Source organism: Corvus moneduloides, chromosome 8 (genome assembly GCF_009650955.1).
Source record: "Corvus moneduloides isolate bCorMon1 chromosome 8, bCorMon1.pri, whole genome shotgun sequence".
Lineage (NCBI taxonomy): Eukaryota > Metazoa > Chordata > Aves > Passeriformes > Corvidae > Corvus > Corvus moneduloides.
The window spans coordinates 26,532,230-26,801,840 of record NC_045483.1 but is presented as its reverse complement, the minus strand read 5'-3'; the positions used below and the strand labels follow the sequence as shown (position 1 = coordinate 26,801,840).

The following is a 269,611-nucleotide window of genomic DNA, read 5'->3' as shown; positions in this document are numbered from 1 at the left end:
AGCAAAGCACTTGCCCTTTAAGGATGTGTTAATGGAGTTTTCTGGGTTATTTAATTAACAGTCAGAATGAAAGAAATGTCTAAGAAATTAATCAGTCAAAGAGTTCCCCATTGCAGTGCTTTAAGAAGTGGCAGAAGCTGCACATGCTGCCTGGCAGTGACCCTCGCAGTGGCACAGGTGAGGCGGGCACATGCAGTGGAGACACTGAAAGCAGGTGCAGAGCCAGGAAGCAGCTTCACACAGGGCAACAGTGGAGGGTTTTGGCTCCCTCATTCAACCACATGTTTTATCACTATTTGCTAAAGTTTCAGAAGGGAGCAGGTCATTGCTCCCTAGCCATAATCCCGCAGACAGAGTCTCCCCTCCCCGCCCTGGCCTGCAGAGGCAGAGCTGAAGATGGGCAGCGCTCCAGGGATAGCTTTCATCACTCATGGACGGGAGGCTGGGCAGTTTCTATATATTTTTCCTACAGAGGGAGCTGGCAGTTAGATCCTGTCCCACATTTTTAGTGTACCTTACTGTGACCTTGGCAGAGGGAACAAATGCTGGAGGGGCCATGGGAGAGGCCTTTGCTGCAGACACAGTGCTGTGCTGCTCCCGTGCTGTGCACAGGGCTTGTCTGCACCTGCAGATCCCCTGGGACCTACAGTGCTGCTGGAAGGACACCTCTGCCTGCAGAACAAAGCAACTGTAAGGCTCTCAGAAGGAGAAAAGAAAAACTCGTGGGCCAATATTAACAAAACTCATCACCCATAATGGAACTTGCCAGAGAATGGGACCGAGAGCAAAAGACTAAAAAAGGCTGCAAATGGATCAGACAAATTAATGAAGACTGGGTTCACTGATGACTAACAAATGTGATGACACAGATGCAAAACCTGGTTCAGTAGAGCACTGCATTACCACCTGCCAGAAGCTTGGAAGTTAAACCAGGGGAAGGCTCTTTGTCATCTTGATCTCTTTCTAACCATCTCCTACGCGATCAGACCTTTGTTCTGACTCTGTATGACTATTCCTGTAGAGCACTATTTACAGAAGCTCCATGTTGAACCAATCTGTGACTGCAGCAGTGGCCTGTAAAGCTCAGGGAAACCTGCAGCAGGCAACTAGGAAAAACAAATGTATTTTTAGTGCATTTAAATTCATGATGTGGGGATCCAAAGGTGAAAACTGTGTGGGAGCAGATACATATATAGAAGATGGGTATAAATTTAGTCCCTGGTGCAGATTTAATCATCCCACCTCTGTCAAAAGTAGCATTAAACCACTGATAAAATTACAGAAATAGACCTGCATGGTGCCCAAAAGGAAACATAAATAGCGCCTAAATGTCCTCTCATCTGCCTCCTCAATCCAGAACTAAAAACACGCTTTTTTTTCTACAGAGTATTTTCCTAGAACAAGTGATGGAGAGCTCTTGTCAAAGTTAATAGCTGTCTGTTCCCCTGGTTGCATCCCCTGGGGATCTGAATCTCTAGGGTCTGCATCTCCAAGGAAGCAAAATGTCTCCCTCCTGAATTTCAATGAGTTTGAGCTCTTAATCCCCTTACAGTTTGAAAACCTAGCTAATATGTGTCTGTGCACAGTCAGATCCATACCTAACACAGCAACATTCGACAGAGTATGTTTTTCTGTCAGAAAATATACTTTGATCAAAACCAACACAGCTCATGGACCCAGGCTTATTTTGATGCATTTTCTCCTTTGGAAGAAAAGGGGAAGGAGGAGGTTTCAGGAAAGCAGTACCTTCTGTCCCAACATTTTTGGGAATGGAAGGATCCCTCTCTCTACGTAGAAGAAACTTTCTATTTCATACATTTTTAATATATCAAGTAGCAAGAAACATAAAAGAAGAATGAAATATACCCATCTGATCTCAAATATACCCACCTGACCTGAACCAACTGGTTTCCCAGGATGCTGTTTGTTTAGTATTCAGTACGAAAAACTTCCAGAAAAGATGGAGTATCTTCAGAACAGAATTTCTGGGTTTGGGTCACTGATTAGTAATATCTACTGGAGCTTTCGTGAAGCCCCCTGGGATGCCCTGAGCCATGGAGACTTTTCTTCCCCTAAGACAAAGCTACTTCCCAACATGAAACTAAATCATTGCTGGGCACAGGGGCGAGACACAAGATCAGCCACACACCCTGCCAGCTCCTGCCCTGTTATCTTTCATCTCTCTGAGCCTTTGAGAATCTTGGAAGAACCTGGGTCCCACCATGTTCACTTATTTAGCCCTAAACCTTAAGCCTAAGACTAGCAGTCTTCCTTAACCTTTCTTGGCTGACAAGAAAGGGGCTTTCACCAGTACCAAGAGCTCCACTTTTTCTGTTTACACAGCCCTGAATGGGGCAATTGTGGGCCCCACAAAGACAGCTGTTCTTGAGCCCAGTCCCAAAGCACAGCCTAAAATGTTGGCCAGACTAGAACTGGCAGCAGATGCCAACATAGAATGGCACCTAAACTGCCCCAGGAGCACAGCCCCTCGCATAACACAGCAATGCCACCAGGAGCTCAGGGTGGGGGCGGGAGGAGCCCAGTTCACAGCTGAGGGACTGAGTGCCCTGTTGTGTCACTGGAATCCCAGCTGGCACCTGCTGCCACCCGTGCTGGCAGGGGGCATGGAGAGAAATCACTCTTCCCACATCGTGGGTGGCCCTTCCACCTCAGGGTGATCACATTAGAGCTGCCCACCTGGGGAACGCCTGCTCAGCATATTAATGGCAGTTTTCATGAGTTGCATTTCAATCAGTTTTTTGGATGCTTACATGCATTTGCAATTTAAAAATAGTGAGAAAAATAAAATGAGGCCACTCTCATCACTTGGGCTATGCAAATTTGTTAAAATGACATGAAATTTTTGGTAGTCATGACAGATTAAAATGCAAACCAATAAACACTTCCTTCTCCCTCTCACTGTTATTCTCTTGTTATTAATTGAATGAATTTAACATTCTAAAGGAAATGAGGTCATTGTTACAGTTCTGACACATGGAGGTCTAAGTTCAGTTTTCATATCTAGCACAGACAGTCTATAAATAGTCAGCCCAAGATCATTAAATTTACATAAAAGTAATCAAAAGATAGTGATGTGATCATTAGTGATCTTGGTTAAATTTATAAACCTCTCCTAGCTTAGTAATTCCAGGCTGAAAGTGACACTGTACTGTTTGGTTTAAGGACTTTAGCAAACAACATGAGTTGTAATTCAGCTGTTTACACATCCTTTTTTATATTGCAGCTCCACTAAGCAGCTATGCTAAACCTCAGCAGTGTGCAGGAGAATGGTGAAACCTAGGTAGTATCACAGAATGGTTTGTGTTGGAAGGGACCTTTAAAGCTCATCTGGTCCAAATCCCTGCAATGGGCAGGGACATCTTCAACTAGATCAGGTTGCTCCTGAATGTTTCCAGGGACAGGGCATCTACAGCTTCTCAGGGCAGCCAGTATTTCACCACCCTCATCAGAAAAAAGTTAGTCTGATAAAAGACATAGCATGAAAAAGACTTTGTAACTCAAGTGATTCAGGAAGATACACCCACAAAGCAGAAGAAGGAAAACATTCCTCATGCTTGGAAAGGAAAACCAAGATTTAGAAAGGTGACTACAAGAATTACATCACCTTAAACCCCTTGGATTTGAACCCCCCCTTTTTAGGATAACAAGAACAGAAACACTCAGCCATGATTTCCTTATCTCCAAAGGAATTAAGAAATTACAATGTCAGGAAAACAGAGGGAGAGCAGACACCAAGTATCCAGCAATTTTAGCATTTCCACAGTGGCTTTAAAACAGACAACAAAATGCTTTCCAAACAAAATGTGGTGGGAATTTTTTCCACACAGGTAAAGATACGGCACTTTCATCCCGGCAGAAAAAAATGCTAGTTTACACACCAAAAATCTCAGAGCATTTGCCTGCATGATTTATCATGAGTTATTGTCATTCACTGTGGGTGGCAGCAGAGGTTTGGGGAATTCCTGGGAAAAAGAAGTAACTTCATCTCAGATACAGCTTCTCCTGGTTTTAGTCTGCCAAAAAGTGTTTTATAGCATTTGCAAAACAGGTGCTGCAGGTAACTGAAGAAAGGGGAACATTTTCTGCAGCTGCTAAGTAATTAAAGTTCCTGATATCCATTTTACTAGCTTAGAGGCTTTTAAAGACCACTGCAAAATCCATTTACAATTCAGTAACTTTGCTTCTTTAGAAGCCACGAATCACTCATAGTTCACTGCAACAACTCACCTTGTCTTCTTTTGACAGGGATAGAAAATGAACAAATAGTCCTTAGAATATCCAGGTGTATTTAGATAACCTACATTCACTTCAGCAGCATTATCTCTGATGGATGTGGTGCCATGGAGCATGACACAGATCTGTGTGAAGGATGCCATTTAGCAGCAGACAAGCAGTCCAAGTTATTTATGGAAGAACTAGTATTGTTCATTGTTTTCCCTGTAAAAATTATACATATAACTCAGAGTTGGGGTGTGAATAATGAATAAATCAAAATTTTATAGTTTACTCAGTGTGGCTGAGAAAAATAACAAGGCTTGTTTAGGCAGAGCAAAGAAACACTTGTGTCCTCCCCATAAATCTCCTGGCTGGTGTGCAGGCCATGGACATCCCTGTGTGGATGTCCTGCTTACAAGACTGTAACACAACTTGTTGAACCAGGGGACGTATGAAAATGAAACATGCTCCTTGCACTGCCATGTCTAACCAAACTCAGCTGTTCAGTACAGGAATGGCACGAATGCAAACACTACAGGTGAATGAAAGCCCTCGCTGGAGATCAGCTCTGGACCACACCAGCACTTGGGCCACAGGGGCTGATGCAGCCCCTGGATTTTACTCAGGTAAATGTACGACACTGTGACTACAGGTGGCTCTTCCTGTGACCTCTCTTGGGAATGCAGAGGTGTGCCTTAAACCATTCTCAAAAGGGAATCCCACAACTCAGCAACTCTCACACTGGACTAAGTGACGAGGTACTTACCTTGTTAGGACATGGAGATCCAACTGGCCAGGACATACTCCAGCCTTTCCCTTGGACTGCTGTGTCCAGAGGAAACCTGAGTATCCAGGCAACCTTACACTAAAGCAGTGCTTGTCCTTAACCTATAAAACAAGATATATGTCAACAAATTTTCTATTACAGGAACATTAAATACTCAGCTTTGAAGTAATTTACCTCCAAAACATGTGAGACTATCACTCTATTCCCACTTACATCAACTATCTACTCTTTGCCTGGAGAGATTTCTACAATCAGTGTGTGTATGATGGTTCTCAAATCAAGTAGTTTAACCTGTTTAGAGCCCAAAGATTGTCTCTTCATTCTACTAGCTCTACCTGTGAGCACTGTGCTCTCGCCGTCTCCTTCCACAATTTCCAGTACTTTATCTCAAAATGCTGTACTTACTTACCTTTTTTGTTTAAACAATCTATCAATAAGATAAATCAAGAAAACTACATAGCAAGAATCTCAGCAATAGATGTTAAGTTGAGGAATGAATAAAATACCTGAGAAGAGACTCCCACATCGGCTAACTAAGATTACATAATCCAAAGTTATTGCAGTGAATGTTGAAATACAAATTAAATGACAGAAAAATCCCTTTTCATACTGCGGCTTTAAGATGATTATATGGTGCCTTAAATGGAGATGTTCAAATCCTGTAAGTGTCCTTGGTACAAAATTAATGTCTGAAAACAAACAAGGCAATGCAGCACCATTTTATAACATATTTGTTGAAAATGTACACTCCAGTCAGTCTCATGGACAGAAATTAATGGAGACAAATTAATGTAGTGCAGCACTTGAGGAAATTCAGACAGCAGAATAATTTCTTTGAGATCCCACACAGACAAAGAATGGGTGGGGCACCATCATGCCAAGAGACAAAATACTAATTTCCTATTCAGTGAGAACCAACAAGGAGGAAAACTGACATGTTTAGGAACAAAAGAAAGCATGGAAACAATGTTGAGGAAGGAAATAGAAAGTTCTGTTCAAGAGACAGGAAAAAGTGCAAAGTACATTTTATAATAAAATTATGAAGAGCAGGTTGACTTTACTGCTCAGACTCAAGGATCTTTTTTAAAAACTGCTGAGTCTTGATTTAAATGGAAATTTAAGAGGAGTTCCTTTCAAAGACTATCAAGGGTGGAGCTTACGAGGTTAAGGTCAACATGCACATAGTGCTTTCTCTCTTTTCATCAACCACACACCTGAAGATGTGTGCAGAATAAAGCAGCAGTACTGGTATATATTTAACTAAGTAAAAGGAAAATGCTGAATTGTTTAACCTTGGTACATTCAAAGAACATTAAAGAGCTCAGTGACAATTGCCATCATTTATTGTTTCCCAAGTAATGGAAGTTAAACAACTGGGAAGCCACTGAGTCAAAAAGAATTCTTTAAAGAGGGACTTGAAGACACTGTTGCATTATCTCAGCTCACACAGAATCTTGTTTTTAACCACCTCACTGTTTCTCTGATAGCATTCATAAACAGATAGACTTCTTCACACTTTTTTTTTCCTATGAAGACATCTTCCTTTACAGGCATATTGATCTCTTGGGGAGAAATCTGTGATGCAGATAGGTTTTAGCACTGCTTGGTGAACAGGCCGCACAACTGGCACTGATCGTGACACAGGGTTCTGGGACAATGCAAACGGGAAGCTTTGCGTGGAGGACCCACCTAGCAAAGACAGAATTTTCCAGCGCACTTCAGTTTTGGGAAACAATTGGAAGCAAATTCTACAGAGATTTGATTTTCAGAGATGAAGCAAACACCAAAGGGTGCCTCAGGAATATGTCTTTTTGCCCCCTGAGGTTGGCATCAGCGCTGAAGACCAAACAACATGACAAAACCCAGCAGAAAAGCACTCTTCTTCACTGACTAAGCAGCATCTTGCTTGTCACATGCTTGACGGAAACCCTGCTGCTGTTTGGCTTTTGCCCCGGAGATCCTTTAGCCAGGATGTATCCATTGCTGTGACTCCACCACGCTTATCACAAATGGAGTGCACAGCAATGGGGTTAAATGATTGTACAGGTGCCTGGTGGGCGGTTAAGGAACAGGCATTTTTGTGTGCGGTACCTTTGAATGCTCAGACTCCAGTGCCTCCTAGACCAGGTGTAAATCACCAGCCCTGAGTACCTGTGCTGTACCAGCAGCTGGGAGCAATCAGCTCTTAAAGGAACATCCCAGCTGCAGCCTGAGTGTCTGACAGAAACTGGGCCTGGTACGCGAGCTTCTTGGGAGAACTGAGGTGGTTGTGGCTCTCAGGCTGCAGAAGCCGGACCAGTCACGTTCATCTGAGGATCACTCATAGTGACCTGATTTCCCTGATAACGTGTTCAGAGCCTGACCAGATGGCATTGTGAGTGTAAGGTGCTTATCCTACAGGAAATCTGTCCTTAGCTCCCTTGTGGAGCATCAGCCTGAAAATGTGGAATTAAATCCCTAACACTTGGAAGATATTCACAGTCAGTACATCTGAAACACACAAACAAATGTTGAATGACAACTTGAACAAATCCATATCCAGACACTGAACTCTAGCAGGGATCCCACCAATGCATCATTCAAGACAGAATTCCTTCTGAGCCAATAGCCCTGCCCTAAGATCAGAAGACAAAGCATGAAAGAGCAGTTATGTTTTCAAAACCAAGGTGGATTATCCAATGGCTGCTGTAAGTCTTATAATACTGAAGGCTACTGTGAACCACAGGCATATGTGGAGCGGAACCAATGCCCTTGCTCCTGCCATTAGGGAGCTCTCTCTGCTCACCAACAGCAATTAAAAAAATGAGTCCTGCAGAGCAATTAGCTATGGTCAAGATAACTGCTTACATCTAATAACAACTGAGGTAAAAAAATGACGGTGTAAGTGGATTTTTCCCTCAACCTAACAAGGGACAGAAGAGACAAGCTTTCGATAAATTCTTCTCAGAAGAAACTTCAGTAAAATGTCCACATACACCTGACCTGCCTCCACAATCTGTCAGTATTTTCCTAAAGCTACTCATGAGGGAGTAGTTAGCAATAACTTCTGACAAAACAGTCAAGCAACAGGTCATCAGACTTGATCCAATGAATACTGAAGCCACCATGAGTCTCTTACTCAGCTTTGGCAAGAGTTAGCTGTGTATCTACACAGGAAGTATTAATCCTTCTGCTTTTATATTTCAGCTGAGTTTATGGTTTGAGATGACCTTGTTCATGGAGGACTGTAGTTTTCCTTGGCAAATGGAATCACAAGAAGTTGCGCCCCTGTAGTCCATGCTTTGGATAAAGAGAACTTCTCCAGAGCCAAAATCCTGATTTCCTTGAGGCTACCTGGGTCCCTGCATCAGCTGTGAGCCACACAGTCTAGACGGCTGAAAAGCCAACATCAAGAGCCCCCATTACAACTTTTGGGATAATATTTTGTATAAAGAATACATATTTTTATTTCTCCTACTACCCACTTAGAAAAAAAGGAATCCCAAAACTTACTTCTACACCAATACTCCCTGTCAGCAGGGATCATTTCTCCTGTGCTCCCGACAATTCACAGTCATAGTGCCAAATAAAACAGACTGATTTGGTGTTAGCTGGTGGTATTAAGCTGTAAACAAAGTGAGGAGCCACCTGGCTCACTTAATTGACAAGGTCAGACGAAGATTCAACATCTGTTCTGTCAGGCATAGAGGCACTTCAGAAACATCCTTATTGCAACTTAAGGGCTGGGCAATTTTCTTGCTTGACAGCCGAATGCACACAAAACCACAAAAAATGCATTTGTCAGCTCGGACAAGATAAATTTACTACTTTATATTAGCATACAGCTTGTGTATTTTGAAAAGCCATTGAGCAAATATGTTTCTCTTCTGGTAATGCCAGACAAATACATGTAGAAGTGAAAGGAAAACAAAAGGAAGAACAGATGCCTGTAGGTGAAGCTATGATCAGATGGTAGCTCTGTCCTACCACATGGGGAAATGGCCTGGTACATAAGAGTCAAACTCTGTTGGGGAATTACCTTCAAGAGGACACACAACATTCTGATACCTCTATATGAAGCAACAAATCATTTGGGCAGCAGTCACAATCCATGCTGAAAAAATTTGGAGATTCCTGCTTTAGTCTACTCAGCCAAGCCTAGGACCTCACACAAGTAGCATCTTTAACTTGAATAGCCCCCAACCAGGGATTGAGGCCAGCCTGGGAAACTTGGTGAGTAAAAATAATTAAGTGCATTAAATTATCTCCTGGGATCTCTCCAGAGATCCAGGGTATTTCTGTAATAATTGTGTTAATGGTCTCTGGGGCTTATGCTTTTGTTATCAGAGGGAACAATTTTCCTGAAGGAGGGTTGGAGAGGTTGGAGAATGCTGTTTGGAGGGTGTAAGGCAAAGAGGAAAATCAGTCAGCATTTTTCAGATATAAAAGAGAAGGGCTTAAACTCCCATTAGAGGAAAGAATCTTCAAATCTGTTAGTGGTGCTTTGTACAGAGCTGTAAACACATGGCCATATTTTACAGAGTAAAACCCTGCTGCAAACAATACCAAAAAATGCTTTTCACATTTACTTGTCATTTATATTATACAGATTCTTTCTGTGAGCTCCACAAAACAATAGAAATAAAATATGTTGGCCCCCTGACCAGCAACAGAACAATGAAACACAGTTCCTTCACCAACCTCCTGATTCAGAGGTCTTGCAAGGAGGACTGGCAACTCCTTTATCTTTGATATAAAAGTGCTATGCATGGTCAGGTCTCAAAAAGAGGAAGCTGAGTGTCAGATCTACCTACTCTCAAAACCAATATGAAAATAATGTAAAAGCAAGCACACAGAAGACCCAGAATTGCTCAGTACAATAGAAACATTCTCAGTAAGAGCAGGACAGTGAATAAGTGCCCATAAACTTGACCTTTCAGAATTGCATTTGCCGGTGTGTGTTACAACAGATCTCTGAGTGTTCCCATTCAACTCCCCCAAATTGTGAAGGGCACCGAAATAATTTCTATCATACTGACAATTATGTTAAGAGAAAGAGTAGTACTATGAGTACTGAGGGAAAAATTACTATTTGTAATCTGCAATTTCCCCAGCAGCAGAAAAGGTTTCTACTCCTCCTCACATTCACTAGAAGGAAAACTGAATTTATGAACAAAAGTAATTCAGTTTTAAGGACTCTCCCCCAGGCAGAGAAATAGCAGCAATGCAGAGGACAGTTAGGAAAGGACAGAAGATACATGAGTAAAGTATCAGCAGGTGCTTCAGTTTCTCTGTTATTCAGCCCTTTGGTATTATTCTTAGCATTTATTTCATGCTCCAGTAAGCTTTGTTTATTGAGGTGATCACACAACTCCGGTGTCTTGAAAGAACAGCTGTCTTCTGGCTTCAGAGGAACAGATGAAATCTGATTAGGTTTCATATCTTTTCAGTATGTTCTTTAATAACCACCTGAAGACACTCTTAAGGAAGTTAAGAACCAGGCCACTTTGATTTTAAAGTCAGATTTAGCCCCCTTGGAAGACATATCGAAAAGCTTACTTGAATCTGGCCCATCCCCACTCTTTTAGCAACCTGCTTATCTAGTTTCTCAGCCCTTTCTAAATGATGAGAATTTTATCATTTGTAGAAATCTACTTCCAAGTGGATTGCAGGCACAAAGCACAAAGGCTGCAGGAAAAATCATCGATGCCTGGCTACAAACAAACACCTTTGTTAATATAAAATAAATCATTCAAAGAAAAGGTTAAATACGCATGTATACTGATAACTAGAAACCAAAGCATCAACCCTTTGCCACCTCTTAGGCAATCTAGAAATACAAACCAGTACAATTCAGCCACCTCTTCAACCAGCTCTCTTCATTCTCTTACTTGAGGAGCTAAATCCCTGTTTGGTGCAGAGGCATATTCAACTGACACAAAGTCTGGTGGCAGCCAGACAGCTTTGCCTGGCTCTTTCTGCCAGGTTAATACTAACAAAGGTGCCTGAGTGAAGGAATGAATAAACAGTACTGAAGCCTTTCCCCAAAGAAAACAGCAATATACACTCATGTCCTATCTGTGAAAGGAGGGTCCTCAAGCAAAGCACTGTGAGTTGTGCATGTGGGCAGATGCTTTTCACCCTCCACTCAGTCTGCTCATTTTAGCTGTGGAAGTGGTCCAGAAATCACCAGAGGGACTGGCCGAGGACAAGGCTTGCAGTATTTCCTTTTTACCAGTTGAGTCATTTTAAAACTTGTACCTGTAAAACAAACATGGAAAAGACAGAAAATGGAGAGATTTGTTTAATTGGGAGTGTGTACAGTAGCACAGAACTTTAATATCTGAAGTTCAGCCATGTTTGTATGGGCAGGCTTAGATCAGCAGTGATCTGAAAACAGAAAGGGATGGATGTGATGGCATTTTTTTTTCTTTTCATTAGGTTGCTGGAGGTCACTGACTCCCAGCAGCCTATTTTCTCTTAGTGAAGGTACACAATCACTGAAAGTTTGTGGCTGCTGGAAGTTTCCATAGGTGAAGGTCTTCATACACATAGAATGATGCTACTGTCTCTTCAGAGCTTGAATTCTGCAACTAACACATTAAACAGTATCTTCCCTGTACCATCATCACATTCTCCCTATTTCCTGGACAGAAGCCACAGACTGACATTGGCTTGAAGCATTTGCTTTCTGGGACAGCAGATGTTTCTGATGGAATGACAACATCCTACGGAATCAGTGGTTTTGCTTCAAAAGAAGTAACCAGTGTGGTTATATTAACCCCCTCCTCAGGCTACACTGAGTTGGCCTCCAAGTGGCTTTGCAGCTTGCCCATGGCACATGCCCAGTACAAAGAACACGGCAGAGCAATGCTGCGAAGCAGTCCCTGTGCTTTGCCTGCAGACTATAAAGCAAGTAACATCCCCCTAGAAAAGACAGCACAAGTCACCCAGAAATCTCATAGCAACAACACAAAACAAACATTGTACAATTCCAGTCCTGAACTGCACATTAAACAGAAGAGTTGAGCTTTGGGCAGTTGTTGCATTAGGCCCAACTTTCATATCTGCCTCTCAGTAAGAGCAGAAACCAATTCAGATCAAGCATTTTGACACAAGCAGCTCTGAGGAAGTCATTTGCAGCAGAAAGATGCACCCTATATGGAAGCAAATAAACAACAATCCCTGACCTAAAAAATGCTTGGCTGTCGGTAAGGACAGGAGACGATTACAGTAAGCATATTGGACTGCTCAGGGGAGCAGGACAGAGTGTAACGGGACTAGCAAAGACTGTAAAGTATTTCTGTGCTTGCAACAGAGGAAAGCATTTCAGATTCCCTTTGTAGGAGATCTCTGTGGTGAATTTACAGGTTTTAATGGAGTGCTTCTTTGTACTCCTTTCTCCCCTTCAGCACAGTACCTTCCATTGCTCTGTGAGACCAGCATCAGTGTACTTCATCCACAGGAAACAGCAGCCTGCTTTCAAAGGAACATTCTCTTTGCGAGCACTTTTATCAGAGAGATTTCATGCCTGTTGCATGTAAAAAACCCTGAAACACCCCCTGTTTTGTCAGATAGCAGGAGGTACTCAGATTGAAAAGTAACAGCTGTGCTTATCACATGAAGTCTCAGTAACATGGAAAAGGGACAGGATCAGGCAGGCAGCAGCACGTGTGATCCAGGTCAGGCCAGGAGTGACAGAAGCCACCTCTGTGCCTCTGGCACTGCACTACCCAGGCCTTGTGGGCCAACTGGGAACCTGCTATTGCTCAAGCCTTCAGCTGCTACTACATGTGCTGATTAAATGAGGAGCCCCAGACAGCTATAAACCCCTAACCCATAATAATGCTGCAATTTGATCACTCCTCCTGGTACCAATGGGATTCTGCCTATAAAATAGAGCCCATGATTCAGCACTCGGAGACTGAACGGGAAGGAAAGGCTCCACTTAAAGGAAAACTGTAGAGAAACACAAAGATTTCCACCTAAGTTATCTAAATATAAAAAGTAATAAAGCATTTAAGATATTTTATCAGCTAGAATGAATTTTCTTGGAACTTCAAATTAGTAATTTTATGGTTAAAAGATTAGAAATAGGAAATAGACTATTTTAGATCCAGTTCTTTATCTTTAGAGTTTAACAAAAGTTATCAGCTAGGCATTTTATTGCATTTAGAAACATTAAGATTTAAGATGTTAAGATTCTAAAGAGCATACTAATCCTTTTATCCTAGACTTGCTCATGGTTTAATTTTTTTCACTGGGGTCTTACTGAAACCAGGGATATTATGGACTTTAACTTCCGCAGTCTTTAGACACACATATTTAGGACAAATTCAATCTCAGTTAATTCTTGTTCCTGGTAGAGCTGTGGGTTCAAAAATTGGATTTTTGGGAATTTACAGAATCACACTTTGGTTCATCTCTCAATACATGAGGATGAATGCAGCCACAGATGGATGGTGATGGAATACAGCCAGGCAAAGCAAGGATAATATTTCACTTTTGCAACTGTTCTTATCAACGAGGAACATTGATACTCCTTTAATCAGACTTGATCATATTTCTCTTGATTGTTTTACACTATGGGCATTAAATGGATTCTAATTTCTTCTAATTTTATTTCTTCCTGATCCAAATACTCAGTAAGTTTCCTGAGAAAAAGAGAAAAATTTCTCAGTGATACAATGAAGATAATATTTACCTGCATGGAAAATTTTGTGAAGTTTGCAGATGGAAAGAACCCAGAGTGCTGTGATTTATCTCTAATGATTACCTAATTCATGTAATGAAACCGTAAACCTGCTTACCTTTATGTGCTTTTTTCTTGAGTTTGGATGCTTTTGAGCAGCAGATTTTTCTAACCTGATCTAAGGGTGAAAAATAATACATTATCAGTGGAGACAGGTAATGCAAATAACTGTACATATACATTAAATGTGTCAGAGTCCACAGACGTTTTGATTACTGTATTTACCACTGACATTCTTGTATGGAGAGATCTGTAAAACAAAGGATTATCATGACTGATTTTTAGATCTCTGCACAGCTTTGTCCCTAGTGTGGAACAGGAACTTATTTGCTCTTTTCCATCATTACTCATAGATACATCAGATACGTTGTGAAGATTTCTTTATCCTTTGAAATGTCACATTGGCAGGCAATACAATTACTGTTACACCACTTTAAGAAAATATAAAAAATTACCAGCAGGAAAAAAGAGCATCTCTGTGTCCAGATGCACAGGAATGTAGAATAAATTACTTTGGATGGACCAAGGCACTGAAATATTCCTTCCCTACCACACCTAAATAAGTGAGCTGTTGACTGCAGTTGACATAGTACGTGCTGGACACAATAAAGGGGAAAAAAAAAAAGGTTTACTCTGGAGCTGAGGTGAAGCAGAAAGGACAGAGGCAGGTGATTTCTCATCAACAAAATCTAACATATGGTTAATGTTTCAGGAAATCACTGAGGCACAGTTTACAGCCAAGGCTGGTGATGGAGGCTGAGCTGTCTTGTCATCATAATTTACTTCTGATGTAACAGGTTTAACATGCAAAGTACATTTATCTTGCAAACCTAGACACTTTTACTTTCACATCAGTGCTTACAGATAAGGAACAGTGTCCTTTGCATGCTTCCTCCCCACCTTCTGATTCAGTGAAGTACCATGCACATAAACAAAAAGGGAACACTATTACAGGATCTTGCAGGTATTCATGTGTTTTATTGATATGGCCATCTCCTGTCCTTCCTGGAAAGGCTTCCTTTATGCTCCTGAAGACACATCTAGAAATTCTCCATCTCCCTTTGCACTGTTCCTTAAGTTTTCCTTAAGGGTCATGGAAAAACTTGAATAAAAAGTAGAAAAGGCAAAGGGAGCAGAAGGACTTCAGCTACCACTGCTCTGGCAAATTGCTCTACCATTCAGAACAGACTCCAGTAAATGAGAAAACTGGGCAGCTGACAACCAGCCACAAAACAGCTTCCACATGTTTCTCCATGTTTGTATTTACATACAAAGCAATTCTTAGAAGGTTTCTAGGAAATATCAAGCATGGCAAGTCTGCTGTTCCTGACCTTTGGACACTTAGCTTATTTGTTTTCCCTTATCTCACATTTATTTTCTAAATCTTGTATAAAATACGCACTGTGAAAAATCATGGTGAGTCTCAGAGATTTACAATATCAAACCTCAAATCTGCACAGGTAACTCTAGATTGGACCTCTCAATTTAAAAAATCTACTAAACTGTCCTCCTGCAAATGCAGAAAGACATCTGCAAAGATGTGGCTGTAGACAGATGGAAAATCATCTGTTTTTAAGATTTTAACTGCTCTGTGAATTTGGAATACTACAAAAAGTAACTAAGTGCCTCAAGGTAGTACAACTGAAGTGTGGAATATCAGTTTTAAAAAACTCAACCAAACAACAAAAAAACAAAGGAAAAAAAACTTAGACTGATTGAAGGTCAGAAGAGTTACTCTCACCTGTTTCACTGTTTTATAAAAGAACTTCTCATATACTCTGTTGACCTGATTCATGTTGCCTTGTTTAGTTAGGGTAGAAACTTTTTCCACTAACACATTCCCCACTATTGAGAGAATTATATTATTCTTAGATTGGTAGGTGGTTATCTACTGGGAAAATATAACAGAAAGTATTTTCAGAAGAGCAGGTTTCAGAACACAGATTAAGGTAAAAGTTAATCATTCTGTACTACAGGCAACAGGCAATAACAGACGAAGCACTACTATATAAACCAAAGCACTGATATGCTACCACATTCTACAGTCCAAGTCCTTTTATAAGTTCAATCTTTCTTTTCATTGTCAAGCTCTGTTTGTTTCTCTTAATTAAAATCAACATAGTAAATAAGCATTTTATATCAAAAATGGAAAGAATGGGAGAAGAGAAACCTGTGTTAGAAGATTATATATACCATACCTTCTGCAGCAAAGACATTGAGGCACAAAAGACAGACAAACAAAAAGCCACAAAGTGCCAGGAGCTTCATGCTTCCAACTAGTCACGAGATGTTTCCAAGGAAGCTGAAGGAGCGTCCTGGTCTCCTCCAGCCCAACCTCACCTTTTTATAAGATGGAGCAAAAGGAATGTTATGTTCAGAATGGGTGGAGATTTGGCCTTTGTATTGCACTTCAATAGATGACAAGAAACAGCACTTCCTATTTCAAGAAGCAATTTACTCAGAATCAGGCAGCACAGCGAGTCCCCTGCAAGTTACAGAGGAGCTTGGAGTATTAAAAGTATGCAGGGATGCTCTGAGGCAGAGTCCTTGTCCTGTGCTTCACAGCAGCCTCTCCAGGGGACCTGGTGTGCTTCTCTGCATGCTTGGAAGGGCAGAGAGCACAGCTGAACTGAGTCTGCATGGACAGTGATCGGGGCCTGAAAGGCAAACCAAACCCAGGCTGTTTCAATCAAAGCAATTGCCAGTGTGCTGCTAACATAATTAACAAGACAGCTGGTTAAGCAGCAGATTTCTGAGTTTATTATTAACTTCTCAGTATCTATTATATCTGAATAATTAAGTTATGGAGATTCCAGCTAACAGTTAAGATTAAGAAGTCATCAATTCAACATAGTATCAAGGTTCACAGAGTGTACTTCGAAAAAAAAAAAAAAGTTCTTCAAGGAGGGAAAAGCTACAGAGCGGAGTCTCTTAAAGGCAAAAAGTTCAGGTTTGGCTACATCCAATTCTCACAGCTTAATCTGATAAGTTTTAATTCTCTAATAGCAGAATATGTTATAAGATATGTAGCCTTAAAAGGTGGGTGCAGTATCTGCAAGCCATCCAGACTTGGAATTACAGCAGGATAGAAGGCTTAATTCTGGTGCACATATATTGCCCCCACCCCCAATTTCAAAGGTTTCCTATTTCAGGTTTGGGATTTGGCTCGTTTCTTGCACTGTATCAGCAGCCTTCCAAATTGGGTCGCCCCTTTATCTAACCAAATTTAACTCTAAAAGCTTATTTCTGCAGTCCTACCTGGCAATATCCATATGTTGTGAAGATTGCTAATGCCTGACAGCCTTTCTTGTTTGCCAAGGCTGGCATCAGCAAGGTTCAAGAATCAGATCACTAACAAAATTTGCTACAAGATAGTACTATATTCAAAGTGCTTTAAGAAAGCCCTTCCTCACCACTGGCACACCTCAGTTGTTCAGCCTGTAGTAAGGCCTTCAGTTCACATCTCTGCTGAGCATGCCAGGAGGGACTTTTTACAGTTCAGTCAATGCAGAGAAAAATGAATGACAACAGAGCAGCAATGTTGTTTTTATGATCTCGATGCCTTCTCCTGGTCTTAAAATCAAGAGTCATACATGGTTAGAAGGGGAAAAGGGATTTTACCTTGGTATTTATTTTAAAGATCCTTAGGTGCACACATCCAGGTCATATGCATCGAGATGTACCCCTGCCGAGTGTATCCCCAAAGACCGGGTATAACATTATAGGTTCTACTAATGAGCATATCTATCAAAGATTCCCCAAAGAGAGGCTCAAGTGAGCCCCCCTCCCCAAGGAACCTTCCCCTGGATGGTTCTATCTTGGTTTACAGAATGTGTTCAGGAGAGGACCTTGGGGTCTGGGGCACACTGATCCCTAGCTATGAAGCTTCTAAAATGTTTAGTCTCTCAGCTTGACAAACAAGTCTAAGAATGTAGGCAAAAAGCACTAGGAATACAGAAGTTGTAAAAAGGTATAACAGGGGTATCAAAGAAAAGGCAAAAAATCTTCATGGCATCAATCTCAGGCTTCTTTTGAATATTGAAACATGTATGTGTGAGTCCTCATTTTGTACTTTTAAAGTCAACACTTTTGTTGGTTAACACAGAATCAAATAACATAAATCCCAACATAAACTGAGCATGTAAAATGGAGCTGGTCAGCCTACTCACAAAGGTTTGCAGAAGATCTGAAATGTCAATAAGGAACATGAAAGGGTTGGTAGGAGAGTAATTTTTCTGCAACATTCAATCAGCCTGAGTAGTGGTAGCACTGAAGCAAGTATCTCACTTGGTGACTACAGTATTTTATCTTCATTACACTTTCTGAGAAAGTTCTAGGCAAGCTCACATACTGGGGGAAGTGAGTGAAAGGCTGTATGGGGCCTAGTTGCCAGCTGGGGTTAAACCACAACAATACCCAAATTATTTTTCATGTCTTTTTAGCCTTAACTAGAAGCATCACCTTCTCTTCCTGTGTGCATGATAAGAAATAAAAAAATGAATACAGAAAAGTAACCAGGTATGATGGGAGATGGACTCGCAAAACAGAACCTCATCACATGATGGCTACTGACATTTCCAACTATGCTCATTTAAACAAAAAAGTGCTGGAATGTTAAATGTACTACAGGTGCTGCCAACACCTACCTCAAATCTCCCCATCTTTCTTCTGCAGTATTTACAACATAATATTGGCAACTGAAGTATTTACAAAGACTTGTTTTTCTAAATATACATAACCGCACTGTAACTTTACCAATCACCCCAAGCAAGAGAACAGCATGTACCAACTGAATGCCCCACTTGTTTTCTGTGTGGAAGAGGCAGGCTCCTACTTGGTCTCCTGTTACAGCAATCCAAGCCTTCCAGCTACTGTGATGGGAAATGAGGCACACCTGTACAGTCATCACCGCGCACCCAAAAACCCCAGAGAGGGGTTTCACTGAAACAAGAACAGATGCCCATTTTTTCAAAGACAGCATCTATTTGAGGGTTTGTGCTGGCTTACTGGCAGGGTGGTCTTGGAACGCAAAAAGAAAACCTGAAAACTTTCTAAAACTAAAATACTGTATGAATTTATCAGTAGAAGTTATTGGGGTGAGGATATTGTAAGCAATTTATTTATTTTCACCAAGTGAGAGGTCTAGTTGCAAACCTCGAGAGATTCCTCTGAGTAGGTATTGGGGTCCATGCAATATGTCCTGCTTAGCAGTTTTGAGAGCAAACACAGCTGAGGAAGATTTTTTTTTCTCCTAAATGGAAAACTTTCAGAAGAAATTTAAGTGCTTTATATCTTAAAATTTCAGACTGTAAAAGCTGATCAATGCTGTGGCTGAACCCTCTAATTCTTAATGCTCTGTTTCATATGCTTCTATGAATGCTAACGTTAAAGGAAATGTTAAGCAAACTGAAAATGGAAGACTAGCAGCAATGACCTAGCATAATCTTTAGACTTGTCCTGAGATAAAAGTCTTTACCAAACAAGGTTGCAGAATATACAAAATAATAAGACAGAACTGTGTCAAGGGCGTGGCTGGAGACTGGAGATGGAATAAAAACACAGATTACTAAAGAGCCTGCTAACCTGTGCCCTTAGAGGCTGTCAGCTGGAAGTCTGAGGCATCTGTATGATAGTCTTCTTTAAGGCATTGATTTTATGAAAGGAGCAATAGCTGCTGTAGGTCTCTTCAGTGGAAAAAAGGCTGGGAAGGAAACTGAGTGCAGAGATATTTCTGAATCATCCAGGCAAATAAGGGATGCATCCTGAGATTTGCATTATGTTTGCATTAATACCTGGTGTTCAAAAGCCACATAAGAGGCTCTCAAAATCTTAAAGAAAGTAGTTTGATTTCTTAACATTAAATTAAGGCATGATCCAGAGTCCCCTTTTGTGCTTGCCAAAAAGAAACTAGATAAACTCTTAAATTTGCAATCTTCATAAAGTCATTATTTCTGGAGTTGGTATGTTAATATAACATTCATTAATATTTTCTAAAGGTCATGCCATTCTAAAAAGAATCTGCATTTTGTTTAAGAAAATTCCTTTTAACCAGGTTGAAGCAGCTGTTTGCAACATAAGGAGAATAACACAGTTGGAGCAAATGGTCTTGTTAAATTTAGAGCTAAATGAAACTAACTTTTGAGCTGTGAGAAGGGAGGAAACATTAAGAACTTTCAGGATACAAAGTCAATTTAATCCAACATAGACAAGTTATGATGAACCAAGCTAGTTATCCAGGAGCATGTGCTGGACTGTTTTTGAAGGAGGGAACATAGCGCAGAAACTGAAGGCTGTACTAGGAGTCACTATATGAAAGACAGTAATGACAACATCTACAATACATTAACTAACAAAGAGAATGAAGAGCGAGGTTATAATTTCTCCTAGCAGCTTATACTGAGCTGATAAAACACTTTTAAGACTGTCCTGGAACATGGTTTATAGCATCTTTGACACAGCTTTTTCAGCAAGTGTCCTGACACTCCTCAGATTGTGCCTGCAAGTAAAAGCCTCTGCAGAGCTGCCAGCTGGTGTGTCTGTGAGTCTCGTGGGCTGTTCAGGGTGTCAAGCTCTCTGTGTTCACTCCATTCTCCTCACAGGTCACTGTCCTGGATAGTCCTATTAAAGTGGAACTTGCAGCTCTTCTTATTTTGCTTAGTTTTAACTTTTCTCCTGCTGGCAATGTGGTAAAGGTGGAACAACACACGCTTCCCCTTTCCCCCTATTTACTTAATGTGGTCTCTCTCTAGCTTTTCAAAGTCTTAAATGTGATGAGGTTTATAGAGGTTGCTGTAGGCTCTTAAACAGCCTAATGAAACGAGGCAAGGGTTCAGGCCAGAAACATTTACATTGGATGCAGTGCTCAGTGTGCCATGCATGATGGAAACATTTCTTTCTTGTGGTAGCCCAGTCTTCTAGTTCAGGCAAGATGTGATTTAAGAGACTGTTTTTGACAGTTAATCTGCCAGAGCTCACACTTCCATGACGGGGTGATGAGAGGAGCTGTGTAACCTTCTCATTATGGAGGCAGATCTGTTCCCACTGCATGTTACTTCCCCCAAAGTAGGGAAAAGACAGGCACCTAAGCAGGGAAGGTTATCCCTCTTGCCACTTACCATGGCTCTAAAGGATTCGTCCTTGTTTCACTCCGCACTTTTTGCTTTCTCTTTCAGAAAGATGATAAAGGATATGCAGTCTATCTGGTCTTCTGTACAAAGTAACTAGTCTGGTTGCCCAATGCTTAGTTCCAGAAAACTTGGTAAGAGGAAGTGAAGTGGTACACTGACAGATGTCTGGGCAGGCATCTCACTCTTCTTCCTGAATAGATAAGGTGTTTACTTCAGCTGGCAAGCCTCCAGAACAGAAAATACTGTGCAGATGTCAGCCCCTAGGCTTTTGGAAAGATCTTGAGATTGTTCTTAAAATTCATCTCTTTCTTAAAAACTTGAATAAGCCCTGTCTCTGCTATCTGATAGGAGGTGGTTGCACAGATAACAATGGTAATAAATAACAGTCTTTTGTCCTGATGCTGTTACCTGGCCATGTCACTTCTGGTTATTCTGTACATTGTAGATATGCTAATCATTTAATACAAGCAACATTAGTTGGTAATAATGTCCAGAACTTGAACTAAGGAATGGAGAGGCTAAAGATCTTTCCATTTCTGTAGGGGTATGAATCTCAACTTTTCTTCTTCCTGCCACCTCCTACAGAGAGGTATTTGAGGAGAACGTTCTATTGTTTATTCAGTGTCAGCTTGCTAATCCCATGATCCAGTTTCCTGAGCACCATTTCAATGCATTGAACACAGTCTGTCTCCCAAAGCATTTATGGTTACCTCAGTTGTACTTAATGTGACTAGGAAGGAGTAGAAGAAAAAAGACTTCATCATCAGCAATGGCTTACTTTTAGGTAGAAGTTTGATGGGACAGGAGAACTCTCCTGAAGCTTTTAAGAGACCAAGTTTTGCATGAATCCATCTGTTTATAAGCCATAAATGACAGAAGAGTGAGATTTTTGCATTTCAGGTTAGCTGGGAGTTCTTCTCAAACCCTTGGGACTCAAATATAATTTGTAAACACGTGGAATTTTGTTTGCTTACATTGTCTTTGGCAGGAAGAGGAAATCTGATCAGTGGCTCTTGCTCCTACAAGTTCTTCAGAAGTCCTGAAGGAATGTAGTGCTACAAGACATGCAATTCATGTTTGGTTTTGCAGTTTGTTGGATTTTTTAAACTTACGGCATCATTTTTCTTAGAAAAGATGATGATGGATGAGGACGTATTGCACTGCCTGGGAAGAAAAAAGTGATCCTCATCTTTGAATGGACCATCACTACAGTCAGGAATAAGGTGAGTTGGTAGGGTGTCATAGGTTAGCAAGCATAGTCCCGGAAGGGACGTCCTTGCTAAGGGGTGCTTACAGTTTCCTCTGGGAACTGATAGAACCTATCAGCTGGCCAGTTTGAATATGGACAATTCTCTAAGCCACTTAAAGTTGTGATCACCTCTGTGATCCACATTTAAGAATAGGCAAACTCCCCCCCCAAGCTCTCTCTCGTTTCCGGCGCTGGGACAGGTGGCTGCGGGCCCCGTGTGGGGGCCAGCGGGCCCGGCCAGGCCCTGCTTGGGCCAGGCCAGGCCAGGACACGGCCATCCTGAAGCCATGGACCTGTTCCAGCCATGGAACCCCCCCCACTGCCTTGCCGTGGGCAGCCGGAGCGGCTCGGCTCTCCCCCCTCTCCACTGCGATAAGAAACATTCAACATTCCAGCTGCAAAGCTGCAAGGCCGAGGTGAGATTAACCCTTTTTATTGCTGTGAAGAGCTGAAAACCTGAGGGAAGAGAGAGAGGAGATGCTTAAAGCTGAAAGTCTGTTGTGAAGCTATGATATATCAGTATCCTGCTGTAATTTCATGAAGAGCTGGGGGGTGGAGTGTTCAACTCGTGAGCAAAAGCACCTGCGCTGAGATAGGCAGATGCTGACGCAGCTGTAATTTCATGAGAAGTTTGGACAGGGAGAGATGAACCAGATGAGGACTTTTGCTCCAAACGGGAAAGGAGAAAACCTCAGTCCCTAGAGATGCTCCCAGAGATAGTCCTAACGATGAAGATGATGAAGACCCTTTGCTCCCAGGGAAGGAGAAGGGCCTCTGTTTTTGTTTCTGAATGGCTCAACCTTAAAACTGTACCCCAAAAAACTTCAAGAGTGGACCCTCGAAAGCAGTTGCGAGAAAAGCTGCAAGTCGGGGGAAGGGACTCACACGCAGGCAGAGAGACTCCTCTTCCTAAATGGACTGAACGATATTTGGAAGTGGGCGGCTGTCTCGTTGTGATAATGTTTTCATAGCATGAGCAAGAAGAGACTTCTCTTTCTAAATGGACTGAACAAGGTTATTATGGAAGTGGTAAACAGACTGAACATCTTAAGGGTTGTCTTTTCACATTGTCAGTGGGAGAAGGGAGGAAGGTGGGGGGAGGAGGAGAGTTCTGAAAGTGGTATAATTTTTTTTTCCTTCTTCTTTTAGGTCTGTTAATAAACTTCTTTATATTCTTTCAAGTTTGGTGCCTGTTTTGCATTTCTCCTAATTCTTATCTCACAGCAGATAAACAGTAATGAGTATTTTGGACCAAACCACTACACTAAATTGGTGTTTCCGCCCGGTTACAAACCGAACCCGCGACATAGGGTCAGTAGATGTGCAACACCCTGTGTCCAGTCTAGGTGGGATGATGCAATGATTTTAGACTTGCACTCAATAAAAGAAGACCTGTAACTCCAAGGCCATTACTTTGATACATTATCATACCTCTGCTATCTCACCATTGCAGTGCTGCTGCGTTACTGTCTCAGAAGAAGTCTGGTACACCCATTGATACCCAGACCCCCACGCCATTTATAAAATGGGATAGTTAGTATTTTTCATGGGAGTTATATTTCCAGTTAAAATTTTAATTAAATTTCTCTGATAGTGGTTAGAAGCTTTTTGTTTTCTTCCCTATCCCACTTAAATTTTTTGTTGGCCAACTTTCCGAGAACATGATGTCATGCTTTTTCTTTAAAGGAAACTGTGATAATTAAAAAAACAGTTTCAGTAGTTCTTTTTGGTGTTCTTCACCAGCAAGAATACAAAATAAAATTATGTAATACATAATGTATTACATGGTTGCTCATTCATACAAGGAAAAACAAACACCACTACATTGCAGTAAAGGCTTAACTCCTGCGTACAAGCTCATAAAAGAAATGCCTTACAGCAGTACTAAAGATTGATTCAGAAGCTTAATGACGTCTGCAGGAGCACACCTAATGGTGTCAAAACTGAGTGAAGGAATTAGCAAAGATGGTATTTTCTGGACCTACTCCTATTCATCATTGGCAAAGGAGAGGTGGTTAGATCTAACAGCCAGCACTCTCAGACGTGTTAGTTTTGTGTTTCAACAGCATCAGTTCTGTGTCTTACTTGGTAGAACAGGGCAGGTGAATGCTGGACTGGTGCCTGATGTCACACCTTGTGCCACAGGGTCACATGCCTCAGCTGCCCCTCCAGTGCCAGGTCTGAACAGCCACCCCCACTGTGGCTGCCAGACTGATGGATCATTTCCTGTGTTGCAAGAGTCTGTCTTGCTTTCCCCATCTCACTTTCTCACGACGACTAAAGGTCACCAAGACGGCTGAATATTGAAATAAAAATCCAGTTCTTAAATACTATGTTGAGGGGTTATTTAAATGCATTCCTCTTTTTTATTTCCAGATGGTCTATTTCAAAATTTGAAGTGAACTTATGGCAACAATTTCTGAATTCCAAGTTTGCTATAAACTGAAGTTCAAGGAAAATTACGCTGCATTACTGAATTATTTTCAAATATTGAAGAGTTAAAAAAAGAATTGTTCTGCTCTTTAATGACAGCAAGAACAGGAAGGAATAATCTTCTTCTTGGGACCAATTCAAGTTGCATAAAGACACCAGGCATGCCCTGTTACTGTGCTATAGGTGAACTGTTCTAAAGGTTTTATGAAGGTAGTGCGCATTGCCTGACAGCCTTCGGCAGCATTAGAAGTGGGGCAAACTGGATGAAAATTGCAAAGCTAATTACATTGAATAATTTAATGAGGTGAGATCTAAACTTCATGTTGCATTCTGCTATGCAAACTTAAAATACGTGTCAGTCAGATCTGGCATTCTTAATTATACTAGCTGACTGTGAAGGACATTTTCTTACGAAAATAATTGGTTTATGTTCCCGATAAAATTCAAGTAAATGATTAAATATTATGTAGCCGCTTATTTAGATGATGATTTAAAAGGAGAATTACTTGAAACATCATGAAAATCCTTAGAAACCAGCTATAATCAGTAGCAAGGATCAGAATTTCATTAAATTGTGGACTAAACATAATGTTTATGCCTTTAATGTCCTTTGGCACACACAGTAAGGAACTGCTGTAAAAGGTGGGGAATTTTTAGCCAGAATCGATTTATGTCTCAATGAGTCATACCTGGACCTGCAAGAAAACCCACAGAGTTTTATGACTGTAAGAAGGTGTGCCAGGTGTCACTGACTGTAGTACTGGCTTTAGATATTCATCTTCCAGCAAATCAGAGCTGCCTTAATTAAGATAAATCTTAACTTTTGACTTAAGACTTCAAACGTAAAAGAACAACACTTTTTTTCCTTTTTTGGAGACCAACACTAGGAAAATACTGCTAGTGCTGTCATCTCATCCACAGAAGCCAAATCACACATTTCCACAAGATTGAGCACAAGTGATGCTCATGTTTCTTCAGGCACTATTTCTCAAAAGGTTATTACATTTCCTGTTGGTCAGGTCACTTTCCATGCAAACACCTCCTGTAAGCAGTGTGTTGATTTCTACACCTCACTATTCCAAACAGTCCACAATCCCTCCCTTGGTTCATAGTCAACCTCTAAAACTTCAGCCTCAGAATGTAGACAAAAGGTCTTTAGTAACAAGCACAAATGTTCAAATTTTAAGACAGCTCCCTGTAGATTTCAGAATTTGAGGACAAGCACACTGCTGTTCTGCTACAGTAACAGTATTTAGAAATTACGGGTATCAAATTGCTTAAAAAGATAAAACTCTCTGAACAGGCTACTTACAACTGACATGATCCACCAGAGATTTCTTCCTTCTAAGGACTAAAGATGTCCCTCCAGCTGTAATAGTGCCAGGAACTAGACTGTGTTTATAATCTTTGGGCACAAAGGAGCTGCAACAAGGTTCTTCACAATCCACTCTTTCTTCCCTCTGTTTCAAGAGTCAAAAAATACTGCAGTGTGTGACAGACATAAAAGCAGCACTGGCTGCAACAGTGGCCAACAGGTTACACCAACAGAACAATTCCAAGTATACTCACTATCCTCCAACTAGGAAATGCCCCCAAAAAGGTGCTAGCCAGTGAAACTGAGCATCATCTTTGCAGATTTTTTCACAGAAGAATATATACGCTCTTACAAAGGAAATTGTAACCATAACCAAGAAAATATTTGTACTACTCTTCACCAAGTTTTTAGTTGCAGAAAAAAATATTTCTGTTAACACAGGGAAAGTCAAAGTAGTCAGCTTGTGAGGCTAGAATTTTATTGTTCATAGGTCAATACATAAACATAGCATATTTACCAGAAACTGAAAATCTGAGCTGTTGACATTAGGTCAAAATCTTCTTGGCCCAAGAACTCACCTTTTATTCCAACATATAGCAATAGAGTTTGTAAAGTATAAATTTCTTACTGTTAAACCAATTTCACTGATAGGGAACATATCTTTTAGACCAAGTTTAACATATAAATTTGGAGAAGAGTTAAACAGACTAAAGCACACAACAATATGGCAAATTTATGATCCTGGGGTTTACAGCATGCCATCCTCAGTTCCCAGTTTCTGTGCCAATTGTACAAGCTTCCAAGAGACGACCATTAGGAGCTCTCTTGAAGGAGAGACCTTCATCCACAATACAGAAATTAAGCCACCAGGATAAAGACACAGCTATATTGCCACTCAACAGTTTTATACATCCAGTATCAAAATAAGCTAGCTATTATAGCCAGTCAACATTAAAGCAAGGAATTCTCATGTCTTTCTCCAGAAAGAGACTGAAGTTCATATGGGACAAATGCTGCATAGTTCCCACATCTTGTCTCCTTTAGACTTTTTGGTCAGCTAACCTGTCAAATCCAATGCATTTCCAACAACTACTTAAACCTTTCTGAAATTTCTGCCCAGGCCAAAGTCATGATTGCATTTAGTGCCATATGCAATTTACTCAGTTCTTCTGAAGATGTCACTGAAATAAAATTCATGAAACTTAACTGAAAATTGATGCATCTAAGCAACATCCCATGAAGTAGCTTGTGCCCCTATCTGCCAATGGGATACCAGCTCAAAAATGACTTCCTTTACTATGCAACAACAGTAAAAAAAAAAAAAAAAAGAGTTGAACTGCCATCAAACCCATTAAAGAGCAAATAGGACTATTTTATTCATATATTAAAAATAATTTACTTTCCCAAAATAATGTAACAATTAGAAGCAATTCAGACTATTTTAAACACAGAGCTGGAAAGTGTTTGAAGAAAAACTAAAGACTGAATCACATTGCACTGAACCAATATGCTGAAATGCTTTAAAATTCTCACTTGGAGCATTACTGCTTTAACCATGAATGTTTATTTAATATGTGCACTAGGTAGGTTGCCAATCAGTTGCAAAGGTGAGTCTCTGTTTACTTTTTCCTGCCACCTCCACCACCTGCAAGCATGGTGGCCACACGAATGAAGATGTTCAGTGTATCGGTGTAGATACCCATGCATCTAGGAAACAAGAAATCACAGTTAGTACTGTTCAACAGACAGAATTATTTGGTGTTTCACACCATTATACTTCATTTTAAGAGCCTGCATGAACCATCTGTAACAAAAACCAGCTATGACTGTCCTCAGTGCTTTGTATGTCAAAGAACACCTGTACTTTTTTCTACCACCTCTGCCAGCAACAGCTATTTACAGAAATCCTAACAGACAGTATACTGCTCTCATACAGGAGCCTCTGCTCTTATAATGAACTTTGATCTGTTTATCTCCAAGAATTTTGAAGAAGGTGGGTATTATTCTAAATTAATTAGACTAAAACAGAACCAAGGAGGTAAGAATTCACCTAGAATCAGACAGACATGTATAAAAAAGTTACTTATTAGACTTGGTCTTTACTGAGAGTCAATCCTTCCATCCCTATCTATCACACCATTGCAGCTTTTTTATTTAGTGCCAAAGACTAATAAATATTAAATGACTATGGAAAGGTTAACTTTTTTTTGTCTCAACTGATGCTGACAGTTATTTTCAGAAAGCAGCTATAAATTCTGCCAGCAGTGCTTTAGAAAACAAAAATACTTTTTAGAATGTACTGCTGGAGGCATGTGACACCACACACTCAATTCTGTTTCTCACAACAATTTCAGTTTTAACTTTAGTAGCTATTTTCTAATTGTTGTTTTCAAACCCTGTGATTTTTCACATTTAACAGCAATACACTTTTGAACAATAAACAAAAGGCTATTTTTAAAGCATACTTCAATCTAACTTGAGGGAAATTCTTACCCAGACACTGAGCTCAGCTGTGCTAACAGAACACTTACGCATTGATGGGGTCGTATTTAGTCACTCCATAAAAGGGCAGAGTTTCTGCCCGTTTGACCACCAGCTGTGTATCATAGAGCAGGAACATGCTGAAGAGCACCAGGCCACCATAGACTGCTACCGAATACAAGCCAGCGCCAAAAGCAGAGGTGGGAGGCAAGAACATGGATCCTGGAGAGGAATGCACAGTAGTGTTAAAGGTAACTGTGTGTATCTGCTACTCTGAGTCAGGTCAAACTTCAGTCACTGGAGCACACATTTTTCAGTAAGCAATCAATTCTCACTTTGTGGTATGTTTTTGATACCAAGAGTTTTAGCATGCACACTGAAGATGTCACATACACAACGTGATCCAGTAATTTTGAACACCCTAGGGAACTGTGTATTTTTCTTCAGGTGAAAGAACCTGTGACTACACCAATGCCTCAAAACACATGAAGAAAAACAAGTGGATCAAGAACCAAGATTACATTTACTGCCTTCCATACTGACTGGCAGTAACTAAAATACAAGGCACCGCTATCGGCTGTTTGTCAGATTAACATCTGCAAGAACCATAACTTCACATTTGTTTTCAAGAACAAATATGACAGAGTATTTTCTGCTGTGCTGGAATAGCAAGGACTGTATTTAAGGCAAATCTTAACTATACAGACCAGCCTGCAACTAACTGTGAATTGCACCTTAGTAGCTTAACTGTAAAAACTACTTTGTATGACAGTATTGAAACAGTATCTTACCGATTGAAGAGGCAATAACAAAGCCTAAGCCTATGCCAAGTGGTCCTCCCATGTTCAGGAATTTTTCACTTGGAGCACACATGGCCACAGTTGAGAGCCCCCCGACGATTCCAGCAGTGTACCAGGCAGCTCTGATCAGCAGAGGACCCCCAAGGAAGGCCAGAGGAGCCACCACTGCACCCAGGACACCTAGGCAAAGGAAAACAGAACACATATAAGACTCGGAACACCACATGCCAAACCCACTTGATTATTTCATCTCCAATCAGATGGCATGGCTCAAACTGATCCACGCACGACAAAACACCAATGCACTTGATTGTGCTCTTATCTAGAAGGGAGCACAATAAATAAGCAACCTTAAATTCCACTATGTACTTTTATTTAGCACTGGAATACTTCAGGGAGCTCATCTTGGGAAAAAATGACTAACAAAAGTCAATGTACTGATTGTTTCAAAACAGAGCTGGTAAGAAGAGATACTTAGCACAGACTAATCAACTACAAAATGGCATTAGGAGCATGCAACACTGAAAAGCAGGACAGATTTCTGATTCAACAATTGCTTAGGCAAGTAAGTAGTTTTTTGCTAGAGTCTCGTAGGAAATGTCTATCTAGTCATTAATATCACATTAGGTTGTTTCACTTAATAACAATCACTACAATAAACATAACTTCTTCTTGCCAGACATGTTAGCTCTGGAGAGGCAAATATGATTCCAGTGCCCAACATCCACGTGTCTTTTCTGAACTACAAAATATTTCTGGCAAAAAAGTTTTGAAAAATGAGAGCCACTGTTACCTGAATTAGCTATTGTTAGTGAGAAATTTATCTGTGCTCACAGTTTAAATACCTGAGGGACAGACATCAGAAGTAAACTGATACTAAAATCTTTTTTTCTAGTCAGGTTTTCAAATACTTCCTATCCTGCACAGCTGAAGAATGGTTACTGTAGGCAAGAGTGCTTGCAGAAGCTGTAGTATTAGCAGGCAGTCACAAAACCAAAGCAGTTATGAAAACATCTAGTTCTACCCAATGTGGAGTATACATACCTCAAATTTAACTTGAGCATGACTTTTAGATTATGAAAAACATTAGAGTTCTGTTAAGGACACTTAAGACATCTTTCCCTGACATTCAGGAGTTCTCGTTGATCTCTGAAAAATCTCAACTCTCCTATAGCAATACATAAAAATTTACTTTAAAGCCAAAGTTTTGTTAAAGCAAGCATCTGGTCACACAGAAGCACAGACAACTCTACAACAAACACTAAAGCCACATACCTGAATGCATCATCCACGCTGCATGTTTAGCTACTGGATTATCTTCATAGGATATGGACCTGACCAACATTCCAGCACCAATCATAGCTGCAAAAGTTGCACCAATTGCCTGAAGAAACAGCATTACAGAGCTCAAGTTGGCATATGGACATATGGCCTCCATTCTAATCTCCTAGTGTAAAAGTCAACACTGGAATTCTGAAAACAGCAACCTAATCACAGTTGGGAGTATTCACTGATTTTATTCCTGTAAGGTTACAGTCAAATCTTTGCAGATCTTAGCTTGCAGTAATTTTCATTTTATTTTTACCCAGTTTTCTAGAAATCCAAATTTAATGGTTAAGTTGGCAACAATCTCTTGGCTGTGTAAAGTAAGAGAAGGAAAACCCATAGTTCTGCCCCTCACTCTCATGAAGGCACCTAAAATGTGTTAGCCTTCCTTCTTTTCTTGTATGTTTCTCCACCCAAGGCCAACACCTAGTTTACAGGCTTTTGCTACCAATGATCTTTTTAACCTCACTGCCTCTTCTTACTGATGATTTCAAGCAGAATCATCCAGCATCTACCAAACTGGTCAGAATTGTACAACTTTTATCACCAATGATGCTTTATAAATCTCCCTAAGTTATGTAGGTGTTGGCATTTAACTGTTATTGTTTCACTCCACTTAACACACTGAATGTGTACTAAGCCTGCTAGTGTTGTTTCATCCCTGGCAAACAGTAGACAGCTTTCAAAGAGCTACATAGGAGAGCACAGGGAGGAGTAAGAATGCACAGGGACCTCCGTTTCTACTTACAGACAGCAACAGAAACTGTGCCATTAGCTTTAGGTAGCTATTTCTAAGAGGTTCTTACTTCCATATATACAGCTGTTAAGGATAGCACAGCGGTTTTTTTGTCATGTAGTTTGTCTTTGATAAACCATCAAAGTAGTATAGAAAAAGGATGTTAGAATGTGACTAGAATCCAACTCTTACATCACAAAGTATCATTAGGATACCTGAATAGTCTTTATGGATAAGGATGCTAATGCAGGGTAAAGTTTGCCTTACTTTCCACCAAGTAGTTTACATTTTGCATTTTTTTTATACCAACCATTACATTAGGGGGCATTTCTCAATAAATACTTTTGTTTTTATAACAAAGCTTACCAGCCAGGAGCCCTTTGTCATGAGGTTCATGAGTGCAGGAGATCTGCTCACTGCTGCAGCAGACAGAGCTGTCATGCCAATGCTGCCCGCAAAGTACACGTACGTAGACTGAATTCTGTCCTTCACATACTGTGGCCAAATACTGAAAAATAAGCAGTCATACAGAGCTGTGCAGTTACCAGGTCCAGGAAGGAGAGCAGCTAAAAACACAATCAAGCTGTTAAATGCATTTGTAGCTATGGATATAAGGGAGATTTCATAATAGTGTGTCTAGCAACTTCTGCCACGAGTTTAAAATGGGGACTGAACTTGTCAATCTTGCTGGTTTAGTCTAATGTTAACTCAGTAGAAACACTAAAAATGATAAATAATGCTAACTATAATTCAATTTGAAGGAAGAAGCATGCATTGAAAACAGAATAATGAATGCTTTTAACTACAGAAAAAATCTCTTCTCACCAGAAGAGACTGGTGTTTAAATAGAACAAACTGGTTTCAGGAAAAAGGTCTACAGAATATGTACGGGCAGCCTGCTGAGCAGCTCACAAATTGCTGAGTCACAGTGCACATGACTATCTGACACCACAGGACACAAATGTCATTTTGAGAGCTCTAACAATAGCAACAGACCTGGACATAAGTGAGTTTCTGCAGTATCATTTGCTCACACTACAGACAAAAAACTTCTCTGTTAATGCTAGATTTAAACACAGTGCACACATTTTTTCCCATTTCACTCTTTTGACCTGTTATTCAAACCTCGTGGAGAAAAAAAATTAGACACAGCTCTATGACAAGCTTCTCATAGACACAAATAGCACACACAGTATAAATGCAGACAGCCACTTCCAAATACAAATGCAAAATAAAGTAAAATGTCTCCAACACACATTTCTCCCAAGCCCATGCTTATTATCACCCATCTTTTAAGTCTAAGTATAGTTATGCCATCAGCCAGGTTTTTTTTGACCAAAAAGCAATTCACCAAAATTTTAAGAAGAACATGTTTGTCAAAGCTTAAGCCAAGATACTGTGTTTAATGAAAACTTTTTCCAACAGCTGTATTAAAGTTTAATGAGCAGTCTTACAGGAACACTGGGGAAACTGGTCTCAGCAATGCTTTTCAGAAGACCACACTTCCTAAGTTATCTAGAGCACACCTCGTAAGACAGATTCATATACTCTTTGTGTAAGATTTAGCAAAACAAACTCACTCAGGTTACTATCCATTTAAGGCCGAATAATTCTAATTTTGCTTTAAAAACCTGCAGAAACATAGGTGGGGGGGTCTTCTCTTCACAGCTTAGAAAAGCATAAGCTGAGTGTACACTGGGTGATAGCAGCTAAAGAAGAGACAGATAAAGAGGAGGAGATTTGCTTCATTAGAGAAGTAAGCCATCTTACTTACGCAGCTCTTTCGATAGCTCCAATCTCACTGGACATGCCCATCCCATAGTAGCAGAGGGCTCCCAGGCCAACAGCAGCCCCTCCAGCAACAACGAATTTCCCCAGGCGATCAGCTGTATAAAGAAATAAAAAATACACACTCTCATTTAGGCTTCTCCTTGGATAGTTAACAACATCCTCATGTGAATTTTGATCTATCTGCAAGAGCTGATCCATGTTAGTCTTTTTCTTAAAGTTCCACTTTAATTTCAAGTCAGTTTCAACGGTATGAAGGAAACATGCCTTCGAGGAAGTTTTAAGTTAAGTTTCAAAGATTCTCAATATTTAAAGCAGAGCTACTCAACCTTTAAGTGCAGTTTCTGCGGATGGCTCAAATGCTGCTTCTTTCACTTCCTGGCCGAGTTTTCCACGCCTTGCACCCGTTCTTACTCTGGTGGCATAACTCTGTTAAATTCAGAAATAACTTAAGAAATATATAATGAAATAAAATAGAAGATATTCTTATCAACTTACTTGCTACACTTAAAATTGTTAATTAATCTTTTATTAATCTGTGCTTACTTTCATATATACGAAGCAACTGTGCTCAAGGAAAACAAGTGAACATCCAAGTTTAGGAATCTTAGTGAAAAACATCCACATATTCTAGAAGTACAGAACCAGTGTAGTGAATTCCAGAAGCTGGAATTTTCAGCCTGCATTTCTTCTACCCTAGTCCCACCATACTAAACACTGCCACAAGCCTTTTTGTTAAATATGAAAACATAACCTTTACTTTTTTAGTTTGTAATAAACTATTTTGTTTCCTATGTTAAAACACTCTTCATGCAAACACTTTAATGTAAAAAATATTCTTGCACAATACTTATGCTCTACAGACACTACAGCTGGAAAAGCAGCACAATTTTTTTTGCTTTCAAGTCTAAGATGGATTTATAGAACAAACCTTGAATAAAGGCCTAGAAACTCAAGGTTTTTAAGGCTGACAAGCTCCAAGTAATTATAGTATTCTACTCAAAGTCTTAGTGAGTTGCAAGAGCAACACAGAATACACTCATATTTAACTCCAAGAACAACTTTTGAAGTCTTCTGACAATTTTTTACAGGATTTTTTAAACTAAAATTGCATCTGAGCAGCCAAGGACTCACATCAAGCAGTGAGTTTGTTTCAACACTAAAACACAAAACCTACAAGCATTACTCTCATCAGCCATTAGAGCACTACAGTTCAGGAGGTTAACCAGAGCCCTTCAGTTTGGCTGTGTTTAGCAACTAATGAAATCCAGCCCAATGCTAGAAAACTTACACAAAAAACCCTCAATGCACCTACGAGCTTAAAATGCTTAAGAGGAAAACACAAAGGAGATGAAGAATTGCCACTAGCACTTCCATCACAGAGACAGAAGAGCAACAACAGCCCCTAACAGTTGTGAGTTGCAGGTCTGTGACTTCCTCTCTCAATGAAGAATAAACAGTGTCTCAGGATAACGACAGTCTGGTTTTTAAAAAAGTTGGTTAGACCTGTGATTGTCCTGCCATAGCTCAGAAATTGCTCTAACCTAGGTTACAGCTCTAAACACACACTGGGACTAAAACAATTGAAAAGTGTTTATCTTAATGTTATAGTTAAGACTCTAATTTGGGAAGAGGGAGACAGGACAAGAATTTCTGTTCCTCCCACCTTACTTAGTAAGGCCTGTCCATCCCTAACTACCTCTTTTAAGCTCTTTTGCCCATTAATTTCCAAGACACAGGTCAGTCATTGGAACAGAAGATTTCACTTCAATTGCTCTAAAACCCCTGAGCAACATTCTTCCTTCAGTAAATTAGAGCAGGTACCTCAAACAAGCAGAAGGCTCATGCTCATTTACAGCAGGTACTCCACGCAAAGTGATTCTTTTGGCAATACACTCAACCCTTTAAAATACGTGCAGTCAGGGCCATCAGAAAGAGAATTACCTTACCTGGCTAGGCTGCCACAGCCTGTATGCTTTTATAGTGGAGCTCCTCAAGGCTGGGGGAGCCTGAGTAATGGTGGGGCGGATAGTCTGGCATGGCAGTGCCTTCAGGCACACCAGCCTGGCAGCCAGCATGGTTGCTGAGATAACTTAACACACTGTGTTCCTGCAAATGCACAAGAAAATGTGGTTTACTGTTTTGTTACAGGGTTTTCAGACAAGGTACACTTACTACTCATTCTCAACTACAATAAAAGTACTAAAAAATCCCAAACAAACAAAAACTTGTAGTAAAATCAGTTTTATCGCTAAAGTACTATAATAGAAGGCAGAACCTTCTTAAATACACTATTTAACCTTGCTTTACCTGTGTGTCTCCCAGTTTCATCAGAGACTCCTCTCTCACAATTTACTCAAAAAGAGGAGAACATGCCACTTTTCATACATATGAATTAAATCAACACCCTTTACATACTTACATTTGAGTTACTTTAGCAACTAACCTTCTTTTTGAGACACAACACTGCATGACTACTCTGCTCTCCAAACTTACTTAAACTCTATCTAAGCCTAAACCCAAATGAGCAAACAGCACAATATACGTGGTGGGAAAACACTTGGAGAGAGATTGTAAGCCATGCTTTAAAGAATCGGTTAGCTTTATGGGCACAGCATTCAGTCAGGGTCATAGCCCAGAACACAAGCTCAGGTCGTCCTGAGCAAAGAGAACAGTGACATCACTCAAGGGTAAATGGGCAGCACCAGCAGAACCAGCCTGTGTGTTCCACTGGGAGCACGAAAACTGCCAGCTCACTGCCACAAATGGTGCACGTAATACGAAAAACCCCAAGGCCTTGGAGGCACGTGTACTTTAACTACAATTACACACAACCCCTCATCTCACAGAACACCCCAACTACCAGTGCCTTTTTTCAAACGACCGCTCATTCCTTACGTGTGCAGTGTCCAATAGAACCTAAGAGTATTCTAAAGAAAAGCAGATGCAAGCACGGGTGAGAAACAAGCACGCACAGCACTGCTCAGCTCGCATTAATCACAGAAGAGCGAGAGAGAACATAATCCGGCTGCTAAGAAGTCACTTTGCTCTGCGGCGCAGTTACGAAATGCTGCTTTTGTAACTGGAAGTAGTTTAGGAGGTACATCCTGATTGTGCCACTAAACGCAGCTCTTCCACTGGGATGACACGGCCTGCAGGAACTGACAGGGCCAACTCAGTGATTGTAACTTTTCTGTCTGGAAACTAGTACTTAGAGCAAGGTAACTTCAAGCGCTTCGTCAAGAGCAAGGAGGGCAGAGACCCGAGAGCTAAAAACAGAACAACACTCCCACATATTAACTGGCAAATGCGTAACGTAGCGCTGCAGAGTCACTGCCGCACCACAGCACGCGGAAACCCCTCCCAGCCCCGGCAGGGCGGCGGCGACGGTCGGTGACCACCTCAGCCCGGACCAGGCCCTCTCCCGTTTTCAGCCCACGCCCGGCCAGCGGCTCCAGCCCCACCCCAGCCCCGCACCTGGCCTGGCCTGGGCCGGCCCCGCGCAGTCCCCGCAGCCTCCTGCGCGCTCGGCCCCGCTGCGCCCGGCCCCCGGCAGCGGAAGTGACGCCAGGCCGCCCCGCGCGCCCCCGCGACTGGCTCGCTCCCGCCACGTGACCCCGGGGCCCGCGGGCGCCATTGGCCGGCGGGGGCGGTGACGCGGCGCGCGGCGGCCATCTTTGGCCAGGGCAGCGAAGGTTCTGGAAGGCCGCGGTTGGCCGGGCCGGCAGGGGGCGCGCGCGCGGGGCCGGGGGTACGGGGATGGACGGGGGGTCAGTGGGAGAGGAGCAGTGGAGCAGTGTAGGGGTGTGAGAGAGTGAGAGAGGAGCAGTGTACGGGTGTGACACGGCAGTGAGAGAGGAGCAGTGTAGGGGTGTGAGAGAGTGAGAGAGGAGCAGTGTACGGGTGTGACACGGCAGTGAGAGAGGAGCAGTGTATGGGTGTGACACGGCAGTGAGAGAGGAGCAGTGGAGCAGTGTATGGGTGTGACACGGCAGTGAGAGAGGAGCAGTGTATGGGTGTGACACAGCAGTGAGAGAGGAGCAGTGTATGGGTGTGACACGGCAGTGAGAGAGGAGCAGTGGAGCAGTGTATGGGTGTGACACGGCAGTGAGAGAGGAGCAGTGGAGCAGTGTACGGGTGTGACACGGCAGTGAGAGAGGAGCAGTGGAGCAGTGTATGGGTGTGACACGGCAGTGAGAGAGGAGCAGTGTATGGGTGTGACACAGCAGTGAGAGAGGAGCAGTGTATGGGTGTGACACGGCAGTGAGAGAGGAGCAGTGGAGCAGTGTATGGGTGTGACACGGCAGTGAGAGAGGAGCAGTGGAGCAGTGTATGGGTGTGACATGGCAGTGAGAGAGGAGCAGTGTATGGGTGTGACACGGCAGTGAGAGGAGCAGTGGAGCAGTGTATGGGTGTGACATGGCAGTGAGAGAGGAGCAGCGTATGGGTGTGACATGGCAGTGAGAGAGGAGCAGTGGAGCAGTGTATGGGTGTGACACGGCAGTGAGAGAGGAGCAGTGTATGGGTGTGACATGGCAGTGAGAGAGGAGCAGTGGAGCAGTGTATGGGTGTGACACGGCAGTGAGAGAGGAGCAGTGTATGGGTGTGACACAGCAGTGAGAGAGGAGCAGTGTATGGGTGTGACACGGCAGTGAGAGAGGAGCAGTGGAGCAGTGTATGGGTGTGACATGGCAGTGAGAGAGGAGCAGTGGAGCAGTGTATGGGTGTGACACGGCAGTGAGAGAGGAGCAGTGTATGGGTGTGACACGGCAGTGAGAGAGGAGCAGTGTATGGGTGTGACATGGCAGTGAGAGAGGAGCAGTGTATGGGTGTGACATGGCAGTGAGAGAGGAGCAGTGTATGGGTGTGACACGGCAGTGAGAGAGGAGCAGTGTATGGGTGTGACACGGCAGTGAGAGAGGAGCAGTGTACGGGTGTGACATGGCAGTGAGAGAGGAGCAGTGTATGGGTGTGACACGGCAGTGAGAGAGGAGCAGTGTATGGGTGTGACATGGCAGTGAGAGAGGAGCAGTGGAGCAGTGTATGGGTGTGACATGGCAGTGAGAGAGGAGCAGTGTACGGGTGTGACATGGCAGTGAGAGAGGAGCAGTGTATGGGTGTGACACGGCAGTGAGAGAGCAGCAGTGGAGCAGTGTATGGGTGTGACATGGCAGTGAGAGAGGAGCAGTGTATGGGTGTGACATGGCAGTGAGAGAGGAGCAGTGGAGCAGTGTATGGGTGTGACACGGCAGTGAGAGAGGAGCAGTGGAGCAGGAGATTGGTTTGACACGGCAGGTGAGTGTTTCAGGAGTGCTACAGTGCCAGCTCGCTGACACTGCCTGCACCCAGCTCACGGCCTCCGCCACCTCTGCTGCTCGCTGCGTGTGAATTTGTCCTTCCCAGCGTGTCAGAAAGCTCAGGACCCTGGCATTTCCTTCCCTTGCAGCACAGCACTCTAGAAGCGGGAGGTAAATCTCCCCCTCTGTAACCTCTCTTTGGAGATACACACTTCTCTTCCTTGTGGATATAGTACATGCTCTAAGGCTGGCGCTCACATGCCAGATGAGCACAAAATACAGGGCTGTGTACATAAATTACAGAAATGGATGATGCCGACTCTAATCCCAGCCTTGCAGGGGTGCTCCACAGCCCTTCCCGGGGCTAAGAATTCCCCTTTGGCCTAAACTATTTCTCTACTGGCAGCTTCCTTCCAGCCTCTCTCCAAATAGAGCTCTGAGATTTTTTCCAAGTTTAAAATAATCCTAAACTGAGCCTTAGGAAGGACAGAGCAGCACTTCCCTGGACTATCAATTCCTCAAATTTATACCAAATTTTACTTTGGGAGCCCTTTTCCAGCTCCACTCCAGCCACAGCTCTGTAGTTTCTTTCAGCCTTAACGCTAAATATGGCCATGGTTCTTCACTGCCAAGTAAAACAGACTGTGAGAGTCTTTAGCAGGATCAAAGACAAATATAATAAAAAAGATGTGTTGAATACAGAATTAAGGCCAGAAATAGAATAAGACAGATATGGTTTTGAGAATTGTGAGATTAACCTTTCTGTATCTCAGAGCCTTCTTGTTTAAACTATAAGAAAGGAAATACAGTGACCTGCTAGTTCACAAAGTGAAAGTCAAGATAAGAGAGATCAGATACGGAAGAGGTCTGAAAGTGCACCAGCATGTAAGATCTTGAAGAAGAATTTGAATTCAGAAGAATGAAGCAGAAGAATACATGACAGAAGGGTGAAAATTCCATCAGAGGGGGCCAAACCTACTGGGGTTTGAGATCTGATTCTTACTCTGACACTTGTTTGCTTTCTATTGGAGTAAGTGAAAATCCAGAGCTTTGGTGTCTATTGTATTGAGGTCTCCTACAATGCAAGAAAAAAAATGTCAGCTTCAGGCCATGAATATGTTGTTTATTTAGAGACTTGTAGTGCTTATTTCAGAGTTTGTAACACTCTATAATTGTTAGGTACTAAAGGATTCATTATAATAATTAATATTTAAATTTATAATTAAGTTATTAATAGTAATAATTTATGCAAGGAATCAAACTTACCTCTTTTACTACAGCATATAATCATGTAAAGAACTCTCCTGAGACTTTCAAATAAGATACTCATCCTAGCTTTTCCCCAAACTGTTTCTTAAATAGATAATTTTGTCAGAAGCAACCCAAATCTACACAGGGCCCACCCTGCAGCAAACTCAGCAGTTGAAGCCTTCTCACAGAAATTTGCCTGCTAAGAGATACTCCTTTCATCCTAGATGGTGAACACCTGTAAAGGCTGGCCAGTCCGTGTGTGAGCGGCGCAGCAGTGGCCTCTGATGTCCTGAGGAGTTTCTCAGCTGGAAGCAGCAGGCTGGGTCCTGTCTGCTGGCACCACTGCACCTCTCTCTGGGGCAAGAAGGCGGTGTGCCCCAGTCCCTGTGCCACCTGGGAATGCTGCAGAGCTGCCGAGCAGCCGGCTGTGCTTTTTGCAGAACTTGGAGCTCCTGCCGACAAGAGCAGGGATAACAGCAGGACAGAGAGGCTTGGCGGGGAGATGGCAGCCAAATGCACACATAAAAACCCGCTTTTTAACTCCAGTGCACTGCTCCTTCATGGGACCGTGTTCAAATGCACTGTGCAGCCACCACCTGGATCTGGCGCTGCTCAGTGCCTTTGTTAAGGACCTGGGTGATGGCACCGAGGTGCCCTCAGGTTTGCAGGTGGTACTGAACTCGAAGGGGTGGGTGCTGCACCAGGTGGTTGTGCTGCCATCCAGAGGGAGGTCGACTGGCCGGGGAATTGGGCAAACAGGAATGTCTTGCACTTCAGCAGAAGGAAGTGCAAAGCCCTGCACTGGGGGAGGAACAGTCCCATCCACCAGCACAGGCTGGGGCTCTCCAGCTGGAGAGTAGAAAAATGCAGGCACGCTGGAGAGAGTCCACAAAGGGCCACAGGGGTGATTGGCTGGCAAGGACAGGCTGAGAAAGGTGGGGCTGCTCCATCAGAAGAAGAGAGGGCTTAGGGCACTTTATCAGTGTATAAATAGCTGATGGCAGGGAGTAAAGGAGAAGGAGCCAGACTCTTCTCAGTGATTTCTGGTGACAGGACAATAAGCAATGGATCTAAACTGAAATACAAGATTTTTTTTTTTAAACATAAGGATTTTTTTGTGATTTTTTTTTCTTTTTTACAGTAAGAGTGGTTGAACAGTAGGACAGGTTGCTCAGAGCATTGTGGAGTCCTTCTATGGAGATTTTCAAAAGCTGACTGGACACAGTCCTGAGCAACCTGCCTAGATCATCTCCAGAGGCCCCTGCCAGCCTCAGCTATTCTATGAGTCTATGAAGTATTGATGATTCCTGAAGGATCTGAAACACTTTTGGTTTTTATGACTGATATGCACCAATAAGAGGTTTTTGGAAAACAGTAAACATTGTCTCCAGGCAGTATGTAAAGAAAAATTATTTTCAAAGCAACAAAAATAGTAATAATAAAAAAGAAACTTCATGAAGATACTGTTTTTTTTAAATAGGTGAACAGTTCCTCATTAATCAAAAATATAAATAGGAAAACCTGTACTGACATAAAAATTTCTTAAAATTTTTCAATAGGCCATGTTTTCAACAGCATGTTTTGCATTTGTTGGAAATCTTACATTTCTTTTGACAAGATCAAGTACAGTTTGATACTAGAGGGTTAACTTCTAATTAGATATTCTGCAAGATCAGAAAGTACCATCGTGAGAGGACTTGAATATCCTGAAGGAAAGTGTGAAGTCAGGCTCCAAACCCTGCCTCTCTTCCAGGCAGGAACCAGGTGAGAAGAAGCCCTCTCTTCACCTCTTCTTCACCTGCTTCCCAGCCTTGCTAGTTCCCAGCAGTGAAATTCCCCAAAAATGGCTGTTCCCAGGGCTTCGGGATGGTGGCCTCCAGCTGCCATGCCCAAAGGAGAAGCTGATCTGACTGCCTGACTCCAAAAGAGACTCATCCAAGCTCTGCCCCCCAAGTCCTGCAGGAGAAACATCATGTGTTTTCAAAAAATAAAGCCAGCCTGTTCTTAGGGATAAATCCTGGAGGGATTTTGTTGCCTTGCCCTGAAGGCGAGGATCACGAGCAATGCAGTCATCTTCCAGGAGGCACCATGGGGTGTATTTTCAACCATGCACCCTGCCTTGCCAGCCACCTGCATTGAGGCAGCAAAAACACACTTACATATAGGCCTCTGCAATCCTGGAAAGCCACGGGAGCCACAACAAGCCCATTATTGTGCTAATAAATAGGGCCAATGTCAATTTTGAAGCTTAAACTTTTAACTCGGCAGCTCTGGCACCCTCCTGCAAGAAAAAACATCTCAGTTGTTCACATGGCTGTGTTCATCAGCAGGAAATAAATAAATCTGTGCTTAGCACCATTTCTCCTTAGGGTAAACTTTGCCATTGAAGTTTTCAAATTAGAGCTGAAGAAAAGTATTTTGAAGGTTTTCTGGCTGTGCTGACTCCAGCACTCCTCATATCTCTCCCAGTAGATTAGAGGGGACTTTTGGACTTAATCTGTTCCTAGTATTCATGTGAAAAATGCATATTCATTAAGCAACATGTTCTTACTTTAGATATAATTAAACACTGCAGTGTGGAGGGAATTTGGGGAGACTGTACTGATGACTTTCTTTAAGCCTGGCAAGAAAAAAATGCCATTAAATAGAGTATCTCTTTACCATGGAAGAATGACTCCTTCCATGCAGGAATTTGTGCAACAAGAGCAGGCTGGAATGTGCCAGAAGCGAAGCAGCATCCATATTTTCTGCAGGTGTGATAATTTTCAGGGTCTTGGATTATTTGGCCAGATCTCAAAACATTTCAAACAGACAGTAGCCTCATTTCATTGGTAATGAACTGTGCTGACTCAGATGCGTCTTCTCTCCTTTCTGTTACAAAGTTTGCACCTTGCTTGTTTTAAAAAGCATTGCACTGAAATTTGTACTGCAGCTTGTGTATTTTGAGGACTTGTATATATATTTACATTAAGCAAAAGTAATTCCAGTCTGGAATTGGAGAAAGTTTGTCTGTGTTTGTGAGAAAATTCCCTACGCACAGTCATAACAAGCACCAGCTATGAAGAATTTAAAATGTTTTATGTGTTGCTAAAATAAAATTAATCCATCATGGCAGACACTTCGGGTGTCAAATAGTGTCTTCTGGGCTGTTTAAGGGATAGCTGGATGTTTTTGTGTGTAAAAATGCTGTTTTGAGCACAGGAAAAATACCCTTTAATTACCATAGACATTAAAAAAATTAATTTACATATACAGTTGTGTAAAAAATCATTTTAAAATGGAAAACAAACAATATATCTATTTGCAATCTCTGCAACAGCCTGAAAATCAAAAAATCCATCTCAAAGAATAAAAATAGCATCAGTTTTAAATGTGCATTTTCATACTGCTAGAGGTGTTCGGCTGTTGTCAGTACTTTTCATGACACACAGTGCTCTGAGCACACATACAAGTTTGCTCTGCAAGCACTCTGCAAACTTCAAACTTACAACAGGAAAACACTTTCAGGTAGAATGTGTGGAAACCTGTGAGTCATGGGGTAGCTTTATGGGGGAAACAGGTTCTGTTGGGGGTTTCTTCAGTCAATGCAATGTTTTCCTTGTTGGGCATGCTAAAGAAAGGAGCATCACATCAAGCTGTGTTGATAAAGAAGCTTACGCTCTTCAAAGCCCTAAGGGGGGAAAAAAGTAAACATCCAGATCTACTGAAAAATTCCTGCATTCAGTTTTTTGATCATTCATATTTAGGCCCTATTTTTAGTAATTACTTTGTTTTTCTGAGAGGAAACATCACCCAGGTTGCAGTGAACATTTTTTGGTAGGTTTGATTCTCTATGGCCATATCAATAATCCTGATGAAGCTGCATCTGCTCCCTTAGGGAAGAGGCACAGCTCCCTTGGCCTTATTAGCAGTGCCCCCTTGTTTGGCCTAGCACCCCCATTTCCTCTCACTCTGCGTCTTTCCCCAGCAAGTGCCCCCCTGGCCTTTTCTCACTGCTTGTGACATTCCCGCAGGCTTCGCCTGGGTCACGATTCCAGCAGTCTTCTTCCTACTTCTAAACCTGCTGTGTTGTATCCCTGCTTTCTCTCTGACCTTCATCAGTCCCTTCCCCCTTCTGCTCTGTCCCCCCTTTCCCAAACCAGCTGGGATGCATTCTGGCCCTGACAGTTTGTAGCTATTTAAACAAATGGATCTTTCCCCCTGTCAGATGGTAGAGCTAAACTTTATCAACTACTAAAATAAACTTACAAAATCAGAAGCTTGATATCAAGATGTATCTTTTCCATTGATTATATATTTTGTGTCTCATTTGGAAAGTGGGGGCTAGAGCATGCATTTCTATTCCCAGATGTAACCAAGGCTACAATACACGAAGGTAAATAAACTTGGATGTCAAATCACCAGTTCAGTAAATTGCTTAAGCTTGTGAGTAACTATGTGTATATTAAACTTAAGAGTAGGTGCTCAGAACCTGTTTCTTTAGTTACTCAGGAGAAGAGCTTTGGTTTCTCAAGTGCTCAGAGATAAATGAAGATGAAAATCAAGTGCTTTGGTGAACAAGGACCTGGCATTGTTCGGTTATAAATGAATACATGAGATAAAACATTTTGTTCACTCAAGATTCTATTTGAATAAATTGTACATAAAAGGACATTTCTTTTTCTTGAACCCTGTTTTAAAGGCTATAGCATGAATTATTGATTTACATCAGACAACAAAAAACACTAAAACAGTTTAAAAATATTTTTCAGTGAGAGGGTGAAACCCACATTTACAGCCTGAGACCTCTCAGCCTTCAAGAAATTGCTATTCATTTTGTTTAAATACAAAAAATACTCATTTTCCTGAGTCCCTGTGAACTCTATACTGCAGCAAAAAATGACCCAGGGCTTTTTCTGAAATTGCTCTTTGCGCTTTCTAATTACTTCTAACGTGCAGAGCACTGTTCTTCTGCAACTTCTTGAAAACCAAAACTATTTGAAATTCAGTAAGCTTTGATTTAAAGTGATTGGCTTCCACCTGGATGGAGTGAAATTTTCTTCTTGCAAAGTTTATTAGTACATTAAAAGATGCAAATTAATTCATAATTCTTTCAGCTCATTCTCTTGGGAACAATTATACAAGGAAATTATTAATGTACAAGAAAACAACAGTTAAAAACCTCAAAGGGCAGCAGAGGTGTGGAATATATGAAAACATTTAGACCTAGCTAATAGCAGAACTCGGTTATAATAGCTCATAGACCAATTTTAATTTTTCTGTATTTGTATACTGATAGCAGCCACATGGTGCAGACAAAAGCTCAAAGGCTGGCAAAAGGGGTTTGCAGTCAAAGGCCCTGTTCTCAGTGAAGGGCTGAGGAAACAGAGTGTGAAGAGTTGAACATTGCGACCAGGGCTTCTAGGCGAGGCGTCAGTGAGCTCACCTCTGCCATGCCTCTGCCCACACCATCCCATGGGCATTGCAGACCAGGCTGTCATTTCAGTGTAAGCCTCAGCACTGATAAACAAGCCCCGTACTTTCCATCTGGATAATGAAACCCCCTGGGATCCAAGTAACATCTGATGAAAAAAGAGCAAACAGACTTGCTTTTTAGGCTTCTTTGATCCACCTGTTTTTCCTCCTTTTATTTAAGGTGCTAAACAACTCAGCTACTTTCCATTTTTCTTTTCATAATTTATCCAGCATGCTTTTAATATTACATATCTGATGAAAATTTCAAATCTTTTTACAATCAGAGTAATAACACAGTCTTATCACCAGGATACCTCTAATGACTCTGGGCTATCTGCTTGCAGCACTCCATGACATATGGCTATCAATGAGAAGACTGAGAGGGAAACACACATGCTCTCCAAGTATTGTAAAACAAGCACCACTACTGAAAGAAGTTTTTCCTGAAGAACTTGCCCTTTTGTAACTTTAAGCAGAGCCACATAAACATAATACACACAGATCAAACCTCTTCTGACATAGCTTAATACACTGGGGCAAGACAAACAGAGGCATCACATGAACTGAGAACACGGTTATATTATGGAGATGCAGGAGCAAAATAACTTGTCTTAGACTTGCTCACATATGCCTTTCTCTACAGACTCTAAGGGGTACTGTTTACAAATGAGAAATGTTTACATTTGAAAAAATAAAATGCTCTATGAATATTTCTCTCTGTTTTCAGAATAGCGTAAGAACTGAAATAATAAAGATCTAAATAACATGGATTGACAAAATAAAATCCTTAAGAAGAGCGGACAGAGTACTGTTGTACATACAAATTACCCAGACAGAAATCCAGGTTCTAAATACAGCATTATTTATTGAATTTTCTAGTGACAGTGAGCCACTTCCAAAACACCCTCCCTCAAAAAAATTCCCAAATTCCAAAAGAAAGGCTTTGTTCAGATGATGCATATAAAGAAAAAAAGAAGTTTCTACATGTCAAAAAATGGAAGTGTTGAAAATGCTGGCCAAATTCCTGTTCTGTTTTGCTTTTGCCATTGCATGACTAGATGAAGGTATTTCCTTTTGCCAAGTGAAAATAGGCTTCCAGGGAACAATTCTATCCCATAGTTCAACTAAAACTACTGAGAGAAATCACTTATTATTACCCATCTAATGCCATCATTCTGTATATTTAGAAGAACATATGAACTTACTCGAAAAATAATTAATGTAACAGCCCTGTGCAACTCAAATTCCACTAGCCTCTTTTAGCTATTTTGGTGGTTTCTGCTAGAGACTGAAATCTCCATGAACTGAGAGAGAAAGAGGTGTCAAAGAATCAGAAGAACATTTCTGAGTGAGAATACTGACAAGAGGCCATTATGGTTAAACAGTTTTCAAATAAAAATTTAATTATTTTAAAATGCAAACGCATTTTTTTTCTGAGGTCAGAAGAATAACAGTTATTTTTAATGTCATATTTATTTTTGTCCTTAAAAATCCAAACAAAGCCACAGTATAGAAAACTCCAGAAAAAGGATAATGTCCTCTGAAGAGGTCTGTGATATGCAGGGGCCAATAAGAGGGTGAAGCTAGAGCAGGATTTTCCTAAGCAAAATTTTCTTCCTCTAAGACTTTGCTTCAGGTTGTGAAATGTGAAACAAGCTGATGGCATCAATTTGATTCTGAAGGGTCATGTACCTATATGAGAAAGCTGTGATTTAACTTAACTTGGGATGGCATTTCTGTAACTGTAAGGACAAAATGGACAGAGATACTCCGTGTCACCACTGAAGTGATTTCTTGTAAGGCTAGCACCAAGGTTCAGTGGCTGAGATCCCTCAGCTGGTGCCTCTGTGATTTGCCTCTTTGGCAGCAAACCAACAATGTCAGCCTAGCATAAATATAAGTGCCAGATCCATTTTTTCCCTTTGAAGTGCACAATCCTAAAGGATCAGGGCAAAGCCCTGGAGAAAACAATATTCAAGTTAAATATCATCATTGTTCTCAAGAAATTACTTCAGTAGCTATTCTCATTAATCATGGTCATTCCCTATCTGTATAGACAGCAGACAGAGAGAAGTGTCACATAAGGACAGTCTTTCAGAAGGAGTTTTCCCCCTTTAGACACAAGCATAGAGGCTTGACTTAACATACACACTCAGAAGGCTGCAGGTAAAAAAGGTGAGAGCTCCTCTAAATATCAGGCTCTGGTTTGGTTACTGTATTTTTAGGATTTGGCCCTTAGCATTGTAGTAGTTCAGAAACTTGCTGCTGATTACTACCAAAGCAAAATCTGTGATACAAATGTGTGAAACTATGAGACACTGAAAGAAATCACTGTGGAAATGCAGCGATGCCTCATTGATCCAGCAAATTCACTTAGGCCACTGAAGTGTTCCCATCCCTGTTATCAAAGCATTGCCCATCTACCAGAGGTGGCCAGGTGAGACATACCTCAGGTGGTGCAGTTTCTTCCCCAGTAAGCAGAAAGCAAATGAACTGAAATTTTGAATCTCAGCATGAAAAATAATCTTTTCTTTGAAATGGATATTGTTTAAGCTGTGATGAGAAATGAGAATGAGTGGTGAGCAAGTGCCATAAAAATACCTTGGTTAGTTTTAAAGATATTTATGGGAAGCCTTACTTATTGCTAAATGATGGAGAACAGTTACAATCTGTTATAGTTAATTTACTACTACATAAGTAAAAATGTGCTAACAGCAGCACACTTGTTAAATTAAAGCTCACTTAATGATTACACAGCACTTGGGAATAACATCTAGTTAAAGAGTAAGCAGTACTGGATGTTTTCTTTAGAATCATTCCTTTTGGGAAAATAAGGCAACCAAAGCTCTTTACATTTTTGCTCATAACTAAAAGATACAAAACACCAGAAAGAAGACAAGGAGGGATTTCTTCTTTTAGTGCATACTGGAGTACTTACTAGAGCTGATACAGCTATCATGAGAAGGTTACTGGCTCTGACTCTCCACCCTACTACAGTGGGTTGCACTGAATTCAGTCCTATTATCTTGCTGCATCACTCTACAACAGACTGAAAGAAATCAGATGAAATCCTGGACTGGATACTACCTATTATCTACCCCCTTTGTCATTTTTTTCTTGTCACCACAGTATCTGAAAAGGTGATTATTAAATCAATAGTAATAAAAAAATCCCAAGACTCAGAAAAAAGCTAGTATTTTCCTCTTTATGGGAGTGACAGTTTTAGCTGAATCAGGGCTATTCTTTGGGTAGGGAGTAACCTTGTCCTGGTTTAACCCCAGCCAGCACCCAAGCCCCACACAGGCACTCACTCGCTTCCCCAACAGCAGGATCGGGGAAACAATCAGATGGGTAAAAGCTGGAAAACTCATGGGTTGAGATATAGGCAATTTAATAGGGAAAGTAAAAGCCACACAAGCAAGGAAAGAAAAAACACTAAATTAATTTAACACTTCCCATGCGCACGCAGGTAATCAGCTGTCTCCAGGGAAGCAGGGCTCCATCACAGCCAGCAGTTACTTGGGAAGACAAACACCATCATTCCAAATATCCCTCCATTCCTCCTTCTTCTCTCTACTTAAAATACCGAGCATGATGCCAACCCAATCACTCTGAAGTATGAATGTGGCTGTACCCTCATCTACCTCCTTTTCCATGATGGCACCTCTTCAACAAAATGTGATGTTTTTGCATTGAGTACTTTTGTGAAAGAACTTAACTTGTTAAAAAAAAAAAAATCTTGAAGAAGCCTCTAGAGCAATCCCAATATATGGATTTTGCATATATTTTTTTGTCACTATCTTCTTAAGCACTGCTTCTATAGTTCAGGGGCCATGTTGCAGCCATCCCACGCAGCAGCAGGAGTGGCTGGCTATGGTTCAGAGGTCGGTCCCCTCTGGATGGCTTTGCTAGAACCTGCTGTAGAATAGCTTGGTGCTACGAGGAGGAAAAGGATCATTTTGGGACTATCAACCCTCCATGTGCTAATGTAGGATGAAAAGTACGAGTATCTGTGGAGCTTCCTGCACGCTGTCTTTGGGCATGGCAGAAGAGCTCCACAGCAGAGGCACTGTGGAGGGCTGGGGTGAGTCTCCACTGTGGATGACAAGCCAGCTAAGTTATCCCAACTCAGAGCTATGAACCAAAGCTGCCTTTTTGTCACTGGCTGTCAGAAACCCCTGCACATCCAAGCTCCAAACGGAGCAATGACAACATGTAAAATGGATCTTGACTCACAGTGTACATCCATATCTCTGGTACACAAGGTGATGCTGCAGCATCAGATCATTATTTTTCTTTTTATATGCATGCAGTAATTGTGTGCTACTGGCCAAGAAGGTTACAAACATATTCACTCATTTTTTAATGATGTTTCATCATTAATGGGTAGCACCTGAGATCTTAATGAAGACCGTATACAGTATTCTCTTTGTCTCGTAAGAAATTTAAAGTACATCTTCTTGTGGTTTGTAGTATGATCACTAAGAAGGCTGGAATTAGTGAAATTACTATATGATTAAGAGAAAAGCATTCTAGCCTTTTCTACTCATTAACAAAGGAAGACTCTGTATGTAAGGAAGATTGATTAAACGTTTGTGTTTCTTTTCATGCAGACATCACAGGTAAGGACTCTGAAAAGTGGTCAGCACTGATCAAAATAAGAGCTACCAGAAGTTGAGAAATCTTGTGGAGAGAAAAACCTTTCTTCCATGATAAATCATAAATATTGAAAACATGCAGTGGTTTTTCAAACAAAAGTTCTTAATGGTATTAAGGACCTGCTCATGCAGGACCCATGCAAATCTATGTTTACAAAAATCACTTTTAATTGCAGAATTTTCTCCTCAGATATTGTAAGTATATTCTGGCTATATTTGTTATATTCTGAAATTCTTTCAGCTCAGTGTAGAATTTTGCATTTAAGATGAGGCCCAAGGAAGACAGAGCCTCTTATGCTCCTGTCCTGTGTCCTGTGACTTTTTACTTACACATAACTTGAAGTGGATAAAGCTTTTCTAATTATATAAAGGGGGCTATGTTTTTTGGGTTTACAGTGGAAAGTCATTCTCAGCTGTAACTGTGGAGCAAACACAAGCTGCTCATAATAATGCTGCTATGTAATTTATTAATCTAAAATGTTCCACTTTACTACAGATACCTGTAAACTCATATTGGTAAATGCACAGGCTCTGAAGGGCGTATTATATAGAAAAGCTATACAGTGGAAGCTGCTGCCCGTGAAGACTTAGCATAACTAGATAATGTGCTTAATAGTATTTATTCATAAAAGGCAGGCTCTGCTCTGCAGTTTGGATCTTACAAATAATTTAGCATGCACCCAGGAAAGCTGAAATATCCTAGTAGCAAAAAAAACCAAACCGAACCAAATAAACATGCAAGGAATTGAGATAAATGGTGCCCATGTTTTTGAACCTGAAATATCTATACCTTCTGCATCTGTTTTCCTACAGCTCTAGGTCTACCCATTCAGCAAAACAGCACAATGGACTGGTGAAGATCAAAAATGTATTTGAGTAACCAACTTAGACAGGTTTACTGAATTTTAGCCTGAAAAGGACTTGTGTACAACACGGGCCTTAAAGTCTCAAATGATTTCTCAGTCAGCTATGGAACTTCTGATCAAGGTAAAATCTCTGGATTTTCCTTTAGGAAGACACACTTTCTATAAAAGGTAAATGGCTACATCCAGATTGAATTTGAGTGCGTGGCTGAAATCATAACTGTGATGAACATATGGGTCACTTCCAGTCTGTATGTCTCTAGCTTGCACAGAGGATATAAAACTATGCTCCCACCACAGCACCTGACTTCAACTCATTTTCTCTCTTTCCCTATCCCATATGCCCATGGAACCTTGCAAGTACTTGATGATGTATCTTCAGGACCTCAGGGTGTAATTTGGAGTACTTCTGCAGAACACATTTGCAGTAATTCTGCTGGGCAGCTTCAAGGATCCTGATTTCTGTTGCAAACTTTCAGAATACCACTGAGAAACTCACTGGAAGGTGAGAGTTGCTGAAGGAACCCAAAGGAACTGGAAGTTGCTGAACATCAAGGACAGCTGGTTATATCTGCTTCCTTTGGCTGTCTCTGTCTCACTGTCTACCACAGTAAAAATGGGATTTAGTGATAGCTCCTTTTAACATGAACAGAAATAGTTGATTGTAAAAACAAACCCAATGAAATATTCAGGAATAAAATGGTCAAGTCACTAAATAATGCATCCAGCTGGCTCTAGTGCTTGACCTTTGCAAAATTCCTTGGAGCTGGAGGGCAAACTATTTTTTTTTTCCTGATGGTGTATTCCTGGAGAAACACTGCTATGAGAACTCTGTATTTCAGAGAGAAAGCAGCTCATTTTTTAGCTTTAATTATGCATGTTCTTCAGTGGGTGGCCTTCTTCTTTCTTAGTAGGTACTGAATCAATACGCTGGCATAGTGCTAACGGGCACTGTGCTGCTGGAGGTGCCATCTTTCAGAAAAGAGACTTGAAAGCAAGGTCTCATCTCTTTTTGATTTTCCTGGCTCTCATGGCATTTTTTCCTTCTTTTTAATAATAAAGGTGTTAGCATCAGTGCCTTGGTCACAGTCCAAGCTGGGTAATTACATTCTGTCTCCCTAAATTTTGCTTTGTGCAGTTTTAATTTAATATGGTGCCTTCTCTTCCTGCCCTAAGTTGTTTCGTGTCATTGATGGGCACTATTAAATAACCTCCATATTTCCCTCGAGACAGCTGCATTTAAGCTGTGGGTAAGGCAAAGCCTGCACATGAGTTTCATGAACCGTTCCCAGAGAAGAAAACATAAGCTCACTTGCAATTATTACATTCCAATATTTACCTGGACAAACTCTGGCTTCTCTGCTCCCCTCCAGTAGTTTACTTTCATTTGGAATTTAACTACCCAAATGAAAACAGCAGATGTAGGCAACACTTTCCCCTTCTCAAGAGGTCACAAGGCTCATGCTTGGGAGGACAGGCAAAGTAGTTTTATCCTCTGTATGAGAACATAAGCTGCTACAAGCAACCTTCCTCTGCAACGTGGTATTTAGCCATGAGCTGCAGAGGGATGCTGGGCAGGGTTATCCTGTCTTGGTTGTGTGGCTGCCTTCCCATTTCGTCCCTCTTGGAGGGTCAGTTTGTCATTCAAGGGTGTCTGAACGGGTCCATGAGTCCCCTCCTCTCAGCCTCCGTGTTCAACTCATGCACACAGGGCTACCCCTCCAACAGACTAATTCTAACAGGCTGTCCCTGAGGCTGGAAGTGAAGCTAATGCCAGCACATCTCTGGATTCAGCATACAAAGTGACCTTCTTGATGGTCTTCATTGTACCTCAGTTGAAGGCGCTGAAGTTCAGTACCGTGACCCTGAGAAGATCGAGGGTAGCGCTGAGAGGGATGGCTACACAGGATGTAACAGGGACGTGAGGCTGGTGCTGCTGAGGCCTGGGGGAGGAAGGAGCTGAGAGAGCTCCTCGTAAGAAGCGATGCAATGCAAGCTCTGCCATGGACACAGCTGGCCCTGCAGCTGCCACTGAGCCTTCAGCACAGGAACTGCGGTCCCGTGCCTGGGGGACCCCAGAGCACCAGGGACCAGGCACTGCTGTGGCTTGCTCTGGGCAGCTCCTTGCCAAGAAGATTTGTATGTAATAGTTTTGTTGACTAAAGAGTCTGTGAGAATGCCTGGCACTCGCCTGGGAAAGGCTCTGGACTGGAGCTTCGGCAAATCAGGAGAACCAATCTGCTTTTGGGGTCACAGGGAGAGGGGAAAGTCCAGGTCCTCCTTGAGATGGTTTAAGAGAGGCACTGACAGTGGTCATGGTGCAGCTGTGGGGTCACTCTCATGGCAAGGAGACCAGCCAGAACTCCAGGGCAAATGCTCCATGTGCTATTGCCCACGCTGCTCTCAAATACTGCAGACTTAATACTTCTAGAAAACACTGTATCAGTATCTAGATGTAGAAGCATCCAGGCGACATCCACGCTAGACACAATTAATCCAGAGAAGCAAAAGGCATCAATATAACATGGTTTTTCATTGGCACAAAGCTCTTTGTAAGTAGGCACTGCTGCTCAGGACTGAAGTCAATCAGGTAGGCAACACTGTCGTGAGTTTTTCCACTTGTGTGTGCTTTTAGAGCTGGGGGAGGATCATATTACATCACCAGGCAGGAGTGATCTTATGGCACAAATCCTTCTGAGGGTGTAAATCATGGTAGGCAGGTTTTCATCAATGATTGAAAAGTAAGTCAAAAAACAAATATTACTTACATAAAACTTCAGATGCAAGCTGTGTAACCAGAACCATCCAAAATAGGCTTATGGCTACAGTTTATTAAATATTTTTAAATGAGAGTATTTGAAGTCTTACCTTGAAAATAAAATCATAAGAGCAAAACTCTATTGCTATAAATCAGCAAGACTCCACTGATTTTCCAATTTACTGTATTTGAGTAATCTTAACTATGTATTATCTCACTCAGCTTTAAAACATTGCCAGAACTGCAGGCTTTGAGGCTTTTCATACTGATAGTATTGTTGCTTTTGCTTCCATCTTTTTTTTTTCTTTTTTTAAATACAGCATGCTTTTATTGTTTAATTTGAAGCTATTCAACCTTTTTTCCTGCTATCCAAAGACATTTTGTATGTAAATCCAACAATTTGGACCCAAAATCATCACCATCTGCTTATTTATAGCATGATCCAGCAGTAAAGGGAATCTCTATTAAGCCCTTAATGAGAGTCATGTGACTGTGCAATGAACTTGGTTTTAATTTTCCTGATAGAAGTGATACTATTTCTTTACTGGTCTCTATTAATATTTTGTGATGTTCTGCAACAACAAGAACATTAAAAAGACCCCTTCATTTTGAGACCAGTCCCCTTCACCCAATTGTGGCTGTTGCTTTATCTGGTATGTAGTGTGTGTCTGGTCCTGGCATGCCACTAGGTGCCAGAATTAAATGTCTTTCTAGATTTGTTTTTATTCATTCAGACTCTGAGGGGGAAGGTAAGCTGCTAAGTGCGTCGCTTTTCAATATGATGAGCTATCCTTGGTGTGACCCTCAGAAAAAAAATTGCCTAACAACGAACCCCAATTTAAAACCCTGCAATACCAGGGTTTCAGAGGTGCAACAAAACCAAACAGCTGAAAGAAAAAATGAAGCCAGTCACTGCTAGTAGGAAATAGAAATTATATAATTGAAGAAATCTGCCTTGTTTAAGTACCAGCACTAAGAAAAGACTCAAGTAGGTTTTTAACTTGCATGAAGTTTATGAGAAACTATGATCCTGAGGGATCTTGACAATAAAAACCCCTTAGTTCAAAGAAAGTGCGTGGGAAAGAGCAAAGTTGTTGGCATCCTACTTTGGGTGAATCACTTTTCCTCTAATGAGAATACATATCAATTGCAGTGCAGTGCAAAGACAGAATTCTGCTGCTCTCAGAGTTCACTCCTGGCCCTTAACATGCAGTGTGTGGTGGTAGGAAGATTTTTGCTTTAGAATGTTTCTAATAATCTCCTTGTTGCAGTCAGAACTATCCCAACACTCTTTTGCAGGCAGAGCTCACTGCTCTACAGAGATAGATACTTTTTTTCTGCCTTAGATACAAAAGATATTTTATTGGTTTTCATTGGGATGTACGGCAAGTGCTGCAAGTTCATAGCACAAAACTCTCATATATGCCATATTAAACCCACAGATAAAGTTCCTAGAGTTTACTGTTTCAGTTATATATACACAGTTATACTGGAGGGTAAAAGAAGGAAAACTAGGTCATTAACATGTGTAGTGGTGACTTTTTAATACAGTTATGTGCTGATGTGCCTCACAGACAGGTGTTCTGTCCATGAAATTGTTCAAGTCTGTAGGGTTATGAGACTTTGCACTGCTTATCCTACTTGCCACTAGGGCTTTAATCCTGCTCAGCACACATGAGCAGGGCTTTGTGTATCCAAATTACAGGTTTACAAAACAAGTATCTGTATTTGAACTCTTTGGCTACAGAGAGAAGTAGCCATTTCCAGATTTATCTGCTCCTAAGGTAGAAATTGAACAAGCACAGATGGGTTATGCTGTAGCAATAGCTGCTTTTATCCCTTGACTGTGGGAGAGTGCACTGGCTCTTGAGAGACCCATCCAACCCTCAGCCTGTGGCTGAGCTCTGCATTGCTTAGAAGAGGGTGGAACCCACTGGTGGTGCTCTTTGTGGGGCATGTTAAACACAGCTTCACTCTAGCTCTATACAGAATGACTGGGTATGAAGGCAAATAGCAGTATCTCAGTATGAATGAGGAGGAAACCAGGCAAATCTGTACAAAATGTGACACATATTCCAGAAAGAACACGCCCCTTACATCACACAGCTGGTGGGCACTTTGCAAAGAGACCACGTGTAGACCAGTTTGGGTGAAATCCTGATTCAACTGAAATCAGATGCAAAATGTGCAATCCTGAATAAGCACAGGACTTCAGCCTTTTTCTGAAGAAATGGCACATTTCTAATAAAACCTACCCCAAGTGAAACTCTGGGGTGCTCCTTCAGGGAATGTCAAGAAGCTTAAGCCCATCTCGATGAGCTTACTAATTGTGATGTTCAGCCCACAGAATATAACAGGGATCACAGACTGAGGCAAATGAGAGCCTCAGTCTTGGGCTCTCAGAGGGCTGATGAGTTTGAATCCTCCAGTGAGAAAAGAGCTGCAAGCAGCTCTGCCTTCCATCTCTGTAATGCATGGAGAGAAAATAAATCATTATTTTTGCACTACCTCCCAAGGAAAGCAGTAGATGCTTTTTTATATTCAGATGACATTTTTCAAGCCTATCCATAGTGTTCCTGCTCTGGCCACAAATCAGTGGCTGCTTATGAGCATTTTGACAATTCTGCCAAATGTAGTAATGCCAGTGGTGGTGGGCAGTACAAAAGAAAAATCGAGTTGTGTGATGTCAGCGAGCCAGCTAATGCTGAGCTCCACAACAGTCAGCGGGAAGAACTTGTAAGTGGTGTGTGTGAATACAAACGTCAAAGATACCTCATTTGTGTGCAAACTGCAGCCTGACACACTAAAGGATGTATGACCTTTAACTCCCTGCAATACCTGTCAGCCAGCTGTGCTAGGGAGGAATCTACATGCAGTGGCTGTGATATGTTGAATCTCTTTTCAGGTCATCCAGGGTTTGTATCTTTTATTCTAAATGTTAGAAAATGAATTGACTACAACCACAGCACTCATGTAAAAGCAACATATCTGATATGAGTGATACAGATAACAACACATTTCATCAAAAGATCCCAGGGGTAGCATGCATCTTATTCACAATAGTTCCAGCTCTGCAAAAAATTCTTGTTTAAATTTATACACAAGCTGCTCCACTGAAATCTAATCATATGCATAAACCCTCTCAATCAGGGACTTGAACAAGAATTATGTTTGTCTCTGCTGATAACAAGACTCTCTGTAGGGTGAAATACAAAAAGAAACCTTGTTAACTCCTTGAATTCCTTGAAAAATTTTGGATGTCAGACCCATGTTTTGTCCAAATCAAAAGGACCATACTCTGTCTGAAAATGCTCCAAGATATTTAATGACACAAGATATGCAGGATTTTCTGCATCTGAGAAGATGAGTATTCTTCTGGGGAAGTCTGAGCTTTTAAGTGAACTTCTCAGCTGGATAACTAATGCTTTAGTGAAGCCAGAAAAAAACCCACAATACAAACGAGGCATAAGAATGGGAGTAAGAATGCCTGATGTCCCGAGAGACCCCAATTTCATACCATAAAAACACCCAGAGACCTCAGAGACACTACCTAACTACGTAACATGCCACAATGAAATTCAATAACCCCGCCTTCCTCCAGGCTGTTTTACTAAACTGCTGGGTTTCAGTGCCTGTACAGGTGAATACAGAAGCAAAAGAAAATATTTTATTTTATTCAAGAAGAGTAACTGCTCTTGTAAACGTATACTAAATGAAAAAGCTTTAAATCTCATTCTCATATAGACTGTCAGATATCACTGATTGCCAAGTCATGATCCCATCAAAAATATGTATCTAAAACACACCACAAATGTGAGAGCAGTCTAAACCTGACTGCATAGCCTGTCTCACAATTGAGATGTGGAGAATTTCACCAGTCTAGAATTTCGGTTTTGGTCAACATCTCCTATCAGCAGGAGAGGACAAATTTCAAGAGTTGATTTTAAATGTTAACCCTCTTCATGCTCAGATCTAGCAAATGCCACATGGAGTCAGACACACTGACTACACAATGGTCTCCAATAGAAAAAGTGAGAAGTGGTGAAAAGTAAACTCAGATCTAATTGTCCCTGAAGTTTAGGGAAGTTCCAAACCTATATCTGGATTCAGATGTGACCTTATACCAACATCACACCAAAGTAAAACTTAACAGGGGATTTGTATGTTGATTGCTTTGAAAAATTATCAACATGGAGGTCTGCTTTCAATTTCTTTGTAGCAATGGCTACCTTTATTGAGCTTCTAAAAACCCATACTTCTAAATATACAAAATAATAAACATGATAAAAACATTACTAATGTGCATCCTTTTCCCCTTCCCAAGTGTGCCCCTTACAACAGTTTGCAAGCAGTGTGGAAATATTTGTATGGTTGTTTGAACATGCTATAGTGAAGCAGCATAAATCCCATACAGCAAACCTGAGATGCAGTGTGCCCTCCTGTTCCACTCACCCAGAGAGAGGGGTGTTCTTACCCACCTTATAATTCAGTTGAGGTGATGCCTCTTAAATACACACTCCCTCCAAGGCAGTCATTTATCTGTGCTATCAGGTAACTGCTTATTTTGAGCTGTTAATGACAATACAGTTGTCTGCCAAGTGTACTAAAGCTCCTTCCTTCTGTACCAGTGGAATTCAGCAAATCAAATCTAGAGGAAGAGATCTAACCTCTAATGGTCTTTAGGGGAAACCTTTTCCTGTCTTTCCTGAACCAGTAAAAGAGCCCAAGCTGTGCTATTTGGCAGCTTAACCTCAGAGAATGTGCAAAGTAAAGAAATCTCTGAAAAACAAGTTCCAACAAATACCACTGCTAAATCCTCTTCACTTGAAATAAGTCTTAAGTAGCAAATCCAGCCTCTACTTCAGGCTGCATACACTATAAAAAACAACCCAACCTGATGTGAGAATCTTGAAACATCATGAAATGAAAAACTGTGTCAATATTTCACTGGAAGTCTAGACTTATTTTAATGTCACTTAAGAGGTATTTTTAAAATACTGGGATTTAGGTGGTGAGAGAATAAATGGACCGTATTTTAATGTCCCCACCTATCTAGCTGCATTTCAGAAAGTTAAACTGTACTATTTTACGCTCATGACTTTATAATCCTGTGTTTCCATGAACTCAAAAGTCTCTTGTGTCCTTGAAAGAGATAACGCTTGCTTTTCACTCAGCCAGTGATGTGGACACACTCAGCAAACACTCAAACCTGTTTGTGTGGCACTGCCAGGCTGCTGCCCTCTCCATGCATGTACAGTGCAGACACTCACAAACCACTTGGGACAGAGCTGCTGCTCAGCTCAGCCCCACCCTGGCAAACAGGAGATGCCAGAGCTGCCCCCACACCTCTGGCTCATTCAGGGAGTCCCCTCAGCAATCAGGAACCAGGCATATGAAGACCACTCTGGCTCTCCAGTCCTCTTTCCCAGCCTGATACCTTCCCTACAAGGTGTGCTTTATGCTCCAATTACTGATGAAAGCCATCTATGCTAGATGGGCCCCAGAAGCCCCAAGGTTGATGGCCAACATGCTGGCTCTGTCTTCAACAGCTCTAGTCTCTGCCAGCACAATGCAGAACCATGGAATCTCTATTCTCCCAGCACCTCTACTCTCAGGAGAATCAGGTTCCTTCCCCTTCATCTTGCTAGGGAAGATGGGAGAAGCCAAAAGCTGGCAGCATCCTACCAGAAAGACCCCAGTGTTCATGGAGGCACTGCTGAACAAGTCTTATAGGTCCATGGAAGCAGAAGTAGATCCTTCCACCTCCACCTCGATGCTGGAAGATCCATTTCTCCCTCTGCTTTACCCTTGGAATCATTTATCCCAGTCCACTTTGCCCAGCAGAGCCTGTCCTCTCACTGCTCTGTTGTGGCACTTCCCAATCAAATACGAGTGCCTTCAGAAGCCTGAGTGCCACAGAGGATCAGGCCTGCCACATTTTGGTTTCCCATCCTGCAAAGTCCTTTACATTTTTCTGCATTTAATAATCTGCATACCATGCTCCACTTTCAGACTTAAATCGTTCTGATTCCTTCCATTCAATTGACAAGATGAGGGGTTCTTTTTCTTAAATATATACTTTAACAAAACCTATATGGAATATGCTCACTTGTTTCAGTGATCTGGAAAATGTGCTTTGTCTTTCTTCTAGAGAACATGCACATTTCAGATTTCCCTTAAGCTTTTGAATGATTTCTGATCTTGATGGTTTTACTTTGTCGGCCCAGCTGATACCAACCAGATGAGAGAAACAATTTGAGAGTGGCTTTTGCCCAGGAGGTAGCAGAGAAGAAAACCAGCAATAAAATTCTGGTAATTTCTCATTTCATTGTAAAGACATGTTGTGGAGATTTGCATATTCTGCCTGTGAAGGAAACAGAGCTATAATCATATGATATGGCAAGAAAGGCTTGAAATGCTGTTTGAGACTTAAGGTGTGAATCCTTATTAAGCAAACCTTTCGTATGAGGAATGCTCAAAGGAAAAGCATCATTTCAGGCATCTTGCTCAGTAACCTGAGCAATTCTCAGAAATACCATAAAGACTGGCATACTGAGCAGAAGTTTATGTGTGAGGTGTGTGTACACTACAGAGAACATGCACGTGGCCTATCAGTTTAGCCCACAATACTGGTAGATAAAAGGCTGGTTCCTGTAGGGCACACGGCATGCTGAGAGCTGCTTTCAGCATTTCACACAGCCCCATCTCTGCATCCATCAGCTGGCCTCAGAGTGGAAGGGAAGATGAGAAATGAATTAGAAAGATACAGCTTGTAATGGCTGAGTCATAACACTAAATGCCTCTAACTCAAGCTAACAGGGTCATTTAGAAGGGATGACTTGCTGTGCATCTGCTGAAGAAGAGAGGAAATTCTGGGTACTTAACATTTTAGAATAAAACTCAGAGTTTCCCTTCAGCTGCATTTAGTGTCTGAACAAACTCCAGGGCACAAACTCCATCCAGTGCCAATTTAATATAGGCCTCTATTTGCAGAGACTCATTAACGTTGTGCACAACTGCTTTAAAAAAAGGTTAAAGTCTTGGCAGAAAGCAGCAATACCAACTATTGATTCAACTCTAGAAACTCTCCAGCACTTATATTGAGTCTTACCACTTGGGGAATCATTGAGGCACTTAGCAGAGGTTTAAGCAGACACCAAAGCACAGAGCCACAGCCAGTGGCACAGAAGGGCTGCAGGCACAGGCAGGTCAGCATCATGTCCCTGCAGTCACCACAGTGTCCCTTGCTGTGCCAGCTGATGCAGTCTGCAGGGGCAAAGCTGCTGGCATCCCAGCTAACTGCTCTCCAGCAAATCAAATCTGCTTATATACTTTCCTTAACTGCATGCTTTAGCTCTTTTTAAAAAACAGAGCTTTAAAAATGAGACACCACCCTTCTGTACTAGAATAAGCTTATACTAGGCCTTATTCTATACTAGAATACTATGTATTTTTTCTCTTGTAATTCCTTTGGATGTGAGGTTTTCACTGTTTCTCCCTTTGTAGATACTTGGGCTCATTTAAAAAAAACCCAACCATAAAATATACAGAAAAGTAAGTACTGAAAGTGTGTTCTGTTTATTCGTAACATCAGTGGCTTTAGAAACAGGTTGAAAGAAACTCAGGAAAAGCCTTCAATTCAATTAGAAATTATCCAGTAACAGCAGAAAACAAAAAATGTGGACCTAGAGAGGCACAGGCATTGTACAAGGTTTGATCAATTGCTGGGCTTGATGGCCCAGGCTCACCTTTAATTACCTGCATCTCATTTGCTTCAGACTTATAATGTGTATTAGAGACCTCAACATTATTCCACACAGATTAAGAGCAGACATTATTTTGTAAGAAGTTAATGAAACACCCTTGGGGATGTGATTTGGTATGAAATGCTTTTCATCTCCCAATGTTCTCAAAGCATTTTACTATTCAAATGTACTGATACAGATAGCTCACACTCTCACTGCTCTGCTGTAACCAGCTGAGGAATGGACAGCAAGAAACACTTAATTGTTCCTGCTTAACCCTACATAAATATTTAGAAAAATATACCTCTTGAAATGTACCTCTCTCCATTGAAATGGGATGGGGAATGTAGGTGGAAAGAATTAAATTACCAGAGTTGAAATTTGGGGGGGGAGTACATCTCACTTTCTGGGGGTTTGATAACATTCATCTGCTCTAAGTGGTGCCCTGCATACGGCACATACAGCAAGCAGTCTGAAATCACTGCCTCTCCTGAAGAGATTCTTACAGCAGGAAGACTGGTTTCTGATTAACACAACTTAGCTTGATGTCCTTAATTATCCAAGGGGCATGGGAGGACCACTGCAGGCCTCAATCCTTTACTTTCAGGGCAGAGGAGATGGTACGAGAGCTGTGTGCCCTGTCTGCTTCCTGGCGCTCCCATTGCAAAGTCCCAGTGAAACAGCTCCTTAACAGGAGCCATGAAAGCTCAGACATGGAAAGCCCTGATGGCTGAAGGGTTCTCAGAGATGCAGAACTATGTTCTCAAGCTGAGGCACAGCACAGTACCTCGTCCGATGCCTGGAGATACCCAAGAGTGTCACTACAAAATTCGCCAGCTATATTAATTACTTTTATATTTATGGCCCCCACCCCCAAAAAACTCTTAACTGGAAACAGTGGCAGGCAGTGAGTTAAACCTACATTATTTATTGTGCTAGAATAATTGAAGAACAATGATGATGCAAAGGATCTTGAAAGATCACCAGGTTTAAGTTCCTGCCCCCAAACAGACTCAACTGAATCTTACAGCATTTTTGGTGAAAAATAATCTAAATTCTTCTTAAAGCCTTTTATTCCTGGTGAGACCACCTACCCAAAGAAGTCTGTTTCATCATTCTCACTGTCAGAAAGCATTTCTTCCTCTCAAATGAAAATCTTGTTCTCCTGTCCGCTGCAAAAATGCAAATGCATGTATGAAGTGCATCCAGTTTGGACTAATGCTTCCTTTAGAAGACTGGAAGAAATAGGTGTTGTCTGGCATTGCATTTAGGGAGAGGGGCAAGAAAAGATGGTATTGGGAAGAGAAAGGCAGACAGCTGAAGCATCAGGCAAAAATAAAAGCTATTCATGAAGGATGTTTTGTAGAGTGAATGAATGCAGATTTGATGAGGTTCATAAGTAACATCCTGCAGGGTCAGCAGGGAAACCCTAATTAGGCAGGATGGCCTTCCTCATTATTAGAGTTATATGCTTGATTAAAGAGGTACAATTCTTCCTCATACTGCAGGAGGCCAACAGGAAGCCTGCTGCATACATCCAACCCGTGTTTCCCTGTCCCTTGCACACACAGGCACATCCCAAGTGCTGCTGTGCAGCCTCTCTTACCCGTGTGTATCCTCATGCATGCACAGACGTGCTGCAGGACACCTCCACCTCCCTCCTCTCTTTTCCCACAAGGTGCTGCTTATCATGTGCCTGGGTTCAGAAGAAAGCAGAGATCTTGCCCTCCTCTAGATGATGAAGAGGCTGTTGAGCATGCAGTGGTAAGTTGACAAACGGGGGAAAACCAGAGTAATAGTTGTATGCAAATTAATAGCTCCCACTGTTTCATAACACACGTCTCCCAGCAGATGCCACAGGTAATTATGCAAGTGAGGGTAGTGCTTCTCGGAGCACTCATAAAACACAGCTTTTATCTGGCTGCTTCCAGCCCATGTCTGGTAATGTATAAATAATGTTAACAGCATCCACACAGACGGTCAAAGATTGGATGTGCACTGGGTATATGCATACCTGATGAAATACAGATTTTGCTGCAAACTTGAGATATATTAGAAGAGGGGGAAAAAAAAAGGCCCTTAAATGCACCTACCAAGGTGCTACCTATAAGTTACAAGAACTTCTTTTTAGATAAGAAAAGCTGGGTATTTAAGGACTTTCTGAGTGTCCCTTTAGGCAAGCAGCCTTCAGACTGATTGAAGATAGGTTATGAATATGGGGAGGCAGCTGCTTGACATGGGTCTGGCTCCATACAGCAAGCTGACAGCTTCATATCCCAGGACACTTCAGCAATGCGACAGCTGTGATACGCAGGGAGCTCACTGTACAACAGTGTAGTTAACAGGAAAATCCTCTGTGAGTGGGGCCAACATTATTGTAAAGATTCCTGTCAGTGTGATTAGGAAAATAAGCAAGAGATCAAAATTAATTTTTGCTGCATTTTGTTTCCCACACTCTCTTCTCATTCTTCCACATGTGCTTTGTACGTGTTCCAGCCATACTGAGTTACTCCATGAATGTGCATAAGCGTAAGCTTATCCCATTTTCTTGCCCACAGATCATAAACACAGTCATGCAACTGAGAATGCACCCAGTGTATTGTGAATACCATCTAAAAATGTGGTGACAAAATGGAGAAACAGAGCAGTTTTGAGGAAGGCATACAACAAGAGCATGTCTGTGGAGGAGCTAAAACACAACTGTAAAAACATGAACCACTGATATTTCCCAAGGATAGTCACAATGGAGGGGCTGCTACAGCTACTTTGTTAGCTTTGCTTTTGTTGTTCAAGCCTGTCAAAATGAGAACAGTACCTGAGAGGAGCAATTCTGCAAAGCAGGAGAACATCTTTTTGCAAGTGAATCCCATTTGTGAAGATGGCTTTAGGTGCACTGAAAAAAATCCCATTGTAGTTTATCGACAAATGTATGCAGTATAGCATGCTCACAGTGGCTACAAAACTGAGAGAAATTCGATTATCTATAAATAATTCCTCATTATGTGTCAACGTGAGGAAGTACAGACAGATATGTGAGCTGAATAGAGGAAGGAGATCAAAGGAGCTGAGCTAAATATTCAAATGCAACAGTTTGATAGAGCAAGGGAACAGACAATCAAAAAACTACCCACAGTAATTGCTGATCCACAGAATTGATGGTGGTTATACAGTTTTACTGTTATTTTCCTGATGCTAAAAATGCTGGGTTTTAATCTGAAGTTGAAACATTGCACTGCTTTCCACCACTTTTTCAAATTTTTCTGTGGAAAGCTGTTTTGTGATGCAGCTTGTATCAATTTATATAGAAATACTGAAGAGTTATTGCAATTCTATCTTACGAAATATCAAGCTGTTTTGCCACTGAACAAAGGAAAAAAAAAATCTTAAAATGGGAAATATTTTACTAACATCTATCCATAATGCTTTGTAAATAAAAACATGCCATTTGGCATATCATCAGTTTGTGTTAGTACACCGTCACTGTCACAAACCAGAAAAAACAATCTAACTGGGAAAAAACCCCTCCCAAACATCAAAATAAGAAAGAATGCACATTCTAAAGTAAGATTTACTAAAAAAACCCCTCACCCTTTTGAAGTTTCTCTTTCACATGTATTTCTCCATAATAGAAGAAAAAAATGCACATTTTAACTGCCAGCATTTCATGCCTCAGCAATTCTTAACCTGGTTGGCTTTCAGAAACAAAGCCGTAAGAACTGTAGGAAGAACAGGCTTTAATTGTTGTTTTACTTTAAAAAAATTATAGTCTACTGTATTTCTTAGTATCAAATTCCTAAAAAGCACTTACCCTATCACATGGCTTTCTATAAAATTATTCACAGAATTACACAGCCACAAATACCAATATACTGAGGAGCTTAAATTTTATGTTGTGGCACAAACATTTTCTAAAAGAACTTTCTAAAATAGGTTTTTACAGTATTATACCCATGATCAATACCCAGGCAATTCTGTAGTTCAATTTTTTAGCAGAAGTGATCCAATAATTGAATATCCTAAAGCACATTGTGAATGGTAAGCTTTTAAGGGTGGACTAAACCCAGGGACAGTTTGTATTTATTCCAGTAGGAACTAGTAAGTGCATCATAATTTCAAATTACTTAAACCCAGGAAAACTGTGTAATGTCCATCTTCTGTGATTCAGCAGATCAGAGAAAATATTAAGAACCTCCCCCTGGGACTTACATCTGTGGATGTGCTCCTTGTAGAAGTGACATGAGGATGCCCTAGTTACTGATCTCTCAGCTACCAATAGTTTTGGCCCACAGTCTGGTTTTGTCTTGGCAGAAATCAGTAGGAACCTGTTGTTTCTTTAAAAAACCTCCCCATGGAATGCTGGAAATCGAAAGGTTCTCAATCTAGGTCCTAACAGCCCTCAGTGTCCAACCCTGCCCTTAGGGGCGAGCAGCAGCAGTAGAGTCCCTTAGCACTGAGCTCCTCTGGGATGTAGCAAGTTCATGAATCCCCAGAAGTCCCCGAGGAGCAGCAGCTCTGAACCTCACTGGGAGTACAATAAAGTGAGAAGCTTTATGCTTTGCATGCAGGATTTGAATTTCCAGGGCTGCTTCTTTGGCTCCTTGATAGCCCTTAAATTCAGCAGGAAGCTGTTGCCTGTGTAACCCTGCTCTCCAGGACTTTGGATGGCAGTTTCTCTCAGGCTGTGTTGAAATTAAATAGTAATAGAAAAGTAATCTCTGAAAGTGAATACCAGCTCGAGTTAGAAAAGCCCTTGCCAAAATATGCTCTCAGAGCAGGCATAGCACATATATTATTGAAAAGCTTTGTTTCTATATGGCATGCCAAGTTGGCAGAAATGCATATTTGAAATTTAGAAGTGATTGCTAGGGAGCTAGTCAAGAAGAAGGAACTAGAGAGGAAGGAATTAATAGTATTTGTTTCTCCCAAAGAATAAATCTGGAGCTAGTTTGCTTTTTTATGACAATCTTACATTATTCATCTTTCTAGGTCAGAAAATAGGAATAAATTTTATGTGACACTCTCTTGTAATCCAGTGGTACAAAATGGACTCTCACAGAAAGCTGCAGTATTTTACTCTGCTGTCCTGGCACGTAGGGAGATACATTTTAGGGCCCTTTGTGGTTTGTGTGCTGATATTGTGCCTGGCAAGATCCCTGTGTCTTCTTGAGAAGGGGAAAAATAAGACAGCACAAAAATGATACAGGAGTAAAACTAAGTAACACAGACTCTGCATCAAGGATATTATTTCCCTAGGGAAAACTGGGATGATTTTTCATCCTCTTTGGATTCTGTCATATTTTTCAAAGTATCTGTTTAGCCATAGAAGTGACTTAAAGGACAAGCACTAAGGCTATCAGAACGCACTGCAGCAAATTCTCATCCGCTGCTGAGGGAATGAGGGGACTGAAGTAGGGCTGAAACAGCTGTAATTAAAAAAAAAAAAAACCACCACCAAACCAACACTTTTATAATAATAATAAAGAAAAAAACAAATGAGCAGCATCTGATTACTACAGAGAAGTCACTGATTTAGGTGAAAAAAATTTCTGAGAAACTTCACCTGCTACCCTCCAAAGCTTTTGTTATTGTTATTCCTCCTTTCTATACAAGGAGAAATAAAATTAGGCAGCCTTTTCTACCTCACAGAAATAACTTGTTGCTCAGATTTCAAGAACTGATAATGCTTTTTTACTTAAGATGACCACAGCCAGATATCATTCCCACACTTTATCACCATGCATGACATCAAATTCTGCAAGACTAAATCCAGGTTACTGGCTCTGGAGAATTAGTGGCAGTTGTCTACATGTTCACACTGTATGCAGAATGTGGGAGAGCATTAGCAACGTGCTAGGTTAGGTAATGAATATTAAGATATTTCTGCAACATCCCACAAAAAGCCTACAGCATCACCAGGATCTAAACCCAGGTATGCAAGTCTGTGTCAAAACCAAAAAAAAATTCAAGTGAAGTTAACTCCTTTCACCACTGTCCAAGGAAGATTCATTTCATGCTGATATAGTTTCACCACAGAAGGTCAGATACATTTTGAGCTAATTAAAGAGCGAGTTGTTGCACAGGATTCAGATGTATAAAAGTAGTTGGGTGTATGTTTTCAATATAATTCTCAGTACATGCCAGGAAGACATGCCATCAGTACCCTGTCTTTCCACTCTATGGATCCACAGAAGTGAGATAAGTAAGTTCCCAGCTCAGGCATAAAATATCACTTGAATTCATTACTGGCTATGCCTGAAGAGTCTGCCAAGAGGTAAGTATTAGGCTAAAAGTTATAGGACATACTAAATCCAACACAGGATTCAACTTGTCTGACAAGTACTGTAGTAGCACTGTAGTGATCTGACTTTAGATGAGGCTCTTCACCAGAAATTGAACACAAAAAGCAATTTGTCCATGAAAGAAACAGTCACTATTTGCAAAATTGCTTAAAGAAAGCTCTGTCACTGAGGTCACTGATGCCTGACCTCACCACAGCAGGTGTTTATCTTACAACAGCAGTATCAGGATTTTTTTTTTGTTTTAGCAAGTGTAAGTCCATTTAGCTTTTGGTAGTGAGTATCCAAAACAATATACAAAGCTTCTTCACATATCAGTTTGCTTTAAATATTTGTAAAATTCTGATTTTATAAAGAGGGTGACAGGTCACCACAGCACTTAAATAAATTAATAAATAAAATAGCAATGATAAAAAGCACTGCCTGGTTCCACACCTCCAGAACTGCATGAATTACATGATTCCCATGTCAAATGGAAGGAAGAATTAAAACTGGACCCACAAAATCTCCAGTAAAGAGCTGGCTGAAACCCAAACACTTATGAATTTTATGGCCTGAGGATTATTCACCCAATTACACTTCCAATTTTTGACACACGAACGGCAGAGCTCAAGAACATGAGCCAGAAATTTTGGCAGTGCTGTGGCAGTTTGTCCTCTCTCCCCAGCTGATCAAGTTCTGCTTGTCTTGAATCAGGCTGGAGAGAGCAGCTCTGTCCCCCTGTGCACCTGAAGAAACAGACAAGCAAAATATTAAACAGCTACAGATGCTGAAAGAAAAGGAACTGTTCAGTCAGCTCTTCAGGGTTTTTTCAAAGCCTTGCTTGTAGGACAAAACTGATGAGAATATCTGAAGATTATTAAAAAAAAATTAAAAAAAGGAAAAGAAAATTTGTCTGATAGGAGCACAGCTAAAGCTTAATCTATTTATGTAACAAAACAGAGGCAAACTGCTGTTAATATGCTAGAGAGGCACAGAAATTTCTGCTAATCTATTAACAGGGGACAAGCTGCTCTTCTGGAACAGCGAGGGCTGACATCAAACTGCCAGTCTGGCAACCCTTTTTACTCAAATCCCTCACATCCCTCTAAGACAGGCACTCATCACTGTTGGTGCTCCCAAATGGCTGACACACCAGAGCAGACCACATCCTATTTCCCTGTTTTCTTTTCAAGCTACAGCACAAAACTTCTCACTCACAGTCAGTGCAGTCAGTGCATGGGGCACGGTTTCATCACAGCAGGAAAAGCTATTCCCTACCAGGCTGGTTGAGAGAGGGCACGGAAGGGTTACGTTGGTTGGTAGGAGTTGGTGCTTAGTGCCAGAGGTGCCTGGATGAGGCTGCCTGGTCCAGCCTCCCCATATTAATGGGGAGCTCCCCAGCTCAGTGGCTGCCTTGTTTTGTCCTATTCAAGTAGGCAATGCCAGCTAAGTTCACAGCACAGATTCAGCATTCAGCAGGGGAAAAGGCAAAGCCCTACGAGTTTCTACCAATGGAGTAAAACCACAGCACTGCTCTGCACCAGAGCAGCATCCTTTCCATGGGGAAACCAAACCAAACTAAAGAAATCTCCTCTTTTTAAACAAATTACACTCAAAGACTGGGCTTAATGTTAAAAGTTTTTAAAGTGCTGAGGCTCCAGGTCACAACGTTCCCTTTTCCTATGAGCAAAGTACCTTGGGAGAGCACAGAGTTTTATTGCAATTTCCATATCTCCATTCATGATCAAAAGAATAAAAAGGAGAAAGAAAAGGGATTTATTTCCCCATTACCTTAGACTGTCCCATACTGCAGGCACTGAGTCCATTCCTTCCAACAGCAGTGTACTTCCTCAGTGCTTTTCTAATGAGCAGGAAAAAGAGAATTGCAGAAGGACTGTCTCCTAGCCAGGTTTACCAAGTCCAGGCAAATCCATCAAGATATCTGTCAATTCCCAACATGTTCCCTGCACTGCAGCTCCTCCAGAGTGGAAGATAACAGCCAGCAGGAAGATCTAAATGTTTTCAATGTCATTCTTTAGGCCTACAAGATGCAAAAAATCTTGGTGAGAATCTGTCCATGTGTCTTTGTCAAAGACATAAGCAAGGGCACTTTCCAAAGGACTGTTCTGAATGTTCTGTCAACACGCCAGAGGTCACGATGAGAAAGGAGAAAGGGAGAAGCCACAGAAGAACCAGCTGTCACACAGACTGCAGTAGCCTTAATGTGGGGAATAAAAGGGAGGCCCTTGTCACAAGTTATCCCCTCTGCCACTTCCATAGCCATACTTTGTAGGTGTGCTCCCTAACTGTGTGACTTAATTAGCAACTCTGCAAAGTACACATTAAGGGGTCTGACTGTCAGGTGTTGTGCTGTGACTCCACAGCTGTGCAGTACAGAACAGCCAGGAAACATAGACAGAGCCATGTTCTCCTACAGAAATTAAAGCATATCAATAGCTTTCTTCCCAGCATCTTTTGCAGCTGACATCCCCAATCTAAGTGCTGCCATCTGTTAACCATGTTGCATCAAAGTTCTCTTGAAGGAGGCTAAAAGAACTAAACCAAATTGTACTCAAAATAGAATAATAGATACTGAAAGGAGACCATTGCGGTGCACTGGCATCCTATATCCAAGGGACTTCATTTTCAGAGTGATGTCAATGAGCAAGGGGCTGCTATGCAACTGTTCATCTTGGCAAACCCTCAAAGTGTTTCTGGTCTCATGCTCTGCATTGTTCCAGTAAGACGTTTACCTGTGTTGCCCCTGCTGAACTACATTCTTACATTTGATATGCTGCTCCACTTTTACAACATGTGCCCTGGGAGTACTTGAAAAGAGTAGATGGCCACCAAATTCAAAGCAAGGTCTAATCTGCAATTCTCCTGGGAAAAAGTGAATGGTTATCTCCCCCCTTCTATTCTCCCCTCTCTCCCACCAAGCTTTCTACTAAACACAATTACATGCAGCATTTGACAACAGAGCTGATAAATTATGTGCTGCTTGAATTGAAAATGTGAAGGATAATAGGGATAAATATCAATGCATTCACAGATGACACAAACACATTTCATTACTTTCAAGGCTTTTTGGTTGTGCTCAGGAATGACTTGCATGAACTAATTCCTCAGTGCATCGTCTTAAAAAATTCTCTAGAGAATAAATGGACTATGCCCAAGACATAGATGACAGACAAGAGTAAAAGCAATGAAAACCCCAAAGTCCCAAAGGGAAAATATCTTAGGGACATGAAAATCTCTCAACTGAGAAATTTAGTTGAGAATTCTCCAGTTGCACTAAAACTGGAAATTGAGTTTGGATTTCAGAAAACTACAATTTATTCCCCTCTGACTGATATTTATGTGCTGCTGGAAATACTTTCTTATGACTTACCCATAATAATTACAGGTGAACACTTCTGCAACAAGAAGAGTTTTATTGTTGGCTTCCATTAAACACAGAAGTCAAGCCATCTAAAAGTTGTGGTGGACTGCTTTCTCTTGTTCCACCACTGTTTTTGAGGGAAATAGCAATTTGGGCAATGCAGAACCTGTAGTTAAATACTCTAATGTAGCTCTGTTATCATTCTCCAGTAGTAAACCAGTAAGCTTCCCAGAAATCCTTTCAGTGTAAAAACCAGACAGAAATCTCAATTTAGATGTGGGTGTTGCTAATGGAAAACACATCCTATCAGAGAGAATGCTCCAAGATCAAACCTCTGAATTCAGACTGAGGGGTATATCGGGTTTTGTCACTGCTTTGAGCTTGGTTTAGACTGCTGCACATTTCTTCCTACTTTCCTGTGTGAAGAGCCCAGAACATTACTACGCAGGCTCTCACAGATGTCCTGTGTAATTCTCAATTGTGTTAACCTTTAAAATTTAAGGGTATCAAAGAGCAGCTTTCAGTTGCTGGCTCTAGATACCTCCTGCATCTCTAAGAAATGGAACAGCAACCTGCCTAAGCACAACATTGCATTGACAGACCAGTAAGTTGTGGCTTTTCAGGATACTCTCTGCATGCAATCCACGAGGATACACATTCAGGACTGCTTTTAGAAAGTTAAACAGCCCAGGGAGGCAGCAGTGGGATGCTGCCATCAGAAAAAAAGAAAAAGACTGTGTGGTTGGCAGGACAGTTTCCATTTTCCCCCCGTGTCTGAAGTTCCTGCTTGCAACTGTTCTAGTGCCATGTAGGGGAAACACGTACCCAGCAGGGGATGGAAAGAGGTACGGAGAGAGAACCACAAAGTCAACCATCTGTCCTGAAGCCTCTCAGATGGAAATACATGTGCTCTCTCCTTATGCTTCTCTTGCTCTCTCACGACATTGCTGTCATGGCTCTTGATCCCTCTCTAGGCTTTCTGATCACCTGGAGCACATCAGGGCCTCCCCAGGCTTTGGGGGCCTGATGTGTACCCAGGTATGTTTTGCTGCCACTTCTCCCCAGCTTCCCTCAGCTGCAGGAACAGGCTGCACAACTCCTGAAAGAGAAGCTGCTCTTCACCATGAATCACCCAGAGGCAGGAAAACAGCTGCAACTACAGAGAAGTTGCATACATCCTGTATTTTTAACAGGATTCAGTACAGGTACCCTTTAGGCCAAGGACCATGGAGTTATTTTCTTGTGGTTTGGTCTTCAAGTGGGAACACAGGACTGCCTGGCAAGAAACTGCATCGCAGAATCCTTTTAGGGATGAGAATTGGCTTCAAAAGGAACAACCATCACAAGTGCTTGATTTCACAGATACAACTAATCCTGCTGGCAGATTTTCTTTTCACAAGCTGCACTTACTGGGCTGACTCTCCTCAGCAAGGAGGCACCAGCTTAGTGTTTGTCAGCAAGGTGCATCTGCAGGGAAGCACCGGGGGCTTGGCCTCGCCTGACTCACCATGGCCTGGCAGTGGCCAAAACTGGAGAGCACCCATGGAAAACCTGGTCCATGGAAACTGCCTGCAGTTATTCCTCAGGGCCCCTCAGCAAAGCCAGAGCCACGCAGCCAGGCTCTGCTCAGTGTGGCAACAATTTATGCCATGAAATTCCCAGCAACTCTGAACATACTGCAGTGCAACTGGGGGATGGGGAGGAACTCTGTGCCTCGCTGAACAGCTCGGAGAAACGGGAGCCAAAATCAGAGCCGAGCCAAATGGTTCCCTTCTCTGCAACTCATGACAAGCAAATATTTTGAGGTCAGGAAAAACCAAGCTTTTGCTGTCTAGAGGCAACCAGTTGCTTTCTATAAATGTGTCATTTTGTATTGAGTCCTGTGCAAATTGGAATGAGGCAATTCCAGACATCTTAAAGAAAAATGGAAGCATCAAAAGAAATTATATACCCCTACTAGCTATGTGCTGATCCAAATTAAACCATATTTATCTCTTTGAGAGTGAAAAATGTATTATTTGTACCATTTATTTATCACATAAAAATACCATGAGGTATATTTATGGCACAAATTCTTTAATTTTGAATAAATGAAAAATATTCATAGTTTTAGAGATAGAGCTGAGCAGCATAATAAGGCATTACAGTACACTTTTCACCTGTTGACATCTCTTTTTAAGGCTAGAAATTAAAATGTTGAAAATAGAAGGCATCGATATTCTTGAAGATTATATCCAAAAGGCTCAGTAACTGTATGTAAGTGGAAAATTAATGTCATAATGAACATAAAAATCTCACATTTCTAGAGGAAAAAGCTTGGAAAGCAAATGATGTGCATGTGTTCATTACAACTTAATTAGCACAGCCTGATATTAAGGACCAGCAGTAATGCTGAATGTAAATTGAAGGGTATATCTATACTTATATGTCTATATATCTATATATATCTCTCAAGTAATTGCCAATGTGATAAGTGTTGAAATAAAGACTGCTGAAATGCTCCTGGGATTTAAATGAAGGAGTAATATCTTCATTTTAAATCTTGCTTCAAAATAACTTTTGCTATTTATTTCTGAGAAAAAAAAATCTAAACATAAGTTTGATTTAAATCTTTCCTTAAATTTCCAGTTTTTCTTTACTGAGCTAGGGATGGGAAGAGAAAGGAGGACATTTTCTGGCAGTTTCTGTATTTCTCACTTGTATTTATTAAGAAGCGAAAGGCACCTCAGTGTTCATAGGTACGATGTGCAATTAAAAGTTGTTTAATGCAGGGAATAAATTATAGATTATTTGAAGTAGGTGACACCCCACAGATGTAAAGGAAGGTAATGATCCACACTGACAAGCCTGCAATAAATCTCTTCTAACCAATGCAGAGGGCAGCAGTACAAACCATATCACCAGAAACCTTGTCCCCAGGAGTTCTGCAGCTCAGCTGTGCCGACCAAGACCACCTGCCTGTCCCTCAGCAGTTGGATCTCAGGGCTGCTGAAACTCCCCGTGCACACAGACACTTTCATTTTGACTTTGGTTTACATCTGTAAGCAAGTGAGAATTTTTCTTCTGTATTGTTCCCCACTCTGTGATAAGGGTTATTTAATCCTTATTCAGTAAATACACTGCACAATATTTGTCTGATAAATGTCAAATAGAAATGACAAGAAACTAAATGACAAAACAATCCCCCTCTGTTGTTTTGCATTAACATTCTCACTGCAAATCAGACGTCAGACAATGAAGAAATAACCACAAAGTCTTAAACAAAGCTCATGCCCATCAAAATCTCAACAGGCACTTCTTTTCCAGACTCTATACGCAGCCAGTTACCTGATTCACCTTGCTGGTCTGCTCTAGGATGTTTTGATGCCATTTCAAGATTTTACTGGAGCTGGCAGTAACCTACTGCCAATGCAAGTGACCCCAGAGAGAGCTATGGTCAAAACATGGAGAAGTAAAGAGTAGTTTTGGCTCTTATGAGTTAAGTAACATAGTCTGGCAGAGAGATGGTGGTAGAACTCCAACAAGGAAGATCAGAACACAATTATGCACGGCCAGAAACGTATTCAGTAATAATCCATCATGCTGTCTCTGGCTGCTTTACATGCAGAAAGCTCATCTGCTTTAATCTTCCCAGTTTCCAGACCCACACAGAGCATCATATATTATGCAAAAAGGTACTCTGGGTGGCACTATCGAGCTCACCATTGCAGTAGCTCCATTGTTGAAAGGGGGTTTTTTGTGTTTCCCAAACCCTCCCTCAACCAAGTCTATGCTAGGCATCCCCTTTCAGAAAAACATTTTAAAGTATTTCTGTCTCAAAGGAGAGGTTCTTGCTACTCACTGTTTCTCCTCATATCCTGCAGCCACACAGAGATCCTTGTTCCCTCTTGCTCACACACACGCCTGTGTCCATCACTGCCTTTCCTCCTGTGCTGCAGACCCGGTGAGATCCTTCAGTGCAGAAAAGTAACCAGCAGGATGCAGACCTTTTCATTCCCTCCCACTTCAACGATTTAGTAAATTCACCCTGGGATAGCTTTTTTCTGTTTGTTTGTTTTTAAATCAATTTGTACTGGACACAGTGCATGTGTGGTAGAGAAAAACAGTGTCCTTCAGCAGCATTCAGGGAGTTTTCACCACTGAACAAAAAGCATTTTCTGCAAGCAAGTGTTCTGGATAGCACTCTGTGCTAAAAGGAGGGGCTGGAGAAAGACAGCCTGGGCTCATTACAGGCTTCTCTCTCAGCTAACTCCTGCAGCTGCTGCTGCAGAGGTCAGGGACAAATGCCTGTCTGCTCACAGCAGCCTTGGGGACAGATCCTCACGTCTGTGGACTAAATCCACAGTTCTCTAAGAGCACAAGGCATTGCACCATGCTATACCGGGTGAGGAGCTGGCCTTAGCTCTTGCTTCTTTTTGTTGTGAGCCACATGCGTTTATCTGACATAACCCTAAAATTGCTTGTGAGAGCAGAGTGCGGCTTCATTTACTTACACAGTGTTGTCTCAGACTTTGAAGGAGAGGAGAGGAATCAGTGCCTGACTCCTCACAGGCTCGAGTCATTTCTGCCTGTGCAGAAGGGCTGTGAACTCGCCCGTGGGTGCCAGTGAACCAATCTTCCTCAGTGGAAGTGCCTTGCCAGGGGCCAGCACAGCAGCACGGAGCTGGCTCAGGCTCCCCCCTGCCTCCTCTGACAAGGACAGCCCGACTCAGGAGCTGACTTTTCTGGTTGTTGTTGTATTAGCCGGGAGCTAAAGGCTCCCGAGGGACTGTTTATAGAAAGTGCTTTTGAATCTCTGCTTCAGCATAGATAGCTCCCATTTAAAACTGAAGATGGACCTTTTATCAAAAGATGTGACAGGCTTTCTTAAGGGTAACTGTCACAGGTGGAGGTATAAAAAGAAGAAAAACCTCGTTTTCTCTATTGTTTCAGTTTTCCTGTAAGTTTACCAAGCATTTAGAGGGTGAAATAATGTCAGATACATCTGTCTTTGGCGTTTTTAGGTATGTATCACCTTGGCATCTAAGTGCTCAGGCAATATGTGATAACATCCCGAAATACTTCCACCTCCTCAAGCTTCTCTCTCATTTTTCTTTTATTTAAACTCAAATGAGTTCAAGTAACTTCTGATTTTGCATTTATCTAGATCAGAAGTACAGAAGAAAAATAGACTTCTATAATTTAAAACTGGTAATAACAGTACAAGTAAAATTAAAATCTCTAAATCAGGATGAGTCCTGAATTAAGAACAGGGAATAAATGATCATAATTTTCTGAGTATAAGAAGATATTTCAAATGATCACATCACTGTTACTTTTCTTGTGTATCCTCTGGTCATGGAAGGGAGTATCTCAAAGCCTAGTTGTCCTTAAAATTATACCCAACAATAAGTCTACCTGCACATAAGGATCAAATGTCAGTATAAAATCACTACCAAAAGGGTTATTGTGCCTGAGGAGCCACTTGACTCCTAAGCAAAAAGAAAAACTAACAAGCTGCCAGAACAAATTCAGCCCCACCATGGCCACAACAAATCAAAATCCCAGCAAATATAGCTGAGATAAGAGCATCTAGTAGAGAACTAAGTTCCATAGACCCAAAACCTCTGTTTCACGAATGCAGAACAGACTGTAGCTTGTGCTTTAATAGAGATGGAGATTTCTCTGATACTGCAAAGATGACTGTCATTCAAAAGGAGAGCAGAGCATCTTCAGCTAGTCCTGTGCAGGTGAACACATGCAAACTCTTGCAGCTCACTGGATGCTGTGTGGAGACTCAGTTGGATATATCACCCTAAATTAGGTGTTCTGCTAATGCAACCTGACTCAGAGTATGGATCAAGCCTGCTCGCCTCAAACACACACTGAGCAGCTTAAAGCAGCCAAAACCCCAATAGCCCAGATATGAACATGCCTTTGAAACCTGAAGTGCTTGAGTTTTAAACTCAGCCTACTAGAACAGAAATGACACTTGGCACCACCTTTGATTTTCATCCAAACCAGCCTGAAACACACAGATTTCAATCAGGGTTTTGAAATGGAATTGTCCTTTAGCAACTGAGTTAGCTACATACCATACACATGTAATCACTGGGGTAGGGACATCCCCTGGTAGGTGTCTGCTTACTGTAGGTCCTTTCCTGACATATTTACTGTGACTTTTTCTTCATTAAATTCTACCATCTCCCATTTCTCAGCTGTTACTGCACAATTTGTCTGGCTTAATCCTCCTTCCCATGCTTGACAAAATGGCTGCCTTGCAGAAAGCATATAAAAAGTCATGTGTTTGTGATGCTGGTAACATCTTTATTTCAAAGTTAGTCTTTAGTCAAAGAAGTGTAGGTATCCTAGTAAGCTTTAACCTCAGTTATTTATTTCTGTGTCTTGCTTAAAGCTTTTAGCCTTGGTTTATTTGCAGATCAAGTGCTTCAGTAAACTCAGAGTACCACCTGGGCGAGGAAATAAGAAGAAATTGACTTCTTCAGAGTCCCCAGTTCAGTTGCATTGCTGTTTCCCTCTTCCCAGGGACCACATCTGCTTATGGGCTGACTCAGTCCCTACCCTCTGGGCAGAGCACTTGGCTGTGTAACAGCTGCACAACTACAAGGTACAAGTGAAACCCAAGACTGGAGTTACAGAACTAAACTTCTTATTAAAAAAATACATCACTTAACAACACCTTCTGCACAGAGGAGGCAAACTGTTTCAGTTTTCAAAGAAAGTTAAATTCCACACAGAATGATTAGAATTCAGCCCTCCAGATCTCAGAGACAAGCCAACTCATGTGCCACCCAGTGTCACAGGACAGCTGCAAAGCACTGGCTGAACCAGGGAGTGGGGAAAGGGAGTCAGGGATTTTAGACTCAAACAATCAATGCTGATTGCTCATTCTGCCAATAAACTCACTAACAATGTGCAACAGCAAAAGCCCAAGTTAACTTTAGGTTAATTATGAATATAGCATGAAAAAGACGTACATTTGGATGTACTGTACAAATGGGAAAACAGAGATACTGGAGTGGGCATGGGTGGTCTCCCCCTATATAAATGATACATCATAAGACCCCAATTTCAGTGCTCAAAGAGAAAGATGTAATTCCTTTAAAAGGTGTTAGATGACACTAAACCAGAAACCTAGTCCACCTCAAAACTTCAACTGTTTCTCCCCAAGGAGACAATCAGACATGAAAACCTCAAGGAGAGTGCCATAAGCACCCCTCAAATGAGCAGAAAGCGATGATATTAGTAAGAGAGTGTAATGTTATAATGAGTGCAAATTTAAAAATTGTAAGGCCAATGCATGAGCGTTTCTCTTTCAGAAGGGATCTCTCCATCTTTGTTCCCTCAAACACAGGGAAAACCAGTGATTTCTCATCAATATTTGTCTGTGGTATACTCTGTGTTTGTCTGGCCTGACAGCTCATGTGGAAAAAACCCTGAGGTGGACAAAGGGTTACTTCGGTAACGTGTTTGTATTATACTCGGTTTAATATGGGCCATTTTCTTAATTTTAAGAAAAAAGGCATGGATTAAAATATGTGAGTGTAGTGAGGAAACAGTTAATTTATGCTCCACCTCCACTGTATTCACTCAAGGCCTGGACTGCCATGTTGCCACCTTTCAGTCAGTTCTCATCACAAGGTGCATACCCTGCCTTAGATGTTTCATCTCTGGGAAAACATTTCCATCATGATAGGGGGAAATACAAAGTGAGTGTTAATAAAAACCCTGGTCAGTGTGGAGCACATGATGTTATGTCCTGTATCACAGAAAGTGAAAAGTACTTTCAGTACTTTTAGTGAAAATAACAGCCCCAAGGCTGTTATTAGCCTTCATTTTACTATTCCATATATTTATGATTTAACTAAGGTACTTCTCCTTTAGAGGTTAGGGCAAGTGAGATCAAAAGAAACCTAAACAGCACCAGAAGATCAGTAACCTTTGCATCTTTCCAGACAGCAGTAAAAGTCATACATATAGTGAAAAAACTAAACAAGCTGCAAGAACTTTTATGTTCAACTAAACGAAGGACTAGATGCATTATTCTTCTAGCTAGGTCATAAGTACATGCTATTTTACACCCTATCTGGTACACAGTTGGAGTTTGCCCTCCTCTAGGAAAAGGAGTCAAGTATCTTCTGTGTCTTGCACTATTTGTGCTGAAGGGGTCAGATGTTAAACCACTCATGCTGGAGCACTGGCTGCTTGAAGTACATTCATTATGGATATCATCTTGCCAGTGGCTAGGACTTGATAAAGGTCAGTTGACCTTCCTGAGAATACTTCAAGCAGCAGAGGCAGAAAAGAGAAACAAACCCACACAAATTCACAATTCTTTTACTAGAGCCATTTGTCAGGAGATACAATAGAGTTTGTTGGGAGGAAATGTTTCCCCTGCAGAAACTCTCAGACTCAAAGCTCTAGGAAAGCACTGTTCTGGCAAAGGATGGTTGTTTACAAAGCATTACTACCAGGCAAAGACTGCATAGGGATGTAAGGATGTATGTGTGAAATCTACTTACTACCTGGCACGGCACAAGAACCTGAGGAGAATGCCTGCGTGAGTTGAGCTCTCAGTAACAGAAGAGGGGGTGCAGCTTGCTCATCATTCTGGTAACAAAATCAGTCTTCTCTGCCTACACTTGTCCAGAGCCTGCCAAGATCAGTGCAGAGACTCCCACTGACTGGGCGAGGCTGGAACCCATGGATCCAAATGAGCATTGCACTTCAGGAGGTGCATCATTTCATGCTATGAATGCAGTATAAACAGCAAAATAAAAATCACTAACAGAGTTTGGAAACAATTGCTTTTATGCAGCAGCACGTGCCCATACCAGAATGCTTCAAGCTCTGCTTAGATGCATTCCTGGTGTCTTTATACCAAAGTGAGTTTAATTCTGTCACTGTGGCATTTGGATGTCTTGCTGAAGAGCTGAGTTTAAAGAGAGCTCACTATCTGCTGAGAACAATGTGCTTCTTATGTAAGCAGAGATTTTTGTAAAGGAAGTCTTGCTTTTTCTGCAAACAGATATTCACATGCCCATCTGCACAAAAATCCAACCACATTATGGATGGGGAAGGCAAAGGGATGTACAGCTGTGGCACCACATCTGGATACATGTGCTGCAACAGACATACAAGAGGAGGGAGGAAACCCCTCAAAGTTTCTGGAAATCTGTCCTGAACTAGCAAGAGCATTCTCTCCAGCATTGGAGACTGCATATACAAACCCAGGTAGGCAATAACGCAAAGAAGTGTCTAAGAAAAAATCAGGGGCATTTCCTAATTGTCAGTGAGATATCCAGGAACCGTGAGAGTCTTTCCTATTTGACATGTCTCTTGATCATCTCCACCTTCTAGCTCTTTGTTGTGGAAAAGCTAAACTACAGTTTGGTCACTGAAGGATGACAGAGATCCAAACTATCATAATAGGAAAACACACATTACAATAGCAGCAGCAGCAGCAGACTGGTTATTGCTCTCATTGTCACATGAAGTTGAGCACTCCTCCAGCATTGAAACAAAATGTTCATTCTTTACCAGGAATTCTGTATGAAATCCTCACTGTCTTTTCCTTTTTCTGTGTATGTTGAGAGAAACTCATCAATGGTTTCAATTAAAAATCACTTCGTTTGGGAGGGCAAAGACTTAAAAACTCTCTTCCATTTTGCCTTATTCACTGGGGCCAGGTTTCACTCGGTTCCAAATAACAGAGCACAGTGGAGCATTTTTAAGTGTTCTCTACCTTTTATAAATAAATCTGACAGCATTAGAGATAATCCACAGTCCCTCGAGGGTGAGATCAATGCACAGTTGCATGTTTGTATGAGTGTACACCTACCATTAGTCTGAAAAAATCAGAATCTACTGACATAATAGGTATTTGTGATCAAGGCAGAATAAAGCTTTCTACCCAGTTTCTAAATTTTTCTGTCACCGTTAATCATCTCTGTTTGGAACAGTGTTTCTTGTTTACTATCAAACAAGTGCCTGTAGACAGGCTGAGTATTTCTCTCAGTGCTACAGTACACTCATCCCAGGATTCAAACCTGAACTGTGAGAGAGATGCTCTTCTCCCTTCTCTCTCCCTCAAAGTCTTACAAATGTGCCTTTTGTAAAGCTGTCTTTCCATGACACAGACCAGCAGGGCTCACCTAAGGACCCTATCTAAGGGTCTCCTCTTTCCTTGACACAGGCTTGAATTAACGAGCAGCACCCCCCTGCCCTGAGCAAGCACAATTAATCAGCATCTCTGGATGTTGCCAACACCTGCTCAGGTGCACTGCTAGGGTCACAGCTCTGCTCTGCATCCTGAAGGCAAGAGAGCAAAGCACAGGGCGTTACTCTGGTGAAAGCCCTGCCATTTGTCACCCTGCTCCTTGCAGGTGTTGTGCTGAAGGTATCCATCTTCCTGCTTGCACTAAACTGAGCTGACAAACAGCACACCTCTGAGAGCTGGAAGAGGACAGGGAAAGGCTAAAACTGAAACAGAGTGCAGCTGATGGTATAATGGCAGCTCTCTGGCAGATGCCTTTGGAGGTTAATTACCTTTCTAAAGAGTAACAATTCATCTTTTCACCCATACCACAATATCCTGCAATGTTAATTCTCATTTTGGAGACAGGAAAACTAATGACAGAGAAAAGGTTTAATATATATAACTCTAAAGAAAGGATAAATTTGGCATAATGGGGTACTAGACTCCGTCAATAAAAACTCCTACCAAAAGATCACAACCCAGCGTATTCCCAGAACATAAATATTTTGTAGGATACACCATCATTAGCAAAACCCATCGAGCTTTTGTTTCAATAAACAGCACCTGCCAGGAGCATCTAGTCTGAAACAGACAATATTAAACAAAATTTGGTCTCTCATTTATTAAATGGGCAGCCTTCTGGGCTCATGTCTCAGGAGTCTTCCAAAAGCTTTAAAAAACAAAGAGACCTTTAGAAAGAGGCTCATCTCATTTGCTGCAAGACTTTCCATCTGAGGTGTTATGAAAGTACTGACGTTTTGGACCTGCTGAATATCGTTTTACAAAAACTGAATGATGCTCCTGAATCCCTCAGCTATACTAAGCAACTGCATACCCACCTTACTGTCTTAGCAACAGAAAGTAACTCTGTTTTTGCTGTTAAAGTAAGTAAATGAAGGGAGGAAAACCAGCTGTGAAGGGACTCAGGTATGCAGGCTTTGGTGTAGGAGCAACACATCCTATCCATATCCTAGCTTAGCAGGGGGAAGAATGGCCAGGCCTAGGCAGGTCCTTGGGCTCCCAACAGAGCCTGCTAGCAGGAGAGATGGAAAAAGCACCTAGAAAAAAATCTCTTTCACCTTCTCTGTGAAATGCACACAGCAAAGAGCAAGTAGGTATCCCAGGGTTACTCCTGGTCTTGGCAGGGGCTGTACCAGTTATCCCAAAATGCAAGGTTCCTTCTCGATTCTGTAATTACTTAATTTACTACTCATTCTAATGCCTGGTTAAAACACCCATTAACTTCTCTTCTGCTCATACTCATCTCAAATATTTTGTGGTGTTAAAAAAAGATAAAAATGTTAGCAGCCAAAACATAATGCACCTCATGACGAAATTTCCTCAAGTCAAAAAACCATAGGCTGAACACTATCAAGTTTTCCCCAACCTTGTGGTTTTTTGATAGGTTTGTTCTGCCCTCGCTGTGCTGCTGTTGTGCTGTACAGCTCCATGGCTAAAGGGCACTGATGTGTCTATCATAGAATTGTAGAATGGTTTGATTTGGAAGGGACCAACCTAGTTCCAACCCCTCTGCCATAGGAAGGGACACCTCCCACTAGACCAGGCTGCTCAAAGCCCCATCCAGCCTGGCCTTGAGCACTCCCAGGGATGCAGCATCCACAGCTTCTCTGGGCAGCCAGTTCCAGTGCCTCATCAGCCTCACAGCAAAGAATTTCTACCTCATATCCGACCTAAATCTACCCTTCAGTTTACAGCTGTTACCTCTTGTCCTATCATTACATGCCCTTGTAAAAAGCCTCTCTCCATTTTTCTTGTAGGTCCCCTTTAGGTACTGAAAGGCTTCTCCAAAGTCTCCCTGGAGCCTTCTTTTCTCCAGGCTGAGTAAAACCAACGTTTTCAGCTCATCTCCATGGGTGCCCCATCCCTCTGGCCATCTCTGCAGTCTCCTCTGGACTCTCTCCAACAGGTCCATGTCCTTATGCTGGGTGCCCCAGATCTGGATGAAGTACTCCAGGTGGGATCTCACCAGAACAGAGCGGGGGGAAGAATTACATCCCTTGAGCTGCTGCCCATGGTACTTTGGATGCAGCCCCAGACACAGCTGGCTTTATTGCCAGGTCACATCAAACTTCTCATCAACCTACACCCCCAAAACCTTCTCCTCAGGGCTTCTCTAAATCCCTTCTCCACCCAGCCTGTATTTGTGTGTGGGATTGCCCTGACCCAGGTGCAGGACCTTGTCTTGGACTTGTTGAACTTTGTGGCCAATGAAGACTGAGGAAAAAAAGTCCTTGGGGACCTCAGACTTCGTATTCTGGCTAACCAGGTATCCCATTTCCTTCCAGAGAGTGCCTGCATTTTCCCTAGTCATCCTTTTATATTACTTTTTATAATTTTTTTATAATTTTTAAAATATTTTGTTTGTTTTTAAAGAGGCAGCTGAAAAACAAAGTCATCCTAAGAACACCTGTGAAATACTTTTTTTCAGCTAACTCTAGCCTTGCTGAAATAGTCACCACAATACCACAGGCAGAATGCTTTACCTTTTCAGATGCTGGAGCAGCAGGGATGAAATGTCCTCTAACCCATGGCTGAAAATGATAGAAAAATCAATGCAAACCTAGTGAAGAGAAGGCAGTCCCATTACAAGAAAGTAATTTTCAGGCTCTCCTGTGGTAGTAGCTCCCAGAAAGAAAGACACAGCATGTGGTGGGCAATGCTCTGCCAGCTGAAAAATGTTATGTCAAATATTCCCATTAGAAATTTATTTTAAATTAAATGTGATTTATGTACAGAAGCTGGAAAGACCTGGTGTCATGTTCAAGCACTTCCCTGGACTTTCACAGCGAGCAGATTAAGGCCAGACCTGTACCGTGAAAAAAACTGTGAGAAATGAGAGACAAAAAGGCAAAAGCCAAACATTTCAGCAGTGCCTATTGATTTTCTCTGCCTCGAGATTTGTTGGTCCCTGCTGGGGTACCTCAGCAGTGCCAGCCAATGGCAGTGCCATCCCGCCAGCCTTTACCCCACAGCCTCTCTGACCTGCTGCTTCTGCACCTCTGGCCCTGCATGACCAGGTCGTGACAGACAGAGCCAGCAGCACCACAAAGAACAAACCCCAAACTCTTGTACTGGGAAAGCTGATCCACAGCTCACGTCTTTGCAGGATGTTATACTCCACAGTTTTCTTCCTTGTGCTTTTGGCACCTCTGAAGGACATTTCAGCCTCTCACAGCAGTGAAGCTCGCCTTGGATGCTGCTTTCATAACATTTCAAAGTGGTCTGACTTCCCTCATGGACTGTGACTCAATGGGTCTCTTTGCTGATGCACTGGGGAACATCAGGAGAGCCCTCTCCAGCGTTAACTCTTTCTGATTTTGCAAATCCTCCAAAGGTAACAAATAGGAGCTTTCATCTGACTCCGCAAATGGATTAGTAAGCAGCAGCTCCCAAATATTTTAAATTCAAGTGACATTAAACTCAGGTTAAACTCAGTGCTGCAGAAAAGAAATCAATAATGTTTTTCCATGTTGATTTTTCTTTCCTCTCATTTCATTCCTCTCCTACAGCTGCTGCAGGCATTCTGACTGCAGTATCCCAGATACTATACTGCAGTTGGCAGCATAACCTTACTCATGACATGCTCAGAAACAGATGTTTTTCTTCACATCTACCCTTCCTCTCCTACCTTTGGAGCAGAATAATGAGATACTCTGCAGCTCTGGTTCAGAGCATGGTTATTAAACAGCCAGGGAAAATGATGCTGGCACAGCAAACTGAGTATCGCTGAATTACTATGAAACGTGGTGATGAGAAAATAGATCTGCTCTGAAGGAGAAAAATGGCCTGTTTTCAGTCAAGAGCTCTCTCCTGTTAAACAGCCCAGCCCATCAGCAAAGTGCTAGCTAGTGTACACAGCAATTTGTAGGCCACACAGAGGGCAGCAGTTTGTGCCTAGAAGCTGTCACACACCTCCCTGGGTGGATGTATCTACCTAAGGACTGTTCACACGATGAAGAATTTATGAGCTGTGATTATTTGGGATTTGTTGTTTGTTCTTTTTTTTTCTCCCCTGCTACTCTTTAGAGCAATATAGCAAAATAATACAGTTTTCCCTGCAGTTTCCTCTGTGCAGGATGTTGATTAAAGCTCTGTAGCTCAGAGAGAGAAAGTCTTACCAGACCCTTCCTGTGTGCTCACTCTTGAGAGGCAGAGCACTGCTTTCCAAAGACACTGGCTAATTGCTTTGCTTGGAAGTTTGTTTTGCATGCCAGAGAAAACCCCTGCATCAGAGAAGGGAAAGGCTGACTTGCACAAGCCCCTGCATATGTAGCCTGAACACACCAAAATTTTGGAAAATCCCATGTCTCCAAATCAATCACCTGCAGTAGCACCTTTTATTAATTTTATGATGTTCTGTGACAAAGGAGATTTCATTTCTTTAGGTGAAGGTTCTCCCTAATGGAAGTGGTATTAGCAGAAGCTCCATGATCCTCCTTGACAGAAGCAAGCAGAAAATGGTGGGCACCTGCTTCCTCACCATAATCACCTAGCAAGGAAAGCCCATGAGTGGAACAACATGGTCCTTCCTCTTCCTCACATGCTGGCTGTGCCATTACAGCCAGAGAAAGCTGCTCAGTGGTGACACAGCATATAGAATGCGGCTTTCAAATTCTCACCCATTCATGATGCATGGCCACAGACAATGATGATTGTGTCCTGCAGCTCAGGACGGTCCCTGGAGACTGTCTGTAGCCTCTCAGGTCTCTAGGACTATCCAAGATAGTAAGAAGGGAAGATTTAAACTTGAGTTTAAGTAAGTGAATAAACTGGAAGATTTTATCCCCACTGTCAGTCGTGCAACACCAATACATAACACAGAAGGATGTAGCTGTAGGATGCAGACATCAGGATGTTGTCTGTTTCTCTCTCACCTGTTGTGGTCTCTATCACTGTATTTTTCAAGGTCCCTCCTAGCACATGCACCTTCCCCCATGAAAGATGAAACCAGCTCTAATAACAATAGGTGACTTTATAAATGCCACATGGATGTTTGCATTAGCCCCCAAACTATCCTCCTTTCTGCATTTAAACCATAGGCTGAATAAACAAAGCCTGCCTGTATCCTAGACAACAGCTTCAATGGACTGCAGCTGCAGGCAGGAAAAGGCAGGCAGGGATGAAGCATAACTCAGACCTGCACCTAACTTAAAATGGATTTCAGCCAGCTCTCCTCAGCCTAAGCCTTATCCAGTGTCTAATCAATCTGGGAGCATTTCTTTATTGGTTCATAGATGGGTCTTTTATGCAATCTGCCAAGAACACCAGGCTATGTATCTCAGTTTAAGAGATTATAAATAAATAGAAGTGCCTCTTTCTGCTCTTTTAGACAGGAAAAAAAAGTACAGAAGAAAAGAGCTAGTACTGCTATGTGGCAAGTTAGATGCAAAAAGAAGTGCCTCCAAAACTAATACCAAACAAAGCCCTAAAACTCATTCTTAACATAATCATTCAAAAGACATTATCCTTTTTTCTTATCCTCACACCAACCACCAGATCACATGGTTTATTTTGCAATTTTCTTTTTGTTTTCCTAGCATCTATATACACTGCTGCTATGTTCTTCAGATGTTCTGATCTTTCTGTATGAAAATTAAAATGTGTGTTTCTATAAGAAGAGATTTGTACATCCAGAGCCTTCTTGACTCAAAAATTAAAGTTTAAGGCATGAAATAGAATTAAGGTAACAGCAATTGCTGCCCTAAAATGGTCATTCTTATAAATGAACTTGAAGACATGAAAACAGAATCCCTTCTTAAATACAAACTTCAATTTAAGATGTCCTCAAGGGGAAAAAAAACCAGGGATACAGAACTAAAAAGACCACACTATTATTCATTTGGAAGGAAAAACTGAGAAAAAAATCCCAGCTACTCCACAGACTGGAATGTTTGAGCTGGTGTGGTAAAGGCTCCACGTGCTACTACAGCCACTTTGCAGACAGACAGTGGAACAGTCAATGGACAGACAGAACTCTTCATAAAGGCAAATGGTCAGAAACAAAAGGCAGGTTTTCATCCCTTCCTATAACCATTAGGAGAAACACACTCTGCGCTTGTCCTCTTCTTTGATTATTTCAGAAGATGATAGGCTATAACATCAGCTTTTTTCCAGATGTCAAGTTCATTATATTTGTCATATTTAGTATTCAGTTATGTGTTTTTAATTTTTTTTTTTCAGTAATGGGCACTGAATGGGTTGTGTTTTTCTGTTTAATAGCATCCTGATTAAGGAGCCAACTATCCTCTTGCCTTCATTTCTCTCATTCCTTAATCTAGATTTAGTGTGTGGGGAGTCTAAGTAAGTGCTACCACTCCCTTGATAATCAGCAATTTGTTATCACATTAGAGGTGGCCAAAGTATTCAAGCTAAGAGCTGCCACTATCGTAGATGTAAGCAGAAGGCATATTATTGAATTACAAGGAAGAGGCAATGGACAGCTATAAAGGAAAGTAAACAATATGACCTTTCTCTTCAAAATCAATTATTATTATTTTGAGGAGTGAGGGAGACAGACCACTTGCAGATGCCACAACAGAGGGGGGGGAGTAATGGATTTACTAAAACACATTTAGACATGAGGAAGAACTACACAGAAAAATTAAGGATGTCAGATGACCTAACAGGGGGAAAAAAATATCCAACACCCAAATTTCCCTCTCCCTCCCTGCCAAAAAACCCCCAAACTCCAGCAACAATAAAACCCAACCAAAAAAACCTGCCAAACACAAACAACCCCCCAACAGCTACCAGAACAATAACCTGGACTCATGGATTAGCTGCAGAGAAGGTGCAGAGGTAGGACTGGATCTGGCCTAATATGCTGCTATGCTGAAGCCATCTGGGGACCTGACCCAGCACCAAATTAGAAAAGGCACTTCTATGGTTCTGGTTTAGAGGCTTTAAATTGCACCAGACTCTGTGGTGTGCTAAACAGCCATTCCAGCTCAGGTGGCAGTAAATGCACACCATGTCTGAAACACTTCTAATGTGGCAGGGCACCTCTGCCAGTGGCAGAGTGAAGATCAGAGTTGCTCTGCTAGTCCATGAGGTCTTTCCTGTGGGAAGGAAGGATTCACAATGATTCATTCTGAGTGTTATTTGCTCTTCTTTTTATGTGCAGGACAACATTAAAGGGCACTAAGTTTACAAACACAGCTGTTGTCGGCTCAAATCTCTGCTGGGGATGCAATACAATGTTGTGTTCCTCTGGGTTCTGCCACGGAACTCAGCCTGTCATCACAAAGGCAGCCCTCAGAGAACCCTTCTGTGACAAGGCACTAAATGCTGTAATGAAGTGAGAGACAGGGAAATACTTGACCCTGGTGCTCAGATGAGCTAAACACTGTATTTTTTCCCTTAATGTCAGAATCAACATTCACATTTCCCCATCCCATGTTTGTCTATCTGCAGGTGCCAGAATCATATTAATCTTTGTTCAAATTCTCTTGTCATTTTAAATTGAACAATGATCTTAAATCATCAGGTGCCTGGATGAACTGTGCACTGATTCAGGTATCCATTGTAAATGGTAGTTTTGTGACAATAGTTCCTCTCCTGTCTTTCTTTTTGACTTTTCACCTGACAAGATCCACTTAGCTAAGGGTTTAGGGAAATAAGGCAATGTTTTCATAGAAGCACATGCACCTGTCATTTAAAAATCCTGCCATGTGGACAGAATTGGACTTCAAAACAGGCACTAAAAGTCAATTTACACCATATGCTGCTCCAGGCAAACTTGAATCGTCAGCCTTGAAGGGAGATGTGAAAGACGAAGCCCTTGCAGTGCTGGCTGAGACCCAGGTGCCCTTCTTCCCCCCATGGTTCTCCTCACCATGGGGTCACTACCCCAGGTCAGTACTGATCCTGTTGGCCTGTGTACCTCACAGCCTTGCTCATACTCTAAGCTAAGAGATGCTACCTCTATGCAGAGCAAGGTAGTAGCTGTTGCAGCCATGCCAACTTCTTTCCCTGCTGGGAAAGCTTTGCATATTAAATTCAGGCATAAGCACAGAGCTTGGTGGCAGCTCTTGTCAGCCTTTTCCGGCGTGAAGCTGGCAACCTCCCAGTGCCACTGCCTTGCCGGTGTCTCCCAGATCACAGGGGTGCCATGTGTGGTCAGGGACAGGGCACTGAGCAGCAAATTGCACAGCTCACACGGCTGTGCCACACACACTCCCCAGCTGCAATCCTGCATCAGCTGACTCTCTGCAAGGCAGCAATAATTCCCTGGAGCTGTGGAGTTATACCAATGTATTTAGGAGAAGTGTACTCCAAAAGTCCACCCTTTCACTTCTCTGTTCAAGAATGTAAAGCACCGAGGTGTAATTGTTTGTGATGGCACTTCCAGATGATTTAATACTGGATACAGTAAAACACACCAAGCTTTTCTGTAGAGGACAAACTGGCTTACGTCTTAAACACAGCATCACTTTTCTCTCCAATTTCTAGGAACACATGAGAAACAAAAGGGAAAAAAAATCCTTACCCATTGTCTGTTTATAATGTGGAACAAAGGCAAAACAAAGCACATGTTATCCAGGAATGTGAATGAAATGCTCCAGAGAAAGACAAAACCAACCGCCTGTTGTATCCTCCTTCCCTGCAGACTGACTCAGTGCCTACTGTCCTCTGTGGACAATCAGTCAGGCAGCTCCACTCCCAGCTCTGCGAGGATCAGCTGCTCTCTACAGAGTCTGACATCTCCCACGATGAATGAGAGAGGCTTCAGCAGAAATCACTCGGGGGCATGGATGCTCAGGATGTAATGAATCTGACAGCAAGCAGCTGCACAGGCTGGATCCATATATTTTGATAGCATGTAAAACACAGGGTGAATTGCCTGGGATGTCTCATGAGGAATTTTACCAGCCAAAGTTTCATTAAGCATGAGAAAGAAAAGTAATAGGAAAAATTTAAGAAACTCAACCACAAACAACCCAAACCAAACAAAACAACCCAAACCAGAACAACAAAACCACTCAAAAAAACCCCCAAACCCATGCCACCCAGAAATAAACCTAGAATAAAATCCACTCTCCACAGATTTTTTTAAAATGCCTCCAAAATTTTGTCTAGGCACTTCAATTTTCCTCCTCCTTCCTCCTGAAACACGTTTATCATGAGATGAATTTTTTATAACCAGGACTCACAGTAATTATGAAATTATGTTTTCCCAAGTGATATGAATCTTCCAGGCTAGAACCTGGAAGAGGTGGACGCTAACATCTTAAAACCTACTAAGCCAGGCAGTTAGAAATCAATCTGGTACATGTTAGCTAAACAGCATAAATGAAGGTCTAATCCAAAGCCACTGAAATCTTTCCACGATTTTTACAGATTTGGGAACAAACTTCTGATTAACCTAAGTCCCCAATCCTGCAAATATACTTTGGCAGAGGTCTGTCTCCACAGCTCCAATGCCAATCCTGCTGCTGGGTAGTGTTTTAGAAGTCTGACTAGGAGTTTATGACTGAGACAAATCTTTATTGTAACCAAGGAATTAGTAAAGACTTTGTGTGGAAGTGAAAGGAATCTGTGCCCCAGGCCCTCTTTGCCTGTCTATGGAAGAGCAGACTGCACTGCTCTTGGGTTGCTTGCGACAAGTTCAAAATGGAATTCCTTTCATTAAGCATTCGGTGCCCTTACAATTGGCAGCAAAATTGGAAGTTTCCTTTAATTTACACCTGTCCTGTGATTAATGTCTCTGTACACAATCCACACTACACACCATCTCTACACAAGCCACATAACTTTGATTGGCAATGAATGTGTGAGCATTCCAGAACAGAAGAACCTCAAATACTTCCCTTTCATCTTCCTCACACTCACTACTATTGAACTGGATTAGACTTGAGAAAGACAGTTTTGTTCAGTTCAAAGCATCCTGTCTTGAGAGGTCTGTACACTCAGTCTTGGTATGCAGTCCCTAAAAATCGACTTATTCTTACATTTTACTCTCCTTTTCTGTATATGCCTATCTCTGTAAGATGATGGAACAGTACCTGTGGTATTCATTTCATATTCATCCTCAGCACTCATGTTCAGAAATGCAGTGCTGAGGATGGAAGACCATTCCTCTTTGCTTTTTTGACCCCATAAGGAAGCTTCTCTAGAGGACTCCAATATGACATGCCAGATAGACTTATTTCAGACCCTTGCCATAAACTGTCAGTGGTAAGACCTGAAAAGCCCAGACTTGATGACCTGAAAGGCCCAGAACTGAGCTATTGTGAGTCAGGGGTCTTCACCTGTTATTTTTTGTGGATCCATAGATAACTAATACCATAAATAGGCAACACTGAGTTGCCCAAAAGGTTAATGTCAGTCATTATCTTTCAGGTCTCCTTTACAGAAGATTTCCAGGTAATTGATAAAAGCCATGAGATTGTTACAAATCTGCTTGAAACTCCCTTCCCTCCAAAAATTCTCCCTAAATTTGTCAATCTTTGCCATCCATATATGATGATACTCTTTTCTGATCTAAAGTACTGGCACCAATTGTAACAAGATAATTCTTTTTTGCAGCTTTTTTGTGAAAGCAGCACTTTTTGTCTTTGTTAGCCAGGCTGACAGAATTGCCTCTAGACTGGTTTTAATTTGCTTGATTACATAACTTGTCTGCATTTTATAGCATGGCTTTAGGAGAACACAGAGCCTGGGGAAAAAACCCAGAGTGGACTGCAGCTGTGAAAACTCTCTCATTGACCACTGGTGTGTCTTATCCCTCCACTGCATCTCCCTGGCAGTCCCTCATCCTTCTGGCTCCTTTAGTCCCTCGAACGTGAGCCTAGCAGCAGCATTGCCAATTAGTGGAGATTAGCAGACCTTTTACCTCACAGGTTTCAGTGAAAAAAAAAAAAAAAATATATATATATATATATGTAAATATACCAGGGGTTAGCAGCCAGCCTGCACTTTCTTTTTCACATCTTATTTTCATGTCTTATTTTGCACCATAAATAACTACCTATACTTTTATTCTGCTGCTCAGCAACAACTTACTACACTCATTGCGGTCTTGCAGTGAGCTGTGTCAGTGCCTTTGTCCCCTTCTCCAAGTGAGATGTCCAAAAACCCGTTTTGAAAGCCTATATCACCCTTCTCTCTTGTCTTGACAGCCATCTCATTGCCCCCCACACCCCCTCGTGCATTGTGCATACACATATCTGCCTTCTTTCACAGCTCTTCAGATGAGTCCTTGACAAATTAATCAGTGCCTTGTCCTCTCTGCACAAGTGGCTGTCAACAAAGCAGATGGTGCTGTCCCTTACAACACCTTGTCTCTTACATCTCTCTCTGAGTCTGTGTCCTGCAGTTTTCTGACAGGGGCTGCATGGCTTTATATGTATTTAATAGTACTGAAGAGAACAAACAATGTCATAGCACGTTGCTTATCTGGTCACAAAGACAGTTGCAAGAAGTAGATGAATGAACAGAAATGCATCAAAACTCAATCCTGCAAAGTCTGAGAATGATTAACAGTCTGTTGACACAGGAAAATGTCCCCTGGGAAACAGGATTTGTGAACACAGAATTCGCGAGCGCCCACGGTCCCTGCTCAGGCAGTTTTGACTTATAGAGTGAGGGAACTGTCACCCTTCCCTGAAATGGCCTGTAGTTTTCTAACTGAACCTTGGAAATCTGGAGATCACAAAGCTTAAGCATCTAAAAGGCCTTATGGCTACTATGGATTTCCCAGTTCAGCAGGAATTCCAGCCCTTGCTTTTCCCCCACATTCCCCAAACAGAATGAAAACAGACTAATGAAAACAAAACCATGAATTATCCCAACAGCTAAACTTTCCCTTCCCTGGTATTGTTTGTTCCAATACACTCCAAACTCCAGTCTCCAGGACTAACTTTTTAAAATGGAATTTATTAATGAGAGATTTCATTTGGAAGAGTCATTCCAATTAATACCAGCAAATATCAGCAGTTCACCTCACCCTTCCTCCCTGTTTTGATCTGCTGTTGCGTAACAGACACTTGGAGTTCAGTGAAAACTGCAGGAAAAAGAAAATAGGAATCCCTTTGATGCAGAATACCTCATCCAAACCCACACACCAAGTCCTCACAGATTCACAGTTGAAAAAAAATCCCTCCATTGAGACCACTTACCCTGTATTAGCCAACACCAGCTTATTCCACTGGTATCAGGCATCAGAGCCATCAAAGAACTGTGTAGGAAAAACTCATCCCTAATGCTCAGCTCTGGCTGATGAATCAATATCTGTGATAAGATCAGTGTCATCCATGAATGAGATTTCTACTGTGGCAAGCATTAACAAGAAGCTGAGAAATGGTGCTGTGAACTCAGTATGTCACTGAAACACCCACACCACATCGCTGAGTGGGTGGGTGAGGAAGAGCAGGCTTCACCATCTCTTTTCCGTGAATCTGAATGCACAAGGGGCTATTCCATGAATAAAGCAACCATCCATTTAATATGCAGATTTTGCTACAGCCTTGCTGCCTATATAAAAAAGGCTTCAGCCCTCTTTCCTTGCTCAGGGGGTCTGGCTACAGCATTTCTGAGCTTCCTGATCCTGAACAGGGTGAACTGGGACCCAGCCTGCTGATCTAATGACCATGGTCTTTAGGATTATTGCCAGACACAAAGGCTTTTCAGCAATGTAAGCAAAACTAAGCTCTGGAGTGACAAAACAGGGATAGAGAGCCAGAAACAGCCCCAGACAGTCTGAGAGGCTGCTCTTGTGACCAGAGAAAAACGAGGTGCAATGGAAAGCCCTTCTGCTGTTAATACATACCAGTGGCTGCTGTCCCACACCTCAGCTCCTCCCTTAATAGCTGGAAAAACCTTACTTTATGGGGCTCCAGGTCATGGTCTTTTATGGTCTTTTTCTCCTAACTAATAAGATGCTGCCCTAGATGGCAGTTGGTTTTGGCTATGCACAGGGCCAACCACCCTGGTGCTGCTTTTACTCTGGAAGCAGCCTTCTGTTTGGGACTTTGAGAAAAGAGTGAAAAAAGAAAGCTCAGGACAGGCTGCAAAACTTTTCAGTCATATTTGAAGTCTTAGCTCCTTTTCATCTCCTGCTCAGCTAAAGCTCAGAAGTAGACACAACACAAGACACCTGAATCCATGGGGAATGATCCCAATCTACAAGAAAGGCAAGAAGGAGGTCCCCAAAACTACAGGCCTGTTTGTCTCACTTCAGTGCTTGGTAAAGTTATGGAGAAGATGATTCTGGGAGGTTTTGAGGGAAACAGTGGAAGACAACACAGCCATCAGTCACAGCCAGCACAGCTTCATGAGAGGAAAGTCGTGCTTATCAAACCTGATTTCCTTTTATGACAGGGTAAGCCATCTAGTTGATCAAGAGAAGCCAGTTGATGTCCTCTTCTTGGATTTCAGTAAAGCTTTCAATGCTGTCTCTCACAGGATCCTTCTGGACAGAATCTCCAGAGCTGGATAAACACATTATGGGGTGACAATGGGGTGACATCAGACAGGAGGCCTGTCATTAGTGGGCAGAAAGGGGCCTGGTCAGTGGAAAGTTGAAAATGATTCAGCAGTGCCCTGGCAGCCTGGAGGGCCAGCCGTGTCCTGGGGGGGCATCAGGGTGGATATTAGAAAAACTGTCTTCATGCAGAGGGTGGTTGGTCACTAGAGCAGGCTCCCCAGGGCAGTGGTCACAGGACCAAGCCTGACACAGTTCAAGTGTTGGGACAACACTCTCAGAGACAAGGTGTGACTCTTGGGCATGGTGCTGTGCAGGGCCAGGAGTTGGACCCCTTCCAACTCAGCATATTCTGTGATTTTGTAATAATTCTTGAGCTCAATGAGACAAATTTACCAGAGTAGCTATTGCTAATCAGGGAGGGGAGTGGAGGGTATTTCCCAGGATAGCAGTGCTTTTCCTACAAATAGGAACCCAATCCTTGCCATACATATACCCCCTCCTGCCCTTTATGTTGTCTCTGAGAGTCTTGGTACTGACTTACACAAGCAGCTTTCACTTCACTCTTTCAGCAGTTCTTGCAGTTCAGGAGAGGTTTGAAATCAGCCACAGTGTTAGACAGGAACAAATGCAAATGCCTAGGGCCAGACCTGTTTAGATTTCAGCAAAAATATAAATCACCTCTGATTCTGTTTTCATTTGCTGCCTTAAGCTAGTCATTAAAACATTGAAAACAATCTGGGTGTAATCATTTTCTTCTAATCCAGCTCCTTTCCCCCATAATCAGCACTCCAGGAGAACATATGGGCTTCCTCTGTCACTTGGCCTCTGATTTAGACCACAGTAAATCTCCTGAAGTCAACAGAATTCCCCAGGAGCCACACTTGCCTTTGTTGCATGTGAGCAACCGCTGAAATTAAATGAGCACCTGTGTCGCAAAGGGGTCGCCTTGTAGGACTGTTCCTTGAGGTGGGGAGGATGTGTCAGTGATGAGGAGGTGCAAACAGTTCCACCCCACAGCCCCAACGAGCTGATGGCTGGCAGAGATGACAATCCACTTCCCTCAGTAGGCGCTTAAACTCTCAAATGGCCACCAAGTGCTTCAGAAAACTGAACACATCTAGTTTGGGAGAAGGAACTTCAGGAGGCTCTTTCAATTTTCAAGTGTGTGTCTGTTTGGATAGGGAAGGTTAAACATTTTTCATGGTATGTTAAGCAAGGAAGAAATTATCAGGAGACCAACAAAGACAGAAAGCTTTGCAGAAGTTCACTGTAGGTTTAAAATGCAGGTTAGTCAGAGCTGTCCCCAAGAAGAGCTTTCTCAGCTAGTGTTCATTAGTAGTGTTAATTCAGGTTTCAGCTGCACAGTCAATCAGTTCAAATAGTCTCTGGCTGGGATTTCTGCTAAGATCCTCATTCAGAGTCAATTCCTACTCTGCTTTCCTATTACAATAGGTTTATTTATACTCATCCCCTACTGTCAGCAGACCCCAGCCAGATAAAAGAAGCTAACAGGGTACAACCTTTCCTCCCATCTGCATTCCCCATGCTACAATCACTGAAGTTTTAGAAAAGTTGCATTTAGAGTTTTCTCCTGTCAAACTTTCTAGAGAAAAAAACCCAAAGCCCACTGTCTTCTCCACTTGTAAAATGTGTACAGAGATAGTATGAATATTACACTGCCAGTCCTCAGCATTTCCAAATCAATCAGCTCCACTCAGAACCACAACATTCTCTGAAGCTGATACCTACAACTTTCTATTACTGATCCTCACATTTTTAAACCTTCCAGGATAAAAGGAAGAACAGCATCCTGGAACTGCTTATGTCTAATTAGGTGAAAGGAAGTTAATGAAATCTGAAATTTGCTTCGACTGCGACAACAGAAAAGCAGTTCCTAGGAAAACACAGAGCAAATCTAGAGATTCTTTGTGATAAAACTGGAAAAAGGTAAGCCAGAAAAGGTAGAGTTTAGTTTTCTTCATGAAAATCTGGACCTGGGATGTCTCCCCTTATTCCCACTGATTGGTTGGATGAATATATACCTTGCTTATCCCATGGCTGTTAGAACTGTGCAAGTGCCTGAGGGAAACAGAACTACTGTTCCTTGTTGCAGGAGTTACCAGAACTTAGATCCAGTTTTGCATGTGTAAGAAATGCCATACACTCCACTGGTCTCCAGCAGCAGGATAGCAACAGGGGTGAGAAACAGCTCTCAGCATCCTATGACCAACAGCAGGATGAGCTCAGGGAATCTCTCACTGACCCTTGGACTGTGCTGAGGGTTTGTCATGGGAAATGGACACATCCCAACAGATCCCATCCCTCAGGAGAAAACAGGGCTGAAAAGACAGCCATCAGCCATCTTCCCAATTAGGTTCTTCCAAATGCACGACCTTGCTGTCCAGACCCAGTAAGAGGCTGTTCTTTATGGTAACCCTTCAAATTGCGTGGGAACCTGGGAGTCCTACACAGCTCTTCACAGCTCCCCACCCCATCAAATCAGATCAGGTTTGGGGCACTTTCAGATGGGTCAGAAAGTTGAGAAACTATAATCACAAGCTTACAGGCAGTAAAACCACACATGTTATTATTCATGGCTGAATTTCAGGACTAGGCATCCTGTATCTGCTGATGGCTACTGAAGGTGTAAGGGGCAGACAGGCAGCAAAATGGCATGGGTGGGATGCCTTAGCCAAAACCCAATGGAGCAGAGGGCATGGTCTAGCCAAGGACCACTGGGCACAGTTTTTCACTTAGCAAAGTGCTGAGTGGTGCCTTTGCTATCTGTCTGGGGCAGAGAGGACACCAAATTGCACCATCTGAACCATGTGGTATCAGAGGCAACAAGCAGAACAGGTTAAAGGTGTATAATCTCCTGAGCAGGACTTTAGGAGGTGTAAATTCACAGAGATCCTTTAAACTCAATCAATGCTTATTGAGATAAGCAGTAGAGCCAAGCTCCTCTCTCTAGAAGAAGGCCCTGATTACCACTTTTCCCTCAAGGGAAACCAGTTTTACAAATGTTTACATACCTGAGTTACTGTGACAGAGATTTTGTAATCTGTGAACAAAAGCTGATTTACTCAATCGCCGTGCCCCTATTGACCTTATTGAAATATCCTCCTGGTGAAAATCAATTTTTCATTTTTAAACCAGAATATTTAACTATCATCCACATTGATTTAAACCTATTTCAAGTTGCAGTGATGTTACACTCAGAAAAAATGAGAGGCAGAAGTTATCCCTTCTGCAGTAAGCATTCTCACACTGTGCAAGCATTTCTGACTGGGCAGCTTTCCCACTGAAGGGCTTTTCCTCAGGAAGGCAAACCAAATATTTGCTGGATAGCATATGTATTATCCTAGGGGATATTTAGCTTCAAAATGATGCTTTTCCATCTCTCTTGGGTAATAATTACAGTTATGGTAAGATATTATTGTAATTCCCCCTCTTTTTTTTCTTTTTATTTTTCCTTTCGGCATTATGTGTAGGGCTTAGGGATGCATGTGGATGAAAGATTTCTGGGCAGTTGCAAGCCTCCAGCAGTGAGCTGGTGGAACTGCCTCCCACAGCTCTGCTATTCCTGTGAGCCGAAGCAAGCCAGTGCCCTTCACCCCTGGAGCTCACCTGCCTCAGAGCAGTGAACCAGGCAGCAGCAGAGAGGTGCCTCTGCCCTGTCAGCCCCTGCCTGCACAAGCTGTAGTCACTGGATATGGTCTGAGTACACCCTCAAGCTCTCTGCAGGCAGGAGGACACAGAGACCCCTTTCCAGTGCATTTAGTTCAAAAAGAGTTGTCTTTAACACCTAGATGAGTTTTTTATTACAAGCTATTTGTTATGCTTTTTAATGATGCACCAAATGCTCCAGCATCCATACTTTCTACCACATTAAGCAGGAAGTCACTGTGCTGAAACATAGTAAAGTAGTGACAAAGAAATATATAGATTTCCACTTCAGGGAAAAAAAATTAAAAATCTGTACTGGCATGTATTTTCCTTCTCTTCTTTCATGTAATGATTTTACACTTACTGACTGCATGTGTTCACATCAGATAGGAAAAAAAAATCCCCACCCAAATCTAAAAGGGAAGATTCCTTTGTCCCTTATTAACGGAATGAATGTGTAAAATCCACGTGGACAAAGTCAGCCCACTGCATTCCCACATATCTGCAACTTTATTGGCTTGTCAGCTAAAAACCAGGCAAAAGCTCTCAACCAAGGAGTCTGCTGATGAGTGCCTTGGAGATACTACAAGGGAAAATGAGACCTCTCGTCTTTATGCATTTCTAGCTAAATATGCAATATCTTATCTATCACAGGTACCAGAGGAAGGGCGACTGGCTTCCCAGGATAAAAACTTCTTTAATATTAGTGAGCATCCAGGAAACGAATTGTTTTCTCAGTGTGAGAAATGAGACAACTCTTAAAAAGATTAGTTTATTGAAAACAGAAAAATTGAAAAATTACAGAAATCAGAAAAATATAAAAATTTGGGATCCTATGGCTCAGTAGATGGTATGCCCCAGGAGCGCAGGGATTTGAGATCTTCTGGCTGAGACAGCACTAGACCTCAGGTAGAGAAAAAGAACTTGCAGTGCTGGGCTGACTTTAAAAAAATTACTAAAAGCCCCTTAAAAGGGGTAAGGCTTTGAATGCCCCAGCACCGATGTCTCCCACAGCTAGTCTGGAGAGAGCAAGAGGGGAAAAGAGAAGAAAAGAGAGCCCGCCTCTCAGCTTCTTCCTTTTTATAGTTTTTGCTCCGCCCCCAGTCCGCCCACAGCTCGCCCCTTCGGTCCAAAGCAATTGGTGCTTTCCCTTTGATGGATCATCTCCGTCCACCAATGGCTCATCGTTGTCGGGGGGGGGGGGGGGGGTGGTATCAGTCGAGATAAGGGAATACAATACCTTCATTAAAATTCAGGTATTCAGGTTGCCATGGAGCTTGCCTGCAGAGTAATGGCCATGGCTAAAAATAGCTGCTGGCTATTAAGACTGGGTGGGGTTTTGGCCTTGGAATCAAAATGCAAGTGAAACACCTACAAAAAGTATTAAAATACATCCAACACACCTCAAAACACTTGTAAAAGTATACAGTAAACACAGGAAAGGTAACTCTTATGGTGTACCAGTGGTTTGATGCTTGAAAAGGGGCAAGTTTGTGATTTTTAACTGGGAAAATTTTAACTGGGAAGGGTGCAACTCTATTAATAAACTACTTGAAACAAATGGAAGCACTGATAATGGAACTGGATTTTTGTACCTGGGCTGATGGGTTAATTGTAACATTCAATTTAAAAATAATTAACTCAAAATTAATTAATTAAAGCACTTAATATGAAAAGACCAAGCACAAATAGGGATTTCGTATGACATCAGTAAATTCTACGGCTGTGTGTTGATACAGAAAGGCTGGCTGCTTGTCTAAATACAGGGATATTAAAAGCAGGGATCACAGTGTAAGATGTGTATGAGAATAAGCAGAACACATCAGAGGGAGGAGTGTATCTATCATCACATAAAAATACTGGAAAATAAAAGCAATAAAAGTTGGCAAAGCTGCTGCTTTGGTTTTACCACTTTGGAGCCATCATCTGCCAAAAGTCAGTTGAAGGAAAATGGTAGTAATTGCTGACCTCAAGATTCTCTGAATTTGCTCACTCTGGACTTTGCAAAAGATCATTCCCACCAAGTTCATGGAACAGTAGTATTGGGTATTCCCAGCTCTGAACAAACCAATGGCTGATTGACATAACCCTTAAGAATGAATGAGGCAATCAGGAGAGCTGCTCTTTGCCAGAAAATAGCATCTTTTGTTCACCCTCCAAAACCTAGCAACAGAACTGGCAATTCATGAGCATCCTCTCTTTTGCCAGTTCTCTGCCTTACTACATCAGCAACTCCCTCACCTCCCACAATGAAAGTAGAAAATTAATTTTTAACACACACTTATTAAATCACCATTAAAAACTACTGCTGAACTACTATTTTAGGCATCTTTTCCATAGTCCTCTTTTAAAAGAAAAAAAAAAGTCAAATTTTAACAGCTAACCAAAATAATACAGAAGAATCTAAGGATCTTTTGCCCATTTCAGTCGGAGGGAATTAACTAACATATTCATTAACCTCTCTGTTCTCTAATTTTTGTGTAGTTGAAGACCCAGCCACAAAATAAAAGGATAAATAGAAGCTGGTGTTAACAGACTTTGTAGCCACTGTGGGCAAAGAAGTACTAGTAGTCCCCCAAGGAAACTGCTGTTATCACTCAGCCACATATTTAGAGTGAGGTGTTCCAGAATTTGTCCAAAACCATTTGAATTGCCAGATAATTTTTTCAAGCAAAACTGTGTTTTCTCTTAACTCCTCTGAGACCTTTATGTGTCTGTATTTAAGAATCCATTAGCAGGACAAACAAAATAGGAAAATAAGTATTTTGACAGTAAGAAAGAACAGTGAAAGACATGTTCTCCATACAGTCAACAGAAAATCTCAAAGTGAACAGAAGCCTTACTCTGCAACCCACTGATGTCCCTCCCTCCCTTGCAGGTCCTCACATTTTTCTGCATGGAGCTTTCCCCAGATTTCCCAGCTGCACCAGAACAGTGGCTCTCATGAAACCCAGCACAGGCCAGCTCTGATTTTTCACAATACAACCAAATCCTCATTAATAAAGCCAGTAAAAAGAAAGACACTGAGCACTCTTCAAGTATCCAGTTCTTCGAGGCAGTTCTGTTTTAGGAGATTAATATGCAATCTGCTAAATTTTTTTTTTTTTTTTTAGAATCAATATTTACTTAAGAACAATAGCTCTTCCAAGGCCTTTAAGTTTATAATACCAGTTTGATGCTAATCTCTCTTAATGAAAACAAATTACTTCCCACAAAAGATCGGTCTTTTGGGCATGATTCTGATTTTGTTTGCACTGCTTTACTCCAGCAGCTGCAGCTAATGGGGTCTCTACTGATTTACACCCATGGTCAGAATCAGCTGCTTTCCATTCCCGGCAAACACAGCACATGTGGTGTTGCTGGAGCCCAAGTGATTTGGAATACAGCTGAGAGTACTCTCAGAGTCTTTCAGTGTTTTTGGACTTTTAGATCATGCTGCTTCTGCTCACATAAGACAGAAAATGAAAGCACAGCGTACTTGTGTAGCATAACTAAGCAACAAGGCACAGCAGGGAGACCCAGTTATCTGGTGCTAATCACACCCCAGGGATGTGAAGCTTATGAATTAAGGGCCATTTTAACATTTATCATATTTCTCTTCATTTAAAGGTAAAAATAAATTATTTCTATAAGCTGCTTTGATCCCTGGAAAATGTCTCCTGACATTAAATCCACTCCGTCTGGCTCTCAGAGATTACTGTATCACACACCTGCCACTCAAAACACTCAGTCCAGAGCACTGGGTGGTCCACATCACCAACCCATTTAGTCCAGAGTCACCTCCTCCCAGACCTGGCCTCTGTATGTCACTTCTGCAAGTCCATGAGTCCTGGGCTCACCCCAGGGGGCAGCCAGAGAGCTCCGGGTGCTGGGGTGCAGGACTGATGGAAGGCTGCCTTCATGCCCGCAAGGACTCCAAGTTTAAATGTCTCCAAGTACATGAAATTAATTAAAATGACAATATGTAATTTATGACAGTCTGCTAAAAGCTGCCTTTCAGCTCTGTTGGAGATGGGAGCAGTCCAGAATTCCTGTAACAGGATACATACTGGCATGTCTCTCCCTCACCAAAGTTGAGCAAACAAAAATGTGCACAAGAGAGTACAAATGTAACCTGGGCTCTTTTGGGCTCAGCTCAATTAGGGCCATCCTATCTTCTTATCACAAATGCCAGGATCACAGGAACTCGGGGAGATGATGGCCTCACTCAGTTCAATGGCAGCATCAACAAAGTAGCATCACACACACAATGGCTGCAGGTGACAGCATCAAGCCTGAAACACTCAATTAGTGCCACTGTGTAGAACTTGTACTTAGCCATTCTGTAGGTGCACATATCTTTTGAAAACTATTTCAGTTTTTAGTTTATCCTGCCTCAAGACAGGGGCTAAGTGTGCTAGTTAACACCTATGTTCACCTACTAGACTGTTTTATGTATTTTGGTTTGTTCAGTCTGTTCTAGTCAGAGCAGTAAGGTGGCATGAAAAAGCACAGAGACAACGCCAGCGCTGTGTGTAAGATCAGTGATCAAGGTTCTTGAGTGGCTGGACACAAGCTGCAGCAGATGGCAGCTCTGTGGAATGGAAGTTTAATCTTTGAGCTCAGATATTAGAGACAGGACTCCCTACTGTTGGGCACAGGCCTACACATGCAGCCAAAAGGCTTTGTTGCACAAGCAGTGCCAGAAGGCAATTATCACAATTAGGTCATCTTTTTGACCAACTTTAAATGGACTAATAGCAGGGGTTATTATCACTTGGATCTTGTTCCAGCAATGATCTAGATCCTCCTGCACAGTAAGGATTCAGCACAAGCTGTGCAAGCACAGAGATAATTTTTGTCTAATTTTTCATAGTACTGAACTAAGGGAGAGGAACAGGGGACTGCAGCTGAGGAACAAAGGCACAATCCCAGTCCCAGGAGTGACCAAGGCTCACAAATCAACAGCAGAGCTATCTGCAATGGCTCTTTGTTTTCATGACTGTATAAGTAATGGTAATACCAGCAGTTCATGGCTGCTGCTTCATCTCCTTGCACAATTTCTTATGGCATGTGGAATAAGGCAAGGGAATACAGCAGTGCATAATTATCCTTCTCAATTCAAACTCTGCCCTCCTAGGCAAGAGCTGAATTTCAGTGTTGGGAGGTTGGCTTTTTCATTAGCAGTGGATACCCTGGAAGTGAAGACACCCAGAAGCAGAAAACTGGGCTCATTTGAATCAAGAGGGAAAATGAGCTGCTGCACTTAGAACATGCTAAAAAAAAGGACTAAAAGAACGCATTTGCACATTACTTAACACCAGGAGGAAATAAGATTTCCATTTGGAGAATGACACAGGAAAAAAGTTAAACACATTTCCCAGGGGAACTAAGAGAATGGATCCTGTTGCACCTGCAGTGCCCCATGCAGTAGTAACCACTAGAGATTTGTCAACGCCATCTGTGCCCTCATCCTTGTGTCACCGCTTCCAGCTCTCTCTCCAGCACACCACAGCTCCTGCTCATCACCACGGGGCGCTCCAAAAAGGGTTAATGCTTTCTGGAGCCTCAGGACACAAAGTTCAGCTTGCTCCTCTCCAGGAAGTTCCTCCACCTCTGCTGCACACAGGGCTCTTAGCGGGCCCCTCCTTTAGGCTGATAGTGCAATGGAACTTGCTAATTCATTGACTGTCATTAAATCAGGCTGAATGGAGGATCAGCCAGTAAATCAAGAGGAAGATCTTGTTAGTGCCTAGGTATGGTCTTTGGTTTTTTAGATGATGCAATTCCACTTCATGGAGACACAAATTGCATAGTGTGAATCATTAATATCCAATTTGGGGAAGCTACTGGAATGTAACTGCTGAGTAGGCAAATGAAAATATAAAGCTATCAGCAGTATACTAATTTTGTAGTGCTCCACACAGAATGAGGACCAGCAGTTTATAGATACAAAACTCCCTTGCCTAGAGGGCCAGCCTTCCTTTTGCCTAGATTAATTCCTAAGAAAAGCCTAATACTATTTGGCACTTTTCAGATTAAAGTAATTTGCTTATTTGGAAGATTGAAGACAGTTTCCTAGTAGTGTCAAGTGAAAAGACCCCCTGAGGAACTGAGGTACCAAGTAAGTACCACACTGCTCCACACATCACTTTACAGTTTTCTTGAGAGCACCATCACTTGAATGCCACTGTTCACTATCTCAGATACCACTCATGTTTTGCAAGGTAAAGAAAAGACATAACAGTATACACAGAAAAATATCCTTCTCTTTATGAATCCTCTTCTCTTTATTGCTCCTGGATATTAGTAGTCTTGTGCCAGTGTAGCAAAGATTATTTTTTGACTGAGATTGATGTAATATGAACAGGTATTCCTGCATAGTCAGAGAACAACCAGAAATGCTGAGAGAAGGCTTGCTTTGATTACTTTTCATGCATCTGTACAAGCAATAGGTCAGGCAATGTCTTACTGAACATGAAAATTAAAGACTCTCCACGGAAATATGAACTGAAATGCAATTGGGCTTTTTACTTTTAATATCCTAGTGTTTTCCATCTGTTATTTGATGTCCTGAATTATTATTTAAAGCCTGTTTGACAAACAGAGCTGAATAGAAGAAAAATTAGAAGTTAAAATGAACACAAATTCTCACCGAAGTCTCATCTGTACGTTTTCATCTACACTGATACTATGCAGTGCTTCACAAAGCTGAGGTTGTCATAAAAAAAGCATCAACCTTAAAAGAAACTTTTGCTTAAAAAAATTTCCTGATGTTTCAGGAGGAATCATTATCCTGTTTTATTTCTCATCAAAAAACATTGCAGAAGGCAGCTGTTTCCTTCTAAATTTTTATCATGCTGTACTTCAAGGATATTTCAGGAGCACTTTTTGTGGGTTTAAAAGTATCTTCTAAATACAGACACTTTTCTCACAGTCTCTCCAGACTAGATGCATGGCTTTAAGATCCCTTGGTTCACCTGAAGAAGTGGTTCCCCTCAATATCTCACACAAATGAGCCTGGTATTTTTGTGCTAAGGTCTCTTTGGCACACATGTATTTCTTCCAGTACCTTTTGAGTAAATAGTTTTCTTATGCAAAAGGTGCCTGGAAAGTCTGACACAATATTGCACAAGGTTTGGAGCCAGCCTCCTCCTCTCCGAGCGCAGCACCACTCAGTTGAGAATCTACTTTCTTCTAGCTTCTTGTTTCAGGAAAATGTAACTCAAGTTAATTTGAAATTAATACTTGGGTACTTCATACTTCACTGCAAAGTACCAGGCTCCTCAAGAGAGCTGCCACATGATGATTTTCACTTGAGATGGGTACATTCTAGCAGAGCTTGGCAGCCATCCCAAAGACTGCTTTTCATGCAGTGTTGCCATTAGCCATCACACAACAAAAGGATAAAGGATCCTGCTCTGGCACATAAGATTTTCAATTTGGAAAAGCCTCAGTAACAGCTATTTAGCAATAGTGTTAATGGCCCCCAAAATAAATATCAATACTGAACTGTGGAGCTGGAAGCAGAACAGAAGCCACCAATCCTATATCATGAGATTAATGCCCCCTCTGAAAGGAACTGCACATTTTTCTTTCTTCATCTATTGTCTGTCTTTTATGTTGGCTTAAAAAATAGTAAGCCCACACATTACTTTGAGGCAAAGTAAAGCTGCAAAGAAATAAGAAAACCAGCTATTACTTTTTTGTGTGTGCATGAAATGGAATCTAACTTACAAAACCATGCACAGGAGATGACCTTGTTTGTCTTACTTGTTTCTCCAACTTTGTTTCACTTAAGGAGTATGAAAATCAAATTCTTTTTGCCTGATAACAAATAACCAACACCAGAAACCCTATGAGGGTTGTGAGTGTCAGGGGAAATTGATAGTGGACTGAATGAATTTCCCTAGTGGAACAGCACATCAATGACTCATTCAAATTGTCACCTGAGACCCCTAAAATTCAGTCCAGTGTCAAACACTCTCACTCCTCCTCAAGTAAGCTTTTTTATGGTTAGGTCCTCATTCCCTTTCTATTAACTTCAGGCTGACAGCCCACCAGACATAATCCAGTTAGTAACAGTAGAGGTCCATCACCCTCATGTGGGTTTGCCCTTCTCATGCAAGTCCTATAATTTACACAGAAATTACACTGTTGTCTTTTCCTCACTATCACTACCACCAGCCAGATATGAGCAAAGTTATATGTGAAAAAAAGAGCAAACAAGGGGTGTAGAAAAAAAATAGTCAACTGCATTTGGCCAAGAGATTTCAAATCAGCCCCTATACAGACCAGACTGTTAGCAGACTTAAATCCTATTGCACACCATGAAACCAGCTACTGATTTTAGCAGTATCCTTGTCAGTGAGCTTTAGAGGTTCAAATGAGATCTGTTTCCCAGAGCTGCCAGGATTTGAATTAGCAGTGACTATAAACTCCAGCCTCAGAGATTTACACCTCATGGCAAATGAGAGGCAGAGTCTGTGCTCCAGGCTGAGCCCTTGTGCATCCCTGAAGCGCAGTTTTGCCTTCAGGAGGACACTGAGAAACATGGAAGCAGAGGCAGAGCAGGAGCTCTGTGAATTACACACACTGAGCTGTGTTCAGCTCGTTCTGGAATTGCTGAGCTGTGCTGGGAGGAACCTCTGTGGCCACACCTCCATAAGGCACATCTCATTTTCCTTGGTGATTGGACTTCCCCCTTCTCCACAGTTTGCCATACACAAGAGATCAGTTTCTGCCCCCTGAGGAGGACACAGACCTTGTCTCTGTGAGCATGCCAGTCAGTAAGCAGCTAAAATGAGCTCCTTTCATTCCCAGATGACCATGCCCATTCAATGACACAACCATAATTTTCATAAAAAGCAGCAGACTTTAGTCCAGTCAGGGGAGAAAACTATAACATAGAAACTAAGCTCTCTTTTAGGAATAATCTCAATATTCTGTAGTTGCTCAAATCCCCAGAAAAGCTCACCCTACTGCTTTCATTTTCTATTTGCTCACTGTGCATGCCAGCTATAGCCAGGAACACACACTCACTACTCAATCTACTGCTTGCGGTTCAGGATCAAGTGCTACATTTTCCATCTACCTATTTATGTACTCAACCAGCTTTTAAATTTTTCTCACTTATTCCCATGCTTGGAACTCAGGGACATTTTTGGTTGTGCTCCCAGCCCAAAGGAAATGTCTAGATTATGGAAAGGCATTAACATGCTTTGAAATTCAGACTCTTTGAGCCATACATCAACCACAACAAATTTTCTTTGCTTTTCAGTTTTCTGCCACAATGACTTTAATGCTCTTTTGACACTCTGATGGAATAGATATTTGCCAGAGTGTTGCCACTGGGGATGGATACAGCCTCCAATGTAAATTGTGGGGAAGAGAAGGCGGCTGTGTAGGCAGATGCAGGCTTCAAAGTATGTCGATCACTGTTGGAGCAATGTACCTGCTACTGCACTGGGAGGCCTAAAATCAGCTTCATCCCCCTTCTGCTGTTAATTCTGATGAGCTTCTGATGCTACAGAGTGCTGCAGACTAATATTCGGTGCTATTTCTGCAGTCCTTGTAAAAAAATGATGAATTTTCAGTTAGCCAAGGAAGAGCCATTTCAAAGGCCTTCTCATATATAACCTCTGAATCCTAAGCCCAGTGTTACCTTTCCTTTCACCTGTAAAGGCAGATGCAAATAGCACTGTGGAAGGCTGCTAGTAAACCTTAGATATCTTCATCTTGGTTCTTGTGAGATCCCAGGGCTGCACCCCAAGAAGAGCTTAATGCAAGACGTGTGTACCGTACAAATGCACAGCATCTAATTATTCTGGATTCTGGAATCTAATTGCTGGAATTGCTGGAATTGCTGGAATCTAATTATAGTAGCACTTCTCTTGTTAATACTTCCTGACCCTGTAGGTTATTTTCCCTGGGATACTGCTTACAAATTCCCTTCCTCCTCACCACTGTCCTGTTATGCTGACAAGAGCTGAGAAAAGCTCCTGCTGTGTTCAGAATGCTAATAATTGAGTGAGTTATCAATCAAAAGAGATGGAGACAAAAGTAATCAGCATAATCAGAATATCTCTATGATACAGCAAGGAGGCATTCTGAACTCTGCCTGAATGAATGGGCCAAGCTAAGAGCTAGCTAGTGCCTGAGAATTACACTAATGTGATGTGACATTTGCTTAAAGCCAAGTCCTTCTGTTAATGAGTTTCGGAGTTCTCACAGCAAAGTCACAGCTATTGTTCAAGGTTCAGAAAATCTGCAGATGGCAGGTCAGGATAATAACAAAAGTGAAAAGAAACAACAGCGAAGTGCCAGGGAAAAGGAAATCAGAGGAAGTGAAGTAAAACTTTCTAGGGGTTTTGCATTCAAAAGACCATAGGAGTGTGTCTCTGCAGACATATCTCAAGCAAGCTGACTCAGTCATCTGGACCAACACTTCACTTCAAACATGTCATCTGTCCCCATGCCTTGCTGCTTAGCTGGATCAGGCAGCAATTCATTTCTGTGTGCAGCAAGGGGAGATTCATACCCTCCAACATTAGTCATTTAACCAAGTCATCTTTTAACAGGAGCCATCAGTCATTTAGAGAGCATCACCTCAATTTGGGCAGTGCAAAGATCTTCAGGACTCAGACTTCCAAGGCATCAAGCAAATGAAAATGTTGATTTACCTATTCATTGGCTTCCTTAAACACTGTGTTTTGTTGTCTCAGATTACACACATTACACTGTACCAGTCTCTCTCTAATGCAGCAATTTTCTCCTTCAAGACAGTTGCATTCATGTTTAGGTACCTAAAAATAAAACAAAATAGTTAATTCAGGTCTATGTTAGCTTAGTTGATTCAGTAAAAATGGCTGTCAAAAACACATCATTCCTAGGCTGGCTCTTAAAAACTTTAGCAATCCCTGAGCTCTGCTGCTGCCTCTCCCCAGTGTCCACGCTGGCCATGGCTGACTGGGTTGCTGTCCCACAACCTGCAGAGCCTCTCAGGCTTCCACCAGAGTGTCTCCTGTGTCAGGAATGAGGGAGGGGAGAGCAGAAATAGTCCTTGATGATCTCAGTCCACTCGTTGCTATCACCAACTGCTGCCTCAGTATAATTTGACAATAGTTTGACAGCCCTTTACTTGTTAAATGTGCAAAATGGATTTTAAAGCCATTTTCGTTATTAATACACACCCTTCCTCTCAACTTTATTTGAAGCATATAACTAAGAAAAGGATCCTTACACACTCTCTAGCATCTCTAGACAGCTTAAGGGTTTAGCTAGACACTCTCAAGGTATCTGAAATCCTTTTCTATTCAATATGATCTATTGCTGAAGAGAGAGTTTCTGTACTAATTTTCAATTTTCAACTTCTTTCCCTCTTTAGCTTATTTATATGCTTTGATTAGTCCAAGATCTCTCCCTCTGATATAATGACACCATAAAAAGAGAGGGAAAAAAAAAGAAGAAAAGAGTAATGTGTGTGCGCCTGCAAGTGTACAATACACACAAATAAATGTAAAGAAACATTGCCATGAGTAGGCATAGAATTTAGATTAAATTCAGAGATGAATAGTGGAAAAAATTTAAACTGGATGTGTCCTGCTTTAGCCATGCCTTGTAACCATCAGGTTAATTTGCTTAATTTGTGGTTTCCAATTCTCTGCTCTGACTTTTGGAAGGGGTCCAGCAGCCATGCACCTCCCCCCCCCCCCAAGCATTTTAGACTTGGCTGACTTGCAGAACATGACAGATTACTCCATTTTGCAAGGCAATACTGAGGAAATGTCTTTCTAGACTCTGAAACGTCTTTAACACTAGGGCTTGTCTTCAGCCAAGCAAGTTAAGATCCTTCTAGTTACACATGTCTACATTTATTCTTCTTCTCCTTTCCTGTAATGAAAGAAGGACTAGGAAACAGCATTTCACTTTTAAGGAAAATCTGCCTTTTATATTAGGTGGATTAACTAATTGAATTAGTTATTCACACAGCACTTTAAAGATATAAGAACTTCAGGAGGCTTGAAATTATAAAGTGCAATATAAAGGTGAAACCAGTTGCATTCAGTTTAGCACTTGCCAAATACTTCTGTCAAAAATAGGAGGCACACGTGCTGTCTCATCTGCCCCATCAAAATGAAGGCTGGCCTAAAGTCCTGCAAATGCGTATCTTCATGGCAATCATTCCACTTGGGATTGCCTCACCTAAGGGAGGGTGCAACCAGTGCAAAGGGAATTGTGGCCCTGTGTTGTGTGGCCAAGGCCATGAACTGAGCTGTGCAGGAGGGGCCTGAAGAGCTCCCTGAATCCCCCTTGACAGTAAAAATTCCTGTTGTTGCTTTCAACATGCAGTGTCTCGGGCAGCTCAGGGATTTTTGATTGTCACCAAGGGCACTCATGGAAAACAAACAGAATGGTCCTTTTCTGGGCAAAGTTAACTGAAAAAAGCAAAATATGAAAAAGCCAAATGAAAACTCCTTAAAACATAACAGTTCACATTTAGGACTAAACCAGATTTCATTTTTGAAGTAATTCAGAGTGAGATAGTAAAGAAGAATCATTTTGTGACTTAGTTTCTCAAGCTGTGCTTCAGACATTTGTGCCTTTTCAGTATCCAAACCATGACTTTTAATATTTCCAAGTCACTGCATAACTTTTTGATAATTTCAAGTCTAAACTATTAGACTTACAGCATTTAAACTCTAAGTCTCAGATCTTGACTATCAAGTACAGTCTTCAAAGTACTATTCCCCTATCCCATTCAGTGGATAGCTTAAAAAAGAACTTGCATTAGCTTCCAAGAGCTTCGAATTACTTGGGCAATTTCTGGACTAACAGGAAAAAGGCAAAATTTGTCAGACTAATGATTCATTGCGAATAATTCTCCTAATTCTGCCAGAAATAGAGTGGCAAAAACCCCCCAAACCCTCAAGCCAAACGCAGAAAGCTTATGTGCTGCCCAAATCATGCTCTGATGCGTGACACTATTTATCTGACAGTTTTCATGGACACTAAATGAATTTAGGAGTGGAAAGGAAAAAAGAAATGAGGTGACTTCTGACAAGTTTTGGAAGTTAAAAAAAACCAAAAAACAAGAGGAAAAACAACTCTCTAGTGTGTATGTGTAAAGGAATACCTGTCTTACTTCAGAATTAACAACACCAAAAGAGTTTAAAAATAAAAATGTTTTCCTGTTTGTCATAGTTTGACACTGGCCAAATATGCCAGGCACTCACAAAAGCCATTTGCTCACCCTCTCTTGCTCTCACAGCTAGGCAGAGGAGAGGGAAAAAAGATTAATGAAGGGCTCATGAGTTGAGATGAGGACTGAGAGAAGACACTCTAAGGGCAAAACAGGTTCAAATTTAAATGTATAAAGTAAATTTATTATTAACAGAGTCAGAGGACGATAATGAGAAGTAAAATAAGGCTTTAAACCACCTTTTTCCCCCTCCAGCCCCTCCCTCCTTCCCCCTGCAGCGCAGGTAGACAGGGCATGGGGGCTTTGGTCAGTTCGTCACTCGAGATCCTCTGTTTGCTCAGGGAGAGGAGTCTTTCCTTTGCTATGCCGTGGGGTCCCTCCCCACTGTGTGTGTGCAGTTTTGATTTTCTTCTTAAATATGTCATCACAGAGGTGTTAACAACCTCTCTACTTGGGCCAGCAGCATGTCCATCTTCAGAGCCATCAGAGGTTTGCTCTGTCGGACGTGGTGGAAGCTTCTAGCCGCTTCTCACAGAAGCTACTTCTGTGGCCATCCCCCACTACCAAAAGATCAGGCCATGCCAAATCAACACACTGTCACATTTTGCATGTGAGAAGAAACAATCCGTGACATTCTTAATTCACATTCTGAAATTGAAGAACATATGCATTCATCCTATTTTGTTTCATATACCTAATTGCCCATCTAGGTTAGAAAACAGATCATGTTGAATGAGATGTGTTCATTGGAGTGTTTTAAAGCAGAAGCTTGATTCACATAGATTTTCACAGGCTGTACTTCCAAGAAGGAGATGTTTTCCTATTTACACACTGAGTGTGAGTCCCGAGGTCACATGAAACACGCCAGTAGTTGGCATTCCCAGAGGGTTAAACCACTATTAACATTCACAGCTCAGCCTAACACAAAATGCTAAGCACAATGTAACAATTAAAAGAGTCTAGGAACCACAAAACATCATTAAACCAGAACAAGCATTAAATTCCCACGTTTTCTGCTTTTATTTTTATGTTACTTGCCTTCAAAGTTGAAAAGTGTGGTAGCTCTTTGAAGTCCTAACAGTCATAATTAAAAAATTCTCTGCTCCCTTTTCTAATTGCTTTGTCTGTTCATGAAAAGTCAATTAAAAATCCCACAGATCACATTTCCAGCATTTCCAGCTTATCTGGCCAGCCCAGGGAAATTGTTTGGATATTGTGTCACTCTCTTTCATTATTTACCCACCATCCATTGTTCAAAACAAACACTCTAATAAGCCCAAAAATTCAAAGAAGCCACAACTGTGGCTCAATCAATCTTTCTGTCCTTATCATTCCACCTCAGCTTTTATGTATCATTAAATCTTCCACACCTTTAACATGTAGGCTCACTATTACAGAGCAACTATATCACCAAAGTAATGCTTCTGAAAGGAAAGCATTACAACAGCTATTCCCTCTAAGTTTGTTTGTTTTTTTCTAATGTAAAGCCAGAAATTTTGGAGGAAACCAGAATTTTCACCTCAATACTTTCTAACAGTCAAAACAGTATAATTGTTTTTTAAAGGTTTTGTGTAAAACAGCAGTATCTCCATGTAGAAGTGATGGAAGAATTCAAACCTGGATGCTTATAATAATCCTATCATTGTTTTTTTTTTTCCTGGGAGATACACAGTCATGAAAAAAAACCCATCCCAAAGCAACTTTTAAAACTTTGCTTTTGTACGTAGAACTGTTGATTTCATGACTGTTAATTGGCAAATAAATGTTTTAAGAAGAGGTTAAAGCATTGCTAAAAAACATCTTTTTGATGAGCTCTTCCTTCCACTTTGCTTCCCATTGTAATCGGAACCAACCTGATCCAGGCAACAAAAAGAAATCAGTCTCTATCCAAAGTTAATGATTTATGGCTCCATCTACTATGAAATATTAAATAAACTTTCCAAAGCTTTAAGAGACAAGGCCTAATGAAATAGCTCATCTGAACATTTCCTTGGTGAAAAAAAAATATTCTAGATCATCCACAAATGTAGTGAACAAAACCAGATATTTTCAAAATGAAACCTACAGAATTTCTGATTTTAACTTCTTCATAATTTTATCAATTTCATTTGGAATATAATAAACACCACAAAATCACAGAACAAAATATTATGTTTCATGATGAATGAAGTTTGGACTTTTTTTTCAATATGAAATATTAAAGCATTTTTAATGTGATTTTCATTTGAAAAAATTTCATCTATTATTCAAAAAGATACACAATGAATTTTCTCAGATTCCCATAGCCTCAAGTGAACTTCAACACTCCCAGAGTACAAGTAAATAAATAAGGAAAATGTGACTGAAAAGAGAAGCCAGACAATTCTTTTCCCACCAAAACGAGCAGCAAAGTTTAAAACATTTTTAGGATGCAGGAAGCAAATAGGCACTGTCTCTGCTTTCAGATGTAATTGAGTTGTAGTGGAAGAAGAGGAAAAGAACTTTCCTTGACACACTTAAAATAATAAACTTCTTTAAAAAGGAGAGTTGGCATGTTGCTTTCAATATTAAAATTGATCTGCTTCAGGAAAAGACTAAGACACAGCACAACTACACACATACTAGCTTTCATAGCTTCCACCCCACTGAAGTAACTTTGCATCTTTTGGGAAGATGGGTGCTGGTGGTTTGGGCTTTATGCTGAGAAGAGCTTTTCCACAAGGGCCTCTCAGGATGAACGTGCTCCATGAAGCAAAGAGGAGGCTGAAGCCCCAGTGCTGCTGTTTCAGTCTGCAAAGGAGAGGCAGGTTTTGCTGCAGGTGAAACCTCTTGAAGGAAGCCAGGCTTCCCAGGGTGCTCTCTGACCACCTGATTTTGGCACAGCTGAGTACCTTCAATTAAAACAAGGACAATTAAAACACCCACTTAGGATATGGCCAAGTTCCTCCTCCACCTAGATCTGACACCAGGGCATCTGCTGCCTCTCAGCAACTCTGTGACGCTGGTGTCAAAACAGAGATGTTAGTGTGAAGAGGCAAGAATGTGATAATCAATTTGAATTACTGCCTAGAGCTTGTAATTTCTGCTCCTGATCTTGCAGAGAAATCCATGACGTTGGACTTCACACCTTAAGGAGAGCATATTGCACGAGGGGCAAATTAATTTTCAGTAGGGGCTTCCATACTGCACTGACAAGCTGCATTTTCAAGCCAGCCTGTTCTCTCTGAGTTGTACATTTTATTACCCTGTTGTTGTTGTTGTACTCCCACAGACAATCTAGAAAATAAGGGGGGAATTTCCTACAGCCTCTGCTATATTTGGAGCTCATGTGTGCTGGAGACATCAGCTGTTAGCTGAGGCCGCCTAATTTTGTGCTGCATAATGACCTTACACCAGAGGGATGGGATCCACTCAGAATTCCTTGTAGTGCTCTTGCAGATTTCATTTGCTTGTAAATTCAGGCAAGCAGTGGATGTGCTGGATGCCAAAGTGCTCTGTGCCACTGTGGATCTGTGCTACAACAAACAGCAGAGGTATCCCATTTCTGCCTTCCTGGGCTCACTTGAAAGACAGAAATCAAGTGTGGGCTTGCCATTATCTCCCCCAGCTCTCCCCCCAGTCATTAAACAAATGTGACTTTTAGCCACCAAATAGACACAAAACACAGGTGTAGCAGTTTTGCAGTTTCTAAAAAAGCAGTTTTGCAGCCAGAACTTGGAATAGCCTCCCTTGCTTATGAGCATGGCAGAGCAACTAAGCCAGCTGTTTTGATAATGAGTTTTAGTTTCCTACAAAACCCAGTCTGCTGGGCTGGCCAAACCCACGTGTCACCTATCTCTGATGTTCAGCTTTCCTTCATGGCTTTTCCATGTGCAGTTACTTCCCCTAGGTTTGCAAGGCGTGGATTCACACAAAACCACACAAATTAATGCAATGCTCTTTTTCAGCTATTTAAGGGCATTTTCACCTGTGTTTTCACCAACATCTGTGACACCACCAACCCCTCCCTGCAAACTGAAGAACAAAGGGGGAGTTTTCTGCTCCTCCCATGCCAAGGGATGGGCAGGAGAAAGCAGAGGTTTAATCCTAATGTGCTACACACTCCCTCTTGCACAGGGTGAGCAGCAACTGCAGCAAGCTCTGCCCTGCAACTCTGTGTCCCAAACAAGCTGCTTGGACCACGCAGAACAGGCAGGTGGGAAGGGCGCCCACAGTTCCTGGAAAAGGGATTCCTTTTTAGGGCAGCAAAATAAATGCCCTCCAGCTCGCCTCATCTCCTTGTGGAACACACACAGCACTAGTGCCATGGTACAGCCGTGTTCACAACAGCACAGGGCAAACGCAGCTGGGGCTGCCTGGGGTGTGGGTTTGATGCCTTCAGAGAGGCGGGACCTTCTCTCCTGCCCCTCTCCAAGCCTTGTGGCACTGCACAAAGCAGTCTGCTCTGAAAGCCTATCGCAGAGGTAGTGCTGTGCTGAGCTAAGAGATGTAGGGTCCCAGCTCCCACTTATCGCAGACCTTAGGGACAACTAGAAACTTCAGCAGCTGTCTCTGAGGGAGATAGAACACTGCATGTTGCTTTTCCCTGTCAGTCACCAAGAGACAGGAGGAGCTGGAAGGCAGAAGCTTTTTCCTACCCATAGAAAAATACATTCTACATAGAAAAATACATTTACCTGTACCCATTTTACTTCCAATCTTGCTCCATTGCCCATGGGTCAAGAGCCCTCATGCTGATTTCTTAGGAATTTTTAGAAACCAGTCCTATTAGTGTCTTAGGGACACCAAATCCTATGTACTTCTGCTACACGAAGATCTTCAGAGAAGCAACTGTACTTGCTAGTGGTGGTTGCGCCTTCAGCTTCCCCATTATCAGGTAGGAGACCAATTAGCACAGACTTTTGTATTCTCTAAAATACATAGGATTCATAGATCACAGCAGTTTATTCTATTAGATGCCAGAATTTCAACCTTCACATTTCAGCCTAGAGGACAGGCTTTAAGAAGCCACATCAAAGATACAGGACAGCTTTATTTGTTACTGTAGTTCAGATTTGGAGAAAAGAGAGCTTTGTTTGTTCCAAAATGGCATCCACAGAAAAACCACAATAGACCAGGCATGTTCTTGAAGACAGATGCAGGGACAGATAAGGATATATTCATATCAAAGAATCAAAAATAGCCTCTTATGAAGTCAGTAAAGACGGTATCTGTCAGAGAAGAACAGTCTGGCTTTTGTGCTGAAGAGATGAGTAAGGAATTTGTAGACCAGGCAAATGAGGAAGAAATAGCAGTGAGTCCAAGTGGGAGCTGCTATTATGGAAATAGTCTCTTCATGAGTCCCCAGTCAAGGTCCTAAGAACATCTGCTTTGTGTCTCCTGAGCTTAACAAACCCATCAGTGATTGCTGCCTTGCAGGCAGGAGCAGCCACAAAACCTAAAGCAAGGGGGTGAGAGGAGAGCAAGGAAGCAGCAGGAGTGAGACTGGCCCAGAAATGCTTCCCCAGTGGGAGGCCCTGAGCAGACAGCCCTGGGGGGTATGTGCTGTCCTGGGGGGGCCAACAGAGAAAAGGGTTTGGAGGGAGCCTGTGCAGTCACATCACTGTCTCATACTCTAGAGGATGTGCCAGCCCAGCCTTCCTGGAGAGGAAAAACTGCTGCTTTCTGCAGAGAGAATAAAAACCCCTGTGCAATTTTCAAGTCTTAAAACTCTGACCCCATCCTAGACATGACTGGAAAGTTCATGGTATCCATGTCTTTTTAAACCTTAGCTGTTCTCTGGAAACAATGATCTGTCTCATGGGTACCACAAACAGCCATGGCTTGTGTCATACAACCCTTTGTCCAAAATAAGTTGAAGGACATAAATAATTTCAGCCAATGAACACCTGCCAAGTTATATCTGGTGTGGTGTTGGCACTAATCTGAACTGTTTTTTTAACTGGTGACCTGCAGGTGAAAATCTCTGCATTCCCCTGTGCTGAGCTATCCACTTGCTCAGATTCAATATTTTATGTTCCCCGTGATGTTGGTGTTCATGCAATATTTAATGGATGTGTACAGTGCTTTGCAGATCACAGCATATCGTGTATTTCTGCAGAAGTAATGTAAACCATGACCACATGAAAGATCTGATGCCATGCTTGTAAAATGCATGCTTTTATTGCATATTAAAATGAACCCTATGGAATTAGTTATAAAACAACATCCCTTAGTGCAGACAGGCCAAGACAGTGCTGCAACTCTAGTTTTCATTTAGTGGTGTTTAAATCTGAGTGCTGTGGAGTCACCATCCCTAAACTGGTAGGTTTTGACTTGACATTTTGCTTAAATCTTACAAGAAAGGACTTGTAAGGGGGTACAACAGCCATTGCTTGTTCACAAGAAGGGGGTAGCAACGAGAGTTGTGCTATGGTTACATTTTTATCACAAACCCAGGCTGTGGTTCCCATTCAAATTAGCAGGAATTCAGCAAAAAACTCTCCAAAAGCAATTTTATGATGCTGTGATTATTCTTTCATGTTCTTATTCCCTTTGTGATTATGATCATCACTGGCTCCAGGCAGCTGAAAAAGGATTTGTTCAACATCATCTGTTGGAACCACTTTTGGAGGAAAGGCAAGACTTTGATTACCTTTTTTCATTTTATTGTATTGAAAAGCATGTGCTTCTACAAAAAGTTTAGATTTTTGCCCAAACCAATTTTTTTTTCCAGCCAGACCTTTCAAAATTTTGCATCTGACCAAACCAAAGTAGAAGATTTATCCAGTGAAATTAAAGTAAAAAGTCTGTTAGTATGTGCAAAAAGATCCCCTGAAAAATCCCACCTTTTCTTTTTTTTACTATAGAGACCAAAAAACCCCTAATATACATCCTGGACACATTTAATTCCTTTCTATGGGGTACTGTGAAAAAAGATAATCCTACTGTATCTATGTTTGTGCTTGTTTTTGCATTTCCCTGTTTTTAATTAGCCATAAAAATTACATGTGTTTTTGTAACAAGAAGAGTTTGGTTTTGGCTTCCAGAAGAGACTATCATCAGGACTACCATTATGACTATCATTGTGAAATATGAAAAAAGACAATTTGTTTTTATTTTCTTATAAATCGATTAAGCAGCCGGGTAATGGAAATGAACAGCTCCATGGATGAGGCATGACATTACAGGACATCACAGAGATGGGATGTCAAGAATTTGGGAGAAGCACCACGGATCAGTCACTCCTGGGGGGTGTGTTGGTAAGGCTGACAAAAGGTTGCCAACAAATGCTGCTTGTACGATGTGGCTGTTCAGGGATGAAGTCCAGGGGTTAAGGAATGACAAGGAATAGAAGGGAAGAGATACAGCTCCTTTACTGTTCACCCCAGTAAATCCACCCTTCATATTTCTCCCCAAACCAACAGAGTAGCTGTAATTGCAATTATTTTTAATTTTTCACCTTAGTTCAGTTACACCAAAGAGCTGTTCTCTGTTCAGCACTGACAGGTGCTTGCTTCAGTGAAATAGCACATTGTAGGCAGGAGGGCAACCCGGGCAGAACGAATTGCACTGCTTCTCTGATCTGAGGTGACAAAATCCTTTCTTCCGTCAGGTTTTAATCCTCTATGGGTAACATTTTACTTACTGTGCTCTGTGCAGAGAAAATGTGATGCAACATTAATTTTCCCTGCTGCTTTATCTGTGGGCAGATTCCCATTTTCCAACTGCAAAGAAGCAAACAAAAGAAAAAACAGTGAACATCCAATAAACCGTTGGAGTTAAAAACTTGGTGGCAGAAAGAAAGGAGGGAATCAAAATCTTTATCCCAAAAAACCCTATGACTGCTGGAAAAAACCCTCACCAGACAAAAAACCACTGGCTTGATAGAATCACAGGAAGGAATGCCCACAGCATGTACGCTGTAACAAACCCAGGGTTTATACAGTACAGGAACATTCACAGCACACTTAGTGAAAATGCGTACATTGCACTTGGCCACAGTATTTGCTGCTGCACATGACAGGGAACTAATCTACCTCTTGTAACAGCGAGTGCTAAACACAGAGGAAGATTTTTTCACCCAGAGCAACTGTAGTAGGTAATAACACAGCAGAAGTATGAATGCTGATGCAAATCCTAACTGTAAGAACCTATTCGCAGTCTGCAACAGAGAGTGAAGTACAGAAGAGCTAACAAGGGCCATTACGAGGATGTCATGCTAACCTTCTTCCAATCTTCTCACAAACCATTCTCAGCCAGCTGTCTCATCTGGCAAGCACAATCAGAGTTCAGCTCCTGCTTTCAGTGTGCTGACATGAGATTTTGGTTTCCTGGAAGGATCCTTCTGAGGATCTGTGAAGCAAGTAAGCACATAATCCTCCAGGACCTTCCCCCAGCCATTCAAGCAGCCTGAGCAAGATGATGGGGTGTGTGTAAGGAGTCAGACAGCAGCTCTGTCTATTATAGAATAAACAACCAGCAGCTTTGCTGCCAGGGATCCCAGCAGCACCTGCGTTGGGACTGGCAGCAGGGAGAACAAGACTGCCTTGGACAGAGTTTAGGAGTGTGTCAGCTCCCATCCACTGAAGGCCAGTCCAGTGAGATAAACCTTTAATAACTTCTCGGAGAAGCTATGTCTTCAGACAGCAAGGACCCACGGAAGCATACCCATAGGATAATGGCTATTTGATGAGTATTAGCAATGATTCCATTTGATGCTAAATAAAACTTAGGCCTCTGAGGAGAAACCATGGTCATATAATTGTGGAAAGCGAGATCTCTTTCCCCTTGCAGTAAAGGATCATGTAATTAATGCAAGCACAAATTAAAATTTAAATAATTGATAATATTATTACTAAAGAGCTATATATAGCAATGTCAAGAGGCCTAGAAAATCTGGCAGTAATTGAATTAAGCATGTCTAAGGAGCAGCACTAAGCAATCTTCCCACACACATACCCCAAACAAACAATGCCTGGCCCAGAGACATCCCTAGCACAGGAATGGTGTGGGAGGGAACAGAATAATGTTAATAAGGAATAGGGCCACATGGCCTGAAGTTGTTCATCAGAAGAGCCACAAGCAGCTCAGCTGCATGAAGTGAAGGTAGTGATTTGTGCCACGCAAAGCAGTGGAACAGCTGAGGACTGTAATGAGAGCAAAGGACATTTTATAACATTCTGAGTGGAATGGGAACTTCAGCTATGGGTTTGAAATGAGCATCAGAGCACCCTGTCCATTACTGTAGGGCTTTAATACATGAATAGTCAGGTAGTGCTGACAACTGGCCTACACAGAAACAAGGTGGCATTAATGACTAAATCCTTTGGAGGAAGGGAAAACATAGCAATGGCCAGAGAGAGATAATCAACAGGATGATAAGTGATAACAGGTGATAAGTCTGTTACTGAGAGGTCAAACAGCAGCTGTCAAAGTAGAAAAATTCAATATGCCTTCTCCTGTTTCAAAACCACAGCAGTACTGGCCAAAAGCTAAGAACATTCCAAGACCCCCAAAGCTCTTGTGTCTCTCGGAACACTCCTCCCTTGTTCAAGAATTACTTCCCCTGCTTTGTATCCAACGGCTTCTTTCCTGTTCTGTAACATCATAAGTCTGACAGTGAAAGGTTTTTCCCTTGATGCAAGGTTCTTTCCCTGTCTGGCATTCATAAGTGATTACAGATGGAATGAAAGCTCTTGGGAATGGGGAGAGGTACAAAAAATTCTCTCATTGGTGATCATCATGAACAATTTACATGGGAACTTAGAGCAGTGCTGCTCAAACCCAAGCTCCTGTCACTATTAAAAAGAATTACTATTTAATGAGCTTCTGTTTTCTTTAATGGTGTAAGATTAAGGCTGCTTGCCACCAGGTGAATACTAATAGACAATTTTTAAGCAAATGAGGCCCTCATTCCCTTAATTTTAATAAATGATGGAATAAAACATGCTTTCTTATTTTCCACTTTGTTAAGCAGAAGCTTCACTACAGACTCCTTGCTTCAGCAATTGAAAGCATTTGGGCTTACTTTGTACCTTTCCCTTTAAGGTTTTATTTAGAGAAAAAATTTTATGATAAAAATTGAAAAGAAACATTATGGCACAACAATTAACTGCACAGAAAGCTCATTTCAGTTTAATATTCTACTGCAGTGTGTGAACTGAGGGAGAGCAAGAGAAATCAGTCCCGCTCAAAGCAAACGGGAAGCTGACAGGTGAAGCTTGGTGGTGTGGTTCATGAGCAAGTTACTGTGAGAAAAGCTGGAGGGGAGATTTCCAGCACATTAGCTGAACCATGGGAACTGCTTGTGCTCATGCCACCTCGAGAGGTAAATGTGTAGCTTGCCCCCAGGTGAAAATGGATCTTGCCATTTCCAACACAAAGCACATCTCTGGCTTGAAAGAAGCACCTGAAGGCAAATAATGAGGCAAAACAGCAGAAGATTATGAGGGATTCCTCCCAAGGCCTGTCGACAGCAGAAGGTATGAATATACTTGTTTAGAAATCTAATATGTGGACTAATGATTATTCTGAAGTAGGAACCGGACTTTAAGCACTGGATGGGTGCAGAGAGGATCTCTGAAAGCCACATAGGAATTGCAGCCTAGGGAAGATGGAATCAGGATGCAAAGGGAAATAGAACATACTCAGCTGATGGATTGGACAAAAAAAAACTTTGCAGCAGCAGTTTTGGGAATAATATATTTGTTGAGAACAAAGCTAATGGCGTTGTAGCAAACAAAAATACAAAGAGAAGGGCAGAACTTAGAAGAAAGCATGTCAATTATTAGGAGGCACACAGCAGGCCATATCTTTTAAGATCTTACAGAATAAGAACCTGCAGATTCTGGAAGTAACCAATATCAAATTATGTCTAATTAAAGTTTAAATAAAAGGCAGGACTGGTATTTTTCACAGTAAAATATAGTAAGGAAGGCTTAAAAGAGGGCAACTAAGAATTCTCTACTAGCCATCATCAGCTAGAGCTGCTGGAGAAGACACCCAACAAGGGATGGTAGATTTTAATTTGGACTGATTGAATCATATATATCAGAGTGGGCTGTCTCAATCATCTACACAGGTACTGTAAGTGAAATTATATTTGTAGAGGAGAAAAAGAGTGAACGAAAGCCAGAACCTGCTGAAATATCTGTGAAAGTTTGAATGGGTTAAGCAGTACTTCCATATTGTGCAAAACCCTAAGCACAACTACAATCAAGTCTTAACCACCCTGAGCCTAAATGCCATCTTAGAAAGCAGAATTTGTACAACTGCAGCTAAATTAATTGGGCTGACAGAAAACATATGATGAGATTTTTTTTCAAAATCGAGTGTAATTACACTTCCCTTTAACCCATTTCTTCCTCACAGTTGCGTTACATAATTGCACAATTTCAAAGTCAAAACATAATAATAATTTATCATCAGTAAAAACACTCAGATGTTCTTTCAAATGCAAGTATTACAGAAACAATTACATTTTGCTTTAAAAGCAGGAACACTCAGTGCTCTGCTCATTACTGGTGCTCAGAATACAACAATCATGTTATTCAGGATACTTATTGTCCACATAGGTGCCTGGCAAATTGCTCTGAACATTTTCTAGTGCAGTTATGGACAGATTGCTTAAAGGTTGCATCCAATAAATGGAACAGCATTGTGACATGTTTTGTACTATTTATAAGAAAATATAAGCAGCTTTAAATCCCCTCCATCTAAGGGTGTAGAAAGTCTTGAGACTATGCAGTGGTTATCAACAGGTAGCTACATTTTTCCTTTAATAATAAAGCTAAAAGGAACAAGCCATGAATGAATGACTAGGGAACAATTAAAATTACTGACATTTTTAATTTTACAGCACTGGTTGGTAACTTACAGCGTTTTTAATTAAAGGTGTTGTTTTTCTTGTTTAATTCTTTTCTGTATTAGTGCTTTAATTTAGCTGGCTGCTAAACTGCATCTGCAGGCGTGCAGAAGAGGTTGTACAGAGTGGGAAATAGCAGGGGGAATGGACAGGATTTTTGTGGGACTGCAAGCTTAAAACCTTAAAAAGTTCAGAAGCTTTCTCTCCAATTTGCAGGTTACAGAAGCCAAGAGATCCAACAGAGGTAGGACATGGATTTAGCTAGTTTATTTGAGCTTGGCTTGTGTCCATATGCTTTTCTTCTCCTTCAATACTGCATAGGGACAGCCACCACCATCTAGAAGAATTATCAGACTTGGCTCTAATGACCCTACATTCTGATTTTCGGAGAGGAACCTATTGATTCAGTTGCAACTCCAGTGGAAGATGTAATAGAAGACCAGCATGATTTTTCTAGTTGAGATTTTCTTTTGTGCACTTGGGATCCATTAGTATTTACTAATAAGTCAAAGCTATGTAAATACACAAGGTGTAGTTTCCCCTGAAATTCCATAGGTACTTTGATATGGAAGGCTGCTTGGGTAGTGTTCTGACTGTCTGCCTTAGGTTTTTGAAGGAAATACCCTTGCACAGACATAATGTGACAGATCCTTGCCCTGTTCTCTTCAAGTTTAACTGGAGACTACAGTAGTTGCCTTTATATAAACACACAAAATTAGAAGTGGAGTGGTCATTCAGCTTTACAGCACTGCAGATAACAATGGGAGAATCAGTTCAAGAGGAAGAAGCACAGAACAGCACAACACTGCTCACTCTACATCAATGAACAAGTGCAGTGCAGTGAGACTCCAGCCTCGTTTTTGCTTACAGAGTCCTTCAGAACTGAACCCAGACCCACACAACGTGAGAGACTGGGACACAAAGTTAATTTGACACTTGACTTTTTTTCCCCCTACAGTTTTGCATTTTGTCTGAAGGTTCAGAGCTTGTCCTACTAATTTTTCTCAGTGTTTCAAAAATCCTTCAGAATATCTGCAAGCAAAACTTTACAGCAGGTTTAGAAGCTTCCCTTAATTTCCAGAGCTGACTGGGAGGGAAGCTGACCCTGCAGGTATTAACTGGCAATTTGGATTAAAATGCCTCATTTAAAGAAATTACTCCACGGATGAATGGTTACCTTGCAGGAAGACAAAAGTAAACTGAAGGACCATTGAGCTGGCATATGTTTGTGTCCTGAAATAGAAGATCCCTGGGAATAATTGCAAAAAATAGCCAAAATAAACCTGCTTTGCAAAAGCAGCAGGATGATCAACAGTCATATCTGTGGTTTAATTCCAGTTTACATAGGGACCAGAGTCTTTCCTCCTTACTGGAGAGAGCTGTGAGAGCCTGTGCTTTTCTTTTAAATTCACAGACTTCAGGAGGAAGGCTTGAGACCATTTTAACAGGAAGATTAAAAGTGAAACAAAAAAGGAATAATATTCAGATGGTTTGATTTTCCTTATTCTAACTCAGTTTCCCCTTTGCACTGCAAAAGTGAGGTACACAATGAGGGAGTGACAATAGCCAGACTATTTTTCAACAAGTTTACAGCTTAAGTACACAAGGCACATAAAATGGAAAAGGGAATGCTTCATTTCCGTTTTGAAGGATGGTCATACAGGGACTAGGAGATTTAGTGATTTGTTCAGAAAGAGCCTGTGCTGTAGAGCAGGAAAACACTCCAGAAATCTCATGCTCATCCTCTCTTTCTCGATGATTAATAATACTACCCTGTTAAAAATTTAAAAATTGCTTGTCAAGGGCACCAGCTCAATATCCTGGCTTCCATCTATTTTTAACATGCATGTGAAAGGAAATGGTTTCAACACTGAAATGAGGATGAAATCCTTCACCAAGAAGGGTTGGTGGGAAGTAATTACAGAGCTATCTTTTGTTAGGATGGTCACATCCACACTTGCAGGGCTCATGGGTTGAGGAAAGCCCTATAATGTCATTTTGGATCTGCATCTTACCTGCTCTGCTCCCCAAAAGTAGCTTCTAAGGACGGTAGTTGCTCAGAGATCCTATTCATGGGGAAGGGTATCTTGGTATGGCATAACCCATGGGTGTGCTGTCAAAAATCTGTGCGTGGTCTAACTCTGCTGCAACGTGTTACAGACAGTCCTGCAACTTTTGCAACAAATGCTTCTCAAAGCAGTAACATGGCTGTAGGCACATATCTCTGTGCCCTCAGTTAAATAAAAGAAAAAAAAGGTGCCTTGTTTCTAACACAAATCTCTTGTAAACTACAATTTCCCGTGCCTTTTTTCTAACACAAATCTCTTTTAAACTACAATTTCTCATGCCTGCTGAAAAGGCATCTACTGGTTCATTTGGAAGGTCCAATCGGGTGCAGAAAATGGAAAAAATTTCCCAGGTTTCCCAACACAATTAATCCCTAGTGAATCTTCCTGATTAGCTTTCTTTTTGGCAGGTAATTAAGACCTTTAGCAAATTACTCATGTGCTCAGGTTATAAATGTCATTTATTTTATAAGCCCTATTCCAAAACCAGCAAATAATTCTAAAGAGATGCCATGGAGAGGGCGGATGGTGAGGAGGCAGTAGAATAGAAAAAGGCTGACAGCTTCTGAAGGGAAAGTGCAGGGAGTGCTACAGACAGGAAACCAAAGAGACAGGAGGGAAGGACAGCCAGCCAGGGAAAGAAAAACTGCAGAGCAATGGAGGGATAGAGTGGAGGAAACTGCAGAAGAGAGAAAACATGACATGGAAATGGAGTAAATAATAAGACAACAAGGTTATTCCCAGTAGCCCTGCCCATAGTAGCCATCAAAACAAAAGGGGTTGCTTCAAGCTCTACAATTTCACATTAGTCTTTCCTGTAACCATCATGCCCATTTTAAACATAAGGCTCTATTTCCCTTTTCCCCACCCTCACTTTGACTTTTCCATCAAGTTTTTCATCCAAGTGATGCTTCTCCAGTTTAGGAGTGCTTCTTTATGGCACTCACAGGGGCCTCAGTCTCACTGCTTCGAAATGCTACTGGGAGACAAACTGCAGTAAGTAGGAAAGAAAGACAAGAGAGAACTCAAAGGCTCATGGGTTTTTTTCCATCCCTGTACATAATCTGTCTTTTTTAAAATAATGCATTAATCCATTAAAAAGAGATTTAAGCCCTTGCTCTTTTTAAAGCAGTTTACACAACTGACTTTTTTTTTCTCTGACCATTTCACTGCTCTGTTTATGGTTCTTTCACTACCTCGAACTTTTTAAATAAAACACTTGAGTTCCAGAAAAGGGGGTTTTATCTCCTTAATGAATAAAATGTCTCTAATCCGCTTTACAAAACTCAAAATAAAGCCTATAAATGTATTGTGGGTGTTTGATGATGTTTGTCTGCTTTATTAGTCATGTAATACAGCACTGCAATGTTTTTTTCACCTTGGATTTTAAAGTACTCTCCTTGGACCTTAACTGCTTGTGGATGGGTTTGGGATTGCAGTGCTTCTCCCCCTCCTTCCTGCCTGCCAGACTCCACCAAGCTGGAAGCTTTGCCAAGTGCTTTGAGACCAGTGTTTTCAGCAGGGAGGTAGCATCAAACCCGGGGGTGTGTCCCACTGAGCATTACTGCTGTGCCCAACAGCATCACAGAATATTCCGAGCTGGAAGGGACCACAAGGATCATCGAGTCCAATTCTTAAGTACCACAAATTTACAGATCCTGGAAGACCCCAAAGCAGGCATGTCTTGAGCTGCAGCTCAATGCTTACAGCCAGCTTTGCACTTCACCAGCCCTCGGCTTACCAGTGCCAAGCCGTGTCACAAAGCGTATGCCATAAAATCTAAGTCAATGCTGGCTGCCTGAAGTCCCCGAGGGCTCACCCAGCCACCACTCTCTGGTGTCCCAAGCTTGGCCCCTGGTGGTGGCAGCGAGGAACTTGCTGTGGGATCTCCACACTTCCCAAGGGCTCCTGCACCTCTCTGCACGATGAACCAACACATTCCTCTTAACTTGCAGCAGCCTGGGTACTGGGTATGATGCTTCTTGCATGTTTAATCTTAAACTTTACACCCTGTAAGTCAGAGTCACTGTTTTAAAATATTTTTCTTTTAAAAAGTAAACAGTAAAAAAATTGTGATCTTTCATGCAGGTTGGAAAGATAGACTGGATCCCCACCAACCTTACATACATTATTTTTCCCTCGGAAAACAGATAAAAGATGTGCTATAAAAAAGAAAACCCAGGCAATAGATTAGAAATATTCAGTGCCAAAACCAGCTAACTTTGCCTTCAGGGAAGGTTGTATTTCAGCAGTTTTGCAGTGTGCTCCAACTGCTCTGCATGTGCCCACCCCTTACCTGCTGGGCAGCCAGCCCCAGCTTGCTCCAGAACTGCTCAAGTCCCACTTGGTGAGAAAAAACCCCTGTGTACTGCTGGAGCCAGGACCTAACTAACAGGGCTGCATTATCATTGTAGCAAGTATTTTGAAAGCCAGCCTGAAGCCTTAAAGAAATGTTGACTTCTATCTTGAGGGTAGAAGGAATACACAGTAAGTACCACCAAACGAATTATTAATTGCTTAGGTAAAAGAATGAGGCTAATTCCATCCTGAACTCTACCAGGATCCCTCAGGATTCTCTATAAAATACTGGTAAGATGCACACCTGATTTTGGAGACCTGATATATTCGCAGAGTCAAGCAAAGTGAAATTTAACTGTAAAAATATTGTTTCAAGAAGAATTCTATGCTGTGAGATGCAAAAATTGCTATTTATTTTACTGCCTACATGGAAGAGGTGCTTCCATGATACAAAACAAGCAGGAGCAACATTTTGGTCAGCCAGAAATGAGGGAACTGCCAGGAAAACCTAAACTAAGCAAAATGGAGAAAGAGGTTATACTTTGCTAGTGCCTGTAAAACCAACCAGGCAATGAGATATTCTTAAGTTTAGTTTTAGTCTTAACATGCATTTCATCAAGCTGCCAGAGAAATCCTGAGTTTTTCTTCTCCCTCTTTGATTTACTCTCCTCTGCAGAATCACTGTGTAAATCTCCAGTTTCAGCTGCCTTGGAGACAAAGTCACACGACTGAGAAATGGTATATTGCCTAAGAAAGGTAGTGCATCATGAAAGCAAACATGTCTAATACCGTGCTGACGATGTGATTCCAGGTTACAAATGTGCAGTGATCCTAGGCCGAAGTTTACTGGCAGATCCTGCCCACAGCCAGCTCTCCCAAATTGCCCTAGAGCTGACCCACAGCCTCAGCAGTGCAGTACTATCCATGAGTTTGAAAAGAGAAGACCATGATCCTTTTCTCATTCTCTTCCTCACAAATTAAAAGGCCCTCAATTTGCTACACTCAGGTTTAGTAGATTTTTCATGTTTGCTGACAACAATTTCCACCTTCAGAAAACCAAAGATGAAAGGACAGTTCTGAGTGTGGCAGCTGATTGCACTCAGGCCATCTGCATGCTCTTCCTACCATTTTTACCCCTTCCTTGCTGGGTGTGAGCTTGCTAAAGCTCCTTCAGCTTGAGGTTGACACCTGGTAAGTGCTATACAAGTGTAAAAATGATTTTATTTGGTCCAGAAAAGAAGCAAGCACATATTCTGCAAGTCAGTGGTAGTTCTCCTGCTTTGTGAAGTCATAGAACACTTCAGGATCCTCTGTGCTGGCTTCCAGTGTGTAAGGATTGCAATGAAAAGCCAGACCTTTTAACTAGCAGTAAAATTCAACTCAGTTAAAGGAGGACCCCAGGCAGCAGCAGTGCCTTCTGAAAGCCATCATCAGAGAATTACTGTGCTTTCAGGTATGGCTCAGGCACTCTTTGCTGATTGTGGAGAATTATTTGCATGCTCTTCAGTGTACCTATAGCATTTATTAAGCAATTATTACCAGTTGCTTAGAGAGACCACAAAGGATCCACCCATGAGTTGCCTTAGAGCAGACTGATATTCCAAGATGACACACTGGACACTTGGTCTGACTGCTGTATTTTATGGAAATGACAGATTGCTAATCTGGGAAAAGGAAAATCTCACCTAATAAAATAATAGACTTTTCTTCCTCCTCTGCAGCATGACCACCTCACTGTTGATAACCCTCATCTTGCAAGAATTCTGTGTCTCTGGCCCCCATTGACATCTCCTGGGCACAGGCACTGAGGCAACTACTGGAATGTGTTCTATATTAACACATAGCAAAGATTTTCAGAAAGCCATCAGTGTTTTCTTAGAGGTTTAGGAAAGAAGAACTGCCATCTTACCAGTAGAGAACTTTCAAAACCATTCAGACGTTCATCAGGCAAAAAAAAAAAAAAAGAAAAGAAAAATCTAGTAAGATCTGATGGGGCTTTTTTTTTCCTTACAAAGAGGAGGTTTGTCAATAGGCTACTTTTAGGATTCCTACCACTGTAAACCAACACTGAACAATACATGCCAGAAGTGTTACCACTCATTGAGGACTCTCTCACATGCCAGATGGGTTTGTTCAACATTGAATGAGACTGTTCTAGAAGTGTTCTGGCCATTTTGACCATATGGCTTTGCAACCTGCAATGAAAGCTTCTGTCAGTCACATGTGAGTAATCCTTAAACACTTACCTCCATCTTTAAAAGTATAGCATAGGAAAAAAGGTACAATTTACAGTTAGATGGTAGTTGTAAAGGATAAACAGTTGGTTTATCACTCTTATAATAGCACTGTTCTTCCTTGATGCTTCTTACCAGTAAAAGAAATAACCTCTCCTCACATTAACTTGAGCACTTCTTCTAATAAAACAAGTAACCAGAGGTGGATTAATCTGCTTTTACAGTTGTCAAACACCCCACATATAAATCATGAATCTCTCTTAATACAGCAAGGACATATGCAAGTTTATAGTGACCTAATGTCACAGGATAATAATAATAAAAAGAAAACCAACAACAACATTAATAATAAACAATCACCATCAGTATTAATATGTATTCTGTGTTTTTCGTAGTAATTTTCCTGATCTCAGTCCTGTATTCATCAATGGAAATTTTGGCCAAATGGAAGTTTGATTTGGTAGTGTTGGAAAGGCATTAATCATTGGGTTAATGAGGAAGAGCAGAATAAATTGCAGAATAAATTTTGTAAGAATTAAAATCATATAAGTAGTAGTTACTTGTAGCAACAAATGTTTGTTTCAGACTAGATTTGGTAATTTACCTCCTTGTCAAGTGGGTTTTTTAAGGTTTTTTGAGCTGGAGAGAACTCAAGAAAGCATTCAAACTCCTATCTTCATTCTGTTCCTAGAAACTCATATTTCATATTTTGAATTAAATCCAAAATTGCCTCCTTGGTGTTGCTGGGGTAAAAATTCACTTTAGTCTGTAAGATGCAGCAGCACTTCTGCGGAGAAAACAAAACAAGCCCAAACCCACTCACATGAACAGATGAGAAATGCAGGCTGACAAAATTTCTGTAGTTTTATATAGGAGGAATTAAAAATAAGGACATTTCTATAATAGTCACGGACATTCCTGACCATTAGCTGAACAGAAAATAGCAGGTAGCATTCAAGAAAGAGAGCAGTTTACCTACCACCCCCAATTTGGTTTAGAGCTACTGCATGGCATGAGTTTCATTACCTCACTTCATCACTGAAAGCACAGAAATTTCTCCCAGACATTACCACTAGGGAAGGCATTAAGCTTCCAACCATAATTTGGCACAGTTTGTCATGAAAAATATAAAAGTTTTCTTTTGTAGAGTGGATATTTTATCATTGTGATTGGGCCCAGAATTCCTGGGAAGGAGGGGGAAGGAATTTTGCCCTTTTATTAGCTCTGGATCAGTCACTTGCGATGCTGACAACCACACCACCACCAATGCTGTGTCTACTGCTGAAAAGAGCTGGGACTCCTTTCCCTCCTCTCTCCCCCTCCCCAGAGATAATTTTCAGAGCAGGTAGTGATGTCAATAAGGTAAATGAACAGACATTTTATGGGTCATTTGTCAGAGTTATGCCAAAGCAAGGAAACATCCATCTGTGGTTAAAGAAAGGTAAGAACTTTGGGAAGAAGCTCTAACACTTCTTTCACCTATTTGCTGCATGCATTCTACCTTCCAGAACTGGATTTAAAAAACATAAATATTCTTGAGCTATTTGAAAACTCCTTACCTCCAGGTGTTATATTTATTCCTACTAGAGCTAAAATGCCAAAAAAAAAGAGCTTTCAATTTCTTGGAGCAAGGGCCACATCTTGGACGACAGTAAGCACAGCAGTTAACATCACAAATTACTGTAAATTGAGTCCTAGCTGTAATTTTCATTTCATTTCATTCTTTCCTTTTCTAGATAGTAGCTTGAATTTGATTACGTTTGTTGTGTACTAAAGCAGAGTTAAGAAAGACTAAATATGCAGCTCTCTGAAGAAAGCAGTTAGGATAGGGAACGAGTTAATTGAGGTTGCAGGCATGCGTCAGCTAAGAGCACACCAGGAAAGTAACAAATAAGTCAGGGCTTCTGTCTGTTCCTGATCGCACCATTGATTCCCTATGACTTTTAAAAGTTGTTTCCAACATGGGTGTTTGCTGAGAATTTCAGTGTGTGCACACATGAAGATCCACAAAGTTGGGACATCAGTGCAAATTAGTTTTCCATTACTGGAACTGGCAACTAACTTAGGAGATACGGAAATTGATTACATAAAAAGAAAAAATTGCCAAGTTTATCACATTGCTGCCATTTGACTGCAATCCTTTTCAGAACAGACCTTCTCAGAACTGCAGCTCCTTATCTGTCTTTCGGTGTTCCAATGTGTGGAAGAATAGTAATATCTCCTTTAGGAATAAAAAGTAGGAGCAGCAAGTTACTGTGTCAGGTTCCTGCAGTCCTCAGTTCTGGGAACAAAGAAAGCTGTGGCTAAAACCTGATGCCCACCTGCAAGTCAGCCCTCACTAGTCCCAGGCAGCCAGAGGCTATCTGAGGATAAAACTGTCTTTGCCATTAGCCAGGCACTTTAATATAGCAGGATTTTTATGGGATTGCTTGGAATATACCAAGCAGTATCATGTACACAAATAATTCTAAAACATCTCAGATGCCTTTTATTGTAAGAAATATCTGTTATTTCCAGCTGAAATTCACATCCTGCTCCAAATATCTGGTGCTTTACCTCTACAGAAGAAGCAGCAAAACTACATACTGGTGGCCAAAACAACAGACCATGGTCTGCAAGATTTTGTCCTAAGCAACCCGGCACAATGAATGCTCGAAACATCTGTTCTGATGGGTCTGTTGAGCAGGTACCAGATCTTTTTCATGATGTCTGTCCTGTCTGGGAGTACCCAACATGAGGAAGATACCCAGATATCCCATTTAGGTGACTTAACACTATAAAAAGAATCTCTGCCAACCTCCATGAAACACAGTAAGAACCCATTTAAGAAGGAGATATAATGGGATATGAAAGAGGGGGAAAAGGAAGTGGAAGGAAACACAGAGTAGCAAGTGGATGATCTTTCCAGTGACATGGTCCCTGATTACATCTTGAATTCTACTGCTCCACTTCTAGCATCTGGTTCAGTGGTGCTCTCATTGTTAGAGCCTGGCAGCTTCTCTTTTGAGAGGGGAGACTCACTGTGCTGCACAGAAAAAAGTGGATGTGAGTAAAATAAAATAAGATCAATGACTTTGCATTTAAGCATTACCATGTTTAGTCACAGGCTGAAAACGTGAGCACAACCTGGATCCAATTTTTCCTTAATTCAAACCCCAGGCTTAGTTTTAGCCTGCACACAGGATCCTTGCCTGCATATAACTCCCCAGTATGTTTCACCTGGCAGAATGTTTTTGTTCACACTATTGTGCCATACACTGTTAAACACCTGCTACATCCCTCTCTTGAGGGTGACTGCATTTCTGGGGTGGGTGAAGGGGTTTCTCTATCCAGGGTAATCTCTAAACAGCTGTTCCTCTTTCAGAATGAAAGGTGATATATAAAAGTAAATGGTATTTCAGTGCCCATCTTTCACTTTTTCTTGCAACATGGGGAAACGTGTTTTCTTACAGTACATTTCATCTACAGAAAAAGCACTTTCCAAGACATCTCTTACCTTGCTGCTGACACATATTAGCATCCAAAGCAGAAAAGCTCTCCATTATTATTTTTAAATTATGAAAACACTATTCCTTCTCAAACCTGTCACCTGCTATAGATTTTAATCAGCTTCAGTCCCATTATGGCAATTCCTGCTGCAGTGAAACAGGGTTTGGAAAGATTTTTTTTACCCAGGGAAAAATTGTTTTCTTTTCAGTGGGATCCACAGTATTAAAAAAATTATGGTAGCATTTGCCCTTTGATATATTTTATTGAATGCTAAATGTTAGAACTGTATAAAACCCAAATTCTGGATAGTTTTCAGCTTCCCATTGACGTTCTGCCTTGGAAACATTACTAGGGCAGGCTGCCAGATGAAAGAGAGTAGAAACACTCTTAGAAAAGACACATATTTTTATGTCTTTTGCCTTTACAGAGTGGTTGCAGTCAAATGATGCATGGCTGGTGGTACTTAAACAAACAAAGAAGCGGCCACTGGGGAGTTTTCTTTCTGTTCTACATCATCTTCTCTCTTCTCCTCTAGCTAACCACGAACATAGTTATGACAAATACACCTCTGAGACTCCCTGGACCTGTGGTCCCATTTGTGGATCATATTTGCCCCTCCTTAATGTCTCGATCATTTAAAAAACACCTTACAGAGGATCACCCTATAGAAAATCAGGTATTTGCAGAGATGCTGATTGCTCTGCTGGAAGTTTCCTGTGAAGGCCATGGGTTCTCGTCACCCAACTTCCTCACCCAGCTCAGTCTCTTGGCAATAATCAATTTTTTTTGGCAAATCTGAAGCCTCCACCAGACAATCTCAGGAGAAACAGGAGGTGGAATCTCTAAGACTGCAATGAATATCTGAAATCTGAATGCTTGTCACCACAGCACAACATCAATGGTAGGACAGAAAATGAATCTACCATTCTTCCTTGTGCCATTGGCTGGCAGAGTAATCCCAGATAAACCATCTAATTTCACTCAAGTCATCTTTCTTAGGCCATGAAGTGGGTCTGATAATTCCTGTAGTTCCCAGCCCATTTTGAGAGTATAAAAATCAAAGATGTTTATACTCACAAATATACTTCTGTTAAGAGTCAGGGTAAAAAGCATATGTCTATAAAGAGGCCCAACTTTGCTTGCTTCCCCATCACCAAAATTCTGGACCACGCTATCTTATTAGCAATCCAGTTCTGTTTAATAGTAAAATGCTAAAAAACAAATAAAATAACCCAAATGAAGAAAACAAAAAAGCAAAACTCTGATGGAGGACAGAGGAGCTGGTTCCATATTTCATATCCCCTTTATTTCCCAGCTCCTTTGCTTGCCTTCTTGCAACACAGTAACATTTGTTGCTTTTCTACAGGGCATTTTGTGTATCTTTTATCTATCACTCTGGTATGAGTTTCACACATGTAAGACTGAATGCACTAAAAATTCCTTACTTCTGACTTATGCCAGCATCACATTCTTATTCTCCATTTGCCTCCTGTTAGAGGTTATAAAGATGCAGACAAATAGAGACATACTGCAATTTTCTATGCTGATGGCAAAATAGAAGCAAAACAATTTTGTTTACACGCAGATTAAATGTCTCCTAAAGGATACCTTTACACTGATGCTTCACTGTTCTTTGAGGAGCTCTTTACCAATACCTTGCATTCCCTTGATTGCTCAGTTGGGTTCTATTAAAAAATAAATATCTAGCTCCTGCAAAGTGTGGTTTTGTATCTAACAATACTGGATTTTAATTATGTCTTCCTCTATTTCCTTTAATTTTAACTATCTTACTGTTTATCTTGATAAATTAACTGTTTTTTTCTCCACTTACATATTATCCCTCCAGTTAATCATTATTATGCAGTACTTTGGACTTGTACTAAAGCTACCTTTTTTACTGTTACTAATTACTTTTAAACTCTCTCCTGCTGAACATTTCTTCTCCAGTAGGATCCAGTTTAACACTTCATGTAAGCAACCGGGTATTATAACTGAAGCTGCATTTTGTCCCTGAGAGAGACAAAATACCTTCCAAAATTTCTGGTTTGACCTTTAAAAGAAAGTTTGCTGGAAAATAAAGGCATGGGCTATGAATTGCACACAAATTTATACAGAAGATGACTTGCCTCATCTGTACAATATGGCTTCCCAGTTGGTTTGGCAGCAGCCTGAAAATGCAAAACAGGAAGAGCATCTGGACATCTTTTTAGTATCATCAGTAAAAGCACTTCTCTGCAGATGGAGAGCTCAGGGGCTCGATCTTGGCAGGGCTGACCTTGCTCAGCAAGTGAGAGCTCATCCCACAGAAATGCATTTGACTTCCTGCAGTTGGGAGAAGGATGACACTGAGTTGCTGCTACTCTCAGCCATGCTCTTTCTCTGCCCAAAGCCACCATGAGCCAGCCCAAACAAAGGAATGGAATGCCCTCATCCTCTATCTTAGTGACAGCTTCTCTGTACTAACCGTGAAATTTTCTACCAACAGATTGGTGAAGGGTAGCACCTTATCTGCTCAGCTCTTCTGAGATAAAAACCCCCAAAACATCAGTGACCCTGCCTTCCTCATGGGCAAATTTCTCCAGGTATATCTGTATACATTACCACCAGCTACAGGCATGCCTAGCTTACTTCTGCAGCATCACTTGCTGAAGTAAATTTCTCAGTCTTTACTTCCCACCTGTACTTTGGTAAAGTCCCTAGCAAACCAACTGCACTCCTGAAAAATGTGAATGAGACCAGTAACCTTCCCATTGCTTGATCAAGCATGTCTGGATACTGTGTGTTCACAATTAGTGCAAGGATCCTTCCTGAGGAAAGCCAAAGGCAAGGCAAGTGCATACTACATTCACTTTCTCAAGCTGGTGATAAGGAGATCGTACTCTTGGAACTGCATTTGTTGATACTTGAAACAAGTGCTGTAGATGAACACTATGAACTCTGCCAGTTTGGAAAGGGACTATTGAAAACATGCAGAACGTGACACCGTAGCTTATGAGAGCTGATTTTCACCTCTGGAAACACGGCAGGCCAAATTATCTGCGATCACCTTACAGAAAAAACAATTACCCCGCACATTAGAGAGAGTTTACTGCTTGAATCAGACTGACACTACAGAGGGTACAGCCACTTTCCAGTCAACTGAGCCCACAATGGCAGAAGGGAGAAGGGAAAGTCAGGGAACAGCAAGCACTGTCTGAGCTGTGCAGCCATTCCAGATGCAGGTTTAAAGCATAACCTACAGAGAATTACTGCAGACACATGCTCAACAGACTCCAAAGACATGGGGAAAGCTCTGCGAGCTCTGCGTAGTTGTATATATGTACACACAGTGTATATACACACACAGCATATTATTGGATGTCCTGCAAGGGAAATCTGGTACAAACACTGTATGAAATTTGTGGGAGTATGTCCTAGTGCTCTGAATGAGCAAAGGATGTGAAATTATTTGTGCCAGAGGTGCCTGTTATGAGCACCAGTAGAAGGTTCCCTGGATTCATTGCTCACACAGCTACATGTACTGTGCGTGTTGCTGCTGTACTGGGAGAGACACAAGCCAGTGAATTGATGTCAGTCATGAGCTCTGCAAGTCTCTACACTGCCCAAAGCTGCTTATTTGCAAAACCACAGGAATTTTTCCAGTTACAGATGTGAGGTGATGCCTGGTCTGCCAGCTATGGCTCTGAGCTCCTCTGCTTGGTTACCTGCTGGTAAATAGGACTTTGGGTTCTGCAGTTGTTGAACATGCTGCTGTATTTAGCAGCAGTACTAAAGGCAGACAGTTTCCTGTACTGAATATATATATATATATAGTAAATAGATACATTACTTCAGAACAAAAATATTAGTACATCACAGAATCCAGTTTTGCCTAGATGGATTCTGGTAGTAGTGAGAAAGTACTGTGCAAAACATTTGTTTCCAGGATTCCAGTTCAGCATCTGTACTATAGAACTGTATCACCTGTCATTTTCCATGAGAGATTCTGCATCATAAAAGCTTGAAACAACCATCTAAAATGACATTATCAAAGGAAGTGAAACTTCTGACTGATGGCCATCAATAGTGGTGACAAGAAAGAAGAGTGGAGAGATTTGTCTTTGCATGGACTTGAGAGCTAATCTAAGTTATAATGATTGATAGTCATCATCTGAGCACTGAGGAGCTGTGTTTCCAGAACTCGGTGGTATAAAGGGCCTCTCCATCCCTGATCTACAGTATGGATGAAAGCTACATACTACAGGAGGAGAAGAGAGACCTCACAGTAGTTAACACATGCTAGATTTTACCCCTGTTTTATATATGTGCATTAATAGACACGTATCTACATTCATTTCTTGCCACAGAATGATGGCCATGATTATCAGCTATCAGCCTTGTAGGTATAATACAGGAATGGAAGAGCAGAAGCTGAGTTTTACCAAATTCCTCTTTAGCAAACAGCAAATGACTTTGTTTTTTTCCTGGGCACATCGACTTTATTGACTGAGACTGAAACCTGACCTAGACAATGCCGTTCTCCTTGAGAAACTCAAATCACTACAACCCCACATTTTTAACTCCTGCATCACAGTATTAGACATTAGTAGTTTGCAGAACCTCGTGCTTTTTGAAAATGTTGCATTAGTAGTTAGTTTCAAAATGCCTTGCAGGGGGATATAAATAGATTGGGGCATTCATTGTGCAATGAACTCTGGGATGAAACTGAACAAGTCAAAATGCCTGATTCAGAATCTAGAATGGAGTAACTAACACCAGGCACAAGTATAAACTGGGAGAAGAGTGGCTGGAGAGCAGCCATGTAGAAAGGGACCTCAAATTCAAATACCTTAGAGATTACTACTCAGTCAGAAGTGACTCAGGTACATGGGGATGTGAATTGTCTGACGATCAGCAAACTTACCTGTATTGAAGGAACTGAAAACATGACAGCTTCCCTTGTTTGTCCTACAACTCACTAGAGGCACTGAGAGATGATGACCAGGTATCATCAATTGCACAATTATCAATACTATACCACAGGTGCAGCAGAGTGAATCAAAGGTGCTGGCTTAGTGGACAAGATAAGAAAAGAACTGTACTTTATGCCCTTAGCATCCCAAATGATACTTCTCCTAAGGGTGTAACTACAACACTTGAATTCAGAATGAGATTTCCTTGTTAGAGATGTGATTTAAAGTGATTGACTTACTGTTCCTAAATGCTTAAGCAGTAAATCTCTTAAAGCCAGTACTAACAGCTGTTATCTCTACAGCTCCACAGCGAAGGGATAGAAATACCCACCACACAAAGGAGTGTCCCCTGCTCTGCATGACAGGCATTGAGCTTGTTGTCAGAGTGATCCTGAAGAATAAGGTGTGTTCCTTCCATTTGCTTCTAAGGGTACTGGTTGCTCCTGAGGAGCAGGGAAGGGGATGTGTGGGATGTTGTCTGTAACACATAACAGTGTGCAAGGAGTAATATGCTGCTCTGCTTACTGGACAGAACAAAATACACAACTTCTTTACCCGAGGTTTCGCAGCAGCGTCAGCTCCAGATGACATTCTGGTCAGAGGGGACAGTGCAGCCCCACACCTCCCTAAGGACTAAGCCAGGACTCTTCACAGAGACAGCAGCAGCAAGAAACTCTCTTACAGAAGCAGCATTTTGACAAGTGCTGTAGTATGGCACAAGGTCAGTCATCTGTGTTAGCATGTGAATCAAAGAGAATTTTTAATCATCTGCTCATACGTACTGATGCCTGAGAAACTTAACAAAGACACAAAGCAGTACAATTAGCTGAGGAAAGAAAATAATGAGAGCTTAGTTGCATTTAAATGAGAGTTTAGTTGTATTTCAAACCATAACCATGGTGCAGGGTACTGGGCTCTGTCTCCAGCTGTTGTGAGGCTTTGCTCCAGCAGGTGTCCCTGTGACACCGGACCTGGCGTCAGCTTCCTCACAAGACACCTGGGAGTCTTGTGGCATTTTCCTGTGAGTCACCCCAGCTGTAACACGGCTGAAGGCATTGCAGAAGAGCTGGGAGTAGACAGAGTGTTTTTCACCTTATAAAGTCTACTTTCAGTAATTACCTCCAGGCTTGGAGCAACAAGGGCTCTTCACTCAGTACAGCCTAACAATAATTAATTAACGAAAAAGCTTAAATCGCCTGCCTGCAAAATATGTGCCATGATAACACATTTAACTGCAATGATAGTGCCTGGGGAATGCTTATGTCCAGTAGAGTACCCCACATGTCAGCTAGGGTACAATTCCTATTCCCCTGTTTGGTAAGGACAGCTGCTTGGAAAGGACCAGGCTGCACTGGTCCGGGGAGCTGTTCCATGCTGGCCCCCCCTGTGCCTCGCCCAACAGCAGACAAATTACAAAATCCTGAATCTATCGAATTCTCTGATCATCAAGTGTATTCCATCTAAATCGGACAAAACTGCAGTTGCTGAGTCCATAATTTGTACACGTACCCCAGTGTGTACATGCCTGCTTCTTGTTTGGAGTAGCTACCTCCTTTTTGGCTGTGCTAGTCACAGTGCATTTCATCAGCAAAGCAGCAGCAAATAGAGCTCATGAAGTTGGGCATATATCCATGGTCAGGCTGCAAACATCAGGACCAGGCTGGCTGATGGCTCTTCTTGGCCTCTGCTTCCTGCTAGGTCGATTTAAGAACAGCAAGACCTGCCTTCCTGCAGGCTGCAAGGCTGGATTTGGGCACTGACAGTGCAGAAAGCAGGCTGAGATCGATGCTGCCTCCGGAGACGCTCGCTGCCAGCACTGCTGGGATGCTGCCTCAGCAAGCATAAGCCATGGCACAGGAACCATAATGTGCCAAGTTCTGGCTGCATCAAATTTGCTGTGTGTGTCCCAAATACAGGGATCTAAAGAAATGGTAAGCAGTCTGTTCATAATAGATGTGACATGCTTATTTCTTTAATGTTGAGGAAGAAATCTCACAGACAGGGAAACAAATTGGGAACAACAACAAAAACAACATGGAAAAGGAACCAGGAATGTAAGGCTAAATGCAGAACAACCCATCCATACAAGCTCTTGGGCCTCAGCTGCTTTTATATGCCTAATGATCATTTATGCCAGCTGAAGTTTTGGCCCATGGTACTGAAAAGTGTTAGGAAAAATAATAAAATGAAGACATTTAACCTAGTACATTTTACAAATAAGGCAAAGGATTTAATCTAGCTGGATGTTCACAGAATTTTAACATTTAGATTTTACACAAACAGACCATTGTTGAGAACCAGCTATACTCAAGGGACTCCCCCTCGCCCCACTTCCCCTTCATCCTTTGGGTAGATAACACAAAGTTTAATTTATTTATTTGGGAGGAACCATTTTAAGGTCCCAGGATGCTGGGGTCACAGGATAAGGGGTTCCTGTGCTTTCCATGAGGCCTGGTGCCATGTGACCCAATGAAATGAGAAAATTCTTTAGCTGTCTGAGCTGCTGTGCAGTATTCTCTATGAACTCTGACAAACACCCACAAGAGAAGCAAAAGGGAAAGTTTTGCTGTCTGTCTCAGGCACTTCACAGCCCCTGGCAAATTGCAGCAATCATCAGCTCCTACTTTATTGGTATTCAGGACCTGTCCCCATTCCCCCAGCCTCTGAGGCTGGATACAACCTGCCATTTAGCCACCACAGTGGAGCATGTTTCTCAAGCCATTGCAGTGAGCTCTCAAGGCAAAGGGAGAGTCACCTCATGAATACTAACTTAGCTCTGTCATATTGACCCATCTGTGTTCCTGTAACCCAAGAAGAAAAAAACCCTTACCCTCCAGGTATCTATTCACCACGTCACGTTTTCTTTTTGAAAGCCTTTCAAGGTAAGACATCCAATTTACTGCCACTTCTTTCTCTGCAACCTGATAAGAACTGATAAAATTACTGGGCACAAAGGCTCTCATGAGATATTCCTATTTCTCAGCACACACAGGAGTTATGCAAGAACAAACAATTCTCAGCAAAAGTGTCACATCGTGGGGGACATCACGATCGTTTGGGAAGCAATGAAAAAAGGAAAGCTGCATTTGATAAAACCTCATGCAATACCTCATGCAATAAAGGGCTCTACAGGAATCTGGTCAAAGCCACCTGCACCTGATTCACAATGTTCTGTCAGTCTAAATTTAAGCAGATAGAGTATTTTTTCCTTCAAAGACATCAAAGCAATTGGCAAAGCACTAGCTGTCACAATAGTCCCAGGAAAAATGCATTATCTCCACCTTAACACAGAGGGAAGCTCTGGTAATGAAAGGTTCAAGCTATCAAAGACTCAGGGTGTAAGGCATAAAGGTGGTATCCTGAATCTATCCTCTTCTGCCCTCTAAAGATTTTTTTTTTTCTTTTTTAACTCATTTTTGAACAAAGTAACTCCATCCATGCCTGGGGACTCTGAAAAAGTCTGTTTTTAGTGTGTCTACTTTTGCTGTTCAGAAGCTAGAAACACTAAATGCTCTGCAAAACACAATGTGGACGGCAAGACATTTCCCACATTCACTTGCAGTGGGCACAAATAATGGTTGAAGGGAGACAAAGTGTTGGATTTGAATTTTTTTTTACCCAAAAATTAAGTAAAATACTGGATGCTTTCATCAAGTTAGTCATCACATTCAAAGGGCTGTGATGCGGAAACCTGGCACGCCTGCATTTCCTTCTCAAATAGTCCTCACAGCCCAAAGGTGGGGCTCTGTTGTGAAGCTGACTCCAGGAGGGTAATTTCAAAGAAATTCCATTTTCCCTTTGACTGTTGGGGATGGTTTGTGTCCCTAGAGCTCAGCATGCCTCCAAAAGGTCACAGGTGAGAGCTGGCAGAACAGTGTGGGTCAGCCTGGCACTGCTGGAGCTGGTAATTGGTCTGAGTGGAGCTGGTGCTCCACCTGGGCTCCAGCAGCCCAGGAACACAGCCCCAGGGTGATTGGAATGTTTTATTAACACTTAGGAGCTTTCTACTCACCCAGTGCCTTACAGCTTTGGTTAAATTAAAATGTCATACTCATAGGCCATAATATAGTCTGGATTCTGAAGGTCTTTTTAGCACAGGGGATATTATTTACATGGTTTTGCTGCTGAAGATGCATGGAAAGCATGCCTGAAAATTGAGTGCATTGGCAATGTTAATAAAATGATTATTTTTGGTTTTCCTACAACTGGTAAGGATTTAATATTAGTTTTCCTGCAGACATATAACTTATTCTATGCACACTGCTTTAAATCAGCTTGGTTAAGATGAAAGATGGGCTTTAAACTCAGCCCAACTTGATGTATGGTTTCTGGCAAAAAACCCCCAAACTTCTGCTTGCTCTAGTTATATTGGTTGACCCAGGTTTGATCACTCCTGAGCGGTTTGGTCATCAGTAAAAGAAAAAGAGTTACGGAATCTGAATAATTTCTTCGAAGTTTGGATGTGGGACCCTTACTCAGATCCATCTCTAATTCCTGGAGACTGCTTGATGTATCCTCTCACTGAAATATATGGTAAACATTAAATGAATTTTGTAACTTGTTAAAGTCTTGATAAAAAGCAATGAGAAAAGTCTTGTTTTTTAAAAGGAAAGGATGGGTATCACTTTACATTGGAACTGCTCTCCTAAGCAAGCCTGGTGTGACTTTCCAAAGGCATCCTCCTGTTTCCAGGCAACCAGGGCTGTGCTCCTGCCTCTTAAATTGTAACCGTCATTGCACTTTGCTTATTAATTCTTCAGCAAATGGAGGAAAGTTTCCATTCTCTTTGATGGCTAATGTACTTTATGGTTCATGAAACAGCCCTGGATTTGGTAGTTTCTATTTAGAAGAAGCTCAGACCTAAGTGAAAGAGCCATCCAGGACTTGGAGGTCATAGGAGGATAACAAAGTTCTGCTTGCTGCAACTATGAGACCTGGGAAAACATTTTCAGATTTTTTTTTTCCATGAAGAAAAATACATGTCCAAGTATTTGGATTGACTAAAGAGCTTTGCTAATGTTTAATCAGATGGCTTCTGGAAGGAACTCTGCTGCAAAAAAAACCCCACGCCACTTTGAAATGAAGACGTTTGGTTTGATGGCTCCAAGATGAGTGGTTTAATTCTTTTTCTATCTTAAAGCATTTCCTGCTTTGAAGGTAACAGAAATTTTAGCTTAAATCTGGCAATGTATTTAATTTGAAGAAAATGTTTAACTCATTCTGAAATGTTCATACATACATATGTTATTTAATATTAATTTAAAGCCAACAAGAGAGAGCTAGTTTGGGTCTTACACAAATACCTGTAATTCCCATGCTGGAAACACTCTTCTACTTTTATTTTAGGCAATTAATTTTTGCTTTCTTCTCATGACAACACCATTGCACTGTATGAAATAAGGGAATTTGAATAAAGAAGTACCATTATTTTGCAGGAGGGAAGGAAGGAGACCAACATTTGGAACAGATGCCCAGATGCCCCATTTAGATGATCTATTAAAGTACTTTCAGTTTTGCAGTAGAGCAGCTAAGAGCTAAGTGACTTCATTACAGCCCAGCATTATGAGTAACTGGAACAGGGACCCAGTCTCCCGAGCCCCCTTTGGTGCCTATAAGGTGTTGTGCAAAACTTACCTTAGAAATCACCTGTTCTTATTTATCGGGATGCATAAAGACTTCAACTTTTATTGCAATTTGGGAGCAATGCAGAATGTTTTACGATCAAAACTAAAACTGCATGTTTGGTCTAGTTTCTTATAATCACAGCTTCTTTGTGCTTTATATCATTAAATAACCTTGATTTTCTGGGATGAGAACGGGGGGCAAACTATACTGCACACAGAGATTTTTTTGGATGGTTTTCTAACCTTGGAATGATTGAGAGCTACAGAAAGAAGTGGCACAAAAACTTAGGGCAGGCAAATACATTTTAAGTTCCATGTCTCGCTTGGCTCCACCTCTTGCTCACAAGCAATGAAGATTCAAGGAAGACACTGAGAAGGAGCAGCTCAGGACAGCACTGAGTCTGCTAATTGATGATACCAGTTTTCAGCAGACTTTAAATCCACAGACAGAGAAATGTAAATGGACTAACAAAGAATAAATGTAGAACCAACTCATCATCTGGTGTACATCAGAGTATTCCTAATGAAGTAGAGCACATACAGGGGTTTTGCCTTGCAAAATATCAGAAGTGGAAACCTAGTCTCAAATGAGGAGCTGCATGTTCTGAGATAGAGAACATTTGCTGAAGAGATTTACAGCAGGAAAAGACATTCTGTTTTAATCTAATACAAAGATCCAGTTAAGCCATTTTTCAGTGACATTACAGTTTGATAATTACTGAGTTGTGCTTTGCACATGCTTACATGAAAAACAAAATAAAACCTAATTTTAGAGTCCTCAATCAAGCCTGCAGTGAGTCCTAAATCTTGATGAGTGGCTCCAGTTATTATCTTCTATTTTTAAAATATTTTGATTGATTTTCCTATTCTAAAGAACTAAACTGTAAACCATTTCTGCTGGTTCCAAAGCTTTTTTCTTTTAATCAGTAAGAAACAAATGAACTCTAATACAAAGACACAGAGAAAAAAAAAAAAAAAAATCACTCAGTAAAACCAAGTTCTCCCAGTTACTGGAAATTTCTGCCTGGAGAAAGCAGTTCCCATTGTCAAATTGCTCGATATGAATCTTTATCTGAAATAATGCTACCTCTCCAACACTGCTCACTCATATCCTTTTAGGCTATCATATCTGTCACAGTAATAGCTGACAGTCTTGGCCAGCAAGGCACGTGGAACTGGTCCCAAGGTGTATTTATACCTCTTGTGGCCAGCACATGGGTATAAGCCTGGGACCTGCAGAACAGTCCCCTGCATTGCTGAACATCCTGGCAAAACTGGGCTTGTCCTCTGCAGTAGCTGTGGGACTGCTGTGCCCTGCTGAGAACACCCCCAATGAACAGAGACCCACCTGCAGGCAGGAAAAAACACAGCAGGAAATGGTCTAGTACTCGTTGTTGATGTCTTTGTTTGGTTCCTCAGTGAAAACCAGTAGTGAAGAGGGTGCTCGGGGTCTTAATGACCTTGGCCACAGGTGTGATAGGGGACAAATCACATCCCCAGTGTGAAGCAGGCGGTGCTCCCCAGCTGGGCAAGCAGAGAGGCACTCACCAGACCTGCTCTGGCTGCTCCTCAACACACACATTTTGAGGGACAGCAAGGCTGGAAGGAAGACGGGCACCTCCAAGAAGGAGCTCAGGGGTGGAAGTTGTCTGGAATCTTGTGAGTCCCAGTGGAAATGGTGCTGAGAATATTTCTCTCTCAGGCTGATTTTTTTTTTTTCTTTTTAATACCATTAGCAGCTGTTTTAACACTTCCTAGGCTTTGCACAGGTGCCAGGCAGAGACCCACTACTTCAGCTGCAGTCTCTGTCACCATTCACTAGCACAGCTCCTGGCCTTTGCTATTTTGTCATTCTAGCCAATATAACAAGAAGTTGCCTGTAAGGGAAAGGTAAAGATTACCAAATCAGGCCATCTTTAATGCTAACGTCTCTGTGGAGCATTACAGAAGTTTGGCTGCCACCTGGCAATCAGACACTATCTGGGAGCATGAAGAAAGCTTTAGGTTCTTGCTCGCTCTGTTGTGGGACACATTGTCCTGGTACAACCCAGTGCTTGTAGTGGGAGAGACCAAAGGAAGAAATACATAAATCACTGAGCACTTGGCTTTCCCCTGTCCCAAGGGAACGCCTCACCTGTCTGCCGTGGCAGCAGTACATGTACAGCCCCAGCTGTACACCTCACACAGTTTCCCTCCCACATTTACTGTGGCATGGAGGCTCCCCATGCCTTATCTCACCAAAGGATGATAGATTTGGTCTCTGTATTTTGTAGCAAGTCCTAAAGGCACAGAAATCTTTAGCTGCCTATCATCACTAGAAAGCTTAAGTGCCCCTAGAGTGTTTGGGGCAGGAAGGAAGGAATCACAAAAAACCTCCACAAAACCCATTAAACTGAAGCACTGAAGCTAGTTTTCATCTCATTTTGAGATTTTCACTTGGGCTATTTCAATTTGTAAACCTCCAATTTTTTAAAAAAGTACCAATAACTCCACATTCCCTTTTCACAGTGTCAGCTAAATACCTGACAGATGTTAAACATTATTTGCGTTTTGGCTTTCTACTTTGCCTAGTTTATTCCAGCATACGAAACGTCAAGGACATTAAACATCATAAAAATAAACAGCACCAGTAGCAAACCTGTCATTCTCAAGAAGAACATTTACCTCATTAAACTACAGAATTTCCAAAACCACTGAAATGCAATTTTTATACAAAGAGCAGGACCTTCTCCATTAATGAAAAGGGATGTGGAGAACCTTCTCTCCTAGATCATTAATGTCAGTCAATCTGCCATGGATTTGCATCAGAGACAATGAGGAAAAACATGACCTCTTCTCAGAAAAATCTCATCAGTGCAAGAACACAGTTCTGGGACACTCACACCTCCTGCAGCAAATCAGGTTATGCACTGTTGGAACTTGTAACCAGCATGGTCACAGCAAGGGTGACAGGGCTTTGCAGCACCACAGGAACAGAGGCACATTAGTGTTTCCATGTGTTTGACTATTATTTGCTCTTAGCCTCAGAAAACAGGGATACAGGAGTAATATGCACAAGTTAACTACCTGGAACCAGTAGGAGAGAAGAAGCTATGCTTGCCTTCTCTTCCTCTGGCTAAGCTGTACAGCTGTGAATTGATAATGAAGCCCTTAAAATTAAAGAGCAGCTGGATTCGATTCTGGAACAATCCCCATACCCAGAAACACAGAATCACCTTGCCTGTAAGTAGGAGGTAGATAAAAAACCCCAGACAAATCTTGGGACTAAATGCAAGGGGGAAGAGCTGGCTGGCTTACATCAACGGATGGAGAGCCATCTGAGGGAACAGCTTCTTTTCCTTGGAGTTCAGTGTGGTTTTGCAATCTGTTAGTGCGCCTGCATGTGCCAAAATGCTCTGTTAATGTTACTCCAAACAGGATACACATTGCCTGAAACATTAAGCCTCGTGCAAGATCACCATCCTACGTGCTCATGCTCGAGTCAGAGAGAAAGAGAATGATGCTCTTTGGGTGGCAGCATACAAAATGAGCTCGTCAGGCTCACCATAACAAACAAACATGCCTACTGAGGATTGGATCCTGTCATTAAAATTGCAGACATGCTCTGGGACAAATCCTTAACTGCTCGTTGCTTCCTGATGATTCCTTGTGTGAGACAAGCTCCAATCCGTGTTGCAGCATGAATCAAAATTCACTATGCAGTTTATCCTCTGAAGCTTGTTTTTTTAACTCCACACATCCTTGCTTTTACCCTCTCCTAGAAGTTTAAGGGCTTTTCATTCCTTAGGGTTAAGATGAAGGTTTGAGCTCCCAAACTCATTGCAGACATTATTAGTTCAACAGCAAGAAATGAAATGCAGCTTAATTTACCTATTCATAGATTTAAACTCATTCTGCTTCCTTCATAGAATAAGCTGAGCAAAGAGCCAAGCAACAGTCATTGAAAAATACCTTAATTTGTGATAATGTGAAAAATATAATGAGCTGTAGAAGCTGTGTCTGGAGGTTCCCTGAGACTAGGAACATTCAGCATTGTGTCCCTCCCAAAAGGCTAAATAGTGAGGCCAAGGACCATGTGGTTTTCTCTCCATACAACAGATCACCTCCTTAGTCCTTCTGGAACCAGAAAGTGACTTGAGAAACCACTATCAAACAACAGTTCGATCCAAGAGCGTCAGACCCTTGACCTGGAGTAGTAAATAACATAAAGAAGACACCTCTGTGTCAAGATTCCCTCATGATAACACAAGGACAGCCTGCATGCATTTTATTTCTCTTTCTCTTGAGGAGTAGGGCACTAGCTCTTGTTGAAGTTGCTGGTGTTCCTACATGCTGCAGACTTGCTCAAGGTTAGGTTTCAATTCCTACTGCTGGCACAATCTCTTCCTGTCCCTGTTGGCTCTGTTTCCATCTCCTCTCTTGCTCTAGCTGCAGCGTCTCGCGCTCTGACATCACAGACTCAGCTTTCTCACCCACCACTGTATTTTCCTACTCCCTTTTCTAGAAGTTAGGAGGATGATGTTGAACCATGCTGCCCTTTGGCTCTGAAGCAAGAATTATCCCATTTAGTGTCTTACAGTGACTCTCTGACTTTGTTTGGGACTGGTCTTCTGACTCCCACAGGAACTTTCCCTTGTTATTTTCTGCATCTTTCCTGTCCCCTCAATGTGCTCTGTGGGAAACCTGAAGAGTTACTTCCACCTGAGCAAACACGTAGCTTTTTGGGCAAGACCAAAGACACCACAAGTCTGTGAAAAGTCATGAGCTTAACACTGAGGGCCTGCTTTACTGAGAATGCACAGACTTTCTGCCTTGGTCCTTTACTATCCCCCCTATTTTGCCACATTTCGAGGAAGAGAATTCCCTCTATATCAAAAGTTCCCATGTGACACTTACGTGGCTGTCCCATCCCTCCCCTTATGCAGCGACCGAAATGCTGCCTCTGGTCACCTTGTGTCCTTTACTTGGCCCCATGTCCCTGCTGATTCTGTGTGCAAAGGGAAGGGCACATTCCTGCAACTCTGTCCCTTTAGAAGCCAACACATGCGTGCAGAGGGAAGGGCTGGAAGCCCACTGAGCCAAACAGCCTTTCCCCACTGCCACAACCACACGTGTTCCTTCTCGAGTCACAGACAAGTGAAAAGAGGACAATGACCCCAACTCTTCCTTAGACCTCCTCACTGCAATACATGTTTTGTTTGAGGTTGAGAAGGACCCTCAGGGTTTGGAACAGGTTTTCTCAGGTACCCTGATAGGTTTGCAAGAAATGACTCTAATAGCATTCAGTGAGGTAAAAATACAGAGGAAAAAATAGCAAAGAAATTAATTTTACTCTGGACCTCCATGATGTGCACTCCTGACTGTAATTAAAACCAGCAGCTGATGCTTTCTGCCCACTCCTCTTCTAACAGCATCTCTCCCCAAAACCACGCACAGCCCTACAGCCTCAGCACAGGGCTTGCAGCCCAGATGTCTGCTCTGCTCCCCGCCTCAGGGAAGTGCCAAACCCATATTTGACTCAGGCCTGTTGATTTATGTTAAACACCTCAAGAGGAACATGGTTAATGGCGAAAAAAGAAATAGGGCCAAACTACAGCTGAGAGTGCAAATGAGAACAAGCACAAAACATGAGAAGCAGAGTTAAAACAGCACAGACAGAAATGGAGAGGAAGGAGGTAACAGCCAGGACACCTGACCAGAGTGCCAGCAGGCAAGGGAGGGTTGGCACCTGCCAGCTGGGTAGCAGCAGCACTTCCAGTTCCCACAAGTGGAAGAGGGTAGCTGAAATACATGTCCAGGGGCTGGTTGAGGAGCTCACCTGCACAAATTACTTTCTTCTCTGCAGTTCTCTTCCAATTTTCAAGGGAGTGCAGAGCTCTTTGTTACTGCACACTGGTAATATCACCACATACCCTTCCTCACCGAGTGTCTGCTTAGCCTCACCTCCTCTAGGCCACAATTTATTTACTTGATGTGGGGTCAGGTCTTACAGCTCTCTGCGATTGATGAGCTCCATTCAGCTGCACAAATTGAGCTAAGGAATTTACCTTTTTATGTGTAAATAGTCCAGCAAACCAATTTTCTGTTCTAGTCTGAGGATTAGATTTCATATGGTCAGCATCTGGGACTACATGTAGCATAAAGAAATCTATCAACAATTACAAGAAATGCTGAGAAAGAGTGCTATACCATGATCAAGGGTGTGAAAGAAGGGCAGAATATACCTGCTAATAGAGGAATAGTTACAAGACATTATGCTTCTACTCTGGTCACTTTACATTTTGCATAGTTGGTGAAAATCCCACCTTTCAAGGAACAGTAAATTTTTCGCTGAGATTTCTCAAGTTCAGCCATTATTTTACAGTGCTCTGAGGTGTGTTTGTGACAACAGTCACTATCTATGACAATTAAACAACATTTCTTATTAAGCATTACAGTGAAGTGAGTAGAAGGGAGGTAATAAATGAGATATACATATGGGGAGTAAAAGCAGAAACCAGGAAAAACAAGGGGAGGGAAAACAGAGCTCCAAAGACTTCAGTTTTGAAAGCTTGCTTACTCTCTCTCTCTGAGATGCTGGGATTTGTTTGGGTACCCCTCTGTGTTGTGCCAGGCTCAGCTAAAGTAGATCCCATTCATTTCTGTCTATGCCTTACTCCTGTTTCCTAGGCAGTTTTTCAGCAATGCACACAGTTCACTAACAAACCTGACACTGCCAGGGCATTTGAAAACCTACCCACTGTATAACAAATAGCTGTTCTGCTTCCAGAAAGGCCAAACAGGCCTGTGATTGCAATTGTTATGCAATTACTGTGATTGCAGCTTTGCTGGACATTTTGCTGAAATGTCGCTGATAATCAGTGAGGAACAGAACTGACTTTTGACAAGCGCCAATATCATCCATTTAGGACTTACAGTCTGTCTCTATCAACAAGGCAGGTAACGTTCTGTGCTCGTATTCTGCCACCTGTGGTATTTATTCATTCCCAGTCTGAACCAGAAAGACAAATCTGTTCCAGCAATGCTGTAGAGCAACCAAACCTTTAAGGAAGAAATAGCCTGGCTGTAGGCCAGAGTCCTCTAATTAGCCCATACAGAGTACACACTAAAAAAGCCACCTAATTAGACACATGGCCAAACGAAAGCTCACACTGCTCAACACCACACAAAAACTCCATCTTTCTCTGCTTACACTCAGCACATTCATAAAAGATGCAAAATACATTCAATTTCGGAATATAAGTGGAAAATCTCTGTAAGGCGAGTAGGTATTTGAAAGATGTGTGTAAAAGAAGAAGAAAGGGAGATGGGTTTATCACATCCTTGAGAGTCTCTCTTCAGCAAGCACTTTGCAAAATGTCTCTGCATGTTTGGCAGCTCTTGTACTCGAGGGGTGGGAAGAAAACATGGAGTCCCTGGTGGTCCACCTGCTTCCTTTTAGGTACTGCTGCCTCAGGCTCTGGGATTGGTAATTACTTTATGCAGTCAGCACCAGTTGTCACCTGTTTCGTGGTTTTCTCCTTCATGACTGGTGATTTGTACCTGTCAACATAACAGGCATCAGCAGGTGCAGCCACAGTGGGTGCCAAACTGAACCTGGAACTGTGACAATGATTCCAGCAGCTCATTTCGGGGACTCGATGGTCTCATTTTTTCTAACTGCCTTGAAAATGTGCCCTATTCCCAAACTGAACAAATCTGCTGTTGTGGAAGTTTTTATGCACTGAGTATGAGACATACATTTCTTTAACCATCAATGACCCTGCTAGGGGTTCTAAAGTCCTCAGCAGAGGAAGACCCACACAATTACATCAACTATTGTGATGGATACTTTCATCAAGGGCATCAGTAAAAACTTAAGGCTTAAAGATGAAGTGTTTACTCACTTTCATTTGAAACTCAAGCCAAGACTGGAATTGAGGTTTCAAATGCTTAAAAGATAGTGGTCACCACACTCTGGTGCTTCTTCCCATCATGACACAAAGCAATTCTTACATGAGTGAAAAGTTTCACTGCATTTCATACGTCCACCTGGTCTTACAGATAGGATGTAAGGAAGAAGAAATACAGTAGCATTCATGTATAGTTCCCAAACATCTATTGAAATATATTATTAAAAGGCCATTAAAAAAATACAATGTAATGAGCTTTCTCATTTTCACAGAAGGTAATGATCTGGATATTTGACTCTTTTTCTCCTATTTCATACTACTTGGATCCTTTGTAAATAATTTTTTTTAACACTTTCATTGCCACCCTGTCATTAGAACCTTGCAAAAACACCAGGAAAAAAAAAAAAAGCAAGCTGAAATTCCAACCTAGTAGCTGGACTGCAGGAGATAAATCTTTAAGTGAACACTAATTATTTTGTAACTTGCAACAGAATTTATTAAGAACGTGAAAACACCGTGCTAACCAGTATAATTGCTCAAGGTTTTATGGTTACGTGTACAACACAAACCCCATCATGTCTCATGCAGAGTACTCAGCCACCTTTTTCCAGTCTGTTCTTCAGTGCCATTGCTCTCTACAGTGTGGATACAGAGATGCTGTTAGCAAGAATTTTGCCTGCTTCTTTATAAGCCTGTGAGATACTTTTCTCTCTCACGAAGATAGTAGCAGAGTTCTATAAACTATGAACACCTGTGACCTTGCAAAGCCTTGTTTATGGTACAGTAGAAAAATATTTTGACAATGGATGTTTTAGGATTTTAGCCAATCACCCCAGGGGGTGGCTGATCCTTTGTCCAATTAGACTATGAAGAAAAAAGTCTATAAAAGAGTTTGTAAAATAATTAAATCAATCAATCTTGCTGCACAGTTCCTGCCTGCTGGATCTCTCTCCTCTCCTCCCTATGGCTGTGGGATACAGTAATACTACAGCACTGGAAATCTGGCAATCCAGAAGTACTGCAAATGCCTTTTGCACAAGGATGAATTTTCCCCAAGATAAGGAAAAATGGTATGCAGTAACTACCTGAATTATGATTTCCAGAAGCTTTGAGATATCACAAGAGGCAATGCAAACCAGGAGCCTTGAGGTTTCTTGTTTCTCTAGCACCTATGGCATGACAACAAAGTTCACAATGCTAAAGAAAATTCCAGCTACAAAAAGGCCTTAGCCTTTATTAATCTCTTAAGCTTCCCAAATTTGTCTACTCCTACTCCTTTATTACTGCACTTTAATATTTGCCTCTGCTCGTACTCTGAAGCCTCTTGGAAAGGCGGACTCTATTTATTTATTTAAACACATTGTCTAGATCCAAGGTAGCTGTGAAGAAGTAAACTTGGCTACTGCCAGAGATGGATCTGTTTCAAAATCTGAGGCTTGTGTGTTTTTTCCCCTTGAAACACTTCACAATACAGCTGGTAGTGACATTTGGGCTGACAAGCTAAGAAGTATAACAACCACCTCATTTTGTAGGTTAGAGGATTTGAAACAAGCATTTCAGAGCATTAAGAGATTACTGCTCACAGAGAGGAAGACCTGTCCTACACTCTCCTCTATTTTAGCTGATTCCTTCTCACTTAAGTGTTCCAGGGTGTAGGATCTGGTAGGACACTGGTTCTTTGACTGCAAAAATTACTACCGAAAATCTTTGCTGTGCCTGAACCAAATTCAATCATAGCCATAAAACTTAAAATTAGACATTGCAGGTTTAAACAACTGGATACATTATTTTCTAAACCATTTTGCAACTTTGTGCCGAGGCTTCCAGTTTGTCTGCTCTAGTAACATCACTGGATTTACTTTAGAGAAAAACTGTGGCAGGAAGACCAGCCTGCAGCCTCTGTAAGTCTGCAACTGGCTTCACTTAATGACTCATAAACACATAAACACTGACTATTTTCCAAGCACCACCAAACAGAATGTCATGAAACCCTTCCCCTTTATTCTCAGTGTTCCTGAAGCACAGTGCTACATGAAAATTCCACTGTCTCAGAGGCTTGCTGCTCAACCCAGGCAAATCATTTACCTACCTGCAGGCTTGGGAGGGCAGCGATTTTCTTAGATAGGACACAGACATATGACACCTCTTTGAAAGAAGATGCCATCAGAATACAATCATGATTACTTTCTTTTTAATGGCATGTATTTTTAGGTGGTGTAAAGCAACAGGTTAGCTCCAGGACTCATCAAAGGCCTTTTTACAGTACATTTTCACTGAACTCTGATTCTTTTTCAAGAGGCTCCCCTATGAATGCTGCATGAAAGCTAAAAGAGAAAGACAAGGCTGATGCAGCTCCTTTTTTCCTTTTTCTCTGCCTAGCACAGAATCTCTAATCACAGTTTTTAAACATCTGTGGCTGAATTCAGTGTTACTGAAAAAGCAGTGGTAATGAGAAGAGTCGCAGTCAAAGTGTGTGGGATATGTCTGTGTAAGGTCCTGTTGCACTCAGCCTTATCTGACTTACCACAATTCTTGATTTCTGCTCCTATTGAGAATGCCATGGCTTACCTTTCCAGAGCACTTGACACGATCATACTGAAGGACTTTTTCATCCTATTGATTATCCTTTGGCTGTTGTTATACAACTGCTCTATGTTAGCTTTGAGAACTTGCTGTTTGAAGTCACATAATTATTTTGGGCTTAGGGTTTCTTGTTCTTGCTTTCTGCATTTGCTCAGTTTCTGTCCCAGGTGTGTCTTAGTCCCGGACTGATGTCCTATGGCACAGTCACTGTTGTCAGTAGATATGAACCTCTCATGTCCTTAAGCCACTCCCATTCTGAAGACAAAGACTGTAGTAGAGAAATTCAAGGCTCTTGCCCCATGTCCTACTTAATGCCATTAAAATGTCAAAGTTTCTGACTCCTATACTTCATCATTCCAACCTCTGCTCAAGAGAGACATGTTGATTAGATCTATTTGAGAGCTTCTTAATTTCAAACTATCTTAATTCATCTGATCTCTCAACCTTCTTAGGTGTTCCACTTCGACAGCCTTTGAGTGAGCTGTTTCTCCATGTGGCACTCTGAGGGCTGGGGCTCAAACGGAGGCTGCCCTAGAAGAAAATCAGTAAGTGACAAAGCAATCCACCAGCAGTGGCAAAGTAAAGAGGGAAAAGAAATATCAAAGATGCAGCCTCCAAGTGCATTAGAGCCCCTGTTCTGTCACTGCCTTGCCCCATCTGCTTGTACATTGGCACCTCCTTATTGCTCTTTGGCAACTGAGGAGACAAAGTGGTAGGAGAATAGGTCTGCTCCACTTCCTTATACTTGGAAAACCATAAACCCATGATGGTTACTAAGGCACTTAAAAGTAATAAAACTAAATATACTTGGTTAAGATCGCTATGCAACTTTGTCTAGAAATTTATTTTTAAAAGCCCCACTTTCTTCGTGGGACTGATGTGCAACTATTGTAGCAGTAGACCTCAAAGCAGAAACTTCAATAAAGGGTGGATGGGGTGTCAAGTGTTGCCCTTTTTTCACACTAGAACATTGAGCTGTCAACAGAAAGAGTGATCTGAGTTCTAGAAAAGATTCTCAGTGGTGCAGCTTTCCCTGCAAATGAGTTCTCTGAAGGATAGCGTAAGAGCCACTCTGGCATGTGAGGTTTCCTTTCCCTTACTTCGAGATGTTGTAAATCATTAACTGTCCCTGAAATGTTGCTACAGTTGCTAGGCAGAGGCAGTTAATTTATAAAACTTCCATGTTGCCAGGAAATCCAGATTTAGGCATTTAGAAGAAAACCATTTAGAGCAAAGAGGGTGGAATGCAAAGAGGAAAGAGAAAATCTAAAATATACTTAACACTATGTTTTTCTCCCAAAAAATAATTATGCCTAGTGAATTTTTTTAGAATCTTTATATTATCACATATGGTACATACTTAATTGGAGGCAGCTGAACTGACAGGAATAATAATATTCCAAAGTTGCTGGGTATTCTGATGTGACATCAGTAGACTTTTTTTTCCCATTTAATAGATCATTCTTATTTTTTCCATGCCATATTTTTGCAGACTATTTATCCTACTTTTTATTTTTCTATCTAACAATGTTCCTGGCAAGTTTTTCCAAGTAGCAGGCTAGCTGATTTACTTTGCAATGTGCCATGTTGGGCAGTACACCCAGCAGCTGATGCTGTACTGCATTCATTGCTTGCACCTTGAAAAATTATACAGATCTGAAAATCACTCCTTTTACTGGGCTGCTGAATTGCAGGTGTGTCTGTCGTCATACACCCCTGAGATATGGAAAGCAGAGAATTAATCTAAGAATTTGAGTGAGAAGCTGCCCTATCTTTAGAGGAGAAAAGTCAGTTTCCCTGGATGCATGCTCTAAGTCTTTGCTTCTCATTTCTGAGATGCACAAACTTTTGTTTGACAAATTTTGATTTATTTTCTTCCCCCCTTTCTTCTATTATTGTTAAGAGTGCAATGTACAGCCAAATTAGACTTCAGGACTCAGAAATTAGATGTCTCTCTCAATATCCCTTCTTTTTCACTTCCCAGCTTTTTATCCTATACCATTACAATTGCATGCTTGACAGCTTTTTCATGTTGATTTTACTGAATGTGTTTGTAAAAGAAAAACAATTATTTTATATTAAATATAATAATTGGAAGGGGGAAGGTCCCCAACGATACCCTTCACCCCACTAAATATGGAAATAAGTTATTTGTAAATATGCTGACAATTACTTTTCCCAGAGAAAATATTATTCTTTAATTCTCTAATGACAAAATATTCCATGAGGCCTTTTGCTGTGACTTTCATCTGACTACAAATTCTGATGACTGGATCTTTACTGCACTTCAATAAAATAGGTGCAGGTCTTTGTGCATAGCACCAGCCAGTGTTATTTTAAACTCATCATTTAAAATGGCCTTTCAATTGCTGGAGCTGCAGTTGTTTTGAGGCATCCACATTCTGGAGGGCTTCTCATGCTTCCTATGGTGGCAGCAGTCACTGGAAAATTGAAGTTGCTTTAAAATAGTTTAAAAATAATTAAAGGATCATTTAACTTACATTAAGGCCAATGCCAACTCACTCGGTACAGATTTTATATGTCAGCACCTCTCCTCCCATAGGCATGGACAAACAGATGAACATAACTGGAATAGAAATGCAGAAAGACTCCTGATGTGTTGATCTGTTGATTCACTGTGTTCCCTCTGCATCACCAGTCTGATATACAGATCTGCTGTATACTTCATACTTTTAGCCCTTCTAGGCCTAAAAACAGTATATCGAAAAAAACCTGCTTTTTCTGGACAAACTTAGAAATATTAAAAAAAAAAAAATTAAGTCAAAATCAGAAATATTTTGGCCCAGAATCAAAATATTTTGTTTTGGGAAAGTTTCACCTAAGACACTGCACACCTGCCAGAGACATTCTATCCACCAGGATGGTCACTGTCCCTCCTTGTGTCCTACACTTGCCATTCACAAGGGCCATCCCTTCTCACAAGATTAAGTGACCTGCTATGACAAGTCCTACCCATGGGACACAGTGGAAGGCAGATGTAGGGAAGCAGAACACCTCAACACAGAGAGCTGTTGCCCCCACCTTCCTTCTGCTGTCCCTCCTTTAGAAAAATATACATAAAGTGTTAACAGACTGTTTTTCCTGTGATGGGCAAGAAAATACATGTCCAAAAAATATTTCACTTCAAGAATTTCCCCATTATCCTGCCTCCATCCCAGTCCTGATTAAATTCACACATACAAAGTAGCACTCTTTATATTATCAGGTATTTTCTATGAGCCATTTTTATGCCTTTTATCTTCCTACTTTTCCTCAGGAGCAGAGATTGTTGAACTGCTATTAAATATTATTTCTGGATGGAAAATAGGAAGAAAGGTTGATTTCATTCCAGCTGAGCAAAACCTTTTAATTTGCAGAACCTCCCAAGCCACTCTAATCAATTAGAGAATACATTTATATTTTGTTTTGATCATCAACTAATTTTGATTCTTCCAGTTTGTTGATTAAGCTCTGATTAAGTATCTGCCTGTGACAACATCCAGCCTTTAAGTGGTGTCATATTGTGAAGAATCCATTCAAAATACACATTTTCTAACTTTTTATGACACCAATTTTGAAAGCAATAGCATAAAGAACAGTAAAGAAAGAGAGTGATCAACAGCTAGCAAACAAATCCTATTCACAACCAAAAGCTTATTTCCATGTGTTGTGAATATTTCTATTTGTCTATGGTAAATCAAGGGGTTCAGCTCAGGGATTACTGAATGGAGAAATGAGCAACAGCCTGGCATACTAATAGGGAAAACCTCCACAGGGCACTCCACCTTTTCTGTACTACAGACCAAAACAGATTTTTTTCAAACAATGGCGCTGTGAAGAAAATTCTCACTGAACTAGCACTTTAGCTAGATATATTTTCATCAAAGAACATTCTGATTAAGCAAGCTTATCTCTATAAAATGGCTGTATTTTAAAGGAAGACAAATTAGTTAGGACATCACAAGGACTGATCCATGACTTTCCCTATACCATGAAAGAAATATTAAGAACTCTAGTTTCTTTTTTCCCTCTCTACTTTAATCTCATCTTCATTCAGTTGCATTCCTGATTTGTGACCTCTTTTTTGCCTCTGCATTTTCTTTTTTTTTTTCTCACCAGAAAAGAAATAGGAAGGATGGAAGCATGAGGAATGTCTTATGACTAGGTCCAGAAGCAGCTCTGGACTCAGCAGGGCCCTGGCTGTCATCCCGCTTCCCATGATACACGGAAGACCAGCAGCACCAGACCCAGGATCCCATTGGAAGCGTTCCCTTTTCCTCACCGCTCTTTTCTGCCTTGGAAGATAATGCTCAAATTTTGGGAGATGGTGAGGGCCAGAAATGTGACACCAGAGACCTGAGTTGGGGTGAACAGATGTGATCTTTCAGCAAAGTGGAATAGATACCAGAGGGCAGTAGGGCAGGAGATTAGGTGCTAGCTTGGAATACGGTCCCACACATAAATACAGGGCCGAGCTCTTGAAAGCATTTCTTGATAGTGCCAAAAGGATGGGACGGACACACAGCGGTTGTACAGGACAGGAATATGCTGCTGCCAGGCTGTGAAGTCACAGCTGTATTGGATTTCTGCCTGAAGGGGGAGGAAGGTACAGCGGGGGGATCTTGAAAAATGCAAATGTACTTTAGATTTAGAGGAACTCTGCTCTCAAATAGCAGGGCCACACTACCACAGAAATACCTCAGGAAGAAGAGTGGATGATTGTTAAAATCATCAGACTGCAATGCTTTCTTGGTATACTCTTTGATCATAGGGGTATAGACACCCAGCTCCCAACACAGCCCAACAGACTCCTCTTTCCTGCTTCTTCCACAGTTGTCAGTTTTTCCTGTCAATTCACTCACTCAAAGACAGGTCTCACCTACCACATAACTGGAACGAGCCCTGGGTTCCACACATTAGTCCCTCTATTTGATAGAATTGAAAAAAAGAAAATGGGAAAGCTAAAGAAAGCTGATGTTAAGGGAAGACGGGTATTTTTTCTTGTAGGGTACAGGGTTAGAAACTTATTCTTTATTGAGGTAAAATAGGTTTTGAACACCTCTAATTAGCTGCACCTTCCCATTTTACAATAGTAAAATTAAAAACCAGCAATGCAAACAAAACTCACATGAAGAGTCATCATAGGAGCAGTGTGACACACCTGATGTATGCATATCTCCTCCACAGAACAGCATATTCCTAGGGGACCTCTCTTTAGTCTTGTATCTTCCCATAATCTATCATTTCTGAATAAATGTAAACCCAAGACATATTTAAAGCATTCACTGTTTTGAGCTGGCGGTAGGACCTGCGAATTTACCTCTCTGTCTCTGCTCTAATTATTAACATTCTGAGTTGCTTCACAATTAACAACTCTTCCAGGTGATTTGTTGGGAGGCATAAATACGAAAAAGTATTAGCTTTATAAATAGCAAGATAAAATATAAATAGCAATAGATCATGGTTTTGTCATATTAATAGAAAGTGAAAAAAATTCTTATCTCAAGTTTTCTGATTATTTTTCTCCTAAAAAATCTTAGACCTATGTGCAAAATATTTACATTTGTCCCTACTAATGGAAAGCCATAATTCTTCTGTAGTTGCACAGTCTGGAGAAGAGATCTGGTCTATTAAGCAAGTGATCTTGCTTGAAATACTACCAATTCTGTGTCAACCCAGGCTAACAAATCCATCCATATTACACACAACCAAAACTCCCATCTGCTCAGGCAGTGAGCAAAAGCCACATGCATGCTCTGTGAGATGCTGCCTCCTTGGTGTCAAGGATGCTGTCTTGATGCCAAGTTACACTATTTGTTTTATGCTGCAGATGCCACCATGAGAAGTTCAGCCATGCCCACCCAAGAGCACTCTACATTCATGTTTCTTATGGGGTTTAACATGGTGCTATAAATAATCCCTGTGTCTGATGGTTCTCATATCCCTCATATCCAAGCCCTTAAATCCCTACTACGGATCTGTAAGCACCATGCCTACAGCAAGTCTATCTCAAACGAGAAAAATACTTTTTCCAGGGCATCCCAGTTGTGACTACCACCCATCCCTACTTATGACTGTGGAATAGCTGATTCCAGACAGACTGAATGAAAAAGAAGACCTGTAAAGAGTTTCCCATTCAAGAACTGTTGCTTAAATGTAAACTGCAGTTCAAGAGAGGCTGGATTGTGTTTTCCACTATTGGTTGGATTGTCCAGTCTTTTACAGTAAAAAAACTTGGCTTTCAGGAACTAAACTTGGCCTTCTGCAACTAAATCATTTTGCTCTAAAGGCTGCCTAGAGACTTTTACACATCCTCAGGTAGCAATGACAGATTTCAGTCTGCTGCAGTTAAAATATTTCACTTCAAACATGCTTTTAGACAGAATGCCAATATCTGTCATAATCAACTTCAAGCTCATGCTGAGTATCCTTCTAGTCTTTGCTAGTCCTCCTGAGGACTAGGTTAGACAGTTCTCACAAGAAAGAGTTTCCATTTAAATGTATCAACCTTTCAAATCTCAACCAGTAGCTAGTGTATAAGAGAATAGAGACAGTAAACCCGTTGGTTCTGTGAGTGTATTCACATCAGTGAGGCCACTCTGGGTGTGCTTTCCTCTTAGTTAGAAGCTGTGGATCTGCAAAACAACAAAGCCTTAACTATCAGTCCAATTAAATATTAATGAACAACATTCAGTCCAAATATGACACACCACACTGAATAATCAATTCCTTGTGCCAGTCTTGATGATGACAAACTTTATGTTTCTGTTAAGACATTTTTGTATGTTCTGCTACATCCCATATTTTATGTTAAATTATATATGTTTTACAGGCTAGGTAAGAAATCTAGTGAAATTACATAAGGCTGATCTCACTGCAAAAGACCAGGTATCTTCTCAATTATAAGTAGTTTGCCTATAAAACCATTATGAATAGGCTAGAGCTAGGATTTTTTTTATGTCTTTACATGTAGAATATTAGAAGTTCATAGTGTCATTCGGATGCAACTTTTATCCTGAGGCCATTGAAACAGGGAACATCCAATGGAACAATCAGAGAAGTCTTCAGAAAAGACAGAGGTTTGAGGGAAACACTGGATCCCTTTAGGGATACAGGCATGACAGCTTTAATAGTGGGAAGCTGTCTAGCTGATCTCAAGTTGTACTGTGGAGACTCCTCTTTCTACACATATCCAGGGGAACGTGTCAGAAAGTGCCTCCACAGGCCTAATTCTATGATGTGGATTTTGACACACATACTGTTCACAGCCATGGAAGTAAAAGCTCCATAAAATCGAAGGAAGCAGAGTGTAAATTGAATCTAAATGGGCTCCAGCATAGTAAAAACATAAGCATTTCTTAAAATCAAGTTTTCTTTTCAATCCCCTCAGTAGTTTGTACTTGCATTTTACTATGCAATTTTGCTGACCAAGCAGTCTTAAAATAAGGCAGTTGAACAGAGCAGCTTCCCATCTTCTAAAGATGAAACAGAAAAGAAATTGGAGATGACTGTCAGTTACTCACCTTTGCTGTAATTATGGTGTTTGGCCAGTAGCTTTTATTGAGGTAGGTTAGAATTTATTGCTCATCCGAGATAACTCCTTCTTCTACATGAACTTTCTGAGGTTGCACTGGCCATTCAAAGGCATAGCAAATTTCCCAGGTGCCCATTTAAGAATATAAAGAAATCAAAAACTGAGTATTTCATGGAACTGTAAAAAAACCCAGGCTTTTAACCCAGTATAAAATAGAATACTGGTTCTACCCTGAATGGTGTGAAAAGAAGCTTCTCCATAATTCCATCGCAGAAGCAACTTAAAAGTTGTAAAGAAAAAAGCAAATGTACGAAAGAAGAAAATGTCTGGTTCTCTTACTGCGACACAGAAATATGGCAGTATTGTTAAGAAAAGATGGTAATTCCAAGCATTACATAAGGAAAGCAAAATTTGACTACCAATCAGTGGAGAAAACAGAAAATGAGTATCTCAATTCACCACCATTCCTCGCATGATTTCACTAGAACTGTACTTACCACTTCAGCAGAAGTGGCTGCTGTGCACACAGCAGATGCCAAGTCTACTTCTTGTTTCATGGAATGTGAAAGAATTACTGGAAGAACTGACAAAGTACTTCCACAGAACAGTTTGAGAAAGTGCACAAGACGACCCAGTGAAAGTCCAAATCTAATCACTAAATCATCCTGAACCCGCTAGAAATATGCAGAAGTCTCTCAAGAGCAACCACGAGTTATTTTCTAAGTACAAACTGAAGGCAAACTTCAAAAATTAAAAACAAACAATAAGCATAAGAGCACATAGAAATGAAGATCTTACGGTGGTTTTGGTGAATAAATGCTCTTAGGCTTGGTTTAATTCTGACTCAGTCACTTTCTGGGTTTTAGCAGATTCTACAGTCCCCTCTATGCACCAGCAGAAGTGTCTCCGACACGTTGTACTTTTGTCAGGTTGTCTGTCCCTGTTCCTTCTCAGCACTCTGCACTGTGCCACACATGCTCCTGTGCTCTGGGAGCTGCTCTCCCAACAGCATGTTCAATAGCTCAAAGGCCAGAAGAGTCTCCCTTCCTTTCCAAGGAGTCTCTCATCTCACAGGCATTTCCCTTCTGAAGAACAAAACATATAGATAAATAAAGTACATATTGAGCACCATGATATGGAAAAAACAGTTCAATATAAGCACATTTTTCTGTATATTTTTCCACGTTTGCTTTTATCTTAGAGGTTCTTTAAATTTCTAAAGAATTTAATTAATTTGTGATGATTTTAATTAAACAACAAAACTCCATATATATATCTATATATTTCTATACCTATATATATATATCTATATATCAGTAATCATTACAAATGAAGTACAGATACTGAAGAACCCATCATTTTTTGTGTACTGGTACTTTACTCCCTGCTAATGGCAGGCTCATGCAGAGATGTAGGATGGGAAGGAAACTTAACCAAATAGTAATTATTAGTACTCAAACTTTTCTTATATTTGCCACAGAGACCAGATTTGACATCTTTATATCTTAATTAAACACCAATTTAGGAAAAAAAAAAGAAAGGATTTATTATCCTCCCTAACCAATCTGATCATGGTTTCTAACATTGAAATTTGCTTTGGTTCACCACCACCAGTGGAATTGTTCCAGAATTATATAAAACATTGTATTGGTAGAAAATACAGATTTCATATAGCAACTGTGATTGAGTACAAACACTAAATGTTTAGGAGGAAATGCTTTTCTTAAAAAATGTTTAGTAAGATGTCCTCTGGAAAGAAAGCCTTTTCATTCACCTTCTTAGCACCTCTGCCCAGCCACTGCTGTTCTTCCAGGCTGTGTAAAGATCCATACCTGAACAGACAAGACATTCAAACCAGTGCCATCACTGAGAGCAAGGCAGGCATGCTTTGGTCATCGGGCTTTATTTGGCAGATGACAGCTTAACAATTAACACAGGCACACATTAGAACCACGTGCAGAAATGCTGCCTCTCTAGTGATGGAGACTTGCTTGGAGTAGTGTGGCAGGAGAGAAGGCTTAGGAAGCAGGGAGAGGGAAAGGAAAATGGGCTTCAAGCTTGTTTCTGCTGCTGTGTAATAACAGCACACACTGCTACTACTGAGTAAGGCTGTTCAACATGAAAATCACTGTTAGATTGCAAGGTTAAAACCCCTGTCTCTGAGGCAGTAATGTTGTAACAACTGTTCTCAGGACACAGGGAAGTCACTGCTCACAGGAGGAGGTACTATATTTTTAGAGCAACTGGTATAGTTGGAAAGAATAAATACATTTTCCCTTGTACCATGTACCTTATTACTTCTCAGATGGAATAGTGTCCTTTCTCATTCTCTCCTTCTCTTATTTCCAGCTTTTAGGCTGTCATTTTAATGTACTTATCCTTCCTCTCCCTAAAGCAGGGCTCTTGGCCTTAAGTCTCCAAAATATTGTCTTATAGTCATCTAACAATTAAATAAGCTACCAGATTTAGAATGCAGTTACTATAACCCATTACTTTTAGAACATCTATAAGACTTGCATGATTACCTCCAGATACCCCTTCCAATCTCAACTATTTTATGATTCTGTGGTTACAATTTATAATCTTAAAAATTCATGAATCAAGACATGGTCTGCTGAGAAAAGAGAGAATGATAACAGATCTAAACAATTCATTTGCTTTGCCATTCCTTTTTAGGGCTCTTGACACTACTGTTGAGGAGGAAGGAGCAGATGCCTGGCAATCAGAAAGAAGTCAGTTAGTCATCTTGGTTTCATACTCAGTCCTTAAAGGTTTTCCAAATTTTCTCTCCTTTAAAAAACCAAAGCATCTCAGAGAAATACATTTTCATATGGGGGGTTGGCAGAAGGGATGGCTCAGTTGAATTAAGCTGAGAAGTCATGCACGGGGTTTCAGTGAAAACAAATCAAGCCCTTAATTGATGCAAACTTATTTGGGGATCACTAAATATGTAATGACCAGAATCAGATTATTTTGGACCACGGCCATGTTGCTCCCTACTGTTGGTGCAGTCCTTTGAGCAGATTGCTGAATTACTGCCGTTCACAGCAAACACTGAAAAACAACTTCTCCCTTTAATGTTCATATGCTCAGGAATCTCCCAACCCCCAGCACAGGGCAAGCAATGAGAACTAGTTGTTTATCAGGGGTTTTGATGGGGGAAAAATGCAGTGCCTCTTCTGTTTTCTGTTTTTTTTTTTTTCTGGATTGAACTTAAAAAGCAGAGCTTTTCCATTGTTGTTTGTTTTTCTCTTAGAGGAGTCATTAAAACTGATTGCTCTGGCTGATTTACAAGAACTCAGGTTAAAACAATAAAGAACTCAAATGCTTACTGAGAGGATAATGCAATTTGCTTTTCTAGTTATATCATTGCAGGTGGGCACAGCTCTAAGTCTGAGCATTCCCATAGAAAATATCCTCCAAGCATCATGTTAATAGACAATAGAAAACAGTCGGAATAGTTTTCACAGAAAGGATAATTCCTGGAGGCAGAATATTTGCTAGCGAAATGAAATAAATTAACTTTTAAAATTAACACTGTGTGACTTATGCAGATATTTAACTAACCCCTTCACCTCCAGTTAAAAATAGTTTGCTGCTTACAGGAAGTACAAACTACATTAACCCTTTATGCCATCAGATAATTTTATTACTCAAAAGTCGCAAATTATAAAGGAAAAGAAACCATGTGATCTGAGAATTTCTATCCCATCCTCAACTTAATACAAATGTGCATAATTGCAACCCTTTTCAAACTGATAATACTTTATTGTCAATCAAATCCACGCACATCTCTCCAAGAAATACTCCAAAAAAATACCTTATTACTTTAAAGCCAATGATCCAGCAATCAGCAGATGCCTGATGGGAAGTTGGCAGAGAATACTTTACCTGCTTGACTAGAGCTGTGTAGCCTGTGACAAAATTTATTGTTACAGATGTATCTCAACACTCGAATAGGAAAGCCACCCAGCTGTGGATATTTGGTGTAGTCTTTCCCCTTTCTTTAGCCTCTTATTGCTAAATCCTAGGAAGGAGCAAGAAAGACTCAAATGGATCAGCTGGTGCATCCACCCGCCCCAAATCAACTAAAGCATTTCTGACAGAGAGTTCTGTAACCACCCTAAAAACCTCCAGTGAGTACACCTCCCCAGCCTCTATATGCAATCTATTCTAGTTCTTAATGATCTTTGTCACTGGAGCATTCTTTCTACAAAGCTCCTTCTAAATCTGCTTTTGTTCCAGTTTAAGCATATTACTTTTTGTCTCACAACTTGAAGAGAGCAGTTTGTTCCTCTTCCTCCTTGCAGAAACTTTTAAAATATTTAAAGCCTCCTGTATGTCTCAGTTGTCTTTTCTTTGGGCTAAAATCCAGTTCCTTCCATTTTTCCTCACAGGCCAATATGATATCAGACAAAGCAGGTAAGAGGACAAGACAGAGAATATGAGGCTGCATTCTCTACCACTACCTGGGATTTCAGTCTGAGGAAGTTAAAGCAGAGTTAAAGAAAAGTCAAGGCACTTTCCATACAGAAATTGAATTATGCTCACATCTGAAAACTTCTACTTTGGCACTTCCAGGAGTCTTATCAAACAAACAAACCAGCTACCCTTCAGCAAAGTGGCAAAGACAGAGTCCAGAAAGGCTACAGGCAGCTACGACTACCTCTGAAAGAAACTATGAAAGAGCATCAGGAAAAGTTTTTTCTCATTTCTTCTAATCAACCCAAAGATTCACATTTACATAGTAGCAAATATTTCTATTAGGAGAGTTTCTTCTTATGATATGGCAAATATTGTCCAAGTCACCAGGGCTGCTGGGCTGATCTCAGCAATCACTGGGTCCATCTGAGGTCTTTTCCTGCTCAGTGTGTAGGAGAGTGTTAACACTTTTTCTGACATTTGCTGAGATAAGCTCCAGGTTATCCAGCATACTTGGTGCTATTAAAGTCATGCCTGTATTCCTGATTGCTTTAAAATTCATCCTGGGCATTCCTCATTGAGAAAGCAGCACAACAGTACTGCGCATTTGCAAATAAACAATTATTGTGGAAGATCAGTTTTCAAAATAGGAGAAACCTTTTACATCCATTTTAATATGAAAGCAGACTGCATTACCAGGTTTTTGGTCACCTACTTTGTATGTATTAGAAGTGTTACTGATGAATTCAGTACGTCCTACAGTACCTGTGCCTCAGAAAGGCAGGGGCAAACAGAAGCAGAGCTGTACCTCTGACAGTGAAGCTGTGCAGAGGCACTTTGTTTAGCAATACAGTGCATCCTAAAGAATATGGGCTGCATGCTTGCTCACAGAGAGCTGGACAGTATTTAATGCCCACTACAAATGGAGGATGCAATTCCTCACTAAGAAAGCAATCTCAAAATTAAATCTGAAGTTGGATGTACGTGGCCAAGGCCCCTTATGTTTCTTTGCTGAGGGTCCTGAGGAAGGAGACCATTACCATGATGTACTCAAAGCAGTGTAGAGGAAAAAAGCATAGCTTCACAACATCTGATAGAGATTAGAAATGTTTGGTTGCATTCACAGATCAAACAAGTTATGAAATCCATAGCTATTTAGATGACTACTGAATTTGGAAAAAAAAAAAAATCAAATGTACCCTATTTTTCTCCCTATAAATTGAAAATAGGTTAATTTCTCTAACTTTTCTATGTATTTACTCTACAAGGGAAGGTTAGAAGATAATTTTTAATGGATGTAAAACAGTGACTATGTAGGAGAGCAGCTAAGCCTCATAAGAATCCTTCTGATAATTGGGCTTGCTTTAATTATACAGATGAGAAGCCAGCAAATAGCATTTCATATGCAGTCTTTGAGAAAAGAAATGCAGTGCACAGTCCTATATACTAGAATTTTAGTATCAAAGGAAACATATTAATCCTTGCAGCCCCAGTCTGCTTATTCTGATTTTTATGACTGAAAAAATATTGATCTGTGACAGCCAGTGAAACTAGTAAAGAATAAAAACCCTAGTTTTAAATCACAGAGGATGCGTTGCATCTCTGTTGCAGCTATCCAGCTGGGGGTACACTGGATTCCTTCTCTAGGTAGGGGAGAGGACTCTGAAGCAGAGAGCCAACAAAGAATTTCCTTAAGGTCACCCTGAGGCAGGGACAGAGCCATGCTGCCTGAGTTTCAAGCCTGTGTTCCTTTGACTACTAACATCAGGAACATTGACATCAGAGCAGTTTGCTACTGCGCCAGGTGACACCACTCTAGGATCAGTACAGGCAGTTCACACAATCTAACGAGAGCGAGCAGATTAATTTATGTCATCAGTATATGTCAAAGTGTAAATAAAGCAGCTGCAGGATAAATATGAAGCAAAACCTCACATTCCACATTGGCCTTAAGCGTCTTGCTTTATAAGCAATGCTTAATTCAGTGTTACGAAGATTGGGGTAATTACCTTTGGGGCAGAGATGTCTGTCACAGCGAGTCCTTGCTCGACCCTTGACGGATGACACTGACAGGCAGTTGGCATTTCAGGACAGTCCATGCAGCACTTTCAGGCTGTACAAGTGGAAGAAAAAAAAGAAAAAAGAAAGTAATTACAATTGCCAGAGACACAAAGCTCCTTCTGCCTTCATCCTTATTCTGTGAGCATTCCCCCTTCACCTTCCACATTATTAACCATGTTTTTAACAGTGGAATAGAAGCTAGCACAGAAGCCACTCATCTAAGGCAGATGGGAAATGTCAGGTTGAAATCACAGGTTGGAGTGTGAAAATACAAAAGAACTCATGGCCTTTACAATTTTTTGGTTTGATTTGTGAATAAAATGTGGATACCTATGGGAAACATTCATTCTCCAAATGGCTTTGGCTAGTATAACTCTAAATAAATATATAAGCATGCCATTTGTCACTTAAAAATTTGGTAGTTGCATTCACATTATAATTGCTAAGTGATATTTGTGTTCAAAACAACACATTAATCATAAGAGACATGACCTTTAGAAAGATAACATTCTTGCTCTTTTTATTTGTTTGCTTTTACCTTGGGACAAGATACTGCATAAGTTAAGGTAGGTCACACTTAATACAAATGGAAGAAAGGAGAGAGTCATTTAAAACATGCCACCTATAATTTTATCTAGGAAAAATTTAGTTATATAGAATTTTTCCTATAAGGTTATACTGCAAATCTCTAAGCCAACTAGAACTCAATCCAGCTACTGCCATAAAAGACAATTAAAAATGCCTCTATAAATATAAAGGGGGGGGGGGGCTAAGGAGAATCTTCATCCTATACTGGATGCAAGGGGAAACACAGGGACAAAGGATGGGAGTAAGGCTGGGGTACTTAATGTCTTCTTCTCCTCAGTCCTTAAGAGTAAAACCTGTCGTCGTCCAGGTACTCAGCTGCCTGAACTGGAAGACAGAGATGAGGTGCAATCTGAAGCCCCTCTAATCCAAGGGGAAATGGCTAGTGCCTGCTACAAGTGTTGGGATGAGAGGAAATGACCTCGAATTGCATTAGAGGAAGGTTAGGTGGGATATTAGGAAAAATCTCTTCACCAAATGGGTTATCAAGCATTGAAACAGGCTGTCCAAGGAAGTGGTTGGGAGCTATTTAAAAGGTTTGTACATGTGGTGCTTAGGGACATGGTTTAGTGGTGGTCAGAATATCTGAGATGAAAAAAAAAAAGTATACAAATTAAAAACAATAACTTTCATAACAAGTTTTTTTCCATGTTGTTTCAAGTTTTTTACCTTCAAAAACAAAAAAAGAGACACCACTGAAGCTGTAAAGACATTAAAGACTTCATAGCTCCAATATATCTACAGAAAGTTCTTTCTGTTTTACTCCCTTCAAGACTCTATATCATAGAGGTCATTTCAATGAAAGTCATAATGAAAAAGCCTGAAGAAAATATGCACTCTTTTACACTTGTGCACATGCATGAACATATCTATAATTCATTAAAACTTATGAGAAAAGGGATCAGAAAGGAAAAAAAAAATGAAGTTCATTCATATCAACCATCCAAGCTTTTTGGTGTGAAGGGGCTTAGATCAGTACCCTGCATTTGCAAATTCCATCCCCCATAATACAATTACGTGATCTGTCAGAAACGAAATTGAATGTCATGAAATACCGCACAACTCCATAAATAATTAGCGTTTCCATTTTCCAAAGCAAATTGATAAAACTGGTATTTGGCTTAGTTTTCGCACTCCAAAAACTGCTGTTAGGCTTGTGTTGTTAATTCAGTCTTCCACCACTGGACTGATAAAAGCAGAGATTTTCAAATTGAACCCTTTTGCCAGCAAGAAGGGCAGGTTAGATTTAGAGGAGTTACAGGAGGTTCAGAGTCAACGAAAATGCCTTTTAGGAAAAACAAATAGGATGAGAATTTTTAAATTTACTTTTTTTTTTTAAGACTCTTCTCAAACTAGCAACTCTGGTTTTTTAATTCACTGAGAGGAATCCAATGGTTGTGTGGAATAAGCCATGAAACTTTCTGCCCATATATTTCAGCAGTCCTGAATTGGGCGTCATTTGCACCAAAGGCATTCTGCATTTTTGTGATACAGATATAATCCTCCAGAGAAACCCCAAAGGAGTACAGACCTCAGTGATCAATTGATTCTGAAAGCAGATCTTGTCCTTGCATTTGAAAGCTGTAATTCTATGACAGATACCCATTTGTGCATCTCAGTCACACATCAACCACATCAACCTAGCTTAAGGTCAGATATTTCTGAAAAGCAGATATTCGCTTCCTTAGGAATTAAAAATAGAAGCAAGCCTAAGCAGATGAAGATACATATTTAGGCAGTACTCAGCAAATACTACTTTAGAGTACATGCAGGAATCAAAGGATGGTTTGGGTTGGGAGGGACCTTAAAGATCATCTGGTTCCAACACCCTGCCATGGGCAGGGACATCTTCCCCTAGACCAGGAATCTTAAGTGACTCCTCTGACTATTAAGCCTTGAGATTCTGGCAAGATCGCTGATGATGTCAGCTGAGCAAGGCTGGCTGCTTGTTAGAAACACAACAGTTTAAAACAAGGCAATTGTCAATTTTGGCCCAGCCTTTGTTTCTGGAGAATGACATATAAATTAAGAATAGAACTGCTCAAAAATCAAAACCATCCTGCAGGGAATATCATACTCATTCATATGGAAGAAATGAGTCTTGGCTTATTTCAGTCTTGTTTGCCAGGAAAGCAATTCAAAAATCACCCAGATTAAACCTTTATCAATTTCAGCTGTCTACATTTCTATTAGTACATTGAATTGTTTTGGGACACAGACTAATGAGAATATGACAGCTATAATTTGAGTTTGATTTTGTACAATTTGCAGGTGCTTCCAAAGAATCCAAACACTGATTTGGACATTCAGAGAGAAAAAAAAAGAGAAAAATAAATAAAGAAATACACACTTAAAAATGCATGTAAGGTAGTCAGATTACTGGGTTTCCCTCTAACAGACTAATTTAGGTTTGGACTCTAGATCTTTTTATTTATCTTTCACATGGCATATGAAAATGGCAACAAAAGGTAGTTTCCTCTCTACTGGAAATTGAATGAAGATTTTTATTATTGTTTTCGTTAATAATCATGTATGACATTCTGTCAAGAAGTAAAAAAAGACACAGACATATATTCTAAGAAGTCATCCAGCTAATATATCAATATGCTATTATTAATATACAGCATCAGACACAAGTTTAAATATTTCACACAGTGTGAAATTTTAACCTTACTTTTCTAACAGAATATGCTAAAACCAAGCAGATCTCATCTCCTTGAGTGCAGAAAAGACAAGTGAACACACCAGAAATAGCAGGTATTAGTGCCTGTGCCACGTGTTGTTCAGGAAGAGGCACTGTGGTGTTGACTGCAGTATTTACATGCCTATGTAGGTTACACTGGTCTAAAATAGAAATGCTCACGCAAGTAAGAGAATTCATATCCTGAGAAAGGTGACACAGAAATGTCTGTCTGTGATTTATTGATTTTTAATGCCGAGTAAGGTCAGCTCAGCAGCAAGCAGATATCCTGTATTAACTATGCCTTTCTCTTAGGAATACACAAGGAAATTTCTGGTAACCAGATAGAAAGAATAACTTGTTAGGTTCACAGAAACTGTGGATGAATATGGTCACTACAGAACCATATTTTCATGATTAAAAACACATTTTCAAATATTTCTTCAAGCTATAGAGATCACCTGAATATGTATGAATATGGAACAGAGTCCATACTGCCCTCATTCTAACTTGCACACTTGATTAACCCAGAAGAGTTCACAAATATGTCCCATTTCCCTGTCATTATATCTCTCTGTCAGTCTTAGCAATGGCTTTTAAAAAAATACAGCAGGGAAAAAAACCCCACAAACCCAACCTAACAGGAAATACTGTGGTTACACCTTTCTATAGCCTGTACTCCTACTGTCTGCTGACAGCAGAATGCAGACCAGATTCCCTTGCAATATCTGAACCTTGGCTGTCTGTCTTGTTAACTGACCACCAGGAATGACATGTAGGGTTCCTGAAGATTAGTTTGGAAGCTGGGCAAGAAGCCAAGAAAGTTGTGTGGCAGCCACACCAAAACCCTGCCATGTCACAGCCCTTCTACTTTTCCAGAGATTTGGTAAGAGTTAAAAGAGTACGAGGAGTACAGAGTGAGGTTCAAGAGCAGTTCAGATGTAGCAGCAATGGTCTACGTGCACCATGACACGTAACTCATCCTTTGAGTGCTGTTACTAGTTTTCAAAAGGAGCAATGAAACACTGCTGGTTCCAAACACCGAAAAGGAGTATAAAACCCAGTGTGCCATGAGAACCAAAGCACCATCCAGGGGATCAGCAGATCTAAATGACTTTTTGATGGTAATAATTGCTGACTGACCTTTCCCATTAACTAACTCACATGTCTACAGTAGACACTGGAATATTCATCGTGCACTAGCAAGAGGTTAAGTGGACAAACTCATCCTTTAGAAAGAATTAATAGTTGCCATTTATAAATACAACTGTTTTTCAGAAAGATACTTTTCCACAATGTTCTTGAGGTCTCTATCAGCTCAGATCTGAACAATACCACTGAAAAAGCAGTATACTTATGTGGAAAAACCACCCCAGAAATGGGACTTGAGTAGAACTGGACAGAATTACCATGCAACTGAGACACTAGGCTGTGGCTCATTAAGTGGTTCCAACAGTAATCTGGGACTCTGAAGAATTGGGGTCCACTCTGCTGCTTTGTAGCACATAACCAGTGGAGTCTGATGAGGTGACTTTCTGCAGCTGTGCCTAAACTTCTAGTCTGCAACATGGGAGTATTGTTCCTTACTTCTCAGAATGGAAAAAAGATACATTAGGCAATTCATTCTGTATGCAGTGGGAGAAATAAAGCTTCTGGGTGTATACATTTTCCCCTGTACCTCACTTGCTACAGGGTATCCATCTTTTTTTTTGTGTGTCTCCATGACATCTATGCCGGAAAAAACCAGGATGTGTAATACCTAGTTCAAATAACAGTTGGCCAGCCAATGCCTCCTTCCTGACTTGCACACCAGCTGCTTCCAGCCATATGTACAACAACTCAATTCTGCCAACTTGACCCTTAGTAAACAATGATTTATGGTTTTCTACTCTATCTAGCTTTCATTTTTTTTAAATCAAAGTGCAAGATTCACACTGTGACATTATTACCCTTTGAAGCTAATATTCTCTCAAAATATTGTCCCTTAAATCAGGAAAAGGATGAATCTGATACCTCCTGGATCTGCAGAGTGGGAAGGTTAGTCTCAAACAGGCAAGAGTATGGGGATACAAATGGAAAATAAAAGAGGGATGCACTGCTTATAAGGAGATTTGAAATAGGAGAGCATTATCCATCTCAGGTATCAAGATATGTACTGATCATTCTGGCCTGAGGTTACAGTGAAAGAAAAAGGTTTCTCAGTCAGGTAGAGTATTTCCCTTGTGGGCTTAGTCTGAGGTGTCCCATTCACCTTTTCATACGTTTCATCATTTTGGTTCTTTTGGGACCATAATGGAGGACACATCTAAAATCTGCAAGGAATCTAAGGATCTCATGAACTTATATAACTTTGAAATGCACAAGGCCTTTTCTTCTCTTCTAAGAAAACATAATTCCAGCCAGTTTAATTGTGACAATGTGGACTTTGGCACCTCAGGTTGAAATTCTGGAAACCTCCTTTACACATCCAGACTGAGGGCATATGGGTCATACCAAAAGGACTTCTTTTGGAATGGCTTGTGGGCATGGAAAATTGGCTGAAGAGTCCTAGGACAAAAAGAATTTGGATCCTGCATGAAGACTTGCAGTGGGAATTCAGTTTAAGCATGTGCTCCTAGGCAAATGACAGCTTTCCTAGTATTGCCATTATGCATCTTTTTCAGTCCACTGCAAGAAAAAAAAAAAAAGATACTGAAGCTGGTTTTAATTGCATTACATAAAATACATGCATTATTACTTTATTTATTTAAATACAGCTGTCAGCGCTCATGTTCTTACTCTTTCTGAGATCCTGAAAGAGACAAAAAAGTCTCTAACACACTGAAATAAAGGTCAGCACTTTATTATATCACTTTGTCTTTGCACTGCTCTTTCACCCACAATATCCCTTAAGGATGTTCTTTACTAATGTTTATCTGCTACCCAGTCAATAATAAGAAGATTGTGTAGATATAACATGATCGTCTTCTCACCATTGCTTAAGCTGCTACTGCTAATCTAAAGTGAATGCAGAAATTCACCATTTTCAACACAAAGCCAGGTTTTTAGATACCACTAAGCACACAATTTAAGTGAGCTAGAGTTACAAGACTCTATACTAGAGATCATATAGAAACTAGAAATACCACAATGGGTGGATCAGAACATTTCCTTGCTGGAAATACTTGGCTTCTTCACAGAATCACAGAAGGGCTGGCAGGGAACTATGGAAATCATCCAGGCCAATCTCCTTTACTCAAAGACTGCAGGTTGCTCCAGACTGAGTCCACTGAGGTTCTGAATAACTCTGAGGAGGGAGACTCTGCAACCTCCCTGGGCAACCTGTCCCAGTGTCTGGTCATGCCTACAGCAGAAAGTTTTTTAAATGTTTAAATTTCCTGTGGTTAGCTATCTGCATTCTGAGTTCAGAACTGTGTCCGTGTGAGTCTTGTCATTTTATGTTGTAAAAAGTCTTTTAAGCCAATTAAGACACAGCCAACATGTGCAACATAATGATAGAAGACAACCAGCATCCTGGGATCAGCATCAGAGTAAGTTTTCTGAGCCATACTTTGGTGAATGATTTTAGTGGGTTGACACAAGAACTGCAGAAGGTAAGCTGATTTGTTTTGTGGTGTGTTTGTGGCAGTTTTTATTTAGAGGCATAAAAAGAAGTTGCTGGCAGAAGCAAATTAGGTTTGATTAATGTCTACATTTGTCTAGTACATACAAAAGCCACAAGACCTTCAAACCATATTACAGCTGTTCTTGGGCAGCTCTGCAGAGAGTCGTGCTGTAGTCAGAAACAGCATGACTTAAATGCACTAGAAAAGGGTTACATCATTTCATAGAGATGCTTCACTTAGGCTTGTTCATTTTATATTTTAAATCAATTGTACTTCATGCTGGAAAATACATCAGGACCCAAGTGCTCTTTTTAAAACAGCAGTGAATTTCTTAAGAGCAAGGAAAGACAAATCATTGACTTTAATAAAAAACAACCTTGAATCTGATCTGGAAAATAATTCCCTATGAAAAAATAATTGTGCTGATCCTACCAAACAATTACACAGGTGCTTCGCCTTATTCATAGCAAGCCCCTAGATAGCAACCTCTGTCCTCACTATATAGAAACAATTCCAGGTGGTCTCAGTACCCACAGATTGCCATAACCCACTGTCCCAGTGTGCCTGCACACCCATAAGAATGGACTGAGTGCTTCTGTCATCCTTGGAAGACATGGTGCCATCATCTAAATAACTTCAGTGTATATGTCTCATATGTTTCCTCTTAGAACACCATAAACAAGAATAAAAAATAATCTACTGCCAAGACAAGTCTCCCTTCACTTTTTTTCTTTTATGTACTTTTCCACAAAGGGATAGGAGAAGCACATGAGTATTAGAAATCCAAGAACTTAACCACTTTGAAGTGTCTTGGGAGGAGGCCAGATAGCATAACTAATTTAAACCTCTGTGGTCTATTCAGACTCCCTACTGATCTCAGAAACCTGTGTTATTTTCAGCTATTGCCCGTCTTTGAAACATTAAGCTCTGAACTCTGAAACATCTTTTCATGTTCTTGGAAAACACATAGTATCAATGCTACAAAAATTTAAGTAATTGATCTTCATCATGTTGACATTAATAATTTTATATAAAAGCAGTCATTATTTTTCTTTGCTTAACACTTCTCTCATTTCTTCTGTTCTTCACTGAGACACTCAATGTTTTAAGCCGTATCACCTCACCCTCTTCTCCTTTGTCTTCTTCTCCTCCTTTCTTTTGCAAGACAGGTGCATTTTAATAAATCTTTTAATTTCTATACATAATCTCGTAACTGTGATCTTTCCCATAGTAGTTTACTGGTCCTAAACTCCTTCCATTTTGGTGTTCATAGCTTTCTGATACAGAAATACCCTGGGAAAAATGCAGTTTTCCAGACAGAGCCATACCGGAGCCAAGTCAACATAAATAATTCCTATTCCATAATGCATGTATCCACAGTACTACTCAAATTCTTTCTGGCCATTGGTGCTGCTTTGTTTCAAATTTCAATTCCTCCTCCTTTATCTAATAACTCCCCATCTGCACAACTGGTTTACAGATTTCTTGTGTCACTGTTAATTATTTGGATTATTTTTTCTAAAGCTGTTTTGCTTCATTTTTCTGAGCTGAAAATCACTTTCGTGAATTCTAACCTTTCTATCACCTTTCTAGCATCTTTAGCCTTACCTTCTAAAAAGGAAAATAGCCTTTCTGTAAACTCTTCAAGCACTGAGTCTGATTTAATTCCATTTGCACCTGTTCCTCATGCAGCCATGCATGATCAATACCACCAGACAATTGTATGACCACAAATTATATCTAGTGTGGACCTATCATGTGGATAATTGCTCTCCAGCTCAATCATTTTTGATCTCACACTGCTATCAGTAAACTTTTTTGAATATGCATCCCATATATTTGTATTTATAAATAATATAAATGTGCTACTTTACTAGCATATTATTTACATTATAAAAACATACATAAAAAATGAAAATGAAAAGTTAATGGGATAAAAGTGAAATAGACACTATTTTAAAAAATATTATACTAATGGTACATAAAATATTCTCTTCCACACCCCAATAGCTGGGAGTGCACTTTGGAGTGCCCTGCCCTAGCCCTTGTCCAGGATACATTTCCATGTACATTTCTGAAGAAGTGAGAAAACAATGCTCAATATCCCCTCTGTTTAAACAATACTAAGAGTTTGTGACAAACTGAGGAAAAAGAGACCATTGCTCAATCTAGCCTCACTTATCTAGCAATACTGCAGGATTGTTATTTCTGGTTTTAGCTTTACATTAATTGTCTTCTGCAGCTGAAAAGAGGTCTTTGTAGTTCCTCATGTGAATGAATTAAATGAATTGGGATGCCAAACTCGACATTTTTGTTGTTCTTTTCAGCACATCATAACCTTGATTACTTATAAATGAAGTGAATACGATCTAGATGAAGATGAATAATCATTGCTAATAGAAGAAATGAGGTGTTGTGTTCAGGAAGTTTCTATTTTAATTATGTTTCCCTTCAATAAGTCCACAATAATTCAAACTACAACATATGAGACACTTTGGTATATTTCATTTTTTATAGCAGCTCCCATTTTAGAGAAGCTCAGTTTTAAAAAGATTTGTTCTGAGGCTTTTTTGGTTGGGTCTTTTTGTTGGTTTGCTGGTTTTTTTTTAAATCTGACATAGGCCAGGACTGTTAAAGAAGGATAATAACAAACTAATCTCTTTGCAGTAAACATGATCAACACTGTATCTAAAAATATAATGAACTGAGGTGGCAATAATTCCAGACTTTCTACCAGCTTAAGCATTAATATTTTTACACTATAGACTGTATTTTATTTTCAGCCAATGTTTATTTTGAATGAAATGCTGTTCACAGATCACCACTGATATCAGACCAGAACTTCAGAGCTATGGCACTTATACTTCTTAGTTTATCCCTAACAACCATAGCATTTCCTAAGAAATGCACATTATAGTTACCAGACATAAACAGCATCCAAAAAGATGACAGCTTCCCTGTTCAGTGTATTTACTGAATACCATTATACAGTGATATCCCATTTTGGTTTAACTACTGATTTTCGATTGTTACAATTAGTGTACATCTCAATTCATATAGATATAACTTCTCTCGGGCGGGGAAACCAAACCACCAAATCCACCACCACTAAACCAAAAAAGGTATGCTAGAAACTTGAATAAAAGACAAACACAGTCCAAATCATAAAATAAAGAAGACCAGTACTGTTTTAATTAAACCAGTATTAAAAGCATTTTGTGATGCATTTCATTCTAAAGAAAATACCTGTCAGGCATCCATAAATCTTCCTTTCAGTGCTGAAAGGAAAGGAAGCACAAAATATGTTTTGTTCACCTGCTCTTCATGAGACTTTTCTTCTTTTCATAGATCAAAAGCCTTAGTTGGATTGTTTGTCTTTCTGTTTTGCTGCCACTGCAAACGTCCTTCTGTGCTCCTGATAGCCTTCAATTAATTTCTCTGGGTTAGATAAATATTACTCTTGAAGTTGTCTCATAAAGCTGTAGACTTTTTTGTGTGTCTCCCTGTATACACCTTTTATTGCCTGTTGTGCCTGTCATACTAAGGAATTAATTCCTGTGGGCTCACCCAGGATATAAATCCAGAGAAGACCACAAAATTACATTGGGACTATTGTCTGAACAGGTGAGTCTACTCCCAGGACAGGATCCTTTTTCTAAAGAATGGAGGAGTAATTCAGATCAAGGCTTGATATAAATCAACATGGGTAACAATGGCCCCTGGAAAGTGGAAGTGTTGGCAAACTCACTGACCTTCAGCCCCTTGTTGAGACATTTACTCTCCAATATCAGCATGGAAGCATGCAGCTAAAATTCAATTCCTTTTCAACTTGGACAAGCTTTGAATCTCTTTTTAAGTGGGTGAAGTGAATTTCTCTAAGTGGTTTTGGTAGTGGAGGTGAACAATCTTTGAGCCTGTTCTAGTTTGAACATCAAGGGAAATAGGATACAGACACAGACAGACCCCAAATTCTTCATAAGTGTTACTGCCCAAGCTGGTACAAGTCTGTTGATCTGGCAAATTCCCTGATGAATTTGCAGGACTTGTAGTGTACAAGCTGACCTGACCTGGTGTTTATTGAGAGACTACAAATACAGGGTGTCATTTTTTGTGCGTGTGTAAAACATTAACATAATGTAATTCAGGAGATTCACACATTAAACAGGCTGTGTGTATGAAACAAGGTTACTGCTTTCCAGAGAAATCGATGAGAATTTTGCCACTGACTTCAGCAGAAGCAGGACTTCATCCAAAGCACGTAATTCCATGTCTATCAGTGTGTACACTCATGGTGGCTTTCGACTGACAGAGTTTGGAGCTCTGGCAGCATGCCAGGTGGGACTGCTCTGCTGCCTGAAGTGACGTGAGCTGGCTACTTCACTAAACACATGCAAAATTTGTTGGGGTTTCTTTTAACACACACCAGTTATGTGCCCTGCAAGTCATTTGTTTGCTGTTAGCTCGGGGCAGGCTTCCCATATAACATTTTTAAAGAACTACCCCAATAATAAAAGGTGTTGAAAAGAGACCTAATATTCTGTAGCCAATTTCTCAGACAAATCTGCTAACAGGAGGCCACTGCGTGCTCAGGAATACACCTCATGCTCTGTGAGAATGAACACAAACACCAAACCGATGATGGAGAAATAGCATTGGCAAATCTACAAACTCATCTGTCTACATTCATGTATCAATCACAACCGTGGTATAAATATTCTGAGCATGAATCTGTCACCACAATTTCTAGATGATTCATTTCTTTTTGATGGGCTGAGCCACAGTTCTGGAATTGAACATCCCTGAACTTTAGGATATTAAAAATTCACATCAATGTTTTTATAATATAGGACACTAATTTTTCTTCAGTTGCAAATTTATGCTTTGGAGCATTAGATATATTCTGAATACCTGCCAATGTCTGCTCTGCTTTCTTTCTTACTATAAATGAATATTTAGATTGCCCCAATGTGGTGATGTGATGTTTTTATTTTATTTTTGTATGTTCCTTGTACCCTAATGGTTCATCCCTACCTTTCCCACTTCTATTCCCAGTTGGTCAGCCCCAGATCCAAGCCACTCCCCCGGTGCTCCCAAAAATGGTTATCCCCTCCCCTTGTTCTGGCACCTTCCCTATCAACCACCAAAACCCCTCCCGGAGTTCTGGACTGTTCTGTGCCTGTCACCAAAGCCCTCCCTAATTACCCTTATATGTTCCCCATCAATCCCCCCAGACCCTGCCCCTTCTTGGAAATCCCCTAAACCTCGATGCCCCATTGGGGCATGTGACCCCTTTCCCTCCTCCCCTTGAGACTACTGGTCCACATGAATGTCTATCCCTGTCCATATCCCTCCCCAAAGACCCTATTGGTCCTCTGTAAAGCCATCCCCCTCGTATCGCCTCCCTTTATAAGTTGTTGCACAGATGTGATGTGGGCTTGTGGTCCTTGGACTTCCTTTGGGCAATCGACCTGAAACGGTATCCAAAGGCAAGCCTCCCCGCAACTTTCTATCCTCTCCCTCTTTGGGGCTGCTGACAACCACAGCACCTGGAGCTTCAGCTCCCCTGGGCAGAGCTGAACTCCGGTGGAGCAGCTTTAAAGCCTCGAGCCTTCAGCTGCTCCCCACTCCTGCCGCACACCGCAGGTGCTGGCCGGGCTGAAGAGAGCGGTCACTGCGACACCCCAAGGCAGCCTTTGGACTATAGCATGATGCTTTGTTACTTGTTAAAAGGAATGCTCCTATCTACAGAGAACAGTGGAGGAAAAGGTTTTCCATCAGGGACAAAGATGAGCTGCTTTCAGTAAAAAGTATTTGCTTATAGGGCTTACAAGGTAAAATACTTCCATTTTTGACAAGTCACCAATTATTTGCATGACAATAAGTAGGGGTGGGCACAAGCTAATTCTTAAGTGTAAATGAAAAGTGCATATACAAAAGCAGCATTGAAATAAGCCCATACTCTGAAAGTGGACTTAGATCATGGACTAATTCTCTCTCCCTTTTTTTTTTTTAAATGCAGTTTTCAGAAGGAAAACTCTGCCTGCATAAGCTACAAAAAACGTGGAATGCTTTCATCACTGTACCCAGGAAACCAAAGAAATACATATTTTACTCAAAAAGTAGGTATCAGTTCAAATATTCCAGTCTTGCCTGGTCAGTGGGAATCATGAGTTTCTCTGAAACATTTTTTAAAGTGTATACTCTTCCACCAAAAAACAGCTATGCTTTTTTTTGAAAATAAAAATACCGTCAAAGGATAAGTTTAAAGGGATGATCACTTCTGCTGCTTAGAAACATTGGCTAACGTTGTTCCAGAAAGCTGAATTCCAACTACTGTGCTTGGTATTGAAACTCCAGACATCATCAGCCTGAAAGAGGTGTGAAGAGCTAAAAACCTCGGGCTTCCTTGGAGAGGAAGATCCAGCCTGTCCACCACAAGACACAAGGTGCAGCAAAGCCAGCTGGAACTGTGCCTCATTTGTAAGGCTCGTGTAACTCTGGCACCAAAGAATCTCCACCATTCTCCAGAATGTTAACCATGCTGTTTGCATCTGACATGAACCATTGTTTCATGTTCCCCTAAGTGTCATGGTTTGCACATGAGAGATTTAGAGCTGAAGTAAAATTACAAATTAATTATCTTTCAAGTTGAGCTTGTCTTCCCCAGGTTAGACTCTGTATACATCTGAGGAGAACTGTGGTTGGAATGGTAATATAAACCATATTGCCAAAATCCTTAACTTCACTAGGTCTGATAATTCAAAGTGAAAAATGCTTCCTCATGCCCTTCCAATTTACACGGGGATTTTGTAATCACCTTCAGTTTATTTAAAAGTGCTTCTTGCTGCAGTGAGCATTAAAAGATAAATTCTAAAGAAAAAGTATATGAGAGGAAATGATTATTGAAGCATTAAGAGGCAGTGGTAAGGCTGGTAATTAAATTTGCTCAGTACCTCATCGGCCTCCCCAAAAAGCAAAGTCCAGTGCTCTCAGGAGATATGTAGGCACTTAAGCACATCAGAATTGCATCTTCCATCTAATGAACATTTACCTCCTTCTAAATGTCACTCTTGGCGGGGGTAACCAGAAAAAATGTCACAGAAGATAACATCCCTCGTGGACATGAGGCAATAAAACCATCACTAGTTCCAGGTGGAAAATCATTATTTAGAACATCAAAGAAGCCCTTCACATACTTCATCTGTGAAACAGTTGCCAAGTGTCTCCCAAAGTCAGCAACTGTTCAGTGTGCAATGGTGGATTTTTTGGTTTTTTTACATTATTTTAAAAAATCCATTGCTTAAAGGAAAACAGGGAAAAGAAAAAGATTGGGGAGCCCCACATTCTGTTTTTTTAATCTCTTGTTTGAGAGAATATTTAATTTTCTGATTAAATTTCCTTACATTTCAAAGAGCTCATTACCCCAAAAGGGTGATTTTGGAATGATAATAAAAATTAAGATTGGTATTCATTGAAGATGTGAAGCACCACCTGAATACTCAGCAGCACCCCTAACACTAAGCACAGATGAGCTGTACACCACATTCGGTGGCCCTGGGAAGCTGTTGGAAAGAGGTTAGAAATAGATAGAAACTTTCCAAAGCAGTTACAGTTCAAGTCAGTTTTACCAAGTGTTCAGATGGAAGTCTCTGAATTGAAAAGTTCTGCACATCTCAGAATGAGAAATGAAACTAGATTTTTGTGTCTGCTTCGAACCTAGTGGTATCCCAATGGGAGGCATGTCAGAAAAACTGATTAGGATAAATGCTCATAAATCATGACTAACCTGGTTGAATTAGCTCTTCCCTGCAGGCTTGTAAAAAGACAGAATTTTATCTGCTTCTCAGAGAGCCAGCCTAGGAGGCATATGATACCGGCTTTATAAATCTGTGCTGAAGCATGGGACAGAATAATGACAGTAGGATAATTATCACCATAAAATTAGAAATGCAAACTTCCCTCCCTCCTTGCTGTAAGAGAAATAGTTGGCTTTTTCTCTTACGTTTGTCAAAGATTTTAAACTCTGCACCTGATAAAGTACCATTGGGCAAGAGCTCTGTAGATGAGCAGAGCAAGGTAACTACGCCTTTAAAGGGAAAAAGATGGTTGTGAAATAGTTGCCATTTGGATATAGTTATATATTTAATTAATTAGTGTTACTTGCAAGTTGTAGATAAAATGAGAAAAGGTGAGGAGGTATTTAGGATGAGATGCATCCCCAAGTGCTAAAGGTGCTGGCTGGTGTCACTACAATGGTACTTTCTATTATCTTTGAAAGGTCATGGTGATCAGAGGAAGCTCCCTAGGACAGGAAGAAATCAAATGTCATTCCTATCTTGAAGAAGGGCAAGGAGAAGGATCTGGGGAACTATAGGTGGTCAACCAGAACTCAATCCCTGATGGAGTGAATAATCCTGGAAACTACTTTTAAACATGTAAGACCAAGAAAGTGATTTGGAGTAGTCAGCATGGATTTCTGAAAGGGAATTAATTAGAAAAGCAAGGTATCTGGTATCCTTCTTAAAGGCTGCTGTAGAAATAAAGGGAGAAAAAAGGGAATACTTTACATTAACTGAAAAAACCCTCAACCTAACAGTAGTGTAAGTAGACAAGTCAAACGTGGAAGAAAATATAATTAAACCACACAAAGTAAGTGCCATCAGAGTAATCACAAGGGTGGTTCATCAATGGCAAAATTATGCAGAGTACAGGAGCTCTTTTGCCTTACGCATGTAATCCAAACCAAAATTAACGTAATTTAATTAATCTTTGTTTTGAACAATATCTCTCTCGCCCAAAAACAACCACTGAAAGCTATCAACACTAAAGCACCATGACCATGATACTGATGTAATTATCCCAGTGCCACAATATGGATGGGAGATACATTCCTTTAGTAGCTGCCCTCGTCAACAGCATGGATGGAGCAGAGTCCTCATAGCAATAGCACGGTCTGTTACTCTCTTCTTCATCCCAAAGAAGGCTCACTGACTCCTTAATAGCCTCAGAACAAGTAAGAATAGGATGAGATTAACAGAAAAGAGTGTAACATGGAACCTGCTCCTGCTCCCATTATGGAGCAATTTTTTTTTTTTTTTGGTCGGTCTAAAAGCATTTTGAGGAGAAGGGAAGGACAAGGAAGGCTTGTAGAGTGACCTCTGCTTTTTCAGGCAGAGAATATGATTTGCACACATCATTCTAGCAAGAGAAGTCATAAAGATTAAATTGTGGCACTTGAATATTTTTCAGTAAAATACTACTCCCAGCAATGCAGGACCAATTAAACTAGAGTTGCATGGATGAATTTGCTAAGTCCTTCTAAGACCATTCTTAGTGGCATGAAGCCAGTACTTACCTCCTGAGACTAAGTCCTAATTTTCAAAGTGAAATGCATTTTTTATTTGTAGACAGTGACCAAATCACCTGCTGTAAAGTCAAGCTGTGGAAGAAACCAAGACCCTTTTGTGAGGAACTGAGTAATACAATTTGAAAGTACTAGGGTGTGAGCAGAGCTATGAGGACTTTACCTACCCCTTCCAAAGTCAGTAGCAAAATTCATGCCTGCTTCAGTGGTCAGAGGCATTGGTTCTCAAGTCACAGAAGATAGTGAAGTGTAAGCCATGCAAGAACTTTAAAAATTTTTTTTCCACTAGGGTTTTTTAGTCTTCCATTTGTCCTCATTTACAGCTCATAGGACCATTATAAATCCAGTGTTAAAAAGGCAATAAAAATATGATATTTTGCAAATTCTGAAGCAACCGAAATAAAACGAGTTCTATTCTAAAAAATGTTACCATTATATTTTCTGAATAGATGTGGTCAAGAATGGAGGCACTATAGTGAGACAGAAAGTGACTCCAAAAATGTAATAGCTTATTAGAAGCTAAAGATGTAATAAAAGTATGGTATTTAATCTTAATTACAGAACTTGTTTTAAACATATTTTCTTCCCATTTGATCAAAAGCATCCAGAGAAAAGAAATGAATTATGATATAACCCAAAACAGCCAATTATAACAACTAAGCTGCAGTCATTTAGTTCAGTATCACAGCTTTTTGAAAGCTCTCCCCAGCCTAGATCTAGATTACATTTGAAATGTAAAGTTTTTTGATTAAAGCGGGTGATTGTTAACCTCCCACTGCTATACCGCTATCAGTGAGTGTTCATCTTATTTTGGATGCCAAAAGAAAGGGAGCTGCTGATGCCTCTCAAAATCTGCAGAAAATGGCACCTTTTTAAAAATACAATTAGATAGGGAAGAGAAAGAATAAGAGACTGGAGGTACATTTATAAGTGACAAGAGAAATAAAATAAAAAAGTAATTTTATATTAGAAACAGTAAGGATGAAGTCATAGGCTTTCTTTGAGGTTAACTCCCTCAAGTCTCATAAAACACAGGCTTAACATATTGCCTGGGTTACACAGAACCCCATGCCCAAACCAAACCCAGCTCAAGGGCAGAGCCAAGACCACTTTTACATCTTCAGCACAAAAACCTTATTCTTGGCAACTATTTTCTGCAGGAATGCTACAGGCTAAAAGCAAGAGGCAAATTACAGGCATGTATTCCTTCAGCTTCCCCCTCCACCCGCGCACCTGCGATCAGTAACAAGGCTAACGCTGCTCACATGCTGCAGAAGCCACGAGTTCTGTTTGCACAAGCCCTCCCAGCTGGGGAACAGCTCCTCAGCCTCCTCACTGGCCAGGGACCGTGTTTGTCACCTTTCACCCTCACGCTGTTGGACACTCTGCGTTTGCTGTTCACTGTGCAAAGCCACGGTGCAGCTGAAGAACACCACACATTAAATGCACATGGATTAAACAATGGGGGCATCCCACAACACTGCTTCTTAGGGAGCTACAAGGAGCGTTCTCTAAACTGACAGATACACAGTTGAGAGTTCACGAAACATTTTTCTACACAGAGTGTAACAGAAGCATGGAGTGAACAACCACAGACATCTGAATCAAGTAACTCCTTCCCACCAGAACTGACACTTAGCTAGAGAAAATACGAGTTAAAACAGCTCTCTGTATCCTAGAAAGCAAACAGCCGTCAGCTGGCTCACTGTTTTTTTGGGTTTTTTTTTAAACAGCTAATTCCCAGAGACTTCATAGTTACAGATCACTTACATAATTGAGTTCAAAATATCTATTTCCAAGCATATATACAAATAATAAAGCACTTCTTGGAAAAAGGAGGTCTTTGAAAAGAGGAGTTACCAGAGTACAATGGTTGACAGGAGCCAGCAGTTTGTCCCTGAAAGAGAGGAGATTCAAGGCTCTCGTACTTTAAAGCAATGATACTCAGTTGTACTTTAGGATAAACAGAGATATAAAAGTTGCTTATTCATACTAGGAAGCCAAATCACAGAAGATTAAGGTAATTGGTTACCCCTGATAAATTATGTAGTCCAGAACACTTCAGATTTGCTGGCATGATGCCAGATAGTATTTATTTGTGTGAGATTTTGAGACACAGGAATTTTGGTGGATATAACAGACTCTCATGCTTTGCGCTGTTTATCTGGTTGAATTTAATTAATTAGGCTTGCATATCAGTGATATGCTCTGTATTTATTCCCCTTGCAAATGTAACTCACTTATATACAGGCAATGTAAAATGTGCAGAGCTCAACAACTTGGCTTATTCTTTATCTTTTGGCTTTAATATCTTTTGGCTATTGCTCTTTTCCAGACAAAATTGCCCTGCAATGTATTTATTTAGGAACTAAGTGGCATGAAAGGGGTCATAAAATTGCCTTCAATTTGGTCAATGTGTATTCTCCTTCACCCAGGAAATTCCCTCTGCAAATACTTCTATATGGAGCTATGCCCTTATTTCAATTCTGCTCTCCTCTCAGATGGGGATGGTTCCTGTATGAGAGGCACACCTGGCTGGGGAGGCAGCAGAGCTCTTCCTGGAGTCATCTCCTCATGACAAAGGCCCATTGATAACACTAAGCCACTGTTAACCATAAAACCAGCTGGGCCTTCAGCCTTTTGGGCCCTTCACTGATTAAACATAGCCATAATTTTTTTGGTCGCACCTGCATCATGACTTGTTCAGATCATCCAGTATCTTCAAGATGCTAAAGCAACACAGGCACATACATTCATGTAGTAAATTAAGTAGCTGGTGAAAAGTTGAGAACGGTGTGAAAATGGTGAAATCTGATGCTGTGATTTAGCCCCAGCCAGCAGCCAAGCCCCATGCAGCTGCTCCCTTACTCCATCACCAGTGGGATCAGGGAGAGAATCAGGAGCATAACGGCCAGAAAACTCAGGGGCTGAGATAAGGACAGTTTAATAGGGAAAGCAAAAGATGAGCAGACAAGCAAAGCAAAATAAGGAATTCATTTCACCACTTTCCATGAGCAGACAGGTGTTCAGCCATCCTCAGGGAAGCTGGGTTTCACCACACTTAATGGTGACTTAGGAAGACAAACAGCATCACTCTCAATATGTTCCCCCTTCCTCTTTCTTCTCCCTCCTTTATATATTGATCATGATGTCACATGGTCTGGAAGATCCCTTTGGTCAGTTGGGGTCAGCTGTCCCTGCTGTGTCTCCTCCCAGCTTCCCAAGCACTCCCAGTCTCCTCACCACCATGGTCATATGAACAGCAGAAAAGGCCTTGGCTCTGTGTAAGCCCTACTCAGCAACAACCGAAACATCTCTTTACTAAAACCTGGTGTTCAGCACAAATCCAAAACACAGCCCTATACCAGCCACCACAAAGAAAATCAACTCTACCCCGGTCAAATCCAGCACACCTGAATACACACCCACAGTTATTTCAAACAAGCATTTAAAGATAGTCATGTGAAAAAGTAATCATTAAGGACTAAATAGATAAATGCCATTATTCAAAGCAGATTAATTAATGTGAAGTGATTTTGGCCACCCAGTGGATATTTCCTACTTTACCATTCACATTCTGAAAATATCAGGTACACAGCTGCTGTTTGGGTGGTCAGATATTTGTAACTTACTTCAGGGCAAATCTTAGTGTCCATAATGTTCATTGGCTACACTACACTGCTGTAAGAAACCCTACCCTTGGCACTAGGGCCTATTTGTTTTCCTGATATTTCAACATCCCTTGACTCTATCATGTGGTCATGTGGTATTTCACAAGGGACTGCATTAGGCTAGCATTCTTTATCTCAAATAATTTCATGCTATGCTGCCATTTTTCTGGTTGAAGTTGTTAGAGATCTATTTAATAAATATTTTGGGAACACAGGAAGTTTACTGCTGCTGTTTAATAGTCTAATACTTTCCTTCCTTAACATAGTTTGGAAACCATAAATTCATTCCTTTCAGTCACTCTTCTCCAGGCATTCTCCAGTGGCACTGAGTTGCAATTTCATCAGAGATGGAAGTGTACCTCAGAGACTAAAAAGTGCTGAGGTTAGCAGAGCAAATTTATCATGAAAAGCCCTTTTTCCATGTGATGCCAGGCAAACTTTATGTTAGCCACATGGCTGCTGGAGCAATGCAGCTGGCTTTATTAACAGCAAGCATTCAAAAATAAGCATGTCAGCACTCTTCTTTCTTTCCAGCTCCCCATCCTTCAGGGGAGCCTTTACATCAGTCTGAAAAGAGGGTTTTCTGAGTGATGAAACTCTAGCAGTACATTGTATCAATTTGCAGTAGTACAGTAGATCTGGAGCAAAGCTGTCGACTGACTTAGAACCACAGGATGCCATGTTAGTCAAAAATACCACATAGATACTGCACAAAAGAGAAGCACTACAGAAGTGAGAGAAGCAGATGAACATGAATCCCTCAAGCAACATCTGTATCCCAAGCCTGCTCATTCACAGACCACAGCAGAAAATGTGGTAGTAGTCCCTGAACACATTATTCACCAAGCTGAGTTTGCCCTGCTCATTGGTAGTGATTTCTGCTACAAATTGCTTGTCATGGTGTCTAAGTGGTGTTGCTGTCCTAGTGGCGAGATATTGTGAACCTTATCATCAAATCCAGTTACACACCAGAACTATGCTTGCATATAGTTGGCCTTTTGTCCTTCGTGTTTGAAAAGTGGTTGCTGACCCTAATCTGTTGCATATGGTTCAGCAAAACAAGCTTAATATATCAGTTAGTCCAGTGAAAACTACCAGTGTTTATATTACAATTGGCTGCTTACAGAAACTACTGATTTTCCTGTCTAAAAACAGTACCAGCCTCTAGAGGAATTACTCTTGCTACAGCTGAACACATTCCTGAACATACAAAGCCTCCCGAACATGACTTTATTTCTTTAGCGTAAAGCAGAGACCCCTCATGCCCTGCACAGCTGCTTCTGAGCAGTTCATGATCTGTGACCCTGCAGCTGCCCCAAAGTTCTACATAATTTTCCATACAATAGGTAACAAAAAATTTTCTTTCAAAAACCACTACTCAACGCACAGGTGAAATAATATGTGTCAGTTTTCTCCAAAAGGAAATGTATAAACAACTGAAATTCTCTTCATAGTCACCTATTTTGGCCAGAAACCTAATGGTTAAGCTCAGTCCATATACTGTCCTGCTGATCGCTGTAGCAAACAGCATATGGAGGTGGATGCACTTAATCAAGCCACCCAGCAATTTGACAAGGCCATAAGGAAATACTTGGAAAGATGGAAGAATGTGAAAATACAGTATGTTGGCACTATTGAACTCATACCCACACAAATACAGTGTGTCTGTAAATTTTGGCAAGCCTAGAATTTTGCTGGATTATGGCTGCTTTTATCCTAGAGAAAAAAAGTCAACGTTGAAGATGAGGCCCTGAAAAACATGAGTCCAAAGTATCTCAAATTTTAAAAAGCAACTTCTGATTGTGGAAAATTAGAAGCAGAACTATATTACATCTGAAGAAAGTACCTTTGTATTTAGGCTGAGGGCCATCATTCATGTGTATGGATTTTAACTGTCCTTTTTGCTTCATCAATATGTTTAAAAAGGCAGGATTTTCCATTGAGATCCTTTGTAGATAACACATTGTTCTTCTCCCACTCAAAAATATTTTTTCCTCTATTTTTTTAATGCTTTTTTCCTTCTAACCACCAATGAATCAGAAATCTGACCTCCTCCATTACCACAAACAAATGACTTCACATTACTCTACCTGAAACTGGCAAGACTTTCATTCAAGCAAATAACTCCCCACGGAAGAACTTTAACTCCAGGCAATGATGGTGGCACATAAGTTCAAAAATCTTACATGATTTTGGAAGTTCTGCTTCATGTTTCAACTGTCTCAAAGAAGCAATAAGCAAATACCAATCATTTACCTACATAACATTCTTTTTCACTGTTTCTCTACATAAACGGGGTTTATACCCAAGCAGTTGTAACAGGTGCAAGAGACTTTCTGCCATGTCTGTGCACAAAGAAGTCAGATTACTCCTGTGCTGAACCAGTTTCTGTAGCAAAACACGTTTGTGTGAACAAAATGCATGCATTTATTAGTGATTGTACATTAAAGAAATTTTCATCTGCCTTAGGTACTATCTGTGTTTTTAAAAACTCCCTCATCACAGATCTCAACAGACCTCAGGGTCTACTAAGCGCCTAGATTACGAAAACAAAGAGAAAGAAAAAAAAATCAGGGGCTTTTGTCCCAGATTTATTTCCTGGCTTTCAATGTCTTTGTTGCAGTTTCAGACATGCTATGCTCTTCCAATTGCTACTAGCATTATGGCTGTAGTTAGAAATGTCCACAGCTCTATAATCTCATTACATGGCTAACTTTGTGGAGCTAAAATGCAGGTTAAGCCACTACCTCATCTGTCTTCCACCTGAGGAACTTCTATAAGCACAATTAAGAAAATGGGAGTCCCAAAATATCATGAGACTCTCACCCATGAGGATATTAAACCCATGCAAATAACTTTCTATTCCAAATACATACTGAATATATACTTTATTTCAGAAGAACATCACGTTGCCATTGGCTTGTTTTAATTTCTGGTTTATCTTTCAGAATAATTCACTCTGCAAAAAAATGGCATGAAAAAAGGTCCATTGCCTCAGAGGTTTTACCAGTCTGGGAGAAGCCATTGCAAAGTAAAACATTAATTACAAAACAGATTAGGAACTGCTGTTTCCTTAGGAACATGCAAACAGAAACCTCAGTTGCTTTTACAGTGCCACAGCACCAGGTTAAGCAGGTTCTTGGGGAGCTGCACTACCCTCTTTGGCAACCACGGACCATATTCACACAAAACCACTCCAGAATGCAAATGTCCTCATCCTACAGAACACTCAAACGTCCTCCTTCCCCCAAACCATGCAAAGGCAGCAGAAAGTAAAGATTTCAAATAGAACTTATTTTGCCAGTAAAATTTAGAAGCTAATCACAGAAACTACTAAAAAGCAGCAAAGAATCATGGCTGCTGCATGTGGTGGGAAGCCTCTTCTGTTTTGATAAATCTGTCTCCCATTGGAATAAGGCTGCAACCCTGGCTGCTAAAACACTTGAGCAAAATGGCACTGCTGTTTTCTGTACACTCCACAGGAGCAAACATGAATCTAACTCACAGCATGTCCTACTGTGGCCATGTACATGGCATTCGTAAGGCACACAAATCTCTGGAGAGCTTACAGGTACATCAGGTTAAACACTGGAAGCGTTAGTTCACATCCCAATTTTAACTAAACTCAAGTTCTCACTGGCATTTGCCATACAGAGTCCTATCCAGACTGGCACAACAATCTGTTATAAATTTAGTGTAAGAAATGTAGGGATGTTGCAGACCTGGAGAGATGTGTGCAAATTCTGTGGACTAAATTAAATTCTAATTTATTACTACTTGGGACCTGTTACAGCTGTGGTCATTTCTGCATTAAAAAAGGTCACTGAGAAGTGGAGCACAAGCACTGAAATGAAGGATTTTGCTTTACTTTTGTACAGTACAGGATTAAACTATTCCTTTTTAAACACGTCACCCACTTTAATCCTCCAATTTACAAACATTCCAACTTTCAGGTCCACTCCACAATCAGTGTTTGAAAATATGTCCATAGAAATAAAAAAATACGAGGCTAGAATTACAAGCCAAGCCTGCCTCTTCTCAGTGGTCCTTGCCCAATGGAGAAGCACATATTGTCAAAAAGGTTCATTATGCCATAATTATTCAGTCCCATTGACATCCTCCCTGCCTCTCTAATAATAGTAAGAACTAATAAGGCAAAATATTACATACTTACTTTTATGTTTCTGGAAGCTGTTTGGTTTTTTCCCTCCCTGTGAAATGCTGACTTTTGTTTTGACAGTAATGACTGTAAATTTGCACGTCAGACCAACACAACACCCAGATCTGTGTCTCTTACATGAGGTTTCAGCAGCAGCACCTTGCCTTTCGCAGTGTCCAAATTACTGTCCCCTCCCCAGCACCTCAGCAAACTGTGCCTCACAGCCACCCTAGCCCAAACTTACAGAGAATAAGGAATGCAAATTATAAAGGAACTGCTCCTTCTGGACAGGATGTCAGCATAGTTACTAATGTGAATTTACTTTTAAATGCAGTAACTTGTTATGCATTATCAAAACTCAGGTGATACCACATCCTTGATTTCAAAGGACAAATCTGCTTAAAAAGTGAGGCCATAACATGACCCCAAGTTTTTGACAGCTCTGTCCCCTCACTTAAATTAATCCTTTGAAACTGAAACTACCACTCTGCCTCAGCTTTTCAATTATGCTTATTCACATCCTCTCCGGCTTAATAGACTTTTTGTCTTAAAATTTAAATTAAAATTTTTAAAAAAACTGTTGATTTTATAAACATCCATTTATCTCCCATAATAAAAGCACATAAAAGTTAGTATCAGACAGTGTCTTAGATGTATACAACCGCATTTATATGGGCAGAGAGCAGAAAATCTCATATTTGACTTTATTTTCTGTGATGCAATTATGGACTGGACTTTTTTCACAGAAGCAGTGTTGTTTTTGGAACTTCATCTGAACAGCAAGAGTCAGACACTCAGTGGTTTGACAGCTCCCCCATAACAGCCATATGCCAGTTTTAGCCTGGTGGTGACAAAGACTCTCTGTTTAGGCCTTAGGCATCTATGAATACAAAGCAGATGCGTGTAGCTGCACCAGACACAAAGTCCGTCTGGAGCATAGCTTCCAAAAGGCAGCAGAAGCACTATCTAACAGTGCAAATTTACTGCATAAAATGAAAAGACAGGTCAAGTAGACAGCAAATAACTAGGAGAGCAAATCGGGTTATTTATGGAAGTTGCAGTAAGGTAGAAAGTCATTTTTCTTCAGATCACCACATCAAGTCCAGTCCTTAAGAACACCCGGTGGGAAGATCATGTGATGGCTCAATCCTCTAACAGTGGTGACACTCCCAAACATGTTTTGAAACAAGTCAGTGGGATAACATGACAAAGCAATCTCTGCCTTTATGTCTCAAAGGCCAACTCTTCCATACAAACTCCCTGCTTTCAAGGGTATATCCTATCTTGTACTTCAGGGCTGAGGGTGGTGAAATGGGGAAATTGTCCCTGTTTCTCATAGATCACACTATGTTAAAAGCTTTCTGAGATAAGTGAAAAGAGACTGAATGCAGTCTGTAAGTCTCAGGAGGAAGGTTAAAGTCTGGTAGATCGTAAGCAGACTTTAGTAACCATGAAACTAGAGTGAAAGGGTTCCTTGCTGCTGCCTGTGCTCAGAGAAGGATCAGTCCATCTCTCATCTGTGGATGTGGACTCTAGCAATTCCATTTGGACACAATACTGTGCCGTATGCTCTATGATGACCTTGCTTGAGCAGGGAGGTTGGACCAGGTGACCTGCTGTGGTCCCTTCCAACCTGACCCATTCTCTGTTACACTAATCTGCAGTAAGGCAGGTTCTGGGAGTGAAACACTGTTCCTGATCAGCAGAACTGAACATGAAATTTCTGCATAATCATAAGCCTCCCTCTCTTACCACCATGCCTTAAATATTCCTTAAGAATTTTGGTTTTAATAGCATGGCATGTCACTCAAATTGTACCACTTATCTCAATTTTTAAACATCCAGTATGAGTTCCCATAATGAAGACACTGTGAGAGACAAACCCTTCAAAAACCCTGAGGGGATGTATGAATGAATACTGACTATGTAACTTGCTGTATTTCTGAGCTAAAATTCCTCTAGACTCAAGTTTTGAGCCAAAAAACAGACACTGTCAGTAGGGGTTTTTGGCAGTGATTACAGGAGTTTGGTTCCTCACCAGAGAAGCCAGCACAGGACAGGACTTTCTGCCAAAGGACTGGCCTGAATATCTGTTTTGAATCCACCAGTAGCTGGTCACAGGGAGAGTAAATAAACCCAGCAGTTGTTTGCTACTGCTTTTGATAGAGACACAAGTTCAAGATGCATTAGCCATCACACCAATTCCATCTGTGCTCTGCTGTTTGGCAAAATCAACCAGTAATTTATCATCCTTCCAAAAGAACACGGCAAAAATGATAGAGTGATCCTTACTAAGTATGAGAGGTAACATCGTCAACTAGAAATGGGGAAATTTCAGTAAGCGTTTTATGGAACCCAGTATGCTGCTGGACAAAGGAGATCTCTTAGTTCCCATCTTCATTCTGTGAAGCTCAATAAATATTAAGACTAAATAGGGCTAAAAACCTGCCTCTACATCAGACAATTATGCAATTACAAACTGATATTTTCTTTAAATCGCTTAATCAATCTCAATTATCAGTTCCCAGAGCTGCTAACAAACCTCTGATTTAATAGTGGCAAATGACAGAACTAGTATGATACCATATTCTGTGTTGTACTGAAAGTGGATGGAAAGTATATTTCAGGGAATTACATCTTACCTCTACAAACAAACAAACAAACAATGAAAAAGCCCATTGTACAGCAAAGCTTAAAAGCACTGAACCATTTCCTGATGGAGTTGCTTTTCTAAGCTATGCATTGTCATGATCACAGAGTCTGCTCCAAATCACCAAGGTCTGAAGCAATTCTAACTTACATGTCTTTACAAATGTAAAGAAATAAGGATTTTCAGAACTACTTAAAAGCTGGCAACCAACCTAGTTACTCCACTTCTCTGTCTCCAATAGGCTGCTATCAGAACTGTCAGGTCTTGAAAATCTGAGGCAGGCAATTGCAGATTAGGCAGTTTCTTCCCAACATCTCAACTAAGGATTGTCCTGTTCCCTAAGGCATAAGAAAAATACATCTGCTTTTCAAATTTCCACAGCTTTATTAATCCAACTAATTGGCTGAAGAAAGCTGCAAAGGACATAACCTAGATCACGCTGTTAAATCCTGAAGTCTCGGGGGAAATGCACTGCAGTTCATTGCAATTCCTTTTGGATATCATTTTATGATAATATAATGAATGTACATGCAGGGGTGAAGTACTTTGAAGAGCTCAGATATAAGCCTGACCCTATGGAAAAACAATTACCAGAATCATGGCCTAAATACTAACAGATAGAAGAAGTTCAACACACCAAATTTTCTCTCATTTATGCAATCAGGTAGAAAACGATCTTTCCTGAGACTGCAGGGTTTTCCCCCAGGTGCTCTTTTATAATTTTTTTATCCTTGAAAATTCTCAAAGAGAAAGTCTAACACAAGATTACCAAGATACTGATTATGAAAAGATGGTGTGTGAGAGCAAGGGCATGCTCTGTTTTTAAACAGAGCTCCATTTGCTTGTTTTGTGCCTAGAGGGGAATAAAAATGAAAGCTAGTAAACAAACAAAAGAGAACTTCCCCCCCTGCTATTATTTCCTTTTAGCCAAGCTGATGAGATGAGTCCAGCCAGGCTCTGCTCATCCACCTTTTCTCATCCATATTTGTTGTGGGAATACTGATCAACCAGGAGAGGCTTTGAACTTTGCATGTAACACTTTCATCTAAAGCTTCCACTGTGGCTTTAAAGAATAAAAAAACCACACATATATTTAAAGGAAGAAAAAAAAAAGGGCTATTGCAACAATCTACTTTTCTTTTTACCCCTTTGTGTAAACAGCACCACAATCTTTTCACCATTTAAGTGAAAACCGATCTATACCTGAAGGATTTCCTGACTCTTGGGATGAAAGAATTTAAACTGATTTGAGAAAAGACAAGGACCATGGACCATCCAGAAGAAAAGAAGTTGGAAACAACAGAAGAAACAATGCTGAGGAAACTCCTGAGCAGACAACCAGCAGGATTGTCCTGGGAGGCAATTTGCACTCAGAACACCAAAGGTGACTGTACTTGGATGATCTTGGGAATTATGAGTGCTCTCTCTCTAGCAAAAGCTTCTCAGTGAAGCAGGATATTTTTCTGTCCTGCTGACAGATAATTCAGGTAATATGGAAGTTACTCCTGAATTACCACAAGGGTGTGATAATGAGAATGCAACCACAAAACATTATATAGCTTGAAAATTAGTCTGACCCCTGCAGCTGACATGGGCTACCACACAAACATGTACAGCTTCACTCCTTGCATTTACACACACAGACTGATGGCAGGGAACAGCACACCACTCTGCCTTGAGAACACCAAAGTGGAAAACACAAATAAATACTGCATATCTATCAGAAATCCTGATGCAAATACGAATTTACTTGATGATGTTATTGATACCTTGCTGAATTCTGAAGTCATGAACTAAGGGCCAGCATTAGTAAGTGCTCACACACATAAATAAAAAGGCAAATTTGCTATGAAGCATTCTGTATGCGCTGGTATTCTGAGAAAATGATCAAGAAAGAAAAAAACATCATGAGGACAGCCTTGCCTTTTGTTAGCAAATAGAACCTTATGTTTTTCAATTGGATTTGGTTTGGTTTACAAAATATAAGAACATATCTAATGAAAACAAATTATGACGAAATTTTCTGATTTCCCAGGTATTGGACATGGGGTTTTTATTTCTTAATTTTCATTTATTCATTAATAATATTTAGTGGATATGTTGAACTTTTGCAAAAGAAATGACCTGAAAAGAGGAAAGCCTTAGGAAAATCTAAAAGAAAGTTTTCACTAGTGGAAAATATTACTTTACTGCTAAAACTTGTTTCTCTTTATTAAAGGGTTACATCGGATCCATGACACATTTGCCACAGGTTCTGCTTACTGAACAATGGATCCTATAATGGCACGCTGAGAAATGGAACTTGAATCACCTTTATTGTAATTCTGACTTTTTTTCCAGAGTCCTGAGTGAATTTGGGCAAGTTTTCACTTATTTTTAGGCCTCAGTTTTCCCCATCTGCAAATGAGAAAAGTTATATCTATTCTCTTTTCCAAGCACCCCCAGATCACTTAGCTATTCAGATGACATTTCATTAAGTATTATTACCACTACTCTCAGTTTTCAATATAGCTAAGCCAAAAAAGTGAGATAGAGCTGACATTTCAGTAGCAAACTCATTTTATAACAAATTCTGCTAAAACATTTAAGTACATGACATAGATGAAAGCATGTGGTGGAACAAATTGATAGCAAATATACAGACTAGAAATTGTATTTGGACTAATCAGTATCCATTTTTATATTTACTTTGCAAACTTTTCAATAAATGCATTTTACTAGTTCAAATATGTATGAAGTTGAAATTCATACATGCAACTATTCACTCAAAGTATCAAACAATATAATGGATTGGGGAAAAAAAAAAATTCCCATTTTAGAAAACTGATATAAAACACCCAGGGCTAAGAAACCTGGGACCATGAGATGAAGGTAAGTAATTCCGTAAGAAAAAATGGTCAATATTATGGCACTGGTTTGGGAAAGAAAGGAGGACATTAATTATTTACCATTCTAATGTAAATGCAGTAATAGAGAAAACTGATCTTGGAAAATCCACACATGGGAAATCCAATGACGCACAAAGAGACAGAAATTTAAAATATAAATTATATATTCATATTATATAAAAATATAATATATAAAAATTATATATTTATATTATTTACCGGTATATATATTACATACACTGGTAAACTGTTTCATGACACTGATCTTTTACTAGTCTGAAAGACCATAGCTTGACATTCTAGGAAAAACAATTCTCCACACTTGTGTTACTACTTGTATATCCCAATTAATGTGAAATAAATTATATTCCTTTGGCATAAACCATCCAAGATGACAGTCACAAATAATTTTAGAAGAAAGACTATCCACTTTATTTGACTAATAACAGAATTACTATTGATTTATAAATTACGTGTTGTCTGCATAACTATTGTGATTTTTATTAAATGCACCTTTACAGGGAAAAAATATGAACTCATGTTTTCATTAATTATTTGAAGTTAGACATAAAAGCAGTCAGAGAGTTCATTAATATCTGGTTTTTGACTTGCTGGACAGTGGGGAAAGTGGGAAGGAAGTAAAGGAGTGCACAGTTACAGCTCTGACAGAGTTACTCAGCCAGGAGAGTGAGTGCCATTAATGACGGGATCTCCCTGCGTTGAGCCACACGAGCATCCTGAAGACTCGGTACATGTTTGTACTTTAATAACCTGCAGTCTCTGCTGCACTCCTACAACAGAGCCTTAGGGCAGCTCCAAGCAAGTTGAAAACAAAAGCTCCTGTGCTGGACTGTACCCAGGCTCATTAACCTTGCCTCTGAGCAGGGTTAATTAGATCAGACTGGGCCTCAAGCTAACACAGAGACTGTTCTGCACTGTGCCATTTCCACATGCCCTTGTGATTCAGCTGCATCAGTGCGAATGCAACTTCCGAAGGTAACAAATTTGATTATTTTTTGCCTCATAAGATGGTTCTTCTTACTGGTGGAAAACCACCATCTGAAAAATAAATCTCTCAATTTAAGATTTTTTTTTAAAAGATCATCAGTTTTCTCAACAGATTTTAGGTCCTATAGTTCACTAAATACATACTGCCCCTTTCTATTCGGTAGCCAAGCTCTGTCAGGTTGCTCACAATAGGGATGATACCACCTCTGTTTCCTAAAAGGAAGGGACAACTGTACAGAAATTGTTGGAAAGACAAGTGCATTAAATATTACAAGTATCCACATGGCAGCTGCAGGGGCTACAGCAGCCCTACAAATAAGGAAAATGGTTCTTCAGATTAGTGGTTTAGTTACATTCTAGACAAGAGAATTATTTAATAGGAGGGAGTTAATTACAAGTGGCTGTATTGGTAGACAATTCTAGCCTCAGAGAGGGGATTAAATGCATTCATTGAGTGTGTCTATGTCCATTTGTAGACATTTGCTACTATTATCTGAAGAAGTTAAAATAACAGTTGCAGTTTATTTTCTCCACTGTAATCGAAGGACAGAATTTACTTTATTTTTTCATTCCATGAGGATCTCTTGGACTTGAAAATTTAATTGCTGCACTTTGATAGACAACATTCAAATCTTTTTAATCTTTATTCTGTCAGTAAATTTTCCTGCAGCAAATTTCCTCATAATTACAGTTTTGATTAAAGTAAGCATTTCCATAGTTCTGATGGCTTTGTAAATCACAGTTACTGACTGCTTCTCTTAAGGTGAACAGGAACTCACTTTGTAATGAAGTTTTACTATGCAAAATTACTGAGCAATAATGTAATTAATATTTGTCTTAAGTCATCTCTCATGCTTTAATATAAATACACAGCCAGGTATCGAACAACAAGCCTTATACAGTCCCACATGGAAAGGAACCAGGTAGTGACTTCACTTTTGTTTTAACCCTGTAACCTGGAAGATGTGAAATTTGGAGTTGCTAAGTAATATAGTGATAAAAATATGAGCTAAGAACCTCAAAAGCAACCAGAAGTTACTGCTTTTTGAAAAAGGGTTGAGAGAGGATGAATACCTTACTTTTCTTTCACTCTCATATAAACCCTGCCCTCCCACACGTGCTTATTTGCAAGCATGTGACCTTGCTCTCAATATTCCAGCTATCATCAATTTGGAACTGAGAAATTCTCTTTGAAATTGTCACACAGACACAGCTTAGAGAAGTAACATACAATCACATTAAACTGAGGGGAGAATGCAACAATTCTTGCAGATTTAATTGAAAAAACTCTAAGTAAGAGAGTAGCAAAATTCCCTGGGATTCTCTGGAAGTTCATTTCCACAGTGAGACCCAAGAGAGACTTATCTGATTTCCTCCTGAGTAAAGTCCTATAGAGCCTACAGAACTAAAGCAAATAACCAGTGGAATAAATCAAAAGTGGTGAAGTGTCCATGTATTGACACCTGAAGTGGTGAACAGTAATCTTCCAAGAAAATTGACTCAGCTCTTTTTAAGAGTAGCTGGGCAATATTGTAAGGATAGAGGTCTAATTGTGTAACCTAATGCTTTCCTTTTGAGTTAAAAAATATAATCTGTCAGTATAATAATGCTTTTGCAGGTCTGAAACCCAAGAAAACTGTACTTAAATACTATGCAAAGAGAATTTATTGTGCATATAAACTGCTACTTTTTTTGGGACAAGATCTGCAAAAAGTGAAGATCCAAACTTGTACCTCAAGCTACAGAGATTATATTGCTCTGGATCAAAGGCAAAAGCAGGCCACCCATGGCAGCAGGGCACTACAGGAAAGTCATAATTCCTAACTTCTTAAAGTTTGCTAAGTAAGTTTGCCAAGTGCCAAACTTTGGATGTTGTTTTAAAATTTGCCAAGTACCTTATTCTACCTTAATGATCTAAAGTTTACAAATAAAATTTTGTTATTGAACCTCCTGAGAACTTTGTTGTTACTCCCATACATTGCCCAGAGAAATTAAAACAACCTTCCCCTAAAATTCGTTGAGTGGACCAGGGCATGAGATAACACCACAAAAACCAAACCACAAGCCTCAAAATATATGCCCAAACATGTAAATACTTGCAAATACATTAAAAAAGGCAAATTATTATTTAAGCACAAGATCACTGTAATATTCATATATTCAAATATTAGTACTTGCCATTTGTACATAAAACTACAATATTAATGACCTTTAGCCATGTCAAATCCAGAAAATCACCACTCTAAATTGCAATGCCTATTTTTGCTTCCAGAAGTGCTATGTTGGGGTTTTGGGCCTTTGAAGACTCTTATTCTGGAACTGCTCAGTATTTCTTAAAGTAGCTAATTATATCTGACTCACTAAAATTTCTTCTCAGCGCTCACATACCTTGGACTATTCTTACTGCTCTCCTCTGGTCCCACTCTGCTGGGTCCAGAATTTTCTAAGTGTGGTGTATAAAACTAGACACAGAACATGATCAGAGGCATTATTAGGGCTGAGTGACATGCAAAAGTTTTCTTTGCATATCTCAGACTTATTTTTTAATAGGGCACACATTTTATATCCCACCATGATATTTGGGGCCAGTGCATTTGGTAGCAATACGAGGACAATGATGGGCTCCTTATATACAGAGCTTCTGCCTGGCCCATTTCCTGTCCTGTGTTTGGAAGAGGGAGCCTCTTATTGAAGTACTGCAGTTTGCATTCAGCCTTTTTCAATCCTTTTTATTTCAGATGATTCCAACATTTGGCCAAGATTATCTTATATACTTTCAGAGTGCTCAAGGCCTTTCCCTAGAGCTTGTTACCATTTGCAGATGTATTAAGTGCACTCTTTATTTCATCATCCATGATATTAACAAAAAACCCCACAAAATAATAACAGACTCAGGGTGCTGAAGGAAATACAAAACATTTCTCTTCCTATCTGTGTATGTTGATGCTGTAAGCTAAAATCTGTCATAGAGTTAGTAAACAACAAAAACACAGGATAATGTAAAGCTAATTTAATCTTTCAAAAGGCAAAACCCCACAATAGTGCTAAAAAGCACAAATGACTCAGTCTTCCAGATACAAGGTTGTTGCTTTTAAACAATTATTAATCTTGCCTGAATTACACAGCATGGGATTCAACCTGTGCATTGCTATTAATTCCACAGAGAGAAGTCTTTTATGCGTAAAAACATGGCATTTATGGTGCCGGACCTTTCCCTTAAGATGATTCAGAAACTGCTCCCTGACCACTAATCAAAAATGTCTGACATTCTTGTTCTGACTGACAAACGTTAGAGCCTGATGTTACCCACAAAATCATCCAGAAATACATCTGCACTCTTTTCAAAAGGTGAACAATTGAGACATCAGGGCACAGAATTTGTCTCTAAGTAGGTTTGTTTTGGGGAGATGGAGAACAGGGAGAACAAACTATACCATTCCTTTCAGGAGGAAGGGCACTGGGAATAAAAAATTAGGAAGCTTCTCCTGCCTGTTCTCGTGACACAAGATCAGTGCATGTACATGTATCAATTTAATTTTCAAGGCAGGCACTTTTTGCAGGCAGCAAATCTTTTGTAATTAAATCAAAGGGAAAAAAACAAAAGAAGAGAGAAGTTAAGTCTCAAAATTCTTATCATTTGCTAGGCAATTGAGGATAGAAATGACTTTTCTTTCTCCTTAACATAATCTGTTGCTTGTCTACTGTGACTATATGAGAATTCAGCGTACACAGCTTAACTAATTCAACCTCAGTCTATAGGGACATTTAAGAGGGTTAAACTATTACAGCAGAGACTCATCAAACAGAACAGGGATTAGCATCCTTCCTGGATATTTAACACTTTTGAAATACTTTTTTTACCTATATAGATTGCAAAATTTATGATTCATGTGGAATAGGATGAAATTATAGACACTGTTATAATTAATTTTCTGGTGGCATTAAGAAAACCATTGCATTGTTTGCAAGAGATACAAGGTTAATGCCACAAAACAGACGACCTCTATTTTTCTCCTGTGAAGAAATACGATAGAATCATAGGATCAAAAAATATCTCAAGTTGGAAGGGATCTATTAGAATCATGAAGTTCAACTTTGTGATCCTCACAGGACTACCTAAAACTAAGCCATATGATTAAAGAGCATAGTCCAAACACTCCTAGAACTCTGATGGGACTGGTGCCATGACCACTTCCCCAGCGAGCCCAGGAAGGACATTGACTTCTTGGAGGGAGTTCAGAGGAGGCCACCAAGATGATTTGAGGGATGGAGCACCTCTCATGTGAGGAAAGGCTAAAAGAACTTGGATTGTTTACCCTAGAAAAGGAAAGGCTTTGGAGTGACCTAATTGTGACCTTTCTGTACCTGAAGGGAGCCTGCAAGAAAGATGGAGAGAGACTTTTTTATAAGGGCACGTAGTGGCAGGTCTGCATATTCCAGAAAATTACTATTGCCTTTATAAACCCATGTTGTACTGGGAGCCTCTGGCTCTTTCTGGGGGCAGTGAGAGCTGTGTGCTAAACCAGAGCTGTCTGTCACACATTTGCAGATGACCTACTTGACAGAGGTGCCAGAAACATCAGGGGCTGCACTCTCATGCCAGCAGTTTTTGCACGTGCAGGATGAAGACTGTCACCCAGTGCCCGCTGTCACCATCACACAGGACCTTTTAAACTGTCCCCTCTCCCTCTGCTCCTGTAGTGCTCCAGAGTGCCCTCAGCCCTGAGCCTGCCACTGGGGACCACCAGTCACAAGGCAGCGGGGTCGTACCTGACTCTGCCTCCCAGGGCCCAGCTCTGGCCTAGGCTGTGGGGATTGGTTTTATCAGCAGTGTGGCCATCTGACAGCCCAGCTCTGGCCTAGGCTGTGGGGATTGATTTTATCAGCAGTGTGGCTTGTGACAGCCCAGCTCTGGCCTAGGCTGTGGGGACTGATTTTATCAGCAGTGTGGCTTGTGACAGCCCAGCTCTGGCCTAGGCTGTGGGGATTGATTTTATCAGCAGTGTGGCTTGTGACAGCCCAGCTCTGGCCTAGGCTGTGGGGATTGATTTTATCAGCAGTGTGGCTTGTGACAGCCCAGCTCTGGCCTAGGCTGTGGGGATTGATTTTATCAGCAGTGTGGCTTGTGACAGCCCAGCTCTGGCCTAGGCTGTGGGGATTGATTTTATCAGCAGTGTGGCTTGTGACAGCCCAGCTCTGGCCTAGGCTGTGGGGATTGATTTTATCAGCAGTGTGGCTTGTGACAGCCCAGCTCTGGCCTAGGCTGTGGGGACTGATTTTATCAGCAGTGTGGCCATCTGACAGCCCAGCTCTGGCCTAGGCTGTGGGGATTGATTTTACCAGCAGTGTGGCCATCTGACAGCCCAGCTCTGGCCTAGGCTGTGGGGATTGATTTTATCAGCAGTGTGGCCATCTGACAGCCCAGCTCTGGCCTAGGCTGTGGGGATTGATTTTACCAGCAGTGTGGCCATGTGACAGCCCAGCTGGAGGTCCTGAAGGCTCTGCCCGGGAGCCAGGCTCTGCCTGCTGTGGGAGAGCCTGGGACAAACTGCACAGCTTAGCAGGCGAAGAACAGCGCGACAGGAATAAGCAGAGATGAATGCACATGACAAGAGACCGTAAATGCAGAACCAAAATAGAGAGCAGCAATTGCTACAGCCTAAAATGCCATCATTAGTCCCAGCCAGGAAGCTCTAACAGCTATAAGGATAGATTGAGACAAAAGATAAAATCAACTGAACGAGGAAAAAGCAACCAAAAAGGCCCCACCAAAAACTAGCGAGCAATATAAGATCACTTGGGAACCTGTTGGTGCCATTTTCAGGTAGTCATTTGCTAAAAACAACAGAGAAAGAAGAGGTGCAGTATCTCTGGAGCACAGATGTGGCTCAGCCTGCCTAAGCCCTGGATCCTGCAGTGCCACACAGCCAGCCCAGGCACACCACAATGGCCACAGCCACAGGACACTGTGTCACTTGTTACTGCAGGCCGCTGCAGCGCTGAGACATTCACCTCCCGAGGCAAACGACCTCACACAACCATATGGAACAATATCACCATCTCCATTTTGGTATTAAATAGAAAAATTCTTCATCAAAAATCCTCTAATTCACCAGAGCAATAAACCATACAAGTTGCCGTGAAAAAAATCCCCGAACTCTAGTTCAAAGGAAAATCTCAAGTAATTCAGTTGCAAACAGAAAGTATCAGTCGTTCAATTTGCTGGTCCCAAAGTAGGCCAAGTTAAGAGTTCAGAGCAATTCCTTTACTTTCAGTCAAAAATTATTCCTGAAGGAGAATATTTAATGCATAGTATAAAGTGTTTGATTTTTATCAGGAGCTTTAGGAATTTGGCTGCAACAGTTTGCTATGAGATGACTTTGAACAACGCTATGGAAAACCATCTCAGAATCTTAAAGGAGCACTTAGCCTTTCCCTGAGACGGTCCTTTAAAATGAAAAACTCCTGCCTGAAGATCGATTAAATGACCACTTAATTAGATAGGGGAGTTCTATTGACAATATCTGACAGCACTGGGAAAAAAAATGCATGTCTTTAGGGAATTTGAAAAAATGAAATACCTTGTGTTTCCAAGATCCATCTGTGGCAGGAAATGGTGTTAAGTGCAGCTTTAGGAAGTAAGGTGTTTTAGACCACAATGAAATTCACAATGTAGTCTGCCTTTATCAGTAATAATTAAATGAAAAATAGCCTCCCAATACATGTTCATATTAGTCTAAAAAAAAAAAAAAAATACTACTGCATTAAAATTCCACATCCTATTTTCATCCAAATTAAAGAGCCGAATGCACTCTTCTGGCTTAGCATGCATAAGGGATAGGCTGTCTTATGCACTCTAAAAGCTTTCCAAATCTTCTCAGGTTAAGATTCAGGATTTCAGCCTGCACTTCTATTCTTATCAGGATAAAGTAAGAAGAAGAGCACAATCCTTTTCATAGAGTATCATTTGAAACGGAAAAAAAAAAAGGGAGAACAAAACCCCCAGTATTTTTAAAAGCTAATAGATAAAAAACCAAACAAACCCCTAACTACAAAACAGTTCTTGGACTCTCCTACTCCCAAATTATATAATAAATATGCTTTACAATTACTGATCTGCATGACCTTTCAAACCACACCCAAAACACTTCTCAGAGTATCAAAGCTTTCTTGATATCATCATATAAATGGCAGATTTCCTGGTAAAAGGAATCAGCACTTTTGAAGGTACATGTACAATAGTGTGTGGGGAGCAAGAGAAAGTGTAGTTAGGAAATGCCAGCTTCAGCTGCTGGCTACTGAGCTGTCAGTTCACAGTGCTCCTGCAGCAGGGATGCACTAGACTGGAAGGGGCGAGTGCTCCATTACAGATAACCCAGCAGGGCATCACAGGAACATCAGTAACATGTGTCTTTCTAAAACACAAGTGGTCAGGCTGGACTGTGTCTTCCAGAGCACACTGAGGGGCACGGGCAAGTGCCTTGCAGCTCCATTTCTTTCAGCTGTCCAGGAGGACAGCATGTCCCTGTAGAGCAAGCTCAGATTGCTCTGGGATATGGCATCCTGAGCTGTCAGGGGGCTCTTTGAATAACTCTTCATAATCTTTCCTCAGGTGGTTTTGTCAACTGAGTTGCTGCTCTGAGTATTTCAGAAGAATAGAATGAATGTCTCCCCAACCTGAGCCACAGTTGGTGACAGGGCAGTTTTCTGATTTGAACCTAACTGGACCTTCTCTTCTAACTGAAAGTAATAGAAATCCCATGCAGTATTCTACATAGAAAATTAATGAAACAAAATGAAACAAAAGAAACTTCAAAAAACTTCTGTGTAAGTAAGTTTCATCCTTTCTGGTGTGTTTTTTTTTTTTTTTCTTTTAAGAGGCACTGGTAAAAAAAATAAGCCATCTTAATTATTGTCTAACTGCTTAAAATTGCATCATCTCCTGAAAAAAACACCTCATGACATGCTCAGTTCCATTTGGCACAATGGAAGTGCAGAAGAAAAGAGACCTCATTAAATGCACCCCTTGGTTTAGGCAGATGGGAGTGTGCTCAATAGCATTTCAGCCCTGATCTCACTAGTTCCTGCAGAACAGATGCAATATGTAATTTACTATAGATGATGACATTTGAGACAATTCAAAAATCACTGATAAGATGAAATTATATCAAGCTAGATACAGCCATCTGCTAGGATTTCAAGGATTCACCTGATAGTCACTTTTCTCATTATTTGAGCTTCAGGATACAGAGGATTTCCTACATATACATTTGAGAGGGTGGCATGTGAAACTGCATTTCTCAGGGATCCACAAATGTGTTTTGTTCCATTGTTGGAAGAGACCTGTAGCCATTTTGCAAGTCTAGACACTCAGCCATGAAAACGTCTTTTGTGGTTAGGGAGTTCTACCATATTATTTATAACTCATACTAGAACAGTATGAGAAGGTCCTCCAGGAACTTCTCCAGTGTGAGTCTATCTATTCTGAATAAGACCATCTGCATCCTTTGTCCTTGCTGTGCTTTATTGTCAATAGGCAAAACAAGGAGGGCTACTACACAGTACCAAATGACATTATTCAGAGCTTTTTAGAACGTATTATACATGAAAGTCCAATAGATGACTAATTCTATGCACAGTATGTTGTATTCTCCTTCATGAGTATTGCAAACTTCTCTCAGAGAGGCAGCCCTGAGCACAAAGGGGCTCCTGCCCAAAACACCAAACTGCTGAAAATTGCCTCGGGACACAAAACTTTCAAATACAATGTTCAACACAAATACAATTATTCAACAATAAACATTTAAGTAGCGAAAACATGGATCTTCTGGCTGACAAATCTGCAAATAATCTCTTTTGCCCACTATATCCTCCTTTGTACTGAGCAGCCTCCAGCATAGAGGATTCACCAGATTGCCAGGACTGCAGCAAGGCCTACGCAGTTCACTCTTTCACCAGTGCAACTTGCAATACAGAAATACAGAATACACTTAAAAATGATTTATTATCAGTACTGAATCACCATGCCTAGTTTTCTGTATTTACACCTCTGCAAAGTAATCGAAAAACTGAACTTCTCAAAATGGATCATAGCTGCAAAATGTTTTTCATGAGAGTTTTGTCTTTTCTCCTTATCAAAAGGTACAGGATGATTAATTTCCCCATTTTCTAGTTACTTTTTGTATGAAGAAGGTATCTGACTCTAGGAGCTAGCAGACAGAAAAGGATAACAAGATGCAATGGCTGGAAAGTAGTGCTAGAAACAGTCAGCTACACTAAGGATTTTTTTGCCCAGGAGGTAATGGAATTACCAACTGCAGTTACTCACCAATGGGTGTACAGGATTCCCAATGAATTTCACTCTTTTAAACTGGGAATTTACGTTTCTCTAAAACCCTTTGGTGTGTTGAGTGGGTTTAGTGTGTAACTGGATGAAAAAAACCCGTCAATTGCAGGGTTCGCAGTAGGTCATCAGAAACTTACCTTATCTGGAAAAAGCAGCTATGAAATTTCAAGCTGAAATTATTAAATTGTTAAGGTGGTCTGACTGAAGTGTACTTATACTGTCAATAGAGATAAAGCCTGAAATGCATAATTTTATCCCTCTGCTAAATTTCTTAGGTAACTTCAGTGAAAGCAGAGCTACTCTCCTTGTGCACCCCTGTGCACACACTGTCACATTGGGGGATGGAACACAAATGACACCAAGAGCTGCTGGCAGAAGCACTCTAGCCCATTCGTTCCTTCAGGAATGCAACAAACAATGTTTTTAAAACACAGCTTTAACTTCATCATAGCCAATGAATATTTACATTGCTCAATTTGAATTTTGCTTCAGTTCAGCACATATTAAAACCACTACATTCACAGACCGAAAATCCGAAGTCATCGTTATATAAAACATCCATAGCAGCATCTCAATCCTTACGTTTATTACAGGGAGCAAACAAATCCTAAATGATTTATAATTTTTTGATTCAGTTTTAATGATTCCTTTATATGAGGTCTCAGTTTCAGATCTGATAACAATTAGAAACTTGTGTACACCCTATCAGTTTTGCCCAAAATATTTTTTGATGTGAAGATGATTGACATCATTAAACATGATCTGGCCTCAAAGTCAAGCAGTCTGAAATATCAGGAAGCTAAAATGTTGTTATTAATTTTCACATGGAAGCAATTTGAATGGCAATCTCCATATAGATTCAGTGGACCTTGGTGTTGATAGATAGTACTAAGCAGATGCCATAACACTGGATCCTGCACGACCTTCAAATGCTTCATTAAGTGACCAGGAAAACAAAAAAGTACAAGCTTCTCTTACAGCTGCAACTCCACACTATCATTTATTATTCTAATGTTGGATGAATGCAGAAAGCATCAGCCTAACTCTGGCTTGGTTTTGAACCATTGGTGCAGGGACTATCTTGTGCACATCTGTAGCTCAAACAAAAAGCACAGCTCCTTGATTAATCTTAGCACACAGAGAACTTCCCAATTTCACAGTACTTTCAGTGTACCTCAGTGCTTTCTCAAGCCTACAGTGAAAAATGTCTTAACATCATGCACAACATCACTGCATTTTCATACCTTTCTTTCATACTCTAAGAATATTTAATACTAGTGCTGTTTGATTACTTTTAGAGTAAGTCCTCTAAAAACTTAAAAATGAGCACTTGAAGAATTCACGTACTCATCTTCCCCTTTAATTACATCTTCAAGCTAAAAAGGCTGCCTTTGTATACATACATTTTGCAATATTCTTATATAAATGTTTAAATAGTTGCTGAAATTCAAAGATGCTTGCAATTATTTCAGTCCATAGCTTTAGAGACAAACAGTTAGGAACAGCAACTTCACACTTTTTAAAAACATTCTGGATAGTAAACAGGCTCTTTCATGTACGGTTTGTGCATGCAACTTGTACTTCAGTCTTCACTGAGTAGCAGAAGCATTTTAAAATGTCAGATTCTAATAAAAAAATTAAAATGTACCTTCTTGCATATTCAGTTCTTGGCAGATGTCACAAGAGTAAGTGGACCAGGTTAGTAGTTAAATTTCAAAAATTGCAACACTTTCCCTTACCTCGGTGTTTTTTCTAAACATCTTCTGTCCAGCCTAAGAGTATGTGAAAACATTAAAGGCTATGTCACAATATTAGCAAGCTCAACAGCAAGGCTTGTGAAATAACTGCCAAATTCAAACATCTCTAGAAGTGGATAATGGATTTAGTTCAGGACCTTTCTCATCCAATTTTAAAATTATAGTTTTCAGATACTTAACTATGGCAGTATGCTTGCATACATGGGATAATTCTTTAATTTAAAAGTACTGTACTGACTAGAAGTGCTAACGACTTGATAGAAGAAAGTTCTCAGTATCAGCAGTACTGCCTAGCCTTAAAGGAAGTTGTTATATGCTGTTTAAATTACAGCTGAAATAACTGTAGCTCACGTTGTACAAAGCATTTTCTAAAACCTCTGCTTTGATGCATTGGGACTCTGAGTATATATATCCACATATACTTCATTCTTTGCACCTTACCTTTACCTCTAGGATTGCTACTTAAAACATGTAAAATTGGCCAGCAATTTCCAAATCGATAGAGAGGAAAAAGGAAGGTGGACTGCAGTTTGATTTTACAACATTCTTTCCATTCCTCTAAGAATTGCATGGCACATAGCACTGTGTGTGTGAGACATTACCTTCTCTCATTGCCTCAGACCTTTTTTTGCAGGCTTGTCTCTCAGCTGGGGCCGATCAGACTTCAGTGCAGCAACACATTTCATACTGGCCAAAGGTCTGGCTTTCAGCTTCTTTCCTAAAGCTTTCACACACTGTTTTTTCCTTTGGGTGGTTGCTACTCCTGGTCAAAATACATTTTTAAACATTTTTATGTCTTTTTGAATAAGTTTTACATCCTGTACCTACCCAGACATCTATGCAATTCCACTCCCCTCACGGTTGCTTAGCCCAAGGCAACACATAATCTTGAACAAACAGTACAGCTTGCCTAAGGTACCAAGCCACAGGCAGAGCCAGAGCAACCAGCCTTTACCTCCACTTCTGGGGGAGAGTACAAGAGAAAGGACAAGACAAAAGAATTGCTGAGTACAGAATAAAGGTCCTCAAAGCAGCAATTTCCTTCCAACTAGGTCCCAGCTGAACAGCATGGAAGAGGAGTCAAGCTCAAGGCTCCACAGGACAGGAAAGCCGGGAGGTGATTCCAGCTCAGCTGCAGGTCCTTGGCCCCTCACCAGCAACAGAGCAAAACCTCCAGAGCAGCTCGCTCTCCTCGTGCACTGGCAATCACTGGTTAATGCACGTAAGCAGTAGGGGAAACGTGTTGTAAGCACTAAAATCAGCTAATGGGATCCTGACTACCTGCTGGGAATGGGCTTAACAAAGGACACAGCACTCGAGAGTAATCACTTTTCACAGAACTAATGGCTGGCTTCCAGACCTCAATTCCATAGCACAGCTGCTTCTCAGTTCACTTCCTCTTCTACAGATGTTTCCACAAAGGCATGCTGGAATTAGAATGAAATGGTAGTGACCTTTCTTCCTATTGCTTTTGACACCATTACCTGTCACTTAATCTGCTTTCACATTCAGTCTTCCTACACACACCCTCCTAATACCAGACACTGTAAACTGTGGTATCTGCACCGACTGATGAATACATGATTGGTATTTTGGGTTCATTTCTGTCCTGAGGGTTTTAGTGTCATAATTAAATTCAGCACAAGGTGATGGGAAAATAGTTTCCATGCAAGTAATCATGCTTTTCCTAACTGAAAAGAGCTACAGGCACTCTAAATTAATTTCCTCACATCTCTTATTCAAATCAGTTGACATCTGAATTGTTTCCATGTACAGTATTCAACTGCATGTTGTCTGGATAAGATTTTTTTTTTTTCTTCTTTTCTAAAAAGGTAGTATTATGTGTTTCTGCTGTGTTTAGTAATATACTGGATAAGCCTCAAAGCAACTTGAAATACGTTAGCTTAAAGCTAAGTAGGAATTTCACTATAACGAACCCTGGTTTATTCTGATCCCAAGACTTCCAACAGTAATGGAAATCTTCAAACTATTATCAAATCATTATAGTTATTGAAGAACAAAACTATTGCCCCAACTCATTCCAAGTACAAATGATTGGTTGTAGCAGAACTGTGGTTCTCCTGTGCTTTTGGAGGAGTTCCTGGATCAATAGTATCATGCAAGGCAGAAGAGACACACTGCTGGGAGTTTGACATGGCCTCCAGCTATTGCATTTCATGGGCTGTACTAAGCCCTGCAACTTTCATTGCTCTATTTGTAATACATCACAATGTTATCACTACATTTTTGACTCCCCCTGGAGCCTGACCCTATGTTTAGGACAGGATAACAGCCAGAGAAATTTCTTCCCTAAATAGTTGTCTAACATTTAAATGAATAAATTGCAGACAGAATTTCCCAAATGCTGCATTTCTCAGTATTACCAAGCACCAAAACTTTATTACACTTTTGTGCTGGTGATGTTCTTCCATTTTTGAGGTATAAGGACAGCTACTCTCAAAAGTCCTGTTTCTCAACATGATGTAGGACATTTTAATTCTCTGGAACATATCAGTGCAAGTTAGAATGGAAAATTTCAACAAAGCACATTTGTGTTTAACAATCAGCAGAGAAATCACACCAGGCACCTTCCCTACTCATTTATCAAAGCATACACAATTCCTGTTTCATGACAGATGAAGCGATAAATATTGAGTAAAAAATTCATCTGTATCCAGTACATTTTAATAAATAAAATGCATCAAAATATCATGGCAGGTGTGTGGTGTTCTGACAACGTTTTCATTATAATTTTTTCACCATTTATTTCCTCAGCTGAAATCTAAAGAGAGCCTTGGAAATCAAAACCCACAGTGATAATTTGGTCAGCCACAATCCTAAGGTTTCCTTTTATTTAATGACATGTAGCAGAAAAGCACATGCTGGACATAATCACAGACACTTGAAGACATGTGTCTGGCCCACCTCATTCCTGGAGCAGGGAGGAAAAGATCCGTGTTAAGCCTGGGTTGTTTCTTGCCTTAAAACACAGTGAGCCTAAGGGGGTTCAGCTTAGGCTCACAGTAAACAAATCCTCCAAGGGACAGACAAAAATTGGTACCATTTTCACAAAGCTACAGCTCTCTGGGAGGCAGCTGTAGCTCAGCAAGAAAACTGCCTGTGTCCATCACAGCATGTCCATTGAGAACTGAAGGGCTGGCAGGTCAGACTGTTACACTGAGCCCTTCGAGCCTGTAGCTATTGTTTCAGATTGTCCTGGCTATTTGTAAGTGTTTGGGCAAACATTCCACATTTTAAAGGGTTTATGAGGGTGAACTGCCAGTAAGAATAGAAAGACTGTGCAGCTACAAAAGGCACCAAGGCATCTGTATCAGCCTAAGGAAGCTATACATTGTGTCTGATCTAATTTTATATATTGCCAGTACATTAATTTATGAACAGGCTCATGACTATCCCTGGGCAAGGAGGAAAGGTATGTTTTTACTTGTGATTTGGACCTACCTAAAGAGCTTTTGTGGTGGCTGTGGGTGTCACGAAACAGCTACCATGTGTAGGGAAACCATATGAAACTGTTCCTTCAGACACTGATGACCCTGTCATCAGCTATACCGTAATCTATAAGCAGTTATTAGTTTGTTTTATCCTGCACTCAAGGGCCTTATTTTGTTAGGCCATAAATTCAAGTCTGTCGTAACTGCTGGGGATCTTTTTGGTGACACCAAAGGGCCTTGGATTTATCCTTCTGTGGAAAAGTTTAAACTTACTAAAACAGCACTGGTGGTGTTCCCCTGGGCTTCCAGGTGATGAAATCCATTTTGCATAAATTCTTTCTCAGTCTCATATGAAATTATTTCATATGGAAATGGTGGAAAATAACAAGTTTTCAATGAATACGGTATTCCTGTTGCCTCTACAAACTTTTAGCCAGAGATAGTGTAAAAGATAAGGGAAGAGGTGAAAGAACCAGATTTTTCAAAGGGGAATCAGATAATCAGTGTTTTACTCCATCAGATGTGAATGCAAAAGTCTTATCTGTAGAGCTAAGTGGCATAAATATCACAAAGAAAGTAAATATCTTAAAATTACTTTGTATAACATTATTATCAGAATTGTTTCCTATAAGCATAAAAAACCAGCAGTAGCAACAAAGATTAGCACTCTCCCTATACACCTTTCAAAAGCTCCTTAAAAATCTTGTTATGAATAGACACTGAGTACTGAAATGAAATGCTCTCTTTCTAGATGGGTGTTGTCAACAGCATTCCCTGATCAAACAGATAGTTCTTCCTCCCTTAACCAGAAAACCGCTACTCTAGCAAGAAAAATGCCGCCGTTAATGCAAGTAAGGACAACCCCCATTCACTCGGTGTTCCCCTCAGACAGGGCAGTGCTTCCAGGGTTAGCCCTTCATGTAACAGAGCCTGTTGTTTCTGCCTGTCTATATAATACCTAAAACTAAAGCCCCAGTCTGTGCCGAAGTCAGAGATAACAGAGATGAGGCTATTTGAGTGTTGCCATAGGAGCAGGTTGGACTCTCTTGTCTGACAAAATGCACGTGTACACCTGTGTAGTTCATAGCAGAGGTGAGCACGTGTGCAGTTCCTTAGTGATAATTGGAGTACAAGGGCCACTAATTACAACGAACCTGGTGGCACATGCAGAGTAACAGAAACACAGCATGGACCTAATGACTTCTTCCATTCAGCTGTGAAACATTTAATCCACTACCCAGATGCAGAGGTAGAGAAGGAATTGGACTGCATTTTAAGATATGATGGAGATTCTATACAGGAAGCTTCCAAAGCAATGTAAGGCAAAGACAAATTCACATTTGGTTAGTTTCCTTGTGTCTAGCACATTCTTGTTAAGTTCTTACCTAAAAGGAAGCATTTATTTTTAAGACTAAATAAAAAGAACAAAAGAAAGAAATTGGAAAACTCGTTTTTCTTGCTTTGGTTTTTTGCTCTTTGGGCAGGCACAATGCCCCTTTACATTCAAAATCCAATCACCTTTCCTATGTTGATGAGCAGCCAGTATTTGCCAGTGTTTTTCTTGCTGTTGATAGTAAATATATATATATATTTTTTTTTTTTAATTTTTTTTTTTTTTGTGGATCAAAACAATTCTAAGTCTTCTCACAGTCATGGTTTTCTTTGGCTATGCCATGCCTATGTGAACTTCACTGAAAACATTGAAAAATGTAGGAAAATAATCAGCCTTTGCTTTATGGAATAGGATGGATTGCTTTTCCTGTGCAGACCCTTCAGCGGTGAGTTCGGATCACTGGGATTTCACATTCTTCAGTGGGACCTCCCTTTGACAAGGCAGTCTTGTTTCTGATCCCACTGGAACAATTATGCCTGAGGCATCAGTACTGACACCTTTTAATCTCAGCAATCTGTACCAACATCCTCTGCTTCTGGTTCATGAAAGGGTATTTTGCAATATTGGACTTTGCTACAGTTTCATGAGTAAAGGGTGAAGAACTTGGACTACTCTCATATAGACTGTTCTTGAGAAGAAAACAGTAGAAATTAATTTATTGGCAGATCTAAAATTACAGAATCTTCTTTGGCATTCCTCATGCCGTATGAAATTAATAAGCACTGAAGGCCCAACTGAAGCAAATTTTTCACCAAAACCATAAGATTATGAAAACTTATCCTCGGACAGTACTTTTGGGTGTCATGCATCAATGTCACAGAAACCGTACACCTGGGAAAATAGCTAAAATACAGTACAAAAACCATACACACCTCTTGGGGTTCTACTTCAGGTAGTTATTAGAAAGTGAAGACCAAGCTTGGGATCACATTTATCCATTGCACCAGGAGGAATTTCAGCTGTGTGTAAAAAGGCTTTAAAAGGAAGGAATGGCTTTAGAGAGATGGATTTATTTATCTTGATCACGGCATATCTACATATTGGCTTGTGCTTATTTAACAGTGAGACTCTGCAGTCGCTATCTAAGCATAAATGAAGTTATGATGATACAGCTTCCTTCTTCTCCATGTGGGCTACTTATCTTACTGGGAGTGAGCCTGGCTTTATTGCTATGCACTCATTTTGATTTCGAGCAGCACATATGAAGTACATTTATGCAGCCTATGGCTTATTTTTAGGGAGAAAATAATTCAAAAATAAAACATGGTCATCTTTCAGTTGATTGTAAGAAGAATTGCTCAGCATTCAATGTTCATACATAAGAAACTGAACCAAAGAAAATGCTTTTTAGTCTTGAGATTTTTAAGTCTACCTGCTCCAAAACAAGCACGTGTAGGCTCCAAAATTCACTCTGTGTTAATCTCTTGTGGCTTTAGAATGTATTTTTTCCTCTTGCATGTGACTGGTACCACCTTTATTTCAAGTTAACAGAAGCAAAGATGTCAAGGTCATGCTTTTCCAGTTTGCTGAAGAAATCTAATGCTGTGACTATCTAGGCCAGCTGCTAGTGGAACTGGACTTTTAAATATCTTATAAAAGCATCACTGCATATCTAGTTTAATTCCGCCCTGCAATTTAAAAGTCTAATGCAGGCAACTACATGAAAGAATTTCTCATTCAATCAGCCTCACCTTGTTCATATACAGAAAAGCATCACATTTCTTTAAAGCGATAGGGGAGGTAAGGCCAATGACAAAAGGCTTTTATTCCTTCTGAAAGGGGAAAATGGAGCAATAAGCAAGAGAGAAAGTGTCTCTCTGTCCAAAGAATGAGACCTGACCTGCAAATGGCAAGTGAGCATTTATACCTTGTATGTGTCTGAAGATGATTTAGGATGATACAGAGGAAAGAATCAAAGGACAAACAAAACAGAGGACTCTTATTTCGACTTTTATTGCTATAAACACTACCAGCAATGGCACTTTGCCTGTGAATGGATTGAGCCTGATATAGCTGCTGGCTACCAAGGCAATTTCAGGGCATTCCACAGCTCAGCTGAAGAGCTTTACAAAACTGCAGCAAAAAAAGACGATTGAGAACAAGTATACCCCCATGTAGTCCATTACCATCTTCTTTCAGCTTGATTGCTCTCATAGCTTATATTAATCACATTGCCTACAGTCATTGTGAAAAGAACAATTAGGTTATGAAAATAAACAGTCAAGTGAAGGCTTAGCTCCATTAGTCTTTGGTTCTCCCAGACACACTGCCACTTAGGGTCACAAATTAATTGTCTGTTGCTTTCTTCCCCAGGAGGTCACCTCCGCTGAAGAATTTCATGGTACTAAAATATGTATCCAAGAGATTGTAAGAGTCTTTGTGTCCCCATATAGCTTAGAGGAAATAAAGAAACAGCTGTATGGACTATCTAAATCCAATTCCCACTGGAGAAATACCGATGTTAAAACAGAAGATCTACATCTTTGACAGTTTCAGGAAAGGAACACAAATTATTTGCTATAGCATTGAAAGCACTCACAATGTTTTTCCTATAAGCAATAGGCACTGAAAGAGAGCACCTGCTGTGTCACTGCACATCTTAAGTACAAGCATAAAAGACCAAAGCAAGTGGTGTGGGATATTACCATTGCAGACTGAGTGTTTCATGGATTAAGAAAGGTTTTATGTGTTGCTTAAAGAACATTGTGGTTTGCATTAAGTGGAAGGTCATGCATGGAGCATGGTGCCATGTAAACACAGGCAGAAAGCAGAGACAGCTGAAACAAAGATGATACAGAGAAATATCAGTGGCAGGGGAGGGGGTAGGAAATACAGGCATGACAGTGCATTTAAGCTGAGAAGTAGTTGGAGAACTTTTTCCAAGGTCTGAATTTGAGAAATAGTGAAAATGAAGTGCCAGCAAGCAAGTACAACAACTAAGGATTAGGAATCAGGACTGCAGCAATTGCAGATCACTAAAACTACAGACGAAATGTTCCATCAGAAAGTGTCATTCCAGAACAGATTTGATACATCTTGACAGCACTGTATGGAGAAAATCCAGTCTGTTTTCAGCTAAGAGGACTTTATTTTCTGTACAAATCTCTGCCTCTGTGCAACACCCAGAGAATGCCCAACACAGGAGAATACCCAACACAACAGACCACTGGAAAAGGGTACATGTTAACATTAATCCATTCTCTCAATGAGCTAACTCTCATCTTTGTTTAACAAGGCTACCTAACACAATCAACAAATGATGGAATAGAGCAACTGTTCTAGAACAGCAACATAGAGATGTCACTGCTGAATTCCCAGTCAACACAAAGACTGCTCTGCAAAACTGCATGAAACAGCTTTGAATGCAAAAAACATTATAGAAATATAAATGGTGCCGGTAATGTATAAATTTGCAGGGTCAGTGAGATTTTAAAGAACTCAGTTAAACTAATGAATGTTCCTGCAGGGAAAATAGAGTTCACAAACACAAGACACTTCTGGATGTAGCCAGAGAACCTCTCTACCAATGGAATTCTGATATTGACCATCTCCCTTCTTGAAAGCATGCCTTGAACAGAGTTCATTCCACATTAACATTCAGGAACACAGGGAAGGAAAAATTAAACCAGTAAAGCTCAAGCTTAATCAAACAATTTTAAAAGAATTGAAGATCAATTCAGTAGGGAGAACTCAGCATGAACGGTAGTCAGCAGAATACACACACATTTGTATTAGTGGTGGAAGTGAAAATGCTTCCTACAATTATCAGCATTTGTTTGCACAAAACATTGATATTATTATCAAATATAGGCTGAAACACATTTCCTCATAAAGCTTCTTATATGATATCAAAGATTGAAAGCTGAAAAGTAATAGTTTTCATGGAGCGAAGTGCCATTTCCACATTTTAAGATCCACAAAAAGAACACTTACCCTTGACTTAGAAAGCTTTGACAATGTTCAACTTCATACGTTGCCTCTTTGCTGAGAATTTTGGGAATAGTCTTTAACTGAACTCCACTCGTCATTGTCCCACAGTGTAAAACCTCTGCCAGTAGGAGATTGTTTGAAAACACTGCTTCCCAATCACCTTTTTAGTACAATCAAAAATGTGTAATTGTGATATGGAAAGAAATGAGAAGGCTACAGTGCAAGGCCAAAGCTCTTAGGCATTAACTGATGCCTGGAATTGCATTCCTTCCAGCTACACTTGTCTCCACTTACGCTCAGTCCTGAATTCTGTGATAGTACTAAGATCTCCACTTAGAATAATCCCATCAACATGCACGGGATTTTCCAACAAGATATATTTCCTGGAGGTTGCCCTCTAAACAGAACTCAAATAAAGTAGCAGTCCTCTTCATTGTCAAGATAAATCTTTGATCTGAAAATTCTGTAATTTGACTTCAGGCCACTGATGTCCTTATCAGAGGTATCTTTTGTAATGTTTTGTAATTTGCTTTCCCAAAGCATTCCCCAAGTGCTGCACCTTTGAGAGTTCTGATGGAGAAATCCATATCAATAAAGGATGCAAACCCCTTATCTGTTCACCAAATAAAACGTCATCCAAGTAGTAATTGGAAATTCTTCAATCTCAGACTTTTTTATTAATTACAAATTAATGGCATCTTCACTTCTTCACAGTTACAATTTCTCTACCACTTCAGTGACAGTAAAGAAAGAGTTTCAATATGTGAAGGTTTTGGTGCAGTGGTTGAACACTATTTAGCTATAGGTAACTTGACGAGTCAACTGGAACCTTAATTTTCTAGCTTCAGGTGTGTACATACCACCAAGCTACTCCCAGCCATCTACTTCATCTTCCATGAATCTCAAGTTAACTCTTTCACTCTTCACCATGTTTATGGGCTATTTTTATCCCCAAGCTAAAGCAGAACCAAAATAAAACAAGCCACAGCACTTACTAAATTGTGAGTGTTTTGCTTATCAAGCCTCTACAGTCATGCCAAAGTTTCACAGATAGTCCAATCATACCAAAACTAGGAATATTTTTAATTGAAATCAGTCTCCTAAAAGAGGTTGTACTCAGAGCTTGAAAAGCTTATCTGGAAACATAGGTGGCATCAGTGGTGCATACTGTCTCCTAAGCTATTCCATTTATTTATCAGGAGCCAAGTAATTTGATTTCAGCAATACAAATTTCACACTGCATAAGACAAGCAGTTTTAGAATTAAAACTGGTTTAGAGGAATGCAAGGATTATAGGAAACCTGCACGTGGAAGCTTACAAAGGATCAGAATTTCACTCTGGGATCAGCATTTCTTCTCCCACATGTTTGCTCTAACTGAGAGTAGCTGCATGTCAAAGCAGAGTCTAAATCCAACCTTGAAGCATCATGACCTGAACATTTATATTTTTACACAGAAACCTGAGAGCTGTGGGAAAAAAAAAAAAACCAAACAACCAAGTGAGATTTTGACAGAATCTGACTTCGAAATTAATTCAGAGCATATAATTTCCTGTACTTTTTCATAATTTTTTCAAGGACAATGAGCTTCCCTGCAGGGTTAACAGGATCTGCCCTTAAAAATAATTTTGTCAGCAGAGAGTATACAATTTTGGCTGCTGCTTAGGATGAGTTCAGTGCTAATGCACAGACCTCATGGAGAACATTCTTAACGTTATTTACATTATTATGGTCGTGGACACAGAAAATTCTAAAAGCACTCCTGAAGACACTTTGAAAGGCATTTTTACGGGGTTTACTAGGACAGAGCAACACACCATAAAAACATCCCTTTAATATATTGCGGGGTAGGCTAGAAAGTATATTTCACATCTGTAATCAGATGGGATCACATGTATTAGTGTCAATTAAGCATGTTTCTTTGCCCAAAAGCCCTTAATCTGCCATGCTTTTCAGACACAAACCCTCAAACTTAAGATTGTAAAAGATGTAAGATCAGTGAAACTGGTATTTTTGACAAAATGGTCCTGTGCATGTTTTATTTTAAAAACACTGCTATTTTTGGTGGTGGGAATTATTTGTGATTAATTATTTTCTTCTCAGATTATGTCATTACACAGCATTCGAGTTTTGTGGAGATCAGGATAAACTAACTGAGGAAGACAAAAGAAATCAGTTGTCAGTTTTTCTATTTTTTCTGACTTTAATGTGTTTTGATGGCTCTATACTGCATCACAGACAAAACCACAGCAAAATGTGAGGCTGTGTCAGTTCATGCATCGTTTGCAGCTCTAGGCTCTGCTTTGTTTTCATAGTAGGACCCCTTTTTAGCCAGCAAAGGAAGTGAGCAGAGCTCATGCATGTGATGGAAATAAAATCACCTTCAAAATCCCAAGCTGTGTTTTATGAAATGCAAAATGAGTAACACTGCATTGTAACAGAGCAAAGACACACAAAACACCTCAATGTTTGCTATTTTGGGGCATTTTGTTCCATACTTACTGGGCTCCACTCATCTCTATCAAGGGCAGAAGAGATGCTAAAAGTCTAGGATGACTCTCTGATGGAAAATGCATTTCTCTTATCCCTTCCACCTCGAGCCACGGCATATAGATTGTATTGTGGAGTCTCACACAGGTTCCTGGTGCCACCCTGCATATGTGCCTGCAGAGAAATCAGAGGAACTCTGGAGGGTCTACACAGTGGGGAATGCTAACAGCATTAGACCAAGGATTGTCCTCTTAAGGCAAATGACATGGTCACAGCCCACAGGTTCAACCTGTTTGGCCTTCATGCCTCCACCAAACCTGAGCAGTCTACAAAACATGTATGTTTAAGTTTAATTAGCTCAGTTTTAATAGAACCTCATTTATATTCCAGTGGTGTTTTGTCCTTTGTATGGCTGTCATCAAGCAGTCAAGACTGAGGGAAATGTTTTGTATACTATTGAACAGATTATCAGCTATGGCAATGACACCTGGGCAAGCAAGGCAGGGAAGGTAGAAAAGCAGCAAAAAAACAGTAAAAGGGGAGGAGCAGATGCAGTTAGTACAGCTCACCAGGCTCTTCAAAATCTCCTCCAGATACATGTGCTCTAGGGGCTCTGAGGGTGAAAGTACTAATGTTGATTTAATAGATAGAATATATCTACAGGATGGCAGGTGCTGTGCAGTTCAAGTCATGGGGGACTAGCATGGAAAGGATGCTGCAGAAAAAGCCACCAGAACAGAGGAATTGTCTTGTCTGAATTGGAAGGTAACAGAAATGTTTCAAATCATCTGCAAACTTAGAAACATATATGCATATCTCTCTGCTCTAGGAGAAGCTGAGAAAAGTAACTGAAGCAATGCAGGCTGATGTGGGCATTACTCACAAGATACCCTCACAATTATGACTACAGAAAGCCAGTTAGTCTGACAATTCTCCCAGAAAATCATTCTTCAGGGTTAATTCCTGTTTATTATAAACATGCACTGCCATTTCAAGAAACTGCCAATTCCAGGCATAACATTTGTTCTTTCAAAGGAGGGAGAGTACAAAGTAATTGTTCAAAAAAAGTTATTTCCATGTCATCAGGTTTGTATTGTTGTTGTACTACTGTAAGCAAACAACGTAAAATTACGGGCTATTTTACTGCAACTTTTTTACCTTCCCTTTCACAGTCACCAAAATAAAAACAAAAACCTCCTTCCGTTGTCAGTTCATAAATGTATGATTTTATGAGTAAAATGTCAGCTCAGAGCAAAATGATGCAGTTGCAATGAAACCACTACATTGCCATGAAAAGCTTACTAGACAATCATAAAAGTAAAAACGGCTTCACATAAAGCCAAAAGTGTTTAATTTGCTCAGGGTTTTTTGGTTATCTAAATGGAAAAAGACCAATTTGATCAGATGAGACCATGTCAAACACACATTGGTCAGCTCCTAGAGGATGTTTTTACATCAAGAGCATATGAGGGCAATCTATGATGAGTGTTTTCTTCATGTGAAACAAAATTAAAGATGAAAACAGCAAGGAAGTGTTATTTTCTTTTAAACTTGTAGCTCTCCTGGCTTCTCTCTGCTGCTGCCCATTCCCAGACTAAGTGCACCAGTTTTGTGCTCTTCCTGTGTCCAGATGGGCTGTCTCATCCCACACATCCTGCCTGCCGCACAGTTGCAGCCGGCACAATTACCATCACTGCCACTCAGCTGCCGCTCTATTCCAGTGCCCTGCCCAGTTGCCCAGGCTGGCAGGGCCAGCACTCACAGGGACACTCAAAGAACCCCAGCAGCCCCCATGGAAGGACACACCCTCAGGGACTTCGGCAAATTCTGACAAGCCTCTGCTGAATGTGTAGAAGATGATATTTTTCATCCTTGGCATCAGGCCACGTGCAAGCACAGCCATGATGGTAAATTAGCCCTCCTGCCAAATTTTTAGTCTCTGTTTCAAAACACTGGGGATTCTCAATTAAACTGTTGTAAGAAACTATGCAGCACAACAACATATTTCACCCTATCTTATTTAAGCAATACAGTTGAATCATATTTATTTACATTAAGTTGGAAATTTAAGTTGAGGAATGTGTCTAACAGGAGTTGTCGACCTGTACACACAAAGTCTACAATGCAACTAAACTCATCATCTCATAAGAGGAATTACTTGGGAGCTGCAAGTACCCAGAATTTCTACCAGATTTTGTGTTAGAAAGCAGAGTAGAAATGTCAGTCACTCACAACCACCTATATATATATTGAAAGTTACAGAAAGAATTCATATTTTGTCAAAGTGGATCCTTTGGTCTTGGAGAACAGCACTAGTACATTCTGCAAGTAAGATACCAAGGTACAGCGTCCCAGGTTTGAATTAAGTGTGTAATCTGTCAGCAAAAAATAATGTCAAGAGGCCACTTTAAATTTATTATTTTTATTATAGTTTTGAAAAGTGCCATTAATGCAAACCTAGTTTTGTGATGACTCCCTTTACTAAATATATTTTTTAAAAGATATTTTTCTTTGTGAAGAGGTATAATGGTCTGGGTTAAATTAGATTTTTCCAACAAGAGAAAAACAATGTTATGGCTCAAGTACTATGTTTTCAAAACAAGTAAGAACAGAGATTGTCTATGTATATTTGCAACTGTATGTTGGTGCATAAGAGACAAATTGAAAAAATAAAGAGAAATAAACTTTTCTTTTACTGTTCAATTTCTGAAATTCTGAGCTATAAAGTTATCTAGTTTACAGTATTTAATTACTTTTCCCTCCCAAATTGAAAACTTTTGAATCATTAACCTCTTCCCTCCTCTGCAGTGCTCCAACATACACCTGCACAGTTATGTTAGTAAGAGTCAGAAGTGGATTCTGCAAGGAACCAGGCTCTTCACCCCCAGTGGCCTTGGGAACAGGCATTCCTGTCGGCAGGTTAATCCCACCTCACCACAGCATTGGACACACTGAATTCCTGCAGAGACCCAGGTGGAATCTCTGGATTTGCAAGTGGCAGGCTATATGACTTCATGGGACACCTGTTTGAGCTAATTAGTCTATTCTGGGTCTGCATATGTTAATTTAAATAACTAAATCCATAGAGTCTTAAAGCCTACAATGCCTTACACCATGTAAACGAGTCTAACAGTTCTGTAATTCCATTCACTTCTTAAATTCTGCTTACTGTCAGGCATCTGTCTGCCATCCTTTTCCTGTCCTCACTTTAATTCATCTCTTAACAGGCAAAACCATTTCCCTCATCCATTACGGAGTTCTTGGTGTCAGTGTTTCTAAGGAAGTAATTCCTGTTGATACACCATGGCAATTTTGCTGTACCTCTCCCCCAAACACATGTTCATTGTACTGGATGGACAATGTTTTGAAGAAACCAAAGCAACACAACTTCAAAGGAAGCTACTATTGTTCATCATTTACAGAACAAATACCACTTGAGTCTGTAAAAACAAGCCTATGGAATCAAAGTGGACCAGACGCTGACTTCATCAGTTGATCTTTAAGACTCTTTTCACCATTCTTCGGGTTTATCCCCATAAAAGTGCCAAGATCTTTCCTTTGAAGTCTAGTGCTGAGACTGGAAATGCAGCAATACTTAACTTCCTTTCAGGAGTGACTCGGAGGGCTCTTCCCTCTACAGCGTGTGTAGGTTTTGGCTGACATTGCTATTGATGGCAGTTTTCTAATCTAGGGAATCACAATTTAATTAACAAAAGTAAACCAGCCTCTGGGTGGCAATCACATTCCACCTTCTTCATGAACAGGTGACTTTAAAGACAAATTTCCTGTCTCATGGTTCATTGTGCAGGAAAGTTCTTTCAATGCCAAGATTTGGACACAAACCTTTTGAGATGCAAGTCAATGAAGTATTAAACTGAGTTACTGAAACATGTGAAAAACAACTTTTTACAAATATTAAGCAGACTTTGGGTGCTCTGGATTGATTTCTAAGTACAAATGCCTTGACTGGCTTTGAGTTTGTATCAAAAGCTGACAGTTCCAGAAATAAATTTATATACATTTGATTATAAATAGGTTTTTTGCTTTTTCATAAGCTGCTCTATGAAGCTAAACATGTTTGTCTTGTCCTACCAGGTCATGTAGAATAGCAGAATCCACCTTATATATCCTAACACTTGCCAGCATAATCTGCACATTCCGCTAACCTTGCTATCTTTAATTACACACAGTATCTGGATTTCTGCTTACTGCACTAGTAAGGGTATCTCTAAGTACTTCTGCTACAGCATTTTTCACTGAGGGGAGCTATATTGAGCTCACAAGGGCCATTTAGTGGCATTCACATATTTGCATGAAGGCAACTTGATGAGGCCCATTGGTTAATGGGTGTCCTACCACACACATAAAAGATGGTAGTTTGCTGACCATGACCCCTCAAGTGCTTTGTCCATAAATTTCTACAGTTGCCCTGCGCTTTGGTCAGCATAAATAAATAAAATCATGGGAAGTTTTTATTTTTAAAGCAGTTTATGAAGGTATTGCTGTCAAATCCCTCCCACTGGTGAGTAAGGAGGAGACAGGTCATTCGGCAGATGCACAATGCCTTTGAGGAGCTGTTGTCACATTTTTATGCATTGCACATAAAACCTGAAGCAAAAGACATTGCTGAACTTCTAGGTGATGTTAATTGAGGGTATTCCAGATGGGAAAATTGCACCCTACCGGTGCTCAGTGCTAAAGCACCACCGGCCCAATAGTCCTTCAATTTTTGAAAAGCATGTTTGCCTTCCCTTGCCAATAGCCCCACTTAGGCATAAATGACCAGCACAGCAAGCCCAGCACTGACCAGAGGAGCAGAGAATAACCTTTGACTTGTACTGATTCAACAAAGCCAAGATTAATTAGATTTACAATAGAAATTACTGTGATTAGTTCAAAAGTATGTAAACTGATATTCCTTCTGTGGCTGACAGAAGCAGAGCTGGACTTTTGCTTTTCCTGAGGCTACACCACAATCTATTACCTGGCTACATATAGGAATATTATATGTTATCTGTTCCCGTTTTGCTACACCACATCACAATCTTCTCTTTCTTCTGCTGCTACTGGCTGGGGTGAGTGGGACTTCCCTGGGAAGAGTGGGAAACAAAAGAGAAAGTAGGTTTGCCTACTTTTTATTTTCTAACAGCGAGAATAATATTGTCAGCAGACGTGTGAAGGTTTTAGGGTGTGCATTCCCTAAAATCCAGGGGGTTTACTCTTTATAACCTCTGATATAGCAACAAAAACACCACCACAGAAACAAGATATCTTTAGCTACTGGTTCCTCACTATGTGCCGTAAGAGTCCAATACTGAGGTGGATGGGCATTTTTCTTTTCAAAAAACAAATTAATAATAATTTTTATGGGAAAGCTTTAAGAGCTGCAGTGGCACAGAAGAGTCTCCTTGCTGGTCACTGCAGTGCCAAGGCACTGAAAGTCAACATCTACCGAAACAAAAGAGTAAAGTGGTAATATGGGAGAGAGATCAAATCATACATAGTCAAGTTTAAAGAGCAAATATTAATTGTACTCTAAGTAGTTGTAACAATTTGCCCATGGAAGTGAACCTAGAACTTCTCATGTTTAGAGGCAGGTAGGAGAACTGTTTAGAGATTTAGTTGTTATTAAGGTACTCATTGTAAGCACCATCTCGTTGGATACCATACGTTTAAGAGTAAATGTCAGGCACACCTTAGGCCAAATCTGTTTGGTGTTTTCCTTAGTATAATTGCAAGGAACTGAATTATCAAAATCATGGTGTCACTGAACACACAAACTCACAAGCCAGACTTTCTAGAAATGAAGGATGATCAAAATATTCCCTTGGCTTTTCAGAACCTAGGGTCATATCTGCCCTTTTGCAGGCTTCGGGAGTCACTCAGCTTTTCCATGCCTTAGGACACTGTCTCTAGAAAGCAAAAACCTGAGTGATAAAATGACAAATAGACATGAACATCAAGATGTTCAGATCATTGGGGAATTGTGGATACAATATTGCTGCTAGCAAGAATTTTCTTGCTTCTTTCTAAGCCTGTGGGATATTTTCTCTGTCATGAAGAGATCAGCAGAAGTTCTGTAAACCATGAACACCTGCGACCTTGTAGAACTGTTTATGGTGCAGTAGAAAAATATTTTGACAATGGATGTTTAGGATTTCCAGCCAATCCACCCAGGGGGTGGCTGATGGTTTGTCCAATTAGACTATGAAGAAAAAAAGTCTATAAAAGAGTTTGTAAAATAATTCAATCAATCAATCTTGCTGCACAATTCCTGCCTGTTGGATCTCTCCTCTCCTCCCTATGGCTGCGGGATACGGTAATAGGGCATCTAAGTAGACCTTTAGAAAATTCACATATTCCACTGCCTGGTGCAGTAGGAGAGTAAATGGGGCACTCTGCAGTTTGACCTGTGCCAAAGTGTTTTTTGTTGACTTTGGACACACTGAACTTGTAAAGCTTAGGAGCTGCTTAATCATACAGTTGAACACCTTTCCCACCTTCCATGTTTATGTTGGATTAACCATATATATTGAAGTACAATCCTTCATAGTGTCAAGACTATATTGAAATGCTGGAGGGCTAAAAGGCAACAAAACAAAATCTGAGAAGAACATTTGTTTTGCACAAAGTAATTTGTTAGTATATTGAGAGTTCTTTTCAGCAACATAAAACTCTGCCTTTTGGACACCACATGGAACTGCAAGAAAATGCCAGGAGAAAATTCTAAGAGTTATCATAAATAAAGCACTTGTCATATTGCCCATAAGTGCAGAGGTCTCTCTACTTTGTTATGCTCCAGTAATGGGCATAATGGTTTTATTTCCATAAAACCCAGATCCTATTATACTGTAGCTGCTTCTTCTTAAGCTCTTAAAATTACACTGGCTTCCTGAACTATCATGTTCAGAGCTGTCTGAAAAAAATTCCAAACCAAAACACAAACATTTGTTATCTTTTTATGAAGTGAATTATTTGCATAATGCATTTAGACTGGGAACAAAAAAATATTTAGAGTAAAAGACATTTCTTCCTGCAGAATTGAACTCATTGGAGTGTCTAACCAAGGAAAAAATGCATTTCTGCTGCTGCTTAATGGACATTACCAACAGGCGGTACAGATACCACGGTTCCCTAAATGATGAAGAATTTAAAATAAGTCACCTTCATAAAGTTATGTTCAGGAAAGAGATTGTTTGGGAAAAAAAATCTTTTTTTTTTCCTGAGGGAGATTTTCATATGGTCTCATTAACAGGAGAAGAAAATAAAAGATATTCTATTTCCATAATTCATCTCCTCACATTGCAGTCCAGCCAAGCAGCACTGTGGAACTCAGATAAGAAATAGCAGGAGCTGAGGCTGTTGGAATATCCTCCATAGGGCCTACATCACTACATTTTAAGAATATAGGAAGCATGTTATTTACTGAATATTCCAAAGCACACATTATGTTTGTACAGCACAAGAACTAGAGGCTCTATATCAACAGTTCATTCAGCTTAAAATATTTTGAGTGGTTCCCCCTTACCTTGTGTCAGGAGATGTATCTGATACAGTAAGTGGCCCATGAAATCATTGTCTTCCTTTTAAACACTCATGCATATTTGCAGCAATTTTTCCCAACTGTATTCCCTTCCCAGACTTCTCTAGAATGGCTCAAGAGTTCAAACTATAATTAGCTGTATTCATTTTGAACTCTGTAGCTCCTCTGCTCATCGAATAATCCTTCACAGAGCAAGGAAGTACCTAATGAGAATGAGAGATTGCTGATGACAACTCTTGGACAGTTGCCATCCTAGAGTAGTGGAGCAGGAATTTGGTCAAAAGATTTCTCATTCCCTTGTGATCCAGTGATACAGAAAGGAGGAAACCCCATTGGAGTCACTGAAATCTGGTGAAACTTCAAACTGCAAGGTTTCATTATCACATTCTGGTGAGGGTAAGGTGGAAGAAGATGAAAGCATAATAATGAATATACAGACTACAAGTATCGGGGCAGAGATCTGATAACTCCTCCTCTGCATAGCACAGAATGCATTGCTGTCCTCTCCAGCTCTTCGACAGCTTGCTCAGCAAAGAGCTTCTCCTACTATTTTTTGTTTGTTTGTTTTTATAAGAATTCAAAGGACACAGTAGATACACCATTCTTTTTATATCGTGCTATGGAACATGGGCATTTATTGTTTACTGCCACAGAGAGAGCTAAGGATCTATCTGCCCTGTGAAAGCATTGAAACAAACCCAAAATACAGCTGAACAGTGGCAGAGATGCAAGGACACCACAGCTTGAACTGACTAGAGCTAACTGAATAAAAGGCTGTATTTCAAAACCAGCGCAGTATACTGATTGGTCTTAAAACCTCAAGGCTCTCTCAGAGTCTCTGTGGAGTTATTTCAATAAGCTCAGGGCTCTTTTCCAAGTAAGGTATTCAAATCACAAGAAAAGGCTAAGAACAACTATGGCAGTAGGCACTGACATCTTGTCAAGGGCTCTGACCAGTCAGAATAGGAACAGATTGCTTTCTCACCCCTGCAGACAGATTCTGGGAAGGTGAGGGGGAGACTGGCCTAGAAAAGCATTTGTTGTGTGAATGGTTTGAGGGTCACAGTCACTATCACAGCTGAGATGGCAGGGATACACAGCACAAAAACTGAGGAAAGCAACCAGAATGCAAAAAATCCCCCACCAAAATAACCCAATCAAAACAAAAAACACAACAAAAAAAAAAAAAACCAAAAACCAACCACCACCAAACCAAAAAATCCCAGCCCAGAACAAACAAACAAAATCCAAAAAAATAAAAACCAACACAAATGCCAGCTTCCTGGCTTGCCTGTATCTTGTTACACAAAAGTCAAAGTATATTTCTACTGGGTGAGGTATGGGGAGCAGTGTGGCAGAGCTACGCACCCCTTTCTGTGTAAGTTGTTGTAGTCGTAACAGGGTTTCCACCAGGAATTCAGTAGAAGTCATTACCTCACACAACTGTAGTAGCACCTTCTGCATCATGACAAAAACAAAACAAAAAACCTATATCCCTGAGCATCCACACTCACTGTCAGCTCCTGCTGATCACTGAGCTCCCTGCTCTCCCTTCCCTCTACCCTCCTTTCCAGCTGGATTACATGGCAGCAAATTTGCAATTTCATTTCCTATATTTTTTATATGTTGTAAAATCCTATGGATGGAATATTCTGTTGGCCTTAAAACTTCTATTATTTGTTATTCATTATTTAAATGATCCCATTTTCTTATAATAAAGCAGCAAGTATTGGTCCAGCCCCAGGAATGTCACACATCCTGATCCCAGTGTGTTTAAAAGCAGGAAAGGCATCCCTAGATTTTACAAAGCAAGGAGATGATGTCATTCAGTTTGTAGGACTGAAACACTCAAGACACAGAAGGTTTTAACAAGTCTAAGCACTGCTTAGGCTTTTTTAAAACCACATTTTCACAACACTTTTGTGATTTAGTAGCCCAGCTTCTAAATCTCACTGAAGCTCATGGAGACATATAAAATATTAACAACTTACAAACCAAACTAAAACATTAGATGCTAGATAAATGAGCTATCTATATTCCTTTAATTGTCAAAACCATTTTAAATTAACACACTGCTGTTAAGGCTTCCAAGATCATTAATAGTAAGCTCCCACTCATTTCCAGACTCTGAATTTAAATTCTTGGAATTTAACCTACATTTTCACTTGTCTTTGAAACACACAGTACCAGAATTATATCACACACTTCTAGGCTGTGAAACACCTTTTAGTGCAGTTTTGCTTTACATATTTGCTATGTGATAATGGAGACAGGGTTTATTGGTTTAGTGAGTCTTACACTCAGTGGTTACTTACACTTAGTGGTTGAGATTAACAGAATCACAGAATCAATTATGTTGGAATTGACTTCTGAGATCATCAAGTCCAACCTATGACCTAATACCACCATGACAACCAGACCATGGCACTGAGTGCCACAGCCAGTCTTTCCTTAAACACCTCAAGAATGGTGACTCCACCACCTCCCTGGGCAGCCCATTCCCATTTCTCATCACCCTTTCTGTGAAGAATGTCATACCTGAGTATTAGAACTACCTAGTTTAGAGATCTCTACTGAGCTCTTGATCTTTAGATGTGTCCTCTTTAAATTTTTAAAACTTGCATGTGAAAGCATTTTATAAAATGCTTCCTCAATAGCCTCAAATGCAAGCACATAAAGAAATTAGATACGAAAAAATTTCCTTTGTTATTTTGAGAAACAGACTGAAGTTTTATGCAAACTCACTACAATAAATATTCCATGGAAAAAATGTCATGTGCTAACTTTGATTTTCATTATGTCTGTAAGGTTTGTATTATGTTTGCAAGGGACTGAGATTTTTTTGAGTTTGGTAACGTTGTTGCTTCTCATTCCAGCCGTGATCCTAATACATGTTTAATGCCCAAGTCCAATCCCTCAGCCCAGCAAACATCATTACTGTCTGAGATTAGGTTCAAGTTACCGTATAATCAGGCTTGTGCTCAGCTCAGAAACAGCGACACAGCAGAAACCAGCAGGGCACAGCTTGGAATGCTTTTCAGCTGCTGCGATAGCAAGTGCTTCTCGTGTGCCAGGGCAAAGACAAACAGGAGCCCTCAAACCAAGTGGTGGGAAAGCTGGGAAAGTTTGTACGAAGGATGCTGAACACCAAAGCAAAAGCTTTGCTGGAAGACGGAAAAGAATAAAGTTCCCTGAATGCAGGAGGCTAATACAGGAATATAGAGGCAGGCTGCTGATGGGAAGTGTCTGGCTACACTAGCAACAAATGCTGAGTGGTGTATCACACAAGAGTCATTGAAATGGCAGCTTGGCCTCTTCATCTGGATACAGCTTTTTTTCTAGGATAACTTCTGACCTTCTTTCTAGTTTCACTCTGGAGTAAGGCTGGGCCCTGTCTTGCAAATGGTGCAAAATGGCAATTCATTTCATCACGACATTCCAAAATATGACTGGTGATGCTGAAAGCCAGCACTGTGCACATCAGTCACAGACCTTTAGTAAGAGGAGAGGAATCACCTCCCAGCAAGAGGTCTGAATAAATTTCTAACTGATTATTATTGCATCTTAGTTGCTTGCCCTTAGAGAAAACCACAGAAAATGTTTCCATTCTTCTTCCACATAGGCGGAAGTTTTATAACCCTTGAAAATGCTTCAAAAGAAAAAGTTTCTCCTTCATTGGTAACTGAATCTCCAAATAAATCTACAGTACTCACAGCCAGCTGCTGTGAGTGGAAAGAAAATGATGCCTATTTCAGCCTGGAGAAATCCTGGAAATAGGAGGATATCCAAATGGTAGATATAATGGTTTGTACTCTAAGCAAATTCAAATCAAATGTATTTGAGGATAAAACCAAAAGCTGAAAATTCACAGTGCTCAGAGATCTCATTTACTAGGGAGTTCAGACATCAATTAAAAAAGGCCAAGTTAAAAAACCTCTTCCAGCTGGGCTTTGGTGTGGAGGTGCCAGCTGACCATTTAAGCAAGGCAGGGCACAGAGAGCTCATGCTGTTAGGTGCTCTCTAATCAAGAGGGATGGGAACACCCTGGCTGTCAAAAGGGAAGCATGAAGACTAGATGCTGCATGAGGAAAAGTAACACAAAACATTCTCATCTCAGTCAGAAATGTTCATTGTAGTTTTCAAAAAACTTTCCCCTATGAAATGTTGTAAATGTTGTCTCATAACATGCTCTCTTGTTTAGGGTATTGTGTTACTACCATGCAAGAGAACAGACAAGTAAGAATATACACTGTAGGTTGCAATAACCACATTGTCAATGACTTTGGTTGGTTTTTTTAATAAATAGCCTCCAACTACCACAGTGAAATCCTGTTTGGGGTTGTTGAGATTTTATTCTACCTTTTTAGGCCTAAAAATCTCATTTAATTAAGGCCTAGAAATCTTTCTTTCCAATTCCAAAGTGGAAAAGTACTGAATTCCCCTCCACTAAATTAGAAACCCTAGTCACAGCTGAGACCTGAGAAGCATTTAATACTCTGTCCTGCAGGGTACTGTACATTCATCTTAATATTGTCCCACAGACAAAAAATACTGAAATCTGTATGTTTGCATCAGGTGATGCCAGCAAAAGCTGTTGGGCATCATTCAGGAGCATCGTGCAAGTCACCAATCCAGGAAGGAATGTAATCATGGAGCAGCAACACAAACCTCATTCACACTCCACAGGTTCCAACAACATATTGATTGTTTAGGGTGGACAAGACCTCTAAGGTTATTGAATCCAAAATCTTCAGTTTTTCCATGCTAAAATAAAACCCCACAGCTCAGGGGTTCAGATTCTACAAATCTATCACTGGAGATGTGACTGCTAGATGCAGACACTGGAAAGAAGCCCCTTTTGCAGTTCACAGAGAGTTAGAAGGTACATAAATAAGATAAAAACAATGAAGTCACCATGAATATTGTGATATTCTATCACAATAGAATAGTCTATTTTCATAATTAAATACAGAAGTCTGTGGAATCTTTCTGTTTAAGGACTGCTTTTAACTGTGCCCAAAAATATAGGTTAAGAAATAACAAGACAAACTTCACACTTTCATACTTCCTTTGAAAACCACATGTATATAGTTAAAAAAAATCCCATAGAAAAGATAAGGCTTTGGTACCAGTTATTTAAGCATCACAGATTCATGATAGTATATGTTTGGACAAGAATGAAAAATTGAAAATGCTTAGAATATAACCACTAGAGAATATTTACCTATGCAATGAAAGAAATTATTTCAATATATTACACAGAGCCTTATCAAGAAAGAAAGCAGCTAAAACATTAGTCAAAAATATTTTAAAGAAGTATTTCAAAAAATTTCACTGCATAGGACTAGGAATGCTCCTAGGAAATGGGGATGTGGCAGATGGCCTCAAGTTCACTGTACATTTAGAGAAATAGTTGCTAAGAATAAGATGTCCCTTAACTCTGATGACATTGACCATTACTGTGGAAGTCCCCAAATAGAACAAGTAATTTGCATCAAATTATTTTTCTATTTGTACTTGGCCTTAAGTAGTTCGAAATATTCTAATATGTCACAATTTAATTATTTGAAGACCCATTCCTACAAATAATCTTCCATGATGGGATTATTGAGGAACCCTTCATCTTGAGTATATAAAGCAAAAATCAAGCATTGCCATTTAACTTGGATTGTGCGTTGTATTTTTTTATATATTTATAAGCATAATCACTAAAATTTGTGTCTTCTGATTAAAGACTCATCTGTATAAATTCATAATGTGATTTTGGAAAATATTCTTCATGTGCATAAATCTGATGCTCTGTACAGATATTCTTTATACACTAAAATATTCATAGAAAGCAAACAGAAGAATAGTCGGGACTAAATGTTGAGCTTTTTTCTTTGGTACTCTTTTATTCCAGTGGCTGCAAGTGAAGTTTTCTGGGGTATTTGCTTAGATTTATACTTTGCCAGCAAAAGCCAATGCCCCATCATGGCAGGACAGCAGCTCTGCTGGGACAGTGCAGTATATTCACTAAAGCCCATCATCCCAGGTTATGAGTGGAGCCAAACTCTTTTACCTGAGGCATTCTATCAAGTTTTCCTGTGATCACTGTAGGTGATTATTGCACAAGAAAGGGTCAAACCCTTATTGAAAAGATATGGTGAAACAGGGTTTGTTTCTAATAAGAATTCAAACCAGGCTGCATGCGATCCCTTCAGCCACCTTGCACAGGACCAGTGTTCTGAGTACTAGCAAGAGGTGATGGTGCCTTTCAGCATTCTCACTGTGCAAACACGCAGATCTAATTGTCTCTTTGTTCTCTACAGTGGCAAACAAAATGGGCATCTGTAAATACCCTTTTAAAATGTCCAGACTAGCACTATACCTAAATATTGTCCCCTACATTACATGAAATTTAGTTGACTTTTCCCTGAAATTGTCCTTATCACCAATCACACCACAGCTGAATCTACTGAGCGTTATGCCTAACATCATGTGCAAAGAGACTGTCAGCTTCCCATCATTATGGATATAGATATGTGGATAGAAAGACTGTAATCCTCCACAATGAAAATTGCATTTGATTTTTCCAATGAATCTAGGAGAATCTTTCTGTCAATGCTGTGACTGAAAGCCATCCCAGTGAAAGCCTGACAGTCCCACCATGAATTTTATTTCATTCTTATCCCAGTCAAAAGAATTAGCCTAGAAATATCTCAGGTCAGATCCTTATTAAGACAAGGAAACATTGCAAATATAGCTAAGCAGAACCAGCCCTCCAGGCTGTTGTCACCATGCTCATCAGACAGACACTCTTGTTGCACAGAATTTGGGCTGCATCGTTTTTTGGAGCAGCAAAGGAACCTTCTGAACCTTTGTTCTTACACCTGACCCTCCCTAGAGAGGAGCTTTTGCTTACCTGCTGCAACTCGTTCTACCATGTGTCTCGCTAAAGTTGGTACTCAGTCGCCACAGATATAAGGATACGCTTTCCTGTAAATCAGGGTGTCAGGTAAAGCCCACAGGCAAACAGTGCTCTAGGAAATCAGCAAAGGTTTAAGATGACACTGTGATACAAATGAAAATCTAGACAGAATTTTTTAAACCAAGCTCCCCCTGCCCCTTGCACCTTAGATTTTAGGTAATATTTCTTCTTTGCTCACTGCTAAGCCCATCTGCTTATATATGCAATCTTTCTGTAAGTCCCTTGTTTAAGAGATCCTCTGTTCCCGCTGCAATCATTTCCATGGCAACTAATTTTCATGTCACAAATAGAAAGCAATACAGGTTCAAGAGGTGAAAATCAGAGGCATATTGAGATAAACTTTTAAAAAGCTAGAATCGTGCACCAGAAAAATATGGGAAAAAAGAAAGGAACAAATTATGTCCGTTTAAATCCACCATTTGCTATATCATCAGTTAAGTTTGCTGTGATACAGGATTGCTTTTTGCCAGCTAAAGTGTGCAATCCATGGTGTGACTATAGTGTAAGATGTAAACTTGCAAATGCCTGAATGTGAAACATTTGGGCACAGATATGGTAGCCAGGAGGGCGACTTTCCTGCAGAGGTTCAGATGTGAATGTGGCCCCATGGAGCACCGAGCCTCAGGCTCTGGTCAGTCCTGCTGTGGTCACTGGACATGGTGGTGACAATGCTTCTCACAGCACCTCAGCAAATATTCACTCTTTTTCTCTGACCACCTCAAAGGAATACAGGTGTAGCAACTTCTTCATTGCTGAACCCTGGATGCCCAGAAGTATAACAGCCTCGCTTCAAAGGAAAAATTACTTTCTGTATGGTTTACCCTTGAGCAGATTTAGTATAGGGCATGATTATTGAGCTCTCCTGCTGCAGGTTTATTTTTTCAGAGAAATTCTCTCCCTAAAAACCAACAATGCTGAATAACCTACCCAAAAATCTCTGGAGGTAGTCAAAACTTCACTAGACAAAGGCCCTGAACAACCAGAACCTGAACCCTTGCTGAGCAGGAGGTTGGATTGCAGCTCTCTGGGCAGCTCTCCGGGCAGCTCTCCTAAGAGACAAGTTTTTGCAATTCTATGAATTTCAGTGTGCTGGTGCCTCATTGAGCACAAATCCTATTTGCACACTGAGATGCAGGACCAAAACAAAAGAAACAGAGCTGAAACTCATCCCCACAATGCTACATCAGTGCAGCAACTATAAAGCAGGTGTTCAGTAGCAACTTCTGTTCCAGAAATTATAACATATGCTTCTCTTATGTGATTAATATTGGTATTTCCCTACCTTGAGTAAATCACATTAGTTCACTTTGGGTCTATAATGGACCAAGGCAACTTTATTATACATTAGGTATTTTACATTATACATTAGGTATTTGCTTCACTTTTTTTTTCTAGAGAGAAGGCCAGAAAGTTGTATGTGATCACATGTCCAGGGCAATACCATCTTTCTAGAAAATTCATCATATTCAGATATTTGTGTCCTCTGTTATATAAGGAGAATAAATTTACAGAAACAAATCATCAGTAAACCTTAAACTGGAAACTAGAACAAACTGACATGTTGTCCTGGGTTGCAGTGTATTCTATCACCATCCTCATGAGCTGTTGAAATCAGGAGGGTTTCCTTGCCTCCTCCCCCCAGACTATCTTTCTGTTAATGGCCCATCATTGTCCTGCCGCCTGACTCAGAGATAACTCCCTCCGGACTATCTTCTGTTAATGAGACTAATCAACACTTGGCCTCATGACTCATTACCCCATTGTGAGATGCTCCACCCAGAGGGAGGAACCAAGCATCCCATCGTGGATATAAGCAGAGGCTGAACACCAGAGGCAACCCTTTCCACTGGATTTCCAGAGGACAGGAGCTACACAGCCACCACTGGACTTTCTGAGGAAGAGCAGACCCTTTTTCTACAGGATCACCACTTCAGAGGACTGCAGCCGCCATTCTACCAGACTGCTACCACCACCCTGCCTAACAGGGACTCAGGTTGTATCTTGACTCTGTCAGTTTGAACCAGTGTTTTCTTTTAGTTTTTTCTTTCCTTTTCTTTAACTTCTCCATTAAATTGTTATTCTGACTTGGTGCCTCCCACTGGTTTGTTTTCAAACTAGTACACATGTTGCTGACCTCAAGAACTGCTGATGTAGCAAGCAGGAAGAGATGTTTGACAGAAGAACCATCAGGAACAACAATCATAAAGAACTTGAATGGTCTGAAGGAAATATTTCTTTGCACTACTTTCATGTGCAGTAGGCAGCTCAAATGACCTCCTGGTGGCTTAATGTGTTTTAAGTCACATCTACTGCTTTAAGCTCACATATTTAATTATCAATGGAATGCTCTTCTGGCATACAGGCTAATTAGGCACTTGTGGGCCTCTTACCACAGGATTGTTATTTTAAGTCACAGAATCAGTTGGGAAAAAGCTTAGGGAGATAAGAAATTACGACTGACCACAATCTATGTGAGAGGGAACTAAATCCTGAATTAGTCATATAGACCCAAGAGTCAACACTTGCTAAAATTATTATGAGATCAGTATTCATTTACCAGCAACTAGAAGAGTCAGACCTCAGAAAAGTATCAGAGATGCAGGGGAAGGAAAGTTGTAAAACATGAGCTAATGCAACAGTCTTTCTCCTCATTCCTGACTGCCCTCAGAAAGCAAAGATTGCCATGTGGAAGCAAAGAAGCAAAACTGCAAACCCATGGAACACCAAAAACTCAACAAATTCAGATAAGGCAATCTCCTGCAAGTATAAATGTCAGAAGCCAGCATAATGATCCACATTAGAATCTAGTATTTAATTTCTTGAGAAGTCAAGGTGGATTTCATAGTAAGAGCTGTGGCTTGGCCGCTAAGCCACAGAAACTGTAAGACTGCAATGTGCCTCAAGGCAGAAGCATTTCTCAGCTGTCACTGTCGTGCACTTCCTCCACAACCTGTCACACAAGCAAGCTGCTTATGTAAAATGGCATTAGGACACAACATTTGACTAAACACATCACCTAAGTGAATCCATTTAAATCCAAATTTAACACCTCTCTTAAATACACAAAACCAAATCTAATAAAGGGCTGAATGGAGGTTTTGGCAACTCAAATTTGAAAAATGCATAGAGGAAGACGTTAACTTCTCATTTTATCTCAAATGAAGGAGCCTAATTTTCACTGCAGCACAGAAGAGCATGAAATAGCGCAGCGAAGACATCTTTTTAAAGCATAACTCCATGCAAACTTGGGAGGAAGGTGGAAGTGGCACTGTAGGAAATGCAGTCACTGCACACCTTTAGATATAGTACCAATTAAAGTCTAAAAAGAAAAGAAAAAAACCATCTAGCAGCACTGATTCATTCAGTACTGAGAAACTGCATGAGAAGTCTTTAATCTCCAAATAGCTGTGACCAAAACTCATTAGGTGACGACAATCCTTAGTAAAGAACAGAAAAATCTTAGTCTTGCTATTACCAGAGAAAGCGTCAGATCAGAGAGGATCAAACCAGCATCTTAAAATGGCTCGTCCCCAAAGTCTGAGCAGAAATAAATTGGAAAAGCATTTAGAAGAACTACTTTTTGAATGTATTTTGATATCAGGATCATTGAACCCAAGCACTTCCTTTAAAGTAATTAAAAGCAAAATTAATAGCACATTTAAAAAAAAGCATTTAAACTTGAGTTGCTGAAATATTGTTGAATATTTCTGAATCATCTTCAGGAAAATAAACGGCTAAAATTTGCTGCAAGTGATAAAAATGAGATCAAGAAAAGAGGTTACTTTGCAGATCTAGCATTTCTGAAAATCTAGTTGTTGAATTACTTGTTTTTCAAATAAATTGGGTAGGCTTTGGGGGTTTTGTTGCATTTTTTGTTTGTTTGTGGTTTGTTTGTTTGTTTTGGCATGGTTTTTTGGCTTTGTTTTTATTTTCATTGAGGGAAAGTCAGAGAAGGCAGAAAATCTGTTTGCCTTCAAGTACCAGACCTGGTAATGGGCAATTGCTTTGTACCCTCTGCAAAGGCCTATGCTGTAAACCACTGTGGTTTTATGGGGGAGAAAAGTCAGAGCAAAGTCTACTTTACTGATGGTTTTCTTGTCATCATTGAAAAATCTCATCTTGGACTATATTATTTAACTCAATAATTGAATTATTATGAATTTGTAACTGTTATGGAAAACAACCAGCAAAATTAAATTCCAACAATAACTTGCACATTAATTCAGTGCTGAGTTTCAGGAGACCAAAGAATTGTAGCTATTGAAATAGATTTCTCCAACACCTTGAATGTGAGCTTTTGCTACTGATTCCGTCTCAGGAAAGGTTCAAAGTCCTGTTTTGACTGCTTGACTGACTATATTGTGATTCATTGGCTCCATACACTCAAGAAGATGTCAAAAACTGATGTTGAATGTAAAATTCTGGGCACATCTTACTTTACTTTTCTCTTTATGCATCCTTCTTTGCTTTGCAAGAAAAGGTTCAAGTGTTTTCCCTTGACTGGAATGAGGGAATGGTTATGGAAAAGACAGCATAAAAGGATGGACACAAAATGTTTCCAAAAGCATCCAGGAAGCAATAATAATTAATTTGGCTACTTGTACCTTGGCATCTTCTGTTCAACATATGCCAGCTTGAAGAAATGCTTGCCAAGCCTATATTCCATTTTACCCACTGCTCAAAAAAAGTTTAATATGTAGCAAGTCTTCTCCCATAAGAAAAGTGTCATGAATATCTTAAAAAAATCAATTTTTAAAAGAATATCAAAACCAAACCCATTGATTTAAAAACCAGTTTGTGTGTTACAACATCTAAATGTCATTTAGATTATTTCTTACTAGCTGACAAAAAAGAAAAATGTGAACAGTTTAAAAAGCCACATTCAATTATTTTCTCCTTGACCATGAAACTCAAAATACCACATTTTTATCTGTTGACAGAATTTAGAAAAGATTAAAATATTGCTTTGTGTGTTAGAGGTGTTTTAGGATATATGAAATTCTCTAATTATTTTCAGTTTGAGACAATCTGATTCAGATGAGCCTGTCCCTCAGTAACAGATACAGTCCCTGCCCTGCCTTTTCATGAGATGGCATAACTGGGAAAAAGATTTGATTGAAAACATAGTGACCAAAGAAGAATTCTTCAGAGCAGTCTTCCCTTTCTGCACCTTCTTGAATAAAAGCAAGCATGGATATTCTCTCACTCATCCAGCCAGACACCCCCTCTGTAGGCACGGGTGCATGCCCTAAGTAACACCCTCCCTGTCAAACTAGATTGTGCAGGTAACTTTCCAGTTCACGGTACTTTCTACAGGGTTCAGTTCCAATTCAGCTCTGAGCAATTCTGCTTGCTTTTGAGACCCAGGAAACAATGCTGACCTTGTATCTACAGCCATTTCTCATTTTAATTAGTACATTTTTATATGAGACATCTGTGGCAATCTTATTTCTCCGTATTTTGTTCTTCAGTTCACAGTATATGTTCTGTGCACAGAACTTGAGCACTACAGGTGGGAAATGAGACACACTGAGCTATTGAGAGTGCAGACAGACACGCAGACCTCGTTACTACTGCTCTTAATCCTCTATTTTTGTTCTAATGACTGTGACATTTAAAAGGACATGGGAAGCAATTTGGTTGATGCACAGCCTCTAACTGCACATCGATATTCTGCTGGTTGGGAGACCTTGGTTTAACTTGCAGGACTTTGTTCACCTTTGGGTCACCGTAACCCATACAATGAACCAAATGCACAAAAGCCCCAGAGTCATAACCATGCTCTGCTTTTTCTTGTTGTTGTGCCCATGACCCCAACAGCAGTGAGAATAACCTCTGCTACAAACATCTATTATGTGTATTCTGCGTGCTTAAAATAGTATCTTGACCAGTCAATAAATCATACTTGACACAGAGGAGAAATAAAAAGTAGAGGGAATTTACAGAAACATCACATCTTCCTCTTTAAAGGTAGACCATGAGCGGGATTCAGTTTGATACCTCCATACAGGGCAATTAATACGTAAAACCAGAGTGGCTGAGCCAAGCAAAAGGTCACGTGCCCTTGGAAATAAGATGATGGTGAAAGAGGACAATAAAATAAAAGAAGCCAGGTGAAAGACATCAAAACATCATTGTAAAGCAGAATGCAAGGAGCAGAAGTAAAACCCTGATGGCCACACAATGCCACCTAGCACACAGTGTAGGGGGTAATCCTGGCACTGCATTCTGACACCTGCTGTGGTAAATTTCAGCACAGCAAAAGCTAGATTTGCTTAAAGATATATAACCTGAGAGGGAAATAAAAACAATTTAAAAACACCACAGCAGCCTTGAGCTGCTGTAGTCCCGTAAGGTAGATTAGCACAGCAATACAAGCTCACACCCTGTCCTTTGGTGAGACTGTTGTATGCTCCCTTGTGAATGAAACAGAGAAACAACTGAGGTCTTAAAACAAAGTCCTTAAATGAAGGCCTTAATTGCATTTCAGAATACATTTTATGTCAGGAGTCAGTGGACAGTCTAATGAGCCTTGTGAGACCTTAATATGGTTTGTGTAGAAAGCAGCATTTATGACAGAATCATTTGTTGGCAGTTTCTCTGAAAAGGCTGTCACAAACAGGCAGGTTTATCAACTCCATGGCTTGGTAACCCACCTACCTGCTGACCTGGAGTCTTGAGAGCTTACACTTGGATGGGCACTGATACTGGCACTGGAAGAAAGGCAGCATCTCCTAGGAGGTTACAAGATGGCACTCTTGTGAAATGAGATGGAACAACTAGAAAAGCTCTATGCTATTAGGTTATAAGACAAGATCACAAGAAAAATAATGGGATGAGCTAAAACTGTCCAGTGGAGAATAAACTGTCTTCTCAGAAGGTATTAAAGCAAGGCTTAGAGACTTTTCAGAAAACTGAGGAATATGGGAATGAAGATTTGTCAATTGGAAGGGGAAAAAAAAAGGGCAAAACAAAACTTGTGGACAAACAGCTACAAACAAGACTGAATTTGTACACCATGTATGACACCGATTTCATTTTTAGTGGAAACTGAGTTTATAAGAAACCCAAGGTATCTTCCACTCCAAATTGGATGAAAATCCAATAAACAGATATGCACATGGCATTTATAGTTCCATGTATATTTGAAATGCAGCCAGACAAAAAAAAATTCAGTTCAGGTAAAACACTATATATGAATAAGTATAAAAATAAATCCAGATTCAAGAGCATAAATCACTGTCAACCTAGACAGGAAAGAAACACCCTGAAACGTGAAATGTGAAAAATACATATGCAATTTATTTTAGATACTTCCATAGGTTTCTTTTTCTGTATTTATTTTTCATTTACTTGTATACCTTTTAGCATACTGGCTGCTCTACTATGTAGTCATTTACATCGGGGTATCTGCTCCCATATTCAGTTACCTGAACAGCTGTACTTAAGATACTTCATCTTCCTTTAATGTAAAACAAATTAAACAAAAGCTTTTGATGTAAAGACAAGACATTACTACATATAACTAGTGTTTCGAATATAAACATTAAACAGATCTTTATTATTGCAGACTAGCAAGTAGGGATTTTTCTACTAGCATCATCTGCTACGCCCTTCTGTTATTTCTTTTTATACTGTGAGCCCAAGTATTATCCCAATAACTACTTTCTTATGGAAGAACCCTGACTAGTGCTGTAGAAGACACCAAAACTTCTGTAGAATTTTTAAGTCAGAGTTTAGATCTTACAATGGGAAAATCAGTCTTAGTTTGGTTCTCTGCATTCTTTAGTGTTTAGTCAGTGTGGAGACCTGCTTTTGTTGGGGTTTTGTTTGGTTGGTTTTCATTTCTTCAGGATTTTGGGGTTTTTTTAGGGTTTTTTGGGGTGTTTTGGGTTGGATGTGTTGTTGTTGGGGTGTTTGTGTCTGAGGTGTGTTTCAGTTTGGGTTTTTTTACTTATATCAAGATATCTCTGTGAACCTGCTGCCACACAAGCCAATATAAAGCAATTTAGGCTGGAATTAGATTTCAAGTACAGTAATTTGTGCTAAGGTGATGTTTCTTTCCTGACAAACAGGTGTGTCTGCAGATGCACAGCATTTGCCATCAACTGGGTAGCTCCACGTTGCCCTTGGTGCATTTGGGAGGTGAGCAGGTCTTTTGCCCAACAAGCAAAGGAGAAGTTTTGTGCTGTTCTGCTGTAGCTGATATTGAGGCTCAGTAGCCAGACTCCTGCACCTTGTTTGAGAAGAAAGCAGCATACAGTTAAGACCTTGCATGTGAATCATGAATCTCTCCCTTAGCTTATCAGAGTGGTATCAGTTCTTGCTTGGCAACTGATGCCATTTTGCTGCTATCTGTCAGCAGGTGCTTGAGTAGTGAAGGAGCAGCGTGGTTTATCACTCTGTATGGACACTGGTAATAAAGTGAGCTAACGTATCCACCAAAGTCCAGCCTCCAAAATGGATCAAATGGCATAATTGAGAGAGGATTTACAAGCCACAGAAGACACGCTTTTAGGCACTTTACTGAGCCTTATCTAGGCTGCTGCAGTAATATTTTTATGCCAAGCCCTTTATTGCAGACTGTTTCAATGCCCTTAATTTAAAGAAGCATCTTCCTGCTTCCTATTGGCATAACTCAGCTAGACAAGTGGCTGAGAGCTAGGTACAATTCCAGCATTAACCACAGGCCACTCAGAACAGCTACTCACCAGCAAACCCTATAGAGATTTATCGCCTGTCCATCTGCTCCTGGACCAGTGCAGGACCAGATCCCTGTGATTCCTCTGATTTTTATTCAAGAATGTTTGCTTCTTTAGAGGTGAAATGCCTCAATACATGCTCCAACAGCAACAGCCACAAGCAACTTTTTTTTGACAGAACACATTATTAGTTGCAAAATCCTAATTGAAAGAATATCTGCCCTATTCTCTTATTTTTCCAGATGTGTAAAACTTGCTACGTGTTTCCTCGTCACCATTTAAGTTCCCTAAAAAAGCTATTCCCAGTGGAAGTTTCTAGTAAAAAGCTATTTTACACCATGCTTAAAGAACAGGGAACGTGACATACAAGTTCCCTGTAGGGTGGCATCCACCTGGTGTTCCCAAGGCCACTGGAAGGAGAGAGGCAGCAGCCCAGCCATTTTAACCTACATTTCTTCCTTGCTCCACAGCATCCAGGTAGTGGGAACAGTTTGCAACATTGACTGCTGCTTCCCACACGTCAAAAGAGTTCCCTTTCCTCCTCAGGTCCTAGACAAGACGAGTATACCCAACACATCACAAAATAATTGATATATAAGGATACAGAGATGTCTCAAGGATGCCTGACACAGGATCATACAAAGAATAAAACCATGCCTTAGCTGCAGATACAAATGAGCCTTTTCATAAAAGAGACAAGCAACACAGAGATTATTTATCAACCAGATAGGTAGGGAACAAGGAGAACTAGGGGAGAAAAGGACATGCGAGGTCGAGTAGTATTGCCGCTCTGAAGTTCCTTCTCCTTTCTGACTTTTCTGTCTATTTTTAAAGACATATTTTTATTAGGTAGTAAGGTCATGGTACAGCTCACATAAAACTTGTAGAACTTGCAAACAAGGACACAGTGCCTGCTGCTTCACATAAACTGAAGGTTAATTGGGACTGAGGTGAAGCAATGCAACAGTGCTAATAAAGAGGTTTGTGTTTTTTCTACATTTTATTTTTAAGTCCACATGCAAAAAGATCCTCACAAGCACCAAAATTATGGTTATGGCTCTGCAAGTATGAAAGTTTTTATACAGAATTTTATACAGAAAATAGCTGTATTTTCTTAAAATAGTAAACTTAGGAGTGCTGAAACTTTAGAAAGGTATATCACATTTTACTGGAAAATAGGAAAAATAGAACCAGAGGAAAGAAAGGGAGTGTAACCAGAGTGTAGCCAAAAAGAGAAAATGGCACTTTTTTTAAACACTCTCATTAATTCTGAACATTTTCTTTCTGCAATAAATAAATATAATAAATAAATAATTTGTATGTTTCTCTAGTAAAGAAATCCAAACATTTGTAGTTTCTAAAATAAGTTACTGGAGTTGCACAATCATAGAAGGCCCGGTCTCCATCTCAGTAGATTTCATGCTGACAGAATTGCCTCTGACCCTGATTGGGCACATGAAACAGGCAGTAAGTTATTTACTTTTGTCTTATTTAGATAAAGGGATGACAATGGTTGGCTAAGAGGACTTTTATCACCATATTCTGAAAAATCTGCCTTTTTAATCACATTTTTCAACAAGTCTCACTTACACGGTATTTTTCCCCCTTTGTCCTTGAGCCCAATGCAGTTAATGGTTTGTTCCTCATATCTGTAGCTGCATTACTGAATGAGCTATGTGAGGGAAAGCGCCTGTTGGATGGTCACCCTACATCAGCATAACTCATGGAATTGTGGCTGGATAAAACAGTGCAACTTTGGGGCTGCAACTGACTGCTGAAACGATGGCAGCTGGCCAAGATGAAAACCACCAGATAAATTGCTTCACAAGTTCAACACCAAGTAGTATTTGATCATTTAGTTACACTGTTTCCCATTATTTACCTCATATCAGCAACTGAGCTCTTAGGAAGGGCCTGCTGAGTGACTTCCGACGTGGAATTGCAAAGCAGAAAGAACAAAAAGAGGACAGCAACAATCACTATTGCCTTCCCCTCCTGCCCCTGATTTCACCAGGATCAATACCTTGCTTAATAGGGGCTGCTTTAACAAAAGAGTATACAATCAGAAGACTAGGAAACAATCTTATTTAGGGATCAATGGCCTGTATTTCTGATTCTGAAAGAAAAATATTTGAATATAACTCAGTAACCAAAAGAGCAAAGACATATGCCATAATAAAGTAAGAGGGAAAACAAAGCATTTGAAGAAAAGTTGTGTTGTACATATATTTCACTTTCAGTTCACTCTTTTTTTTCTCTCTCATCTCCCCACTGACAAGACTTTGATATTAATGGCAAAATATGTGCTTCACTAAGACAATCCTTTTCTTCTGGCTTTTCAATCAGTTCCATCTATGAGTCATGCCAAGTTCAGATTTTCGGTAATACTGAGGAGGATCCAGGGGAAAATCTTACCCATTATATTAATTAATCAGGTCAAAGTATTAATGCAATTTTTCCAAGGTGTTTCAGGAAGACTGCTGGTGAGAAATGCACTTTTGCCACTAGACTAGTATTAACAGTGCTGAACCAGTCACACCTTCATATTTCTGATTTCCTGCTGTTGCAGAAGCCAACCTCAAAACAAAATTTGTAATTTGTGACTGGTGAAGAAACAACAATGCAATGCAGTATTATGTCAATTAGTATGTTTCCCCAGCAATCCAGATTAGAATTCAGTGATTCTATACTCCTGCCACCTTTGCTACCTTTACTCAGTCTAGCGTAATAACAACATATGCATTTAAAGTGTTATCTGTCAACTCACATCTCTCAGAAGCAGAAGAACTTAGTGGTTTGCTGCAGCCTCACCTCAAATCAAGGATACCATGTCCTTCTAGGGGACAGAGTATAGTCATTACATAACTTCATCTTGAAGGCTTTCTCGTCCCTAATCCTTTCACTCCAAAACAGAGTAAATGAAAACTTAAGAGCTGAGCTATAAATGTTTGCAAGGTCCTCTAATACATGGAAGCATCTAAGACTGTTTCAGATCACAAATATGATGTCAGTGACTGAAGGAAACTTCTGATGCACCAATGCTGAAGGTTTGCAGCCTCCTGTAGCAGCACTATACAAATTTAGCAAGACAGGGAAAGAGTCCTCATTCTGGAGGCCTTACAATCTAAAATGCAAATGGGGAAATTACTAGCCACAGGACACACAGGCAGCCAATGCTGAAATCCAGATTAAAATTCAGTGCTCTCAGTGCCCAGTTTAATCTATCGCTTTGTCAGAAAGACACATGAGACCGCTCCACTAAAATCTGTGCAGTGGGACTGTCTGATTCAACACAGAAGCCTTTGCTTTGAGGATAATTGCAGAATTGCTTTGTTTTGTCTTCCTATGTAAATCTGCCATATGGGCCTCGAGCTACTGTAATGAGAGAAAAAGTTGAGGAGTTTGATAATTCTTGGTTTTAGAAAGAGATTAAGGTCTGGCAGCTGGCACGTATGAAGCAGAAAAATTCAATCTAGCATGCCCAGCTGCACTGTGGAAGTAAGATGAGCCAAAACAGTCTCTCTGCAGACAGGGAAAGCTTGCTCAAGAATTGCCAAAAGTGCTCCGGTACAGAATGTCACATAAAATTAAGAAAAGGGAGCAGCAAAATCAAAGAGCCTTTCAAAAAGGTGGAAGCAGGTTGAGACATGAAAAGCACAATAATGGCTCCTGTAACAAAAATGTGGGTACATAAAAGAAGATTATCTTAGTAAGGAAATTATCTCTTTGAATGACTATGGATAGTCATTAGGAATTCATTAGATAGTGTAAGAAAATATACTCCATAGCTTTGCTGTCTAAGCAATCTTCATAACTGCACACACTGTACAGTGCTCACAGTGTAACTCTTTTTGACTTGTGACATCTAAGAAATTCAGCCAGGTAGAGCTCCAGAAAGGAAGCAATACCTTCTGATCCTCAAAAATACTACATATTACAGGAGAAGACACAACAAACCAGCATTCAAGACCATAAAATCAAGATGGGAAGACATGAAAGACTTGGGATGATAACAATGGCGAGATTATATTTTTTACATAATGAAAATATGCATATTTAGACATACCTTATAGATTATGTAAATATGTTTATATACACATGTATACCTGCACGTAGTGACCTAAACTGTTTGTTTACTTGATTCTAGTCCCACATGGCTGAAATGGCCACGATGCCTGTATAGTTAACTCTGCATTAAAATACAGTGAAAACAGTAAACATGGATTCTCATACTGTAACTATTATGCCAAGGTCTGAACTCACTAAAATTGAGCCACAGATCACAAACGGAGATCAAACACAGAGTATCTCAAACAATGACACCTTGATCAATTACCAAGGCATTCAGTAATAGAAAATGAGAGTTCTTGACTCATTGCCCACCCAAGTGGTAATTTATAATTAAAAAAGGATTTTACCACATGTAGAACATGGTGCAGAACAAGAATCAATATTCATATAAAATGAGGTAACTAACTAGCTTAGTGACAAAACCTTTTTCTCAATATACTACAAAGCTGTTAGGTTTGGGGTTTTTTTAATTTTGTATGCTTCTTCATTTCTTAACTTTAAACTGAGATTCTGTGTTCTATTCTATATTTTTATGACTGAAAGTAAGACACCATTCAGTGTCATACATCATTTGGGCAGTAGGTACCACTGTGCTTTCAGAGTTCTAGACAGACAAAATGAAAAACGCAATCAGACCTCACGCTAATAGAAAATCTATTGGCTTGTGAGACTTGTTAGTATTGCTTTAAACAAAACTATTTAAAATTAATTTCAATTCCTAATTAAATGATTGCTGGAACAGAAAGCAATGAAGTACAAAGGTTGCTATGACAATATTTATGCTCCCACTCAGGGAAGATCCATCTTTAAACTTACAAATAAGTTTTGCCACATAAAAATGGTTTGATGAAAACCTGTAATTTTTGCTTAGTGAAAAAGAAGCTAATCCTTCAACTGGTATGAAGCCTCTACATTCAAAGTCTGAGCTAATAGTGTAAGGTTGCTAATAAGTTTATTTGCATGTATTTATTGGCATCACTGATGTATGCAACTGCACAAATTCCACCTGAAAATATCCCTACAACTGTTTAAGTGTTGGGGTCTCCCTATAAATTATGACCCTTTAGTAGAATATGTTTTCCCTATAAAGTCAGTCCATGGCTTCAGTTTTATGGGTTTTCACAGCAAACACTTTCATAACTTGAAAGAGGATAGTGTGGATACAGATATATGTACATAAACATGCTAATATTCAAACACATACAGATATATACAAAAGCACAGCATATACACACACACTATTGACAAAAGCAATTGGGAAGGTGCAAAAAGATCCCTTTTCACTGATTTTTTTTTTCCGAATTGTGTGTTGCCTTTAAAAAGGCATTGCAATATTCCTTGATGTGTTTGAACTAATTGCTCCTGACAGAATTTGATCCTTTTCCTTTTCTCATACAAGTCATTCCTGGAACATTATTTCTGCTCATGTACTTCGCTGACTTTTTCCACTTTGAAGAGTTATTAACAACAGCTATTCACCTATAATCCAAACCACTGTTTGCCCAGATGAAAAAGGGAATTGCAGACTGTAGAAATTTTAGGAAAGAATGCATTCTGGCCTCAAGGAACCATGAAGACATATGAAAAATCCATTGCATAGGCTGGAAAAATCAGTCCCTGGCTGCATTACAGATGCAGGGCCCAGGAACTCTGATGTTTTTGCACAGCCAAAAAGGCTAGGCAAAAAGTAATTCCTTCTTTTCTGGGTTGTCCTGAACAAAAAAAGCTGTAGTCCATTCAAGATTTCAATAGATTCCCGATCCCTTAAAGGAATAAACAATTTGGTTGAAATAAAGGATTTTTCCATCCTGCTGCTCTTTTGGAAATGGTATGGTTAACTATTATTCCCCGCTTAACACATGGCTATGGAGCAAACCTTGCCCTGAAATGAACACAGTGTTCTTCAACACATCTCATACACATGAAGGGTAGATACATAAAGCAAAGCCTTTTAAACAAAGCTGTAAAATTAAACAAATATGTCTCAACTTTACAGACAACTTGCTAAACTGAAAAAAAGAGCTCCGAAAACTTCCTTTGATGAAATTTTCGGTTATTGCTCTCTCTGCTGCTCTTTGTGGATGAGTTTCATTCTGTTCTAGTGTAATCCATTAAAGTTAGAGGAGGGAAGTACTGGTTCATTAAACAGCTGAGGAGGTGACAGTACTGAATTGGAGCTTCCAAATCACGTTTGTGTGCCTGTTAAATTGAAAATTCTGTTGCCAAATGAAAATAACAATCGTTACACAGGAGAACAAAGAACAAGAGAAGATTCTAGGACTTTGAACCACCTTCCAGAGATGCAAGCAACTTTCTTTGTCTCCTGAACACTGGTCTGGGAAGGATCTCCACCTGGGCTTACTTGATATTGTATTTCAATTGCTTTGCTTGTAAATATAACCCTGACAGAAGAGAACATTAAGCACTGAAGACACTGAAATTTACAGATTGATTTGCTCTGATGAATCTCTTTTTTCAAGAGAAGGTAGGGGTGGAAAACCCCATAGTTTTTATACTTTTTCAAACTGGTGTAAAGGATTTCTCAAGGGGGCTTGCTCAATTAAGTCTCTGAGGAATAAGCTTTCTCATTATATTGCTTTGTGGGAAGCATCCAGGTGCATGTAGAAAGAATCCAAGATCAGTTCTGATGGTACACCTGAAATGCAAGTATCTGGTTATGTTACAGTACTCCAACTCCATAGATATGCTATATTCTCTATTCCTGGCTGGAATGGTATTTAGTGAGAGGAATCACATTATTCAAAGGGTCTTTTCCCATAGAAAAGTTTATGAAGCTTCCATATTAATTTATGAAATCATTAATAGCCATTTCTCTGCAGGTTTTTTTGTTCCTTGTACCCACCATCACGAAACTCTATGGCAAGGGAATAGCTCATTGAAATTTGGAATTCACTCAACCAGCTCTTTTCTGTTCTGTTCACTGGTGGACTACAGCAACAACAAAAGAGAAATGTGACGTTCCTTCAGTTTGCTCTTCAGTTTGGCAGCAGCCTGCTGGGCTCTCTAGTGCTATTCCCACCTGTGTGCCAGGCTGCAGCACACATGAAGCAAAAAATGTATTTCCCAAGGAGTAAATGCTCAGTGTTGCACTGGCAAACCATGTGTTTCTCAAAGATAGCGTAGCACATGCTGCATAGCTTCTTTGTAAGCACAGGTTACAACACAGACTCACCAAGTGGATTTTGGGATAGGACTATTTCTTATACTCTCATAGTTTGCTCAGTTCAGTCATGAAAGGGATTTTTAAAGTGCACGTAATATTACAGCAGTGTACTCCCCACAACTTTTATTGATGCTCTTTGTTGTGGTTTAATAAACCCTGTCAGCAAGGAAGCCCCACACAGCTCCTGCTCACTCCCCCTGTGGGGATGGGGGAGGAATCGGAAGAGTAACAGAGAAAACTTGTGGGTGGAGATAAAGACAGTTTAATAGTGAAAGCAAAAGCTGTGCACCCAAACAAAGCAGAATAAGGAATTCATTCACCACTTCCCGTGGGCAGGCTGGTGTTCAGCCACCCCTGGGAGAGCAGGGCTCCATCATGTGGGTACTTGGGAAGACAAACACCATCACTCTGAACATCAACCCTCTTCCTTCCTTCCTCTTCCCCAGGTGTATATGCTCAGCATGACACCACATGTTACGGAATATCCCTTTGGTCAGTTGGGATCAGCTGTCCTGGCTGTGTCCCCTCCCAATTCCTTGTGCACCCCCAGCCTCCTCACTGGTCAGGTGAGGAGCAGAATGGCCTCAGCTCTGTCTTAGTTCCACTCAGCAATAACGAAAACAACTCTGTATTATCAACACAGAATCCCAAACTGAGCTCCTATCAGCTACTGTGAAGCACTTAACCCTATCGTAGCCAAACCCAGCACACATTTTCTTCTAAAAATGTTGACAAGCTTATGCCTTTTTTTTGTGTAAAGCTTGCAAGAATCCAGTGACTTCATTCAGAGGAGTTGCCAAACACCTGTATTTCCTCTAGAAAACAGTAGGAACTGCAGGAAAGGAGTGTGTCTTCTGAAAAAAATTCTCTGCACAATGCAATAGCTGCTTTGATAATGCCAAGTGACACTAAACCCCAGTGACTTAGGTGCTTAGAGAATCTTCTCTATGCAGGTGGATCAGCGGGAGGCAAAGAAGCCCTCCAACAGTTTTTGTTCTATCCCTTTTCCACGTTAGTTAAGCAGCTTACATATTTCAGCTTCCAGATCTACAAATAATATTCAAAGCCAACATGTAAAGGAAAGGGTTGTTTAGGTGCCTTTCCACAAAGATTAAATTAAAAATTCTCCATCAAAGAAATATAGAGCCTCTAACCCTCACCACTAACCTAAGGTTAGTAGAAAAGCTTAGTTAAATACATGCAGTAATTTTCTTAATCAGCCAGCACTTCAGAAAGACAGATGCTTCTGTTTATGTTGGTCTATTATCAAGTCCTTTGGTGTCTGAATAATTCTTACCCCTATCCTGAAACTTCATTTACATAAATTTCTTCTGTATTATTCTGCCTTTTGTGACAGATAGTACAAGTATTTTTTTTGGTATTTGGCACGGTATTTTGTGCATTTCCTGTATCTTTTATCCAACTGGAGTGATCAAAAATTAGGAATAATTACACCTCATGTATGAAAATCAAAAGCTGTATAAGAACTAATTCTAGTCTTGAAACTTGTGCAGGAAACCCATTGCTGTATCCGGTTTTTATTTACCAAATGTCATCTGTTAGAGCTTTCTAGAGAGGCTTATGCAAACAATGTAAATCCCAGGCTGGCTGAGGCTGCCAGGGACCTCTGGAGGTCATCTGCTCCCGCCCTCCACTCAAGCAGGGCCAACTAAAGCTGGCTGCACATGTCCAGAACACTTCTGAATATTGCCAAGCATGAAACCTCCCCACCCTCTCCGGACAGCCTGTGCCAGTGCTCAGTCACCCTCACAGCAAAGGGCTTCCTGGTGTTCAGACAAAATCTCCTGTTTCAATCTGCACCCATGGCCTCTGGTGCCATCACTGGGCACCACTAAAAACCTCTCATTCCTCTTTGCACCTTCCCTCCAGGTATTTATATACTCCGAGATTCGCCTGAGCTTTCTCTTCTCCAGGCTGAACGATCCCAGGTGTCCCAGCCTTTCCTCATGGGACAGATGCTGCAGTCCCTTAATAACCTTTGTGGCCCTTCATTGTGCTCTCCAGTATGTCCACAGCTCTTGTGCTGAGCAGTCCAGAACTGAACACAGCACTGTAGGTGAGGACACTGGTGCAGAGCAGAGAGGATGGAGCAACTCAGTGCTGTTACTTGTCATGTATCTCTAAGTTATACAATACCAGAACAGCTAGGGCAGAAATACGAAAGCTTCAACTTTGAAATCACGCATCTGATTCCAACAATATTGCCTAACAACATCCTTAAGAAAAAAAAGAGTAAAACAAGACAGATCTTGTTCCATAACATGTAGATGCCATATGTAAGAGTCTTTCATATTTACATTCTCGTGTCTAGTTAAACTAATTAATTACCCCAAGTCTCTCTTACTGGTTGAATGAAAGACTGAGAACTCAATTACTATAGTTTTGATTTTAATTTTTCTTAATGATTCTGGGCATCAGATAGACCAAGGTTTGACTCTATTGGCTCCACACACATAAAAAAGGCTTTCCTTCATATCCTTAAGTGCATTTCACACAAAGCATCATTGTGATTAGTCAAAAACTAAACATGATTTTAGAAACTTTCATGGCAATAGCAATGGTTTATTTTTTGACTATGCTCTCTTGAGCAACAGGATGCTGAATGCCATCCTTTTCATCTTCTATGGCGAAGCTTTTCTATAATGTTCTAGTGAAAGTGTGAAAAAATGCAAAAACTTCAGGAAGAAAAGAACTTAATCTTGAGAGGAAGACTTTTTCTGTTCTCCACATCCCATTATTTTATTTATTTCACTTACTAAAAATACAACCCACAGCCACTCTTCAATAAAGCAGTAAATCAGGAGAGATGTGCAAAATTTAGCTGAGTCTAGATTTAGATAAATTACTCCAGCCTACTTCCAGATTGAACCACCATGACCCTCTTAGTGTAATACCAGCTCACTGTGTATCTGTTTTAGCAAAAATCTCACTAGGCATCCAACATGCAAGCAAGTTTTCCCCTTCCATTGAGTGGCTATTTAAGAAACACAAATAACAATAGAACTGCAATCCATTTCTGCCTATTTTCTGAATCATGAGTAAAGTGAAATAAATATAAAACAGAGTGACTAGGCTGCACGTAACAAAGATTACACAATGCAAGACGTATCGATGTTCCTTGGCCACTATTTCTGAAGTGCTCCAAAACAATTAATCCTAGAGAACAGGTTCCCAATCTCCCTGAAATCAAGCACTTTCTTCTACTAACACATTATCAAACCACAAAATGTGGGCTCATCAAATTAACTACTAGCGGTATTAATCTGGTAAAGAGCTTGCAAGTCTTGCTGCACTGACAGGCTTCTGTCACAATTATCAGATAAAACAAGAACTACTTATACAGGTATTACTATCAGGGTCGAGTGGGTGTTTTGTGACCAAAACTAAACTGAATCAACCCCATTTTCTCTTTCATCTTTCAGAGAGTTCTGGATACAGCCATCACTAGCCTACTTCACAGTCCTCACTATAAACAGTGGTATTCCACAACGTAACAAAGGACTCTTGAAATATTTGAGCTTAAGGATAAATAAACTTGTGGAAAAGATTAGTTTTTTCTGCTATATAAGCTAATACAAACTTCTGTGTCTCTGTTGAGAACCATTATAGAATCATAACTCATAACACACATTTCTATATTCACAGTAAAGAGTACATTCTAGAATCTTCTTGTTTAAAAGGTACTGCAAACATGTAAGACATTGTTACATGGCTCACGAGCCTTCATATTCTACCAGTGCCTAATACTGCCTTCTATTCATCTCTACATGCAGTACAGAAAATACAAAAGAAACAAATTCCTTCCAGCCTCCAGCTTTAAAAACTAATTCACATTAAAATATGACACTGACTTGTAGTGGGATAAACCAGGTGAAGCAAACTGCTCTAGCCAGTCTTTGACAGACAGCTTCAATCAGCCTACTTATCCTCCATGTGGAAGGTGCAATCCAGGCTGCTGCCAGCTGCTTCCCTAAGAGGTTCTTCCTCATTCTGTACATCAATATTGCTAAAGCAACAACTCATTCAGTAGAAGTCCACTGTGAAACATGTTGAAGACAGATAAGGATACGAGAAATGTGCTTCTTGCCTGTACTTGTACCATTCTGTTCCTTCTCACAGGTAGCACAGAGGAACTGCTGTTGTGGTCTGAAACTCAGGCAGAGGCAGCAGAGGTGACTTGGGATCACCTTGCAACAGCTGGAGATGGCACAGATCCACCCTGCCTGGGAGCACAGCAGGTAAAGGTAAAGCCTGACCAGTAAAGGTCAGGCCACACAGGAGCCCGTATTTGCCAAAATAGGCAAGGCTTCCTCTCCTGATCAAAAGGAAGCTGTCACAATCCCATAAGGGCCCTAAAGGACATATAAGCCTTCATTTTTATTGTTTTGGGGTTTGTTTTGGTTTTTTTATTGTATTACAGAACCTTTTCTGCTGAGACCTTTCCTTTAAAGGAAAAAGCCAAACAAGTCCCCACAAAAAACCCCCAACAAAAACCAAAATACCCCAGACAAACAGAAAACTGAACCAACCAAAAAAATACACACTAAAGTAGCTCTCACCATATAAAATACATGATGTATAAACTGCAGTGCCTATAAATTATGCTCCAGCACAACAGAGATCAAAGGTTGCTGCAAGGAAGTCCAATTGAGCCTGCTTAGAGTTCATGTCAGTACTCAGAATTACTCAGAGAAAGCCTAGACACTCTACACTGACACCCTCCCATTTTCACAATATGACTTTATATATCTTTACTCTCCCTACAGTCATCCTCTGACACGTTGTCTGCAACTGTCGTCTTAAAACACATGTAAACATGACACATATATATATAAAAAGTTGTTAGGGATGTAAGCAGCAGTGTGGGATGACATCCTATCAGGGCTCATCACTGACATCCTGGGGGACATCCATCTCCCCTCACTCCCAGCAGTGTAGGTCCTATGGCAGAGCTCATCACTGCAGAATCCCTCTGTGGTTAATGAGCTAAAACAGGCTGGTTTTGGTGATTCATTAAGGACTTGAGGATGGTAAGTTACATACCCTAAAATCACCCATTTCATTCTTCTCAGTATACAAACTGCAAACTTTCAGGACAGACAGTATCTTCTTTGTACCATGCCAGGCACAAAAGAACTTTTTGACATGGTGGTAGTAAATAATAATGATGAAGAGTGTCAGCTACAGTACCAAGGAAGCAGTGAGAAGCCATACTGACAACCTGGACAAAAAATACCACTAAATCAGAAGACCACTTCCTTGTGGCAATGAGTCAAAACTAACTGGGTGTTCCCAGCTGAACTTTTGTGGAGATCAAACTGTGCTGAAAGACACCATGTGAGTCAGCCAATAATTCCTCCAAATATATTTTGGAGCATCCTATCTTCTTTAATATCCTCACTAAAAATTCTATCATTTTATTTCCTCAATCATAATAATTTTTCTCTCAAAAAAAAAAGAAATTATGGATTCACCCTTTTCTCCCCAAGTAACTTCTGATTGTATGAATTTTTATTCTGCTTCAGAATTTTCTTCCCTTAGAGACAAAGAAACCTTAAAAACACAGCTTTACTGACTTTATAATATTTTACTTTGCATTTTAATCTTTTCTCTTTTTTGATAGCTTTTTTTTTGTTTTAGCAAAAATATCTCTTCAAAGATTTTGCCCCCAACTGTACAAACTCATCAGTACCTGCAAATAAGCTGAAGCATTTAAAGAATTGAGAGTTTTTTTAAAGGAAGGCAATAATTTATCCTGATAGCAATTATCATCTTCCATTAATGAAATATTTCAGGGTTGTAATATACAGCTCTAGATGCAATAATCTGTAAAATCCTTAGATGGCATAGATTTGCTTAATGCCACTGAAATAAATGAATCTGCACAATTTTCTACCAGTAAAATCTTGGGACTTAAATTTTTTGCAGTGAGCTTGCTGGTCAACAGCAACAGTTGTTGGAATTAAAAATTCTCTGCATCAGTTCTCCATGGTATCAGAATATAATCAGCAACTCTAAAGCAGCGTAAAAAGCAGAATCTAAAATAACTGTCAGGACACTGGCTTCCTGCATTATTCATACCAATATCAAAAGATAGAGTCTAACAAAAAAAATACCTAAAGACTAGCACTGTAAAACTGTGTCTCATGTATCCTCTTTCAGCTCTTTCCCATTTTTCATGAATGGAATATCACATAATCTTTTAAAATATGTTCAGGGAAATTATAACATAGCTGACTCATATTCTGAGATACACATTTACTGGCTGTACCTTGTCATAAGCCTAAAGACTGTAAATGATTGGTCTTCAAGAAAACTCCTTCTCTGACAAATTCTTAGCACTGACAAACCAGTGGATTTCTTTTTCTAGATCAATTCTGAGCTTTATTCTTGTTCCTTTTGATATTCTTGAAAATAAAAGGCAACATTGCTTTGGTGGGACTTCAGTGTTTTCTGTATTACAGAGTGATGCATTGGTACAAGATCAGATTTCCCAAGAATGTAAATCACCATTCCCCATTCCAATGGATCTTGCAGTTACAAATATCTCTGTGTTGTAAGGTAGTCATTAAGCACATGATGCATAGACAGCTTTTTTTGCTTTGCTTGGGCAGGGGTTGTGGGAAGGGATGGCGGGGGCGTGGGGTATGGGTGTGTAATTTTTCCTGCAATCTGGAATGTCAATTGGTTCTATTTTTTGTTCTATTTGATATCTATAGAGCTTTTTTGTGTTCCACCTGTGGAAATATACAGTCTAGACTTCTGCTGGTATTCTCTCTCCCTTCTTTTCCTCACTTGTCCAGTTTTCACCAGTTTCCTAAATGTACCACATCCTACAGTGTGAAACAGAAGCTCTCTCTGCTCTCTTCATTTTATGCCAGACTTATCCCCAGCAGCTTTCTGTTGTTCTTCCTATATGTTCCAAGATTTCTTATTAGCCACAGCCAGGACATTCTGCTGTTATGTCACTGCATTCCCTTCTAAGTCTTAAATTTCTCACCTGGACTGAGCACACACACAAGAGACTCACTGTGTTGAGCAAAGAGATGAGGTTTTTTCTAACTTCACGTTATTGTCCAACTGATATAAAAAAAAATTTTGCCTACCTACCTGTTTTGAGGACTCTAACAAATGTATGCAATGTCACACAGGAACATCCAACAGAGATATTTGGGTCAGGCTTGCAATGCTGAAAGGGCGAGCAAACTGTTAGAAAAGAACAGAAGATTCAAGCCTTTCTTACTGCATTAGGAAGAAATCCTTTACTGTGTGGGTAAAGCACTGGAGCAGGCTGCCTTGAGAGCCTCATCCCTGGGAGTGTTCCAAGGCCAGGCTGGACAGGGCTTTGAGGAACACGGCCAAGTGGGAGGTGTCCCTGCCCATGGCGCAGGGAAGGGAGGGGGAGCATTAGATGATCTTTAAGGTCCCTTCTAACCCAAACCATTCTATGATTCTATGATGGGAGCTGCTCTACCTGCTTGCCTCCCATAACTTCCAGGTGGCCTTTCAGCCAAGGAATACTGCTTCAGCCTGTTTTGTATCTGGGTGCAGTCAGAGGGCTGAGTAATTAATCAAATCAAATCTCAAGCTGTATCTGGCACATTCCTAGCCTGTGACTGAAAGCAGCAGTGAGAACTCCTGCAGTGATACATTTTCCTATCAAAGTCTACTGTATGCTGTATTGTGTATTCCATTAGATGTTCAGTTACAAACTATTCCCCTGGACTTTTTACGAAATGGGGGGATTAAAAAAATGTAATCACAGAATGACCTGAACACGCTGCACATACCACTCACTCCCCTCCTTCCTGATCTGATAAGGACCTAGAATTCTTTGAAGTTCTGATGAATTTTAAACCCACTAAAGCTTTCTGGAAAGCTTTAAGACCAACCAACACATGCCCTGGGCACCACCTAAGACGGGACATTTTGCATACTTTATTTTGCTTTCAGAAATATGACTACACATACAGAAAAACCCGGGCAGTGCCTGTCTGTCTGGGACTTGATTATTCACCAATATCAATAGGAGAACTGCAAACTTCAAGATTCCTTTAAAATTATGCAGCCTCCCCGAAGGAAACTTGGCAAAGTGTCACTAGTTTCAGGGACTAGAAGGTTTGGGATATCCCAGTGCTAAGATAAAGCCTGAAGTGTTTTCCTAGAGGCTGATAACAAAGATGCTCCCAATTCTGCATAGCTTCCCCAAGCAGAGGTGACTCTGAACCACCAGATAAAGCAGCACTCCAAGGCTGTAACATCCTTCACATTAAGATGCAGTGATGAGCAGGTGGAGCAGAAGACCCAAAGCAGAATCCACGGTGTAACCCATCAAGCATTGCAGAATCTGAATCCGGTCAAACTCCCTACAAAATGGTATCTAATCCTAGATCACACAGTATCAATGAATTTTAAATGCTAATATTTTGCCAGCATGGAGCTGATGAAACAGGCATATTTTAATGAAATGGATGCTGCAATGCTCACGCAAAAGAGGACTTGCTATTCCTGTTTCTCAGAGTTTTGCATACAAAGAATTTTAATACATACGCATAATGCCCTCCATATTCAACTTCTAGACAAAATATACTTTCAAAAATTCAGTACATGCATTTTATCCAAGTGATCTACTCCAGATAATAGAACTGAGGCCAGGAACAGTCTAATTTCCAGTTGTAAAGTGTTATTAGTATTTCTGAACTACCTCAGATAATACACTAAGCAACATTCTAAATAACAATTCAGTCGTAAAATTTTACCTTACATACATGCACAACTTGGTTTTGGATGAAAATTGGTTTGAGGGAAGCAAAGAATTTTATCTGTAGGAAGCTGGTGCATGGTACAGCTGCTAGGAGGGAGAGTGTCAGTACCACAGCACTTCTCCCTCTGCTATACAGGACAATTAGAAATAACGATACTGATTTTGAGTAAGTCCATAGTCCTGTCCCATTACACTGTCTTGCATCATTGCAGGAGAGATCTGATAGATGTCTTGCACTGTTTCACACAATATTCAAAGTGGCAGAAGACTGTTATGGAAACTGAACATGGTCAAAACATAGCTGAATTATCACCTGTTTCTTTACCACATCAGTGCAGTAGCAAGGATATGAGGCAGAACCAGTTCTATCATGGTTCTTTTCCTAACAACTCACAAGAAAAATTACCAACCACCACACACCTTGCTTTGATACTGTAAAGATGTGCATATTTGGGCTCCCTTTGACGTTGCAAAGCCTTTGAACTAAAGGTAGTGTAGCCCTTGAACACAGATGAGAAGCAGGCAGTACATGCTAAGACAGAGGGAACTGTGTTAAGAGTTTGCACTTTTTTTGTTTCTAGATTTTCAGCTACAAGTAAGTGTATTAGATAGAAAATAATGAGTTGTTATTTCTTCACTTCAAATTCAATGCTGATATTAATTTTAACCCTTTTTCAGCAGTAAAGGTGGAATACATCATCTCCAGAGACCCCCTTGCAACATTAACTGCTCTGCAAGTCTAATTCACTGCTTTTTAATAAATACTGATATTTTTCCCCAGGTCAGTATATTTAACTAAAATTGTTACATTACACATTTTATACTGAAGAGACATATAAAAACCAAAAAGAAAGCAATATTTCACACCTTATGTTTCTGCAGTTCAGGCAATTTTCTCCTTAATTCACGGCAAATTATTTTCTACTCATTATCATGCCTGTTTTTCCACTACCCAGTACTGCTGTGGTTCTGATTACCTTACCACATTTCTTTGATGCTGTCTATCAAAACTAAGATTTTTAAAGATGTGTGCCCATACTGCTAAAAAAAGGACAACTTTGCTAACTTAAGCATCAGACTTAAAAACCCAAGTTGCTAAAAAAATTGATGGAGCTGCCCAAACCAAAGTATTCTAAATTAATGATGTAAGGCATCAGCAAGTAAGTCGGAGCCAGAAGAAGCAATAGGAAGACTTATCCCCTCTCTACAAGAGCCTTAGCAGTCAGGCCCCTTTGAAATTTTCTTTTCTTTTGTGTAAGTTGTAGTTCTTGGGAGTTCAAATACAAGAGGTTATGTTTAGCCAGGGGAATGAAATGGCACTACCCCAAAGCCATCCACAGCCCAGTTGGGATTCTTAGACTGAAATCTCTAATGCTTACTGTGTGGATAAATACAAAATGACATGACATCCTCCAGATCAATTTTTAACGTATTTTTATGTTAAACCCTTTTTAGAAAAATGGGAGTAAAAATAATTTTCTACACCTCAAGTCAAATAAGTGCTCAAATAACCTTGCTTATTTCTGAGATCTTTAAAAGAAAGATCGTTGTATATTCCTCATTCTTACTGATGTCTACTGTCCTTGCAATTAAAAAAAGAAATCACTGAGCATCATGAATAGCAAAGTTTTCCTGTGATCTTCCTGAAAAGACTTTAGAGGAAAGCACACTTTTGCCTGTTGTGATGCACACAGTTGCTCAGGCAAAGCTCAGAACCTAAAACATCACATGAAGTAATGAACAGATATCTTAAAAACATGTCTCTTTTTTGGTTTCACAGCTGATCTTTGCAGATGACACAAATGGCCAGTCGTAGTTTGGACCATACTTAGATTTCTTATGTTTCCATGCTGAAGTGCAACACACCCTTTTTCTGCACAGGCTGAGCACAATACACGTATCACAACATGCTCCCCTGGAAACAATCTGGTATAGCTTTACATTACTTAAAATCTTTTTTTTTAAATGCTATTTAAAAGACTAAATCCCTCCAAGGTGTCTCATTCAGTAGCTTATTACTACTATTACTACTTATTAAGTTTCAGATTCAATCTCTTTTTATATCACCACATTCACACGATATAAGAAAAGAGGCTGAGAATTGAGTTTCAAAGGCTGAAACAGTCTATATTCAATTTTTTTTGGTAAGAATTCTCGAGAGTAACTGGCTGTCTTGTGAGGGCAAAGAGGAGAAAGGCAGGTGATGCAAGATTGCACATAATTCACAGGGGAAATTCAAGAATCTTAACGTCCATTTTAGTTCTCCCTGAAAATGCTGAATGATGCTGCTGATGCTCAGCACTGGGCTTCTGACACCCAAAGGGAAGTTCCAGCCAGCCACATTTTCTGCCAAAGACAGCACTGGGATATGAAACATAGTCAAAAGCAAGAAACATGATCACACACTGCCTCTTCCTCTGATGGCACTCCCGTCAGAACATGTGGGTAGCTATCTGGAGCTAGGTGACTTGTTCCAGGAGTTTGGTGTTAGTCTTTAACTAGTTCATGTTCACAAAATTACACTCTTTCCTTGAGCTAACCAGCACATAAATGAGTGAGATGAGAATAAGAGCTTGTGAGGGGCACTTCTGGTTTTAACAATTTTTTTCCTTCTTTTAAAAACTCTATTCACTTTCACTAAGTTCCACAGAACATTTTGCCATTCCTCAGTACTTTTTATACTGCCAAAGCACTATACATTGAACTAATTGCTTTGCAACCAGAAAGGTCAACTAAGAACTGGGCTCCCAAAAGCCAGTTCATTTTGGTTTTTTTAAAATGTAATTCATGTGATTGGAAATTTTCCTTTGTAAATTTATTCTTAATAGACCTCTTATTGCATATTCCTCATGAATTACTATTAATTGTTCCTCTAAGCTGCTCCAGACATCAGACAAGCTGTTTTCATTCTGTTCTGAGTCTAATAGACTAGGGAAAGCTGTGATTTACAGTGTTCAGCTACACTGAAACCATTAGTCTGAAGAAGTTATCCATCTGCACTATTTCTGCTAATATTTGTTTGTGCTGCAAAAGTAACAGATGAATTCTATCCTCAGTGTGAGCCTCTCTGCTGTTACCTACTGTCCCTCTCAACTCTGTACACTACTGTCCTCAAACTTGCTTTTCAGAGCTTCTTTCATTTTTTACCTCATTAAACTTGCTGAATATGCCAGCACCAGTATGAAAAAAACTAATAGGAGCTCCCATACAAGCTACTAACAACTGCAGTAAAGGAAAAAAGTCCAGATACACACCAATATTCTGGTGTTAGCTTCTGTACAAACATAAGCAAGGGAAGCATAAATTCCACAGGAATTGAAGAATTAAATTATCCCCAGGCTACATGACAGTGAAGGCTATTCTGTGTCAAAAGAAGACTGCCATGAAAACATGAACTGCAAGAAAAGTTCTCATCACATTTTCTGCTGTAAGGAAAGTCTTCAGGAAAGGTGGGAGCCAGTGAAAGCTGAATGCTGATGTAAAGAGGTTTATTGATTAAGTGAAGTGTGAAGATTCATTAATACCATCCTCATACAATATTTGTGTTTTAAAACAAATGGCTCAATGACAGTTTCCCTTAGAGACACAGAACTGCATGCATTAAAACTACATGATATAGGGAATTGATTTTGCCAAGCTTTTCCATGATTTTTGGCCATTTTGTCAGCCATATCCTTCTGGTATCTACATCTTCAAATGTTCATGAAAATAACTTGCCACATGAACTCTCCCCCTTTGCATGTAGTGTGTATGGGCATGGGGGTTTTATATGAAAGGGAAGAAAATCCCTCATAGCAGCAACATGTTTTTGGTTTTAATCTAGGTGTAATACCCCTGTTTTTCCATGCTGCTTCCTCATAAGACACTTAAAAACGTATCAGAAACTTTTAAAGTTATTTCAGTCATGAATATCTTCCACAGTATAGTCATGCTTACGAATTTTATAGAACTGCTGTGATCTGACTGCAGAATTCATTTTTGATTAATCAGACCCAAGGTTTTAATAATGAAACAGCAGGTGGGGTAACTACAAAATTAAAACTCTTATCAGCCTCACAGTAATACAGTCATAAATATAAAAGAGTTGAAAACAGCTCATTTGCATTTTTGAAAAACATTCTCAACAACTTACTCTGCATTTCTGTTCCCAGAAGAGGGCGATGTTTCTGCCAGCTGGGAGGTACTGCGGGCTCCTGCTGCCTTTCATGGCTTTCAAGGGAAGGCTCATCCTATCTCACACGGCTGAGGGTTATCTTTCCCTTGGGAAGCGGCCACTGCCTTTCTAGAAGCAATTTCTGCAACTGTGGGAGCTTGTTCAGAGACTGCACACTTGCTTTGATCAGCTGCTAAGCATTGGGTATTTCCCATTTGAGGAGAGTATCTGTAAAATATGGTAGAAGAGGGTTGTCATAACGTTGCCATTTGAATGATAACCTTTTGCTCCCATGAACACCTCGGAGCCACTTCTGCCCTTTCAATTAGCAGCAGTTCAACATTTGGGATATACAGAGTTGTCTCTCTCTTTTTTTTTTTTTTTTTAAGCAATCTCTTCCACGTATTTTCAGGATTTTGTAAAAAATAAAAATTAAGTCTTTTAAGTCTTCAAATCCATCCTCACTGTAATTTACACTGCTCAGGCTTAAACGGCCACCAGATTGACATTGTGTAACAGTAGCTGACAGCAATTAAACTGGGGGCTAAAAAGCTGTGCTAATGACAACAGAATCAGTCTAGGTATTGCATCAAAGTTTAAGATGTTTTCAGAACAGTGACTTTTTTTTTCCTAGCTGAAGGAAAACTTCTGCTTCAAACAGTCATTGCAGAAACATTTCCAGGTCTAAACCGCTGCATCACAAATGAAGGCACTATGATTTATTCCTAGAATTTGTTCTCTTCTACCTTTTTCTCATTATACATAATGCCAACCCAGAGAAAAACGCAAGCAGAGTCCAGAAAGGACTCTGCTGAATACTTTTCCTTTTATACAAGAATACCTACTACATATATACATACATAGACATAAATACCCTCCTCTGAGATTTCCTCCTGAACTAACCAACTTTTAATGGAAATTATTATTCAAAACCAAAATAACCTATTCTATGGACAGACTATTAGTTGATCCATAGCAGGGTTGAATTTCACATATATCAACTCTCTGCTTTCACCCTCAGGGTTTCAGGAAAATAAACAAAAGCTTTTGACAGCAAATTGTTTACAACACTGCCTTATATAAAAGTTAAACAAGTAGAACATTGGACAGATAAGTTTCTTTAAAAAAACAGAAGAAACAATTTATTTGCTGAAGAAAGCTAAGTACTAGGAGGAAAATGTACTGAAGCAGAGACAATAAAAGGATAATGGAAAAGTTAGGCAGGGTGAAGTAACACCCCGAAGTCATGAGATTAGAGATAGAAAAGACTTGGCAATGCTCTTTGTAAGTATTCAGAATTGGGACTGAAGTCAGCATGGATCAGCTGATTCCATATAACACAGCAGCACAGAAAAAGATCTGTTCCTTACGATATCTTGAGTACTCCTTCCATAATCCAATTAAAAAAAAAAAAAAACAACAAAACCACCAAAATGAAAATAAAACGAAAACAAACTGAAGCAAAAGAGAAAGCAGAATGAGCTTCAAAGTAAAGGACCACAAGCAATAGAACCAACCCATGCACTTTCAGGAATCAAAAGTTAATGATTCAATGTGTTTACGTGGCTTGCTCTAATCCCATAAAGCTGATGATGAATGATTGACAGTTTGTCAAGGGCCTAGACAGCCCCTGTTCTGAGCAATGGAAAAGCACGGGAGCAGTTGCCATGCCAGGATATTCCTTTTATGGTATGAGAAGGTTTATGTAATTGGTGGACTCTGAGCTTCTAAGAACTTTCTCTTAGAAGGGAAGAGTTAGAATTCTTTGCAAATTCACCCTAAAATATTCTTCAGAGTTAGAGGGATTATATATATGATTGACCAGACCAGCAAAAAACCCAGGCTCTCTCTTCTTTCAGGAGACAGAGCCACTGCATTGACCCTAAGACCCTGCTGTAAGTACTCATTAACTCAGCATGGAGCTCATGTGTCCCATCAGCATCCTGGCTTGTCTGCCCTCCACCATTTCATCACCATGACTACTAATTTACTGAGATTAAACAGATTACTCCAGCCTGCATCATACCAGTGCTCTGACCAACTGCAATTGCCCTGCCAAATCTGATCCAGCTGTAGACAAGCCAGAATCACAGATATAATAGAAAACACGTGTAAATTCTGTTAAAAAGGGAGGAGAAAAACAATCAGGAAAGGCAGGGATAGTTAAGAAAGTTTTGTCTACTTTTCTTCAATCACAACACTTCTATATAGGATAACTGATCCAAGAACCTCTCTAAAGGGGTCTGTAGGTAGTTAACACCTGTAATTAACACAGGTGTAGGTAGTTAACACCCGTAATACTGGTAGGTGCCATGGATGGGCACGGCTTAGGCTTCATTGAAGAGCAGTTCATTGTGTATATATTACACAGGTGTTTACACAGCTGTTTCATATACTGGGATCATGAGAGTGGCTATAAACTAATGTAAGGTAAAACCAGACAGCAAAATCTTCAGGTGGGACTGAGGCTTGTGAAGGAGCAGCTTGTGGTTTGTCACGAGTGCAGCCATGCAAAAGAATCTGCCAACAGAGGTGGAAAAGAGAAATGCACCCAATTTTCCCATTTCATGCATTTTTGAGGAACTGAGAAGTTACATCTGAAGGATGTAAAAGGTCCTGCATAAAGAGGACCAAATGAATCCAAATCTCTGTCTAAGTAAGAAAGTTCATTTCATTTTGAAGAATTCTGTTTAGTTCTAATGAGTTCTGGATGTGGAGATGGGAGAAGTGACTGCCAGATAGAATTTATTTCACACTGTCTGAACTCTTTTTCCCCTGAGAGCCACATGATTCTTACTACAAAGGGAAAGAATATTAAGAAATGGAAAGAGTTTCATCTGTCCATTGTATCATCCTCATTCAGTGTAACTATTCTCTTTTACTTTGAACCAGGAAGAGAATTATGAAGGAGTTTTTGTTAAAAAAATTTTTAAAAAGAAAAAAAGGAAATATGTATATTCACTCATAGAATAACCAAGATAGATGGTGTTTGAAGGTATAAACCAACCAATGCCTGACTAGGAATGCCCATGTAATCCATCATTCAGCCTTTATCATTTCACCCACATTCTTTCAATATTGTCTTCAGAGACTGCGAATAACCACAACATTATTGATCAAAAGGATAAGGTAACTCCGAGATGAGAAAACAGTATGTAAACACCAACTCATTTCACACAGATTATACACATGGCAGTAGCTGCCAATAGATTCAGGCTATGCAAGAGTCACAGAGAACAAATCTAAAGCCCCCGTTGGATTTGAATTGCTGATGAATGCCTGAGAAGCTCACCTTTGGTAGAAAAAAGTCAGTCTGCTTAAATGTTTCCTATCCTTTCTAAAGTAACAATCAACCTAATTTGGGAAGCATCTGACCAGACCTATCATGGAGGGGTTTTCAGCCACTGGGAGCTGGCAGAAGGGGGTTTTACCCCTCGTGTACCGACACAAAGAAGCCCGGAGGTCAACGCTGAAACCCCTCTGGAAGGCGGCACTCAGTGCCCAACACACAATGAAAATAGGGCAGAGCTCCTCACCCTGAAGGGGCTGGATCTTCCTGTCACTGTTCAGCAGGCACACAGGCAAAGGCAAAGAAGTAAAGAGAGGAGACCGTCTGTGCGCCTTCCACACAGGTTTGTTCCAATGAAACGACAAGGACGAAGAGGCCAATTGGTGGGAGAGTCCAGGGATCTTATACTGGGTACAGAATAGGTGAGGAAAGGGATCTCAGCCAATGGGATAGAGACAAGCAGGTGGGATTGACAGGAAGGGAACCAATGGGAACAACACATAGGAGGGACTCAGGGGAGGATCCAATGGGGTGTCAAGGAACACGGAACTTTCTAGAACTAATACATATTCAAGAAGGAAAATTAATATCCATAACTTCATACATAAAACAAGAAGACGAAATATTAACCAAACAGGGGAAAACATGCAAAAGGCAAAACAAGGGAATCATGGGTTCTCACCATGACTGAAAGTTCCATGCTAAACTTGGGTTGCTGACCACCAGAGCTCGCTGTCTGAGTTGTCCTCAGGACAAAGAGTAGGTGCAGCCACCTGCACTGCTACACTGTCAGAGGGTACAGAAAGATACAGAGCAGCAGTGCCACAGGAGATTCTGATTTACAGGAAAGCATGAAGAGGTGCCAGAGGAGACTGTACAAAATTGCAGGCAGCACTGGAAAATTTTTGCCTGTTCACAGGAAGAGAGCACTCTGGCGTTGAATGACAAAAGTATTTTTTTCAAAATAACATGGAGAATCTATTATAGATCTGGAAATTAAATTCAGACCTCCTCAAGCCCAGCCCTGAATCTAAAGCTCTGTTGCTTCACATGTTTGGTGTCTTTCAGGACTGAACATTTCCAATGCCTCCAGTTTCCATGTTAAAACAGAGATGTAGCTTAGAATAAAATTTTGAGTACCTCACGTTCTATCAATGGCCATTGTCAACATAGTTCCTTTATATCCAGATGGATACATCCCCGTGAAATATACAGAACATTTATGTCATATTTATGTCACTACCCTTCTCAAGACAAACTGTGTCCTTCTGGCTTCTCCAGAACATAAAAGGTATTTGTCAAAATCACTTAAAACACACCACACACACCATGTTTGGTAACTACTGGCAGGTTTACACATCCAAGTGCTACCCTGGCAGTTCTAGCTGGGCCACAGGCCCAGAGAAAACACCTACAGCATTCAAAGATACTGCACTAGACACCCTGAGAACCATGTTCCATTTGTTCAAGGAGGGGAAAGATAGAGGGAATTATATTTACATCCCCATAAATAACAATTGAACCAAGTGTTCTGAGTACAACATGAATGGAAAGATCAAAAAAGAGAATTAACTCAAGACTAACAGCATTTCACTATTGAGCATTGCCAAGGGAACACCACAGCCTTGCAGTCAGGTTCACAGTTCACCCTTTGGCTCAGGTGGATTTGGCACCACAGCTTGGAGCAAAGTACATAAGAAAAAATGCACTCG

General features: G+C 40.5%; 1 protein-coding gene and 1 long non-coding RNA gene across 3 annotated transcripts; both read right to left on the bottom strand.

The window, feature by feature from the left end:
• Positions 1-26,333: 26,333 nt before the first annotated feature.
• GHITM (growth hormone inducible transmembrane protein) lies at positions 26,334-74,555 on the bottom strand. Of its 2 annotated transcripts, none has more exons than XM_032115640.1 (9): positions 74,537-74,555; positions 34,959-35,118; positions 33,339-33,438; positions 32,996-33,107; positions 31,588-31,729; positions 30,435-30,543; positions 29,151-29,339; positions 28,410-28,581; positions 26,334-27,585 (listed from the first exon to the last, which is right to left on the bottom strand). In XM_032115640.1, the coding sequence occupies exons 2-9, from the start codon at positions 35,085-35,087 to the stop codon at positions 27,498-27,500; spliced, it is 1,041 nt and encodes a 346-aa protein (XP_031971531.1). In that variant the 5' UTR covers positions 35,088-35,118; positions 74,537-74,555; the 3' UTR covers positions 26,334-27,497. The 2 variants fall into 2 exon arrangements, with proteins under 2 accessions (XP_031971531.1, XP_031971530.1); XM_032115639.1 differs by lacking the exon at positions 74,537-74,555 and adding an exon at positions 36,492-36,590.
• Positions 74,556-117,999: 43,444 nt separating this feature from the next.
• Positions 118,000-268,504, bottom strand: LOC116447633. The gene is made up of 4 exons (XR_004241618.1): positions 268,147-268,504; positions 264,590-264,838; positions 168,174-168,277; positions 118,000-118,931 (listed from the first exon to the last, which is right to left on the bottom strand). It is a non-coding gene; the product is annotated as an uncharacterized LOC116447633 (long non-coding RNA).
• Between the last annotated feature and the right edge of the window lie 1,107 nt (positions 268,505-269,611).

Bases quoted from the DNA above. Each gene is read 5' to 3' on its own strand.
- GHITM (XM_032115640.1), bottom strand. From the start codon at position 35,087: ATGCTGGCTGCCAGGCTGGTGTGCCTGAAGGCACTGCCATGCCAGACT. The intron at 28,582-29,150 runs GTAAGATACTGT...ATTCCTCTCCAG, and splicing joins TGTTATTGCCTCTTCAATCG to GATCCATGTTCTTGCCTCCC. The intron at 27,586-28,409 runs GTAAGTGTTCTG...CTTGTTTCCTAG, and splicing joins AAATACGACCCCATCAATGC to ATGCATGGGTATCTACACCG.